Genomic DNA, 288,358 nt, shown 5'->3' with positions numbered 1-288,358 from the left:
CTTTAAGCAGAGGACTGTCATTTTGCCCTGGCACATTTGTTCTCATTCCTTTGACTACATCATAGCTGTCGCAAAAGGTTACCAAAATCTGCCTCAAAGACTAAAGACTTAGACTGAGTACAATCCAGAATGTTATAGAATCATTCAATATCAATGTGTGACAGAGGTGATGTTGCATATGACAAGGGCTGGAAGATTTTTCCCTTTGCAATGACTTTCAGATGAGTCATCATAATGAAAGGCTTGTCTTTTCCCACAGGCTCCTAATGTTGCCTCAGACCCCTCATGACCTCTAACTACTCTCAGTTCATTTGAGATAACACATGGGCTATGAAACTGATTAATCAGGTTCATTTGTCATCAAACGGACATTAAAGGGCATTGCAAGATTAGAGTTAAATTAATTTGTGGTGACATCAGCTGTATGGCCTATGACTGCATCCATGCTGGATCGACTCAATCACCAGTCAAGCAGTGTCATTGCTTTAATATGTCAAAGAAATTCAGTCATGTGTTTAGAGTCTGAGCTAGAATGTTTTATAAATTTTGTCTTTAGATAGAGTGCGGCATGAGATCATAAAATATATTCCCTCCTACAAATATAATTTGCCTTGAAACACATGAATTTAAGATTAAATTGTTGTATTCTCCTATGAAATAATCATGTGATAGCACAAAGACATGGATGTTAAGCTCAACTTCAAATGGGTCACCAGAGGGACAGCTTAATTAGCTTAACGCACTAAATCCGGAGACGAAACCTCAGTAAAAATGACACCTGAGGAAGCGATAATAAGGCAGGATTATAGGAAAATTTTCACAGCTGGGTGCTGAGAGCCTGATATGGAAATGAGGAAAAGACCATGAAGTATAATACAGAGGGAAAAACAATGAACCCAAGTGTGAGCAGGAGGGCTGTTGGGGGAGCATTGCCATTGAATGACTCTGTCATGCATAACAGCTGTGAGGGGCAAAGCAAATCATTTGCAAGCATTCTAACCCCTCTCTGCTAGAAGCCATGGTGAGAGAGGAACACAAAGAATGACAGTGCAACTGGAGGGAAGGCAAAAAGTTTTTACTTCATCACCATTTATTTCCATAAATTCATCTTCATCATTGCCAGAGTTCACCTAAGGATCTTAAACACATCTTTTTTCAGCCTTATTTACATACTAATAATATGTTTTCTTACCCAGGTTTCACTGGGCACAACATTTCAGCTCCACTTTGTATTACATTCAGTACTGTTTCACAAAACAATCTGTTTTTATGCAACATGGTGGACTAATAAAGATAAGTCCAGATAATTGAAGTTTTGGTTTCATTACAAACATCCTTTTAGAATACCCAGTTTTCACCTTTTTTTCCCCAGATTTGTCTCAGAGAGGTGGAACCTTATGGATATTTGATAGAAAAGAAGAGAATTTCAGAAGCTGGATGGAATCCTAATAACTTTGGTGATACTCTGACCTTTCCTCAAGTCTCTCTTGTGAATGAAATGTCCTCAGGATTAATTGTAATATCATATCCTGATGTTTTTCTCCAACCATCAGAAGGTCAAAATATAAATCTGGCCAGTTCTTGGTGTTATAACCAAATACCTGCTTCACAAAACAGTATTTGCGAGTATGTTAGCAGTACAGCTGTCTCAATAACTGCTAGCATAGCTGTAGACTCTTAGTCCTATTTATAGTTTTGTTGTGAAGTCTCTTTCACTACAATGTAAAAAGAAAGTCAAGTGCTATGTTTTAGGTTGCAAATCATCATGAGAGTAGTTTTAAATTAGTCCCTTTATCCCACATGATTAGAAATTACTCTCCTGACTTGTGTGGGTTTGATGTTACTGTAGGAGAAGCTGCCATGAGCTGTGTGGAAGATCATAGAAACATGAGATTTATCAATCAGCACTGAGGAGTTTGCACTAATTTAGAAAAAATACACCATTGTGACATCTACAAATTCTAAATGAATGTTTAATGGTGTTATATAGTACCTTTTAATGTTAGGTTCTATATTTCCAACATGTTTTTCAGACACACACTCACAAACCATTGGCGACAGAGCTTCAAGTTGCTCATTGGGAGCAACTTCGGGTTTCGCATGTTGCCCAAGATCACTTTGGCTTTCCACAGATTTCCTATTGTTTCTTTGTGTTTTCTGTATGTATCTATACAGTGGTCCTGCGCCATTTCGCAGTTCACTTTTCGCAGTCTCACTGTATTGTGAATTTTGAAATTGTATTTGGTATTGTGGAATTTTTTTGCTATATCACGGGATTTTGTGATATATAGGTATTTTTAGATATTATTTACATTTTCTTGTTGCAGGAAAATAAGCATGTTCTAGCCTAAAAAATAAAACAATATAAATAAATACTAAAAATAATAATTAAAACATATTAAAACAATAGTAAATCAAAATAAAATGCATAGCGTACAGCGCTGGCGCTGATTGGGCCCATTGTTGGTGCTTTCAGCAGTGCACAATGGTCAGCATGGGAACCCTGACTGGTCTGCAGCTATGCAGCCTCATACGCAACAAACTGTAATGCACTGTGTATTCTGACACCTTTCTATCAGAACCAGCGTTAACTTCTTCAGCAATCTGAGAAACAGTAGCTCGTCTGTTGGATCAGACCACACAGGCCAGCATTCTCTCCCCACGTACATCAGTGAGCCTTGGACCCATGACCCTGTCACTGGTTCACCACTGTTCCTTCCTTGAACCATTTTTGATAGATACTGAACACTGCACACCAGAAACACCCCATTAGAGCTGCAGTTCTGGAGATGCTCTGACCCAGTCGTCTAGCCATCACAATGTGACCCTTGTCAGACTCATTCAAATCCTTACGCTTGCCCATTTTTCCTGCTTCTAACAATCAACTTTGACAATAAAATGTTCACTTCCTGCCTAATATATCCAACCCACCAACAGGTGCCATGATGAAGAGATAATCAGTGTTATTCACTTCAACTGTCAGTGATCAGAATGTTAGGCCTGATCGGTGTACGTGTGCAGTTTACAATAAATCTTGGAGGGATTTGATGTATCAAATTAATATGTGCAACCACCCCACCACAACACAAGCAAAACAAAATGCTGCTGTAATCTGTAAAGAAGATATAGAAGTTTATTCACATAACTGACCTTAAGGTCAGCTGTTCGACAATTAGACGGCTCTGACTTCATTAAGATTCTAACTATACAGTGTCAGAAAGCAGAGCTATAAATCTGGGGGCCTTGGGAGATAATGAGCTAAAAGTTAGACAATCTTCTCTGTTGACTGCCCCAATTACATTTTCCTTTCTCACAGAGTATGCTGTAGACTTCCAGCAGCACATCATTATTCACAGGTGTCTGATATTCACTGTTTTGTTTCCATTATTTCCTCTACTTCCCCAAGAAGTATGAAACCATTAAATGTGGATTTTGGACATGGACTTGCACATAATGAAACATGTTCAGCAAGACACTTACTTCAGTTATGCATAAGTATCTGTGTGACTGTCACGGCGTAGAGGGGTCTGAACCCCAAGTGAAGCACAGACTAACAAAACTAAACAAAACAGAGCAGGGGGCGAATAATCAAACCAAGACTTGACTGACTAAAGCGGGAGGGCGGGGGGGCAGGTAGGCTCCTGAGGTCATGTCTTGCGCTCGCGCAGCAAGACATGCAACGGCAGCCACTGGGGAGAGTCGGGAAAGGAGCTGGTCCATGTCCTCTGGAGGACAGCGGGCAGAGAAAACAGGAATTAGCAGACAGCTTAACCAGAGAATTGCTAGCAACATGCAAGTGGCCAGCCCGACTTTACATCGTACATCGCATTTACATTGTAGGGACAGATTCTGGGTGGACAGCCATCTGTACTGCGCTTCACAGTATTTACAACCGGGCTGATGCTAGGAGATGCTGAAAGTGTTAGCTCTCTGTACTCTGCCCTTAAATTAATTTATTTCAAGCATTTTGAGTATTGGGTGTTGCACACCTTTCACAGCATTTAGGCATTTCAGGCTGGTGCTGGGATTTTTTTTAGTACATTTTGTTAAAGGAGAAATTTGGATACTCTGCTACATGATGGGTCGCATAGTGACTCGGTGGTTAGCACTGTCGCCTTTCAGCTAGAAGATCCCCAGTTTGCTTCCCAGCCTGGCCCTGGGATCATGGAGTTTGCATGTTCTCCCTTTGCATACGTGAGTTTTCTTCAAGTACTCTGGCTTCTCTGACTCCAAAAAAATGCTGACGTTAATTGGTGATTCTAAATTGGTGTGAATGTGAGTGTGATTGTTTGTCTCTATGTGTAGTCCTGTGATAGACTGGTGATCTGTCCAGGGTGTCCCCTGCCTTAACTGTAAGTCAGCTGGGACAGACTCCAGGCCCTCGGGATGCTAATGAGGATTAAGCGGTGTATAGATAATGGATGGATGTTACATGATACTATGTAATGTACTGGAGCATATACAGTCAGAGAAACAAGCATTTGATCCCCTGCATTTCTCAGAATTTTGGTCACTTACCAGAAAAACACATTATCTTATAGTTACAAAAATAATTTCCAGTTGATCAAGGAAAATAAGTATTGAATCCCTCTGCCAAACATGCCTTAGTGCTTGGTGAAGTAACCCTTGTTGGCAAGCACAGACATCAGGTGTTTCTTGTGGTTGGTCTCCAGGTTTGCATACATGTCAGTAGGTATTTTAGACCACTCCTCTTTGCTGATTCTCCCCAGATCCTTAAGGTTCTCAGGCTGTTACTCAGAAGCACAAGGTTTCAGTTCCCTCCATAGATTTTCTACAGGATTATGGTCTGGAGACTGGCTCAGCCTTAATGTACTTTTTCATGCACAACTCCTTTGTTGTCTTGGCCGTACACTTTGGGTCTTTATCTTGCTTGAAGACCCATTCATGAGCCATTTTAAGTACTCTGGCTGAGGGAAGGAGGTTCTCACTCAAGATTTGTTGGAATATGGCCCCATTAATTATTCCCTCAATGCAGTGCAGTCGTCCTGCACCCTTGGCAGAGAAACAGGCTGAAAATATAACATTCCCACCTTGATGCTTGACTGTGGGGATGGTGTTCTTGGGGTTATAGTCAGCATTCTTATCTGCTACCAGTGTTTTCTTGGTGACTGTAATCCCAGCTGCCTTGAGATCATTAACAAGTTCTTCTCATGTAATTCTGGGATTGTCATGACCTTTCTGATGTTTATAGATACTACACAAAGTAAGATCTTGCGTGGAGCTACAGACCAAGGGCAATTGTTCTTTGTCTTTCTTCCATTTGTGAATAGTTGCATCAACAGCTAGCACCAACAAGTTGCTTGCTGATGGTTTTGTAACATTTTCCAGCCTTGTGAAGCTCTATAATCTTGTCTCTGATGGCTTAGGATAGCTCTTTGGTCTTGTGATTCTTTGGACAGGTTTCTTTCACACATGTACACGTGACCAGTTCAAATTATTGGTTTCTGAAGTAGAATGCACTAATATTTGTGTCTCAGCCACATAACCAATCTGTGGGAGCTAGAATTCTTGCTGGGAGGAAGAGGGTTTGGTTTGATCACTGCTGCTTATTTTCCGTAATCAACTGATAATTAATTTTCAACTTCCAACCCTATTAAAATTATAGATGACTAATTTTTTAGTATATGGTCAAAGTCATGACTTATGTAGGGTATCAAATACTATTTCCCCGGCTGCAACAGCTCAAGAGCCACATACAATTCTAAATGAAAGCTGTGTTGTGTGTGCTGGATATTTAAACAGGTTTGACATATCAAATTAAAACAGAAAAAACAGCACTGCCATCCATAGAAACAATCTGTTAACGTGAGCTCGTATATCTCCTTTCTGGTGGGTAGAATGATGACCATTGGAAGTAGATACAGTGGTGGAAAAAAGTTTTCGGACACCCTTAAAATTTTACACAGTCTCAAATATTATCATGAAATATTTGTGAAAAAATCTTTGTTGCGTTTCTAAAGGTGTGGCTGCGTTAGACACAAACAAATACTAATTATATTTTTTTGTTTATTGTTTACAAGAAAAACTAACAAAACTATGTTCTTGACAGTTTCGATATGTCAGTTCGCAACACTGTTAATATCAATCAACAATTAACAGAGAATGTGTTCATAACTGAACAATAATAAATATACCATTACACCATCAAATTAATATATAGTAGTCCTGCCATTAGCAGCAGTAGAGTTCTAATCCTGGCTGGATGTTCTCCATGAGCCTTTCACACTGTTGAGGGGTAATCTTGTAACATTCTTCTTGAAGTACTGCTTTAAATTCCTCTAAATTCTTTGGTTTACACTTTGAAACAGACCTATTGATAATCCACCGCAGATTTTCTATGGGGCTCATGTCCGGGGATTGAGCTGTCTACTCAAAAACCTGGATACTGTGTTCCTGCAGCCAAGTTCTACTGGCCCTGGATGTGTTCAAAGAGCATTATCTGGTAGAACATCCAGTTTTGACCTTGATGGAACAGAACACGTGCAGAGGGGAGAATGTGGGATTGGAGAATAGCAGGATACTTGGCAGAGTTCAGTGTGCCATCACAGATAGTGAGATGACCAACACCAGCAGCACTCATGCATCCCCAAACCATGATACTGCCTCCACCATGCTTGACAGTAGGTACTGTACATGCTGGAGATGATGCTTCGCCTGGCCTTCTGTGCACCCTTACATTAGCAGGAGGAGGATAAAGCTGGAAACTGGACTCATCTGACCACAGAATCTTCTTATAGTTCCTGGCTGTCCAGTTCTTGTGTACTTGGGCCCAACAACGCCGGGCTAGCCTCTGTCTCTCATTGATCAGGGGCTTTTTGACAGCTTTGTAGACCTTAAACCATGATCTAATAGTCGGCCATGTACAGTGTGGGTAGAATACTGGACACCAGTTTGGTTTGATCACTGCTGCTGAAGCTCCTGTGATGTCATTCGGTGGTTTTCCTGCACGTGTGGATCAAGATACAGGCATTTCTTGCGAAAGAAACCCTTGGACACCCTGATCTTGTTTTGTCTTTCAAGCTGTTGGTTCATCTGTATTTCTGCAGAGTGTATCCAACTGCTGAAAGACTGCATCTGCACTTTCTGGCTGTCTGGCAGCAGCTGTACCCTTCCTGACTGATAATCTGTACCTTCAGTTGTGTTTCCTGCATTTCAAATGTGCTGGTTTTATATAGACACGAAGCACAGCAACAAAATTGTGTCTTTTAATAAAAAGCACGACCTTCATTAGTAGATCACTGGTGCCAATATGACCCAATACTCAAATTGTCTTCTGAATTTTTATGTCACCAATCAATTTTAAGTTTTTAATGGCTTTTTTAGGATTTGTTTAGCATTTCGGCCATGACTGTACTAAAACAAATTGTACTTGAAGACCTGAGAGTGATTCTTAATGCAGTATTTCACAAATGCATGGGTTGTCTGAAAACTTTTTCCACCACTGTACAGTACAAAGACATGTATGAGCAATTGCAGACTGCAGTTGCAGCATTGGATTTCAATTCAATTCAATTTTATTTATATAGCGCCAATTACAGTCAAATTGTCTGAAGACGCTTTACAGAACCCATATGCCTGACCCCCAGAGCAAGCCAAAAGGTGACAGTGGCAAGGAAAACACCCTTTTAACAGGGAAAAAAACCTCGAGCAGAATCCGGCTCTAATGTGGGGGGACCCATCTGCCTGCTGGCCGGGCAGGTTGAGAGGGACAGAAGAGGTAGAGAGGTAGAGATAGAGGGTTGCAGGTAGAGGGTTAGAGGTGGAGGTAGAGGGATAGAGGTAGAGAGGCGGGGGTGGGGTGGGGCAAGGACTATAAAACACACCGTATAATACATGCATGATAAGACAGATGATACATGCAAAGTACAACTAACATGGAAACTGATTATAGTTTACTGCTATGGTGTATGGCTCTGGCATTAAATATACTACATTTTTGGATGTTTCAAACAATTTTTTTCCTGGTATTTTAATCATGTGCTACACATGACAGCCTACGAGGCCGAATGTGCACCAGTGGTGTAGCAACCAGAAGTAAAGCCCAATTCAACAGTACACAAACACAACAGGCTACAATGAAACTAGTTTAGCGATTAAGCACCATGTATGAAGACTTTGGCTACAATAATAAATACAAATGCAACCCTGAAATCAACACAAAGCTACTTAGCTGGCAGTGGTTTGGAGAGAGAGGTCACGGAAATGCAGATAGAGGAATGCATGTCTTTGGAGGTACAGTGTGCACGGAGAGTGGGTGCGGTGAACCAGGATCCAGACAGGCGAGGAAGGCAGGAAAATCAATGAGGAGCGGAACGGAGAACTAAACAAGAGAACAAAGATTACCTAGAGCAAGGCAACAGAACAAGTTGAACTGATCTGGCCTGAGTTGACGGACTGGTCGTAGTACAACAGTCTAGTTTGCTTTCTTGCAAGCCATTATTTCACCTCCAGTAAATGTTAAATAATTTGCTTTTGTTTGCTTTTGTTTGCAGGACAGCCTCAGCGTCTGCTCCTGCTTACTGATCCCCATGGAACAAATTCATCCTCAGACACTGAGTTGTTTTCTCTGCCCCACAGCACATCTCAGCAGCTTGTGATACCTGAAAAAACCTGCATCACATTAACAACAAAACAAATTAGTATTGTAGACTGAAATCAAGTTTAATCTAACCTCGTTGCTCGCTGTGAAATGAAATATGTCTGCTAAAAACTCAATTCAATGGCCAAGTGAACATGAGTGACTTTTACATCTTTATAGTGGGAGAGCTACGCAGGCAGCCGGGCAGTGCAGGCAGCATGTGATGTTTCTGCATGAGCGCTAGGTACATGTGTGAGTATTACTTAGCTGAAGGCTCTAAAGCCATTATTAAAATGGTTCAGAGCACATTCACCATCCTGTTTGTCAGACAGCAGTGAAGAAACACTCCAGCTTGTCCAACATCAGTTCCACTTCAATAAAAGCACAAATCCTCAGGAACTGTTAATGCATTTCTAAAATGTAGTGAATGCAAACGAACAGAGTTGTTGCTTGCAGCTGTCTTCATAAAAAGGAATACTTTTTTTTTTCTTGACAGGACACATATTTGACAAATGGGAAGATTCATATCACAGCTTCTGCTGCTGTATGCTGCCCAAGGTGCAGTATTTAGAGGAACATTTCTTTAAAACCTCTAATTACATCTGGTTGCATCCTTGTTAATATTCATGTGCCCACATGGTGTTTTAATATGCACAAAGTCACACCATGAGCATGTTTGCTTTGACATTTGAAAAAGTATAGAATCTATTTACTTATCAGGATCCTCATCAAGATGTACAGCTGAATTATCCAGTATTACAACTTACCATTATGTAGCATAGAGTAGTTTTAAAGTGTTTAAGCCAAGTCATAGGTCAGCCTGTGTGCTCCAGCTGGAGTGAGCTGTAAGGAGGTCGGTAGAAAAAAACATGACTCTCAGTCTGCAGAAACCTGGAAGAGAAGAAGAAGAAGAGGTATATTCAGCATGATTAGACACTTTCAAAATCACACGAGTTTTTGAAGAAGAAAAAAGTGAAGAGTATGGTACTAAGATAGCTTTTTGATCAAGAATTAAATGAAGCAAGGACACCAGGTATAAAGTCTTTCCTTGTTTAGTTGTTTGTTTTTTTTTTTTTAAATTTTGTTTTCTGCCTTCATCAGATTCTCCTAACTGCTGCTCTTTTCAAACATCTGACTTCCCTTAGGAGAAGGTGAATTTTTTCTTTTAGGCCCTTAAAGGTTTACTGCCATACCAGTTTTATATTTGCACATCATGTTTGCCAACCATGCCTTTTTTGATTTTAACTGCCTTGGAATTCCTAAATTAAGTTTTGCCTTGGTGTTATGAGAAGAAAATTATTTTCTAAACTTTTGGTTAAAACAAGTTGACTGATCAGAAGAATCTTCTTTGTTTTACCAATGCATTGTGGCATTTAGGGCCTTCAGCAGGATGATGTACAGAATGTATAAAAACAACAGACTACATAAATCTACAGGAAAATTGAATCCTTAGCATCCATCTGTTGAGAACTTGACACAGATCTAAAGCCTGGGTGCTGACTTTTAAAGGATGTTGCTCTGACCTTAAAAAAAAAAAAAGAGCTCCCAATCTGGAGGTCAATACTTGCAAAAATTAAACAAAGCAATTCATTAGGCATACTCATACAAGGATAAGTATCAGACTGGACACAGACATGAGACAATCCATATGCATCCAGTTAGCAATGGTACTTTCTACTGCTAAATTGCTGCTTTTGGTGCTCTGGATTTTGTTTTCTGCTGTAGTAAGGTAAAAAGCACACAGAGTGCTATTGATTGCTTTGTTTTCCTCCCATATCCACCAATAGCCGTTCTACTTGGATAGCTTTTAAAGCAAAGGAATAGCTGTTTCCAAAACAGCCAGGTTTTCAACCCTCAGTGGAATCAGCCCACAGTAACCTTTAAACTTTGGACAGTTAGACAACAGAATATTTTAGCATAGATATAAACACAGCATTGCTTGAATTGAATTCTCTTTAAAATAAATCTCAATCTATGTCTTTGTGAGATGATAAGATTTTTAAAGCCTATGTTATCCTTATTATGGTCAGCTGCCTTCATCACATATTTATGAAGTCCCAAGGCAGCAGTAAATAATTGGGAAGGAGTTTCAAACACCCCTTAGTGAGAAATTGTCTGGATCTCCATATGTTTCAGAGAGAAAACACAGCAATTAGTTGTTTGAGGCAAAATGAGACATGTGTTTACTGATGCAATATCAATGTCTGCAAAGTTCTTGTATAATTTCCTCATTATATTTGTGGGAGGTTTCAGCCAGTCTCTGTTTCTCTAATTGCAATAGTTTGTGAGATATTCATTGCCAACAGTAACAAAATCTGCTGTGAAATTCCAGAAGAGTGTCAATAATTGAAATGAATTAATTCATTCACACTGCTGAGAGGTTTTCTTATCGGCTAATTATGTAAAGGCACAGATTTTTTTTTCAATATACTTTATTTTATCCTTTTTTGTTACTATTTTTCAATACATTTGCATTACCTTTTCTATTTCATTGCACAAGTGAGCACATTTGAAGCGAGTCCTCACTCAGTAACTTGTTTTTTCTCAATTGTCTTCCTTTTAGCATATGCTTGGTCTAACTCATTAAGCAGATCATGTGATTATAGAAAACATTTGAAATATTGGTCATAGCAATGCAATAATGCCCCTGAAAGCCTCAATCACTGCAAGACATACCACTTACCCATCTGGTAGTGCTTTGGGTTGTGCCCAAAAAAAAGACACACACCAAAGAGAAGTGGCATGCAGCTAAACAAATAAAACAATAGAAATATTGGGTGTTTTTCATATATTAGCCCATTATTTCACTGCTTCACTCTCAGTCTGTCACGGCCTTGGCTGTGGGCCCCAGTAGTGGCAGTACTCTGTCCTTCACTTCTAAGTGATCAGTAGGTGCAGGTGCAGCTGGAACAGGAGGCGGCAGGTGTGCGGTATCTGTAATCAGTTGACCTGGAGGGAGCAGGTGGGATTGGCTGATCATCACCACCCTGTGCCATAAGAGGAGACCTCAGTCACTATTCGACGCTGGACTGTGAACAAGCAGCAGTCAGTCTTGTTTCTTGTTTAGTTCAGCTCACCTAGGTTTTTTGCTTCTGCTAACTATTCGCTTTGTGTTCCTTCAGCCTGGACCTCACCTGCCCCCAGCCCCCCCTAGGGCTTAGCCCTACACTCGCCACTCCATTCAGCTAAGTTTCCCAGTCCTGAGCTAGGCTGTTAGCAAACTAATGTTCTGTCGTTGCTTAGTGTACTTCGTATTTAGTATTAGTTTATGATTCGTGCCGCTATCCAGCTTTGTCTTTCTGTAACTATTTTGAGTGTTTAGCTTGTACTCCCATTGTTTGGTTAGCGCAGTGCTTAACCACCATTCACGCCACCTATCGGCTTTTGTCATTCTGCATACTCTCCCAGCATTCAGTTTGTACTCTTGTTGTTTGATTAGCTTAGCACTAAGGCGCTCCTGTTCAGCGGAACCTCCGTAGCTCAATACAGAATGGTAGAGTCTGTATTGTTAATTCTCGTTGTTACTTCATTTCAGTTACTCTCTCCTGCCTAGGTGGTACCTATCGTGGGTTAGTCTTACTGTGTTCCCTGTATATTATTTGTAGTCATCGGTTTATACTCTTCCTGCTTTTAGGATCTCTGTTCTGTAGTATCTCTCGTACTCATACTCTTGTGTTACGTTTGTCACTTCCGTTTGTAGTTTCCAGTCCATAATTGTAGCTCTGTTCATTGTATTTCTTCATTTTTGTAAATAAATTCCTTAAACTACTTTCTGTGTTGCTGTTCCTCATTCTCCGCACCTGAACCCCCTTGAGAACCATAAAGCAGACCTTGAACCACATCCTAAGTTTGGCAGGAAAATGGAGAAGAAGCTTCAAAGATGTTGTCTAAGGTCCATGATATCTTCCTGAATCTATCCACATAGTTTTAGTGCCTAAACTTAACAGAATGCGAGTGAAAGCAAAACCTAAGTCTAACCCTAATGGTCCACACACAACTTGTACTCCAGTCCCCTGTTTTAGGGTCATGTTACTGACTTTCAAGGAAGCCTTTCTTAGTATGTTAGTCTTACATTCTGGTGAGAAAACACATCTGTTCCAAAACAAAATTAGGTTTCTTCCAAAACATTAATGAGAATTCAGTTTAGTAATACATAAATATCATTTTTGGGAGATAGAGTTGTATCAGAGAGTTGCAGATTTGGGAAGACAATGATTTAACCTTCACATCATATTTAACATAGTAAACGGTTTGTATTTATATTGCACTTTACGCTTACGCTTTAGCGCTTTACTGTACCAGAAACGATACCCGAAGTGTTTTCCTTATACATCCATGACAACTGTGGTTGGTTTAAAGAAACACTCAATACAAACAAACCAGAATGTTTTTCCTGACACAGCAACATAAGTGGTGCAGCCAGACCATTATATATTAGGGAATGGTCTGACAAAGCAAGACTAGTCAGTGTGTGTCTCAGTGCATTCCACAGTGTCAGAAGGAACAAAAATGACTTGAAAGTAAGAAAGAGAAAAAAAGGGTGGCAAACACATGTTTTCTGATAGGACTGCACAAGCTTTGCTATAGGGTGATTAAATAGTGGACTACTGATAGCTTCACCTGCCTTCAGTGAATCTCACATTGCATGGTCTAAAAGTTGCTAAGTTGCTAAATTTATCTCTTGAAAATGTAGAAACCTTTGCAGATTGTTAGATTTCTATGCTAATATAGTTCAAACCCAGATAGGTATATGTGACAACAGCCAGCTCTTAGGCCTGTTTGCTGAGCCTGTGTACTGAAAACAATGTGCTGACGCTCTCTGGAGATACACTGGTTTTGACCTTCTGCACTCTTCTCAGACTGAGTCATCCTGAGCCACAATTCTAATCTCCACCCAAAGGCCTAAGCATTAAACTCTGACAGTCTAACTTCACAACTGTACTTCTAGAGTGTATGAGTTTGTGATTACCAGGAATGGTATGAAATGGAAGAATGGAATTGTGAGAGCACACATTGCATAGAAACAATGTCTTGCCATGATAAAAAAAAGTGATTTTCAACTTCTGTTTCATTTGCAGTATGAAGAGCAGTTCATTTAGTCACCCGCAGTTTGTGACATTACAGTGTTTATACATTGTAACTAGCTTGCAAAAGTCTGGAAAGTCCTGAACATAGGTACACAGCTCTACAAATGTGCAATAAATAACCTCTGCAGTGAGCAACCACATGCTCTCACTCATGGACTTCCCAGTGGATTTCTTTACTGCAACACCCTTGCTTGGGTTTGTGAACATTCGGTGGGAGGCAGGGCAACCAAGTTATACAACATCTATTGTGTTATGAACTATAGACAATTTTCTCGAGAAAGTCTGCTGATATGGAGACTCACAGAAAGGACACATGATAATCAAAATATCAGCATTAGACCTGAGTGCAACAACTTGACAGTAGGACATCCCAAGCCCTCACACAATTAGTAGGAATGTGCTTTAAAGTCTATGAGTATGGAGACTGAAATTAAGCCTTAGACCTGCTCTTACCACATACAATATTAGAACATGTTCAATGAAGTCTGATCTAATCTGAATATAGCTTTAGAGATATCCTGCTCTATAACATTATAACATAATGTAGGAGTAGTGTAATAAGGAGCAGAACAACATTATATGTTGTTCTATTGGTACTTTTGCTTGTGTATTTGTTCTCCGACTGCAGAGGACAAAGAAAGATCTGCTGGGGAACCTGAGGTAGAGTGGTACCAAATTCCTGCAGATTTTTAGTGCTCACTGTTTCAGTAAATACATTCACCTTGTAAGGATTGTATGTGAAGTGTGAAGTTTAAAGACAAAGAAGTTACTTTACTCAGTTTCTCTTTAACAATTGTCTTCTGAGAATAGGACACGAACATATTTTTTGGATTTGTGGGAGCATAAAATCTACATTAAATCAATTTAAATTGTCTTCTCCTTTCCAAACATCTGTATTTTTTCATTGAAAATCCATATGGAGTTAATAATTTAAATATTTCACTTCAAGATTAAAAAAAGAGACAGTTAATATGCTAATACTTGGAATATATTTTTGTTCTGTTAGTAAGAGTTCAGTGTCCCTTTTAATGTTTGCTCTAGCTCTGATATTCACAAACATGCAGGTGAGCTTTAAATGTATTAGACTGTAATATTTATTATAGATGGCTCTCTATAGATGACCGTAAATTGGGAAATAGTGTCAGAGAGCTGATTAGATGGCTCTTGGATTGAGTTGTTAGACCCAGTAAGCTAAAAGCAGTTGTAAATATAATACAACCAAAACCAGTCTCTCCACTGAACCTACAGAGATTATGCTTATAATTATATACCATTTAACTACATAGTTTTGCAAAGCACAGTCCTGCAGTACATTGTGATAATTATTTACCATATGTTGATACAGCTGACCACCCAAGGGTGGTCCATATGAATGTCAAGGAAGCTGAAATGCAATTGCTCTCACCTACATTCTGTGCTGTACATGGCAGCTAAATTGTCTTAAGTACCCTATCTGTGAAGCATTTTCACCAAAAGGCTGCGACCACCTCTTGAAACTCATCAGATGAATGTGCCATAAATGGTCAAAATAAACAATAAAACTCAAAATTGCACTTTCATGACTAAAGTAACAGTGGTTTAAAACACTAAATTCAATGCAAAATAGTTTGTAAATGTCAACGGATGTTGGCTTTCCAAACATTGCAATGCATGTTGTTGCAGTTCACTATCCCCCTCATCTCTCATGCTTTATTTTATTGTGCTTCACTCGACTTATTATTCTAATATGTACCCAAATATTAAGTCTCTCTTAACTTATCTCTGTAGCTGAGTGGCAAGCTTTTTGGGTCTGTCCAGTTCAGACAGCATTGCTGGACTGCAAAGTAGTGTCTCATTTATAATGATTAGTAGTAGTTTCTGGCCCAGCTTGCATAAGGTTTGACCAGTACATGTAAAATTTGATTCATTATTATTCATTGGCAAAATTAAGCCAATATTTTGCAAGACAATTACCAATGTATTCTAGTTTGTCATTTTAATAATTATTAACTTTTAATAAATTTTATTTCAGCGATACAGCATCTGAAACACCTGACCATGCAAATTCAAATAATATACTGACTTACATCCCACAGTTTCAGAAACCCGGAGTCAACCTCATGCAGGTATGTAGTGAAAGCATGAAGGACAGCAGCACGTTGAACATCGATGTCAACTTGTTCCTAAAGTGTAGGGAAGAATTTTTAACTTTGGATTTTAAATGCAGAAGGCATATAGCTATTGATCAAAAGAAATCGTCTGACAATGTCTAAAGTAAGGCAGGAGGCTGGGTGACGCTTACCAGTTTTTACAGGTAAAGAGTGAAACACTTGAAATGGAAACGTTTTTTCCCCCCTCAGCAATCTTTTATGATAAAAGAATATCTGCCATTGAAAGCATCATCGTCATTCAACCCTGCTATAGTCTAAAGTCATGGGAGTTCCAACACAGATTCACCAAAACTCACAGCTCTATTATCATCATGCACTAAGAATCATAATAAACTCACCTGGAGGTCATACAAGCCAAAGAGCTGTTCTTGGACTCTGGACACCTTCCCTGAGTGTGCAGCTTTGTATGTCGGTCCAGTTCAGCATAGAGACGAGTCTTCAGGTCGACGTTTGTGACTGTGAAACTCTGAACAAATGTATCAAACTAAAGTACAAATGTAGCTGTAAAGAAAAGGAAAATGACAATATAATAGCAACAAAATGTGACGCACTATGACATGGAAATAGAAAACTTGAATTTGTTATTGGCTTGTCAGATTCAGTGAGAGATGGACATCCTTACATTTCCAAATAATACACCAAGTAAGATATAAATGTCAGCAAACTTCCCCTTCATCTGCCCTTACATTGTCATGCAAGGGAAGGTGTTGCCAGGGAAGAAAAACTCCATTGATGGAAAGACCTGGTCATTCAGTATATTCAGGTTGTCAGCTGATCTCATTCTTTGGGAACATAACGTTGCTGAACCTGACCAACCCCAGATCATAACCCTAACCCCCACAGGCTGGTAGGCACTAGCCATGATGAGTTCATCACTTCGTCCACCTCTCTTCTCACCCTGATGCGCCCAACAGGGTAAATCTGGACTCATCAGACCACATTTGTTCCTCGAAGATAATGGTTCTCCACTATCCTTTCCGGCTTTAATGATGTGTTGGACAGTTCTTAATCAGATTTTATTAGTTTCAGAAATCTCCTTAGTTGTTTTCTTTGCTTGATGCAGGCCAATAATTTGACCCTTCTGAGACAGATTAACATCCCTTCCATGACCACAGGATATATCTTCCAACATGGTTGTTTAAGAAATGAGAAGCTCCTCACTGCACCAGCTAGGATTAAATAAATCGTTGCAGCTGAAACATATTCATCATTGCAGTGATTATTCAACAGAAGGCTCTTATCTCTTTGTTTAGCTAAATCCAGGAAGGAACTTTTTTTTTTTCTGGCCAGGCAGTGTAAATAGAATGGAACTGCTTTTGTATTGTATTGTTTGTGCACACTTGTGTACAACATCAGCTGTCAGTGACCACCAGGATCCACAGAGAAGAAGATAAGGATTAAAAAGGATTTTTTGGCTAATTCATAATCAATTTCTACATTTCCACTTAGAGGAAATTTGGTCTTTACAGTCCACATTTAAATTGATACAATCAATGTTGACCATGAAATATTAGCATACAACCAGTCCAGAGACAGCTTGTGTGTTTTCTTTTTTCACAGTAATCTATAATCTCCATTAGTGCTGATTATATCTTACCACAGGGAACTGAAGACTTAATCTCCCTGATGTATCTTTTAATGTTCCTTATCAGGTGAAGAGAGGCTGTCTCAGTTGAGTCTGTAATAATCATGGGGTGTATTTTTAGCAACAGAAGAAAGGTTCCCTATCCACAGGGAAAATCCATCACTTCGTTTTTTTCTCTAGTAAAATGTTTTCTTCTCAGTGGCAAGGTAATTAGCTAAAATTATCAAACAAAATGATTCATTTTAATTTAAGGTTTAATGCAATGAAGGTAGACCATAAAAATGTGCTAAAAATATCTATGTTTTCAAGCATAGATTTTTGGTTACTGTGGATGTGGAGGTTTGGCAGTGTAAATGTTTGAATTATTAGGAATATCTAGCTGCACACATGCTAACCCTGGCAATTTGTAGTTTCTCATGCTTAACGAGTACAATAGGTCACCTTTATTTTAATTGAGCATGACCTAGACCATGAATAAATTACAGAGTGTAGAGAGCTCTTTACTAGAAAATGTCCTTACCCTGCTAGTTAATCAATATAATGCAAATGGCTTTATATGGGTGGGAAAAGTATTATTTTATCTGTATACAATCTAGCATGTACTACTGCTATATAATATCAGTTTTACCCTAATCAGCCCCTATTAGCAGAATATTATCATTGGCCTGTGCCTTCCAAGACCATTTCAAATCACTGTTCCAAAATGATACATGGTAGATTTTTATTTGTGTGTTGTGTGGTTGTGCTTACTTTAACTGACTATGGATTGTGAGGCATCAGTGCATTACCTGATGCCTCACAATCCATTGCTCATTTATCAGTTGCATTGGCATCTGATCAATAACATTCGATGCAATTCATAGAGGTACCTACGAGGTTATGGACATTTTCTCTCGTGGAAGGGGTGGAGAGATGACACCAAGGTTACAGTCTTACATGGTGAGATGCAGTGAACTTTCAGTACAATCTGGATGCTTACTGTGGTGCTATTACATCATCATTCCACCACCCTTAAGAGAGAGAGTGCTCACTGAGCTCCATACTGGACACTGTGGAGCGGTGCGAATGAAAGAAATTGCACGTAGCTACTTCTGGTGGCCGGGGTTGGATGCAGCTATAGAGGATAAAGCCAAGTCCTGCTCTGAGTGCCAGAAACTGAGAAACCAACCACAACTTGCTCCCTTACATCCGTGGGACTGGCCAGAAGAACCATTGAAAAGAATCCACATAGACTTTGCTGGACCACTGGAGGACCACATGTACTTTGTAGCAGTTGATGCCCATAGCAAATTGCCTGAAGTCGCTGTGATGAAAAAAACTTCTTCTTAGAGAACTATTGAAGAGCTCAGATCACTGCTCAGCCGTTATGGTCTGCTCAAGCAACTTGTCAGTGATAATGACCCACAACTTGTATCTGAGGAGTTTGAAATATTCATGGAAGAGAACGGTATTCAGCATATCAAGTCTGCACCTTGTCATCCAGCTACCAATAGACTTGCAGAAAGATTTGTGCAAACCATGAAACATGCCCTCAAATCATCTCCAAGCTCACAGTCTCTCAACCGCCGACTCAATGCTTTTCTGTTGTCATATCGCAATACGCCTCATGCAACAACCAAAGTGTCACCGGCTTCAGCTATGTTCAAAAGACAACGCCGCACCCGACTCGACCTTCTGAGACCCCAACACACAAAAGATACTCTGCGCCTTCAACAGAAAGCTCAAATGGAAAGATGCGCCAGAGCTAAGTTCTGGAGTTTCAAAACTGGAAACAAAGTTCTCGCTCGGAACTACACACAAGGCGTGAAGTGGAAACCCGCAACAGTTACTGCAAAAATGGGTCCAGTATTGTACACCCTGGAAACTAGAGCTCATCTCATTTGGAAAAGACACGTTGACCAGCTTCTTCACTCTTCTGGATCATCTGAGGATGTACGCCCTGCAACATACCCTGTTCCGGATCAGGAATTTTGTCAGGAACAGCATTCATCTCCTAATGAACAGCAAAAACAACCAGAGGACATGGACAGTGTTCCCGGGACACCTAAGCCCACACAGGTGTCTACTACAGACATTGTTCCCAGCCCAGGACTTGCACTGTCTCCATCAAAAGACAGTATAATAGAGTTACCTACAGGTCGTGTTCTCCCACAAAGAAACAGATGACCTCCTGACAGGTTAACATTGTAGTTCAGTAACTGACCCGTTCTTTTGGAAGAATGAATCCCTGGGTAGAGTTCGGACTGAGGTAGTCTGCCCTTTTTCCATAGTTCAGGCGAGAGTTCTAAAAGCCATATAAATAATTAAAAATGTAAGAAGCTAAAAATATTCCGTCATAAAAATGTTAAATTTAAATAAAATAGAGTATAAGAAAATTAAAATGTGCTACTTTTTGGTAAGGGAACCTCAAAAGTAAAGGGGGAGGGATATGTTATATATTGCCTTTGACATTTTGAAAATTGTCCCTCCTGTGTTTGCGTATCTCACGTACAGTGCGTACAGCCGACGCTTGTTGCACTGCCAATGTTGTTAAGCTGCAATGCATCATGGTTGAAGTTGACCTGGTCTAACTCTTGCTTGTTCACAGTCCTGCGTCGAGTGATGAGTGAGGTTGAGTTAATTTTAATGTAACAGTTGTTGCGAAAATGTGTAAATTGTGCAGCTGAAATGTAGTCTCACATGGGCGCAGCATATAATAAGGTGTAGCCTAACAGCCTCCCTCGGCTGTGCCAAATGGAAGAATAGGTAAAATGCAGTGGTGGGCCACCAGGGCCTGCAAGGCCTTCTCTGCTGGCCTAAAAATATCTGAATCATTGACTGATGTTAATTATATTTTGTCAATGAATACTTATTAAATAATTCCAAATGGTCTGTCTGCTTTCTTTCATAGCTTTTGCCCTGGTTGTGCTGCTTCCAGAGATGCATTTTCATATTAAAGCATTTAACCAATCACCTTCACAATCAGTTCTGTGGGCCCTCTCGCAAAAAATAAGTGTCGATGAAACTGTTGCTTCAACCAATCAGATTTTGAGTTGGCGACACCAAGGCCCTCTAGCAGGCATATAGTAACATCAGCGTATTCACACCCTTTGATTGGATAGTCAGAGAGTGTACTAGCCAGAGCTAGCAAACTGCATCTGTAGCAAGCTGCATGAACAAAAATATAGTTGTGTTGATTTAATCAGAGGTGGGTAGAGTAGTCAAAAGTTGTTCTCAAGTAAGAGTAACATTATTTCAAAATAATATCACTCAAGTTGAAGTAAAAAGTAGTCATCCAAAAGATCACTCAAGTAAGAGTAAAAAAGTATTTGGTGAAAAGACTAAAGTACTGAGTAACTGTTTCATTGTAATGTCCAATTTATTTATTTTTTTTTAGAAATGTGATCAGACAAACAAAAATGTAAAATAATGTGCAAATTCTGGTATTTCCAAATAAAATAAAAAAATAGCAAAAATAAATAACATCTTTACAAAATGACAAGTTAAGGCACAAGAAACACAAATTTCCAAATCTCAGTGTTTCAAAACATAAAGCTTTTGAAACAAATACCTGTAGTAAGGTAACATTTTTATGTTTGAACAGTGCAAACTACTTCCAGTGACAAGATATGCTGTATTTCACTTCCCTCCAAATGGCACAGGCTCAGTAGATAGAAAATAACATTACAACCTGGGCTGTACTGGCTTTCAGGTAAATGTTTGCCTGTTACAATACAGTGTCATAGAACAACAGTGTAATCAGGTACATAATTACAGGTTCAGGAAGCAATTAATCTCCTGGATGGTGTTGAAACAGGCCGTCTTGATGACAGACAACTAACACGGAGCTAGCACAGCAACTTGTTACTGCTCATCAAGAAGCAATGGATGATCAATCTCTGAATCAGAGTTAGAGAGCTCAGAAATGTGAACTGTGTGACATGTTTTTAATTGTTGATAATGAGGAATTTATGGCAAATTTTAAATCTGCTCCAAATGTGGCAAAATCAGAGAACTGCAGGAGAAGCTGATAGAGCAACACACGAAACTCTGCCAAGTCAGAGAATTAAACACCACACTCAAAGAGACGGTGAAAGTCCATAAAACTTTTAACTCCATGGTTTTAATCGGCGCTGCTGGCATGGGAGCACAGTCAGCCCCACTTTCATTTTGCCCCACTGACAACTGAAACAGCTCCTGCAGCAGTTGAATGCTACGACGGGCTCCTGCTCCACACCAGGCCCGAAGGAAGACCAGTGGAAGCAGGTGAATAACAGAAGGCGACTGAGGGGACAGAAAGAAATTCTCCAGCCCCTACCATCTCATTCGGAGCTGAGTCTGGAGAACTACTTTGCAGTATTGAGTCTGGACTCATCCCATGACCAACAGCCCTCTGCTGCACCCACCCCCATACCATTACCTGCCTCCACTACGATGATCGGGGACTCCTTCATCCAGGGACTCTCAGTCCTCTCCCACGGCGCCCCACCATCGACCCGGAGCCCTGTGCTGGACCTCAACACAGCTTCCAGCCATACTTGAAAAGCAAACAAACTACAGTGGCTCACATTGGCAGCAACGACATGAACCATGCATCTGACATTATGAAACAACATTTTAAAACCTTTCTCAACTCCCTTAAAGCAGCTGGAAAAAAAACACTGCAATCTCTTGACCCCTATTCACCTACAAAAGAGGGATAAAAAATTCAGTCATCTTTTCTTCATCAATTCATGGCTGAAAACAACTTGTTAATTTTCAGTTTACTTTTATTGGAAATTTTGATGTATTTTGGGCCTTCCCTGCTTTCTTTAAACAGGATAGACTGCATCCCAACCAGAGGGGCACACAGACCCAAAACATATTGCACTATTATTCACCATTACTAACGGACACTCCCCTGCTGCTTTCACTAAAATCATCATCTCAGCCCGATGTCTTACATTTCGTTTCATTATTTATTTGGACAGGACAATGCGTATTAATGAACATACAATCTCATAGGTTTACACTAGGGTGCATGTCTTACTGTAAAAAGAGCTACAAAAGGACCAAACACAAACAACCTGATTACAGTTAACGTAAACAGAAAGTTTCCTTCATATACACAATGGACAGAAATAAAAATGCCTCTGTTCAAACAAAGGTCACTAGAAAAAAAATAGCATAAATGAACTTATTACTAACAATAATCTTGACTGTATTTTTCTTACCGAGACTTGAGTGGGCACTGATACTCCTGTCACACTGCTAGAAGCCCGTCCACCCAGCTACACTTTCTCCTTCTCATGCAAAGAAGGAAAGAAAGGTGGAAGAATGGTCTCAATATACAGAGAGACACTGAAGGGTAGGAATGTGGATTGGGCATTTTTAACACATTTGAGTAGAATGCAATTCTCTTAAACTGTCAGCCTCGTTTCCTTGCATTAACTGTATACAGACTTCCTAAGCTATCTGTCCCTTCCTTTTAAGCAGAATTTTCGATACTATCTGTCATTCACACGAAGTATGACTCCTGTATGTTAACTGGTGATTTTAACATACATATTGATAATCTGGCAGACACCAGAGTCAAAGAGTTCTTGGAATTATTGGAATGTATGGATTTTAAACAGCATATTAACTTACCTACTCACACATTAGATTTAGTTATGTGGTATATACTGTGTGGTCTGAACAACACATCATCTGTTACTGATCTAGCTCTCTGACCACCACTGTGTATTTTTTAATAGTCTTAACCACTCTATACAAAATGCTACAGAACACTCATATTAGTTCTGTCGTAAAAGGACGCCATTTTCAGCTGTGGAACATTGCAAAACTAAAATCAATCCTCTGAAAGACCTGATGATTTCAAAGACTGTACTAATTTCCTCAAGGAAATATTTTTAGGGAGACTGAGTCTTTACAATAGCAGCTCCAAAGCTTTGGAACAGCCTTTCTCTTTTAATAAGAGATAATTAAATTGAAGTAAAATAAATAAATCAATAATCAACTTCAAGACACAGGTCATTTTAATGACTTTTGAATGCTCCTAAAGGTCTTAGTAGTTCGTGTGTTTATTGCAGAAATTAATCTTACAAATTCCAAAAATAATAATTTTGCCTGTTTTAGTATTTTGTACTATTTTATTTTCATCCATCCAGAACTCTGGATTGTAAAAATATTATCAATGTTATTTACTGACGCTGCGTTTAGTGAGATTGGGGAAGGGCTTAGACATTGAATTCAAGTCAAGTACAAATTTCATGAAGTTTAATCTGATGTCCAGGGATGAGGAAGGGGCTTGGTTTCACACAGGACTGTGACTTATTATTATTCTCGTTATTCTCGTTGGATTTTCTTACCTGTTATTCATCATATCTTCTTAACAGAGCTATTGTAATCTACATCACAGTTGGGAAATTGGATGTAATAATTGTGCTACACGTAAATAGGGGAGCATTGTACAAATTATCTCATTTACCATTTAGGAAATGATCATGCAAGATAACTTAGCCATTGAATTCATTTCCAGTTTAGTGTAGTGAATGCCCTAAATCTCAGATTATGGGGTAATGTGAGGGGTCTACAGATGCAGTCTAAAAGCTCCCAAACTGCTTGCAGACTCCTTAGGGCTGTCATGATATTGTCAAACATGTTTGATATACTGTATATATATAGCTTAAAATTGTGATGGGTGTAATCATGTGTATCATGCTACCATCTGGGATGTAAACACTACCAGTCAAAAGTTTGGGGTCACTTAGAAATGTCCTTATTTTTTAAAGAAAAGCATTTTTTTTCAATGAAGATATCATTAAATTAATTAGAAATACAGTCTAGACATTGTTAATGTGTTAAATGACTATTCCAGTTGGAAACGGCTGATATTTAATGGAATATCTACATAGGGATACAGAGGCCCATTTCCAGCAATCATCACTCCTGTGTTTTAATGCTACATTGTGTTAGCTAATGGTGTTGAAAGGCTAATTAATGATTAGAAAACCCTTGTGCAATTATGTTAGCACATGAATTAAAGTGAGTTTTCATGGAAAATATATTATGTGGGTGTATATATATATGTGTGTATATATATATATATATATATATATATATATATATATATATATATATATATATATATACACACAATATATATATATATATATATATATATATATATATAAAGTCGGAATATATATAATGAAAGTCGGAATATATGGAATGAAAGTCGGAATATATGGAATGAAAGTCGGAATATATGGAATGAAAGTCGGAATATATGGAATGAAAGTCGGAATATATGGAATGAAAGTCGGAATATATATAATGTTCATACTTTCATTCCATATATTCCGAGTTTCATTCCATATATTCAGATTTTCATTCCATATATTCAGATTTTCATTCCATATATTCAGAGTTTCATTCAATATATTCAGAGTTTCATTCCATATATTCAGAGTTTCATTCAATATATTCGGATTTTCATTCCATATATTCCGAGTTTCATTCAATATATTCAGAGTTTCATTCAATATATTCGGATTTTCATTCCATATATTCAGACTTTCATTCCATATATTCCGAGTTTCATTCAATATATTCAGAGTTTCATTCAATATATTCAGAGTTTCATTCAATATATTCCGAGTTTTTTTCCTACCGAGCCCCGGAAGGGACATGTCGGTATGGCGAAACGACAATAGAGGACACCCACCCGTACGAGAGTTTTATTGAGTTTTATTTTGTAATCAGCCTAAAATACAAAGACATTCAAGCAGTGCGATGCATGAGGAGTCTGCCATGCAGACCAGCGATCCTGATCCTGGTAAGTTTTATTTCTCCAACACCCTGCTGTTAGCCCGCTATGAATACGCAGCTACAGTAGTCCCACATTAATATTATGAAGGCTACACCAGCTAACGTGGTAGGACACAGCATCAGTGATCAGAGGTTGGTGTTGAACTGTTGTTTGCTAACTAGTTAGCCGCCGCTAAGATAACAAACTATGAAACAATTCCTTATAAAACCTGAGAAAAGGAGCAGCAGTATTTCCTAACAAGACCTGTATTCAAAACCTCCCACGTTGTTACACAACGACCCATTAATTATATTACTGAACTATATGGTAATCATTGAAATTTCTCTTGAAGAATCAATGAACTGTTTGCTAACATTATCATTAATGTAAGTCTAAAACTAATTCAATTGATCAATTTAACACAATGAAGTAAAGAGTGTTGTTGAATATATGGAATGAGAATCTGAATATATGGAATGAAAGTCTGAACACTTCCATTCAATATATTCCGACTTTCATTCAATATATTCCGACTTTCATTCCATATATTCCAACTTTCATTCAATATATTCAAACTTTCATTCTATATATTCCGACTTTCATTCAATATATTCAAACTTTCATTCCATATATTCAGAATTCTAGATTTTATATATATATATAATTTCCTAAACGGCATGCCATATTATATATATATATATATATATATATATATATATATATATATATATATATATATATATATATATATGTGTGTGTGTGTGTGTGTGTGTGTGTGTGTGTGTATGTGTGTGTGTGTGTGTATGTATGTAAACACACAGACACATTGGCCAGGTCACCAGTCTATCACAGGGCAACACAGACAGGCAGACAAACATTCACGCTCACATTCATACCTACAGACAATTTAGAATCACCAATTAAACTCGGCATGTTTTTTGGCTGTGGAGGAAGTTGGAGGTGAGAACTCATGCAGGCACAGGGAGAACATGTATACTGGACACAGAAAGATCTCAGGCCAATATTTGAACCCAGGACCTTCTAGCTGTCTGGCAACAGTGTGATTAAATCCCATTTTTTCAAATAGAAAAAGTCTGATCAAAATTAAATAAAGAAATGCATGCAGTTATGTTTGTTTCGATGTAAATGGTTGACTTGTCTTTGTGAAGTGGTCAGTTTAACTGTCAGTAGACAGTTCTTGTCAAATGTTGAGAAAATATCCATTTTAGTCTCAGAAATATTAGGCGGCCTCTCCATTCTTTGTGCCACTCATGGCAACCTTTTAAAAAGGGCAACAAGTCATACACTTTATATGGTTACAATACAAGGACCTTCAGGGTGGAAAGAGTTAAAAGGTATCAAACTATATCAATAAATCAACACTGGCTGTGCTTGTAGTGTGAAGAAAATTATACACAATGTTTACTGTATGTTGCAGAAGAATGCTGTGGCTCCAAGTTGACAAAAAGCTATTGTTTATGGGCATTTGTCATCAGGGTTTTGTCATCCCATTTTTTCATCTGTGTGTTGATGAATGGAGAAGATCAGTGAGTCCAAGGCAAATGATACAGTGTCTGATTTTCTAGTATGGATGTGACACTGGAATAATGTGAGAGCCATCAGAGTAATGAGGTGACACTGAGGTCTGACCCATTCTCATCTGTCTCTATTTGTCTGTTTTGTCCTCTGCAGCCACTGGCCACTGCCTTACATTTCATTTCCTGAAAATTTCATGAGCAGCAAACAAAAGCAAGGTCACTTAATAACTGGATCATAAATATGACTGATTTTTCCAGACTAGTTCTGTTCATGAATTATGTCTTGACACTGTGTTTATCATCACTGATAATTACACTTTTCCCATTAAACTTTCAGATAACAGTAAATTCCGCTACATACCATCCATCCATTATCTATACAACGGGAGGATTGGAGTCTATCCCAGCTGGCTCAGGATGAAGGCAGAGGACACCCTGGACAGATCACTAGTCTACCACAGGGCTACACATAGAGACAAACAATCACACTCACATACAAACTCCACAGAGAAATACCCCGGGAAGGTGGGGATGTGTACCAGGGATCTTCTCGCTGTGAGGTGACGGTGCTAGCAACCTAGCTACCGTGCAGCCCACCACTGCATTCAAATTAATTCTAGAGCACTGACTTGTATTTGCACAGTTTTTGTAAAAGTCTTTGTAAAAAATCTTGCTGAATTGAAGACACTAATGTAAATCCTGGTAAGCTTACTAAGCCAATAGTTTTTTAATAGTACGGTATTTTTAATGGCACAATGAATAGCTGAATACAGCTTTAAAAAATCTCTAACATTGCTCTAGTATTCTGAGCTTTCTTGAATCACCAAGAAAATAGTTGCTCTGTGAAAAGTATTATCCTGCTCTTTCATATCATGAGGGAAAGAGGGTGATTACAGATAGAATTTCCATGTTTAAAAACCCCCTCTGGTGAAAATCTAGTTTTTAAGCTAGGTAACATTCATATGATGGTTTTTTTCTCTTTTTTATGTATGCTAGAAAAACACATCATTAGCAAATAAGCAATCAACATATGACTGATCATTTCCACCTTGAAAGTGCAAAGTACTCATGACAGTCTCAAACACAGGTTCAGACATCCAGGATGTCATTTGTAACAAACCCAAACAACCAACCCTGTCTACTTGCCGGGTGAGGCTTCCTGTATCATTGTACTCTCCTGGAACCATTTTCTGGCTCAAATACTCCAATATTACTCCAATATTACAACTTTGCATTGTGTAGCATAGAGTAACATAACAAATTGCAGTTACAGCTTTGGGATGTATGTACAGCTATTTGGCCCAAATGTGGCCCAGTTCTGCAGTGCTCTTGTGGACCACATTTGACCGCAACAACAATGGGTCAGGGGTAGACAATGGCTTCCACTTTGTATGTATGAGATGTCAGGTGTTTTGTACTTGATGTGCATTCCATATGTTTGGCATGTTGTGGGCCAGGCCTGTTCCAAATTTGGGCCAGAGGATTTAATCACATGTTAACCTTAAATCAGCCAAATACCAGGCATCTTATGGTCAGATGTATGCCTGATCATGGTAGTGCTTTGTGGCATGTTAACTATTATCACTGTGTGTACGGAAAAAAATTCAACTCTGGGTTTCAAAACCTAACTATCATTGTCAGGACTGGGCTGCAGTCAAGAAGTCATGGATCACCCTTTAAATACAGCAGCAATTTATGTAGAATGTCAGACAATGTAACATAATAGTTGCCCTTCTCTTTCTAATGTGTGAGGATCTATAATCTACATTTTGAAGGGTATAAGAGTTGAGACACGTGTTCAACCTTGGAGGCTATGGAATCTCCTCACACCTGTTCACGACCTTAGGAAACTGTTATTGTTATAGTGCAAGGACATGTACGTCTAGAGAAAAATAGCAGGATCTGCTTAATTTGAAGTTCTCCCCCCATAAAAGGGTCCATTAGACTGATTATGAGGTCATTTACTGTATGAAAGTTAAGTGTTAAGTGTAAAAACTGAGCAAGAACATTTCAGGCAAAGAAACATCTCCTGTGGTAATCACTAGTGTAACCAAGCGACACCAGTCCTGTGGGGATGATGTTGGTGCTCTAGTGGATCTCACCAGCTCTTATACTGCTTTCTGCAAAGGCATGATTACACCCTGTAAGCATGTTAAAGTGTACCCCAACAACAAGCCATGGGTCACCAACAGCGTCAAATCCTGTCTGGATAAAAAGAAACTGGCTTTCAAAGAAGGGACTGTCTCTGACCTTCAGTCAGCCACCAAAGACTTGAAAATTGATATTCTGAAAGCAAAAAAAAATGATACAAAACCCTTCTTGAAAGCAAAATGACTGCAAACAATCTTGGTTCTGCCTAGATATGTATGAAAACCATCGCAGGCCTTCAAAATCCCCAGAGCAGCAGCCAGATTATTTCAGACGGTTTTAATTCTTATGGTTTTAGCAAGGACATTTCGGAACTGAAACAGGAACTGGAGGACACTCAGCACTTTAACATTGAATGCAGCAATGTTAGAAAGGCCTTTCGTTCTGAGAAGGTGAACAAAAGTCAGGGTCCTGACAATATTAGTGGTGGCCTAATTAAATCCTGTGCTAAAGAACTCAGTCCTGTATTTCATGTTTTTTTAACAGGCAAATCCTTGCAAACACAGCATGTGCCCTCTCTTTGGAAAGATGCTGTTGTGGTCCCTGTCCCTAAATCCAGTCATCCAAATGCTTTGAATGACTTCTGGCCTGTTACCCTCACTTCAGTCATGATAAAAGTCTTTGAAAAATTTGTTAGGAATGTGATCCTGAAGGAGACTGAACATGAGCTGGGTCCAATGCACTTTGCATACAAACCCAGCAGAGGAGTGGGAGATGCTACACTGACTCTACTAAACATGATCTTTAAACATGTAGAGGGTAAAGGGACATTTGCAAGACTTTATCAACTTCTCCTCTGCTTTGAACACAATCCAGCCCCACATTTTAACCAAAAGTCTTTCAAAAGAGTTTGAAATCTGCAAAAATGTAGGGGGCTGGATTTTAGACTTTTTAACTGACAGGTCACAAAGAGTGAGAATAAATGGGGTTCTGTCTGACCCTGTGTTCTCCTCTACAGATTCGCCACAAAGGTGTGTGCTGTCATCTTTATTATTCATTCTCTACACAAATGTGTCAGAGCAGATATGAAAACAGGGCCACCATTAAGTATGTAGATGACTCTGTGATTATCAGCTTATTCAAAGAGGGTGACACCAGTCATGGCCCAGTTACTGATGACTTTGTACAGTGGAGTTAGGAGTCTTACCTCCAACTGAACATATTTAAAATAAAAGATATGGTTATTGATTTTAGAAAACAACAAGACAGGCACCCCCCTGAGTGTTTCGTCAGGGGGATCCTCCACATTAGGGGCTGTATCCGGTCTGCTGCTGGGGGTGCTGTCTGTGGGTCCCTTCAGCCTGGCTGGTTGGGGGGGCTCCCCGCCTCGGTGTGGGGGTCCCCCTGTTTGTCGGAGTCCAGAGGGTCCAGGTGCGCCCCTGGTGGGCATGGCCTGCTACTGCTCCCAGTGTGGATGGCCCCAATAGTAGCATTTTCCACAGTCGTCAATACCATGCCATGTCTCCCTACAGTCAGTGGTGAGAGAGTGTGTGTGTGTGTGTGTGTGTGTGTGTGTGTGTGCATGCGTGCATGTGTAGTCATGTGTATATATGTATATATGAAGGGAAGGAGGGGTGGGTTTTCTTGCTTTTAATGTTTTTAAATCTTGTAAAGCACTTTGTGTTGTATTTTAATTGTATGAAAAGTGCTATATAAATAAAGTTTGATTGATTGATTTAATTAAAGGTTACAAAATACAGCAAGTGCAATCTTGGGACCATAATTGACGAAAAATTGAACTTCAATGAAAACTTCTTCACTGCCTCAGAAAACATGCATACTTCCACATTGCCTGAACAATCTTGACTCTGTTTTATGGTTCTTTCATTGAGTCTGTTTTATCTTTTTGCTTGGTGACACGGTTCAGTCAGACCTCTGTTACAGAGAAAAACTCAGTGAACCAAATAGTGAGATGGTTCATTCAGCTGATTGGTGAGTCACAGTCTTGTCCAGCCTCCCAGCACACTAAACAGGTACAGAGGATGGCTTTATTTATTCTTAATAATGATTCACATCCTCTGCAAGGTGAATTTCAGCTTCTTCCCTCTGGATGGAGGTTTTTAGTTCAAAGGTGCAGAACAAAGCGTTATAACAACAGCTTTGTTCCTTCCTCCATCACTGAGCTCAATAAGAAGTGGTGACACTTGCACTTTATTTTATTTTATTTATTTATCCTATTTCTTATCTCTGTTTATAATAGTGACTTTTAAATTTTATGTTCTTATCCTGTTTTTTATCCCAGAGATTGATTTTATTTCCCTAAGGTTTTTATTGTGTTTTGTTTTTATCTGTGTTGATCTTATTTATTTTATCTTATCTTTTTCATTATCCTTGCTGCTATATTGGTGAATGGTAGAACAGTGAGCACTTTTTTGTCTTGTCGATCAATTACCTGCCTGTCAGGTTCAGTGTGTGCTTTGTAATGGAATGCCAAATGCAAACATCTTTCTGCTAAACAAATCCACCCATGGGTATAAATAAAGTCACCTTGAACCTTGAACCATATGTTTTCTGCCACTGCTGGCATCATCTTGCAGGAAAATCTGCAAGTGCAATACATATTTGTCAAGGAATTCATAAAATACACATTAAGGCAGCCATTATAGACTATTTCTAATTTGTAAACCTCCTCTGGTCCTATATTCCCATTTAACACAATTTTCCAATTGAGAATATGTTTGTAGCAGCATGATTTAGTTCTAAATCCCATAACATATGAGAATTGGATGCTGATAAGTGGACAGAGGGAAATCTGTGAGCTGAACAGCCAGGATAATGTTTGACACTCTCATTGTTGGTTCAGATAATTGTTGCCCTATTTTAAGAACTACAGCTCCAAGGGGCCTGATAACTTAAATTTAGCATCTTGTAAGACATCATGGAAAATATTCTTTCAAGGGGCAGGTATATTATCACATCTTTGCTAAGTTATGTTTGTAGTTTACTTTCTTCGGGGATCAGAACCTAACCAGCTACAAAACACAGAGAGGAAACAGTAAGTGGGGCAAACAGGAAAGACTTGCGAGGTCAAAGATGATTAGAAAAAATGGTGCAAGCTAACTCTACACAGTCATCAGTTCTGTGATTGTCACTGTGGGCAATAGAACAGTGAGGTACATCTCAGCTAACGTTGCATGTGTATGCTAAGCATTCAACTCAGGAATGATATGCATATCAAACATTTTCTAACCCACGATTTAGTGACCGTATGAAATGAATAATTTTCTAATGGCATAGCCTCTGCTTCATCCTGTGATTCTGAATCACAGAACTTAAATCTGGATAAGATGATTGTCCTATGCATCATTGCTATGTGTGAATATTGCCTTGCCACAGTACGATCTAACAGTTAACTCTTTAAGTGCACTTTTTAAAAAATCATGGAAAGTCATATAAGACACAGAGTACAATTCATTAGAATGAAAATCACTAAGCTTTTTTTGGTTGTAACCCTCTCCTGTTGATCGGATTGGTTAAAGTTAATAGACTGTGATAGACATGTCTGTCGCTTTCAAAAACATTATCTAGGACCTTGTTGTGCACCAAGACAAATATGCAGCAGAATCCTTTATCAATCCAATCATTATCATGCCTTAGAACCCTGTATATACATAAATACAAACACCTACCATATATTCTCTGATCAGTTTCTTGGGATCTTCGTTCAAGTAGACACAAAGACCTATGAGGATGCATTCTTGTTTCACATCAGTGCTGTCAGTCTATGGATACAGATCAAGAAGAATATACAAAAAGAAAAAAGAGAAATACAAAGGAAAAGTCAAAAACACTTTGATTCTATTAGATTCTGTGGAACTCTAAGTGCCTCAAACATTCTCACTGAGGGTCTTTGTAGCAGATATCTGGACAGCCCCGATAAATACAAAAATGATTTGTCTTGTGTTTTAGGGTAAACTGCTACTTTATTATTACAGTTTTAAGATACAGTTGCTAACTTCCTGTTTATACACTATTTATCAAAGTTTAAGGAGAATAACCACGTCTTGTTCTTTCCAAGCTTTCCCATCAGTACCCACAAAACACTCTCTCCGTCCTCTGTTGCAGTGTGTGCACCCTGTTCTCTCTTGCCAGTTTTTCCTCTCTATTGGGGTAACACATACCTACAACTAAAGACAACAAGCAGAAGACCCAGTATGTTAAAATCCAGTACTTCTTGATAACCAGAGGATTTAGTGAAGTTAAAAATAAAAGTTATGTGGGTTGAGTGAATTTCATGTCACTTTTAGACTGTTATCATACCTGGATTATGGGCCCGCTCTAAAATGGTCTATCACAGTATGCTGTAGTGTGCACATTACAGTCATATTATAATAATAATGGGCCCAGTAACAAGCAGAAAATGCATTCTGTTACTCACATCTATCAGAAACAAAGACAATGGCAGCTGTCTGCTTTTCAAGACAAACAGTAATGCTAACTATAACTATCGGTAAAACAATTGTGAATATATAACACTGAAATGTTGCACAAACTGCTTATGACATTTATGTACAACAGTTTGTTTTGGGGAAGATTACAACAGATTCTGCTTACCTTTTTCACCCGTACACCAGAACTGGTCGTCTCCCGCCTCCTCCTCTTCACGTCACATCTCACAATAACTCTGGCAGGTTCTTCTGGATGTACGTGAAAACTTGTGAGAGAGGCTGTCGTTAAGATTTTTCAAGAGTGTGGTCAGTCTTTCAGTGATGCCTTTCTTCATGAGTTAGTGGAGGCTATCATGAAAAGTAATGTTTTTTTAGTGCGACTTCAGAAGGTGCAGAACTGTCCACTGCCACTGCAGTGCCACTGCACTATCCTTCGGTAATGCCAGTGCAATACACAGCAGTGCATGTTGCAATTAAGTAAAATAGAAATACCAGTCTTCTTGATAAAATTCATGAGGCTAAACCGTCCCTCAGCTCTGGTCCTTTTTGAGTGTTTGTATGATTGATGTTTGAGGCAGCTTTACTTCATTGAATTAATTCATAAAAAAGATGTGGGTTTGATCAGTGTTGCTTTATGAGAAGATACTTTGGCTGTAAGCAATATAAGACAGTAGAAGCATATGCAGAACACATTCTGCACTGAATGGGTTGCATCAACATGATTTCAATATATGGTATCATGCACTGTACATAGGAGGAGAGCTATGTAATAGTGTCCAAGAAAGGATGCACAGGATTTCAGCGTTAATTAGCAGCTCAGTCCCTCTGAGAACCTCTAAATGCTTTCAGCATGCTGGCGTTGCAGCTGCTGACATGCAAAGAATACTAGTCACCCATACAAATTCATGAAAACTGTAAATATGGGCAAATTAGACCAATTTAAGCCCCACAGATCTGGTGTACCTCTGTGGATGTTTAAAAAAATCTAAATTAAGTCTGCATTTAAAGACCAATAAACATAACCCAGTAGGCTCACATTAAGAAATTAAACCAACTCCCTTAGTTCTGCCCCTAGTTATGCTGCTATAGGTCTGGGCTGCTGAGGGACTTCTCTTGATGCACTGAGCCCTTCTCTATCTGCCTTTGTATTTAATATATATACCGTTACTGCATTGCATTCACTCTGTTTCTCCCTGTGTCCTTTCTCCGAGTGTCCCTGGTCCCAGAGCTGGATGCTTCAGATCTGTGGTTACTGTCCCACCAACTGGCCTAGTCTCCATCATGTCCAGTGAGGGATGCTGCTGCTGACTTTCCTCCAGTCCACTGCTTCCAGCTGCCCATTTCCACCAATATACTCTGCATCGCCCTTACTATACTTGATACGCTCATCTACACACTGTTTGCGGCAGATGGGTCCCCCCATATGAGCCGGGTTCTGCTCAAGGTTTCTTCCTGTAAAAAGAGAGTTCTTTCTTGCCATTGTTGCCTTAGGGCTTGCTCTGATGGTTCAGTCATATGAGTTCTGTAAAGTGTCTTGAGAAATTCTGAATTGCAATTGGCGCTATATAAATAAAATGTAATGCTGGCTGCCGGGTTGAGAGGGACAGAACATGAGAGTTCGATAAGAAACAGGTTGGAACAGGTTACCGTGACTAGTTCAATGGTCCGACGTCGAATGATGAGTAATGTCTGCTTATATGGAGGCGGAGGTAGGTGACTGATTGCTCCAACCTTCTCGTTCGCCAATTTTGGCTGATTGGATCAGCAACACCTGCTCGCCAGTTCCAAGTGCACATGCCCACCTGAAAGAGGGATAGAGGGAGGAGGGAACTGACTGTATGGCAGATGTTTTGCCTTCCATGCATTACATTTTGACAGCAGAACCCATTTTATGAGGCATTCATTGTGCGTAATTGTTCTCATAATAGGCTGGCCCCTCTGCCGTGGAAATTAAAAGCGGTCAGAGCTGAAAGTGCATCTGCTTACTGCTCCAGGTTTGAAGGAAAACATCCTACAGATGTGAGTAGCTCCTAATCAAATGTGACCTTCTCTCTCTCCACTCACTCATGTTAATCATGACTTTTACTTCTCTGCCCAAGGTGCTCTCACACTCTTATCTTCTCCTCCATGAGACCCCCATGCTCACAGATTAACACCTCAAATGATAAAATTTATTTATTTATTTTCTTTTCCTTTTTTTTGTCTGCATTTATTCTCATTGTTTAACTCCACAAAAGAGGTGTCAACATTATATGAGATTGATGCATATTTTAGTCTTGCAGCCAAATATTTTCATATTTAGTGCATGTGTGTGACCATCACCAGCCCTCCCTGAAAGCTAAGCAGATATTCTTTATTAGAATTCCCTATTATGAGCCAGGGAGGCCAGTGCTACACCTCAGTGATGTATGGGGGAAACAAAGACTGGACAGGATGAACAGGACAAACAGGATGAACAGGGATAGAAAATAACAGGCGTTGCTATTGCAATTAAAGATTGTAAGGTGGTGTGTTATGCCCAACTACTAATTGCCCATCAATAAAACAGAAAAAAACAAAAATGAAAAAACAACACAAAAGAAAAAGAGATTCAATAAATAAATAATTAAACAAACGGTACTGAGCACCATAATTGTGGGTGTCTTGACAGTTTCGAATAGAATAGGCCGGAAGAGGATACTAGTGAAAGAGAGAATGAGTTTAGTATAGAGACTGGAGAGATTCTCAGCACATTCTGGTGGGTCCCATCATTCGCTGACAATGGGACTCGGCAGGAGCTGGCAAGACCTGATCAAACATGCAAGTGTGAAGGACCCCAAAGCCCAGAACAGAGCTGCCTGATTTAATGTAAATCATTGAGTCCATTTTTATATTTGCTGTGGAATAAGAGCTGGATTACAAAAGCAGATTTGTTGACTTCACTGATACAGTAAAATGTATAAGGGCTTATCATTTCATCAGATCATACAAAAAATAGTTTATGGCATTTAAAAAATGCTCATGGCCAGATGTTGCGTCTATGACAAATGCTCTGGAGTAAACTAAATGGTTTTAAACAGATTCAGTTATGTCTGAGTCTCCCTCCATCCATCTTTGGCAAAGTGTGAGCTGCTGAAATCTGTCAGAGCAGTAGCTCTTTTAGCTTGAGTTCGGCTCCATGCAGTTGTTATATGGATATTTTCCCCCCAAATCAGTGTGCACTTTGCAGCCAGAAGAGGGCTGATTCTAATGCAGCAGCTTGTGGAACCAGCATGGCCAATGGCTATAAATCTTAGTTTAAAGTTCAGGAGGGCTAAGGCTGAATTGTTCCTCCTTCACTGGGTGTCTCCCTGACCAGAGCCTCCCTGCTGCAAGCAAATTAAAAAAATAAAAATCTCTCTCTCTCTCTCTCTCTCTCTCTCTCTCTGTGTGTGTGTGTGTGTGTGTGTGTGTGTGTGTTGTACATTAACAGAGCATTAGACTGTTTTGGTCACATCACCTATAGTGCAACTGTGTATACTTGCAGAGTGCCTCTAAAGGTTTCACATATCAAATGATTCAGTTAATATGTGTGTTTTTTTAGTTAGGTTAGGTTCTTGAATTATCAGTGGAATGGGTCGAATTTGTAGTCAGCCTGAGAGGGAACACTTTGTGAGAAAGGCAGTTCAGGCAAACTATTTTACACAAGTGTTCTGAGAGGGGAAATCATGTCAGATATAAACCATACTTGTTTTAAAGTTACAAGACTGAAAGGTACAGAAGTCCAATTGTAAGTATATGTCAAGTTAAACAACTCTTTATCAATACCAAACAGCCTTGTTGTGTTAAAGGACAGATACAGTGAGGTTAGATCCAGTATGCTTCCACAGCCACAACTCCCACCATTAGATCTGTCATTTCGACTTGAAATTCCTGTTCAACCAATTTTTCAATGACTCTGTAAACTGTACACTGTACAAATGCGCACCTGGTTTAGGTGGAATACACCTGTTTGCTGCATGTCTTTATCCACTTTGACATTTTTCTGCACAACACAAAGCCGGCAATTAAGCAGTGTTCTCCTGTCCCACCTATTTGTATATTTTTTATTTCCAGAGTTAAATTCCTAATAGATTTTTGTGAATTCAAACCAACAATTGCACCAAACAAGTTAGAGGTGCAACTGGGTTCATAAATCAGTCCCCATAATTGAGGGGCATCACCTTCAATTGAAAGAAAATAGACCAAATTAAAGGATCAATCTCATTAAACATTCAACATTATCAACTGGAACACTATCAGTTTGGTATAAAATCAAAACCTACCATCAAAACCATCATATTAGTAGCTGAGTTGAAGGATTTTGGAGTGATGAACAGAAGAGGTTGGTAGCGTTCTCGTGCAATATTAAATAGACCTGCCTGGTTATTTTAAAGCATTTTATTGGAAGAAAACACACACACACACACAGTACATACAATATAATTTAACTAAATGTACTGAACTAAAGAACTAAAGAGGGTGTTTGCATATGTCTGTGTGAATCTGTGTACCCTAGAAGGAATGTGTGCTTCTTTGTTCTGCCTTCCTTTGATCCAAATTAAGGACAGTTGAGAAAGCTGAGTTCAGCATATAAACAGAGAGATTATGTAAAGTCTGAGTTTAGCATTTCATGTGTGTGCGTGTGTGTGTGTGAGGGAATGTTTAGGGCCAATTCAAAGCATGTGCATGTGATCTGTGTAGGACTATAGTGTCAGGACAAAAAAAGAGGATATTAGTTTGTATGTAAGCTCATATGTCTGTGCGCATACCTAACCATGAAAAGAGATCACAGCAATCAAGCTCTGTAAATCAAATGTGCAGTGATCTAATGAGGCAGTTTGGAGTAAAACAGTTCCCGTTCCCTTTGCAGAGTTAGCAGCTCGGCACTAACTTGCTTTGTTGCTCCTTTGCTTGTAGAGTGAGTACAGATTCTGTGTTGTAGCTGTAATTCATCCTGATTTACACTGAGTTCTGATTTCAGGCACGCTCTCATGTTGCTGCTGCAGGAAAATAGTTTGGTGCAGAGGATGGGACTAGGACCTCGGTCCAGAGTTCAGAGTAAGCAGAGTAAGAGGGAGATGGTAGTGTAAGAGTAAAGGCCAAGTTGTCATGGTTTATGCAGGACCAATGAGGACTTTGAGAGTGGACTGCACACACACACACACACACACACACACACACACACACACACGCACTTAACTATACTTTCTACAATAGTTACATGTAGCACAGGTTCAAAAATCAAAGTGCAATTTCTGTTTAAATCAAACCAATGAATTAGTGTGTGGCGCTCCCAATGGTACCTACAAATTTCTTCAGTACCTCAACAATGGACAACTTACCAAGACTTGTCTTGCAACATCTGACAGCATCTCCAACCTCATACACTCTCCACTGCGAACCAAAAAATCATGAACAAAGACAATTTCAGGTTTAAGAAAATACCCAACTAGGTAGGTGCTGCTTGTACTGGCCATTGGGTTGTCAGACCAACAGGAAAGCAGCCTGGGGGCTACCTGAACTCCAGTGAGTTTGATGTTTCAAGGTCTGGCATTGAGCAGATAGAGAACCTACACCTGTCACTTTTCAAACTGGTCTGAAATTTCTTGACTCTTAATCTTGACCTCTCCATGTCTCTGTGTGGTCTTTTTTCAACAGCTTTCTCAGAGTCAAGTTACAAACTTCAATGTAGCTGACATAATTCAGCTCCACTATTTGAGTTTCTCTTTGCTCTTCCTATATTTTGCTGATTTGGATTTCGACATTGACCCAATAATAAGACAAATTTGTAAAATTACATTGTGCAGTCCTCAGAACTACACTGCTCAGCCAAAAAGAAGTCGCACACTCTAATATTTTGTTGGACTACCTGTAGCTTTGAGTATGGCACTCATTCACTGTGGCATCGTTTCAATAAGCTTCTGCAATGTCACAGCATTTATTTCTGTCCAGAGTCGCATTAATTTTTCACCAAGACCTTATATTGATGATGGGAGAGTTGGACCGCTGTGAAAGTCTTCTCCAGCGCATCCCAAAGATTATCAATGGGGCTGAGGTCTGGACTCTGTACTCTATACAGAAAAAAGGTTGAGCCATCAGTTCAAGTCCAACAGCAGATACACAATGACATGAAAAAGCACAACTGTGTTCTCGTGATGGACAGTTCAATGCCTTCTCATCAGAGGAGCTTGCAGTACAAGATGGAATAAGCCATGTTTTAACAAATGGCCTTGGCAATGGCAGTCTATTGTACACCTGGGGATCTCCTCCTCCCTTGCCATTTGCATGACAGCTCACATTCCTCTTGTGCCAAACTCCAGGCCAAAGAGGAGATAGAGAGACTCCCAGGGGGAACTCAAGCGGTTGTTGCACCAGAAATGACAGACGATATTGTCGTAGAAAACCATCTATCTTGTGCCTGATCAATACATGTAATAAGAGTGATAACACCTCCTTACTTTCCCCTCACAGGTTTCCCCATGCTACAAGCTGCCTCTGATCAATGGCTCTTCACCATTCTACAGAATGTAATAGTCCCTATCTTTCTGAACAGGGTTGTCATTGCACTGAGAAGCGTAGTTATCACAGAACTGGATTTCATATTACCAAACTGAGAAGGAGATTACCTCACATTCCTGGTTCAATGTCACTAAATCTAAGCACGTTTTCACGTCAGTTTTGAATTTGATTTGATTGATTTTCGGAAAAATAAAATTGCAGAACACTATCTCAGCCAGCATGATTGAGCGACAGTTCATATTGATCCGATAATGACTGCAAACCCCAAGACTTGACGTATATCAACACTTGCAGCTGACATACCAAAACTTCAAACCACTCAGGAGGTTTTTGTTCAAAGAAGGTAGATGGAAGCTGTGGACTGCGTGGGGGGATAGACATTTCAAATGTATTCAGCTTACTATGAATACATACAAAAACCGTACCTAGCCCTACAGTATTGTAAGGTGGGACGATGCTATAACCTACGTCTTTTCTAGATTCTTTCTCAGTGAATACACCTCCACATGCCGTCTGTTTTCCATATTCCACACATGAAGAATATTTAAGTACAAAAAAACAAATCTACAATCAATATGAGTGGGTACTCTGGGCTATCCTTCTCATGGATTAGCTGCCTGGTAGCATGTGTTACAAATTACTTGTCAGGGCTTTTATTGAGGAAGAAATCATCAACTTGCTTCAAGTGATGGCCAACTAAAGCAGACATTTATTTCTAGAAAAGGGATTATTTTCTTTAAGTTGTAATCTTGGATATGTCAGTGGAATACTAAAGTGGAAAACAAGTTTCAGTAAACACCTAGCAGTAAAGGTGCTGATAGACATATCTTTAAATTTGTATCGGCATTTGTAAGATTAAAACAAGAAATTAACAATTCAGATTTGTGGATATTCATACTGTATATCTGGTATTTAATTACCTCTGGGTTTGATTCCTGGCCTGGGGTCTTTCTGAGTGGAGTTTGCATGTTGTCACCAGGTTCTCCAGCTTCCTCCCACAGTCCAAAAACATGCAGAGGTTAATTGGTGATTCTAAATTGTCTGTAGGTGTGAATGTGAGTGTGACTGGTTGTTTCTATGTGTAGCACTGTGATAGACTGGTGATCTGTCCAGGGTGTCTCCTGCCTTCACTCTAAGGCAGCTGGGATAGTAAATACAACGTGGTGCAATTACTGTGAAGTGGAAAAGAAAAACACGATTAAACACTGCTCGGGAAACATGCTTTCATAAATATTCTACATTTAACATGCATATGTTGTAAAGACTGACTTGAGATTTTCATGTGGCTGCAATCCTCATATACTTCATATACTGAATATTGTCCTCAGACTGAGGAGCCTTTGTACTGAGCAACTACGAGGCCACAGACTAATGTTCGTTTCACTTTAATCCTATAGGCTTATGAGGCCTGTAAGCTTATTCTCTTTCAAAATCCAATCCAGCCTTTGCTCTTCATCTTCACTACAACTGTCTCTCTGGCTGTCACTATAATACTTCTTTCTTTCATCTTCTTCTCCACCTACTTTGGACCAGAGCTACCTGCTTTCATTTATTTCCATCATATAAAACAGGTGAAGGAATCACCCGGCAGTGAGCTTTTCACTAAATACTGGTTAATGCAAGCTTGAAGTGGTGGAAGTCTTCTTCCAGCAGTCAGACCTTGGTCAGGACCACAGATTGTCTGCAAAGACAAGACTGATAGTGAAAACCTGTTATTTTCTTTTCTCAGGCCTGAAGCACATTATATGTTTGTGAATTGACTTTAAGGCTGCCATTATTAAATACATCAGCCATGGAAAATGTGTTTTTTATGTGCCCTTGTTTGGATGAAGAACCCCAGTGTGAGATATCTCATCAGCTCATATTGTGGCAAGGAAGCTCTAAATCTTGGGTCAAGTGTTGATGACAAATACTTGTGGCAGTAGGTAGTGTTTCTGTGTAATGTGAGAAGTAAGATATTATGTGCTGAATATAACTTGCCAGTCAGATAAACACCTTCCAAACATCAAGACTCACAAGACATTTGACTCCTTATCCACATGTTTATTGACAGTAAAGAAAGGGTGAAACAAACACACAATAAGCATGATAAATGCCATGCTTGCTTTTAACATGCACAAATATACATTGTAAACATCTCAACTCATTATCTGAAATAAATGAAATCCATTCATAGATGTTACCGTTTAACATTACAAGTTGTATGTATTAATTAACACACATGCACGTACGCACACAGTTTTCTGACAATATCAAATTCTGTTTGAGCCATTGCCATGTCTGGTATCTGTCAAATGAACCTGAAGATGATGAATCAACTGAATCAATGTCAGCGCCAATATTATTTTCCTTTGACTGAATCTGAGTTGAATTCTTTGTCCTCCATATGTCTGCACTCTTCCCAAGCTAAGATTAATGACAGCTTTCAGTCAAGGGCAGTGTTTGTATGTCTGTGTGTGACTGCATCAGCGTTAGGCTCATCATTTTTAATGCATTCTTCAGAGGTAAGAAGTAGAGGGAAAACAATAAGCAAAAATCTGTTGCTTTTCAAACTGGTTCAGAAAACAGAACACATTATCACTAAAATATCAAATGATCAAAAACTATATTGCCTCTCAATAACTGCAAAACTACAGAATTCCAATTTATGAACAATTAACAACAAATACAACTTTACCGATTATATTGAAAATACAAACCACAAAGTAGAGACGCACTGCAACAAAAGTGTCATGTTTGTAAAAATAATGAGCGTTTTCAAAAGAAATTCTAAACAGTAATTGTACAGTATATGACAACAAACCCTGTCACTCTTGTGTTTGAGGAGAAAAAGTAGCAAGTTGTGATATTTTTGGCAGAGATCATCGTCACTTACATCAAAATCTGTCTTTCCATGCAAGACATTTGTTGTACGCAAGAAAAGGCAGGGGTCAAGGGAGCAGAAAGCTGTAAATGTAGCCTGACACTATCATTAGGAGTGTTAATGAGGTGGAGAGGGTGTGCTCCCTGTTAGGCTCCAACACTCCACAGCAAGAAAGTAGGGAGTGGATAATTAAGTGTGAATCCACACTTGTGGAATTTCTGTTACGTGGATTCTGTTCAGATTGTCTATCAGGACTTTAGTCAGAACAAAAACCTGAGTGAAAGGGTGCATCACTTTGTTTTAAGGCTCTCAAATCCAGACACTGGAGACAGTGGCGACTCAAGGCTCATGCTGGCCATACTGCCAGAGAAGAACTATAATACTGTACAAATGTGCAAAAAATCTGCCTTATGTTTCATGACAATATTTTATTTTATTTTATTTTTTAATTCAAAATTTAAAAAATTAAATAAACTACAGTTAAACTTGCAATGACTGATTATTTCTGGGTACTAGGCTGAAGTTGACACAGTGAGTTTGTTGACAGGGCTGCACGATATATTGTTTCAGCATCAACACTGCATTATGAGCACCAAAGTGATTTAAGAGAAAAAATGTCTACCTGCATGCTGGCTCTTTCCTTTTTTGCTCTTTGGGAGGGGTGGTAATTTGGGTAACATCATGATTCAAGGATTTAAAATATCTTGAAGAACAACTGGCTGAGCACCTACAAGATTATCCTCCTTTAGAAGGGTTGATATGACCCCTCAAATGGATGCTGCCCAAAACCTTGTGCAGGGTTATGATGAATCTCTAGCTTCACTGAACTCAAGTCATTTTAAGGGCATTTTTGAGACAATGTAAGATGGTAATTCTAGATCTAAGCCCCTATCAGACATGTACTCCTTTCTTATAATATGATGGGCAGCTGAAAATGTTGACTTCTCCTCTGAATGAACACTGCTCGCCTTTTTGTTGCAATGGCAGCTTAGCCAGGTCAGACATAGTAGTATTTCCATATCACTTTCAAGATGGCACAAGTCTGAACTGCATGCTGTCACATTAATTGCCAAAAAAAATCTTACTGAGATTAAAAAAAAAAAACACTGGTAAAAAAAAAAAAAAAAATGACACACCAAAAATGTATGCTGTCTAGGTTTTGACAGAACATTACTATAAATGACTCCTGACATGGAGACACACTGTGTACCTTTCTGCACTTCAGACAGGTGAAATGTCATGACATGGAGTCAGAGTTTATCATTTGTTACATAAAGTGTGTTTTTGCATCTCTTCAGGAGTCTTACGCTCCATCACAGCTGTCAGATTTTTATTTTTTTTACTGTTGGTAAAGTAGTAGTTAGATTATCATCACATATAGACAGAATTTTCAGTGTTTAGAAAATCACAAATGAACTGTCCAACTATAAAATAAACTTTTAGTAAGTTTGTCAGTTTGATAAGCAGTTGCTAGTTTAGTTTTAGTCTTCTTTGTTATTGCATTATTATGTATTATGCATCACTTGATGTACTGTCCAATCTCGCATGTATGACAAGTATGTTTGTATTGGGTCTCTCCATCGCTGCAGTGGGTGTCTTCATGAAGCTGTGGGGAATATTAATGTAAAAGTGACCTATGTCTGAATGACAGGATGCCACCACTTTTACAGATTGATGAAGCAGCAGTGTTACGTATCCAAAGTCTGACAAGGGCCATTAGCATTCACAGCCCTGCTTTAAAGGCACCTCAACCTTTATTCAAAATTAACTTGTACAAGACATGTTCAGTGTTTACCTGGAGGAGTTAGCCAAGTAGGTTTCTGAGGATACTGTTTAAGTGGAAGAGACAACAGACATGTCCTGCAAATCACAGGTGGTAATTGTCTTATGTAACATGACTGGAATGACAGTGAAAGAGAGACATTGGAGATTCAGTAAGGTGAGGGACAAACTCATCTGGTCTTGCTAACGCTATGAAAGTTCTCCTGAGCCAAAAACAAATTATTTGTGCAAACCTACATTAGTGTAGCAGTAATGAGTGGGAAAACAGGATACGCACACTACCTACACAGCATTACCATGTGGTAAAAAAAAGCCCAGCATCTTCCTCAGGCACTCCATGTAAATAAATTGTTGATAAATTTCTACGATTTTGCAGTTTTTCTCTGCAAATGATGCCAGAAGTCGACATTCTATAAAAAATACTCTTAAGAGTCGTGGGTGTTTGTGAGCATAAAAGAATCACTCAGGACAGTTTCTGAATCTTTTTATAGCTTTTAGTGAGCTCTTCATACAACACATCCCAGTCCACTGTAGCCCCCATCTCCCGCTCTCCTCCCTTCTCTTCTTCTCTCCAACATACACTAACCCTACTATCTCAACAGCGGCCCCTAGGCTCACTACCATTTCTGAAGACCCATAAAGAGCATGTGCAGCCAACAGCACAAACATAACAAAGAATAAACACGTCTCCAACAGTACAATATTTATATCAAATGCATTCTGACCAGCAGGCAGATGGGTCCCCCCACATAAAGAGCCGGGTTCTGCTCGAGGTTTTTTCCCTGTTAAAAGGGTGTTTTCCTTGCCACTGTCGCCTTTTGGCTTGCTCTGGGGGTTCAGGCATATGGGTTCTGTAAAGCGTCTTGAGACAATTTGATCACTACACTCTCCACAAGCCATCCCAACACACATGCTGTACAAAATCCATTACCAACCACATGACTAGCAGAGCACATAACACCCATACTTTGCGTTTGGTTTACAAATATAACTAAAAGCGAAGCTTCGCAGGGAAGCTCAACTAGAACAAGACTTAACTGTCATAAACTAAGACGATGCCAAAAAGCACTACTTAGAAACTCGAACAAGAATTAACTAACGAAACAAGGAACAGCAAACTAGAAACTTGATAACATTCAGAAGACTAGATGCTCAGACAGGGTGCTTAGCTGAGGGCGGCTGAAGGTGCTAGGGCTAGTGGTAGGGAGTCCAGGACGGAGAATGGAGAGTTGCAACAGCAGATGGGTAATGGAGGGACGCCAGGTGGAGAACGGCTCAGGTGAGTGATTCCAGGCTCAGATTGGAATGAGAGACGTGAGACGGTGAAGGAACCAGGAGGCACGAAGCAGGAGCGGATGGATCCGGAACTGGAACAGAGGAGGACAACCAAAATTACTAGAGGTACGAGAATACAGATACAGAGGCTGGAGTAGCATGCAGTAAGCAGAGAAGGAGAAAGGGGCGGAGAGAGAGGAAGAGAGCACTATCTGGGCCCAGCAGCAGCTGGCCTGACAGGATCTTCTTATAGAGAGCAGAATTCATGGCTCCATCATTTATGACAAGTCATCCAGGTCCTCAAACCATCACACTACCACCACCATGTTTCACTGTTGGTATCATGTTCTTCTTGTGGAATGCAATATTAGCTTTACACCAGATATAAAGGACCCATGTCTTCCATAAAGTTCCACCTTTGACTCATCAGTACACAGGATGTTTTCCCAAAAGTCTTAGGGCTCATCTGGATATTTTTTTGCTGAATGAACTTTTCTGTTCTTTTTGGTCAGGAGTGGTTTGTGCCTTGCAACTCTCCTATAGAGGCCATTTTAGCCCAGAGACTTCCTTATTGTGGAATCATGTAGACGGACCTTAACTGAGGCCAGTGAGGTTTGCAGTTCTTCTAATGTCCAGCTTTGTTCTTTTGTGACCTCCTTGATGAGCTGTTGAAGCACTTTTGGAGAAATGTTGGTTATTGGTCCACTGCTGGGAAGGTTCACCACTGTTCCATGTTTTCTGTATTTGTGGATGATGTCTCTCTCTGTGGTTGCAAATCGGCAAGATGGACTGCACAGCATTTTACCTTGAAAAAATAAAATCATCATTTAAAAACTGCATTTTGCATTTTCTTAGATTATTTTTGGCTTATATTAAAATTTATTTAAAAATGTGAAACATTAAAGTGTGACAAATGTGCAAAAATAGAAGATTTCTGTAGAGGGCAAATACATTTGCACTGCATTGTATGTCACTTCATAGCACTTCAGGAATTTTAAACAAAGAACAGAGAATCCATCAATTCAAAGTTACCACCCTGCTGATCTGAATTTTCAGGGAGCATACCAAAGAAGTTACAGAGGCAGGCAAAGGTCAGCTGTCACAATGCAGCAAAATTGTGCGATACATCATGCTTACATCATGCATACTTCCATGTTAATTTGTCACACCCTCCACCTCAGCTGCCAGGTAGTGGCAGATTCTCCTCCTTTCCCCCTTCATTCTTTCTCTCTTCCCAGGTGGACATGGGCGTGGTGTATCGCTGCTGACAGGTGCTGCCAATGACAATAAGCAGAGGAAATGCACAAGCCGGTGGGAGTGATCTCCACTTCACCATTCTGTCCCATAAAAGCCAGATGCTGATTCTACTCAATGCTGGATTGTAGCACTACCTCAGTTAGTACTGACTCTTGTTCTGTCTAGCTCACCTTGGTTAATCCTCATACTGATCATGTGTTCTTGCTTTCTAGTTCTGGACTCCCTGCCTGTTTGTCTTCTCCCGCCTGGATTCAGCACCATTCATCCACTACAACCTGTACAGATCCGAACACCCTCCAGCCACGTTTTACCATCTGCAGCATCTGTCAGACATGTACTAACCTCTCAAAACACTTCATTACTGTGAAGGTGAGGGCAATGGGTCTGTAATCCTTTGGGCTGGTGATGGGTAATTTTTTGGGTATGGGAATAATGGTGGCATATTTAAAGTGTACATGACGGCAGAATACCTCAGCCAGCTGGTCTGCACAGTCTCTTAGGACTCTCCCTGGTATGCCATCTGTTTCCAGCAGCCTTCCTGGGGTTCACACCATGGAACACTCTCCTGACGTCCTCTGTGCTCACAGTGAGCGGCTGGTCATCAGTGGATGGTAGTGGGAGTGTTGGTCCGGCCTCTGCCTCAGCGGTCTCAAAGCGGGTGAAGAAGAGATTGAGTTCCTCAGCCTGCGAGGCGCTGCTGATGCTGGGAGAAGGATCCCCCCTGCCCTTGTAGATGGTGAGATGTTGGATGCCCTGCCAGACATGGCGGGGGTCTCTCTCATCGAAGTGCCCCTCGATCTTCCTCCCATAGGCTGCTTTAGCTGCTTTAATGCCTTTCTTGAGGTTGAATCTGGCAGCGCTGTAGAGATTCTTGTTGCCAGATCTGAAAGCTGTGTTGCGGTCTCTCAGCAGCAGCTCAAACAGTACGATAGATATAACATTGGCATTCATTGTCAGCCTCCAAGAACAAAAAAACCCTTGCTTTTTCTTTGGCACAAAAATGCAAGATAAAATCTTGCCACAGAACATAAAAGTAAACCTGATTAATGCTGGGAGCACATTCTTTAAGCAGATGAGACCAAGGTACATTTGTTAAGCTCATATAGGGTCCAGTATGTTTGCCGTTAACCTGCTCAGGACTACCACAGTGAATGTATTCAGTAGTTTTAAGAATGTGTTGACAGAGAGTGCTGCAGGTTGTTAAACCCTCACAGTCTGTGTGAATTTAACAACCTGCAGCCTGGCAGGAGGTGGAGTAACAAAAAGCCTTGATGGATCTCTAATTGAACGGAAGTGCTCAATTAGAATCCAGACACAGTGTTGGTTATGTAAATCTTATGCAAGTCTTATCAGTGTTTTTCAGTTTTCATTACCTCTCCGGCTGTACTCATACACCTGTGTGTGGATCTTGAAGTAGGGCAGCTTGATGAGGTCAGGCTCCATGCTACACAACAGAGAAAAACAAGTGCACACAATTGTAAGTGTAGAGCAGTGTAACAATCAGTCAAGAGATTAATTGACATATAATAATAATTTTAATTTGATTGGCTCGTGGTTGGAGAGTGCGTGTTTGATAGTAGCTGTGATATTAGAGAGCAGACAAAAACTGAAAAATATTAGATGTTGAAGTTGCAAAAGACAGCAGCCATTGAGGTAGGCTTTATTGATTTTTCCACTAGACATATTGTGCCAGTATCTGGCACTGGGTGAGTGATCATGCAGCAACACAATGTGTTCTCCTCTAGACAGACATTATCACCTCTCTGTGTCCAGCACCACAGTCAGCAAACTAATGTATTGATCACATTATGGATCACTGTAATGAATAGTCTCTCGGGGATACTGCACCTACAGCAGGCAAATAGCAATGGTGAAAGTAATGACCGACAACATTTTTACACCATTTAAATGACTGTGAATTGCTTTTTTTAAAAAAATCTTCCTCCTAGATTTCACAAACCTTTTTTCAGCCTGTAACCTGATGGTGAATGCTGTTCTGGGATACAGACTTAACAGGACAAAGCATCTCTGTCTTGAAAAGAAAGAAACTGTCAAAGTTTGTTTCATAAATACTCCATACATGACTGGATTGAACTGTCAACTTATGCACTGTACAATTTCAAGGGACACCAAAAAACAAAGAGCAAGCGTACAACATCTTAAACTTCATTTTAAGAGCCTATACTGCACCTCCTCAAAACTGGATCCTACAAAGTGTGATTGGTTAGCTTGAGCTAACTGTATTCTCTTCTTGTTTATATGCTGAGGATGATTAACCATTGCAACAAGTTAAAACATGGCCTTTTTGTCCTCTAACACACATAAAGCAAAGACATCCACTGCATACTGCTTGAAGACTGCAAATATTCCTTAATGCTTGCTGCCTTGTATGTCATCCATCTAATCATCTTTTGAGAATTTGCTTTTCTGATGGATTTGATCTTTTTGTGAATGGGTCTCTGTACTATGTCACAACAACCTCCTCTTGAATTTGCAACAAAAACGCTGCCCAAACTTTCATTTATAACCACCAATGGCAGGTTGTAAATGAAGAATGTACAAAACAAAACAAACTTGCAAAAACAAATGTTAAAAATGTAAAAATCCACATCAAATCCCAGAAATTCATTTTCTCACGGGACTTAAATTATCACGGGACATCTATGTTTGGCAAAGTAATTTGCAGAGCAATTTCTACTTTACAAATTGCTGGAGTTTTAAGTTCTTTTGTTCAGACATACTCCTGCATTAGTAAGAAGACATGAAAGTTTTTGAGCTTCTACAAATTGCTGACTTTTTTTGCGCAGGATTAAGCTCATAGACAAATTCTGCGGCACGCAATAGATCCTCAGGTATGAATTTGTTCATTTACCACTGAGCTTTAAAGTCATTCTTGATCTTGGGACCTAAGATAAACTTGTGAAGATCGAACAGGTGGCTGATGCTGATCGCTCTGTTCAGAGATCTTGCTCATGCTCGATGAACTGACCTCTTTTCAGTGGGTGATGAGAACTTTTTTGTGTGTGTGATTTCCCATCCAGGTGATGCTATCTGTTTTTGCTGTCAGAAACTGACATTCTGTCACCCCCATGGGGAACTTGCTGTTTTACTCATGGTATTTTACATGTCAAGATGTTGTTGTACACCACTGTAGGGTGCACCAAAGGTCTGTAGGGTGCTGAAAGGTTTGTGGTCAGTGCTGACTCTGTGACTTCAGGACTGTGGTCACACGTTCTGATAGCTCAGCTATAGAAAGATGCTTGTGACGATTTCTGTTAAGGAAAGGCATTTATATGCTTTCAACAAACCCATTGTTAACATCTGAAACACGCTTTTCAGAATCAAAGATGGAATCCAAAACAGGAGATCAAACAACACAGCGCCTATGTGCAGCACAGGCTGAGGTTTTAAAAAAGTACACTATTTTTTCTGTTTTCTAAATGTAAAATGAAACAAAAGTCTGCACATGTTCAGACCAAGTTTGATGCAACAGAACTTCTGAATTCCAGTAGTGTGTGTATAGCTCACATCCAAGGTATAGATATAAGTAGAGAAATAAAACAATGTGATTAATAAATTACACATATATTGTACATATTAAAGAAAATAAAGAAATAATTCAAATTATTGTTTGGTATTGTTATTTATTCCCATTGGTTTGCCTCAAAATTATTTTCAACAATTTTTTTAACAGAATAAATCAACTTGTAACAGGTTTTCTAGATCATTTATATTATTTTCTAAATTAATTGTAATCACACACTGCAGTTGTGTCACTGTCCAAACAAAACATCATAAATTAGAACATCTAGAGTAAAACAGAAATATGTAGTCAAAAGCCTCATTAGCACAGAGGAGGCTAGCTGGAGCAGAAAGCATGCTGCTGTCTCTCTAAGGATGAGGTGTGTGATGTAAGTCAGCATACAAACAAGGCTTGATCCAACCTAAAGCTCTGCACACAGCACACAAGGATTGTAGGGTTTCTAGGGTGCTGATGCTGAGACATGAAGCTCTCTGCCTTCCAACACTTCTCCCCCATGCATTACAGAGATAAATTAGGATTTTAAAGAAGCCTGATTGGAGACTCTTGAGATAGCTGTCAGCATTTTCCAGTAATCCTCTTGAAGAACCAACAAGAGACGTCAATCTGTGTTTAGTAGGAAAGAAAAGCAACAGGAAAACAAAAGTGATCTGCGTTTTTCATCTTAATCTACAGTCAGTCACTGCGGTCAGTGATATTTACAAAAGCAAGTGTATTGCTATTTGGCTTGGATTGAGTTCATGTCATCCACCTTCATCACTGCAGCATGCTCAGTTAGCTTTCATTTGGATGCATGATTGTGTATCAGTCTGTTAATAAATGAAAATGAGACTAGAATTACATGTGACACCTCCTACTCCCTTCATGTTTAATTTACAAGCAGAGAGGTTGTATACACAAGAGCCAACAAAAACTAATCCAGCCATAACCATCAGCTGACATTAGCATTGTAAAAGCGCTGAATGACTGTGACAAGCTGTTGTCAACTAGTCAACTGCCTCTTCACCTCTCTCCTTCTCACCACTCCTGTATGTTCTGTGCGTGGAAACACACGTTTGTCATAGTTTTTATTTTAGTCCTGGATCAGCACTGTCCTCCCGATAGAGGACCTGCCCCCCCCCCCCTGTATTTTAGTAAATATGAACTGTTAATGTATAGTTATATATTATATATATTAAAGCAAATACCCTACTTTTTAAATGAGGTGCAGTTACAGTGCTGAATCAGTTGACATTTTGGTAATAATGCATGGGAGTGTAACTTGTTTAGTGTAGTTTAACATGCAGACTTGCATTTTAAAGACATCAGTGTTATTCACACCATGTCCTGTAAATGTACCATGGTTCCTACTGAGTGTGTTTTTATTGTAGTTTCAGATTACAGCAGTATCTATGTTATATACTGTAATAGTAGTATTAAAAATGTATTGAAACATGATGGATGTTGTTGTTGTTCGTATTTCAGTTTATTTCATATTCAGTTACTGGAAAAGAATGGTAAGTTTGCTATATTGCATAAGAAGACATTGCTAAAATAATCCAAACAAAAATATCAATAATTTATTTAAATTGTTCAAAATGTCTTTTTCTGGTAAAGTATAGTGTTTTAAATCATCAAGCAGAAAAAGTCACTTCATCATTTTAACTTTCTTTTTAATGTGACAAAAGTTCACAAAAAAAGAAATAAATGCACTAATTTTTATTGGATTATTGTGTGCTTTAAAACAATACACGAATTTATCAGTGAAGTCATTTTAATTATTGATGCACTAATTTAAGTATACTCCCACACTGCTATTCTAACAATGTCTTGAAAAGAAATGAGCCATTAAATTGATTGGGTTATATGAAACATCCACTAAAATTGAATTTGTATTTAAAGCATTCAAAACATGTCATACATTGACTAAATATGACTTTAAGGTTGAATGCTAAATAGAGCACCTATTGTAAATGTGCTGAACTGTACTTTATATTGTTTATTTGTCTTTTTATTGCACTTATACAATAATGCATAAATATGCAACAGTAATGTACTAGAAATGTACTCACTAAAATGAAAGTACATTTTTAGTTTAACACTACAGATTTCCATGCCAATGTATTTTTTCTTCTGTATGAACCCCTTGGGGTGCTGTACTAGGCACTATACACATCATGCAGTTTCAATTTGAAATCATAATTTCAGTTTATTAGCTTTGATTACAGCTTTTGATTGGGAGCTCTCATCAAGAGCAATGCAGACCCTGGCAAACAATTATCATAGTTATGACCTACTTAACGACACTAAAAATAATGATCAATTCCTCAGAGATAACACACGCTTACTGAAACCATTTTCGGTTTAATAGTTGACAGGGTTAGGTGGTTTTCACCGGTGAGGCCTTTAAAAAGGAGTAGTAAGGAAGTAGTGGCTTGTGTTTGATGGCAGGTCTGTGTTCTTTGTTTGCAGTCTTTCTGAAACGGGCTGCCTGCTCTCTGCTGCCTGCTCCAATAAGCTCTCATTAATCTTCCTTCCAGCCTTCATTGAAGCTGCCACTGCTACATTCCCTCCCTCTCTCACATCTCCTACAATATTTAAACTTAACACATTCTTATATTGGCTTTTATGTACCCCACATCCATTCTCTCATTGTTCTGCGTCTGTGGTCTTATGTACATCCATATTTAGAGTGTCGATTTTTTAACAGGTTTAAGATACTTACAAATGTCTATAAATGCACTGGTGTTTACAGATAAATCACTGAACAGAGTTTAGTTGAAGTTGAATTGAAGCGGACTCTCACATTATCTGCCATCTTTGATGTGAAGAAGGCCTTCTTCAACCTATCTAAAACTGAAAAGGCATTGTGATAGCTAAAGACCAAATTGCCATCTGGTATGATGTGTATCAGCATGTTTCCATTCGACATTTTTGCTGATTGCCTCACCTCTTCTCCTCACCCAATGCTGGGCTCAACCTCCATGAAAATGCTAAAATGTGGTCTCCCTGTGCTCTTCGGTCTTTTTGGTGGCTCCTGATGTTTCCATAGTGGCCAGAAAGCTCAAATTCCATATCCAGATTTGAATTTACAAAGAAAATTCAAAATCTGGATATGGCTAATATGGCTAGAAAATCAGAATCTATTTTATGCAAAAAAATAAATAAATGTAAGAAAAATTAAGATGTTTTAAACACAGATTTTTACGATAAGGTCCATGTACAACTTACATTTAAAGATGGATATACGTTCTTAACATTGGAACATATCAAGTATGTGATTTTTTTAATATAACATTACATGTAAACACTCATACTTGAAATGATCTAAGATTAAGGGTAGACGTTTGCAATTTGAACCCAATTTCAATGGTATTTTGTACATAGAATTGTATAATAAATCCCAAGGAAGATTTTTACTTTTCTGCACTTTTGAGCATGGTGATCCATCCATCCATCCATCCATCCATCCATCCATCCATCCATCCATCCATCCATCTATCCAAGGCTGTACTATGAAGAAAAAGTTGAGGGTTAGCGAGGTATGTTGAATTTAAAGCTAGAGTTTTCAATGTAATAAATGTAGCTGTCTTTACCCTGGCTACTTCACCAGGGCAACTTTTGCTATAGAGCATTTCCTTACAATACTATATCTCAGCTGAGGGAATGTCTTACATCTGCAAACCTGTTGAGCTGTGTGCTACTAAAACCACTGAATGAAGTTGTGCACACTGTATTTATGGCATTGCCACAGGAACTTACATGCATTCAGCTGGTGATGTAGAAATCATAGAAATATGTTCTTAAGTCTGGTCGTGATTTGCTGTCATGTTCGTTTACACTGCTGGTACTGCAGCTGATAGAACACAAAATAGAAAATGTGTTACTATACAGGTATTTGTTACAGAACCTGAGGCACAGAATTTGGCTTGAGCAAATTATCAAAACAAAATTCCAAATGTGGAGTTGAGCTAGCTGAGGTGATTCTATTATTTTAGCAGGCAGAATAATCTGGCAGAGAATGAAAGGATCGAACGGGTTTATATGATGCAGGTGGCTGATGAAATATTGAGGCAGATGTGTGTATGATGAATGACAGCTGAGGAAAATAGGTCGCCACGCCCAGACTCCCAAGCCACACATATACACATAAGACAAATGGGGCAAGAGGAAAGACAGAAAACACAATACAAGAGCAAGAAACAAGGGAAAGAAAAGGAAAAGGAGCAGGGTACTGTCTGGACCTTGATATCCTTAATCCATATGGATAGTTTGGAAGCACAAATTAGTTAAAGGAAAGGTGTTGTGATACTTTGCAATTTCTAATCTCATATGCAGAACTAAACCAACAATGTAACCTTCATAAGTGCCATGTGTGTATCAAAGCCACATATACTACCGGTCAAAAGTTTTAGAACACCCAATTTTTCCATTTTTTATTTCAAATTATGTATGTTAATGTCTCATTGTACTCTGAAATGAAAGCATAGAACAAATAAACAAACGATGTCATAAAAATGCATTCTAAACTTTTCACTCATCACCTTTGGCAGATATAACAGCTGAACACACTCGTGGCATTCTTTCCATAATGGAAATCAAATATTCTTCAGAAAGTTATTGGCAACTCTGTTGCAAAAGTTCCCATAAATGTGTGGCACTTGTAGGTTGCTTTGCTTTCACTCTTCTGTCCAGTTCATCCCAAACCAGCTCCATGGGGTTTAAGTCTGGAGACTGTGCTGGACACTCCATGTTTTCCAGCTCACCATCTAGTTCTTTTTGCCTAAGGTAGTTCTGGCATAGCTTAATAATCTTAGTACGACCACTATTAAGTTGTGCTTGAAGCTGTTGTCCTGTGAGCCACCTATCACCAAGATGTTGACTCTCACAAACTTGTCTTCTGATTCTGTTGTGGCTTTGTGTCTTCCAGATTTCTTCCTCTCAGTGTTTCCTCCAGTTTCTGAGCCTTTTGATGGTGAAGAAAACTGGATTCACTGACACCTTGACTTTCCTCACAATTTCTCTGTAGGAAAGACCTACATTTATAAGTGTTATGATGGTCTGTCTCTCTTCTGTTGTTAATTACCTTTTCCTCACCATTTTTATAGCAACACACTACTTTCTGTAGTAGAATACTGTTCTAATAATGCTCTGGATGGTATGGAGCCACATTGTGTTCCAACACTACTATTATGCAGACAGAGGGGGTTGTAATCAAGAAAAGTTGGGACCCCTGTATGATTTGGTAGCACCAACTTTCAAGGCTTGATCAACCTCCATTGCTGCAGAACAGCTTTAAGTTGTTAGCCCATTTCTTGTTCCATGAAAAAGCCTTTTTTTTTATAATTCTGAAATGTAGTTTTGGGTAACCTTACCTTTTTTTTAACCTCTGGCAGTTCATCACTTACCTTTGTCCCATTTCAAGCTAGTCATTGGACTTGAACTGCTTGAATTTCAATTTTTTTTTAAAAAATGGAAAAATTGGGGTGTTCTAAAACTTTTGACAGGTAATGTACATCTTGAGCCACAAAGCACCACAATTATCAAAAATATTAAAACTAGGGCTGTCAACATGTTAGCACTTGTGATTAATCTGGAAACCTTAACGTGTTATTGTCTTTTAATGCAAATTAATCATATTACCAAACTTGACCCCCACTTCCTCCCTTATTTTCAGTGTGGATGTATAGTTGTTGTGTTGTTACTTCATGTTTGTTCATAAACTTTGTAATGTTCAGATATTTCTGTAACAATGCATAAATTAGTTAAGGATAAAAGTAGATTATAAATATATGTTAAAAACTGATTGTTTTGCATTAGATAAAAAGCATTTATATTTACAAGTTTTTACATGGAAAAGGACAGAACGTAATGTTGTTGTATTTATGTTTATTTCAGTTTTTACTCCATGTCCATGTGCAAATGAAGAGCCTTCAGTAAATGGTCAAGCTTACTACACGACTCTGTCATTTTTGGAGTGGAGTTTAGCTCCCTGTTAAGTTGAAGTACACGCACACTTTAGTGAGAACAGCACAGTTGTAATTTGGCCAAATTGGGCCACTGCGAGCGAAATAATTCAAACTGCTGAGCAGCCTATAGGTGAAAATGTTTCATATCCAGCCAATTAGCATGAGTATGGTTTAATTTAATAATAATAATAATAATAATAATAATAAATTTTATTTATAAAGCGCTTTTCCAAAAACTCAAAGACGCTGTACATAAAATACAATAAGATAAAACAAAACTGTTAATTAAAATCAATAGATAGTAAAACAAGTTCAAGATAAAATACAGAATCACTTAAGGAAAGCAGATCTAAAAAGGTGAGTCTTTAAAAGGGATTTAAATGTGGTGAGGTTGGTGCAGTCACGGAGGGCATGGGGGAGTGAGTTCCAGAGTGTGGGGGCGGCAATGGCGAAGGCTCTGTCCCCCCAATGTCGCCGGCTGGTCCTGTGCGGGATGGAAAGGAGGTTTGTGTGGGAGGAGCGGAGATTCCTGGGGGGGGTGTAGGGGAGGAGCAAATCGGTAAGGTAAGAGGGGGCAAGATTATGGATGGACTTGAAGGTGAGGAGAAGCAGTTTGTACTGGATGCGGTGTGAAATGGGGAGCCAATGGAGGTTCTGCAGGACGGGGGTGATATGGTCGTGAGAACAGGTTCGGGTGAGGAGTCGGGCAGCAGAGTTTTGAATGAGTTGAAGTTTATTGAGAACTTTGGAGGTGGAGCCGAAGAGAATGCTATTGCAGTAGTCAAGGCGGGAAGTGACGAAGGCATGAATGAGGGTTTCAGCGGCTGAGAAGGAGAGGAAGGGGCGGAGACGGGCGATGTTGCGGAGATGGAAATAGGCAGTTTTGGTGATCTGATTAATGTGGGGTTCAAAAGTGAGGTTGCTGTCAAATATCACACCGAGGTTGCGGATGTGAGCAGAAGGAGATAGGGTGGTGTTATCAATGGTAATGGGGGGGTGGGGAAATGGTGTGAGTGATTTAGGTCCAATAAAGATGAGATCAGTCTTGTCGCAGTTTAGCAGGAGAAAATTTTTCCTCATCCAGGATTTAATGTCGGCCAAGCAGCTGGAGAGAGAGGGGAGGGTGGTGGTGGCGGTGGTGTTGGTGGAGATGTAGAGTTGGATATCGTCGGCGTAGCAATGGAAGTGTAGGTTGTGGCGGCGGATGATGTTGCCGAGGGGGAGGAGGTACAGGATAAAGAGGAGGGGGCCAAGGACTGATCCTTGAGGGACACCATGGGACAGGGGGGCGGTGGCGGATGTGCAGTTGTTGACCTTGATGAATTGTTGTCGATTTGTGAGATATGATGTGAACCAGGTGAGGGCGGTGCCGGTGATGTTAATGGAGGATTGAAGGCGGGACAGGAGGATGGAGTGATTGATTGTGTCAAATGCTGCAGAGAGGTCGAGAAGAATGAGGATGGTGACTTGTCCAGAGTCTGAGGAGAGGAGGAGATCGTTGGTGACCTTGAGGAGAGCAGTTTCAGTGCTGTGATGAGAGCGGAATCCGGATTGAAAGGTTTCATACAGGTTGTTGGAGGTGAGATGAGTTTTCAACTGGGCAGCGACGACACGTTCTAATGTTTTGGATAAGAAGGGGAGGTTGGAGATGGGCCGGAAGTTGTGAGGGGAGGTTGGATCCGAACCAGGTTTTTTGAGGATGGGGGAGACAGAGGCGAGCTTGAGGGGTGAGGGGACACAGCCAGTACTGAGGGAAGTGTTGATGATGTTAGAGATGAGGGGGGAGATAACAGGGAGGCAGTTTTTGAGGAGGTCAGTGGGGATGGGGTCCAGGCAGGATGTGGAGTTTTTAGTTCCAGTGATGAATTTGGGCAGGTCCAGGGGGGAAACGGGCGAGAAGTGGGCCAGGGGGGGAAAGTTCAGAGGGTTTGGTGGAGGAGAGGGGGGATCAAGTGAGGTGGGAGAGGTGACAAGGCTGCTGTGGATGGAGATGATTTTGTTATGGAAAAAAGAGAGGAATAGGTTGCACTTGTCAGTGGTGAACGAGTTTGAGACGGTGTCCGGGGGGTCAAGGAGTTTATTGACAGTTGAGAAGAGGGACTTGGGGTTATTGGAGCTGGTATTGATCAGGTCAGAGTAGAAAGTGGACCGTGCAGATTTCAGGGCGTCTTTGTATTGTTGGAGGAAGTCGGAGTAGGCTTGACGGTGAACTGTCAGGTTTGTTTTCTTGACAAGACGTTCCAGCTGTCGTTTATGGGCTTTCATGCGGTGGAGTTCGGGGGTGTACCATGGAGCAGAGTGGGAGAAAGTGACTAATTTGGATTTGAGGGGAGCAAGCTGATCAAGACAGGAAGAGAGAGTATGATTATAGTGGTTGATGAGGTCAGTGGGGTTATTGATTGATGGGGGAGGGGAGATGGACAATGCAGTGGTCAGTGAGGCGGAGAATACAGAGGGGGAGAGTGATCTAGTGTTTCTAAAAAAGATTGTCCGTTTTTCCTTGGGCAGGGGGGTGGGGAGGCTGATGTCCATAGTTATTGCTAGGTGGTCAGAGATGGAGAGATGACAGCTGGAGATATTTAGGACTGTAAGACCAGAGGAGCAAACCAGATCGAGGATGTGTCCATGGTTGTGGGTGGGGAAATTGACATGCTGGGTGAGGTTGAGTGATTGTAGGAGGTCTAGGAAGTCAGAGGCAGATTTACTGTGAAGGTTGTCCATGTGAAAGTTGAAGTCACCAAGGATGAGGACTGATGGAGATGTAGCTAATAGCTGGGTGGCAAAGTGGGAAAAGTCAGGGAGAAATGAGGGGTTTGGTTTAGGTGGGCGGTAAATGATAGCAGTGACCATTGGGGTGGGACCGGGTAATTTAAAAACAAGGTGTTCAAAGGAGGGGGAGGCAGGGATGGAAAGTGGGATGGTTGTGAAGACCTGTTTGTGGATGACTGCGATGCCGCCTCCTCGACCTTCTGGGCGGGGTGAGTTGAGGTACGTGTATCCGGAGGGAGTGGCTTGGTTGAGTGGGTAGAAGTCCAGTGGTTTGTGCCATGTTTCGGTTAGACAGAGGAAGTCCAGTTTATTGTCCAGGATGAATAATTGTAGAATGGGGCCTTTGCTGGTGACGGAGCGGGTGTTGAAGAGGGCAAAGTTCAGGTGAAGTGTGGATGTGTGATTAGGGGAGGGCTTCTGGGGACAAGGCTGTGAGGTCCGTGGAAGTGGGCGAAGGTTAGCAAAATGGCAGTTTCTGAGGGAGGGCTGCCGAGGTTGTCTGAAGCTGATGATGGTGGGGATTTGGCAGCTAGTTGAATTCTGGTAGAGCCGGGGTGACGGGCAGGGGGAGCCAGAGGGGGGAGGCAGTGGGTGTGCTGGAGGGGAAGATGGGGGGAGTTCCAGGTGGGGACAGAGGGGGGCGCTGTAGCTGGGAGGCGGTTCAGTGGAGCGTGAAGAAGAGATGGATGTAAACACTGGCACTAGTCAGTCTGAAGTGTGGACGGTGTATTGGATATTTGAGACTAAAAGTGATCTGCCGGACCTGTTTGGATGAATGCCATCACTGTTAAAATATTCTGGCCTGTTCCAGAAACAGTTAAAATTGTCAATAAAGTTAATTCTGCTGGCACAGCAGAACGAGCTAATCCAGGTGTTCAGGCTGAGCAGTCTGCTGAAGCGCTCAGAATTGTTGTTCACCATTGGTAGGGGCCCGCTAATAAAAATAGACTTTCCGCAGTCTTTCAGTAAGTCCGTCAGATATTGAAAATCACGTTTTGTCTGCTCAGACTGGGGGCGCGCTGTGTCGTTGCAGCCGACGTGAAGGATAATGCGGTGTACAGAGGAGGGGAGTGAGCGGAGAACGGAAGGAATTTTAACAGCGATATCTGCAGCTGTAGCACCGGGGAATGACAGTGTGATAGCGTTAAAGAACCTGATGCCTCTCATGATACTGTCGCCAATGATGAGCGTAGTGGGGGCGAAGAGTGGGGCAAGTGGTGGACGGGAGGTTGTGAACTTACGGGAGAGGTGGAGTGGAGGGCTTCCAGCTGAGGTTGCGTCGGGGCTGGTGTGCAGAGGAGCCGCCGCGGGTGCCAGCTGTCCCTGTGGCTCGGTGTCGGTAAGGGGGGAGGTGATGGTGGAGCGATGGAAACGCAGCGATGAGGAGTCTACAAACTCGCGTTGTAGACAGCTGCTATGATGGTCCAAATCTTTGCCGACGGACCCGGCGGAGTGGCGGCGAACCGCGTCCCGCAGCAGACGTCGTCGGGAGGTTGCGGAGGATATCCGGGTTTGGGACCGCTGGGTTTGTTGCTCTCCGGAGGAGGACCGAGTGCTGCCGGTCGCCCGCGGAGGGGAGACCCTGCAGGTGGAGCCAGGCTGAGCCCGGGGGCCACCGCACGTTTGCGCGGAGGTGGTCTTTGCGCCGGCGTCCAGCGGCGACCGGGAGGTAGCCGCCCCCGATAAGGAGGCCGGCTGATCCGCAGCGTTGGACGTCGGGGGGTCCAGAGCCTTTGGCGGTCCGTCGGCTGTTCGGATGGGAGCCGTAGAGGCTCCGGCAGCTGGCAGGTTGGAGGAAGAGGAGGCGTCGCCGCCGATCAGCGTCGCCGCCGGGTTGGCGGGCCGGGGCTTGGCCGGTAGGGACAGAGCCGCAAAGCTGATGAGATTTGGTCGGGCCGGGGAGACGGTGTGGTCGTTGCAGCTGCTTCTGCCACGAATGACAACCTCGGACCAGGATGGATGTCGGTTTGGAGTTGAGCAGGACGAGGGCCGAGGGCTGACGGGGACCCACGGGAGGGTGTCGTGGAGGGAGGACTGGACTGAAGCGAGGTAGCGGGACTGCTTGCAGGCGACGTTCATGTAGGAGGTGAGTATATCTGATTTGATTTTTAGCTCCTCGGTTAGACGACGGATGTCTGCCTTCAGGCGGATGATGGTTGTGTTGGCTGCATCTAGATCAGAGGTGTGGGGGGCGGACAAGGAAGTGGTGTCCGGTGGAGAGTCCCTGGCTGTGTCCGCCATGTCCCTGGCTTCCGAAAGAACTAAACAGTGAACTAGGTTTGTTTCTGTGGTGCTATAGAGCCCTAATCTGCTGCTGTTAGCATCCAAACACTGTAACACACCGACGTGATTGAGCCACCGCAGCTAGCTAGCCGCTGCTGATAGCCACTGTCCGTTAGCAGTTAGCTGCGGTTAGCCTCTGACCGGCGGCTCCGTCCAAGTCTGAATGTTCTTTACAAGGTGGTTTACGCTCAAAGTCTTTTCATCAGAAGGTGTAGCTTTGTACAAAAATAAAAATCTGTCAAAAGTCTGTCACGGCAGGACAAGGAGTTTGTCTCGCTGCGACTAATAGTAATGTGGGAGCGGGAGCCCGACAAAACACGTCCTTCCGTCAGCCGACATCGATTTTTAGGATGAATAGTGAAATTTACAGGTAATCTCTTTAGTTCTACATATTATTTATCCTGATTTAGCAGGCATTCAGATTAAAAACAGATTTTCATTTATAAGAATGAATGTGGTGGGGTATGTTGCTTCAGGCACACAATGAAATATGATCCAGAGAGAGGCTCAATAGTACATGAATTAATTTCAGGTTTATCAGACGAGATACTGCTGGGGTTTATAATGTTTTAAAGCAAGATTTCACAGCTGTGTAGTTATCCATAGAACAGCTTTGTTTTAATCCTGAATGTCTACTTGTGTATGTACATTATATATTAGCCACTGCATCACCTTACCAGGTTATGCTACGCTGTTTTGTGTAAGAAGTGGGTCTTGGTTATATTTTGTAAAGCAACCCTATGTTTTCTTACTGTGCCAAAACTGCTCTCATTAAAAAGTGACGCGGCGTATCATAATGCATATTGAAGTTGACATGTTTAGGCACCCTAAATGTTTTTTCTGGCAACTGAATAGTATGGGCAATGGAATACATCCTAACTCTGCTTAATTCTGTAGGCAAGTTAGCCTGTGTCTGACCAGGATTGGTGCCTGCGCTTGTTTCCTGGTCTTCCTGTCACATTAATGGTCTGTGATTGGACAGGTGCCTAAATCTGTGCTTCCAATCAGGCACAGTCTATTATCTCTACACCTGCTTCAGACGTGTCACCAAATTGTCATTCAGGGCAACTGAATGGACTTGACGTAAGCAGCTTAACTGTGTGTCTCATCTTTTGTGCATGTTTGTAATGGAGAACTTGTCATTTAAAAATCTGTGCATTGTTTGCATCCCAGGTCTTTTCCAGAAATCAGGTTGTACAAACTGCATCAAAACCTGGACCCTGAGTTAATGAACTCTGAGATGGGAAACTTGTGGAATTTTAGGTTGTAGAACAACTGACCACTTAGTTGAATTAATTCCGAGTATGTTCTCTCCGAGTTAAGCCTGTGTGTGAGTAATGAAAACAAGCCACCATAAGTGAAAATATGATGCTATTCACCATGACAACAGGTAAAGAGCAGAACCTTTCAATCTAGTGGAGTTAGAAATATGAATGCCTGCCAGTGTGCACCCTGACATTTATCTTCACAGTATGAGAGAAAATCAATAAGTTAACACTGGTACATTTTATTCAGCATAGTTCACTCAGTCATTGTCAACTCCACTTGAATTTTCCTCAGTGGATGGTAAAATCAGAAACCTGCTGGAATTATAAACCTGCTGTTTATGTAACAGCAGGTTTATAATTCCAGCAGGTTACCACAGAACCCAAAACGCCACCTAGGGACTTCCACCCTAAGACTGTTAACGATACTGCCTCTCAACAGAGAGTTTCCCCTGCTAAACACACAGGTATACACACAAATCAATACAGAGGAGAATGTATAGAAAAATATAAATACAATTTTTTTTATTATATCAAAATATGTTCAGCACACAACACAGTTTTAATATAAACGCAATTATTAAAACTGGAGGTCACACAGGCCCTGCGCAGCTATGGAGTGAAGAAACCTGACTAACTGAGCCAGAGAACACAGCCACGGCAACCTAAAGATAACCAAAACACACAGGGAGAAAATGAAACTAAACTCGAACCAAGCAAAATGACATAAAACTAGGTAAAACGACTAGAAACTAAAGGAAAGAAAAGCAAAAAGACTAGGCAACAGAGGCAAAAGTGTAATGAAACAACAAAGAAAAGTTTAACCACAATAAAGCAACAGAACGATAACAATAATCAAACAAACATTTCGGTTACCTCGGCTGTCAGACCCTACAATCTCATGACGCCGCCGCTAAGCCGGGACACCGTCGGCGGACTCCACACCGCAGCCACGGAACACTGGTCTGAAAAGAAGAAATACTATTAATACAAAATCCAAGCTTACCAGTGTTTCGCATGCTGCGCAGCACATGCCTGTCCAGGAGTGTATTGGAGCTACGTCCGACGATCAATTTGAACCCCAGCTGCAACGGCCAAGCCAATCATTAGTTCCCTCCCGCAGCTGTACGGCATGACGGCTAATCAGCCGGTCACATTTATATATATATAAATTAGGGTTGTCAAAATTAGCGCGTTAACGTAGATTAATCCAGCACCATAATTAATCAGATTAAAATTTTTAACGCAATTAATGCATCTGCAGCATAGAATGACTCAAAATCCCTGAAACATCTCTGGCAACGCACTTCGGGTAATTTAAATGTGATGGGTTGCTTCTGTTTTACCGGCGCACCTTTTCCAGTGTTTACAGCATTAGTTTTATCAGCTCAGGAAACACACAGACCAATTAGGTACAAGTTCAGCCATCCCATGTGACGCTACTTAGCCAATGAATTGGTCTCTGCATTCCAGCCACTAAACACCACAGCTGAGTTCAGAAAACAGGTGAGGGATAGACGAAAGGAGGACGGTTAAAAAGATAAACAAGAAAAGCACTCAGAAAGTGCAGTGCTCCGCCAAGACTGTTTATTCCTCAATTTGTGTATTCAGAAATCACGGCAACATAGAATCTGGCCATTTAATATAGATCGACCCACAAACTAACTAAACAAAAACAAAATTGCCTTGCGTGAGCACAGGTATTTGTTGTGCCTGCGTACATTATGTAGTACAGATACCGAATTGCATGTCCGAAATATGTAACGGGTCGAGTGAATTGTTGCAGGTGTTACCGACCCAATTCTGCCGCCGAACCATGATTGGGCAGCCTCGGGTAGCGCTAACCCGCTTAGCTTAGCGCGGCTCGTTAATGGTAACAGCCAATGTAAGTCCGGACAAACTTTGCAGGGGGAGAACGAGGCACTTTATTGAACCGGCAGCAACTGTCCACACTTACAGTTCACTTGCCCTCTATGACTGGCTATATCACCAAGATGCATCTCACTATGCCTCCGCTTCCACACTCGTCTCTGCAACAACACACACCGCTGCAGCGCTCCTCCTTACATCACCCTCACTCATACACATACACACACACTGCACCCTGCCTAGGTTAAAGGAGAGCAGGCTTGACCTGCAACACAGGTAACTGACACAGCGTTCACTTGTTGTCATGGTTACGGCGATGCCGTCCCGGCCACTATATCTCGCAATGGAAAATCCTTAACATATCAGTGGATGCAGACCATAAGTTGCGTCACTGCCAAAATCTAATGAGGTAGTCTTTTTGTCATTTCTGGCCTTCCCTGAAAATTTCATCCAATTCCGTTAGTCTGTTTTAGAGTAATGTTGCAGAAAGACAGACAGATTCACAGACAAATGTACGCAGATTATCACATAACTCTGCCGCATTCCTTTGCGGAGTAAAAAACAAATTGACACTGAGAGGAAAGTCGCCTTGCACATGTTGACTATGTTTGGCTCAACATACCACGATTCAAAATACTGGCAGCTCAGTTCTCCCATTAAGCAGCAGGGGTTTAAGGGAAGTGATATAAGAAAAAAAAAACATAAAAGTGTTCAACTGTTTAAATTTTTTGAGATTTAGGTATTGTTAAAGATGTATATAAGTTGGTTCAGGTTGTTCAGTCATTATTTTTCACTTTATTTTCAGATGTACAGTTATATTAAAAGTTATTTATTAATAAATGTTGTCATAATGTTTTTGAACCGTACTGAATTTATTTGATGTGAAGCTCAGTTATTGATTACAGGGAGACACTAACAAAACTACTAGGTTACATCAACATATATCACACTCATTCAAGTTAGACATTAAGATTTTCTGGACCTTTGCTTTAATATGTTTTCTCTAACTGGACCTTTTTGAATTTTAGTTGAATACCCCTGCACTAAACAGCACGTTGGCCCTCTTTTTGAATCCAAATAAACCCAAAGACGGAACAGTCAACCAACTTACAGTAATAGGCACACTGCAGGAAAGAGTTTTTTCACCGAAGCACAGGTGTTTAATAAACATTTTAAGTGCATATATATTCCCTTCTTTCTTGAATCTGTTTCCTAATGCAAAAAAAAATAAATAAATAAATAAATTAAAAAAAAATATATATATATATTTATTTTTATATATATATATATATATATATATATATATATATATATATATATATATATATATATATATATATATATATATATACATATATATATATACATATATATATATATTCTGCTAAAACCTGGCAGGGACAAAGTGCAGGTGACAACAACTGAAGATAAAAATATGGATCAAACAGTTATGTTGTGTACTAATGGACCTCTGACTGTACAGTCACAGTCTGACTCTGCAATAACAATTTTGGTGATTTGCAGTTGAAAAGATGTTAGTAGGTTCAAACTGACTGCACATTCTTAAACATCAGTTTCACATTTACGTACATTGCATTGCTATCATCCTTACTTAACACATCATGTTGGAGAGTATGTAAATATTTATAAATATGATATGAATGTGGGCTGTACAGCAGGTCGGTGGTTAGCACTGTCACCTCATAGCTAGAAGGTCCCTGGTTCGCATCCTGGGTCTGGGATCTTCTGCATGGAGTTTGCATGTTCTCCCTGTGTGAGTTTTCTCTGGGTTCTCTGGCTTCCTCCCACAGTCCAAAGACATGCTGAGGTTAACTGGTGCATCTAAACTGTCTGTAGGTGTGAATGTTTGTCTCTATATGTAGTCCTGTGATAAACTGGTGACCTGTCCAGGGTGTCTCTTGCCTTCACCCTAAGTCAGCTGGAATAGACTCCAGCACCCCATGAACCTAACGAGGATTAAGTGGTGAATAGACCCAGAGTTTGGGTAAAAGTTTTCTCTATCTTATAAAGAATAGAAAAAAACATGGTTTCCCTTCATCTCAAAGTTAACAGTCTGAGTTTGTTACTAAACTTGCTTTTAACAATAGACCCCTATGTTCTGCATGTTACTTAGTGTTTACTAGTTGTTGTGTAACCTACTCTGCGGTTTCTGTGTTTTCATTTATTCTCAGAGACTAGGCCAGCCCCCATAAAACCCCTCTTTAATCACACACAAAAAGTCCATTCTGTTATAATTTTGTTTGGTCAGGAAGTGTATGTAAGTAGCACAGTTTCATTTTGTCCTTTTGACCTAAACCAAAGCATAGCTCGGTGTGGTGTGGGCAACGACTCAGACATGGCACCCATATTTAGTTTGAAGCATTTTGCAGCCAGCTGCTTGCTTGAACAAACTGACCGCTGTCCTTAAAGTCATCTGGTGCAAACTGCCAAAAAGCTCAGAGATTCAATTCCCAAACTGATTGTTAAGAGTGAACTTAAAATCTCTGGTGTTCTGTACGTTGGTGGAACAGAAGGTGACTTGAGTACAGCGACGGTGCTTGGCTCAAAGTACGTCTTGTGCGTCTTTAAATAGATGTTTATAAAAAAAGCACAAGCTACTCAGGCACAATTAGAGTCTGAGATCAAGAGACTGGAGACTGAAACTGATGCAGCTCCAACTGATGTAAGGTTACATCAGTTGGAGTTGGAGTCTCAGGCTTGAATGCCATTCACTCTGATGCGGGAATGTCTGCCTCACCCTCCTCCTCCCTACCATCTAGCTTTGATGCTATCAGGTTGCATTGGCTCTCTCTTTCTGGGAAACTAAACAGACTTGGCTGCATTTGGATGTATTGCCACAGCTTTGCAGTGACCATGAAATATTTTCCCCTTTATGCTTCAGTGCAAAATCTGTGGCAAAGCCTAAGAGGTAGTAGCTGTGCCCTTCACTGAGAATAGATTAAAGTTCTAAGTGGTAAGAGCCGCTGTTCTACAAGTTTATGAATTTGTTCCTGAGGTGTACTGGTAAATATCCCAAAGAAAAAAAAAGTATTGCTAACCAGATTTGGATTGTCATGGACAAGGGAATTATTTTCGACAATTGGAGATCAGTTTTAAAAGCTCTGGTCAAACTGTTAACAGGGATGTGTTTGAGGTGTCTTTTCACACATTCCACTGGACCAATCAGAATTCAGTGCTACAAACAGTATCTATCCATCTTGTTCAGTCTGAGTGGCAGAGCAATTTAAGCATGGTTTTGTCCTGTGAGTGGTGGTCCTGTGTGATGGGCGCTGCCTTGGACAGGCCTCTCAGACCTGAATGAGTAACACTTGCTTTGCTGTATGAAGAGGGAACACTGTGTTCAGTGGGAATGACATGGGGAGTGAAAACAGAGGTTTCTCGGAGTGGCTTCTATTAGAGAGGGTCATCCTTTCAAGTCAAACACTACAGCTCTTTCAGTCCCACCATCAGAAATCAGCATCTCTGAGCCCATTTCAGCTCATTCATTTGCTTTCACTCAAACATGTACTCATACTGTCAGAATAATAGAATTTTAATGTATGTTCTATTTCCAGCCTTTGATATAGAATTGTAATGCCCAAACCATAACTGAGAAACATTATCAAAAAAACTGCAAACTCTCAAATACAAGGTGGCGTATAAATAATAACCATTATTTGGCCAACATCATGTCAATTAAGGCTGGAAGGCTCAAAGGCTAGAATAGTATATAAAATAAAAGCACACACACAAACATTTGGTGTGTGCTTGGTGTCAAAAATAATACGTTTTGGTGTTCCAATTTTCTACAGTTTTTTCAAGTTACTAGAGATCTGACCTATGCTGTATATTATTTTTTCATTATTATTTTTCACTGGAAGCAAGTGATAGCAGATAAAGCTACTTTTCCCTCAGTTTGTCATCATGATGACATTTCAAACAGCACACTTTGTCAGATTTAGGCATTTACTGCAATATTACCGATTTAGGTTTGACAATGACTCTGCTGGAGTAATGCTCTGGAACAATCTAAGCATGAATGACACATAGTCCTTGGAATCATGAGCCCTCACCTCCAGCAACTGAACACAAAGACACCATTTTTTTCTCTTTTTTTCTTTTTTGAAGGAGGAAGCTGGGGAGGAGAGGGAAATGATTTGCAGCATTGTAAATGCTGGTGTAAGAGCAATGCGGTGAGCACATCGCTCCCACACCAGTAGCAGGCTGAATGAATGAATGCTGCCACAGTTACACAGCATGCCAATTGGTTGAGGTGGAATGAAGTCATGAACAATTGGATAGAAAATGGGCTGATTAGCACAGCCTGCTTGAACCACTATATTAGCTCCATGACTGTGTCACGGTTGCAAAGAATAAATGCTAACACAGTGGTACAGAAGAATTTCTTATGAACATATTATCACAGTTAGTTGATGGTGGTACAGCTGGTAAAGTTTAGTTCAAAAGAGCAGTTTCTTTAATATTGGAAGTTTTTTGATGACCGCTCTGCAGATGAAGGTGTACCTGAGACCACTAATAATGAGGAGGTATTAGTTTAATTTCTAAGCAGAACTGGATCATGAAAATAACAAAGCCAGCTAAGACAACAGGTGCTCTGAATGGCACAATGGTCGTGATACAACCCCCATACCTATATGTACAAGTGTTTTTCCAAGATTATTGTGGCATTTTATCTTGTGAAGCCAGAAGAGCTCACAAACATGCACTCACCTAGAAAACACTGGTCTTCAGCCACAACTTCCTGAAGCTGATGAAGGCTCTAAAAATCTTTTAAAGGTGTTTGTCCAGAATCACAACTATAGACTGATGCACTTTTGTGCTGTAGCAAGGCTGCAGTAACCACAAGCACATAACTGTGATTAGTGAGCTGTTAGGATGCAAATCCCTAATCAATAATCAGCAGTCCTTATCAATCAGTAGTTGATTAACTAATAACACTAAATTAACTTAGTGGATCTCATTCTATGTCCTGATCAGCCTATGGAGCTGAAAAAAACTGTGTTGAACACAATCACTGGATACAGGCCAATCCAATGGCTTATGTCATTTAACATACACAGCTCTGATGGGACAGAGAATCAGCCACTAGGCCAAAGAAATGTTGTTATAGCTCACTTTCGCTTGAATACCTGATGGAAACTCTGCCAGTCAGCATTAGGCACCACAAGAGACTTTCTTATGGTGGTACTTCACTAGATGAACTCCCACAATTCCATTTACTTGCCAACGTAGAACTTCCAGTCATCCAAGTGGCCACCTCATTGCCTCCTAAGCTACAATATGAAGTACCAGGTGTTGCAGCTAAGTAACAATACATTTTCTTCTGCCTCATCAGTTGATATATTTTTAAAAGCAATTATTCAATAACAACTAATCATCAGCATCCCTAGTGTGCTGATTGATTTGGGTTTTGTCAGTGTGTAACGTCACACAGGTGAAGAGTACTGTAGTACCTTCTACTGGCTGCTTTAAAGACTGCTGTTGGTTAATGTTTGTTTCCTATTGGTCACTTGTGATTACTTTGGTAATGTAATAGTTGGGTCTAGCCATCTTATTTTCAATATTAGCATGGTAATGTGCTTCTTTGTTTAATCCATCACCTCCTCTGGTGCTGAACCTTGGAGAATCTTTCTTTGAAAGTGTATATTGTATGTTTTTGTCTTTATAGATATGGACTGAGAAACAATTAGTTCTGTTATATAATATTTTTGAAGATTTATAGAAAATTGTTTAAACCCTATTTTGTCAGATGTAGTGCAGCCATCTGCTTAGTTTTGCTGTGTTAAGCAAATATTTACTATTTTCTATATGCTTTTTTTTATGTACATCAAAAACATTTTCTTCTGTATTTTTGTTAGTTTCACAGAGTTTCTAGCATTGAATGAGTGCAGCTTGACAAAGATTACAATGTAAAATCTCACCATTACCCTTTTTGGTGTCACTCTGTGCTGAGCCACACATTCAGAGGGCGGCAAAAAAGTGTCACTCCAGAAGTCACAGCAGACTGTGTGCAAGGACAGTAGAAACATGTAGTCCATTCATTTTCACTGGAAAAATGTAGGAAATTTGGATAACTGTATTTTTCTGACATCTGTTAATGATGAAAACATTTCATAAATGGCAAAATCTATATTTTCTGTATGTCTGATATCAGTGACACTACACTGTAAAAGTTCCAACCAATATTATTTCAATATTCTCTTGCTTGTTTATATTTTTATATATATGTGTGTGTGTGTGTGTGTGTGTGTGTGTGTGTGTGTGTGTGTGTGTGTGTGTGTGTGTGTATATATATATATATATGCTTATGAATCTGCTTTACACACATGATTTTAAAAAATGAATAAATTTCAATTGTTTGACAGACTCAGCACATCCTGTAAATCTGTCTATGATACAAACCTGCTGCCAAGATGGACTTGTCTTTGTCTTCAGTTATGAATTTCCAGCAGCATGACTGTCAGGATTTCTGATTTGAAGCCTTCAGGGTTTCTGTCGTGGAGTGGGACTTTATCAGATCTTTGTTCTGGTCTGAAACTGCAGCATCTTGCGTGAGTGGTGATAATGTGTTTACACAGCAGTGCCTTCATCAGCAGAGCCTGCTCACTGCACCGAGTGGCAGGAAAGTACCAGACCTCAGCAGCTGATGATACTACACAGCACAGTGAATGTGTGTATGATTAGAATCACCTAAGGAACTTGCAGCAATGCATTGAGGTGGAAGCTCTCCATCTGCTCTAATTACTCAGCATGAGCTTTCAGGAAAAAAATGAATGATGAGGGAGGGGTGGAGGAGCAATGAAAAAGACTCATCTATACTCTAAAAACCTCTGCAAATTCACAATCTGTACAGACTTCCGATTCTCTGGTGAACCCTTACTGCTGTCACAACTGAAATATTACTTGTGCACCTTTAGAAAAGAAGAAGTGATATAAGCACAAAGCAGTCTAGGTGTTGGGTTTAACCATTACTTTGGGTTTCTGGTTTACTTCTGACAGTCATGTTTTCACCTTACAGTGTGAAGTGCCCTGAGATGACTTTTGTTATGAACTGGTGCTATATAAATAAAACTGATTTGAATGTAATTGATTTATAGTACCTGCTTTGCTGCTTAAACAGATGTCAAAATCATATGTTAACATGAAAAAGCTGCATTATCATCTTCAGGTTCTGGTTCTGATCATTACAGAATGGCTGAGCAATAAAAGCAAAAAAATTACCATGATAAATTGTTTCGTTAGAGTTGAGAGTGATAATTACAATGACATTCAATTTTTATTAAAGCCCAGGAGGAAAATTGTTTGACTATAATTGCTTTAGTCTAATTATCAAGATGAACATATATGTATTGTTGATCTCCATCTGCTTTCTCGCTATCCTCACCCCAACCACTCCCTTATACCCCCTTGCTGAGCCTGGTTCACTTGGAGGTTATTTTTGCCCTGAAAAGGGAAGTTTTTGTTCCTTCCCACTGCCACCAAGTGCTTGTTCAAAAGGAATCCAAAGGGAACTTTGAATTAGTTGGTTTTCTCTGTTAAAATATAGAAAGGTCTTCACCTGACTGTGTGAAGTGCTATGAGATGACATACAGTATATTGTAAATTTGTGCTATAAATAAAATTTTATTGAAATGAACTGAAACAGGAAATAATTTAATTTCAACACAGCATTGAAAACATGCAAAAGCAGGACACAGATGTGATCGTACCTTGATATATATTACAGTTTTTCTCAATTGATAAGACACTTCTCCTGAAAAATAGCACACATTTCCCAACACACCACACACTATTTTTATTTGAACACAATTCACAAAGCACTGCACACTTGTGTCAAAAGCGCATTTTATTGTCAAAATCTGAACTCTGTTTTCAAAATTAAGACACATGAAGTAAAAGTAGGACACTGCACTGCTAAATACAAAACACTCTTCTCTCACTGTTTTCACATGAAGCGTAAAAAAAAGGATAAAATCCTCAAAACTGACAACTTAAACACAAATGCATCCTATAAATGAATCAGAGGGGGTCATTGCAGTGCCTGATTGTACATTACAAAATGAAAATAATACTAGACAATAAATACAGCACTGTATTGTACACAGTAAAGTATGCAAATATTTACACCATGTCTGCATCAATTCTTTCAGCCTGGTCAGACCTCAGGACCTCATCAACATCACAAGCTGTGTTTTCTCTGGAAAGAAAGACCTAGTGTGTCTGATCCAGCCCTGATATGCATCAACAGAAACATCACCACATGCCAAGACCAAGAGATTTTCCCAAAGAATGGCTGCCGCTCATATACCTTCCTCCTCCATATAGAGAAGAATTCTTCTATAGAGTGTCAGTAGGCCCTCACCAAGTCCATCTAGGAAAGTCAACAAATGCTGGGTGTTGTATGGGCCCAGAACTGCATGACGGTCAATTACTCCCAGATTGCTTACTGCAGCACAGACGGTTACGTTGCCCCACACTGACCTGGGACGTTGACTATAGCCTATTGTCCAGTGATGTTTCTCCCTCTTCTCCTCCTCTTGGCCAGGTTGAAACCAGCCTCATCCACATAGATGTATTCATGTGTATCATCAGAATCCAACTGAAAAACTCTCTGGAACAAATGCACACAAAACAGACAAAAAGTCAGTCATGTACACTTTCTGTAATTTTACTAGCACTTATGAACAAGAATTATGCATTAGATTTTTTACAGTATTCTCAGAACATTTCTGACTGCTTGTATTGTTCCAGTATAGACATGTCACTGAAGTGACAAACAACATTTACATACCATGTAAAGTGGTCCAGGATCAGGTCCAGGTTCTGGTTCTGGCCGTGGTCTAAGTCGTCCACGTCCTCTTCTTCCAACATGACCTCTTGCTCCTCTGACATCCATTCTGAACAGCTAATTCTGTTTCCCAGCAGGTTTTATAGTGTGCAGTTCATTGGCAAAAGTGTTTTCAGTTTTGACCTGTTGTGTCTTAATTGTGACAGAAGTGTTGGAACAGTGTCCCAATTCTGCTTCCTAGTGTTCACTTTTTGACAAATGTGTGCTATGAGTGAAAAAGTGTGTTCAAATGAGCAAAAACGTGTTCAGTCTTTTGCAAAAAGAGTGCAAGCGTTTTGGAAACTGTGCAAACCATGTGAATAGTGTCCAAAATTTTGACAGCAGAGTCCTGTTTTTGAGAAATGTGTGCAGTCAGCTGGTGGTTGTGTGCAGTGAATGGAATTTAGTGTCTTATCAATAAAGAAAAACTGTACATGAGGAAAGCAGTAAAGCCTGGAAGGACATGGAGGGTGACCAGGGTTAAGGTTCTGAGAGTCTGACGAGGATGGGTTTCACAGACAGGGACCCTGCATCAACATACCTGACGTTAAGTTTGTCATTCCTCAGAGCATGTTGCTTAGGTGGGGGTGGTGCACATGGTCATGGCTGTTCTTTCAGCATGAAGCTCATGTCACAAGCACAACTTTAGTCAACATCTACGGACTTTGTGGAAGCAACAATAGGCACATATGAGGCCGAGAGAGAACATGTTTAGGGTTTGTTCATCCCTTTATTGCTACTGATTCTATTTTGTGTAGCAATGTCTCAGTGTTCGTAGATCTTAGTAATTACCTGGGACAGCACATTGTTATAAGGGATGACTGGTGAAACAGTACTAAAACTTAATCTAGGATGGACTATAATCTCTTTTGATGAATATTTATAACATCTCCCTCTACTACTCGACCTGTCAGTATGTGTTGTGTAGGTCACTTCAAGTCATAATTAGACTTCTTTTTTAATTGTTAGATGATTATAGGCTTTCATGGGAATAAACCACAATGTACCAAAAGACTGAAACATTGGAATTTTGTCCCAGGCAACTTGAAATCCCTTAAGAAATATACACAAATTTTATCGAAAAAGAACTTTGAGGGTACCATCCATGCTTGTTCTTATTGCTGTTGGTGAGGCACTCAGAATGAACTACACACAAGAAGCACAAGAAATACATACTCAACTTGTTTCATTAGAGATGAATGGAGAATCACTGTGGCTGTCCCATAGTTGCAGAACCATCTGGCACTGGAGAGCAGGAGAAGCCAAGGTTTTCTGGAGGTCCGGATGAGGTGAGATGATGTGCAGGTGTGTTCAATCAGCAACTGCAGTGAGTCCAATCACACCCTCAGCTACACACTGAAAGGGAATGATTGAGAACAAAAGGAGAAAGGAGAGGAGCAAGGAAAAACAAAAATCAAAACAAACCAAAACATGAACAATGACAGTACCACTCAGAGTGCTGGTGGAGTCAGGTTTAAGCAGGGATATGTGAAAAGCAGGTGAACATCAAGACCAGGAGAGAGTTTGAGTTTCATTACAATGGGGATGATAACCATTCACTGCCATGAATGGAGATACACCTGTGGCAGAGCTGACCAGGGAGTTATTCAGTTAGTAAGCATATTCTATCCATGACTGGTGGGTGAACTAAGATGCAGGATAAAAAGTGGTGACAGCAAAAAGCAGCCTCTAGGTGTGGTTAGACTACTCTATCTGGCCGTTGGTCTGCATGTGTTGTCCAGGTGAAAGGCTAACTGAAGACGCCAATGCCTGATTAATGGCCTTCCATACTTGGGAGACAAACTAGGAGCCATGATAACAAACTATATCATGGGGTATACATGAAGCTCCACCAAAATACGTGTAGTACTAGGGGGTTATTAGCCTCTAGAGCTGAGGGAAGCTTGGACAGTGAAACAAAGTGAATGGCTTTAGAGAACCTGTCTACAATGGTGAGGATTGCAGTGTTACATTCAGAAGGAGGTAGACCGTTAATGAGGTTTTCTGCTATGTAGAACCAGGGACAGTGTGGCACAGGAAGAAGTTGGAGAAGGCTAGAGAGGGTTTGGTGCAATACCTTGCTGCAGGCACAGACAGAGCAGGCTGACACAAATTGAATGAACTTTGTTTGTCACTACAGGAGCATTGAGAAAGGACTGCTCCAGCTCCAGTGCCAGTGTCCAGCTCAACAATATGGGGTTCGGCTGTATCTAGGCGAGAGAGCACTATTGCTAACAAAGAGAGTTCTTTGAGCTGGTTGAATGCTTGGTTAGCTGTGGGGGACCAAACGAAGGGAACCTTAGGTGACAAGAGAAGAGTTACGGAAGCTGTTATTTCCTATAGCTTCTAATAAATCTTCTATAGAAGTTAACAATGCCGAGGAAGCACTCTTGCACAACGTGCACTGCATTTTAGCTTACCCTATTATTTATCACAAAGAATTTTTGGAATTTTATGTTGATTTTCTAAAGATTTGGCCTTTTTATAATGTCTTCTTGTTATTGCACAGTCTTGAGAACAGACATTTTGCATTTCTCTGGACATACTATGTTTTTTGGGATTCATGAATATTGAATTGTGAATCCCAAAAAACACACCTTCAGACAAGAGCAACTGAACAATGTGAAGTGGGACCACATTTTAACAAAAAGACTGACTCACATCCCCAGTCACTACCAGGACAAAGGACCACATGGTCCCTATCTGATTAGTTTTTGATTATACAGGAAGTGGGGGTCAGAAATCTTGATACCAACTTCAAAAGGATTCCACTCGCACTCACAAGGCCACAAGGAATACCAGACTCACAGTAAGACAAAGAAAGACAATTGCTGGACCATTCTGGACTTATCCATTCTGTATGTGCAACCATCTGAAAGGACCTATGAACTGTGATTTAAATTATGGTCATTTTCACCATGCCCTCTTTTAAATCTGTTCTTCATTTGCATATTCACATCTTAAACGAGTGGCTTAACAATGGTTTATTGTGATATGGGTGTATTTAGTCTTGTTCTGATCAGCTGTCTATCAGGTGTGCATGCATGTAAATGAAGTGTCTCCATATTATACTATTTTAAAATTATATACACCTGTTAGTTAATAAATGTACATGAAACTAAGTCCAGTTGCCCTGTTGTGTTATTGTTCACATTTTGGTCCCTAAGTTGTATAAATTCCAGCTCCCGAACTTTTATAAATAACCTTCATTTTGAACAATTTCAACAATCATTCTCAAAGCTCTTCTTGACTGCAAAACAAGAGGTGCTTCATGCACTGCATTGTTGTATTGAGCTAAATATTTTTGCTGGCTGAATATCAGATTGTGTAATAATTCTGCATAAAGGTTTCAAAACCCATTTGAGAAAACATTTTTCCTACAGGATGTTTGACTTAATTCTATATATAACCTTAACCCACTATATACTTACATAGCAAATGATTGCTGCAATATTAATAGTGTGTAATTATGTTCAACATTAAATTCAGTATAAAGATATAAAAAGTGTGTTCTGAATTCATCCCCTCACAGAAAACTGTATAATTTACCAGCCAGCCAAATTCTAATTATTAAAAAATTGCAAAGTATAAAAATAGGTTTCAAAATTGTAAAAAATAGGGCAGTATTTTCTGCTCTGAAATGTTGGGAGCAGTTCATGTCCGCCTGAATGAACAGACCTGAATTTGTTTTAACTGAACCGAATTAGTTAAATGTGAAATCACAAAAGAACATTGTAAATACTGAATATTTTTTGTCAGCTTGCACCTGTGGACCACCTACTACCTACTTACCTGCTATAAATGACTGAGCACACAAGTCAACTTTCACAATGGGTGGGCATGTACTGCCAAAGGTGGCGCTGGATATTAGAGGATGAAGGGAAATGGTCAGTGCGGTTTGATTGTTTTGCATTTCACATACTTTCATAGTCATCGTCATTTATTCCAGGTCAAATAGGCACACACAGCAGTCTGCAGTGTGTGAATATCATAAAAATAGTTTCAGTTCTGAAGTTAAGTTTTAAGTGTAAATTACTTGTCTAGTTGGTCACAGACTAATTGTACCATTAGTGTACAGTAATGCAAAGCGGCAGGGTCAGCAAAAGATGAAGAGTTCAGAGTGTCAGGACTGAATGAGGGCAGCTGCATGTGGTCATGGAGGCATGCCTGAGGTGTGCTGAAGTGACATCATTCTCCTTGCTTTTTAACTGAGGGGAGCAAATGGAGGTCAAAATGCTTCACTACAATCTGCACAATTACAGACAGCTGTGGGGAATCTTCTAATGAGGAGGCCTTTTCTCTAAGGCACATCGTCAGATGACCTAAGAGGAGAGGGAAATAGACTGAGGAGCTGCCCTTGTATAGCTACAGAGAAAAAATAGACACAGCTTTGTATGGCTGAGGATTTTTTTGACCTTTGTAGCCACTGACTCTCACTAATGAGAGCAATAATGACCCTCAAGATTAGTTCCCACTTTATGGGCCGTGTCTTTCCAACTGAAAAGTGAGCAGAGTCATTGTAAATGTGCTTGGAATATGTTAATTTCACATTTGTTCAGACATCTGCTTCACACTCTGCAGCAAACCCTCAGTGCATCCTGAAAGTCATGATCTGATGAAGTCAACAGAAGCATACCAGCCGCTAAAAGGCAGAGTTGCGATCCTGAGGTATCCAAACCGGACATTCTTTCCATCCTAGCTGCACCTTGAGATCCTGTCACAAATGACAAGAGGTAACCCAGACAGATTCCATAACCTGCAACTACTAATAAATTTATTTCATGTTGTTTAATGTGCCTCAAACAACAACATAGAGCTAGACAAAAAAAAAAGAGATGATAATAAGCCCATGCTTTCAGATAATTAATGCAGAGAAAGACTTCTAAAAATTTAAGGTCATTAAGGTCATGATCATTTTGTGTTCAAAACTGCCTTTGCTTTTTGAAATGACATCATCCGGCTAGCTATTCAATTTGATATCACTTTGGATTTGGAAAAACAGTTCAGTATCATGTGAACATAGTTTCTCCAAAGACTCTTGGTCATGCATACCGTCATCTGGCTGTACTTTGCTTCACCCTCTTCTGCCTTTTATTTATGCATCTCTAACCCACACCTTTGTTGGTCTGCCTCACGTGCTCGTTCACCTTCTTCCTCCATCCCTCCTTCATCATCTATTCCATCCACAGTGCTTGCTTTTCTGCTCTGGCCCTCAGGCATTGCTTCTCCTGCATGATTTATCGTTCTCCCTGCCTGCTCTCAGCACTCCAATCCTTGTTCCTCCATTCCTCTCCCAGCTCCTCTGACAAGAGGAATGAGTAAACTTCTACCACTGGGACATCGTTGCACAGTTTGCTGAGATGGTAAAGCAGCTCACTGTTTACCCCTCTGATACGAATGACAACTCATATGAGGTTTAATGTTTGCTTTGCAATTAACTTGTCATTTCAACTTAGAAGTTTTGTTTTCACTTCCCAGTAAAAGAACCCATTCTAATGAAACATAACTGCATATTTTCCATAAATTCTGAGAATCTCAGCTGGGATTTGGCATCTAAAGTTAGATTTTGAGACTGCATAAGAAGAAGAGAAAATAGCATAGTGTGCCCTGGGAAGGAAGACAAATTAATTAGAGGATCACCAACCAAGCTCAATACCTTGGCTTGCCAGCATGCCTTAATCACTAACAGTATAATTAGGATGGGGCACAGTGAGACAAGTGAGGGTTCTCCAGTAATAAACGATGAGAGCAGTTCCAAATTTCAATTATAGAAAACACTGTAAAGATATGTTCCTGAATTCAGTGTTTGATGCTACATAGATACTGTACATCCAACAGTTCCTGATGAACAGAGTTTCCTTCTCGGCATTCTTCTTCTAGATGATGGATAAATTATAGCCAGTTTTGTCAGCCCATTGTCTTATAAGGATGAGTGTTACACACCATAACTGTTGCTAATAGATTTTATCAGAGCAAGTCATCAGTTTGCCCAAGGCATTACAGATCTGACTATTGTTTAGTTCAGAAATAATTCTTCTTCATTGCAGCTTCAGCCTTTTGTTCCAGAATTGTAAAGTATTCACAATATTTATTGTTAATATCGGAGAACACTTTTCTAAAAGTCAGGCATGTTAGGGTTAGTGTTGGCGCAGCCATGCCTTGTGTAAGAGCTGGAGTAGCCGGTAAAACGGAGGAAAAACATCACACTAAGCCGACATTACTTTCGGCCTGCATGCTCCGATTTCGGGAATGAGCTGCAGCCATTTATTGAAAATTGCGCACCGGTGTGTAGCCCCGCCCACACCCAAAAGTAGGTCAATTGAGGACAAACAGATCAACATCACAACACCCCCACTTGTTCCTTAATTGACTAGGGTACATCACAGTGCATCAAATCCATATACAATACAAATTCCGTTTACAATACCACATCTTTATACACCAAATAGAAAAGGTACAAATTTATCCATTCTTATTTTAGTTACAGGTTTCGTAAAAATGTCTGCCACCATTCTATCTGTAGGACAGTATTGAAGAGTAATTTTGCCATCACCAACAACAGATCTGACAAAATGATATCGAATATCAATGTGCTTGCAACGTTGGCGACATACCGGGTTCTTTGAAAGGGCAATAGCACCTTGATTGTCTTCAAAAACAGTAACAGGAGTATAGTCCGTCTCATTGTCCATTCCTGCCAACAAACGTACAAGGTATAGACTCTCCTGTGCTGTAGCTGACAAAGCCATGTATTCAGCTTCACATGTGGATAAAGCTACTGTGGGCTGCTTCTTTGACTTCCAGGAAATAACAGGCCCACTCTCAGACAAAGTAAAGCAGTAACCGGTCACACTGCGCTGGTCATTCTGGTCAGCTGCCCAGTCTGTATCGGAATAAGCCAAAAGTGCAAGATTTTCTTGTTTCCTGTAACACAATTCCTGGTCCACAGTGCCTTTTAAATATCTTAACACATGCTTAGCTGCAACCCAATGTTGTTGTTTCGGTTCAGAAAGGTACTGTGACAATTTACTAACAACAAAACTCAAATCTGGTCGAGTTGATGTCATTAGATAAATTAAACTGCCAACCACTTCACGATACTTCTTCGGATCAGTAGATTCACCCTCGCTGTCAAATTTCATTTTCATTTCACATGGTGTCACTCTTGGTTTGCAATGAGTCATTTCAAATCTTTCCAAAATTTTGGTTATGTATCTCTTTTGATTCATTTTTAATTCCCCTTTTGTCTGGGCAAAATCAATGCCAAGGAAATGCCTTAGTTTCCCAAGATCTTTAATTTTGAATTTTGCACCCAACATTTCCTTCACACTTTTGAGTATTTGACCGTGACTCGCTGCAAGAATGAGGTCATCAACCCAAATGATCAATATGATGCTTTCACTTTCTGAATGCTTACTGTAAACACAATAGTCTGCTGTATTCTGGACAAAACCATTTTCAATTAGGAAATCATGGAGCATCTTATTCCAGTTTCGTCCTGACTGCTTCAGACCATATAGTGACTTGTTGAGCCTACACACCAATTTCTCTCCTGTTTTCGACTTCATCTCAAACCCTTCAGGCTGCACCATATAAATTTCACAATCTATAGGAGCATGTAAATATGCAGTTTTAACATCCATCTGATGTAGCTCTAAATCGTACTGAGCTGCAAGCTGCATTAGTATACGTACAGAAGTCATATCAGCCGTAGGTGAGAAAGTTTCATTATAATCAATACCAGCCACTTGACTATAACCTTTTGCCACATATCTTGCTTTGTAAATTGTCTCAACTGGATTTTCTTTGACTGCGTAGACCCATCTGCCCCCCACTGCATGCTTGCCTTCAGGTAAGGGTGTTAATATGAAGGTAACATTCTCTATCAGAGAGTCAATCTCGTCCTTCATAGCTTTAGCCCACTGCTCTGATTTTGAAGAGCTCAAAGCTTCCTGCAGTGTCAGGGAAACATCACAAGTCAAACGATAGCAGTAGTCAATATTAGTCAATGATTGGTCTTCCTCAAATTTCACTTCATAATCACAATCAGTATAATACTGTGGGGGTTTCCTCTCTCTTTTTGGGTAACGAGCACTACGGCTACTCTCATCTTTACTTTGTAAGTTGGTATTAGATTGACACACTTCTAGTTTAACTTCTTGAGGGATCACATTAGTCACATCCGGTTTAGATGGCTGAATCTCAGCTCTTTTCCTATGTTCAAAAATATCATACATGTCTTCATCTGTCTGAGTGTCACATTCATTTGTTCTCTTTGTCACGAACTTTACAAGCCTGTTTTTCATTACTTTACCAGTGTTTGGATAAAACACTAAAAATGCAGGACTGTTTTTGTCGTAACCAACAAAGATTCCTTTTTCACAACGTGTGTCCAACTTTTTCTTGTCATATTTGTATGCAAAACATTCTGAGCCAAATGCTCTCATTTTGGACATATCAGGTTTCTTCCCAGTTAACAAGTAATAGGGGGTTTGTCCAAGCCTTCTGTTGTAACACCTATTTCTGACTATAGCAGCAGTCTGTACTGCATATGGCCACAACTGTTTTGGTAATTTACTCTCTATCAACATACATCTTGCCATTTCAAACAAGGTCCTCCATGCTCTTTCAGCTGTCCCATTTTGATGGGGTGACCAAGGAGCTGAGGTTTCATGTCTGATGGCATTTTGACAGAGTAGTGACTGAAACGCTGATGATGTGAACTCTGTTCCATTATCCGACCTTATGCATTTGATTTTTCCATAAGGTGCAACATCAGCAATGAATCTCTCTGTGGCTTTAACAGTATCACTCTTAGCTTTTAAGAAATATGTGAAAATAGCTCCAGAATAATCATCTGTAAATGCAATATCAAATCTGAAACCATCTTTACCAGCTGGCTCTATCGGCCCAGCCAGGTCCGTATGAACAAGCTCTAGAACGTCTTTAGCTTTTTCATCTGGTTCTGTATTTCTGCTCTGTGCAAATTTACCTTTGATACACACTTCACATTTCAGATTGGACTTCTCATCTTTCCCTTTGATTTTCATACCTTCTGTGACACTTTCCAGCTTTAACACGTCATCATAATTACAGTGACCCAATATTTCATGCCACGTCTGAACATCATAACACACACTACATTGATCAGTGTCACTTTCCAGAGTACTTAAGTAAAACAGTCTGTCTTGTGTGTTAATATCAAAAGTTGTACCGTTTTTATGGATGAGTCGGTTCTGTCCCTCTTTGAAGATGACAGTCGCTCCTTGCGCTGTTGCCGCTTTGACGGAAAAGATGTCCTGATGAAATGATGGGACGTAGAGCGCCTCCTTCAGCATCAGAACCACGTCGCGGCCTTTACTGTCTCTCCTGCGCACTTTGGCGGTGCCCTTCTTCAGCGCAATCCCGCTTGCACGTTCTCCGTCAGCCAACTCCAGAATATGGCTTTGCGGCTGGAAGCTTGGGTCAAACTCCTCGAACCTCTCCATGTCCGTGATAATATGCTTCGTCGCTCCAGAGTCGACCATGAGGCCCTTCATCCTCACTGCGCTAGCCGGGGCGGCGGCATCCAACTGCACCTTGAATGCGAACTTGTGGTCCTCCTCGTCCACCGCTTGCTTCACCTTGTCCCGTTTTCTCCGCCGACAGTTTGCGTCCTTGTGAGGTGGCGCTTTTACAGAGGCTACACCACTGTCTCTGCTCCCTGCGCTCTCCAGCTGACGCGCACTCAGCGGCTTTGTGGGGCACAAAGCCGCTGAGTGCGCGTCAGCCCGCAGGTGAAACAGGTGAGTTTCGCGCTCCAGTTGTCTCTTCCTTTCACCTTCATCACGCTGTCTTCTCCTGAGCTAGAAACACCAAACTTCTCTGTACTTTCATAGCTCCTGAGTTTGGTTTTAAACTCGTCAAATGTCAGTGTGTCATCACTCTGCGTAACGTGAACAGAGTGGTTTGAATACATCAGGCAGGCCTTTTAAAATCATTGCGGTCAACAAACCGTCACTCAGTGTCTCTCCTGCATTACGCAGCGCTGTGATGACAGTCTCTGCACGGATTATATAGTCTGTGACGATCTCATTCACACCTTTTTGGAGAGAAGTCAGCTCCGTGTACAAACTGATTATGCGCGGCTTCCCCTTCCCTGCGTAATGATCGCGCAGGATCTGCAGCGCTTTCCTGCCATCATCGGCAGCGTCTCTCATTACAAGAGATAAACTTTTGTCATCCAACAGCTGAATTAGAACTGCGTACACCTCTTCATTTTTCCTGGCGTCTTCTTCAGCACCGTCTGCATCTGCAACGGGGGCTGCACCCAGGATGGTGGCTTTCAGGTTCAGCAGACGCAAATGTGCCAGAAACTTTGTTTCCCACAGTTCATAATTCTTTTCATCTCCGTCAAAACATAAACGATTCCATCGGCTCCCGAACTCTTTACTGGGCCCATAACCTGTTGGCGCAGCCATGCCTTGTGTAAGAGCTGGAGTAGCCGGTAAAACGGAGGAAAAACATCACACTAAGCCGACATTACTTTCGGCCTGCATGCTCCGATTTCGAGAATGAGCTGCAGCCATTTATTGAAAATTGCGCACCGGTGTGTAGCCCCGCCCACACCCAAAAGTAGGTCAATTGAGGACAAACAGATCAACATCACAACAGTCAGGGATAAACCAACAGTTTTGTCAATTTATTTGGAGCAAAAAACGAAGGTAATCAGAAAAACTGTGATCCAAACTGTCTGCCGTAATCATCTGTTCCAGTTTGCAAATCACTTCCTGCTTCAACTCTGAACATGTGCATACTGTTGTTTGCATACACTTCAGTTTGACCTCCAAATTAGATGGCTTAAAGTGTTTGATTCCAATCTGTCTGATCCCTAGATGGATATTGTTTCTTGACATTTTGCTCTTTACTAAAAAGATGTTTTGTGTTTCCAGGTCATATATTACTTTAGTAGAATATTATAATAACAAAGGACAAAGGAAAACACCTATAAACCATCGCTGATGTCCTTCGTAAACAAATGTGCTTCAGTCAGAATAAATGATTTCTCAAAACTTCTGAACTTTCCTGATAATAGTCATGCTTCAAGTTTTTCTCAGTATCAAAATATTGTCATGATGTTGGTCCATGCATTGGTACATATCAAGCAGTGACCCCTAATAGCTCTTTCTGCAGACTTTTAATGGGGCCAATGTGGCAATATATAAACAATGGGGCTCCAGAAGGGGGTAGCCAAACACATGATTCATCCTAAAGGTAAAGGCAGCAGGGAAAATAAAAAAGAGACAGCTAAAATCTAAAATTAGAAAACAGACAGCCCCTTGCAGGTCTTCCTTCTCTCCTCTTTGTTCTATGATCCTCCCACCACCAGGCAGACAGTAGACTTTTAGTTCAGGTAACTCATCTCACAGCCCCCATTAATTTGGTTCACCATCATGAGCACATTTCTTTTAATGTAATCTGCTCTCCAGTGTCTCCAGTTGTTTTATGTCTCCTTTGGTTTAAACTGCCCAAACCTCACATTCACTAATCCACCTCCTCTATAGTTGAATTGAGTGTCTTTTGTCATCCCCACTGTTGGCACTCCTCCAACATTCCCACTCCCATCATTTAGTCCCTCTCACTCTCCTGACACTCCTCTAACTGTAGTTCTCACCTGTATACCCTAGCACTGTTTTTTGTAAAGACCTGGCACTATCACTTTGACTTCACCGGCCATGCAACAGTGCTATAGATCTGCTCCATGGTGCTCCCCTCCCTATGAAACTCTACAGTCTGTCTAACTCCAAAGGGAAGCCACAGAAAAGTACATATCCAAATCCCTGGCCACTCGTCTCATCTGTCTTTCTTCCTCTCCAGTTGGAGCCAACTTCTTTGTGGATAAAAAGGACAAAACTCTTCACCCTTGCATAGACTGAAGAGGTCTGAATGGCATTATCATTAAGAACAAATGTCCACTCCCCCTAATAGATCCTGCATTTAGCTTGCTTTACCAGGCCTCCATCTTCACCAGGTTGGACCTCAGGGGTAGGGAGGGGGATGATCAAAAGATCACATTCAGCATGCCTCAGGGTTACTTTGAGTATAAAGTCATGCCATTCCGTCATACAAAAGTCCCCACAGTCTTTCAGGCCCTCATTAATGACTTAGTGATATGCAAACAGGTTTCTGTTTATCTACATAGATGATATTTTGAACTTCTCCAGGAACACTCAGCAAAATGTTTAGCATGTTAGCTTGTGTTAATTCAATTCAGTTCAATTTTATTTGTTACAATTCACAACATATGTCATCTCATAGAGCTTCACATAGTAAGGTGAATACCTTACACATTTTAAACAAAGAACAGAGAATCCAACAATCCAAAACTGTCTTTGGATTCCTTATGAGCAAGCAGTCAGCGACGGAGGGAAGGAAGAAAAAAATGTTTTAAACCCTTTAACGAGAAAGAAAACAAAAACCTCTGACAGAACCAGGCAGAGGGAAGGCAGACATCTACCCCAATCGCTTGGGGTGAGAGTGGGGATGAGGGGGGAGGGAATAACAGGAGGGGCTGGGGTGGGGATAGCAGGATAGCAGATGGAGAAAAGACACATACAAACAGAGCAATGAAAATTTTGGAGATCAGTGAGGCCAATGACTGCAGATCAGAGAAATGTAGCTCCAGATCCAGAGACAGATGCAGAGAAAACAAATACAGGACCTCAGGAGAAACACAGGGGTAGTGATATGCAATTCTGTATGGAAGAGAGAGAGGAGAACCTCACCAATCTCAAGAGACAGCTTCCGAGAAAACAAAACAGAAACTACAGGAGAGAGATGACACAAAGTTAGTGACGTAAATGTGGTGTATAACTGTTTAAAAGAGAAAGAAGGGGGATTACTGGAGAGGAGCCCAGTGCATCATGGGAATCCTCTGGCAGTCTTAAACTATAGCAGCATAGTTAAGGAAGGCTCAGGTGATCCTGAGCAGTCCTAATAGATTCTATAAGCTTTATCAAAGAGAAACGTTTTAAGCCTAACTTAAGTAGAGATGGTGTCTGCCTCCTGAACCCAAACAGGGAGTTGGTTCTACAACAGAGGAGCTGATAACTGAAGGATCTGTCTCCCATCCTGCTTCTGGAAACTCTGGGAACCACAAGTAAACCTGCAATCTGAGAGCGAAGATCTGTTAGGATGATATGGTACAATAAGGTCTTTAAGATACGATGGAGCTTGGTCATTAAGAGTTTCATATGTGAGAAGCAGGATTTTAGATTCTATCCTGGATTTTACAGGGAGCCAATGAATAGAAGCTAATACTGGAGAAATATGATCTCTGTTACTGGTTTCTGTCAGAACTCTGGCTGCAGCATTGAGCATCAGCTGGAGGTTTTTAAGATAATTATTGGTACATCCTGATAACAAGGAATTACAATAGTGAAGCCTAGAAGCTATAAATGCTTGGACTAGTTTCTCAGCATCACTGTGAGACATGATGTTCCTGAGTTTTTACAATATTACGTAGATGAAAGAAAGCTGTGCTACAGATTTGCTTTATATGTGTGTTGAAGGACATATCCTGATTTAAAAAAAAAAAAAAAAAACTCCAAGGTTCTTTACAGAAGAACTGGAGGACAACGCAATGCCACCTAGAGTAACTATCTGCTTAGACAGTGTGATACAGTTTTGGAGAACAGATTGTATGTTAAATTGGAGAAATGAGAATTCCATGTAGCCTCAGTCAGTTTAATGGGGTTTGTGATCCAGAAAGGTCAGGTTAAGACTGACCTTGCTAAGGTATAGGCACTTGCTACCACACAAAAGGCTCCAGCGCTTCCATGGCTTTGCTAGCTTCTATAAAAGACTTAGACATTACGGTAAAGTAGCAGCTCTCCTCAATCATATCTTCCAAGGTTCTCTTTGTTTGGTCCCCCACAGCTGACTGAGCATTCAACCAGCTCCAAGAACTGTCTTCCTCAGCACCTGTTCTCTTTCACTAAGACCCAGCTGAGCAGTTTACTGTTGAGGTGGGTGCCTCCGACACTGGAGTTGGAGTTGTCCTTTATCAATGCCCTTCTTCTCTCATCAATTGTCCTCAGCTGAGTACAGTTTTTGCTTTTTGTTTTATTTTTTTTTGCTTCTCTTCCTTTCTCCCTCTTATTGTTCTCATCATTTCCTTTCAGTGTGGCTGAGGGTGTGGCTTAACTCAGTGCAGCTGGCTTATTGAATGCAGCTTCAGATCATCTCACCTAGTCCGGGGCATGCAAATGAGAACTGGTCCTCAAGCATTTTTACCTGGTAAAATAAAGGTCAAATAAAAATTCAAACCCAGACCTCCATTAAACCCTGGTTTCTCCTGTTCTCCAGGGCCAGATTGTTTTGCGACCATGGAGGGCCAAACAAAAACAAAAACCTTATGCAAAGGTTGAACTACAATATGCTGAAAGGTAATTTTGGAATTTTGACAAATGCCGGCAAAGCATACTGCTTAAGGATAAATGAACACATACAGCACACCTTTCACACTTATGTAACCTTCACTTTTAGAATATGTTGTCATTGATATTGATGGCAGTGTTAGAGAAAGGGTTTACAAAATGGGCGGAACTCATTTATTAAGACTCATGATTAATAAACAGGAGTAGATATAATTTGTAATGATGTTTTGTTCTTCAAAAAGTGTGAATGGATCCACAGGCTGAAGAAACTGCTAACCTGCATCACCTCCTCGAGTACCAAGAGAACTACAGCTTTAAAGAAACACAGCAAACCCCAGCTGAACATATTTGGCATGAGAAATCTTCTTTTGGCATTGCACTGTATTCAACAAAGCAGTCTGGCAGAACACTGGATTAATAACAATTCAGAGAAGTGGGTGTTGGGTCACAAAGGATTTCAGTGCTCAGCACTTCCTATAAATGCTCTCCTTTTGTCTTAGAGAGACTAATCTCCTTCATGGCACTACTCATTCTTTATGTTGCCAGTGTTCAACCTCATCACTTGGATAACAGGACAGAGCTTTAGCCACAGACTTGAAAACTTGAAAAGTTCATCTCACTGGTGCATGTCGTTGCAATATCCACATTATGTTTAAACACATTTAGGAGTGGAATGTACAAATGTGAAATATACAAGAGCCTGCAAACAAGTCATTAGGTCTGGAAAATGACTTACCTCTTTCTTTCTATCTGTGTTCACTCTCATTCTCTGCACACTACTATAGAAAAACATTTGTAACAATAAGAGTGGAGAACAGACCTTTAAAATGGATCATCTCATGTACTTTTAATTATACACTTGTACCTCACAGACTGGAATTTTCACAGTGCTTAAATTATTCATATTATTTTCCCAGAAAATAATAAGGCCAAAATTAAATGTTTGTATTTCAGTAAAAAGAAGGGTAATAATTTCCAATTGCACTTTCACACATCTATATATGGAGGTTGCAAAATAATTGCTTTTTAACAGGACCGAGTCTGCCCAGCAGCAGTGGTGTAATTTTTGTTGATGAGCTCATTAATCTTGTACTGAAGCAGATGTCCTTTGTATCAGGGCTTTCTGCAAAAGCCTGGTATTTCTGCTGAAAAACAAAGCATGTGGTTGTATGTGATGTCCTTCCTTTTCTATCCAGTTCAACCATTCTGGTTAAGCTCAGGAGACCAATGGCTGACTTTGGAAGATGGTCAGTCCAGCTAGGTTTTATAGCTCTTGGACTATAAAACCTGTTTCTCTGCCCTCTTTCAGTTGGCATCTCCACTGCCATATCGAACACCTCCATTTCACATTCCCCTCCACCTTCATTCAATTGCTGACACTAGGTTTACTTCAGTTGATTATTGTATATTTTTGGCATCCTTTTTTTCACACTCCCTTAGCCACTGTGTGACAAGTAGGAGCTTGTTCAGTAGTCATCCATTTTGGTAAGAAGACGTCATTCTTTATGAGGTTTTTCTAGTCTGGGGAAGTAAGTTATATGATGCCAGACATAATTAGTCCAGTCATGCTGTCTTTCTGCAGCACACTGTATTTCTTAGAATTTGGTCACAGTAAAAGACTTCTGCTGGTTAAAACACAACTGACAAGCAAATCAGCTATGATCTGATACTCGATGTGGTGTTCCTGCTGCTGCAAGACTTGAGTGAAAAACACCTTGATCGATAGTTTGTACCTCGTGACAAATCAAGGCATATATGTTAGTGACCAGTTTGGTTATGTGGTCAGTGGGGTTTATTTTGGTTTGCAAATGCAACATTTTACAAAAAATACTTATTAAAATTTATGTTGTGTAGCGTTGGGTTTTACTGGTTTCCATGTATCTGGTTTATTTGGTTCTAATGCAAAAGCACCTAACCAACAATGATTTATGTGGTACACTCAAAGGGACTCTTCCATTGTTGTCAGAACGCAAGTGAATACAGAGTCTCTGGCAAAAAAAGAAAAAAAAAAGGAAAAAAAATGTTTGGTCTTCATTTAAAGGTAAGGCAAAAATTGCTTTTGATGCTGAGAAAACACCATGAAGGTACTGCTTCTATCCAGTCTTTACGGTTTGGATGTGTAGCAGAATGAGGAGCAGAACATTCCAGAGCAACACACAGAGAATCCAGAGATCCTTTCCCAAAGCTGTTAATTTGGTAACAAACCATTTCAGAAGACAGCTAGCCCAAAACTCACATCCAATTGGAACATCTGCAGATTAGATGTTTACTAATAAAGGACCATTAACAGCTCTCTTGGAGACAACAGGATGTCTTCTACCTCCACCACAATCTGATAAGGGTCATAAAGTGTCAACTGTGAGGAAAACTTTCTGAACACCCTACCTAATAGACATAACTTGCTATGCAGGAATTAATTGAACAGATTATAAATCACAACATTAAGGAAATGCAGCATCACCAGAGTGACGATCTGGACTCAGTCTCTGATACCAGGTTGATCAGGACCAGTATGGAAGAAGAACACATCGAATCTGAAGTGTTTGTGGAGAAGCACACATGATATAAAAACACCACCTTCTCTCTGTCATAGATCACTGCATAAAAACAGAGAGACTTTACTCTAAGCATATACCCTTCCTATGTCTTATTCCTATTATTGAATATGTAAGTATATGCTTGTGTTTGCTTCCTCTGATCTCTCCTGGACAGTGAAGCTCAACACCACCCCTTGGAAGGAACACATCCTGGTTCAATGCTGCTTTGAATTTGCCTCCAAAATTTTCTATATAGAGGAAAGTCGCTGGAAAGCAACTTGGCTGAGAACAAAAGAACAAAGAAGAGAGAGGATCAGAATATTCCATGTATGGTTCGCTCAACATGCAGCAGAACATTAGCTGGATTTGATAAAATACATCGGAACAAACTGAGACCATATTATCAAAACTAGTCACTCAGAAAACAATAAAAACAAGTTCAGTCCTCCGTCCTAACTGTCATTTCAGAGCACATTAACCGCTGACAATATTAAATAAAATGGAAGTAAAGAGATCCGATCTGGTCAAAACAAACAATATATTTGTGTGAGTTCTGTTTTCCCAAAAACCCTGACTGGTTTAGAAATGGCAAAAAGAGACTTTTAAAGACATCGCAGAGGAAGACTAGAATACTTCCAGTACTGTACAGTCTGAGTGATTAAACTATGCAGGTAGTTTGTGTTATAGGCTATTTTTGTGATCCTTTTTACATCCTTGTGAAGATGTTTATTGGACTGATCGGTGACACGATGAGTCAGACTGTGGTCTCTAATTTTATCTCTGGATTTCATCGTTTCCAATCCTCTCACGTTCATAAAAATACGTGTTTTTTTATTTCAGCCAGCACATTTCTTTTTACTGTCTGTAGGTGATATTTACATGGATACAGACTTTATTAAGTAGTGATGCTGACGTTTTCGGCAGGTTTTCTTTCTCTAGTATCTTTATTTCACACACAGCCAGGTCTGGTCAGGACGAATCTGCAATGAAACATCTGGAGACGGAAAGTATCACCAGTTAACCTAATCACCAGTTAAACTGGAACAGCAGCACCAGTAGATGACCAGTATCCCATCATAAACTTTCGTCCACATGTCAGACCTGTCTGTAAAACACACAAACACACAAAAGTAAAACATAACATTCTATAGTCAATAAAGTATGGAACTGAAAATAGCATCTGGTTAACAGAACAAAGTACAGCTCTCTCCAAATCAGCATCAGACACATGATTGCATCTTCTTAAACTGTTCTCCAGCAGAACCTCCTGACACATTATAGAGCAACGTGGAGCTCCATGATTTCTGCGTGGGTTTGCCACTCTCAAAGAGAATGAAATAGGAAAAGAGCTCAAGTACAGCCATTCTAGTTGTGTTCACAATCCAGACCAGCTCTAAACTGCTCTTCCTCAGCGGCTTCCAGTGTTGCAACAAAATAAAACAACAGCTGTATTTTGTATTTTGGGTTAAAAGAGCTAGAGCAAAAATCCAACACTGTGTTTTTTTCATTATATAAATTATACATTTCTACATTTAGGTTTTAAAAATTGAAAACAAAAAAACAACGTGGTTTATTTATTTTTTTATATTTTATTGTGAAATGGAAAAATGAATGAACCATACAGTAGGATCAGGGTCTGTGTATAATACATGTATGGTTCGCTCATTCGTTTTTCCGTTTCAAAATAAAATGAGAAAAAAACAAATAATCGCTTTGTTTATTCGTTTAAAAATTACATTTGAAAAACGAAAAGTAGAGAAAGGAAAAAAAATGCTGCGTTTTTTACAAATTTTAAGGTTTAAACAAAAGAAAAAGCCTTTTTCCCATTTGGAAGCTACCGGCAGAACTGGAAGTCAAAGTCATGACTCGTGGTGACTTGACTTCACCTCTCTGTCCCAAACTCTGCACCACGTCCTTTGAAAACAGCGAAGACATGTTTGTCTTATTTCGAAGTAGACGCATCACACTGAGAGCTGCTGAGCTCAGTGTGAACAAAATGGCTTTAATAGTCCAAGCAAGTATTTTTAAGTATTAAAATGTGAAGAACTCGGGCGATTCCAACCTGTTCCAGCTTAATCAGGTGAACTGTTGATAGTTTCTGTCTCAAGATGTTTTGTCGCAGATTCATCCTGACCACACCTGACTGTGTGTCAAATAAAGATACTAGATAAAGAAGACCTCACCGAAAAACGTCGGCATCACTACTTAATAAAGTCTATATTATAGACTTTATTGTAGTGATGTTATTTACATGTATATAGTATATCCATGTAAATAACATCTGCAGACAGTAAAAAGAAATGTGCTGGTTGCAAAAAAACAAAAAAAAAAACAAAAAAAACATGTATTTTTATGAATGGTGAGAGGAAACGATGGAATCCAGAAATAAAATTAGAGACCACAGTCTCACTCATCCCATCCCCGATCAGTACTATAAACATCCCACTTCATCCACATAGATCTTTGTCATCCTGTCAGGTGTTGAACACCTGGTGATTGTTCAGGAAACATGCCCAGGTTAACTGGGGATAATCACAACTTAACACAGGCTGCCTGGTTAACAACGAACCACAAAACTAATTAATGTCTCACCAAGAAAACCCACAGCATAGAAGCTCGTCCACTGCTGTGTGTTAGTCTGAGTTCAGTGGAACAGATCCAGAGCAGAACTTCAGGTTTAACTCGGGTTTGTTCTCAGAAACACTCAGAGCCTCAGCAGCCTCCCATCAGAACAACACACAGCAGAACATCAGCTGGATCTGATAAAATACATCAGAACAACACGCAGCAGAACATCAGCTGGATCTGATAAAATACATCAGAACAACACGCAGCAGAACATCAGCTGGATCTGATAAAATACATCAGAACAACACGCAGCAGAACATCAGCTGGATCTGATAAAATACATCAGAACAACACGCAGCAGAACATCAGCTGGATCTGATAAAATACATCAGAACAACACGCAGCAGAACATCAGCTGGATCTGATAAAATACATCAGAACATGCAGCAGAACATCAGCTGGATCTGATAAAATACATCAGAACAACACGCAGCAGAACATCAGCTGGATCTGATAAAATACATCAGAACAACACGCAGCAGAACATCAGCTGGATCTGATAAAATACATCGGAACAACACGCAGCAGAACATCAGCTGGATCTGATAAAATACATCAGAACATGCAGCAGAACATCAGCTGGATCTGATAAAATACATCAGAACAAACTGAGACCACGTTGTTAAAACTAGTCACTCAGAAAACAATAAAACACGTTCAGTCCTCCGTCTTAACTGTCATTTCAGAGCACGTTAACCACTGACAATATCAAATAAAAATGGAAGGGATCCAATCTGGTCAAAACAAACAATATATTTGTGAGTTGTGTCTTTCCAAAAACTCTGGCTGGTTTAGAAATGGCAAAAAGATACTTTTAGAGACGTCACAGAGAAAGACTAGAATACTTCCAGTCCTGTACAGTCTGAGTAATTATACTATGCAGGTAGTTTGTGTTATATGTTTGTAATCCTTTTTACATCCGTGTGAAGATGTTTATCAGACTGATTGGTGGCATGATGAGTCAGACTGTGGTCTCTAATTTTACCTCTGGATTCTATCGTTTCCTCTCACCATTCATAAAAAAATACAAGTTTTTTTTTTTTAAATTTCGCCAGCACATTTCTTTTTATTGTCTGCAGTTGATATTTACATGGATACAGACTTTATTAAGTAGTGATACCAACGTTTTTCGGCGAGGTCTTCTTCATCTAGTATCTTTATTTCACACGCAGCCAGGTCTGGTCAGGACGAATCTGAGGACGAAACATCTGGAGATGGAAACTATCACCAGTTAACCTGATCACCAGTTAAACTGGAACAGCAGCACCAGTAGATGACCAGTATCCCATCATAAACTGTCATCCACATGTCGGATCTGACTGTAAAACACACAGACGTGAAACATAACATTCTACAGTTAATAAAGTATGGCACTGAAAATAACATCTGTGGTTAACAGAACAAATTCCAGCTCTCTCCAAATCGGCATCAGACACATGATTGATCTTCTTAAACTGTTCTCCATGCAGAACCTCCTGACTCTCATTATAGAGCAACGTGGAGCTCCATGATTTCTGCGTAGGTTTTCCACTCAAAGAGAATTGAATAGGAAAAGGGCTCGATGACAGCCATTCTTGATGTGTTCACGGCCCAGACCAGCTCTAAACTGTTCTTCAGTGACTTTAGATGTTGCTACAAAATAAAACAACAGCTGTATTTTGTATTTCGTGTTTAAAAAGCCAGACCAAAAACCAACACTGTGTTTTTTTCATTATATAAATAATACATTTCTACATTTAGGTTTTAAAAACGGAAAAACAAAAAACAGCGTGGTTTATTGTTTTTTTTAGATTTTATTTTTATTTTTTGATTTTACGGAAAAACGAATGAGGGAACCATACACGGATTGCGAACCATACACGGATTGTGTATTTATCTGACAATTGGATTTTCTGTTCTGAAACAGGTATTAAAAACAAAAAACGAGTGGTTCTTTGATTCTTTGGTTCTTTAAAATAAAAAAAATTAAAATTGAAATACAAGGCGTTTTGCCTTTTCATGATCAAAAAGGGGTATACGAAATTTTTTTAAATGCTTTGATTTTCATTTTATGTTTAGAATCACAAGAAAGTAAAATCAGTAAGAGACAGAAACGAAAAAAGTCAGTTTTTTTTCATTTTCTGAGACCGGAAGTGGTCATCAGCAAGTGTGGAGCCAAACAGAATACAGTGCATAGACTGTATATAAATTTTTTTCGTTAGTTTTCATGGTCAAAACGAGAGATCAGGTGGCCGATCTTAAAATAAATCAATACTGAATTTTATATAGAGTGTTAAAGTTTTGCAAAGCCAGGGGGCGGGGTTACTTGACTGACAGTCTGGTCTGGAATGATTGACTGGTCCAATGGAGGAGGCAGCAGAGACTCTGCTCTCCTTGTTTGGATTAATTCTGATATAATAACTGTTGGTTTATTTATCAGTGCAGCAGCAGAACCTTTTCCACAGACAGTTTTCCTGCCCGTTGGCTTGATTTAACCAGTTTCCTATCTTCGGCTGATTCTACCTACAGACACTGAAAGGACTCTGACAGTTCGGTAAGTAAATTGGTGCCGCTTTTAATGCACTTTATATGCAAATTTAGTGTCAGATATAATGTGTGCCATGCACTCCAGATGTTGGTGGAGTTTATTTCAGTGTGTGTTGACCAGAGAAGAGAGTTAGCATCCAGTAAATATTAGCTTTAATGTGAATTAGCGGTGGGGGCTGCACAGTGGAGTAGTGGTTAGCACTTTCGCCTTGCAGCGAGAAGATCCCTGGTTCGCGTCCCGGCTTTCCCGGGATCTTTCTGCATGGAGTTTGCATGTTCTCCCTGTGCATGCGTGGGTTCTCTCCGGGTACTCCGGCTTCCTCCCACAGTCCAAAAATATGCTGAGGTCAATTGATTACTCTAAATTGCCCGTAGGTGTGAATGTGAGAGTGAGAACTATATATGACAGAGGAAATATTTTCTGGGTCACTTTAACTTTACCTTTTGCGTTTTTTAGACACCAATTCTGTCAGTAATTTTCTAACTGCACACAAACTAATGAATCGGGATGAACTAACGAGCCAACCTGAAGAAAGACCAAATAAATGTTTTTTTAAAAATGTTTTATGACTTGTGATGACACAGCGAGTCTGTTACTCTAATTTTATCCAGAAAGTAAAAATGTATTTTTTACAACATCACAGCCTCAGAGCAGACAAAGCTTCGCGTCCCCCCTCAAATCTCTGGTGCCCCCCCTGGGGGGGCGCAGACCCCAGGTTGGGAACCACTGGCTTAAATGAATGTATACCTTAACTTTACACTAGGGTTTTGTTTTTCTATATTTTACTTAAAGTTGGATGTCTTAAGTTAACTTCAATACTACAACAGTGCAATATTTTCTGTACAACTATGAGCTTTGGCTCTAAGTGTTTTTACTTTGGCACACTTTTCCAACACAAACCTGCCAAAGTTCCTCCTTGTCTGTGCGTTCCTGAACCAACTCATCCAGCAGATCATCACAGCTCCACATCCTGCAGCAGCCTCCCTCTCACTACTGCAAAGCAAGTATCATTTTCCTTCTGCTAAACAGGTGAATTTACAAATTACAACTGGTTTTCCAATTCCAGAGTGATTCTAAATTGATCATCTTCCTACCAACTGTTTCCAGTGACGATCACAGTTCATTAGTTTATCTGTGTTTATTAATTCATTTATTCACTGTCTGTTGTTTTTTATTGTTTGTTCATAGTATTAGTTAATAAAAGTTTGCATATAATTATCATCTACCATGTATTTTTTTGTTTGGGAGTGGAAGTCAATGAAATTAGAACTTAAGACTTTCAGAAAACAGACTGATAAACTTCATTGTAATTAAGATCTCTTTGAGACTTCATCTAAAATGATAATTTTCTCAGTAAACTGAGAATGGTGTCCCTAAATTAACCAGTGTAATTTTAATCATGAAATGTAGTTTCTTCCATTAGTAAAAACAGCAATAGCTAAACTTGTTGACATGTCCCTGGTCCCAGAGCTGGATGCTGGATGCTTCAGATGTGTGGCTGTGTTTTATGGTCCTTGTGTCCCACCCCCCCACCTCTCTATCTCTACCCCTCTATCTGTATCCCTCTATCTCTACCTCTACCCCTCTATCTCTACCTCTCTACCTCTTCTGTCCCTCTCAACCCGCCCGGCCTGCAGGCAGATGGGTCCCCCCACATTAGAGCCGGGTTCTGCTCGAGGTTTTTTTCCCTGTTAAAAGGGTGTTTTCCTTGCCACTGTCGCCTTTTGGCTTGCTCTGGGGGTCAGGCATATGGGTTCTGTAAAGCGTCTCGAGACAATTTGACTGTAATTGGCGCTATATAAATAAAAATTAAGAAAAATTAAAATTAAAATTAAGTTGTGTTGCAGTTGACACATTTATCTACAGATGTAAAAGTGCTGTGTGGAGGATGTATGTTATGTATGTGATAGATGATAGGTTTCCACCTGTATTTAATGCACATTTGTTGATATATACATTTGAACAACAGGATAAATACAGAGACAAAGCCCATTTATTTATTGGCAGTATCACTGAAAGATCTGTTCCAGGGTTATTTTCATTTATGTGCTCTTAAAGTATGTATGAAATGTCATGGATATAAATATTTACACCTGATATATATTTTCTCAACATCAATAAGTTATATCTGATTTACAATGGTAGTGTGTTTCTTAATGAATGTAGAAAAATACTGGCATAAATAGAAAAAGCAATATTCCCAAAAGGCGGGAGAGCCATTAGCTTGAGGATATAAGTGTATATGTTTAAGTGATTCTGATGAATTATCATCAAAGGTTTTGTAGTAATTTGACTGAATAAAGCATGTTATACATATAGCATTTAAATAAGAGTGGCAACAGCTGAGGATTTACCCATTTCAACTCCTTTGACATCAGTGGTGGCATTTCTCTCTCCATTGCTCAGTATCAGCATGTAATGCTGTCTTCTATCTATAAAGAGACCGTGGAAAGACGAAAGTAGTGTGCTCTTTGACTTCCATGCTAAATTTGAAAAGTTTCTAGGAAAAACATGAATTAACTCTAAAGTTTGGTCTAAGCAATGAGTTCCATAACAATCTTTACATGTCCACTTCAGTGGCAGTGGATCATTAGTCGTCTTGTTAGTATCTCTCTCTAGTGCTAATGGGAAGGTGATATAGTTTTTAAAAATGGAGAAAGATCCCTAGTGGAGCTTGAATGTGCTCAATAAATTCCATGGACTTCTGTCAGTTAGATTTCAAGAAAAGCACAAGAAAAACTTTGGCCAGAATTGTTAATGTCCTGCTCATGTCATTGAATAAATGCCTCAAAATGCATCTCTGTGTATCCAAGTTACATGTTCAGAAGTTTTTTTCAACTAATATAATCCCTTCATGACTTAAAAATGTTTAGATGTAAGTCTACCTCATTACTTTGTTTATATAAACCACTGAGGCTCCTGCATTTATCTCCACCCACCTCTTTACTGCTCGCTGCAGCTTGAGCACATCAGCTCACTTACGACTTTGCTCAAACACTTCAAAACTACTCTACACTACATAAATAGTGATACTGGAGTAATTTAGCCATATAAGTTGGAACTGTAAAATTCCATCTAAATGCAGCATTTGTTTATCAGTTATTGATGATCAGAAATCACGGCAACATAGAATGTATCCATTTAATATAGATGTACCCATAAACAAAATGACCTTGCGCTGAGCACAGGCATGTGTTATTCATTTGTACATTATGTACAGATACCGAATTGCGTGACCTAAGTATGTAGCGGGCGGCAGGAATTGCTGAGACTCGGAAACACCCCCACAATTTAATCAATTGTTCCTTGTATCATTTCCAATGGATAAGTCCTGATAAGTCCGCAGCGGTGGATTTGTAGTAGGATCACAATCACATGATCGTCAGCAGGCAGATGATGTAGTGTTCACTTGTTGTCATGGTTACAGTGACATCTTGCAATGATACAGAAATCTTTAACAAATCCGTGGATCCAAACTATAAGCCACATCACTGCCAAATCTCATCACTTGGTCCTTGTGTCATTTCTGACCTTTGCTGAAAATTTCATCCAAATCTATTAGTCTGTTTTGGAAGGAAAAACATATACCGATCATCACATAAGTCTGCCGCATTTCTTGGCAGAGTAAAAATGATATAGACAGTCCCACCGTTCAAATTATAATGAGTGGTTCTTTAGATTAGAAGTGTTAAACCCTAGAAGTCTGGATCCCTGTTGTTCTGGACTGTCATTGGTTCAAGGCAGAAATGTATAGTAATGGCACTGACCGATTTTTTTAGATCATGATGTGTCTTCTAGCTTATAAAAACACCATGCGGACGTGTTAACAAAGGTGAAAACATTGATTTTATTTGATGGTACTTGTTGAAGAAAATCCAGCAGGACATGACAATTTCAATTTGTCTTCTGGGCACCACAGTAATTCAAAACATTGTTGAAAATGGGTCCAATATTTTTTCAGATACCTTGCCATGGACCTTATTATTGGTCAAAAGTTAATTTTATCTGAAACAGGAGCTGTTGGTTGCTTAATGTAAGGTCAGACGGCCATTAAACTCATCAGAAACTAATGAATAGTGGACTGAAATCACCACGCTGTATTGTATTTTCCTGTATAATATACATATATACATAAAGTTTGCAAGTGTGTCTGACTGTTTTCTTTTTATAGTCTCAGCAAAGAGCAACTGTAAATTGGATTTCCCTTTTGGAGAGAGTCTCAAACTCACTTTGATGTCCCCTCATTGAGTCACCCTGCATGAGTGCAGTCTAGCAATTTAGGAGAAGAAGGAATGAAGGTACAGTATACCAAAGGTACACCAAAGATGGCAAGACATCAAAAGCCTCTTTTTAACTATAGTAGAGAAATTGTCCCAAGTGATCATCTGTGAGCTCATATTGAAGATTGGGACACTTTTGTTCTATCATATATTTTTCAGTCACTGGGTCTGAAAGCTAAAGTAATGTTACTGGGTGGAGACTGGTATACACTGTGATTTCACAGCAAGGAGATTGTGGCCTGTGCCTGTGAAAAAATTTACCATGTCCTTACTATGTGCATTAAAAACAGATTTAACCATATTTTGTAATCAACAAGACAGCTGGAGTGAGAATCTACCCAACAGTTTATTCACTTGTTAGTTTTTAGTTGCTTATGGTATCTGTTTCTCCTTCACCATGGATTTCTGACATCATACAACATATTTCTCTGAATAAAGACTGAATGACTTGATCATTATTATCATGATTATCAAGCTAAAACTTTGCACCCTTTAAACTCCACAGGTTTTACTCTGGTATGTGGTACCACGTGTCCCACCTCAAACAAGAGTAAGAGTCTGCTGGAAGCTCTGCAAGTCTGTGCTTACAGCAGGCAGCTAACATTAACATCTAACATGCTCACAACAACAAAATGCTTATACTTAACATGTTGGTAATCTTAAGCATCTCAGTATGTAATGTTAATTTTTATTTAGAAATAAAAAATATTATTTCATAATAGCACAATTTCCACACAACTACGTGTTATTTGACTGAAAAAAAAGGGAAATAATCAACTTCAACTTCAGCTTTATTGTAATTCAGCAATGTACATAGTACACAGTTAAACAAAATGACGTTTCTCACATCCATTTCACAGTGCAGAAATGAGGGTAATACTATAAAAAGTTAAGAATAAATATAAGGTAAAAATAAATATAAGATAATTTAAAAAGACTAAACTAGATAAGAAAACAAAAACAAAACAAAAGCACAAGCATACATCAGACACAATCATACTCGCTACTGGGGTGATAGTGAGATTAATGTGGCTGCAGTTTTATGTATGGAGGTGATGGGTGCAGGTCTACATGTGTTGTAGCCGCAGGGAGTTCAACAGTCTGACTGCCTGTGGGAAGAAGCTACTAAAGAACCTTGATGTGTGGGTTCTGATGCTACGCAGTTTCTTTCCTGATGGAAGGGCAACAAAGAGTCCATGTGAGGGGTGGGAGAGGTCCTTCATGATGGAGGTGGCCCTGCGTATGCAGCGTTCTTGGTAGATGTCTTGGAGAGCTGGGAGGGAGGCACTGATGATCCTCTCCACCGTCCTGACCACACATTGCAGAGATCTGCGATCCAGTTCTGTGCAGTTTCCAAACCACACGGTGAAGCAGCCAGTCAGGACGCTTTCCACAGTGGCCCTGTAGGAGGTGGTCAGGATGGGAGCTGGAAGGCTGGCTCTCCTCAGTCTCCTCAGGAAGAGAAGGCGTTGTTGTGCTTTCTTCACTTGGAGTAGGTGTGGAGAGACCAATCCAGTTTGTATTTTCATTTTCACTTACTATTGTGGGAGTTCTGTGACTATTTTAAAATGCAGATGAAAGTTTATTTTCAAAGACTTAACCTAAAGTAGAATAGGAGGCAGATCCTTCAGTTGTCAGCTCCTCTGTGGTGGAATCAGTTCCCAGTTTGGGTTTGGGAGGCAGACACCCTCTCTATTAAGATTAGGCTTACAGCTTTCCTTTTTGATAAATCTTATAGTTAGGACTGCTCAGGATCACCTGAGCCCTCCTTAGCTATGCTGATATAGGTTTAGACTGCCAGGGAATTCCCATGATGCACTGGGCTCCTCTCCTCTTTCTCTTTTATCCAGCCACTATTACATGTCACTAACTTTGTGTCTTCTCTCTCTGTAGTCTGTTTTGTTCTCTCTGAGGGTGTCTCTTGATACAGGTGAGGCCAGTGACTGCAGATCAGAAATGTTACTTGATTCAAAGTGTTTATTGTTTTCACATGTATTCTTTGCCTGTTTTCCAACTACTGCCATGCTATCCCCACCCCAACCACTTGCCCACCCCCTCATCCTCACTCTCACCTTAACAGGTACTATATAAATAAAATCGAAGGTGAAAATGAGTTGAATTCATAAGTGAAAGCTTTGACATGTCAATCATGCATCAAAACAAGCCAAGGAATTTCCAAAGACATCTGGTTCAGTCTCTGGGGACCACTAAATATCTATACAATATGTATTCAAATAATTGAGATGTTTCAGTCTTGACCAAAATGGGCTGACCAACTGATGGACCGGCACTGTCAACTTTTATCTGAAAATGTTTAAGATATTTTTTGCACAGATAATGAGCTCTGAAAGGAGATGGAAAAACACAATATTTCCCCACCATGAGGCCTCAATTTACCACAAATGTATGGGGACTTATTATCTGTTATTACTGTAATCTAGGTGATTATTGAGATTGTCTGGCTTTAAGAGGTTCATGTTCACCCTGTGCAAAGTGGCAAAACTTTTCATGTAGCACATTTGTCAAAATATGGAGAAAAAAAACAAACATTCAAACATATACCAATCAGCCACAACATTCTGACCACTGACAGGTGAAGTGAATAACATCCATCATCTGGCTATAATGTAATGCTCTGCTGAGGAATCTTGAGTCCTGACATTCATGTGCATGTTTGACATGTATCACCCACCTAAACACTGCAGGTCAAGCAACTCCCCAACCCACCACTCCCCATAGCAACATCAGTCCTTGATGCCAGTTTCCACCCTCAGCAGAACAATTCACTCCGACACACCACAAAAACTGCTCAGGAGTGACCCAGGGAACACAACAGAGCTAAGCTGTTCACCTGGGTTCCACACTCCCCAGATCTAAATCTTATTGAGCATCTGTGGGATGTACCAGGATAAGCCTGATCTAGGTAGATCCCACCCTGTAACCCACAGGACCCACAGAATTCACTGCCACCATCCTGGTGCCACAGGACATCCCCAGAGGTCCTGAGTCCATGACCAAGTGGGTCAGAGGAGTTTTAACAGCATAGAGGAGACCAACACAATATTAGGCAGGTGGTCACAATGTTATGTCTGATCAGTGTATGGTTTAAGTGAACTGCCCTGTTTGCACAGCTAATTCAGTTGTAATGAAATATTACACAATTTCTGCAGGAATTCTTCTGAGGGATTTCAAAGTGAGAAATGTGGAATAGGATCACAGCAGAGGCTTCAGAAGGTTGTAGAGTTGAAAAAAGTTACACAGTGAGACTGCAGTTAAAAGCAGTTTGATTCTTGTCGCAGAAAGAAACTGGTTATAGATTTGCCAAGAAAGAAATCTAACTTAAAGCTTAATGGAGATGATGTGTATCCTTCCCCCCCCCCCCCCCCCCCCCCCCCCCCCCCCAAAAAAAAAAAGACAAGCATTTGAAAATATCAGCTTTTGCAGAAACAAATTGGCAATTTGGACAAGCTAGCAGAGATTTTCAATAGAAACTTACTGAAGAGGAGAAATATTATGTTTGTTCGCTCACTTGCTGTGAAGGATAATGTTGATCTTTTAGGTACCACACGAGTGGTGAGGATTCTGGAAAAGAACTGAACAGATGACTATTCAAGAGACTATGCAGTAAAGAACTTGCAGTATAAATAAACATGTAATGACCACAGATTAAATTTTCCAAGTTCACATTTTGCTGACAAATGAGCACCCTATGCACAGACAATGACTATTGATGATCTGGTCAATTTTTACAATTAATTTGTACTCAGTCATATATTTAAAGCTGATGTGGACATCCAAATGTAGCTGATGACTGTAGACTGCACACATTTCCTCTTCATTCCAGAGGGACTATTTCCTTTATGATTCATTCATTTCCTCTTATTTTAAATAGTCAGATGGCCTATGGATACTGTGCTGTTTTTTTGTCTTGTGTGGAGAGACACTATTAAGAAGAAACCATAACTTCTTAGATAAACTTGATCACAAAGTTTTAGTGCCTGTTGTGAAAGACACATAGACTAAACAAGTTGTACATATTAACTTTTGGGTTGGCAGTCATCGATGTCATCAATAGACTGTCATCAATATACTGCAGTTTCAAGGTGGAAATGCTCATCCATGGCTGCTTCTTTCTCTTGTGATGCGTCCTTCAGCATATAAAACACATCATATACACGTATTTAGAATGTAAAAAAAAAAAACCTAACAACTTGATTTTCACAAACAAATATGACTAACATGTCAATTACTACAGATTTACATACTGAGCCCTAGAGTTTCCAAAACTGTCCCTTTAAGAGGCACTTTAGAGGTTATAAAAAGTGTAGCTATTTGTCTGTCACATTATTTGTTGGCAGGTGCTCTGCCTCTCGCAGGTTAAAAGAAGGAAATTTTCTGCCTGCGCTCTGTGTTTTTATTTGCCTTTGCTCTCTGTGGTCCAGCCCGCAAATATTAACCACTCAGCTCATCACACCCCACCTCAGTAGGCAAGTTTCAAATAATAAAACAATTCAGGGAAAGCTGTGTTATGGAGGTGACTGTCACTGTTGTGTACATAAAAGTATGGCGACCTTCAGTGTTGCTGTAACTGCTCTGCTGGTACAAGGAGCCCTGCAGCATGATTACGAATTCCCTGCTGACTGCTGCATTAGTTTGTATGCTGAGTACATGAACATCCTCTCTTGATGCTGTGACCCTCAGCTGTGGTCAGGTATGAGAGACGCCTTCATCCAGACGGGGAATAAGTGCTAATACTTAAGGATGATAACAAACAGGAAGCTCAAAAGTAATGAGACCACAGAGAATCCAGAAGTGCTTCCTCATTGTCTAGACACCTCTTAGACCTCTGAGCCCACCCCTCCAATACACACAATCACTCTAACACACACACACACACACTTTTTCTACCACACTATCACTTCGTCAGCGAGTTAATTTCCATTCTGAGCGCTCAGTGCTGGTGTGTCAAAGCCCTGATTGTGTGGAGAGCTGATGGAGGCAGAGACTCTGGCTTCCCAGTGCTTTTATAATGGAGGAGGCTTCCCCTGGGCTCCTTCTTCTTACATCACAGCCTCCTGGCTGCAGCAGTAGGAAATAAATGTATTCATAGCAGCCACAGCAGGCCATGGATTGTTTGAAATGAGCTTGGAAAGGGATGATGCAGGTAAAGAACTGCTGGGGCTATGAGACTGTGGAAAGGTTGCATTAGATGCATCTTACAATGCTGGGCACCTTTGTTTTCCACCAGTCACTTCCATTTACCCAGTGTCCTATGATTTCCATCCAGGATGGATAGTATCAGGAATGAGTACATCAAAGAGACAGCACATGTTAGATGTTTTGGAGATAAAGCCAGAGAGGCCAGACTGAGATGGTTTGGACATGTACAGAGGAGAGATAGTGAATATATTGGTAGAAGGATGCTGAGTTTTATTTTATTTATTTATTTAGCCTTTAGCTTTAGCTATTTTACCAGGTAAGTTAGTTGAGAACTGATTCTCATTTACATTTTGAACTGCAAGGCAGGAGGCCTACAACAGAAAAAAAAACATCCTCTGTGTATAGTGTTCTCTGCGTTTTAGCACTACTGTGTGTGTGTTTCTAATTTATTCTTGTACTGCCTTTACACTTTTTTTTCTCCTTGGAGCTGCTGTAACGGTGAACTTTCCCACTGTGGATCAATAAAGTTTATCTTATCTTATCTTATCTTATCTTATCTTATCTTATCTTATCTTATCTTATCTTCTTATCGGAGGACTAAAGATGAGGTTTATGGATGTAGTGAAAGAGGACATGAAGTTAGTTGGTGTGAGAGAAGAGGATGGAAAGGACAGGGTTAGATGGAAGCAGATGATTCGCTGTGGCAACCCCCAAAGAGAAAAGCTTAAAGGAAAAGAAGAAGGAGAAGATTCCTTGTTTTGTGTTGTTTATCATTGTCTTTCATTTTAAGTCAGTAACTCATTGACAGTTTTACTACAGACCACTTAGAGGAATGTCAATGTCAAGGACTCCAAGGGGAAAAAAAAAACCAAATCAATCAAAGTTTATTTCTATAGCCCTTTACAACAGCCCAAAGGGTGACCAAAATGTTTCACAGTGAAAAACAAGAGGATAACTTAAAAACAATACAGTAACTTAAAACAGGACAAACAATGACACTCGCACTCACACCTACAGGCAAATTTAAAATAATCAATTAACCTCAGCACATTACTGGACTCTGGGAGGAAACCTACGCATGCACAGGGAGAACATGCAAACTCCATGCAGAAAGATCCCAGGAAGACTGGGATGCAAACCGGGATCTTGTAGCTGCAAGGCAAAAGTACTAGCCAAGATGCCAGTGTGCAGCCCGTAAAATATACAATAAAACACCAAAATAAACAACAATAAAACAGCACTAAAATATAACATCTAAAAAAAATAAAAGTAATAAAATCTCACCATGCCGCTAGGTATTAAAAGCCATTTTAAAGAGGAAGGTTTTGAAATTGGATTTAAAAAGACCCAGGTCAGTGATGGTGCACATGTTTGGGGGGATGGCTTGTTCCAGAGCCTAGGTGCAGCTACAGACAACGCCCGGTCACCTCAGTGTTTGTATTAAGACCTGGGCAGCCGCTGATAGGAAGACGTCAGAGCTCTTTTTTGGTCCTTTAAAGTTAAAAGCTCAGATAAATTGTCAGGGCCCGGGTGTGGGGGGTTGAACCCAGAGTGCAAGCACACAGGAGGCAGACAGGTGTTCTCAACCAAGGATTTATTCAAAAGAAACACAAGACACTGGCAGAGTGAACTAAAACAAACCAAACTCCATACAAAAATCAACAAATTCAACAAACCCCAAACAGAACTCAAAACTAACTAAGAATAGATGACTGGGAGATGCCAATATAAAGTGCACTGCAGTAGTCCAGTCTTTAACTGATAAAAGCATGAATAGCTTTTTCAAGGTTAGTGCAGTTTTAAAGAGGCTTGACTTTGGCTGAAAGGCGCAATTGAAAGAAACTTGCTCTGACTACTGTGTCAGTTTGTCAAATTTCAAGTCTCTGTCCAATATCACCCCAAGATTGTTGACCGCAGGTCTCAGTCATTGAGCCAAAACTTGTACCCCTAAACACAATGCATTCAGTCTTGTCCTCATTTAAAAGTAAAAAGTTGGAATGCAGCCGCTCCTGAATGTCCCTAATACAGCTACTTACGCTACTTAGTGCCTCACTTTCTGTTGGTTGCACTGGTAGATAAATCTGAATGTCTGCGTAGCAGTGGAGAGACAGATTATGTTTTGCCATAAATGACCCAAGTGGCAGCATATAAATGGAGAACAGGGTAGGGCCAAGAATTGAACCTTGAGGCACCCCACAAGAGAGAGACACACACAAGAGGAGAACAGGTCGCCAATCATTACTGAAAAACTCTGATCAGTAAGATAAGAAGTGAACCACCGAAGAGCGGAGCCACTGATGCCAACAAACTGGCTCAGACGAGACAGGAGGACTGTATGGTCCAATGTGTCGAAAGCCACTGTGAGGTCCACAGTGGCGGGCCGTGCATTTCACACCTAGGCCTTCAACAGTGCTGCGTCTGAATCAATCCACCCCACAATAACTATTTTATGGCTATAAAAAACATCTTATTATGTAGAAATGCAGTACACATTGAATCGCAGACAGATAACTCATGTTGCCACAATAAATGCCTTTATTGAAGAAACAAACCTAGGGTGCACAAGTGTCCTTCTACTTCAACACACATACAAAACATCAATAATAATCTCATAAAATTGCAATATTATTTAGGAAACGAGCAACATATTACTCACCAAAAAATTCTGATTATTTGTAATAATATTACATCTCTTAAAATGCTGTACGGCCTCACTTGATGCTATGCATCTGGTAACCAATCATTGAAGAGGAACTGAGTATTTAAGCTGCGGTCCCTCCCCTGCTTCTCTCTCTGCTCACAACTGCGTCACTTCTGCGTGACAGGTATGTCTGCTCCTGTGTTTCTCTGGTAGGGCTTCTCTGTTGGTATGCTTAGGGCATTTGCTTTGTGCCATAGAGCGACTGGTGTCCCCGGTTGGTGCACTCTTCGAGTTTGTGGGTGTGCGCGTCACTCGCTCCTGGCTGCATGTGGTAGGTGTCCTCTCTCATACCGAGTTATTGTGTATGCTATCACCTGGCTAACCCTTCTGTGGTCGCAGGAAACGTGCTGCATGGGCTCTCATCCTCCCTCCTCGTGAATGCGTGTGTGCTTGCTGCTACTGACAGGCTTGGGTGCTCGTGCCTGCTGCTGATGTCAGCTGACTGGGACCACTGCTGTTTTGTCTCCTGGTGTTTTGTCTCCTGCCGCTTTGTCTCCACTGTGTCTCCAACTGCTGCTTTGCTTTCTCCAGCGTGGACCTCTGCTCCTGTGTGCAGAGTTTTAATCATTGTTTGGACATTGTGTGTATGTACCACGTGCAATAATGAATGCTATTTTAATTGTATGACTGCAGAAATTATATTGTTTTGACTTGTATTATGTTTATTGGTTAACTATTGTTTCTGTTTATTGTTTTTGTTCAGGGCATTTAGTGTGTTGAATGATTTATATAGTTTCATCTGAACCCGCCCCTTTTGTATATTCTGTTTTTGTAATACATTTTGCTGTATTCATTGCTTGTTTTCTCACAGTAATTTGTTGCTTCCTTTTCAGTTGCTGACAGCCGGTGTTGGTGCTGGTGTCCGGGTGGTGACATCCCCCTCCTTTTGGTGTGCTGTGCTCCCGGGGAATTGGTTCACGTCCAGAGTGTATGTCATGTGTGCTTAGGGTGTTTTTATATTATTTTGGGGTACTCCCTTCACTTTCACTGGCCCCATCCATCTGTTGACCAGCAACTGATTAGATTTCTTCTTCTGTTTCTTTTCCTTTGGCCCCTAGTGTGAATGGTGTTTGTCTGTTTTAATCTGTTTTTTTAGAAAACTATAATAAATTGTTTTAATTTGGACACGTCTCAAGCCTCATGAAGTAAAACAAACTTGTGCACCTCCAATATTGGAGAACAATAATTCTCTGGGCGAAATTCCCAGGGTGGCGTTGTTGGACATCTGATTTCATTTTAAACTTGTACAATGTATATTGTGCTCATGTAGAGTCGCACCGCGACATGTACACAAAATCCATCCTCCTTTCTTTCCTCAAAAAGAGTTCAATTACTCTGTCGTACAGATTATACATGTGCTTCAGTTCCATCAAGAAGTCCTTTTCTATCGCCAACGAAGTTAATGCTGAAAGTCGAGCCTGTCCTGTCGTATTTCTGGCATAACTTTTAATTTGCTTCAGGGCTGACAATGTCTGCTGGACAGAAGCAGTGGACATGGGAATGGTCAGCGCCAAACACACAAATATGTACAGCTGCCACATGCTCTCACTCAGATTTTTCTGCTGATGGAAGTCAAGGAGATCAGTGGGAGATTTTCCTGCAAAATCATCCATGGCATACATTGCAGTCAGTTCTGTTTTTAGCCGAGACAGATCGAAAAGTGTTCCATGGCTCTGCGTTAAGCTGGAGAAGGCTGCATGCGGGAAATTTTTCTTGTATTCCCGAAACATCTGGGGGTCGAGAAGGGTGACAAACATAAGTTTTTCGTCGTCTTGAAATCTGGTACGTGTCTGGCAAATAATATTGTCCAGAATCCTGCCCTGGAGTTGGTGGTAGAGCATGCAAAGATCTTGCACTAGACCTCTTCGTGTGTTCGGAGCACCTGCGGTGCATTCAGTGGCCTCGTAGAGTTCCTCGTATCGGCTTCTCTCTCGCTCAGTGGTGTCACAAAACTCCTTTACCCTAGCCAGACAAAACTGTACATCCAGTTTTTTGTCCTGTTGTATTGAAAAGAGCACGCCTGAATACTCAAAAATTCCATTAAATATGTGAAGCCTTTTCCTGGTTGTGACAGGCTTGCTAGCTTCGGAATTGCCTGACCTTTCTTAATGATGCCCAGCTTTTCTTGAAAAGTCCATCTTGAAAATGGCTTTGACAATAAATCTGCGACGAAATCCATTTGTTCTCCTTCAGCCATTATGGGTTGACAAAGCAGCTATTAAATCAACACAACTATATTTCTGTTCGTGCAGCTCGCTACAGATGCAGTTTGCTAGCTCTGGCTAGTACACTCTCTGACTATCCAATCAAAGGGTGTGAATATGCTGATGCTACCGTACACCTGCTAGAGGGCCTTGGTGTTGCTAACTGAAAATCTGATTGGTTGAAGCAACAGTTTAATCGAAACTTATTTTTTTGCTGGAGGTCCCGCAGAACTGATTGTGAAGGCCTCCAGGCAGATTTCTTTGACTTTGACCCTGCCTGGCAACAAATTCATGGCTGAAATGTGATTGGTTAAATGCTTTAATATGAAAATACATGTCTGGAAGCAGCACAACCAGGAGAAAAGCTATGAAAGGAAGCGGCTAGACCATTTGGAATTACTTAACAAGTATTCATGGACAAAATATAATTAACATCCCTCTGTGATTGAGATATTTTTTTTAGCCAGCAGAGAAGCCATTAGCAGGCCCTTGACGGCCCACCACTGGAGGTCCAGCAGCACTAGAATCATAGGATGCTTGGCATCAATGGACAATGCAGTTTTGTTGTGGACCTTTAACAGAGCAGACACAGTACTGTGACAAGATCTGAACCCAGATTGAAATTTTTCAAAAATGCCGTTGTTCTCAAGGAAAGACTGTAACTGTATAAAAGATTTTTTCTAAAACCTTAGACAAAAAAAGGTAAATGTGAAACAGGTCTAAAATTAGATAAAACTGAAGGATCAACCTGAGGTTTTTTGAGGAGAGGTCAAACCACAGCATGTTTTAAGGCAGCTGGTACAAGTCCACAACTGAGACAACAGTTAATAAAAACCAGCAGACGAGGACCAACAATGTTAAAAACCTCGACCAACAGTTTGCTGGGAATAATGTCCAAGAGGCAGCTTGTAGGTTTCATATGTTGCACAACTTTAGTGAGAGTTGGCAGTGAAACCCGTTCGAGCTGATCAAACACAGCAGAAAGTACCAGAGCAATGGGCAAGTCAACATCTGAATATCCTGAAGTGAGCTGCCTGATAGTTGCAATTTTATCAGTGAAAAAGTGAAGGAAATTATCACAGGTCTTGACTGAAGGATCGGCTAGAACAGAGGTGGATGGCTTAACAACAGAGTTGATTTTGTTGAACAGAATTCTGGGGCGGTGACTATTGCTGGAGATGTATTGGATAAATATTGACATTTTGCCTCTTTCATAGCCCTTTGATAGTCAGCCAGGCTGTCTTTTAGTATTTCCCAGGATATGTCAAGTTTGTCCTTCTTCTATTTTTGTACGGCCTGACGGAAGCATTGCCTAAATGTACAGGTAGAGTCATTTACCCAGGGATCAGCTCTCAGTCTACACAGTGTGCAGTAAAAAGGGGCAATAGAGTCCAGAATCCGAGAGCAAGTGCTGTAAAATGAGGACCGAAAGTTGTCTGGGCATAAAGAATGTACATGACCACTAGGATTTAAAAATTGTGTGTTCATAAAAGCAGCGGCAAATGCTCCAGCTGTTGAGGAGGTGAAGGTACAGCATTGGCGAGACAAGGCCAGAGGCTTACAGGACACTGGAGGGGCTGCAGATTCAAAAATAATGGTAAGGTGATCTGAAATGACAGTTTGAGATATTTCCCTGATAGATAAATATAGTCCGCAGGAGATAATAAGGTCCAGAGTATGACCAAGGTGGTGTGTAGGTCCGTCAGCTGATTGGTTTAAGTCAGTGGTTCATAAATTTGTTCTGTCAGGCCCCCCTTTGGAGGACCAAACTTCCGCTTCCCCCCAATAACTTTGTCTCTCTCTCTCTCTCTCTCTCTCTCTCTCTCTCTCTATATATATATATATATATATATATATATATATATATATATATATATATATATATATATATATATATATATATATATATATATATATATATATATATATATATATATAATATGCAGGGCTGTGTTATTTTATCTGATTCCATTTACTCATTTTAGTCCAGGGACCACATAAAGCCCAATCTGATCTCCAGTGGGCCTCACCAGTAAAATCACAGCATAATAACCTATAAATAACCACAACTCCAACTTTTCCCCTTTGTTTTCATTCAAAAAAAGTACATTCTTAAAATGTTCACATTTAATTAACTATCTTTTTACAAAACATTATGAACCTGAAATTTCTTATGGAAAACAAGTTCAATTTCAGCAGTAGCCTATTATGCCTCAGTTCATCATTTACACAAGCACTGTAACAGCCAGATCACAGTTTATCTACAAAAACACAAAACATTCAGTCACAGCTATCTGGAACTGAACAATCTAGGTCTAGAAATTATTTTAAATTTACAGTTTTACAAATTTACAGTTTACAGTTAATGTCGTTATAATTTTTATCCTCTGTAAAGTCGTCCCGTGGGCCGAAATGGACCGTCTGGCGGGCTGGTTTTGGCCCACAGGCCGTATGTTTGACATCGCTGGTAAAAATAATCGGAGTAGATGAGCCGAGTACGTGATGTGATCAAGTACGCTGTGTTCCGACTGCACATTAACAATGCGTTCTCCCATTCTCGGGAGTCTGTACTTCCAAGTCCGAACGGTACTACTGTATGCCGCGAAAAATAGGCCAACATTAAAACAATAGTTCAGCTAATTGGTTCGGTCACCTGGTTTACTCCACGTTTCTGTCAACAACAAAAAAATTCAGGAAATGGGAAGTGAAGAAATCTTTCAGGATAAAAGTTTTAATTGTGACCGATCTGATATTAATTAGTGGTCAGACCGCCAAGAGAAACGACTGACTGGATGAAGATGATCCTGTACACAGCCCCGACTGAAGATCCTCATGGTTCAGCGACATGGAAGAGGGTACCCGGCTTAAGGGATGACTGGCTTAAGCCATTGGTAGCAATACTCGGAGGAGAGCCGCACGTCGAAGTTGCCAGACTCTAAGGGGTTCTGGACAGATCAACAGCGAGGATCAGAGGTGTAGGATGAAGCCAGGTAAGCCCTGAGTCTAGCTCACCTGCGGCGGCGGCTGCAGCCAGGCAAAACGCCAGGTGAACATCGCAGGAATGGAGGAATAAAGTCCAGGAAGGGTGGTGGTGTCCTGGATTGACCCACAGAAGTGCGGATCTTTAAAAGAATCAGGTGATCATACACTAGGAGCGGTGAAACATTCGGAGTATTTAAAAATAAAAGACTAGCCCAAAGTATCTGGCAATGAGACTTTGGATGGTACCAATTTGATGCCAAATAACCACTGATTTGACATGGTGTGAAAAACATGATTGACTGATATCTGAAGAAGACGCATTTTTACTTCCTATGTCATCAGGATCTCAAGCGTCTTTCAAACATGAAAGCAGCAGGAGCTGTCTAGACAACCAGATAAAAATAGGCTTCCCTAGGAGGGCAAACATGGCTATCCATACAGATAAACTCATAACTATGTTGAATAGTGAGATCATCATCTATATTAAATTGTGGCAAATATGAAAAGGTCCAAAGCTACTCCACTGATGAATGACTGATGATGGCATGAAAAAGCAGTCAGGAATGTTCTCAGTTGTTTTACAGCAGCTGTAACATACTGTACATACATACCATATTAAAAACCTTGTAAACAGGTATATATTTATGCCTCTGTGTAGAAAGGTTAGTAACTATTTCAGGGAATATATGAGATTCATGAATGGACTAGTATATCGCCACATGTGACCATCCCACTTCCTTGCATTACCCAACAACCTGTTATCCCCCTGTTCCTCTTACAGCTCCAGCACCACCTATTTATCAAGTCAGTACTGTCCAAACAGAATGTATTTCAGCTGTCAATGGTCACTGTATCAGATTAGATAATTTAGTAGGCAGTGTACACGTCATCAGAGGATTGAAGGGATTTTAAAGGCTGTCTCTTTCCTTTCAAGTCCCTAGACACTGTTTGATGTAGAAACACAGTGACAATGAAGAGAAAAACTAGCAGAAAGCGCCCCCAGAACAACTGTTGTGTTTGTGTCAACACCATTGTTCCAAAAGATTTTCCCTCATTTGGTGTCTAGACGATGGGGTGGAGAGTGTTGTCTAACATGGCCAAATGGGTCGTAGACCAGAGTAATAAGTATCATAGTGGAACCTGCAGTGATTCTTCCCTCTGTGCTGATGAATGGCTCGTCTGACCATATCTGACCATCACTGTCCAATTTGTATTCCTCTTTATAAGGATTGACCCAGATGGTAATGCAGGTTATCCACTGAGTGCTAAGTTGGTGGTTCAGTCCCTATCACTTCCACAATAAACACAAAGTTGCTCCGGATGGTAGTGGAGCACCTTGCATAGCAGCTCCATCACATGTGTATAAGTGATCAGTGTGAATAGGTGAATCAGCAAAACATCTTAAAGGCACAAGGGTAAAAAAAGTCAATTCACAATATCCTTCTCTATTTAATTGTTAATGGATTTTCTGATCACATCCTGCATTGGCCAGAGCAAGAGTTACCCTCTTGTTTTTTCTTATATATTGTACCAACACTGTCAACTACAATTTCCAACCCTATTACACTGTTGTCTTTCCCATAGTTCTAAATGCGGTGTTACATAAGTCTCTGTTCCTATCACATACAGTTGAGCAGTCTATGTGGCTAAACCTCCTGCAGCCTGTGCCCCAAAAATAACCCTTCTTTCAAAATTACTTAACTATTTTCTTCCTGCCACCTTCATACAAAGTTATAACAAACGTAAACAATCTCCTGGATGCTGCAGACCTTGGCTGGATGTTAATGGCAAAATTTCCTCTGCAGTGCACCTATGTGGAGCTTTCTTTTAAATTGTCACTCATCTGTTTGGAGCAAAGAATGATGTTCCACACAAAGGTGGTATTTACACTCCCAGGGCACATTATTAGTAGGACCTGATTATTCAGTGCATGTCATGTCCTACTCTAATAAGGCTCATATAGTGTAGTTTGAAATGACGTTAATTAACATAGTTGTCTATATATAACTGCCAGCCAAATGCATACTAATAATCCATATTTTTTCAAATTTTAACTCATGGTAAAAGTGACATATCTAACTATGGTTTTGTAAAATTTGGCAGATATCTGGAGACTGAATATAAAACCTGGATTTTTACTATTTGTGGCAGTCGGGTTGCATTTCATTACCCTCAACACTGCCAAAGTTGATTCCTATCTTTATTTTATTTTCCAAGATCAAAGTGAATGTAAAGCATTTTCTATGAAAACTCACACTTTTAATTCATGTGCTAACAAAATTGCACAAGGGTTTTCTAATCATCAGATAGCCTTTCAACACCATTAGCTAACACAATGTAGCATTAGAACACAGGAGTGATGGTTGCTGGAAATGTTCCTCTGTACCCCGTGTAGATATTCCATTAAAAATCAGCCGTTTCCAGCTAGAATAGTTATTGACCACATTAACTATGTCTAGACTGTGAGGAAGAAAATAGCACACCTTTTGGCACTAGTGTCACGTGTCACCCCCTTCATTCCATTTCCCACGGTTATCCACAATACTTTTGTCTTTGTTATTTGTTACGTCTATCAGACCCCCCCACCTTACCTTTTGTTGTCACACCTTTTCCATTTGCAACTGTTTGCCAGATGCTTTGATTGAATTGGTCTTTGTTCTTTTTGTCTTACCCTCTGTTACTAATAACCAACTATATGCAAGTTAACCACTATTCACCCTTGTGTTTACATACGGCCCCCTCCCTACCCTCTGATCCACCCTCTGACATCCCTATAAAAGGGGTACTCTCAAAATGCTCTGGGTCGGCTTACCTTCACAGACTCACGTTCTGTGTTGGTAAGCCCACTGTATACCAGAATGCCAATAAACACCCCACTACAGCAAACTTTGCAGAACTCGGCGTGAAATTTCTTCAGCAACTGGAATTATCATTCATTTAATATCATCTTCATTGAAAAACACTGCCTTTCTTTCAAAAGTAAGGACATTTCTGAGTGACTCTAAACTTTTGAATGGTAGTGTATGTAATTGCATACAATGTACAGTAAGTGGCCATGTTACTAATGAGCACCATCATCCCACTTGCCTAATCAGTGTCATTACAAACATATTAATCAATGTGGAAGGAGTGTAACATTAGTACAATAATACATTTCTTGTGAAGAGCACCAGAAATCCCCTAAGAGACTCTTGTGTCTCCTATTGAACAAACCCAACCTTTCAGTCTTTGAACTGATCCTGAAGCTGCTGCTGCATGAACTGCAGATAAGAGCTCTCATTTTGGATGTGGACGCCTGGGATGCAGGATCATCAGGGCTCAGGGATTCCTATGCTCTGCCTGATCACATCCGCTGCGGTCCATGTGAAGGTTGCAGACGTGACCTGACTCAGATGCTTGGGTTTGTGCTGAGACATAATTTGTGTGTTATATGGCATCACTATGCATGGACATTTCTGCCAGGGGAAAATATCAGCGAGGGGGTCAGGGATGGAGAATTGTTTTGCTTGCTTTTCATGGGTTCATGTGAATGTCACTGAATGTTAGTGCTGTGGGACGAATGACAATCCATCTTCTCTGTTTTCTTCACTCGGGCTCTACAGTGTTGACAAATGGAGATGATCAGAGAGTATAAGGTGAATGATGCAAGGCGCCTGATATTCTGGCGCAGATGTGACACTGGAATAATGTGAAAGCTATCAGAGTAATGAGGTGATGCTGAGGCTCGACCCCTCTTCATCTGTCTCTATTTGTCTGTTTCTAGCCGCCACTAGCCAGTACCTCTCATTTCATGATGTGGTATTGTATTTCCACACCGCGGGTCTAACCAGCTGGAAGAAGTCCTAAGATGCTTCTTATGCTACATATTTGAAGTTTTTGGAAGCAGAGTGGTCTAACCCACTTTGTGTAGTTTTTGAGAAAAATGGGTTTAAAGTTTAGTGTTTTCCAGAATGGTCTAACATTGGAAGCACCACTGTAACGTTATATTCGGGTTGTGGGTTAGACCACTTTGCCACTAAAATCTAGACCATAGAATATTACAGAAATTAGATGAAGTTTTGAATTTTTGTGGGTTAGAGCACTCCGCTCCTAACCCCCTCATACATGAACAGCTGTCTTTCAAAATTGTTGACTAAAAACAACACAGCATAATCAGCAAAAAGTATGAAAACTATAAGTAATCATTATGCTGAACCCTGTTGTTATGTTATATTACATTATTAAATTACTGATACGATTATGTGTGAGAAGCAAATGTTAACTGCTTTAAATACAATAACCGGCAGTGACACTTAGTGAATTGGTGGATTGATACTTTTGATCAAATTAAGCCTATTTGTTATGAGCCAGCAGGATGACAAATACTTCCAAAATTGTGTGTGTGTTGCACTGGATTCATTTTTTTTGTTGTTGTCTATTGTTGTTTTTTAACCAGACCTGCTGGCTTTGAAGCATCTGAAGCTTTTTTTTTTTTTTTTTTTTTTTTTTTACAGAACTTGCTTGTTTTGTCAGTGCTTCCTCTCTCAGGGTGTAAGCACTGAATAACCTCCTTTTTTGGAAAATCAAAGTCATGTTTTGTTTTGGAATGAATTAAATTCAACAAAGCCATGAGTTTTATCTGTTTGGCTGCCGAAGAAGTTTAGCTTAGACATTAAGCAAGCTTGACGTCTTGCTATTTTAAGTTGTATTTTGGATTTTTGTGCTGGTTCCAGTCAGAACCCTGGCTACAGAATTTTGGACCAGCTCTGTTTTTTTTTTTTTTTTTTTAAAGAGTTACTGGGACAGCTTGATAAAAAGTATACAAGAGTTCAACCTTGAAGTGACAAATGCATGGATGAGTTATTCAGCGTTACTCTCAGATGAGGTGTTTCTAATTTTTTATTTATTTATTTCATAGAGACAGTGCACATTAATGAACATCTGTTTAGACAGCAATAGATATAAATATGCAGAATTATAGCAACAATGCTAATTTACATCCGCAGTCCTTAGGCAAGTAACAAAAAACATAACAGTGAAACACAGTGAAACATAGGACAATAAGTCACAATAAAAGCACATTACGAAAAGTACGCAAAGAAATTAAAATATTTTGAAGGTCTTGTTTTATTTGTTAGTTAAATGGCATGTTTTAGCAAAGGCAGTAATTCCAGTTATGACCAAGGCAATGCCATCCATAGTCTCTAGATAGTGTGTTTCTAAGGTGTTTAGGGTCAAATATTATAACTTTGGTTTTGTCCTAATTTAGAAGTAGAAAATCACATTTATTTATAGGCCCATAATTGATTTAAAAAAGAATATTTGGGTACCATTCTATCCGTCGATTATTTATTCACCATCTTATCCTCATTAGAGTCATGGAGGGCTGGAGTCTATCCCAGCTGACTTAGGGTGAAGACAGAGAACACCCTGGACAGGTCACCAGTCTATCACAGAGCTACACATAGAGACAAACAATCACACTCACATTCACACCTACGGACAGTTTAGAGTTACCAATTAACCTCAGCATGTTTTTGGACTGTGGGGAGAAGCTGGAGGACCTGGAGGAAAGCCACACATGCAAACTTCACGCAGAAAGATCCCCAGGCCAAGGCTGGGACATGAACCAGAGATCTTCAGGCTGCAAGGTGACAGTGCTAACCACCAAGCTACTGTGTAGCCCTGTACCAGTACATTTCCTGCAAAATATTTGCTACTATGAATTAGAAGTATATGAAAGTAGTTATTTAGAGAACAGAGTTGCATTGCGACACCACCTCCACATAACCAGTCTGTGAAGCCTCTGAAGCTTTAGCATTACAGTGATGTAAATTAAATGTGTTAGGGAGCTGTACAGTATTTTCCATTATGCACCTTTTTTGATTATCTTCAATGAAGCCAAATGGATTTGTGTCTCCTAACTAGCAGTCAACAGACAGTGGAGATGATAGCAGTTTTCTGCTCTATATTTATAGCTCACCAAGGCAAGGTGACATTGGAAGATTATTATTGCAGCGGCAGTGAGTCTGTTTCATTGGAGTGGATAAGATTTCACCATACCCCTACAGCGTTACCATTTAAATCAATTCACTATCCCCAAATGTAATGTCCTAAAATAAAGTATGTTCCTCAGCGCCAACAGTATATAATGTGTCAGGCATCAAGTGTAATATAAACAAACATCCATTTACGGTACTATTATTTTTTCCCCTGTGTGAGTGTGAGGTCATCAGATGTGAAGTTTTAAAAGCCGTCTCCTTCTTACTGCATGACTAACAAATACAGCACAGGCTCACCTACAACAGCATGGCATGTAAAAAAAAATAAAAAATCACAACTGTCACAGCAATGTTACATGAGTCCCACAGTCAGCTGCCAGTTACTTCACTGCATTGTTGCTCTCAGGCATGAACATGAAACTCCTGGAGATAAATTCAACATGCAGAATAGTGTATGACATTTGAAAAAAAAAAAGAAAAAAGAACATAAAAAGAAAAATCCTTTTTCCTGTCATTTTCTGTGATTCAAAAATAGCTTCATGGGAGGAGCTGTGGCCAAATGAGTCTCAGTTTGTATTCCAAATTAGGAGATAAGCTAGTAATAGTGATAGAATCGCTAGAAAGGGCTTTATGAGTTTCCTGTCTGAAGCAGGATGCCATTATTCAGGCACATCAGTGCAGATCTCAGCTCAAACACAGCTGCCTCTACTGAGCAGAGGGCCAAATAAAGAAAATCCAGTTTATAAAGTCTGCTAAAGACCCCTTTAAAGGGCCCAGCACTACATTTATCTATCGTGGGAATTTTCCTTTTTGCTACGCACAGGAAATTCAAATTGTCAAAATTGCTATAAAGAGTAAAAGTCTGATGAAAGTGATGGTAATAGTGTATTTTTACCAAATCTGTCAGTGGCTGACTGAAAATGTAAGGTTGTAACTTATATTACCCTTCTAAAATATTCTTGGTTGCTTTTATCGAACCAAACATTCAATTTCATCATGACACTCCCACAAATGGCCATTTTTACTATGCCAAGGAACGCGGCGGAGTTATGTGACGATTGTTGGTTTGTCTGACTGTTAGTAACATTACTCAAAAACAGACTAACAGATTTCAATGACATTTTCAGGGAAGATCAGAAATGATACAAGGACCAAGTGATTAGATTCTGGCAGTGATGCTGCTTATAGTCTGGAGCCACAGATTTGTTAAAGATTTCGGTATCACTGTGAGTTAGCAGCACTATGACAACTAGTGAACGCTACATCAGCTGCTTGCTGGCGATCACATGATTGTGATCCTACTACAAATCCACCGCTGTGGACTTATCAGGACTTATCCGTCAGAAGTCATACAAGGAACAACTGATTAAATTGTGGGGATGTTTCTGAGTCCCATCAATTCCCGCCACCCACTACATATTTAGGTCACGTGATTCGGTATCCGTACATAAGATATATTTTATAGATCCTTAAAAGGAAATTATTTGTAAAAGCAGCATGTTAACCTAGACAACCAAGACAACACAGAAGGAGGAGTGAGGTGAGGTGGGACTGAGCTAACGAGGTCACCAGAGCTGGTGGGGGAGGGAAGAGGGGCAAGCTTGAGAGGATGAAGGCAGAAGTTTGGGTTTGAGAGTTAGTTTGGGTTGGAGGAGGAGGGTGGGAGGAGATGGTCGACCTGATCTCTCCAGTCTCAGCGTGTGCTAGGGAGGCATGTAAACAACAACGGCAATGATCACAGTGAACTCCCATGGCAGATAGTATGATCTCAGACTAACTGCTATCAGTTCAATGTCCTGCTACAGATCTGTTCTTTGATGGTAATGTGTGCAGGGTTACACCATCTGTCATTCATAAGCAGAGCAAATCCTCCACCTCTCCTCTTACCGTACACTGTGGCATTCTGGTCCGTTCGTATAGGAAGCCTCTGACTCTGGTGTTGTTCTTGGTAATACAGTCTTTCAGCCATGTTTCTGTGTAAAACATAAGGCTGCTTTCCAGGTGGAGTCTTTGCCTCCTGACAAGTGTCTCAAGCTCCTCCATCTTGTTTATCATGGAGCTAATTTTTCCCATGAAAACAGATGGAAGAGCCAGTCTATAAACCTCTCAATTAGTGTGCAGCCCCCATACGCACTAATTCTGCATATGGGGGTTGCACATAGCATATGGGGGCTATGTGCAAACCCCATACGCATCTAATAAAAGCATTTCTTTATTGTTGTTTTATTGCATATTTTATGGGCTGCACAGTGGCGTGGTGGTTCACGTCCTGGCCTTCCCAGGGTCTTTCTGCAGGGAGGTTGCATGTCCTCCTTGTGCATGTGTGGGTTTCCTCCCACAGTCCAAAAATATGCTGAGGTTAATTGATTATTCTAAATTTGCCTGTAGGTGTGAGTGCGAGTGTGATTGTTTGCCCTGTTTTAAGTTACTGTATTGTTTTTCAGTTATTTTCTTGTTTTACTGTGAAGCTCTTTGGTCACCCTTTGGGCAGTTGTAAAGGGCTATAGAGAAAAACTTTGATTGATTGATTTCTGAATTGTTCCAGGCAATGTTTCCAGATTCAGAAATAGTAAAATGCTTCACCTGTGGAAAGTACAAAACTAGCTACGTGTTAAAGTTTGCCTCACGCTTTAAAACTGAACTGATTTCTGTAGTGAACAAAGCAGGACCATGTGTTCTGATGTTTGATGAAAGTTTCAACAGGTCATGAAAAAATAAACAACTAGATGTCCATGGTGGATTTTGGGGGGCTGGTGGTGTCCAGTCATGTTATTTTGGATCACAGTTCATGGGACATTCAAAGACTGAAGATCTTCTGTACCATTTCAAAGTAAGTTTAGCTGTGCTTTTTGTTCATGAATGTTATTTGGATGAATTAAAGACACAAGATGTGTTCACTGTTTCTAAGTGAATCTTATTGCTTTTAGAAGCTTTTTAATTATTAGATCAAATTTGCAATCAAATAGGTTGTCACCTTTTAAATTTTTCTTTTCATGGCAGGTAATTTAAATAAAAATATTTCTGTTCTTAGGATTGTGTGTGCCTGCTGGACATGAAGAATCTCCTTTCCATCAGTATGGATGGGCCAAATGTGAACTTGAACTTCTTCAATAATTTGAAGCAAGACCATGCTGAACTACATGGAGGTCAGCAGTTAATTAATGTTGGGAGCTGTGGATTGCACACGCTACATAATTCACTTAAGACTGGCTTCTCCACGTGGAATGTTGAGAAACTATTGAGAGCAATGCACTTTGTTTTTCACAATGTCCCTGCAAGAAGAGAAGATTATACAAAACTTACTGGCTCATCTCTTTTTCCACTCCCTTTCTGTGGACACAGATGGGTGGAAAATCTGCCTGTTGCCATTAGAGGGCCACTGAGGTATGGCCACAGCTAAAAGTGTATGTGGAGGCGGTCCATAGAAAAGAGCTACCAAACCCTGGAACCTCCTCTTTTGATACCATTCAAGCAGCAACTGCAAATCCCCTGATCTCAGCCAAACTTCAATTTTTCATGGCAATCTCCAGAACTTTTTGTCCAAATACCAGACTGATGAGCCAGTCCTGCCATTTCTGTGCAGAGACTTGACAGCGTTGATGATGGTAATAATCTGTTTCATTTAAAAGTGATGTTTGTGGCCATCCTAGATTTTTTTTCTCCCCCATTATTGTTCATTTTCTAGAGTCTGGTGAGACGTTTCATCAAAAAAGAGCTGCTCCAAGACATCACTTCCTTTCAGCTGACCAAACGTGACCCTGATGACCAGAAGAACTGGGTCAGTTCAAGCCTGCTGACACTGGCTTGGTGCAGAGTCTGTCCTTAAGGTAATGAATTGTTATTGTTTTTCTAATGTTTACTTAAACACAAAATATGCTGCATTCATTGCCAATGTGTTACTTACTCGATGTGTGCTGTCCCCCTTGGTCGGCTCTTCAAAGCAAATCAAGTAACAGAGTAGGTGACCTCACTGCCTTCGAATTTAGAAAGGACTACATAAGGTGCCTCTCCAGAATTGTTAAGAAAGTGCAAGAAAAGAGTCCTTTGAAATACTCCACTGTGAGGTAGATTGCATGCTTGGACCCCTCCATGCAGAGACCCAGAATGGTGTGAGGAAAAGACGAAGTCTAGTGTAAAGATTTCTGCAGGAGAATCAGTTGAGCGGAGGGATTTCTGCTGGTAGGAATATTACAGGGATAGCTTCAAAATAAAGGTTGTGCACAGCTTTTCATGCATGAACTGCAAATAATTAAAATATTTTGTGTTGTCTATATATTAGTCTTCCTGATGCTGAAACTTAAATTATACAAAAGTTTTATCAGTGTCCCGTACCAATGTGTGTGTTTGCCTGTTGCAGGTGATGCTGTCGTCCAACAGTTTGACAGCTTTCTCTCTCTGCATGGCAAAAGTCAGGAGTTCCTCTCTTTCAAACCTATGGAGCAACAACTTGATTTTTTCTTCATGACACTCTCAACCAGTCTTATCCTGAGCTCCGGAGATTCCTCCAACACCTCCTTCTCCTATCTCATGAGCAAGCTACAGTAGAGAGAGACTTCTCTGTGAACAGGGAAATAGAGACCTGCAACTTGCAACAAGAAACTATTGAGACCCAGAGACTAGTCTGTGACCACGTACGAGCTTGTGGGGGTGTTATTAATGTGCCTCTTACAAAGGAACTACTGACTTCTGCAGCTTCATCCAGGACAAGATACAGGATCTACCTTGAAGAAGAGAGACAGAAGAGAGAGGGTGCCATGTGTTGACTTAAGAGAAAAGCTTTGAGAGATGAGCTGGAAGACCTGAAGAAGAAAAAGGAGGTGTTGACAGCGGTGTGCAGCAGCCTTCAGAAGGATGCTGATCAACTGGCTAAGCAGGCTGAAAACAAATCCACGCTCATGGCTCAAATGTTCACAAAGTCAAATACTTTAATCCAAAGATACAAGGACAAATGCAATGAACTGAAAAACACTAAGTCAGAAATGGAAGCAAAAACTAATGAACTAAAGCATATGCCTTAAAGGGGAACTAGTGGTCAGTGTTATATAAGTGCTCTCACAGCTCTACAAGTTCTGATGTTTAAGGTGAGATATTTGTAGTGACAGTTTTCAAATAAAAATCATCTTTTACAAAAAAAAAAAAAAACAAACCTCTGTAATTTTTCTTGAGTTCACAGTCATGGCATTAAAATGTTTACAGTATATCATTAAAATGGCATTAAAAAGCACTACATTTGACTGGCGGATTTCTTCAGAAACCCTGAGATCAAGTGGCCTACAACATCCAGACTGCAAGTAGAATGTGATGGCTGAATGTGTTACATATAGGACCTTTAGGACTGAACAGGATCATCCTTGTTTTTGAGTACAGGAAAGTTCATCCAAATGTTGAACACATGGCAGGTATGTGGGTAGCATAAACAAAAACTATTTTAAACTTATGTGAGTGGCTAACAAAGTCTGGTAGGCAACTAACTAGAACAAAAGACAGCTGATGAATTCAATAAAAAAGACTAAGGCAAAAGTGCAAACAAGAAATGTAAATTTCAAAAGGTAACTGGATACAGAAAAGCAAAGACTCAGAGGACAACAGAGATATGCGAAGGGGAAGACACAAAAATGCAGACAGGTAAGCAGACAAACTGACACCTAGCAAGAAAAAGCACTGGACTGTTAATATACAGAGAGATAACAGAAAACAAGGCACAGATGAAAGTAGTGAGGGGCAGATGATGAAAAAGGTGTAAAAACATGCAAAGAGAGGAGGAAAAAACACAAGCAAATCACCGAGTAAGTGACTTCCAGAGACACAGAATGCACACATCACGAAATAGAGGGAGACACTGACGGGAAGCACAGAGGACAGGGAAAAGGAAGACACTTACAAACACATGGGAAGAATACAAAACTAACAAGAAAACAATGACCTTGATGCTCTCTCGTTGCATAAACATGTATTACCTGATAATTATTAAAACCTATAAACATTCGGTTTTATATGGTTTAGAGTTTGGTTAGATCTGGTGGAGACAAGCAGTAATTTTAAGGTTAAAAAAATGAGTAAGAATTGCGTATACTGTGTATGTCATTCCACTTTCCAAGATAGTGCCACCTGTAAGGTGCTCACTAAGCTTGCACAAAAAGCAAAAGACAACTTGTTTGGGAAAGAAGATTTTTTAAAAAATTTTTATAAATGTTTTTTTTCTCAATTGTGAACTGGACAATCTTTTTGTCAAAGTCTTTGCATCATGCTATTAAACCTACAAACATTAGCAACACATTAGTTTTTGTTGTGGCCATGCATTTCAATTTATTCTCCTAACCACAGTTGTTTTCATGTAATTTGACTCAGCTGCTAGGCTTTTGCTACAGATCGGCTTCAGCAGATGGATTAGTTTTGGGGCACTCCCTCTGGGAATTTGTAATCCTTCAATGTTGCAAAAATGAATGCAAATTTAACCAAACCCTGCATTATGTACAAGACCTTGGAATTTTTGCCAATTCTTACAGCATTTTCACAGATATGGTAAGATGGCTACAATGCTGGAAGATTTACCAACTACAGCTATACATCAGCCTCGACAAACCTTTTCATAAAGGGGGGAGCCTAAAGGGCTTTAAATCTGTGGAATCAGCTTCTTAGACAGCGCTTCTTCCCCGGTGCTACAACTGCTGCCTAACACAGTAAAATCCTCTGAGTATGGAACCCACAAGGGACTTCTGTGTAGAGTACATGTCCCTCTTCTTTTCCTATGAACAATCAAAAACTAATTTCTTAGAAACACCATACTGAACATACAGGAGTCAAGGTGGCAATTCAGTGCAACAAAAGTGAATACACCTGTAATCACTGACACAAGTTAGAAAACAGGTGATCACTAAAACTAAAATGCGAACACCTGTTATTTAAGTTACCTGCATGCACATGGTTATAAAATGATGTGTGAAAAGAAGCAGAATTTGCTCAGCTTTAGACCTATGGGCTAGGTGTTTCTGCATGTCTGTCATGGTTCCACATGGAGAAGAATTGCCAGATGAAGATGAAAAAGGATGCAGGAAAATTGCTGACCAACAAAAAATCAGTTGAAAGGATTGAGCCTGTGGTCAGAAATGGGCATGTGAAGTGCTGAAAAACATAAAATTTGAATCTAAGCAATGAAAGGTCTACTGAGTTTCTTCTGTGAGCACTGTATTTGCAATATAGTAAATCTAAACTCTTAGTTTGTAATTTTAAATCACAGTTATACCTTACTGATTCACTTAGATGTAATGCAGTGACCTTAAAGTGATACAACGTTGAATGACGGAAGTGATGCTGCATGGGGGTGTAATCACATAACATGAATTTTGCATTCATTTTCCCCCGAAGACTCTGGTGATCTGATCAGCTACTCTGTTGACATCGATCCTCTCGCTTGTCTTCTATCACCATCATCAGGCAAAAATTCCAATTCAGTCAATTTAAGTGTAACTAATGGCATTCCCATCATGTTCAGCTTTGCTTTATGTTTAGCAAATGTAAGCATAAAACTAAGCTACACTAAGATGGTTCAGACAGGCCTCATAAAGTAGACCTTAGTCTTGTTAATAGTGTGCCTATTTATTTATTCTTTAAGGATAACAAATGTATTTTGTATTGCTTCAGCCACTGGGTTAGTTGTGGGTCTTGTTTGTTGTGATTTTCCATGCAAGTCTGTAGTCTCAGGAGGGAACAAATGAGCCTGAAGTCACAGCACAGTTTCACACCATGACAGTGATGAGCTGTACTTGCGGCTGTCTCGTGTGGCACAGAAAGTCTTTCTGAACTCCCTCTTAATTTAGCTGCATAATTTCTATCTGAAATGCTAATGTTAACTGAGAGCTTGTGTGAAATGCATTTGAATTCTTTAAAAGGTCAGCAAAATTACAACAGCCAGTGTGATGCCCCAAAATAAATATGAATTGAACATTAGCTTGCCTCCCATGAGGTCTCATTAAGATTAAACTGATTTATTTAAAGAATAGTTTGCATACAAGAGCAAGACCATGCCAATTTTAATTATCATTTTTCCAGACAGAACCTTGCCTTGCTGCACATCATTTTTCAGTATCAAGCCAGTCAATCTTTGATGAATCCATAAGCTGATATCAGAGGACAGAGCAATGTTAAAATAACAGTCACTGCATTCACAATTAGCCTCTGTTGTCCCAGGGAGGAAGGGTTGTCTCCCTGAATCCCTAGTAGTGTGCAACAAAGCATGCTTGGTGGGAGGGAAACCGTTGCCTGTTTACATCAGCAAACCCTCCCTTATCATTGCTTTTTGCTTTATGGAGAGTTTTCATTTTGGCTGTTTGATTAATATCGTATGAGAAACACAAGCGTGTGCATGTGTATGTGAGTGAGAATATGTTGTACAGTTGGTTGTAATTACTTCCCAAGAGAGCTTTCCATCTCTGGAGATATGTGCCTCAAAAGAGAACAGAGACAACCATGAATTTCATCTAAATCATGTTGAATGTCAATAACCTCAACCATATTAAATGTACTACTGGCTCTGATATGAGTGTGTTTTAATAAAACAAGAATCACGCTCACAAATTCACAAGCATAGCTCTGACACTCAAAAGTCTCTCTGCATGGTGCAGAGCTGTAGTTTATAACTTTCCAGTCAAACAATGATAATGAAGCATCTAGTGTTGTCATGACAACAGCTTCACCTTAGTTAGTTTTGTGCAGTGGCTTCCAAACTGGGGGGCGGGGAGTTATTGGGGGGGGGGGGGGGGGGTGTTGACTTGCCTGCTTTAACCTCTCTCATTCACTTTCCATTCATGCTGTGTCCATAGCTAATTCCTTTTCCTCTGATTGGCCTTTGTCAGTGTCAGCATCTGTAATACTGTGCAATCTCAACATTATCATCTATTACAGCACCTTATTTGTTTCTGTATGCCTTTTTGTCTATGTCGTGGGAGCTTGGGAGCTCAGGCAACCAATGGCAGACTGAGGTTACTGTTGCAGAGAACAGGCAAGCACAGTCATTCCCATAACTTACTTAGGGTCCGTTTGGGTCTGATGTGTCTTAGCATCCATACAAGATCTCTACCGAAAATATAAACTATCACTGGCAGCACTGCATCGTATACAGATTTATACCAACATGAAACGTATACATGTATGTGACACTCTTCATGTTTTGTGAAAGTCTGTGCTGGAAAAGAGCACACTAATTCTGAATCAGGTCTTTCATGTCATGCCAGTAATGCCAGTGGCAATGGTCTTTTATCATGGAGGGGTGTGTGTCTGGGGGGGGGGGGGGGTTGGTCAGCCCTGTCTGCTGCTGTCACTGACACTTTTAGGGTTGGTTGCTCTGCTGCTGTTCAGACGTTTCCTGCAGACTTCTGCTTCAGTGACACTTTTCTGTCACGAACCGCCACTCTGAGTTAAAGCACCATGACTGATGCAACGGCTTCTTCTCCCCTCACAACTCTCTGTGGCACGACGATCTGTTAGCCCACTTAACAAACCCACAACTCCTAAGTAGTCTTGTCTTGCAGAATAAATTCAGAGTCAGTGCATGCAGAGTGCTGTGGAGGGACAGGATACTCTGGAGAGACTGATCATCAGCACATCCGTCCCTGTTGACATGAGTGGATCGGAGAGCGTCTGTAGAGAGAGCACTCAGAGCAGAACTCACTCACTATAGCACTGAAAGCATGTGGTGCGATATCACTATCAGTGTTTAAGGATGTGCAAGTGCTCAAGCTTGCAGGCCTCTGGAGGAGGGACAAGTATTGTTAAGTGTCCCATCACCCACACCATGACCAAATGTCTTTTCATACTCAGGACTAAGGGCTTTTATTTGAGACAGGCTTTTATTTTGATTATTTTTCAACTTTAGAAATCTGCTGTTTTAATGTTCTACTTCCATACATTTAGTTTGTTACTCCTAATAACACTTTCCCTAATCCGAGTCAGAGTCTTTTGTTGTTCATCTGTGGACAGAGAGGGCAAAGTACATACTACAGAAGAAATAAGACACACCATTTACAACATGCAGTAGCATGCTCGACGCACATAGAGAAAATGACAACGATTAACACAATGGGATATGTTCATATGAACAGGATAAGTAAGATAAAGCACATGGCTTGATTATAAAATGAAGCAGACCAAGGAAAGCAAAACAGGAAAAGAGAAACCTGTGTGAAATCAGGCAATCAATTAATACAAACCAACAGGATGATAAAAAAAACTAAGACTGGACACAACTAAGACAGCATCTAACTAAAAGCAAAAAATAGTGGGACAGGGTTTAATATAAAAATGGGATACCATTCCAGAGCCTGGGTGCAGTATCTGAATAATCCTTGTCACCCTTGATTGTACAGAGAGGAGCAACTATACTGACTTTAGTGACTTCAGGCAGCAGACAGTGTTAGCATATTGATAATGTATTGTGGAGAGACATCATTCGAGGCTTAAAAAATGAAATAAATAGTAAAAATTTGAACTCAGTTCTGTATTTCACTGGTAGACAGTACAAATGAAGTAGAAACAGGGTGATGTGTTGAGCCTGTTAAGAGCCTGTGCCTGTGCTGCTATGGCTAGTTTTTATCATATCCACACACCATCACATACAGGAATCCATTTTAAATAATTGCTCACAGAGAAAGGCCTCATCTCTCACACTTATTTAGCTATGCCATGTCATCAAATGTTTCATGCTGTCAATAACAGACACAGAGAAAGTCGTCTTCTTAAAGGAGGTGTGGCCACCACCAGCTCAGCTGCAGTTACACTTACAGACAGAAACAACCTGTTCAGAACAGGGCTAAAACCAGGAGCTATACATGGAGAAATGAAATATGGTCGCTGTGTTCTGAGCTGCAATTGAAAGACACATTCTGGGAACATGTCAGACTTTATTTGCTAAAAAAGATCATAATATGTGAACTTTAATCCTAACTCCAGAAACCCTCAGAAATTAAACAAACTGGTAATACTGTGATACCAAAAATATTTGAACAGTTAAACTGTTTCTTAAAATATTGAAGAAAGCTATCATCACTGACTATGTACTTATTGGAAATCAGGTGATTCTAAAACTGCACAAATTTGAAAAGTTGAGAGGTAAGTGTTTCTTATCCCATGAAGGAAACCTGCTGGTTAGCTCAGAGTGTTTGTTAGCTACAGTGATCCAGCCAGAAACCCTGGGTTTAATGAAAATTGTAGATGGTAGTAAAGGAACCTGTTTTAAGGTCAATCAATGCACACTGTTCCAGTATGTACACGCTTGATGGTTTTGGAAAAATATATCACACTGTTATGCTCATAGTTTTCTAGTGAAAATAAATCCCTCTTTATGATGCCATGTGACTCATCAATAATACTAATTCAATCCTCTGTTGACAGTTTGCCAGAAATAAAGCACTGCCTATTTACACTGCAGTCATCTCTAAAATATGTTTTGGCATTAAGGTAGCGCATTTGGCATATATCCAGTGTCTGGTTAATTTTAATGCAATCCTCATTACTACAAGCTGTTCTTTCTCACAGGAGTATCTGTCATGTTAACAAGCTAGAGCTGATAGATGTCTATCAAATGTAGTGGATGTTCAAAAATATTGTATGCAATGAAATGATGCGTGTTCGTACGAATTCCATTATCCACATCCATAAGTAAGCTGATCCAGCCCTACCGTGCATGCATGCATCCAAGATTGTTTGTAAATAGAAAATCTGTCTTTGCATCTTGCCAAGGGTTCCATCAAGACTAAAACTGGCACTGACTAGAAATTAAAACTGACTTTGCTCTGTATCTGCTGTATGTAAAAAATCTGCCATTAATTGGAGGAACTTCACCAGTTCATTACAAGCTGTTGTTGTGTTTACAACTCGTTGCTCTGCCTCCATGTGGTGAGTCATGTAGGTCCACTCTACAGTACCAGCAAAGATGAAATTACTTTAGGTTCTAACATTCACAGAGCTACCCTATGACTGGATCAGCCAACAAAAGAACAATTTTGTTGAAAACATTAGTTTCTAGCAACTCATGGTGCCGCTTTTTTGTACATGGTAAACTTAATTGCAGGCAATCTCATGTCATCAATGATAGATACTTTCTTTTGCAGCTTTCAGGTAAATGGGGAGGATGACTATATATGATGTACTGGCCTAATTTATCATGGCTGAACAGCCTCATGGATTTCATGAAGTTGGAACAGAGTGGGAGTGTACTGTTGACTTCTTGCAGCAATTTTGCAAGGGAGCTTCAACCACACAGTCAAAAAGTGGGGCACTCCAAAAGGATACCGCTACGGAGTTTATTTTGCAGCCCATGGGGTAATCAGTCCAGGCACAAAGAGTTTGTACAGCCCACTTTTTTTTTTTTAAGAAATATTGCGTAATTTCAGTTAGTGTGGAATTCCCACAAGATCAATTAAAGTTGCTGACATCTAGCTTTTTTTGTTTGTTTTGCTTTGTTTTTAACAGCTTTCAGGGTAAACAGAAAGATTACCTGCTCAGCCAAAACTGACATTTGATGTTTCTTTCAAAGCTAAAGCACATTCATATGTCAATGTACCCTTGGCAATGTTTTTGTTTTTATACTGCACGTTAGAATAAAGTTGTAACTCTTTGTGCTTCAAAGGATATGCTCAAACTTAAAATACTGAAAAATGCCACTCTTGACGGTAGTATCACAATCACAGATTCAGTGACGACATGACACATCACAGAGCTGTAATTTCAAAGGAGGTGCACATTAGTTTTCAGTAGTTGTAGTTTATTTATGCACATCATTATTTCAAGATTCAGGACTCTAGAATTTGTTCATCACACACTCAGTCACACACATTAGTGTGCTTGCCATCTGTGTACAATATGCATAGTGTGTTAACACAATTTAAAGAGTAAATCTGAAAAATATAAAGCACACATTTAAAAAAAAGTAGAAATGAAAGCAAAGTGTAGTCAGTACAATGTCACTGGTTCTGCAGGTATTTCTGCAGGTTCTGTAGGTATTTGTCATAATGCAGAGTCCTGAAAAAATGTAAGTATCCAGATTATGACACTGGATTCATAGGCAGAGGATCACCAAAGGCAAATAAAGTAAATGGGATTCATCCTCTGAGAATGTGATGGCTATAGAAAATTGTATGTCTCTCTCTGGAATACTTGTTGGAAATGAATTCATATTGGAAATGTAGGTTATTATAATCTAATTATAATGGCATATGTTTATCCTACTACAATGGTCTCAAAGAAACTGATATGGTATCAAATTTACCTGTACACGGATTGGAATGGATGCCCTCATCAGTCTGCAGTCTAGATAATTCATGAGTTACCTTGCAGAGTGCCAGGCAGTAGCAGTTTGTGCACATGCTGATTTAACCAAACTCACCTTGTGTTATTAAGTATCGTTGGAGGGTTTTACACTATCAGCACTAAATAATGGTCCACAGCAAAGGGCTCAAGGGCAGATAAAGGCCCAGCTTCACTTTTGTCCCCCTGCAATGGCCAACAAAATCATGTGAAAAACTTTCTAGGAAATTGATGCTGAAGCTGCAGGCTGTGTTGTTGAATCAGTGATGTTGAGCTAATCACAACAGTGTTTAGTGTCAACCTTATTGTCTGACAAAAGTCTCTTCTTACAATAATCCATTTGTGGGTTGGCTGAAATTGCTATTACAGAAGGCATGAACAACTTTGCTCAGGCTCTCTAAAGGCAGCATTAAAGAAACATTAATGTTTGTCAGATAACGTGTTGGCAGAAACGGCTCCATTGCCGCCTTCTGTTGCAACTCCCAACCAGACCACCAACAGTGGAGTCCATGAACCTTACTTGCCACAACCAGAGAATTACTCAGGTGAACCTGCTTCCTGCTGACTCTGAACCACAGCCTAAACTGTAAGCTTGCTTTAAGGCCAGCGAGGAGCAGCAGACAAAACTGCTGAGTTTCAGTCTCAGATCAGGTCAAGAATGGACTTGTCTGACATGCCATCTGACCTATACTCACTCTCTTTGTATTTTGACTAATATTCATTTTCTCAAGTGACACTCTGCCCTCTACCTGGCAACCCAGACCACAACATTCTTCAGTCAGCTAGGTTCTCCCTAACCGTCCCATCCTCTATTGAGGGGTCTGTAGAGTCCATGAAATTTGTTTGATGAAAGTGACCCCAACTGAACATCAGAGGCTCAGTTGCCCTGCAAAAGACCAGACTCACCAGCAAAAGAAAAAGACATACAGAGTCAAGTTGATCTGCTTGACATCTCAAATTCCACATGCAATTGCCTTGTTTTTCACAAAAACAGTGTTTCAGCGTTCATTGATTTTGGGGCTGATGATCATCTCTCTTAAATGATCACTCAGATTACTCCTAATGTCAGCTTTCTGACGTCATGAAGAGATCTTCCTCCACTTATGCACTTGAATTACATCCATGTGGTGGTTGGTTTCCTGGTGCCTGAAGAAACACAAGATATACATAAGATGTGCCACAATACTCATTGTTATCTAAAACCCATTGTGACCGTCCCATTGTTTGAAATCAGAAATGTTTCACCTATCTGCAAAAGATGAGGTATTTGATCGGTTCAAAATTCTTCCTGAATACCTCAACCTAAACAGACTCCTCAGTACCTTCAGAGCCACCGCACTAGCTTCTACTGTTCATACAAATAACCCCATGCCCAGAGCCTACACCCACTGGATGTCCGTTTCCTCACTGACCCTGACTCTGGGGCAATGGAGTACATTACAGGGTGTTTTGCCACTCTTGTTGAAATCTGTCCTTTCTAGTAAGTGCTAGGTCTTTTTTTGCTGAGAAGAGGAATATATTGTTACAATCAGTGAGTGATGGAAGAACCAGTAAAGCCTTCTTTACATATCTTCACTCCAGCCCTTCCATGCACACCTCCATGAGTTACTTTAAACACAGTAAATTGGGAATTTTTCATGGTGATATCTTTAGCTTAAAAGTTTTTACTGTAAATAGCAGTTTTCAATAACGATGAATAGAATATTTCTTTCTTACACTATGAGCCAGAAATCTCAGTAGCACTTAAATACACCAGACTTTTCTGTTTCACTCCTGTCTATATTGTGAAGGTTTTTACAGAGTCTTGTTCACAAATCATTCAAAGCCTGATTTTTGAAACATTTTATTGATAAACATAGTGAAAACTGATTTTTTGGGCAGTTGACAATATTTTCTCATTTATGCAGTGATTAAAAGAGATACTCAAATTCCCCTCTATAAAACATTTGACACTAATATGTTAATATAGGTTAATAGAAGTAAAAACTGCAAAAATAAATGAATGAATGAAGCAAATTTTTAAAAACTTGAAATACAAAAAGTCATTGTCCTACTTGAAGTAATAAATTGAGAAAGCTTCATGGTGATGTCTTTGTCTTTGCCATTGTAAACTGATGCTGCATAGTATTTTCTACAGTATCTCACTGAAAATAATAGATATTAGAAAAAATCCAACTGGATGTTTTAAGACTTGTTTAGAAATACTAAAAAACTCCAGAAAAAAAAGTACAGTCAGCTTTTCAATAACCCATGCATGAAAGTCCTAGACGTATGAGAGCCCCTCAAAAAGCTCACAGCCTCACCTTTAAACAAGGGGTGTAATGCAATTCTGGGGCTTATCTGTATCCAATAAAGCCTAAAATCGCTGAGAATAAAAAACCCAAAACAACTCAACTGTTTGTTGTTGTTTCTTTACAAGGAGAGGAAAGCTTCAAGCTGGCATGTTGTTGCTCTAGGACAATGCACCTGTCCACACAGCACAGGTGGCAGAAGTCATACGGTGCAGGTTGGGTAAGGTGTATTAGGCAACAGCTCAAAGCCACATTTGGCTGCTTCTGCCACCTCTGCTGAGTGCACAGGCGCATCGCTTCTCTCGTTTTTTCTGCGATTGCTTCAAACATTTGAGTTGTCATGGACAGTGATATTAGGTGTCAGGCCTGTTGCTGCAGGCTCTGGATAGAGCTCCTCCTTCCCCCCGCCTTTCTGTTTTTTCCTGATTAGGTGTGCTTGGCACAGAGGCTGTGGCGGCAGGTGATGACTATCTGCAATCAGCATTAGCAGAAGCACGAGCAGGTGGCTCGGAGCCAATCAAGACTCTTCCCTACTACAATATAAGCAGACGCCACTCATCACTCTACACCGGACTGTGAATGATACCAATCAGTTTTCGAATCATTCTGTCCAGCCGCCGTCTTTTGAAGAATCCTAGTAACCTGTATTTCTGTCTCTCCCTAGTCTGGACTGCCACCTGCTCGTGCACATTCCGCTCCTGTTCCTGAACTCACCTGGTCTCCACACTCTCCAGTCCGTCCCCATTGCCTCACCATCCTGTAACCTTCTGGATGCTCACCTGGATCATCAACCTCTCTCCACCACCTTTCCTGACAACATTCCCCCTTCCTCACGCCTGCCATTGCAGCCTCCGACCACCAGCCTCACAACAAGCCTTCTCTAGCCACTAACCCCCAACGTGCTCCCCCAGCTCTCCTGTCTCCACCAAGTCTGTTCAGTCAGCTAAATCTCAGTCCATGCCCTCCAGACTAGCTTGAGTTCTCGTTCTTTTGTATTCTGTAGGTTAGTACAGTTTGAGTATCTTCTGTGAGTGTAATCACTCTTCTGTCTTTTGTCTGGTACGCCAGCCTTGTTCGTAATCTTAATTTCTAGTTCAGGTAGTATAATTGTCTTCAGTATTTTGCAGATTGTATTTCAGAATATTTCCTGTGGGTATAATCACCCTATTGTCTTTTGTCTGGTACGCCAGCTTAGTTTGTAATCTTAGTTTCTTGTTCAGGTAGTATATTTGTCTTAGTATTCTGCAGATTGTTTTCCTGTGAGTGTAATCACTCATTCGCTGTCCCAGGCACAGATTACGTCTGTAGTTCCAATTATCGTTATCTGTACTCGTACTCTGTATTTCCTGGAATGTTTAAACTTCACTTTCCTACCTAGGTGTTACCTGCAGTGGGTTAGTCGTCTATAATTTTTGTATTTCAGAATTCCTAGTGTTTATAGAATCTACTCTCTTGCCATGGTGTTACCTGCAGTGGGTTAGTTATCTTGCCTTGTAGAAACCTCTTTGTTTAGGCCGCCAGCCTCTAGAGGCACCATCGAGTTTATTTGTATTTGTCACACCAGTAACCAGGTTCTCTTCCGGTTTTATTTTGTAGTTCTTGTACCTATTTCCAATTGTAAATAAAACTATTGATTTTGGAATTGTTGCGTCTCCATCTCTTTCCTGCGCCTGAGCCTTACAGAAGCCGTAACATAAGGGTTTACAAAATAGAAATACCCTTTGTTTCCACTCTTTGAAGCACTCTTGTATACCACTGTTACAGGTAGAAAATGTATGAATAACCTCATACAGTAACAGATCATCATATGAGCCACCACTTTCTTGAAATATCTTTTATTTGTATGAAATCTCAAATATTATTTCTTTTTCTGGTAATTTTGCATGTCAGGTGGTCAATTATTTTAATGGCTCTCAAGGTTTCAGGGTTGCTGTAGGATTAGCACAGACTAAATTTGACTTGTATAGATGCAATGAGAAGTGGTAAAGTCCTAGTATGTGTAAACAGGAGGCGTTTTTCAGCCATCCATCTCGTACGTCTCACAGAACAGATACACTCCTATGTTAATCAGTCCAGCTGTCTGTACAGGTGGTGGTAATGGGCCTGATTTTCCTAAGAACACCAGGACCTGCTACGCTAACAGTGTGCTCACACCACGCCTTCTATGTGCACACCGCTTTATGCACAATAAGTGAAAACACCTGTTTCCACACAGATGTGCAGGGGCTTTAAGGTTCTTCATACAAAATATATCATCCCCTTAATCAATAACTATAATGCATAATATCTTAGGAATCTGGTGTTCTTGGAGCAACTACATCATTAATACTGCTGAGAGTTTTATGCATTAGTCATAGTATAAAATATAATATTTGCATGATCCTGAATACTAAACACTTTGATATTAATGCATTTTTTTGTTAAGATACCACTGGTAATTTGAATATTTAAACAGAAGTATTGATACTTTTGCCCAACAAAGCACATAAATGTGTTTCATATCAATGCTACACCTGCAACAAGGCTCTAACTATATGGAATATATAACTGGAGACCAATGATATTCTCACTGACGTTTATTTTTATTTTTTAAAATTTCACTGCTAAGAATTTTGCTCACCTTGAAGGTGGGTGGATGCTAACAATTTCCTTGAAGCGCCAGTGTACTCCATATATCAGTGTGAATGGAAGGTGATGTTTGTCCTGCATTAACAAGTGTAACAAATGTCAGCTAGCACAGCACATAAGAAGAGGCCAAACCAGTGAACATTTTGAGAATCACCTGTGTGGATTACAACACAGTCAGCCAGGCATGATATGTAACACTGTCACTGTTCATACCTGCTGGATTTTTTTGTGTGGAGTTTGCATGTTCTCCCAGTGCCTGTGTTGATTTTCCCTGGGTTCCTCTCACTGTCTGAAGACATGCATGCATTGTAATTCTAAATTTTGAGTGAACTGAAGTCTTCTGAAGTGTGGCTCTGTGTTTGACCTATGACGGACAGTAACCGGTCCAGAGAGTACCCCACGGTTCAACCAGTGTCAGCTGGTTAAACTCTGCTCTCGAACGCTAAAGAGGATGGTCCACAGCACAAAACATACTAGTTACACTGACTGTAAAACTGTGAGATGTCCACATTTTTTTGTGCCTGCATCAATGTGATATGATTCACACATTTTATGTCATGTAACTCCCAAGTTTCTTTTGCTCTGTACAGTAAAAAGAAACAAAGTCTGCATTAGGAGGTTGGAGAGGTAGGGTGGCATTAACCAAAACACTTTCATCTACGAGACCGTTAAAGTCCTGTGTATCACCATTCTTATTACTCTGCCAAGCAACGTGGCGGCTGTTAGCAACATTACTCAAAAACGGACTAACGGACTTGGATGAAATTGTCAGGAAAGGACCAATGATTAGATTTTAGCAGTGATGCAGCTTAAAGTCTGGATCCATGAATTTGTTAAATATTTCTGTATCATTGCGAGATAGCAGCACAGCGTTACTGTAACCATGACAAGTGAACACTACGTCAGCTGCCTGCTGAGGATCACATGATTGTGATCCTACCACAAATCCACCGCTGTGGCCCACAAATTGTTTAAAGATTTCAACTGTCGGAAATCATGCAACGACTGAGCAGCCTTGGCAGAGTACTGCACTCTTTGAGTGCTTTTCTTGTTTGGTTAAGTTGTTCTTAACTTGTAGGTTTAAGAAAAGATCATGGTTTGGGTTGAGTTACACCCATGCCAATACGAGAGTACTGTAGTAATACACAGAGCTCCAGTTGTTTTCTCATAAGCATCTCACAATTTCACAGTCTTTTCTGTGAATTATTTGTTTTTTATTGTTGAAACTTACATCTAAAAAAATTTTGGAAAATTGCCAGTAACAGCTGCAATGCTGTTGGGCGACTGAACTACCGTAGGCTCTGAGGATATAATAGAATAAAATATCCTGTCCTTATCGACAGTCCTGCAAAACTTACATTTTTACTTCTGCATGATCAAAACTATCATTTACACTAAACAACAAGCTAATAACAGTGAGTAAGTGACAGTCTTGTTTAATCTATTTTGCACCTCCAAATTTTAATGCAACAAAAAAGATGCACAACAAAGGCTGCTTCAATTTTAGTCATGGTTATGCCACCTGACCTCTCCACTGAATGTGTCATTTAGAAAATTCTGAAAAATGGTGGTGGAAGTTTTTTCACACATATGGCCTTGTCCTCCAGGTGGGGAGATCAAAAAAGACAGGAAAACAAGGGTGTACCTGGAGCAACGGACTGTAACAATACATGTCTGAAGCAGCTGCTTAGTTCTAATTTTTTTTAAACAGATTTTTATATTACCTCACCAATAGTTTCCTTACAGCTTTCTTTAAAACACCCACAGACTGTATGGAGGAATCCTCCATAGCGGTTCCCTATGTTTCTAAAGTAGCAGTTTTGAAGCTCAGTATAGTGGCTCAGCCTGTTGCCATCTTGGCAGTGCTTGACTGTACCTAGAGTCTGTGTGATGTGAATGTGTGGTGTGAATTCATTTTAAAATGATTCCACAACAAAGTCCTGTCAGAGAAATAGCAGTTACTGGATGGAATTCTAGTCGTATGACTGTGTAAATATCCCTCTGATGGGCTACACAGCTGGTTGCGTGGGGTGATAAGTTCAGTCTGTGATGGCCACCCCTTGACTCTGCCCTGGAAGGACTGTAAACATCTGTGCTTAATAGTTTCGAATGTTTCAGCTAATAATCTAGAGTAAGTAAATGTGAATTTAACTGCAGACACTGTGGCCAAAAATTGCCCTCCGCTCACGTTTTGCCCAGGGCTAAGCAGTGTGCTGTGCAGCCGTGCTTCAGAGGTGTGTGGTCCGTTCCGCTCCGCTCTGATCCACTCCTTCTTCTGCCGCGGCCCCTCTCTGAATGCTGGGCTGTGATTGGATACTGACTGCTTGTCAGGAAGAAAGAGCTGCTGTGTTGAGGCCGAAAACTCAGACACAACCAGGACCTAGACGCAACTGGAATATTTCAAGGGAATGGATTTAAAGTCTACCGGACACTCGGAAGGTATTTTTCAGTAGCTGAGCTTCAGAGGAGTACCGTTTCAGTCTTCGTACTGCCGCTGTCTTGTGCCGTCGCGGCGGTTTCTCCCTCCGACTGTGTGTCTCTGCCTGCTGGTCACAGTAATCCAGAGCTGCCGCTGTTTTAATGAGACCGAGGCTGCTGTGTGGCGACGCAACCACAAACCTGTCAGAGATTTAAGTCTTCATCCTGCCGGGAGGAAACCTGAAGGCTCAGCTGTTGTTGCTGCTCTCCGGGGTTAACAGCTGAGGCTGCTGGACATCCCGATAAAGCTCCAACTACATGGAACAAATGAACGGCGGGGCACCGTGTCGTTTTGCGCCAGAAGTGTTATGAGCGACCTCCAGACAGCCGTCTCCCTCTGAGCCAGCACCGGGCTTCCCTGCTCCGGTTCATGGACTGACTGGTCCTGGAAGCAGCAGTTTGAAGCCTCTCTGCATCAGGTGAGTACAATCCGCAGATATCCTATGACTAGCACGGCGACCTTACCTCACCAATCTGGCAATGTGTCTTGCTTTAAACTGCCTCTCCTGTGGTATTTTTGGCACCATTTGTGTGTACTTTTTCACTTGTTATCATAACCTTAAGAAGTCCTTGTGCTTAAGTATCCACCAAGGCCTTTGTATAGCCTGTGTGTGTTAATCCAGAGTGCGGGTAGCAACGCAGCAGATTTACTCTGCCGTTCAAACCTACAGAAATCAGGGCAAAATGCTCCTTTAATGCCTCCCCAAAACAACCTCAAATACAGCCAGAGGTGATTTACAGCCATGGGGTCGGTCAAGGTCTCCACTGAGTTCTTCACTGTGACTGAAACCGGGATTAACGGGGCCACCAGTCTCCGTCTTATTGTCTTCTTAAAATGCTGATTACAGTTGGTGCGCGTGCTGTGAATGAGCACGCGGATGCATCCACAGCTATACGTAACACTGGCACGCGCTGAGCGGCAACAGTTGCACGGTGGTACACCGGGACACACCGGGATACACCGGGACCGAGCAGCGGGAGGAAACCGGTCATTCAGCGACTAATTCTGTAATGATTGTAGGTCATGTAGCATATTAACCTTCCAGTTACATAAACTCACATTTAATAACATACAGTATTTGAAAACAGAACTACAAAAATGTATAATGTTAAGGTCAGCTAGGTGTGGTTGAATTAGGTATATTTGTTTGATCTAAATTCTGCTTTTCATTGCAGGCTTGTTAATTACGTGTTTTCAAAGTTTTTTGAGCTATGAAATACAGCCCTGTATTAGTCAGAACTTAATGAAACATTTAAAAAACACACTCAGACACATAGACACACATATACACATATCTATCTATCTATCTATCTATCTATCTATATATGTGTATATATATATATATATATATATATATATATATATATATATATATATATATACACACACACACATAACACACATAACACACATAACACACACACACACACACACACACACACACACACACACATAACACACACACACTGGTCATTTTAGTAGGTGCACCTTGTCAGTAAAAGGTTGGACTTCTTTTTGCCTTCAGAACTGCCTTAATTCTTGCTGTCATACTTTCAACAAGGTGTTAGAAACATTCCTGAGATAATTTGGTCCATATTGACACGATACCATCATGCAGTTGCTGCAGATTTATCGGCTGAACATCCATGATGCCAATCTCCTGTTCCACCACATCCCAAAGGTTCTATTGGATTGAGATCTGGTGACTGTGGAGGCCATTGGAGTACAGTGAAATCACTGTCATGTTCAAGAAACCAGTTTGGGATGATTTGAGCTTCGTGACATGGAGCATTATTCTGCTGGAAGTAGCCATCAGAAGATGGTCACTGTGATCATAAAGGGATGGACATGGCTAGGCACAATACTCAGGTAGCATGTGGTGTTTAAATGATGCTCAGTTGGTACTAAGTGGCCCAAAGTATGTCAAGAAAATATCCCCCACACCTTTACACCACCACCACCAGCATCCTGAACCGTTGATACAAGGCAGGATGGATCCATGATTTCATGTTGTTTAATCCAAATTCTGACCATCTGAGTTTCGCAGCTGAAATCAAGACTCATCGGACCAGGCAACATTTTTCCAATCTTCTATTTTCCAATTTTGGTGAGCCTGTGAGAATTGCTGCCTCAGTTTCCTGTTCTTAGCTGACAGGAGTGGCACCTGGTGTGGTCTGCTGCTGCTGTAGTCCATCTTCTTCAAGGCTGGTCGTGTTGTGTGTTCAGAGATGGTATTCTGCATTCCTTGGTTGTAACTAGTGGTTATTTGAGTTACTGTTGCCGTTCTATCATCTCCAACCAGTCTGTCCATTCTCCTCTGACCTCTCACATCAAGGCATTTTCATCCATGCAACTACCACTCACTGTAAGTAAGTAAGTAAATAAACTTTATTTCTGTAGCACTTTTCACGGAAACAATTCACAAAGTACTTCACAATAGACTGCAAAATGACAATAATATAAAACAACACATAAATACACGACAACATGACACTAAAATGCAATCATCGACCATTCAGTCAACCAAAAGCTTGTCTAAATAGCAGTGTTTTCAGCTGACTTTTAAAAGAGTCGGCTGAATCAGCCAGACACAAGGACCGCAGTAAGGCATTCCACAACCGAGGAGCAACAGACTGAAACGCCAAATCACCTCTAGTTTTGTAGAGAGCTTTAGGTACCGTCAAGAAATTTTGTTCAGAAGATCTAAGTGACCGACAAGAAGTGTATGGAATTAAAAGGTCACAAATGTATTGTGGAGCTTGTCCCTGTAATGCATTAAAATTAATGACTAACATTTTAAAATCAATCCGGAATTTAATTGGTAGCCAGTGTAAGGCAGATAAAATTGGAGTCAGATGATCCCACTTACGGGCTCCTGTTAAAAGCCTCGCTGCAGCATTTTGAACGATTTGTAGACAGTTCAAAGAGCTCTTATTAAGACACATAAAAAGAGAGTTGCAATAATCTAATCACGAAGAAATAAAAGCGTGGATAATCATCTCAAGGTCTGAGCTTGATAAAATATTCTTAATTTTGGCAATATTTCGCCACTAAAAGAAACAATTTTTAACCAGCTGGACATTTTCTCTTTTTTTAGACCATTCTCTACAGATGGTTGTGTGTGAAAATCCAGTAGATCAGCAGTTTGGGAAATACTCAGACCAGCCCATCCGGCACCAACCACCAGGCCACGTTCATAGTCACTTAAATCCCCTTTCTTCCCCATTCTGATGGTCGGTTTGAACTCCAACAAGTTGTCATGACCATGTCTAAAAGCATTGAGTTGTGGCCATGTGATTGGCTGATTAGCTATTTGTGTTAACGAGCTATTGAAAAGGTGTACCTAATAAAGCGGCCGATGAGTGTGAGTGTATGTGTGTGTATACATGTATATATGCTTGTTTTGTCCGATAATTTACAATCATCTAAAAGATAATCCGCAAATTCACACATTTAAACAAAAGCCAAAAGTGGAATCAGAGAATATTTGCTGCTTCAGTGACTCTTTTTCTTTCACTCAACTAATTGATTGAGTAATCGCTGTCAAGGCGTGCTTTGCCCAGTATTTGAAAAAGTTACAGGGAGTCAATTTGAAATGATGTGAAACATAAGAAAAGCTGTGAATTGTCATGTGTGTAAATGTGCAACTAATTAAAATTCGGTATTTTTTATGTAAGATTTCCCTATTTATTGGGTCACATTTAAAAATTTCATCTTCATATTGTTACTAGGGCTGCAACTAATGAATCGATGAATTGTCTGAGTACGATACATCATCAAAAGTGGAAGTGAGCGCGCAACACGGACGGACATCCGCACTGTATCGTGAATATATAACATATGTACGATTCATCGATTCATCGTTAGTTGCAGCCCCAATTATTACTGACCTCCTACCGTGCGTGTATGAGGTGAATAAAACCACCTATAGCCATGGTGACAACATACTGTGATTCAGATTCTTTCATGAGTGTTAGATTAAAAGGATGTATTCCATACCTTAAAATTCAACTTCACTGGAAATTTCTGGTTTTCACCAGACAGTCACAACAAATTTCAAGCAAGGTATCAGTGAAGTGTTCTTCTGCCCGTACTATGCCTCTTTGTACAAATTTTGGTCAGTAAATTCACATCAGAGGACTAAGTGTTTAGATTTAGACACTTATACCTAATGAGTCAATAACCTTTAGACAATCAATATCCCTGTCTGTCACCGGATACGTAGTGTATCAGTGTTATGGCTGTTTGTTTTCATTAATGAGCTTGGAGGCCGACTCTCAGGGGATGTATGGTAGAAAAGCAAACAAGCCTGTTCAGTCCAATGCTTCATTGATTTCCTCGTTCAGGCCCGGCGGCATCAAACAGCCACATTTCAGGTGATGCACTCATCACCATGTAATCACTGGAGATATTCCAGAAGTTAATGCCCCTTCACTGGAGAGAAGGTCTGACTGAAACTACTGCTGTATGAGTGATGAAGCCAATAGGACAACATTTTGACTTGTACAGGTGGGCAGCCTGGTCAGCAATGTTGGACAATTAACACATATTTTATATTCATAGCACAGCAGGCAGCATGTAGAAATGTGATTTAATGTCTTTGGATTTTGGTCTCTCCAGTAAATTGAGGGGGAAAAAAACATAAAAACGAGTTCATCAATAAAGTCCCTCCCACACTGCATCTGTTGTTCTTCATACTGTATGCTGATCCAGAGCTACCAAACTGAAGAAAAGATGATAAACAAGTCATTTACTGGAGTTAATTGGAACTGTGTGATAGCATGTCCCTCACCAGATTTATTGCACCTAACAGATTCCTATCAGAACACTCAAATCATTTCATTTAAAACAAGAGGGACCAGCAAGACAGAACACAACCACATCAGCCTACTGCATTCTGATTATCTATGCATACCTCTTTAACTGAGTGGATGGGGACACTACTATTTGAAATGATTTTTCTCTGATTGGAAAACATTTAATGAATAAATGTAACAAAAGAAAACTTACACAGTTTTTATTTTCCATGATTATCTACAAGAGAAGTCTGTTTAATGGATCCTTATTTACTCCTATTTAAGTGTTCTTGGATACATTTTTTTCCCCTTGTTTACAAGGTTCCACATGTGCACATCCAGATTAGTGAGAAACAGGAGAGGAACAATGAAAAGGAAGATTTGGTTCCATAAAATGCAATGTCAGCTGTAGGGCAGTGTAATAATGGAATATTAATCACAATCACCACTTTGGCTTCCCACAATTAAACAGTTGCGACTGACTGCAGTACTGACGTTTAAATGCTCCGCACATGAAAACCTCTGCTCGCAGAAAGCAGCACATGTATGTAACTATAATTACTTGTCTTATGTCACTCTTTAAAAACATATTTTTATTTTTAAATAAATACACAGACTCTTCAAAGAAATTTGTTAATGTAAAAGTTGTCCTATCTGATGCATAGGTGTCTGCTGTGATTTGCCTAAATTTTGGTTGAAGGTGTCAGTTATTAAGACAACGTGAATATAACAACATGTAGGCTCAGTTGTTAGCGCTGTCGCCTCACAACTAGAAGATCCCCAGTTCGCATCCCGGCCTGGGCCTGGGATCTTGGTGTGGCATTTACATGTTCTCCCTCTGCAGTGTGGGTTTTCTCTGGGTTCTCCAGCTTCCTCCCACAGTCCAAAAACATGCTGAGGTTAATTGGTTATTCTAAATTGTCTGTAGGTATGAATGTGAGTGTGATTTTTTTTTTTTTTTTTTTTTTGTCTCTGTGTAGTCCTGTGATAGACTGGTGATCTGTCCAGGGTGTCCCCTGTCTTCACCCTAAGTCAGCTGGGATAGACTCCAGCCCCCCACGACCCTAATGAGGATTAAGGAGTGTATAGATAATGGATGGATGGTAGGGCTGGGCGATAAATTGATTTTATCGATTAATTCGACTTTGTACGTAATGTTGATTTGTTTTAATGAAAATCGATTTTCTCATCAACATCCACCACCAACGCCTGCCTGCTGGGCTCCCGTAGTTCAGAGTGCGCCCCTCCCCCCCGCACTTGATACACAGACAACATGGCGGCGAGCGGTGCAGATCTAAAGGCTCGTGTCCACTAGATGCTATTTTCCCGCACGGCAACGCACCACATCTGAAAATCACACGGACGGCGGGCGGTCACTAGCGGACCACAACATGGTCACATGACAGCGCTGAGCAACAGCAGGACGCTACGTGGTCACGTGACCGAGCTTTCAGCTGGACAGTCCGGCAGACAAGTCGGATAAACACAGCGGCTCGGCTGCAAATTTTCGGTTTTATTTCAAAAACACGTCAGCGAAAAGTATTTCTGCAAGCATTTGAGGCGAGAAATAATCTGTGCAGCAGCTGAATCTGTCCTCGTTTTAGGTCACTGACGCCTAGTTTAGAAGTTTGAGGACAGTTTCACGATGCGTGGAATCTCGCCATATTCAATTTGCATAAAGTAGAAGTCAGTCTACTCTATGCAAATGAGCTGCAGCCCTCCAGGTAAACACACCGGGAAACGCACCGCAACCAGAACAGCATGCCACATGCGGCACATTTCCAGCTGCGATCCGGTGTGTTTACCTGGAGAGGGCTGCAGCTCATTGCATAAAGTAGACTGGACTCCGCCGTGCAGAGATTAGGTAGAGGGTTAAAAAAAATCGGATAAATCGTGAATCGGGATTTTTTGTGAAAAAATCGGAGATTTTTTTTTTAGGCAATATCGCTCAGCCCTAATGGATGGACAGCATTCCACCAGAGCTGCTGTTCAGTAGAAAGCCAATACAGTGTAACACTGCGGCTGCCATGCTGTGTTTCCCCGATGCACTGGGGTGACTCTTCACTGCCCTGAAGAGACACTGCTGAAATAACCTCTGACATTTAGACTGAATGAAGAGGCCATTTTCTTTCCATTGTCATTCTGCACTGGGTGGTCATGTAGGAGTAATTCAGAGGCTGGTTTCATGAGTGCTTTCCACCAGCATGTTTCTGTCTCATGCAACAGCAGGTTATCTGTCAGTCAGCCTGGGGCTAAGGAAGTGGACAGACTGAGCTTAGGTCAAATGATTGAAGGCTTTGTGCATTTATGGAGATACACAGGCGAGAGTGTATTTTCATATGGAAACATATACAGCATTTCAAATGAGAGGCACTGATTTATTGTTTTCTAAAGCATACCTACATTTAATGGTCTAATTGGATCCCAATTATCTAATGTTATTGTTTTCCTTTAGCTTCAGTTATATCACTTAATTATCAGTGTTCTAAGTAGGCCTTCTCCCCTCGAGCGGTTGCAAACTGACGAAGGGGCCAGTAGAAAATCAGCATTAGTAAATTTAAAATGCCTCATTGTTACTATTGACAGCATAACATGTTGCCACAGTTTCTGAATTTACACACAGTTGCTCCAGAGTTCAGAAGTGAATTGATTTAAGCTACAAATTGTGTTTTTAGTTTTTATAGCATCATAAAAAACCATCAGCTGTGAGTCATTTTAACAGTCTTTGAGGATAATGAATGGGACTCTTCCACAGCCAGAGTGCCCAACAATATCACAAACAATATTTGATTAAAAACAAGACCTATTATAGTAGAATAGAATAGATCTTTATTGTCGCTGTTACAGAAAACAATGAAAATCAGTTTAGTACTCTCCGAATGGCAGCATTAAAAATAGTCTATATAACACACCTTAAAAAAAAATATATATATATGTGTATATATATATATATATATATATATACACACACAAACACACAACATAAGAGCAAAACACACCCTAAGACAATATATTCAACATAAGAGCAAAATTGCACATGGTATGAATTGCACTGACATAAATATTGCACTTGTAGGCATGTGATATTGTCATTCATGAGGGAGGCAGCAGACATTTGACAGCTTGGGGATAAAAGCTGTTTTTGAGTCTGTTGGTTTTGACTCTGAGTGTCCTGTAGCATCTACCTGAGGGGAGAGGGGAGAACAGAGACTGTCCTGGGTGTGAGGGGTCTCTGGTGAGTCCCCTGGCTTTCCTCTGAAGTCTGCTGGTGTAAATGTCTCTGAGGGGAGGTAGTGTGGTCCCAGTCACCCGCTCTGCTGCTCTCGCCCCTGTAGACTGATTCATCGTTGTCTCTAATCAGTCCTATGATGGTGGTGTCATCAGCAAACTTGACGATGGTGTTGCTGGAGTGAACAGGAGAGCAGTTGTGTGTAAATAGAGAGTAGAGGAGGGGGCTGAGGACACACCCCCGATAAGCACCGGTGTTCAGGATGAGAGTGGAGGAGATGTGGTCTCTGATCCTGACGTTCTGGGGTCTGTTGCTGAGGAAGTCCAATATCCAGGCGCACAGTGAGCTGCCGAGCCCAAGGTTGCTCAACTTCATAACCAGGTTATGAGGGAGAACCGTATTGAAGGCGGAGCTGAAATCCACAAACAGCATCCTCACATAGGTGTTATTCCCTTCCAGGTGTGTGAGGGCTGTGTGGAGAGATGTGATGATGGCGTCTTCCGTTGACCACTTTGCCCTGTATGCAAACTGGTGTGGATCGAGGTCAGCAGGAATAGCAGCCTTAATTTGGAGTGATATGAGTCTTTCAAAGCACTTGGTTATGGGGGTGATGGGGGTTAGAGGGCGATAGTCGTTCAGGCAGCTCACTGTGCTCTTCTTGGGCACAGGGACAATGGTGGCTGTCTTAAGGCAGGTGGGGAATGTAGACTGTAATAGCGAGAGGTTAAAGATGGTGGTGAAAACCTCTGCAAGCTGTTTAGCACATGACTTGAGCACTCTTCCTGTGACACCGTCTGGACCAGGTGCTTTTCTCGTGTTGACTCTGCTCAGAGTGGCTCTGACCTGATGCTACTGCAGCTGGATGAGGGTGTCGTCCCTCTCTGGGAGAGCAGTGAAGGTGTGGGCCTGTCCATTGCGTTGGTCAAAACGAGCAAAGAACTGGTTCAGAGTGTCTGGTAGGGTGCTGTCTATGGAGTCTGACATTGTCTGACCATCCTTATAGCCGGTGAGTCTCTTGACCCCTGCCACATGTTCCGGGTGTTGTTTTTGTCAAAGCGTTCCTCAATGCGCTGTTTGTATTTGGGCTTGGACGTTTTGATGCCTTTTGGCAGGGATCGCCGTGCCTCTTTATAAGCCCGTTGATCTCCTGACTTGAAGGCAGCCTCCCGCACTCTCAGCAGGGCACGCACCTTGCTGCTAAACCACGGCTTTGGGTTTGGGAACACTTTAACGGTCCTTGTTGATGTTACACTCTCAGTGCAGAAGTTGATGTAGCAGAGTACAGCAGATGTGTGACTCTCCAGGTCTGCCCCTTCTGCAAATATCCCCCCATCTGTGGTCTCAAAACAATCCTGCAGGGCTGAGGTGGCTTCTTCAGTCCATACACGAATTGTTTTTGATGATGGTGTTTGAATGCAGATCTTAGGTTTATAAGCAGGAATCAGGGACAGAGAGAGATGATCTGAGAGTCCAAGCTGTGGCAGGGGCGTGGCTTTGTAGACATCTGGAATGTTTGTGTAGACCTGGCCCAGGATGTTACTTTCCTTCGTTGGGAAACTCACATTTTTAAAGAATCTTGGCAGTACTGACTTCAGGTTGGCATGATTAAAGTCTCCTGCCGCAATCATAATACAGTCCGGGTGCGCCAATAGCTGCTGGTTTATGGAACGTTGTAGCGTATCCGTAGCAACCTTAGCATTAGCTTGCGGCGGCACATAAACTGCGGCTATGATGACCGATGTAAGCTCTCTTGGTAAATAAAAAGGTCTACACTGTACCATCAGATACTCTATGTCTGGACAGCAATGAATGTCTTTCACCGTGGTGTTAGTGCACCAGTTGTTGTTCACATAAACGCATAGTCCTCCACCACGACTCTTACCGGACTCCATTGTTCTGTCCTCTCTGAAATTAGCGTGGCCTGCTAGCTCAATCGTGGCATCCGGGGTGAGAGAGTGTGCTAATACATATTAGTACTGTGTTTACAAATTTGTAACAATGGTTACTTAAAAATGTTTCTTTGACTATTCTATTATTCTTGGCCTCTGTCTAGTCATAGCACAGTTGTTCCAATCCACAGTCCATATTGGTGAGTTTTACCACTCTACAGCAGTTCTGTAATAGCCGGGTTGTTGAAGTGTCCTTTGGCAAGGCACTGAGCTCTTACTTGCTCATGATGCAAACGAGCATCTTACATGGTCTGTCTCCATTGGTGGGGGAGTGTGTGTGTGTGTGTGTGTGAGAATGGCAAACACATTGTAAAGTCCTTTGTAAACCTAGCTTAGGTTAACAAGTGCAATGTAAGCTTGAATCATTTACTGTTTTCTACTGACAACATCATGCCTGTGGCAGTGCAACGACACAATTAGCGTGATGTTTTCTAGTTCAGCTTTGACAAAGAGGACGTATAACTTGCTGGGGTGTCTTACTTCCTCCATTTTGGCAATACAGAATTTTCCCATCGATTTCTATTCTATTTTTTAAAGTCGTGAGTCCCTCCATTTCTCACGTCTCTTTCCACTTTAAACTCTTGAAATTATATACATGTTAACTTTTTGGTCTTTTATGTAATACTCACATTTTAGGGCCAATAATCACATTAGAATTTAGCAATGAAATGGAAGTATGCTGATGACACCTCTGTGTGTTGCTGGACTGTTGATGATGGTAACAGCAGCGGAGAAGACCACGCTGCATCCGGTTCACATTATGTTGACTTCATTGGCATTTAGAGCAAGGAAGAAATCAGGCTAAAGAAATGAGGAACATGCTCTGCTGCTGTTCCTCTGCATTAGTCTGCCATCCCTTATTATCATCTTTCTGGGTTTCCATTGCAGCTTGATCTACAGTCAGGAGATCATAGGACAGGACGACATGTGTCAGTCTTGGCAGCTTGCTATGCTCTTTTCCTGTGCCAGTCTGCCCAATGTCACAATTTAAAAATGAGACCGATAATTCAACTGACCACAGGCTTGTATGTGAAGGGCCTGTCCTCTAAATCTAAAAATATCAATCCTTAATGACCATGTTCAATATCATCTCTCCTCATCTCACTGCTATCCTCCAGTTGCCAAATGTTGTGTGTGTTTTGAGCCTCTTTCCTGCCATCTCGATATCATCATCTTTGCCATATCTGAAATGGCAGAATATTTTTTTTGACTGACATAACTGATCTGAGTTCAGTTTTTTCTTTTACTACTGGTTTAGAGTTGGTAGTTAGCACTGGAGTTTGGTGCTGTGCTTGGCTAATGTTGGTCTCTGTGGGATGCTATTCAACTCTCTTACAAAACTAATTAAGTTATGTCCAGAATCCACCCACATGCTTGCCTTTTTCTAATGTTGAACGACATAACTCATGCAGACCACATGTTCTGCCTTAAACATTATGTTTTTAATAATGCAGAACAACATATATTTCTCATGTCAGTAGATTCAGAATAAGAGGGGACATGACCTGCAATTCTTCTGTGAGCTAACATTTTTTCTCACCCCCTAGTAAAAATATCTAATTGCTCATTGCCTTGATGATTGTGTTGATCACTATCTCAAAGAAAGTGTCAAAGAACAAACAATATTTGCTAATATCACAAAGTCTGCCATGTAAGATTTCAATTTGATTAGATTCAGTGGCCTGTGATTGTATGGCCCATATATACCCATTACCACAAGCAACTGCATTTTTAGTATCAACACACAATTTTTTTTGTTCAAGAGCCTTTCTTTGATGACCTTTCATCATAAAACAAACCAGAAAACTTTCCCATTAAAGCGGGATACATTATATTAATGGTTTATATGTTTGGTATTTAAAGTTTTTATATTATTTATAGTTTAACAAAATCATTTCTATCAGTAACTAGTAAGGTCAGTACTTAGAAAAAAACACTTCTAAATGTAAATGTAATACGAGAATTATAGTCTAATTTCTCTGTGTCTCTGACTGAGCAGTTTAAGAAGAAACAATGTATTGTCCCACATGCTTTTCAAATCCACATCAAAATACATTTCACAACAAAGCAAATGTGTAAATTCACATGTTCTTAAGGGATAATATGCACATAATAAAATGTATTTTGCGTCATGATGCCATGTCATTGGCTTGCCTTGTCTAATGGCTTACTATTGGCATTTTCTAATCCACTTATATATATGAAATTTCAGCAAATGTCAACAAAATCAAGAAAATGTTCCTCTTATGTCTTCCTAATCCATACTGTGCAAGTTAAAGACTGACCATTAGCTTGTATTACATCTACTATGGCATCTACATTTCAGCATATCCTTAAGTGTTCTTCTTCCTTGAAAGTATTTCATTAAAAAATTGTTTAAAAAAATCAACTAATGGACACATTCATTAGACAAAGCAGTGTTGTGAACAGTGTCATCTGCAGTACTGAATACACACCCACGCTTGTTTTGTGCGTTATCCCATCTTTTTTTTTTATTATTTTTTGAATATTTGTTTAACATTACTATTTATTTGCTATTATCTACCTGCCTAGCTTAGCACCGCTAGCTAGCTTATGCTAGGGGATTTGTGGGAAGCGGTTGCTGGCAGTGGAGCTGCAGAAATGTCAAAGCAGCAGTGCCATGGGTGTGCAGTGTATTTTCAGTCAATGTCATTGGACAGTAAATCAATATATTGACCCAGGTACACTCCCTTCCAAAGGAATTGAAACAGTGAGGCCATTTTCTTTATTTTTGATATCTGGAAATAAAAGCTGAAATGTTGATCTCATGTCTCATATTCATCGTTGGACGTCAAACCCAAATGTTTTCAGTCTACCGCAAAAAACAAAGGATTTGGCCTCAGTGTTCCAATAATTTGGAGTGGAGTGCATATGTATTTTTATACCACAAATGTCAGTACAGTAAGACTGTTCACGATCAGGTTGAAAGAATCTCATTAAATATTGCATTTTCACAAGAAAAATGGAAACATTTGAACAGCCTGCTGGCTGTAGTTTACTCCCAGGTGGTTCTGTGTTGTCTGCTAGATTTAACAGATAAAGACACTCATTTTGATAGCAACGGGTGGTGATGAACATGATGACAAAACAATGTAGACCAAATTCAAATTTATGAGGTGAGACATCCAGATGCACCTGGACCAGATTATTTATGACTGGCTGGGTGTTTAGGCTTGTTGTCATCAGATACCTCCCTTTCATGGAGTTGATGATGAATAAAAATAGAATTATCTGAAGTACGTACAGCTTTTGTGTGGTATTGTATACTAATAATGAACACCATGGGCATCAGATTTTTGCTTCAAGCTTTCAAAAGCCCTCCAGCAGCATTACTCAAACAGGATAGTACACACGTTTATTAACAGCAGCAGAGGCAGTGGAGGGTGACAGAACAAGAGATGTGAATGAGTGGTAGAGAAGGTGTGAACTTGCCCAAAACACTGTAACAGTGATCTGCATAGTGGGGGGAGGAGGTGGAGGAGGAAGCAATGCAAAGTATAATACAATGGCTGTACCTGTAATTTACTGGTACTGCCAAGTCAAAAAATACGTGTTTAACAATAAGAATTTGCACTGTTAGTGAATAGGGCTGAACCCGAATATCCGAATGTTCGATCGCTATGGTGGTATCTGAATATTTATTTTGAGAGCCGAATATTTGGATCCTCTTCCTAATGTTGATTATCTGAATATTGACACAATAATGACAAATTAACAAACTAAAAGATTATTTTGACATGATAGGTTTACATTTTTTGGTTTTTGCTATATTCTACAGAGTGTGCTGTAACAAAGGGGAGTTTTTTTTTTTTCCCCATTCCATTCTCCTGTAACAGTGGTTGCTCAATTGGAATCCAATGGTCCACATCTTGCTGTGTGAGGTGCTATGAGATAACATATGTTCAAAATTGGTGCTATGTAAGTAACACTGAAATGAATTAAATTTCCACTTTAAGTTATTTTTCCTGAAAATTTAAGTTACCTGTGCAGTAGTTAGCTGAGAGTTCCCAGTGACGAAATTTAAATAATTTTAACATTCATTTTTGAGTATGCTATATTGTGTCTGTGACATTTTTCAATTTCACCGTGTAGTTGTATTCAGCTGATATGAGATAAAGGCCGTTACATCACTGTTGCACCAAACAGGAACTGCGGAAATTGTGTCGATGTGCCTCCTGTTCCTCAGACACACAATCAGCTGCTTGTATCAGAGTAGACATGTTGGCCATTACCTTTACATACCTGACAGAGCTTTCATACGCACGTACTATTCAGTAAATAGTGTATTTTCAATATATCAGAGACTGGTGGAGCAACATGGGATATTTTTGACATTTCCTTTCACTCAAGTGTCTCCCACAGGTCCATGGTTACTTTGGCATGATGCTTGTCATTATGAAGGGCATGTGCTACTGATTTCTGCACAGGAGGCTAGAACCAAGCTGGAGTCCTCAGAGCTCCTGCCTGTTTCTGATGGCCCTGTTTTACTATTCGAGTTTGCTATTCTGCTTCCTCTGACACAGTGGTTTGTTTAGTCCTTTCTGTTTAGCTCATAGTATTTGTGAGTATAGGTATTTTGTCCCATTAGAGCACTATAACGCTTTTAGACTTGGCCGGTCATGCAGCTTTCTGAATGCTGACTCTGTGAAGAGACAGGCAGTATGACTAATGTGCTGTTGCAGTAAGCAAACAATAAGAAAAGACATTTGCAAAACTGTTGTTAAAGCTGCCATTTGACCCATGACATCCATCTATTAAATACAGTATTAACATTAAGGGCTCATTAAGCTTCAAATGAACTCAGTTGTGCAGCGTGTCATCTGATTACATCTGAAAGATAAGTGCTTATATATATATTTAGACTCCTTGTGGCTGCATCCTACTGCCTCTCTGATTTCTTACCAAGAAGAAATATTTTGGGAGCTTTTGCAGGTACATGGCATTCAGTCATAAAAAAGGGGATAAGGACAGGGTGAACGATTAAAATCCTGCTCTGACCACCAGCAAACAATCCCAGTATGACTGTGTTACGGGGGGAGAGGGAGGTCACTAGGGTTTAGCAGCCAAAGTCTTAGGTGGAATGGTTTATAGTAGGGATGTCATAATAGCAAAAGTTTAGTAGTCAGTAATACCACTGAATTCCCATGATTCTGATACCAAACTGAAATGACGACATTATAAAATAGATTGTAATTATAATTATTGACTTAAAGGTACATGCCATGTTGTATGGAACGAGAGGATGTCATTGAAAAAATAATTGTCTTTGAAAATAAAATTTGTCACTGAAAAAAATTGTTTGTCATTGAAAATTAAATGTCAATTTAAAAAAAAAAATAAATTCTGAGGATTTTCAATTTCAGCTTGTCCATGCTCTGAAAGACTTAAATACTTCTTTTTTTTTTATGCTCAGAGTTTTATTTTAATAAATTTTTTTCATGATATTTCAAAGTTTTCGATGACAACTTTCTGTCTCTCTTTTGGCGTGGAGGGGAGGAGTCTGGGAGAGGGAACACCTCATTTACATTTTATTTGCATATCTTCATCCAGAATCCACCAGTGGTGACTGGCATGACCACAACACAGCCTTCCTCTTCAGGTTTTATGATGAAAATAATTCATATGTATGTATTTAGTGGTTTCTAAGATCAATGTTAATATTAGTTTGATATTTTAGAGGCTTTGATTAATTGGCAGCGGTAGTTTGTGATGTAGTTTAACTGTTCTGTCTTATTCTCAGTTATATCAGTGGATCCACAAAAACTTTGCAGTAACTAATTACTGAAAACATATTAAACCTGACCGATGAGAACATGTAATGCAGGTCTGTTTTATAGGACCACGTGTTTTTTCTGAATACACCTCATGAACAGGGATGGATGGGTTTACAGTTTTATTATTAACATTAAAGTAAATTAGTCTACTGTATTACTTTATTAGTCTATTTTACATACATAGCTGCTGTTTCTCCTCAAACATCCAGAGGTTTTTAGTCTGTCCAAACATCACTATACATTAATGTAATTACTTGGACCTCACCACACAGTGCCACGCACTGAACATCATCACTAATTAGATGGATAGATAGATTAAACCTTTATTGATCCTGCAGCGAGGAAATTTTCAGATTAATGATGTAAATGTATGATGTAAATAATTAATGATGTAAATAGAATATTTTATGTCAACTGCTTTACTCAGAACCTAAACACAGTGAGCTCTTACTCTGCCTGTCAAGTAATAAAGCTGAAACCTTTTCAAACATAAGCATTGTCTGATCAAACAGGTCACATTAGAGGAAAACTTAATTCTGGCTTCAGCAATTCATGTCAGATAATTAATATTTGTTCAAACAATATCCATCCATCCATTATCTACACACCACTTCATGCTCATAGGGTCATGGGGGGCTGGAGTCTATCCCAGCTGACTTAGGGTGAAGGCAGAGGACACCCTGGACAGGTCACCAGTCTATCACAGGGCTACATGTAGAGACAAACAATCACACCTATGGACAATTTAGAATCACCAATTAACCTCAGCATGTTTTTGGACTGTGAGAGGAATCCCGAGAACCCAGAGAAAAGCCACACGTACACAGGGCGAACATGTAAACTCCATGCAGAAGATCCCAGGAAGGCCAGGACGTGAACCGGGGATCTTCTAGCTGCAAGGCAAGACTGCTAACCACTGAGCCACTGTGCAGCCCTCCAATCATAACAGTTCTAAAAACTTGCTCAAACCGTACTTTACTGCTGAATATCTGTCTGTCTCTTATTAGTCTGACTATGTTACATAGAATTTCCTACTTTTTTAAGCATATAGAACAGGTATATGTCACATGGTTGTATGATTTTATGCTGTTGCATTTCTTTGACGTCTGGTGACTGCCTCTTTTCTTTCACCATACCATATGTATTTGCATGATCCATGTTTAGTCCTATATAAGACCCAGTTTGTTTTTCGAGGGTTATGGGTGTCATTTCTTTGATGCCATTTTCACACACTTTGTTGTCATTTCAGTAAAACTGAGACACAAATAATAAAATTACAAGCCAGGTTATTGCAAATGCTTCCAGCTCACAACATGTTGTAGTTTACTGTCAAATGTTGTCAAAGTTGGGGTGGTGGTCTAAGTGCCTTACTGGATTCTTCAAGCTTGCTCCTTTGTTGACTGGATCTTTAAAGATGTGGCAGGCCGTTTAATTCATTTTTTTAATGGTGGGCATCATTGGGCAAAAAATCCATGCTAACCTTTCAGCATGTTGTAATGTAAGTGGTCCAAGAAGAAACTAGACTTCTGCATTTCCTGAGTTGGTTTTCAGGCTTGAGAAAGTCTAGTCTGATGGGAGCCAATCCCTCAGCTTTTCAGAGAGCAGGTTAGAGTATAAAGAGAAGTCCACAGTGAGTGTAGGCTGTGGAGTGGCAGTGGGTTAGACAGGGGACTGTCACTCCAGAGTGGGATCTAAATCCTGGATGATGACACAAATTATTGTTGGCTTTCAGCTTCTCTATCGTTGTGCATGTGAAGTGTGTGTTTGTCTAGTGCAGGGGTTTGTGACCCATGGCTCCAGAGCAGCATGTGGCTCTTTCATCTCTCTGTTGCGGCTCCCTGTGGCTTTGGAAAATAAATAATGAGTGTGTAATTCAAATTTATTTTATTTTAGTTTGTTACTTTTTAAAGGTAATTCTAAATTTGAAGATTATGGTTATCTTGTAATATCAAAATAAAATGTGTTTAAATTTTTTTTATCGGTCAAAATATGCATCACATCCATCAATGTGTGACACCCATCGGCACGCGAGTATTTGGAGTCCTGTTGATCTTCGGATCCACATACGTATGTGAGCAGGTTTTCTCCACCATGAACTACATTAAAGATAAACATTGCTCACACCTCACAAACGACACCTTACAGAAAGTACAGAGGTTCAGGAGCCAAAAGTCACATTAACCAAGTAAGATAAATATTAGTGGTGAGAGGCGATTACAAGAGTTAGTCTAATTTACTAGAGGCTTTGTAATTAATTCCGATTAATCGCATTTTTGTCAAATAGCAATATTGAACACAATAAGCAAAGTTTTTCAATTCAAATAAATTTTGGCTGACAACTGAATGGATGAATAGACATACATTTGAACTTAACAATGTTTGTTTCATTTCTATTTATCTGCATTTTTCATCTGTCTACTACATTCACGGTTTAGTGCAAACTCAAACTGCAATTATAGTGATTATGTTCAACTTTTTAAGACTTTGTAAACTCAAGCACCTTCAAAGCATGGAAAGGTGGTCTATTATGGTCTGGCTACACCGTTAGCCGGTACCAGGACTGTTGTTGCTAACGCTAGCTCTGGTGCTAACAGCAACATGTTTTGCATTGAGGTGATGCCATCGGCTTGAAGTACTGCGGTGATCAGAAAACTCCTTGTTGCACAATTTGCACACAACCACGCTTTTTATCTAAGCTGCCATCAGGAAGATTTTTTTTAAAGAAAACCTTTCACCCAACAAGCCAAGCAATGCAGTCTCATCTTCCTTCACCAAACTTTCTTGTGCGCTGACTGCGCTCCTGTGCATCTTCTTCATGGCTGCAAACAGACTTTTGGTTCATTACCGCCACCTACTGGGCTGGAGTGTTCATCAGAGTTACCGTTGTGTCAGAAATTAGGGAACTGAGAAAGGTGCAATTAAATGCATTATTTTTTTAACATGTTATTTTTTTTCTTGAATTAATTAATCTAAATTAACATGTTAAAGTCCCAGCCCTAATAAATATTTTAATTGCCTATTATTTTGCATATATTCATAGGGTTAGGGTTAAGTATTTCATTTTCTCTGTTGCATGTTGTACTTGATTTCATAAATGCAACACACTAGTTTTTCTAATACATAGCATAAAGGTAAAAAAGTATATATGCAGTGTTGTCTTCATTCTAAATGTCAAAATGGTTTAATGGCTCCTGGTGTTTTCTTTTCTGTGGGAAATTGGTCCACATGGCTGTTTGAGTGTCTAAGGTTGCTGACCCCTGGTCTAGGAGGGGCTTAGAACAGGGATGACAGCAAAGGGAAGAGCTGCAGAAGGAGGACTGCATATTTTCAAACTCTGGTGGGATTTTCAGCCTTTTCCACATTTCTGCTTACTGCAGCTGTAACTACAAATATGTTCTCTTCCTCTCTTTTACAGTGCCAGTTTTATGTCCATGTGTCATATAATTTCTTTTCACCATTTGTACCAAACCATGAGGCTGCAGCACATTTCCAGAGAGAACAGAGAAAACGAGATTTATTTGCCTGGATAAAATAGTTTAACAGAGGAGACATTGGAAAAGTTGCACAAACAGACAGGAAAGACACATCTGTGTTTGCTTTTGTTGCTTTTTTAACACATAGCTTGACATGATCAAATTAGATCAGAAATGCTATCAGCACTTATTTTTCTCATTTACTTATGAATCCATAAACATTTGTGTTTAAAAAGTCTTATTTGTTATGCTTATATCTAAATGTTTTTAAATATGAAGAGCATTGTCAACCCACTGATACATAAAGGATACATAAAAGATGCAGTCACAGCCAATGCTGCTGCACAAACAAAAGCAGCTGATGCTGTAGTCTTGGGAGGATAGCCTCTCTTGACTTTATTCTTGGCTTTGTATTTCTGGCCATCATTCTTGTAAGTCTTGTTAACATTTCAACTGTCGATTTCATTGCTGAATCAAGGTCAGCAAGCGGTACAGGTTTTTTGCTTGGTCCTGGGTTGATTGCTTTTTAATACAGGGTAGCACTGCAGCAGTTATTTCCATTGTTGATTCATTATTTTCTCGATGAATAATTTGTTGTTTGGTGCATGCATTTTCAGCAAATGATACAAAGAATCTCCTTTAATCTTTCCCAAAGCCCAAAATGATGTCCTCAAAAGTCTTGTTTTGTTCACAACCAAAAGATATTCAGGTAACTAAGAATTAGTTGCTATTTATTTTCATAAAAAATCACTCACTCAATAAATAAATGACCAAAACCGTTGCTGATTCATTTAATAGTTGAAAATCAACTAATCTTTGCAGTTTTAATATTAAGTATATGCTAATATGGAGTGTAATGTGATACTTATTTTTTCTTGCCTAGAGTTCATGCAAACGATACCAAAACCAAATTTCAAGAAACATGCTGGCAAGGTGAAGCATGGGAAAGTGATTAACATTTACATTTGCTGTTGCTTCATACCACAAAATTTGGAGATACGGCACTGACCATTTGCAAGTATAGTAGTGCAGGTACACTAGTAGGCTAAGGACAAAATTCAGTAGATTATAGTAGAGGAACAATGTGTATTTAATAACTTTATGTTAACTGGAAGGGATGCATTGCTGCAGGTCCTGCTTAGCCTCGATACCAATACTGAACCCACTGTTGGGCTTGAAATGCATCCAGGTAAATCATGTATACAGGATCCTATTAAAAATGAATAATTCAGTGCTCGTAATGACCATCAAACTGCCAAGTGACTCAGCTGTGATCGACAGTCAAATGACAAATACTGAGTGAGTTTTCAGCTGAGCTGTGGGTTGTGCTTCCATCGAGTAAATAGTGGACAAGTGTGATAACAAATAAAGAAGACTGAAAAGAATAAAACAAAGACTGTTATATTTCACACAGAGTTTTATGTAGTTTTTTTAGTATATTGTTGAGAATAAAACAGAAAAGGATCTGTCTCGTGTAGACCTTTATGTCATTGCTTGTTAGAAGCTTAATCCTGTGGTTAACTGTCACCCTCTACTCTACAGTCCTTGGCTCCCATTGGGAAGACACTCATGACACCATTTCTGTTTTTAGTTCTGTGCCCTACTTTACTCCCTATGGTATGTGTTGTGAGGTGGAGTGACCACCACATGACTCAGAGATGATTCTAATTTTTGTGAAAGCCTATTTCTATAATTGTCTGTCTAATGAACAAGCAAACATGTTGTATCCTAATCCTTAATGATTCATTGCTGCTACATTCATTATGCATACCAGAGAAAAAAGAAGAGGTTTTTGACATTTCTCTCACACACGCACACGCACACGCACACGCGCACACACACACACGCACGCACGCACGCACGCACGCACGCACGCACGCACGCACGCACGCACGCACACACACACACACACACACACACTACTGATCAAAAATCTGGGGTCATCCAGACAATTTCATGTTTTCCATGAAAACTCACACTTCTATTCATGTGCTAACATAACTGCACAAGGGTTTTCTAATCATTAATTAGCCTTTCAACACCATTAGCTAACACAATGTAGCATTAGAACACAGGAGTGATGGTTGCTGAAAATGTTCCTTTGTACCCGTATGTAGATATTCCATTAAAAATCAGCCATTTCCAGCTAGAATAGTAATTTACCACATTAACAATGTCTAGACTGGATTTATCATTCATTTAATGTTATCTTCAAAGTGTCCACAATATGCATGTATGTATGCATGTATGTAGATACATACATACATATGTCTATATACCCACACAGTACCAGTCAAAACTTTGGGCACATCTTCTAATTTTCTAATTCACTGGTTTTTATTTATCTGAATTATTTTCTACATTGTAGCTTAATACTGAAGACATCGAAACTATGAAAGACCACATGTGGAATTATGTTGTAAAGAGAAAAGTGTCAGACAAATCAGAGTATGTTTTATTTGTTACATTCTTTGAAGTAGTCCCTTCATGCTTTACTTTTACTTTCAAGTATTCTTTAGGAAGCAGGCACACAACAGTAAGTTATCACTTTGCTTGAACTCACAGGGCTACTTTCATTTTCACAGCAAGAAAGAGCTTGTAGCCAGAGAGAGAGTCGAGGAAGGAAAAAATCCCCATGAAGATGAATGTTTCAGTAGGATCTGTTCTTTTTTTTCTTCTGTTTTGCCTCCAGTGTCCAGAGTTGGCCATGATTAATGGCTTCATCTGGGCCACTAAAGGTCTGTGTCCTTCCCAACTAAAGAGCACTTCATCTTAGAGCTGCTGAATAAATGTATAGTGCTGCTTTATATGAAAAGACACTCAAATGCCAAATGTTTCTGGGAGATGTTGTCTGCCACTGAGTGATATTTAACCACGCAACTCAGATAATGGTTTTATTTCAACTCAGAGTGAAGTTTATGTTGATAAAGTGATTAAAGGGAAACATTTTGTAAGATTAAAGACTGATGTCGAGATGCAGTGAGTCGATTAGATGCAGTGAGTACAAACAAGTGTTTTAGAGTGCACCCTAGAGAATAATTTGTAGGTCTCCATGTTGACAGAGGCTCTGCATTTCCTAAATTAAATCCAGAAAGGTGCTGGTAGAGAAGCAATTCAATCTTCTGGTTCTTGAACTTCTCCTAAACCTCTTCAGACATTAATTAAAATGCTAAAATAGATCTTTGTCTATCAAATTTTATATTTTGAAATTTTCTTTTCTGAGAAAAATGTAGTCCCTGCCTAAAAATGGCTTTTATAATGTGCCGGTCTATGAAGCACCTGCCTCTCTTTGCACCCACCCCTCTTCAACTTGCTGTACACACCAGCTCTGCTCAAACACTGTACAACTATTCTACACTACACAATGGTAAATTTTGGCTCTTATTTTTCTTTAGAAGTGAGTGAAAAAGATTAATTGCTGGCCAAAGTATTTGCATATTTATTTTCCACTGATCAGCTAAGTAATTACATAACTAATCTTTTCAGATTAATTGATGCAACCATAAGTGTTAGTCCATCGAAAACCTGAATGCTCTCCAACAGTGAGTCTCACAACATAGAAAATGAAGGGATAATTTAGCGCTGGAACTAGGGGCACTTAAAATAGTTACTCCCTCTTTACAATGCTATTGCGACTGTAATGACATTCTACTAAATGACCAGTGGCGATGTCGCACGTCCAGGGGAGGACTTTGGCTGGTGGATGAGGATGTTATACCCCGACTTGAATACAGGACAAGTTCATGACCCATTGCAGGTCTGCAGCAACCCCTCAGTTCAGTTTCAGTTAACTACTCTTAACCATACTACAGTGCTATTATAGAAAGAATGAATTTCTAAAATGTTACCATCAAAGTTGATCATTGAACATCATTTCGGGTTTTGCAGTCATTTGGTAACATCAGAATTCTTTCTGGCAGTTGGGTTGAACTGATGATACGTTGAACTTGGTACTTGCCATCCTAATTTTACTGACACCAATGATTGCCAGCTATGTAAAAAAGACCCAAATTGTGACAAACCCGAATGTGGCTGGAGTTGCTGTTAACCACCACACCAAGGCATGGTTCTTCTGTAATGATACCACTAATCATTATGAGTCAAGGTGTCTTTTTTGTATTGGGTTTGAGGTAATGTGAAATCTTATTACAGCATCAAGAACAGCTCCCAGGTAGACGTCCTGAGCACACTAAGCTGATTTGCATGAAAAGCAGCCTGTGCCCATCTCGCTCTACACCTTGCTGCTGAGGATTTGTGTGAATTCACCTTTAAATGCCTTTATGTGCTTCTGAAGCTCCAATGACATACATACTGTATCGCTTTCTTTGCACGGCAGTGCACACATTCCTCCCTACTATAACAGAATGCTAATGGATGCATAGCTAAGGTAACATAATAAAATGGAACCAAACTCCCACAGCTCAATCAATATTTTTTTCCACTCCCTGGTGGTAAGACAGGAGTCGATTAGTCTCTTTGACCTGTGGATACTTGATTATGTTGAAAGAGTAAAACACCACTCTCTGAGACTCCATGGGACAGTGGTTGTTCTTCATCTTCATACTTCTGCCCGGCTCAATAACTAAAATATGCACTTTTAATGATACTCGGTATGTTCGTATCACTTCCTGTTCTGTTCAGCTTTTAAACTTGACAGAAAGTTAGAGTCCTTTTTTAAACCTCTCAGCCAATCACAGAGAGATAGAATGGATGGTGTAGGGTACAACCTGGTGTCACCATTTTACTGGAGAGTTGCTCCGGTGGCTCAGTGCTAAAGGCAATCTGGGATCAAACCAGAAGTGACAGGTTCAATAAACCATTCTCTGGCACAATGTCACAGTTCTCTGCAGCAGAAAAGATTTTTCATGCCAGGGGATTTCTCTTCCTAGTCTGTAGTATGAGTTCATTATATGCCTTTTCAAATTCAAATGGACCAAATTGGGTTCAGTTATATATAGACTGTGTCAGAAATGATCACAACTCCAAGGCTTGCTTCTTTAGTGAATGGAACAAGCTTAGGAGTAAATACACAGGCTAAATATGAAACTTCAGTCATATGATAATTGGTTGACTTTGGTAATTTCTATTTAACAATTTGCAAATATGACATCTGGTTGAAAGTTCCCTAAAGACTAGTAAGTGGAAATATCTTTTTTACGTGCTGATCAACAATAAATTGCTATTTTCAAGAAAAGCATTGCAAATTTTTATTTTCTAAAGAAATTATCAGAGACTGCTATCTGTATTTGGTTAAAAATATCAGTTAACATATATCATTGATGGAAACCAGAGTGTTGGGTTGTAATAGCTGGTTCCATTTTGGATTTTAACATTTCTTTAATTAATTGACTACTATCAGTAATAGTAATGATTGCTGGTGAAGCAGTCTAGTTATGGATTTTTAAATTTTTTTAAGTAAAGAACATAAAATTAAAAAAAAATCCTTACTGGTGAAGCATTCTAGTTATGGATGATGGGTGCTATCACATACTGGTAATATTTAATGTATGCATGTATATATTCAGTAACAGTAAGCCTTGTTATAGAAGAAGCCTAGTTGGCCAACATATTGTTATGATTTTTAATATTTTTATGATTTTCTTAAATATCACTTGCCTAGAATTTGTCAGGCTATTGTTTTAGACTATGATAAAGTGAAACGTTGATAAATGTAGATTGATCATTCCCTCCATGTTTCTTTATAGGCTACGTGATAAGTTAATAAAACAATAGCCATTTATTAATCTATCTAAGATCATAGTTAGTTGGAAGGTCCACCTTGGATGGAAAGACTGCCCTTAACTATGCATATTGGTCAGACAGCCTACAACAGATGTGAGTACATCCCAGTGTAACAGCAGTTTAATGTCAAATGATTACTGACATACAGGTTTAAAAAAAACTATGACCATTGCATCAAAACTGAGCACACTGTTGATTTTCAGTTATCTTAATGGTGTGAACATGTAAAATGTTATGAAATGATCTGTGAACACCAGAACTTACCAGAGGATTTGAAAATATGTCTGGAGATTGTCAGTCATTCAGGTCATGGTAATCCTAGGAGCTTCCAGTTAAAAGTAACTGGATTAGACTCATCCAGGAGGCTTCTTCTGTTTTGAAGAAGACTGTGGGGAAACATGCAGAGAGTAGGATTGAATTGTTCTTTGTGGAGGAGAGCACTCCACTGGTCTCCTCCACAGTGGATAACCTTACAGTGTCTTTACATATTATTTACCATAGTTAGCTGATTTGTTAAAATTTGTTTAGGTTAAAGGTTGTTGAAGGTTAGTCCCAGCTATATCATTCCCATAAATAAACCAGAATTTGTTCAAGCTGAGCAGCTGCTCACTGATCTAATGCTCTGTCTACATGTGTTTTCAAAACCATTAAAATATTATTACATAAATGACTGAAAATTGATGACACCAATTATTGTGGTAAGCAACAGAGACAGACCTCTGCAATTTTGACCCAATCCATTTTTATTCTGCAATTCAGGGGCAGTGGCAGGGTTGCAATGATAGCCAACACTGACACAGAACGGAATGAAGGCTGAATGTTTAGACTGCTAAAACGTATCTATTTGTGTCAAAAGAAATCTGAGGGAACAACTGGGGCCATGGTTCAAAGAACTCATCCCATAGGAACATTGTCACAACACACTGAAGATTATTTATATGAAGTATTCCTGTACTGGAATGTTGACCCAATGGAAACTTAAGTCACTTTGCCTTCAGTCTATCTTTCTTATACTTTCTTATCATACATGCTTATTTATTCAAGTCACAACTGACTTAAATAAGTCAGTCATGAAAAAAGTCTGCAGATCAGTGAAATGCATGTCAGAACTCATAGTCCTAAATTTTAATTGCTCTGGAGTTGGATTGAATTGAATAGTTTTCATGTTGGATACCTGCATTTGTCCTCAGTTTGAGAGGATTTCATTTTAACCTGCTAACTATTTTTGACAACAATTCTTTCAGAACCATTTATTTTTCTTTTTCTGGCCTCTATAAATCTTCCATCTTTGAGCATTGCTTGGCTTCACTGTAGTGCCCTCCTTCATGCCAGAACAATTCAATCGGACTCTCGACATGTTTCCCCATGGCCTTTTTCAACCAATAAAGCACTGCCCTCATAATCATCGCTCATCACTTTTACTGTCAACAATCAGCAATTTACTATTGAGCTGTGGATATAAAATTCCATTCTCTATGAACTTACTGTTGAGCCATAAGGGAAGGCTTGGCATTGATATCTCTAGCAGTGACTATAACTTTGAGGCTAAGCTATGGATATCACATTCCTTCTTTTCTTTCCTTTTTTTTAACCAAGCAAGATAATGAAAGACTGGATGTGATTTGTTGCTCACTAGCCTCTCTGATTATAAATATTTTTGAGTTTTAGGAAAAATTGAGTTTTTTGTGGTCCAAGTTAAGTAGGGATTGACTGGTATGTCTATATATGATATGTATATGTTTTTAGGGCCAATGTCGGTATCAATTTATAGTGATTGAGAAAGATTAATATTTGGAACTGATATTCATTTAATGTTTTTTTATTAAAGGCATGTGATGTGTCATTCAATTAAACTACTTCATTAATATGGATCACAATTACTGAAATTATATGCACACAAATACAAAATTATACTTTTGCTCACCTATAAATTTGGTGTTCCGTTACAATTAATACTAACTTCTATGTTGTGAGTCACATCCAGATGTAAATACTTGGAAATAAAGGTTGAAATGTTTATCTCTCGTCTCGTATTCGGTGTTTGACATCAAAACCAAATGTTTTCAGTCTACAGCAAAAATAAAGGAATTGGCCTCAATGTTCCAATACTTTTGGAGGGGAGTGTAGACACATTCAGAATGACATGTTAACAGCATGTGACAGCAGGAAACCCATCATTCAGGACTGGGCTTCTTCATAAATAGTGACAGTACAATAGATATGGAAATGATGCTCAAATGACGTTTGAGCGTCATGGGATGCATCGACATCCTCTTTACTGAGACTGATTGATTGAGAACAATAACAGTTTGTCTTCTGAAGTTCTGTCGGCTGTTTTTGCCTGTTTTGTTAATCTTTCTTTGTTCTGTCACTTTTTTGCCCATTAAGGCCTAGATCCTACAACATTGTTTATTATTGTTTTCCAGACATTGCTTCAAGATAATATGTGGCTGCTTTCTAGCTTAGCTCTTAGCCACTGTGAAAGCAGTTAATGCCCTGATTTGTGGAGATGACTGTACTTCTTGTTCAGTTTTTACAGGTTTTGTCTCTGTTAAAGAGACATGTCTCAGTCAGACTAGGTCGTTGAAGTTAATCGTCCTTTAAGAAGATGTTCCAGTACTCCGGATAGTGATAGTCTCAGACTATATATGTGTGTGTGTGTGTGTGTGTGTGTGTGTGTGTGTGTGTGTGTGTGTGTGTGTGTGTGTGTGTGTATATATATTTTACAGTGTTTCCTCTAGAATTTTTTTCAGCAGCAAACAATTATTTTTTCTGGGGTTTTTATAGAAGAGCTCTGAGGCTCTGTTGTCCTATAGGGACAGAGTAAAGTGGCATTATTGATCATTGCTCTTACAGTGAAAATACACTGAATTTATTTATTATTTTATTTAACAGAAATATTGACATATATACTATGCAAAAAAATAAGAAATGAAAAAAAGGTTCGACACTCACCATTATCACACCATTATCAGTGTGGTAGAGACATGAGTGGAACCAGCTATTTTTTTCAACCCATTTAGTGTCCCAGCCTGATAACATGGGCTTCCCTCTAGGTTTTTGTCCTCTACTCTTATCACTTTGCTCTCCTGCTCCTTCACTGGCCTCTCCTCCTGCTGTACTCTGCTCTCCTTCACTTTGTTCCACTGCTCCTCCCTGTCTAATGTTACTTGTCTTATATGATTACATATAACATTAACATTAGATAAATTACACTCACATTACATCTGATTACAAGTGTGAACACAATTTTTTTACCTAACCATCATCATCTATGGGTCATTAAAAGGCTAATGATACCTGACTAGCATCATCTTCATCAGGTGTGTTTCTCTTCTTAGAGAAATATTTGAACAATCTCATCTGAAAATGCAGTCAGCAGTTACATCATGACGTGTAGATATCAGCTTAATGCTATCAATTAGTTTACTCACGTTAGCGACACTGAGTTGGCACCGGGCCCAATTAACTTAAGCTACAGATGTGTTACGTAACATTAGCTGGCCATCAGTATTTTGCTATTTAACTTGTAAAATCTGTATGACTTATCTTAAGCTAATAACTTTTCTCCAGTAAGTCGCTGCCCTATTTTCCAAGATGACAGTCCTCTGACTCTGACCTGCTGCCTGCCTGGGAGCTTGACTGGCGTCACTTTCAAGACCGGCGCTCGAGAAGGGTATGTCTGCAGAGCCGGAGGCTGCACCGAGAGGGCTGCACAAAGAGGGCTGCACACTTCCGGTCGCGCATTTAGAGCATTTTTTTATGTTACCACAGTAGATGCTCACTAAAGTGCACAAGTTACGGTTTAAATGCAGAACTTGCAGCTTTACAGGATGATTTCACTCAAAATATACTTAGAATTTAAAATATTTTTTCAAGGAGTTTTCCACTTTCATTTTGGCTCCAGTAAGTTTGTCTACTGAGTCGGAGGCTGTACTTTCAGGACCACATCGAGTATTCCACACAAAGTACTACTTCATATCCTACCTAAGATTTTAAAGGTTTAATTCACCCAAATAGCACTAAGACTTGTGTTAAGTAACATGAAATTTGTTCACCTTTACTCATTGTGTTTCGAGCCATGCTTTTATTCTGAAGGAGGTGTGCACCGATACATGGAAGTGAAGTATTCTGTGAGTGCCGGGAAATTGTTGGTTATCATTTGATGGTCCATGTTGATGAAGTTCCGAATACCTGTTCCATGAAGATGCCTGGAATTAATTCTTTAACACTTTGCATTTGGACAAATTGTGTAATTATCAGGTAAAATAATGAAATCATCTGTAATGGCCTTCTTGGTGTCGAGATCTCAATAGCCCAATCTGAAAGGTTGGAAAGAGCCAATACATACGGACAACTATGGAGGCAGATATATATTTATATTTATTTTATACAATAACATTAAATAAAAATAAAAGTTAAATACACAAACACCCAAAGGTAAATTAGCTCTATGACTCCCTGACATGCATAAATACAAATGTTTAGAACGTTAAACGAATAAAATGTTATAAAACAAACAGCCCTGTCCGTGCAGCCTCCGGCTCTGCAGACACATACTATTTGGGCCGCGCTCTTGCGAGTCATTAATGTTGTATTAACCCAACGTATCAAAGAGTAGATACTAAGCAAGACAGTTCTGTAGTTTACCTTAGTACTTGTGAGTTTTCCACCCAATACAGGACTCTGTTGAGAAGGTGGAAACATGCGGCGGTGGTGTATTTGCGACAATTTTTTTTAAAGGGAAAAAAAAGGGAATTTGAAGGAGCGGCGGCAAGGATTTAGGAATGGCAGCCCGCCGTGGAAACACTGTATTATATTAAGTTTTTCATGCAAATCAAACATTACACACATGCATAGAACAATGCCATGTCCACCTGTCAGAGCTACATATGAGAGATACTGCTCCCATCTCCACTGGAGAGCTAATATCACACAGAGGTCAGAGGCTAAGGAGCAACTGAAATGATTCATAGCCTGTCTATCAAAGCTCTGTCGTCATACTTGAGACATCTCTGTTATCTTCTCTGGCCTCATTCAACACTGTCTCACTCTGCACTCTACAAATTGCTCAGGCCACAATACAAAAACCCCAAAACTGAGAGATTCATTAAGTACTAGAAAGAGTGCTGGGAATGTTTTACATTTTGAAATCTGTTCCTTCCACTGTATTTTACTGGGTTACGGTATGAGAATTGGCATCTGTCTTGTGTATGTGCCAGCCTCAACTGTGCCAGGCAGAGGTATTATGTTTCATCCCTGGGCGGTGTCTGGTGAAGATTAAAATCGACCGGGGTCACCTGGGTAATTGGACAAACGTGGTTGTAACAGAAAGAGGATTTTGACTAACATCGTGTAACGAGATTTTATACTCTCTGCCCTGCTTCGAACTAGAAATTGACACATTAGTTTAGGTCATCAAATCAGATTAGTATGTGACTGCCTGATTTATGCAATATTTAATAACATGACTCAAACTTGGTTGTTAGGTTAATGAAGGCTGAACTGTATGTTCATGAAGTCTGCAACTGCATGTGTGTTTCTGAATGTGTACTTTCAATTCTGTGAGTTATTCGGTGATAGATAAGTTGCAGTCTTTGTTCTCTGATGTTTCATGTTTGACCCCAGATTGACTTCCCCACATCCTTAAAATGTATATAAGTGAAATTTTTCCTCCTTCAAACTGTACAGCTTCACCTTTATCATGCAGACAACAGAGACTTCTCAGCCAAGGAGTCTGTTATTCGACCTTGGTACTAGGGCTGGGCGATAAATCGATTTTAGCGATTAATTCCACTTTGTACTTAATGTCGATTTGTTTTAATGAAAATCGATTTTCTCATCAACATCCACCACCAACGCCTGCCTGCTGGGCTCCTGTAGTTCAGAGTGCGCCCCCCTCCCCCCCGCGCTTGATACACAAACAACATGGCGGCGAGCAGTGCAGCTCTAAAGGCGCGTGTCCACTAGATGTGATTTCCCTGCACGGCAACGCACCGCATCTCAAAATCGCACGGCCGGCGGGCGGTCAGTACTGGACCACAACATGGTCACATGACAGCGCTGAGCAACAGCAGGCCGCTACGTGGTCACGTGACCGAGCTTTCAGCTGGACAGTCCGGCAGATGATAAACACAGCGGCTAAGCCGCAAATTTTCCCTTTTATTTCAAAAAACACGTCAGCGAAAAGTATTTGTGAAAGCATTTGAGGTGAGAAATAATCTGTGCAGCAGCTGAAATTGTCTCGTTTTAGGTCACCGATGCCTAGTTTAGAAGTTTGAGGACAGTTTTACGATGCGTGGAATCTCTACAAGCCGCATCCAATTTGCATAAAGTAGAAGTCAGTCTACTTTGTGCAAATGAGCTGCAGCCCTCTCCAGGTAAACACACCGGATCGCAGCGGGAAACATATTGACCAGCATGCCACATGCGGTGCATTTCCAGGGCTGCAGCTCATTTGCATAAAGTAGACTGGACTCCGGCCTGCTGAGATTAGGTAGGGGGTAAAAAAAAAAAAATCGGATAAATCGTGAATCTGGATTTTTTGTGAAACAATCGGAGATTTTTTTTTAGGCCATATCACCCAGCCGTACTTGGTACTTAACGCTGGTCACAACATAATCACATATAATAACAAAATAGCAGAAAACATAATCAAGGTCAGATCTATTATCACGTCCTGTGATTAACTGGCATGACAATTTTTGTTCATGGTTGTCACAACAAATGCAATTTATCCAAGTCAAAATTAAATTTTTTACAGTAATTACTGTACTGAGAGCATGTGGATAGGATCTAATGTGTGAGATGACAGATCCGGTGGGACACATTAGGAGGACGGAATCTAGAGTAAGGAATGGATTGAGTGATCGGTGTCAATAAAAGTTTGACTTTAACAGTTACCACTGCCTCCCGACTCACTGGTCCTATTGTGTGAGGTCACACATAACAGTACATGGTGTCAGAAGCCAAGAAGCCCGTCTCAGGCGGAGACCGGACGACGACGTCGGCGGGAAGCGGCAGTTTTACCGCTAGCTCATGAGTGAAGCTAACTTCGCGGTGATCGACCACGGGCGCGGATAAAGAGGTCCAGAGGACGGCGCGAAGATGACGGATCCCCTGTTTTCAATTAGTCCACCTGAAAATTTCGATTTCAGCGACTATTCGTCATGGCCCAACTGGATTCGCCGTTTTGAAAGGTTTCGTGTGGCAGCAGGACTGGACGGCAAAGACGAAAGCTACCAAGTAAACTCTTTAGTGTACACAATGGGCGATAAAGCCGATGATATTTTGAGCACGCTAGGGTTGAGCGAAGAGGAGCTTAGAAAATACAAGAGTGTAAAAGTAGCCCTCGATAAGCACTTCATTGGCAAACACAATGTCATATATGAGAGAGCACGTTTTAACAAACGATGCCAAGAACCAGGGGAATCAGCTGAATCCTTCATTGCTGCAGTCTATAAGTTAGCAGAAAACTGCCAGTATGGACCACTGCAGGACGAGATGATAAGAGATAGGTTGGTGGTGGGCACACAGTACCAAGGCCTATCAGAAAAACTGCAGATGGATAGCGGATTAACACTGGAAAAGGCAGTGCTACAGATAAGACAGCATGAAGAGATAAAGAAACAGCAGCCAGTTGTGAGAGAGACAAACGTGAAGGACAGGAAAGAGGCAAACGTGGATTTGTTAAAGTTTAAGAAAAAGACTTTCAAAGACAACCAAGCACGAAAATCGTTTGAAACAAAGAGTCACAGTGAAAATCAAAATGGACAAAAGTACTGTGGGCGCTGTGGCAAGTCACCTGCACACTCCAAAAACAACTGTGTTGCACGAGACGCAGAGTGCAGAAAATGTCGAAAAAAGGGACATTTTGCAGCGGTGTGCAGATCAGGCAGAGTTGGAGCAGTCCTGGAGGATGGGGACAATACACTGTTTTTAGGAACAGTGTCAGCAGGAGCACGGCCCAACAACTGGAAAAAGACACTGGAGGTAAATGGCAAAAATGTGACATTCAAACTGGATACAGGAGCTGATGTAACTGTAATACCAGCTGCCATCTACTCAAAAGACCTGCATGGACCACTCACCAGACCGGAGAAGCCCCTGTGTGGTCCCAGTGGAGAAGCCCTGAAAGTGAAAGGTCAGTTCAATGCTGTCATGAAATACAAAGACAAAATGACAACACAGCCAGTGTACATCATACAGAGACTATCCATCCCTCTGCTAGGCTTTCCAGCTATCACAGCATTAGGCCTGCTTCACCCTGTAGACAGTGTTAAGGAACTGGAGGCTGACATGAAAAAACTGTACCCCAAAGTCTTTACAGGGCTGGGCCTCCTTAAAGGGGAGTACAAAATAAAACTGAAGGATGATGCCAAGCCTTATGCATTGTCACTGCCACGACGAGTCCCACTGCCATTATATGACAAGGTGAAGACAGAGCTGGAGAGAATGGAGAAGATGGGGGTAATTGAGGCTATTGAGGAACCAACAGAGTGGTGTGCTGGAATGGTGGTGGCCCCCAAGCCCAATGAAAAGGTCAGAATCTGCTCAGACATGACTCACCTAAACGAGTATGTTTGTAGAGAACGCCACATACTGCCAGCTGTAGATGAAACTTTGGCCAAATTCGCAGGTGCAACGGTCTTCACTAAATTGGATGCTACAGCGGGATTTTGGCAGGTGCCTCTCCACCCAGAGTCAGTCCCATTGACCACATTCATCACCCCGTTTGGAAGATACTGCTACAAAAGGTTGCCATTCGGAATCTCGTCAGCACCTGAACATTTTCAAAAGAGACTGTCCCAAATGCTGACAGGACTGGAGGGAACTGTGTGTCATGCAGATGACATACTTGTTTTCGGTTCCACTCGAGAACAGCATGACCAAAGACTGCACCGAGTGTTAGAGCGGCTTCAGGAGGAGGGGCTGACCCTCAACAATGACAAGTGCCAGTTTGCAGTAGAAAAGGTTATGTTTCTGGGTCACATTGTCACAGCACAGGGCATTGAAGCAGACCCTGGCAAAATCAAGGCAATCAAGGAGATGCCTACACCCAAAGATGCTGCTGATGTGAAAAGGTTTGTGGGCATGGTGAACTACGTCGGAAAGTTTTCCCCACGTGTAGCTGAACTCACACAGCCACTAAGAGAGCTTCTCAAAGCAGACACAATTTGGGATTGGGGGACAGCACAGCAGTGTGCTTTTGATGAACTACGGCAGGAACTGAGTTCTCCCACGGTCCTGGCTCAGTATTGTCTGAACAGAGAGACAAAAGTTGCAGCTGACGCTTCCTCCTTTGGATTAGGTGGGGTCCTGTCGCAAAAGCAACCAACAGGAGAATGGCGTCCAGTGGCCTTTATTTCACGAAGCATGACAAACGCAGAGCGCAGATATGCCCAAATTGAAAAAGAGGCACTGGCGTTGACCTGGGCATGTGAACGCTTCCAGTCTTACCTGGTAGGAATGGACTTTTTGATTCAGACTGATCATAAGCCTCTCATTTCCCTACTAGGCAGCAGAGCTCTTGATGATTTGCCACCTCGTATTTTAAGGTTCAGATTACGACTGCTTCGCTTCACATACAAAATCGAACACGTCCCAGGAAAGAACTTAATCACGGCAGATGCGCTGTCCAGAGCACCCATCCAAGCCCCGCCTACAATGCAGGACAAGCAACTGGAAGAGGATGTGTGCGTGTCTATTAACCAGATTCTGCAACAGTTGCCAGCATCAGAAAGTAAACTCGCACAAATCAGACAGGCACAGGAAACGGACAATACATGCAGGAGACTGAAAGAGTTGGTACAAACAGGGTGGCCTACCAGCAGGAAAGCTCTCCCACATGAACTTCAAGCGTATTGGCAATACCACCAAGACTTGTCCATTGCAGATGGACTATTGATGAAAAGTGAAAGACTCGTCATTCCTATTAAAATGCAGGAGGAAATGCTGAACAGGGTACATGACGGTCACCAGGGCATGACAAAATGCATTGCCAGAGCACAACAGTCCATATGGTGGCCCGGTCTGACCAAACAAATCAAACTCAAAGTTGACAACTGCATAGTTTGCGCACAGGAGGTTCACAATGCACCAGAGCCTCTCATGACGACACAAACCCCTAATAGGCCATGGCAGCGCGTTGCAGCAGATCTCTTCCAGTGGAATCGTGCCATGTACCTGTTAGTGATAGACTATTTTTCCCGTTACATTGAAGTTGCAAACCTTGCCTCTACAACTGCAGTCCCAGTGATCAACAAAATGAAGGCCATTTTTGCACGTCATGGGGTCCCTGAAACTCTTGTCACAGATAATGGCCCTCAGTTTTCAGCTGCCGAGTTTGCAGCCTTTGCAAGAGACTATGATTTCATCCATGTGACCACAAGCCCCCACTATCCTCAAAGTAATGGAGAAGCAGAAAGGGCTGTAAGGACGGTCAAATCTCTCCTTAAGAAGGGGGAGGATCCACACAAGGCTCTCATGGCATACAGAGCCACACCTTTGGCACAGGGCTCATCACCTGCACAGTTGCTGATGGGTCGTAATATCAGGACACCCTTACCTGTCAGTGAGGAAAAACTTCAACCAAGATGGCCAAACCTTCAGCTGTTCCAAGGTAAAGACCAGGACCTGAAACAAAAACAGGCTTCCTGGTTCAACAAGAGACACAAAGCTCGGATAAAACAAGAGCTCACACCAGGACAAAGGGTCTGGGTGAAGAACACCAACAACTCGGGGACTGTCAGCAGCCCAGCCAACACCCCACGTTCCTTCAACATTGATATGCCATCAGGATGTCTCAGGAGAAACAGATCTCACATCAGAATGATTCCTGAGGGCACCACAGTCACAAGGTCGGGGCGGGTTGTTCGCACTCCGCAGAGACTGGACTTATAACCACCACTCATAGAGTAGGAAGCTGTGGTCCACGGGGCAGAATAATCCCCGCACAGCTCTGGGGACCCAGGTTGTCGACCCTGACCCCTAGACAGGTTCCATGTCATATTTTGTTAAATGGTTGGATACAGAAGTGTTGTAACATTGTTAAGAAAAAAAAAAAAAGGGAGAAAGAAGGAAAAAGTAGTTGAATACTATTTGTCACATCTGAACTTCAATATGTTTAGTATTTGTTAATGCAGAAGCAAGAACGGTTTGATTGTAAAAGACTCCGCAAGGAAAAAGGAGAAATGTGGACACTAAGCAAAAGGGGGGAGATGTACTGAGAGCATGTGGATAGGAACTAATGTGTGAGATGACAGATCCGGTGGGACACATTAGGAGGACGGAATCTAGAGTAAGGAATGGATTGAGTGATCGGTGTCAATAAAAGTTTGACTTTAACAGTTACCACTGCCTCCCGACTCACTGGTCCTATTGTGTGAGGTCACACATAACAGTACAATTACCAGATATAAGAACCATGCAAATCAGAAATTAGTCCAAATATATACATGTGATTTTAGCCCTTTGCAAATTCAAAAGTTGCATAACTGAAAGTACTTGTTTACCTTAAGTACTGCAGCGCTTCATCTACAATGGTGGCTAGTGTTGCATGTGAAACCTACTGAGAGACCATATCGTGTAAAAGTGCTTCTTTCCATATTACTCTAATTATTGCAGCCCTAATCCCTGATGTACTTCAGACCTAAAAATGTCAGATTAGGTCCAAATCCAGGGGTAGTTATAAAGCCTCTGTTTTTTTAAGTTGAATATTTAATGAAAATATATTCATATCAGGTCATAAAATATTTTACAGGCACATAATATGCTGTAAACATTCTAGATCTGCATATTTTCTGTAACTGTTTGTGTTCAAATCTGACAACAGGTAACACTATTACATACAATATTCTGATCTCACCAACTTTAGAACGTAGATCTTATATCTCTTCCAGTATGCTGATACCAAATTTGTTGAAAATCTAATTAAAGTTAATTTCGTTAAAAAGGTTGTTTTGGTCTTTAGTGTCCTTTCAGCAAACGGGCTGTCTGTGAGCACTAGATGCAGTACAGGACAGTGTCAAAGAAACAATCTCGTGTTAAAGCATGTTAAATGGGAGTTAGAAATTCTCTGTGCCTCTTTCACACTGGGGTCAGGCGTCTTCTTTTTAAGTTGCATCAAATGCTTGGATGCCAGTATACCAGCTTACATGTGTAGTGTGTAACTGACTAAAATTGTTAATTACCAATCTTGCAGAATATTGAGTAAATTATGAAAAGTGTGTTTCGGCTCAGGAAGTTCAGACGTATTTTTCCCAATGTGTAGTAGCTGCAGATGTCATACCGTCAGCTGTAATCGTGTCTATATTCAATTCAGTTCAACTGTATTTATATAGCGCCAATTACAGGTCAAATTGTCTCAAGATGCTTTCCAGAACCCATATGCCTGAACCCCCAGAGCAGCCCTAAGGCGACAGTGGCAAGAAAAAACTTCCTTGAGCAGAACCCGGCTTTTTGTGGGGGGGGACCCATCTGCTGCTGGCCGGCGGGTTGAGAGGGAGAGAAGAGGTAGAAGGGGGAGGTGGGGGTGGGGGGGGTGTAGATGGATATATAGAATGTGAAATATCTGCTCCCTCTCTAACCTAGGTTTTTCTTCTGTCTCCTTTCTTCTAGTGCCATGAATCAGCCTGGACAACAGCTGCTACCCACATAGAGGTCACTTTACCTCATTTTCCATTAGCTTTGTACCAGAGGATGCTGGGAATGTGTCGTGGGCGCAGGAAGTTCCTGGCGGCCTCCCTAGCCCTGCTCTTCATTCCAGCACTCACCTGGCTTTACCTGTCAGTCGGTAGCTTTCAAGGTAAGCACATGGATCTTTAATGATGGCAACTCACAACCGATGCTGTTTGTGTGTGACCGAACAGCACTCATTCATGTTTAGGTTGTGTTCTGTATCCTCTGTGTACAGAGCTCTAATACAGATGGAAATACATGATCACATCAGGTGATATGACATCTGTAATTTCCTTGACTAAACTGCTGCCTTTTTAAAACTGAGTCGGGAGTTGACTTGCCACTCACATAACTTAAGGTTATCTTTTATTAAGGCTGTTCTGTATCCATGCTGTACATAAAGAGCCCCACAGGCATGAATTTATTCTATAAAATTCTATGAAAACTAAAAACAACCTTGCAAAAACTACAACTCATGCTGTGCACTTAGTACTTGAGCTCTAACTGACTTCATTGGTAACAATAGTTAAAACTGAACCTCTTTCCCCACTTCCTAACCTACAGTGTAAAAATTTTCCACATTCATTTTCCATTTGTTCAGATGAATTGAATGGATGAACATATTGGCTTCTGAGTTATACTCTGACATCCTGGTAACATGAACTAACTTTCATATATCTCTTGGAAAAATAAAATTAGTTTGACTCTAATGGTTTGAATATTTCTCCATTACCACTCATTTAATCCAATTAAGAAATTAGATCTTGATTAAATGCTACAATTAGGAACATTGAGGTTACAGAAATGACAAAATTTGCCGTGAATTAACAGTGGCTTAGTTGTCTTTTCTTAGGCTACACCATGCCTTGGTATTAAACATTCCTAGTTGTCCCAGAATGTCTGAAGAAACAAATTTCCTATAGTCAAAGTCACCCCTCTCTCCTGTGTTGCTTCTGGAAGTGGGATATTAATGAATTACTGAGGCCTGTCCAAAGTTGATTACTTCCTCCAGACAATATAGTCCACAAGTTCTTGGAGCCATTTTAATTACTTTGACTTACAGGATTGAAACGCTGCAGTAGTGCCATTATTAATTATGATTAAATTGACAATTTTGACTTTGGGTCACAGTCACTGGAGACTGTATATGTGAATACACTCCCATAATGCAATAGTCACCAGGGTCTACAAAGTAATTATTAGATTTGGCAGTAAATTCTTTGCGGTGGGGAGTAAATGCTGGGAGTATGATAAGTTGTGAAAGAACCTGGCTGCTGGGAGCATCGGCTGTAGGTGAGGCCTGAATGTGTGAGACAGGAACAATGTGCTCCTACTGGCTCCCACTCTCCCATTCACACTTTCTCTTTCTCCCTTCCTCTGTCTCACTCTGCCTCTCAATTCGGTTTTATTTCAATTAAATTCAGTTTAATTTTCAATAAAAATTAATTTATATAGTAGCAATTTGCAATATCTGTCAACTTATGCCATTCCACTCTCTTGGCGACAACAAACCGCCCCTCTACTGGGAAGGACAAAAATAGCTCTGACAGAACCAGGCTCAGGGTGGGTGGCCATTCACCCTGAGCAGTTAGGGTGAGGGTGGGGATAGCAGGATAGCAGATGGACAACTGAAAAACAGTATAGAATTGTGTTCAAAATAGTAGCGTTGTGTTTAAAAAAGTGAGAAAAGCCCAAACTTCTTATAATAGCTTTTATTTCCATGCACAAAAATGCATTGGGAACACTGTGTATTCCACTACAAATCAAAACATGAAGAAAAAATATATCAAATTTGTTATTACTTTCAGAAAGTGAAGAAAAAGAAATATTAGGCTGTTTTATAAAAAAAAGCAGTGTCTACATTTTTTTTTTTTTTTAGCAAACTCTAACATTTAATGTATAAACTGAAAAATGCTTGAAAATTTAGCCTTCCCATGAATCACTGAACTAATATGTGGTTGTATAACCACCGCCTCTGAGAACTGCTTCACGTGTGTGTTGCATAGAGTCCACCAACTTCTGGCACCTGTGAGCAGGTATTCCTGGGTTGTCCAGGATGATTGGACTACATTCCCCCATTCATCTGCATTTCTTGGTTTTGCTTCAGAAATAGCCCACAAGTTTTTTATTGGGTTAAGGTCCAGGGTTGGGCTTGCCACTCCATAACATTAATGTTGTTGGTGTGGAGCCAAGATGTAGCTTGCTTACTGGTGTGTTTGGGGTCGTTGTCTTGTTCAAACACTCATTTCAAGGGCATTTCCTCTTCGGCATAAGGCGACGTGTCCTCTTCAGATATTTTGATGTATTCAAACTGATCCACGATCCCTGGTATGTGATAAATAAGCCAGACAACGTACCATGAGAAACATCCCCATATCATGATGTTTGCCCTACCCTGCTTCACTGTCTTCACAGTGTGTTGTGGCTTGAATTTAGTGTTTTTAGGTCGTCTGACAAAATGTCTGCAGTTCCTAGATGCAAGATAAACAATCTTGCTTTCCTTTTTTCATGCTTTTCAGTCCTCAAAATGCTGTGCCATTTCTCTTTAGGCCAGTCAGTGTGTTCTTTGGCAAATTGTAACCTCTTCAGCAGACATTGTTTTTCCAACAATGTGTCTTTGCGGGGCCTTCTTGCCCATAGCTTGGCTTCACATCCTGTTGTAGTCTCTGTAATAAAATACTATGATCGACTGCGTCAAATGTAGCACTGAGATTCACCAGGGCAAGTATAGAGATGAGTCCACTGTCTGACTTTGTTGGTGTGGCCGTTATTTAGATACAGGATTGCTGAACAGCTTACATTTCTGACCTCTGTTCGTTGCCCTGTCTCCATCATGTCAGATGTTTTGTTTCCTTCTCCTCTCTCTGTGCTGTGTTTATCTGACAGAGTTAGAGATGTGTCAAGTCTTCAGTGCTTTGTCTGCATGAACTGCCACATTGAGCCACCGGCAGAGAGGATCAGGTCGTACTGATGGAAAAATGTTGGTACCTGACCAAATGTAGCCATAAGGCTGGGTTTTGGTAGTATTGTAGTAATCAAATTTAATTTTTTTTCTAATCCCTTATCAAATAGATTAGTAATTACAGGAGATACTACAGTGTTTCATAGCGGTCTGACTAATGTTTACAGCCTTTAGCTACATACTGAAAATGAAATGTGCAGCAGAAGCAATGAAATGTTCATTAAATGTATGAAGCACACACAGCCTACTGAAACTCCTCATAGTAGAGTAAGAGCTACCAAACCTCAATGAGCCAGCACAGTAATCAAAGTCAGTAGCTTGTTATTTTTGCTACATCTTTATTACATAAAGGGGCACCTCCACACTGTTTTGCTGTTGAGCATGGGTGGACAAAAAGAGCGTCTTCAATTTCTTTGTGTGAGTTTTTCAATGAAATTGGCTCCGATTCTGAACAGACTAACACTTTTAAAGCCTCCAACAGCTGTCAGAAGTTCTAGAACCTATTTCATTTTCTCCAGCTCTAGCCACAGTAGCTGAAGACTAATGTTTTTTACAAGAGTTTGTGAGATCCTCTTGCTTCAAAAGTTGGGAATTTGAATCAACAATAGCATAGCAACAGTTGAGATATTGAAGCACTAAATGAGGTCCACTCTAACTTCTCATGGAATGTTACATATTTAATGTTACACTTAATGGTACATATTTTACCAATTACTGGATGAAGCTGCATGTCATTTTAATACTCTGTTCTTGCTTTTAAATGATCTGATTCAGGAATAGGACAAACGCTAACCATTAGCAGCAGCCTCAGGTACACCTTCATTAACATCAACATGCAGAGCAGTTGTCATGAGAACCCTGGTTTTAGGCATTTTTACCATTAAGTCCAAACAGCCCTCTAGATGTGTCATCGAACATGCTGTTATACAAAAGACCTAGAAACCCAGGATCACTAGTGACTCTGTATATCAGCTCGTGTACAGTTTAGTGCTTCAGTAATAAAAATAAGTCATATAGTCTTGGGATACTAATGACCAGAAATGTCCTTTGAGGATTAAAGCACGACAGTAATTCCTATGATGTGGGAATCCCATCTACATATTATTGTAATACCCCGGTGCCCCCCCACTTAGCATGTTGGATTCTGTCAGATATACACACTGCTAATAAGTAATGATGTTATAACATGATGATGAATTGAAGTGTTCACTCCCATGTTTGCGTCAGTAATCACTGAAATCAAACAAATGATGTAAATAACAGAAGATTCAGTGCTGATGAAGACATCACTGGGTGTAAGCGAGATAAAATGAACCCATAAGGATGACCTTGGACACAGCAGTTGCCATGTTCACTGGTAAAAGTTTCTGAATATACCCTATATCTATGAATGTTTGTTTGGAAAACATAAAAATACACTTATATACTTAAAATATTCAGCAGCAAAACTTCATTTTTTTGGCTTCAGTGGGTACAGTGTCAAATGAAGCAGTATAATATAAAAGTGAGAAAACTGAATACATGAAGCTGCAATTTGCAGTAAAGTGGAAGTGGTCTAAAGGCCATGTTGTTATAGTACTTCAAAATTCATTAGAATTGTGTTTGCACTTTGCAGTACACTGTTTATAAACGATCAAGGCTGTAATTTGTTTAGAAATCTGTTTTGATACCTATAGAATCAGACCATTGGAAGCAGTTCTAATTTGGAATCATTTTTCCATTTTAAAATGTGACACAGCCACACCTTTGCAGAATACAAACTAGTTTAGGTTATCCAATTCATTCCCTTTCCTCAGGCTGCCAGACCTTCAAAAACATAAGGACTCTAGTGACATATTCCAAAATGTAGTTTTTCCATGTTTTGCCTCAAATTTCCTTAACATATATGTAATGCAGCTGATTTTCTACAACTCACAGGGTTGAGCTGAAACCAAAGCCTTCCCCGACATTTTCTGAGAAGAGGGTTTTCCATGCCTCTAGCTTTTCATTTCTGGATTATTGTTTGACTTGTCATGGTAACACTTTTCTCCCACAGCACCAACAAATACTGGTTTTGCCAAATTTTAAATGGCTTCCCCTGTGTTACAGCAAATACATGCTGGGGATTTTGGCTTTCTACTCAGACTTTAATGTGTGGTCTGTCGACACTGACATGCCTCTTAATGACCACTACAGGGCAGACAGTTTAACAAGGACTGCATTAGTGGGTGAAAAAATGAACCAATAAATGAGTATTAGCCTGAATTTCTCTTGTGCATCTTGGAAAACAAATTATACTTGGCCCTAGAAAACCAGTGTAGCACACATGTAGCCATATTTCATTTAAATTGAGAGTACTGGGGTCTGAAGAATGCAGGATTTATTTAAAATTTCTTGAGGAAATTAGTCAAATTTTCCCAAAGGCCTGTGTGCAAATATTGTATCTCTTCCATTAATCACAGGCTTGTTCATTTTGTCATTAGTCTGACCCTAGTACCAAATTTATTAAAGTTCTATTAGAGGTCCACTTGAACCTTGTTGGTCCTGCTTTTGTAAATAAACAACCGTCTTTCGTATTTATTAGTTCTTCTGGTCAGGAGTGCATGTCTGGACGATAGAGAACTGTGTATTGAAACAATTCAGCAATGGTTCATGTAGTTGCTGGAGACACATGCTCGACCCGATGGGGAAAAACACATCCACAAGCTCTGATACCCCAGAGATAACCTTCATAACTTGTGTCACAAGCACAGCATCCACATACAGGCCATACTTTGATGTATGCTTCTGAATGTTGGGTGATTTTATTTGAATGGTTGAAGAATTTTTTTTTGTTTTCACATATGTATGGTACTGATCATAACTGCTGGCTAAGATTCCAGCATAAGCCTGGAATTTGTTTCCTGAACATGATCGAAAATGTAGAGTCAGAGGCCACTAAGCTGAACAAAAGGAAGTGATTGTTTGGTTGATTTATATTTTAATTAGTATCATGTAAAGAGTATTTCCTCTAGCATGAGTAACACACAGTACACTAACAATGATACAGCTGTGACACGACTTTAAAGTTTTTTGTTTCTGTTCCAATCACTTTCCGATTCCATTAGACTTTGTACTTGTCCCAGTTCTCCTATAATTTAATCACCATCTTTGAAAGTGTAGCACACTCCACAACACTGTAATGTGACTCATACAGAACGTGACAGTTTCAGGTCTCTGTAACTTGATTTTTCTCTGTCTCAACAGGCAAGACATACTGCCCTCAACCTTATCAGGAGGCTTCAACCTCCAGTAGAAGCATTAGTTGTGGAATTTTCTCTTCAGAAGCAGAATTGGGATAAAGGTGCTAATTAAAGCCTTCAGGGCTGGCTATCAAGATTTGATCTGCTTTAGTACTGCCAAATTTTGAATAATGGCACATTTAATGCCTCCTATCAACAATTAAGTAGATATTTTAGTAGCATCAATAAGGATGCCCCCTGAAATACCACATAGCATGTGATGGCTAATCAAAATCATGATTTAAGGCACTGCAATTAGGGAACTGCAAAGGACCTGAGTTATACGTGAACCAGGGTTTAAACTGTCATGTCTATGATTTTACAGATCCATACTGCCCTCCCTGGGTACCAGTCATGACTGCCAGTCAGAAAGCCCATCAACAACATGTCAAACCTAAGGAAAACATAACATTCATGATGCTGCAGAATGACTTCCACTAAGGAAGGAATAAGGAACATTGGACAATTTAGTGCTGAAGAAAACCATTACTTAGTTGGTATGGGAGTATTTCAGGTTTGGGATGATGTGAAAAATGTGAAACAATAAAAGGCATTGTGCATAGTCTGTCATAGAACAGTCACTACATCATGAGAGAACACCACAAACTATCAACACGTACAAAACCATCACAGGCAGCTGTTTTGTGAATGTATGAATGTATGGCTACACATATGAATGGAAGTAGTGATGCTCTAGCCAAGTCTAGTAAAACTATTTCAGTGTTGTTTGCAACCATTAGTCCATATGAAAACAGCTCATGGAGGTACCATGAGGTAACAAACACCGTAATGCACTCCCTAACTAAAGGCATGGTGTCCAGTGGCTAATACATTGTGTGAGCTGGCTGATGAATGCACTGCAGACGCAGATCTGGCTCTGTTCGCATTACAATAGAGTTGCCACTGTTCTACATGGCCGGTTGCATTTCCCCTCATATTGACCACAGAAAAACACATGAGGAAACAGCAGCTGCTTGCAGATTACATTGTTGTTTTGGCTCCATTGATGGAAAGCATGCACAAACAAAGCTCCTCCAAAGTACTGGTCGAGAATTCCTTTGTACAGTCTCTCCTCATGCCAAACATTTGCCTTACTGGTTTTCCTGGCACATCTGTAGTCAGGATGTTTTGTAATGCGTTGGGCTATACATGGGTGGTCCAAGCAGACTCGGGTGGATCGCAAAATCTACATAACACCGTTCTCAAAAATTGTCAAAAAAGAGATTCCAAGAAGCTTTGGTGTTTTCTGCTGCAGCTACTTGGAATAATTTGCAGTAGGAAATTAAAGAACTCCGTATTCTAGGCTGAAACCAAACCTACTGTAAACTACTTGATAAACAATTCTTTTATTTATTGTCTTTATTTTTAGTTTGTTTTAGCTTCCTAGTTTTGATAGTTATTTCATAGTTTGTCATAAACAGTATGGCAGAATCTGTGCTGTCTGAAACGTGTAATGCTGCTGTCTTAGCTGGTCTGCCTTGAAAGAGGTGTCCAACCTCATTGGGATTTACTCAGTTAATTTAGCATTAGTACACACATGCAGAAACCGTTTACCACATGGGTTAAACACTGTAGCAGAAAAGCTGACCAGTGGTTGAATAAATGAAGCAATCTGTTAAAATCATTGAGGTGGACATTGCACTTTAAAATAAAAATAATTGATTGTTAATGTCTTACAAAAGGAGAAATTGGCATAACAAACAATTTTTGTACACCTTATAGCTTATTCATCATTAAAACAGGCTTCAAACAAATTAGTCAAGTAATTATGTAACCAAAAGCAGTAGAAACATGCTAAATTCTGTGTTGCTTTAGTAAATCTTTGTGCCAAAGTAGCAGTAAGTCCTGCTCCATCATTAGAGGTTATTACTACATGAGACACATTTAGTAGCGTCTGAAGGTAATGCAGATTTGCCTGCTTGTGAAGCATTTAAACTAGTCACATACAAAAGTCAATTATTTCACATGCATACAAAGCCAGCAAATAAAGTACATCTGATGAATTTTAGACATGATACACTGGGTTTGGATGTGATCTAGACTGAATGAATAATGTTGTGATGTGGGATTCAAATCTATTAGCAGTGGTCATACAGCATTTAAGGTCAGTGGCCCATCAGTTTTTGTCACAGTGCTGTTGTGAATTCCTTCATGATTCTATCTGAAATATATCATCGCTGCCAAAGACTAGATTAGGCAGCTGTTCTGAAACACATCCACCTACTGTGCACCAATAAGGCTGCTAAGACTCATCAAAACTCACATAGATTTGCTAGGCTTGTATAGTAACCCCTTGACTAACAAGTCTTCTTTTTGTTAAAGGGTTGTTTGGGTATTAATTTCAGTTTGACAGGTCCAGAGGTCCAGAAACACAAGGAGTCACATGATCGAATTGGGAAACAAACATGCAGTTTATTTCAACATCTGTAAACAAAGCTGAATGTTAAATTTATGTTATGTTAATATTATCTATGTAATTTAATCAGAGAAAAGTACAAAATGCTAACACCACAAATAGGACAAGATTAATTTACCTGTTTGAGGAAGTTGGATGTACTAATGCTTTCTTGGCAATGACAGATTATAAAGGTTTTTTATTTTTTTTAAACCTGTCAAATCAGTCAGTTTATATAATTTGAATGGGATTTTAGTGGTAAGATGTCAAGGTCTTAGTGACCTTACAAAACATGTTTTGGCCATGACTGTCAAAAAAATGTCAAAAAGGCTTTGACAGAATCTTCATTCTATCGGAGTTATGTGGCGATCAGCGTTGGTTTTTCTGTCTGTCTGTTAGCAACATTACTCAAAAACGGACTACGGATTTGGATGAAATTTTCAGCACAGGTCAGACATGTCACAAGGACCACCTCATTAGATTTTGGCAGTGATGTGGCTTATAGTCTGGATCCAAAGATTTGTTAAAGATTTCTGTATCACTGTGAGATAGCTGCACGGCATCACTGTAACTATGACAACAAGTGAATACTATGTCAGCTGCCTGCTGACGATCACAAATCCACCACTGGGGACTTATCAAGACTTATCCATCAGAAATGATACAAGGAGCAATTGATTAAATTGTGGGGGTGCTTCTGAGTCCCATCAATTCCCGCCCACTACATGTTTAGGTCGCATGATTCGGTATCCATACATAATGTACACATGCATAACACATGCATGTGCTCAGCACAAGGTCATTTTGTTTGTGGGTACATCCATGTTAATATCTGGGGCAGTGGTGGCACAACGGTTAAGTTTCTGGACTACTGATCTGAAGGTCAGAGGTTCAAACCCTGATGCGGCCACTGTCGGGCCCTTGAGCAAGGCCCTTAACCCTTCCTGCTCCAGGGGCCCCATACCGTGGCTGACCCTGCACTCTGCGCTCCCCATCTGGGGGGATATGCAAAAGCTGCAAATTTCCCCTCGTGGGATTTATAAGGGATAATAAAATAAAAAATAAAAATAAAATTTATTGGACACATTCTATGTTGCCGTGATTTCTGCCATGAATTTTTTTTCAAGATTTCAGCCATCAGAAGTGATACAACGACTGAGCAGCGTTGGTGGAGTGCTGCGCTCTCTGAGTGATTTTCTTGTTTTAAGTATGGCAGAAATGTTGAATGAATTTAAAAATGAACTGATTACTGTTTGGTGAACAAAAATCTCCTTGACCTCACATCTGCCCAATTCTCATAAATGCAATGTATCAGGATTGCTTGAGGATTTCTTTCCATCTGGCACAAATGTTCATTGGATTGAAGGATGAACTGATCCAAATTTGGTGGTTAAAGGGGACTGTGACTTAACAAAATTAATGATTGGTCATAAGTCAAGAGTTTATATGACACAATTTAGGATTAAATGATGAACTGATGACTGTTTATATCAAAAAAGTCAAGTATGGACACATGGATAATCCCTACAACTTTTGGTTGAGGCATACAACAGCAAGATGGAACTAGTTGTACATTGTTTTCAAATTTTCAGGGAAACTTGGCATTGTCAGTTTAACATAATGCACAGAGGACAGTCTGGCTGTCATTTGTTTCTTTTGTTTGTTTCCTCTTGATTATACTTCTCATATAGATAAAGAATAAAGGCAACTGTATGATTTAAATAATGTGCTGGTCACATCACTAAACAGCATCTGAAAGTGAGCTCATACATCTTGATGAGAGTCAGGTCCAAGCACAATTGCTTGAGTTGTGTGAAGCAGCAGTACAGAACAATCGATTTTCTCAAGGAGAGATTGTCTGTGTGTGTGTTATTATTTGAATTTGTATTATACATCATGTAGCAAAGACACACAAAGGATTAAGAACTTTTGGAAAGAAGTTAGAAAGACAGTATGATGCAGCCAGGAAGAGGCTGTGAAGACAGGCTTTTAGCATGAAGATATTTGCATCTGTAGTAAAGGTACTAAACCCCAAGGACATCCACATATTGTCCTTTAGGTCCTTCAAGTCCCCTGTTTTTGGTTAATGTTATTCCATTACTTTCTCAGTAGTTGCAGTCTGTTTTTTTATGTAGCGTTTATTTATAATAGAAATTACTTTTTTTGTGGGAGTTATTTCTTATGCAGCTCCTCGACAGAATAGTGACTGCTGGTGTACTTGTGAGGAGGTGTTTCCATCTGTCTGCCAGGTGAACAGATGCCACAGCATGAAGGATGTGTTGCTACCATCCAGCAGATATCTGCATAAGAGCAGGAGGTAGAGGATGGAGCTTTACAGTGATGAAAATTAAATCCGATGTGCATGAACACGATGAGCAATGAATCACTCAATGAGTGCTACAAGTCTGTACAAGGCTGAAGGTCAACTGATTATCTGTAAGAGCATACGCTATGAGCTGTATGAATTATCAAATGATGGCCAAGCACTCATTCGGTTTGTATCTCCTCTAGTTTTTGTTATTCATTTGTCATGCATTTATACCTCTTTTTAAACCATTATTATTTTGAGTTAATTTATTGTTTTATTTCCATACGATACTTACGGCTTCATGTCATGTACGAATACTTTATATAACTTATGTAATGTTAAGTCCAGTCAGTTAAAGATGTTGACAGAGATGTGGATTGTGCCTAAACACAAAACTTTAAACTTCCAAGGATCACATGTGAGCAGAGAGAAAGTCACTAGTCAATACAAGAAAATCGATTTTTTGGGTTACTAAGATGAATTCCCTCATCTAAAATATCACTGACTGAAATGAAGCAAAAATAATGCAATAAAGTCAGTGGCCAAGATATAATGATGAGAAACATATTAGTGATACATCACAAACACACGTAATCTGGGAGAAAAAAACATTTCCCTCTCAATCTTCTGCAGTTGTGTAGGAGTGTCGTTTTTAGGTGACAGGACTGCTTTTACACATCCTGGAATTTGCTTTTCTCCCCCAGCCTTTCCAGTGTAGCCTGCATCAGAGACAAAAGTCTCCCAGATGGGTGAAGGTAACTGTTTCTTTTTGTGTGTGTGTGAGATGACAGATGGTATCATACTTGAAAGCCATCTATTTCCCAACACCGATCAATGCAAGTAATTCAAGCTTCTCCGTCTAGTTCCCTGACATGCTGTAGTGTGTGTGGAGTTCTCTAAGGCTTCTCTTTTCCCTGGTGAGATTCTGAATGGAGAATCTATTGTATTCTTTAATGATCCTCATCCAAGGCCTCCCCCTCCCCTTTGGGAGCTAAAGTTTCTAAGATGTAGTGGGAGAGAGACTGCTTCATCTTCTCTCAAAAGACTTGTCTCTCTAGGACTCAGGGCTGCTTGTTCACATTTGAAGTAGTCGGAGATGAGCAGAGGAAATTGCTGCTGACTTGGATTAGATACACAGAGCACCGGCTGCCTTGCTGTTTGTACTGACAGTAGTGATTGAAGGATATCCGTGTGCTCCACGTACTGAGATGTGTCAACGTTTTGATCTAACTTCGAAATGTGAACCCCCACTTCCTGCAGGAGATTCTCTTTGGGTTTTTCGTTTAGTGAGAAATCCACCATAAATTATCGTCTTTTCTCAGCAAAGTTTGAATCATTTCAAATGTTTAATAATTTTTATGTACTTCCTCCGTGGTATACCTAAAACATGAACTTACTTTAATAGGGAATGTTTTTTTTTTTTTTAATTTTTTGGTTTTAGCGAATAATCAACACTGACTATAAAACAGAGAGGCCATGGCTCATTTCAGTTTGTTCAGTATTGCTACTTTTAGCTGATACGTTTTCTTTCATTTAGATTAATTTTTAACCAATAAAAATAATTCCTTAGAGGGGAAAAGACTCTTTTTAGGAGTTTTTTTTTTCTGAGTCCCAATCCTAATTCCTTAACATGGGAATCTAGAAATACAGATTGATTTAGATACACCACTGTGCATCTGTTTAGCTTTTTCTGCATCTCACATTACTTCAGCCATAAGTACAAGAATTCGTGCAACACACAGTATGGTCCCACCAAGCCTGCATGTCAGCCTCATGGAGTCAGTCTGGATTATATGAAGAGACAGAAAACACTAAATCCACAGAGCAACTGTTAAGTCCTTTAACATGCTGAACACCTACCTGCCCAGTGCCTTAGAAGCAGCTGTTTGCAAATGTCTGAAGGAGAACTGAACTTGTTTTAAGGAGAAAGGATTCTCTCACCATATATTGATGATTTTTTTCTTTTTACTGCATTTTGTATGAAGTTAGCAGAATAATAAATATTTAAAAGTGTTTTAAAGTAAATACGTGACACTGAAATGGCTGCTGTAGCCTTCTAACTTTGGCTAACCTTATTTTTTCATGAGCTACTTAATCGAAATAGCAAAAAAAAGGTGATAAGTCTAAAGTATTTATATAATATAGTTGAACTGTGTGCCTCTTAAAAATGATGTGCCATGATCAGCTAAAGAGATGACTCACTCTGTGGGAGTTATTGGAACTATAAAAAAATCCTCCGTTACAGAGTGAAGGTGCTACCTCTATACAAAATCTGTGGTCAAGTGCAGACACACAAACCAACAAGCTTCACTTTGTCCTGGAATCAAGTTATACTATGCATTGATGTTAATTAGTGACAGCTAATATGCTGCCACTGGCACATTTTCTGTTTTCACCATAGATGTTTTAGATTTGTTGGCATGGAAATGGAGTGAAAGAATGTATTTCACCAGCTTATATTGGTGATCTGCCGTAGGTGTGGGTATTTCTAGCCAGTATTGAACATTTGAAAGATGCCTGGATCAGCTCTGATAATAATTCTAAGAACTGGTTTTGGGACACAGGGGGCTGCACAGTGGCTCGGTGGTTAGCACTGTCACCTTGCAGCGAGAAGATCCCCGATTTGCGTCCTGGCCTTTCTGGGATCTTTCTGCATGGAGTTTGCATGTTCTCCCTGTGCAGCGTGGGTTTTCTCTGGATTCTCCAAAAACATGCTGAGGTTAATTGGTGATCCTAAGTTGTCCGTAGGTGTGCATGTGAGTGTGATTGTCTCTATGTGTAGCCCTGTGATAGACTGGTGACCTGTCCAGGGTGTCCCCTGCCTTCATCCTAAGTCAGCTGGGATAGACTCCAGCCCCCACATGACCCTAATGAGGATTAAGCAATGTATAGATGGTGGATGGATGGTTGTATAGATAATGGATGGATGGTTTTGGACATCTAAATGTTGCACTAGATTCTTTATATTGCCATGCTACTGTTATTGTGCCTGTCAGTCATTGTCAGCCAGGAACATTGTTCCTCTTTCCACATTTCATACATAAGTGTACAGACAGTGTGTCAGGTGCAGAGTACAGAGTAGAGCCCTGCATTAGGACTCTTTGTAATTACACTCCCACAGTTTGTGTCCAGTTCTGAACTGTCGTTCAATTGACTTGTTGTCTTCTGCCACCCTGCAAGGGAAGCCATCATTTTTCTGTGTAGTGTTAGAAACGAAACACTCACCCCTTAGCAGTAAGCAGAAATTTCAGTTACATTCATAAGAATTAGGTCTGGGACAGTAAATGTATGTTTCATACATTTCTTCTTAATATCTTGTTGAATATGTGCACAAAGGACTTGCTTTGTCCAGGGAGAATGGACCATTTGTCACCTCAAACCAGAAGTGGCAGATCTGTTGTAGGTTAACGTTTTACACATTTGTCATCCTGAAACCCAGTTCTTTTCTATATTTGTCAATAACAACCAGGCCCAGCAGTTTATATTTTGACTGCCCACTCCTTCCCAAAGTTTAGTCCAGACTCCTCTGAAACACACATTTAAAGAGAAACTTGACAGCCTGCATCATGTGAGGGTTTTCACAGAAGAATTTTGAAAAATGTTGATAAATTTTAACTGGCATACTGAGAAATATATACAAATAATAATAGTATTTGTAGGAGCAGATTTGAAAATGCTCTTTAATTATTTTGGTGTCAGTAGGTTTCACTCCTCATTGGTTAATTGTCGGTTTTACCTATATAAGGTAAGAACCTTTGTGTCTAGGTAGGGTTTCCAGCTGGAAGGGACAAACCAGTTTTTGACTTGAATTAAAGGGGCTAAGCCACTGCTTTAAGCCACTGAGAGCATCCAACCGGGAATCATAAAAAACTTAATTGACACGCTTACTAACCATACCACTGAATGAAAGTCCAACTCGTTTTAACTTGCCTTGCACACAGTGTCTTTATTGGTTTCCCAGAAATCTCCAAAGTGCACAAATTCACATCCACAAGTTGCCTTTTGGCGTTCAGTGTACAGTATTTTTTCAAATAACAATCAATTAGGCATCTAAACAAGTGAATTCAAAATGTAGTTTTCATTTTCAAAGTGATAGAAAGTGTTTTTATAAGAAAAACCTACATAATGCAATTAAGTATATCATAGTTAACAGATTGTGTTTATGCCGTCTGCTCACTTCTTCACTGTTAAATTTCAGCTATGCTTGACATCAAATTTTTGATGTCCTCATGTTGAATCTGTTTCTCTCTGTCCTAACCCACAGTGAAGCCCCTTCCCTTGTCTCCTTTGGAAGCCCAGTCATCCACGCTGGTGGGTGGAGCCGGTGAGCGGCAGGCCTTAGAGCTGAGAGTCCGTGCGGTGGAGGAAGAGAACAGGGCACTACGCCGGGAGCTCAGTCGGCCACCTAGGAGCCCGTCTGCACGCCTTCCAAATAGCAGTCACCGTGGCAACCAAAGCCGAACCCATTCAGAGGAAGGCACTGGCGACAATGAGGGCCAGAAAGCTGCAGCAGTGGGAAACAGCTCAGACTGTGTGCAGCAGCCAGTGGTGGATAAGTGTGAGGTGAGACATGGAATGTACATTTATCATATCTGTTTTCATACCGCTTGTTTTGTTATAGCTACTAATTGTTCCCTTGATTATACGTAATTCAAAGCCTTTTTTTCTTCACTAATGCATTATGACCTCTGACGTTGTTTCCAAGAACCACAGTCCATTAGCATATTGTGAAACCATGTTGCCTTTTGGCTTGTATGAGCCAAATCCTCCAGCAGTGATAGGTTGCTGTTGGGACATGGTCTTCTGTCAGAGAGCTTTCACACAGCCATGCTGTGATCTCCACAAAGATACCTCACAGCACCACAGCACATCACCTTTTAGCTCCCTGGGAGTGTTTCTAGATGACTAGAACAGCTTATATATATATATAGCTGCTCTGCTGTCCTGGTGCAGAAGCAAGACATTTTCTTAGTACTGCAAAATGGGCTTGTGAATGTTGACAGCGTTTGTCCATCTGTTTTTCTTTAAAGTATGCAATTTTTTTATTTTTGTGGCAAATCTACATTTTTGTTAAGCAATCTGGGCTTTGGTTTTGAAGAAGAATGTGCCTCCACAATAGTAAGCAAGGTCGCCTGACTTCTACTGCATGTTTGAGGCCAATATATGTATTAGCTGGTTAGTTATTTAAAGTTTTAAATATCAAACATATTATGATATGTTAATTTTTACAATATAAAACATATGGTGCCCCTGGAGCTCGACAGATTCCCAGACGCAGCGGTCATGAGTTTGAGTCCGACCCACGGCCGTTTACTGCATGTCCTTCCCCTACCCTCTCTCCACTGTGCACTATAATAAAGGCAAAAAGGCCCAAAAAAAAAAGAAGAATAAAAAACGAATTTAAAATATTTAACCTAAACGGACCTTTTGGATCAGTGTCTGTACAATTGGATATTTACAAATTGTGACAAAGATGTGCAGTGAATGTCATTGCTGAAAATGAAACTTGCATGTACTGTCGACACATTGTACTGCAAAGACAGTGCTTACATTTTCCAGTTTATGAGGCTTTTGTCGTTTTTGAGAAACCGCTCGAGTCCACTTTATTGGCCAAGTATATTTAAACATACAGGGAATGTGTTGTGGGATCATAGTGATCCTTCTGCACTTCCATGTTCTGCTTCTTCATATGCATTTTTATAAATATTCATATCCCAGTTGCTGAATAGTGCATGGTATTTGCACAGATACCTACAGTGTTTCCAAACACAAAGCAGCAGTTTTTAACAGGTTAATCTAATATTCCTGTAATGTTAACCTTAAATGAGTGTTTAAATGAATAGAGCACTATAGATCAATCTAAGCAACTTTGTTGTGTCCAATTTTACAGCCAGGACTTCAGGAAAAACATGCAGTCATGTAAAAAGAAAAAGAAGCTAGTGTTCACCTTTAGCATCAGTCATTTCCTGTAGGTGTTTTACATCACTGGCCATCAGTGCCTGAAACTGGCTTGCTGAAATTTGGTTCGCTCCTCAATAGGGCACTCCTTCAGTAACAAGGTGCTAGACTAAAGGATTTGGATGAAATTTTCAGGGAAGGACAGAAATGGCACAAGGACCAAGTGATTAGATTTTGGCAGTGAAGCGTCTTATAGTCAGGATCCACGGATTTGCTAAAGATTTGTGTATCATTGTGAGATAGCAGCACAGTGCCACTGTAACTATGACAACAAGTGAACACTACGTCAGTTGCCTGCTGACAGTCACATGATTGTGATCCTACTACAAACCCACCCACCACTGCAAATCACGATCTGTTTAAAGATTGCATCCATTGTAAATCATACGACTGAGCAGCCTTGGCAGAGTACTGCTCTCTCTGAGTGCTTTTCTTGTTATTTTTTGTCCCTTTAAAGTGCTTAATTTTTTTCATATTACTGAAAATACATTGATATGGTAATTTTCTACAGCTGAATTTCATATATTTTAATAAAAAAATGTAAATTCACCTTATGCATTAATATTCTTAAGATTCATTGTATTTTGATGGGTTTTCACATCCTTGTACAGTTTAGACCAAGAGTGCAAGAGAAACTGGAGCTTCTGAGCTGATTTCCTCCCAACACACAGACGCTTCATACTTTCTCCCTGGCAGGTGTGTGATTTGTGTATAGCACTCTGAGAAAGGATATGGCCTCAGATGGTTTCTTATCACCACCTTTTACTTTGCTCCCTCATCAGCTGCCACTCACACGGCAGTCTTAGCTAGAGCCTGGCACTGTTGAAAAGTGAGCTGACTGCAGGGAGAGCAGAGCTCCTTTAGGGTTGGAAGGGGAGAAATCTAGAGGGGGCAGTCTGACTGTAGCACCCTTCCAGCAAAGCTTGAACATGACCTCTGCTCATTTGGAGGGTTAACTCAGCTAACCCAAGCCCTGCAGGGAGACTACCGTAGACGCTCTGAGAGGGGGAAGGAAAATGCACATGGAGTTTTGACATGTCAAGTTGGCATCAGGGAGAGCCATTTGGAGCTGTAATTGGATCCATAACCCAGAACTGTGAGGGTCAAAATCCAGCATAATGTTCTCAGTGTTGAAAAATCAGCTGAAAGAAAGGAAGTCTTCCTGCAATGAGATGTGTTTTGGTTTGAGAAATGAGCAGAAATTATATTGTGCAGCATAAAACAATGCTACCAGCTGAAGCAGTAGTAAGTAAAGTACACCACTAGTCGGTTGGATAGGTGTGCTTACAAAAGGGAGGCGAGGGTTGCAGTGCTGTCTGAGGGAACAATATAGTGATAGAGCTTGTTAAATAATGTGATATTTCAATGCTTGATCAAAAATATTTCATTTCCCACACATAGTGGACTATTAAAAATCGCTGTATATGAATATACATTTGAATAATACATACCAATGTTCCCTAAATGCCTCACATGCAGGTTAAGGTAAATTTGTTGGAAAAAAAAATGGGTTGGAAAACAGTGAAATACGGTTTTCTAATGTCAGATTTTGTCAAGATGGAACCGAGTGATTTTATCTACATGGCCTTAGTCGATGTTAATTTAATTGTAGGTAGCCAAAAGTGTGATTGCAGTTAAAACTCATGTGTGTGTATGTGTGTGTGTGTGAGTGGAAAAGACCTCTGAGCTTGCATTGTGATATAGGGGATCTTTTTAAACTTGAAAAAATGTAGGGAAAAAGAGAAAACATACACTTTTCAGACCTAGCCATGCCTTAGCCATTGTAATTAAATGTAGTACATTCTCTTCTGGATCGGTTTCATCACTGAAACACAGTAACAACAAAATGGATTGTTTCAACACCAGGCAGGGAAAGACTGACTGAGCCAATGAGGAAGAAAAAGTATTATTTTTAACCACAATGACAGCACAGTAGCTGCCTGAGCTGGCTGGGGGGCTCCGAATCACCCTAATAATATTTCTTTTACTCACACACTCAAAAAAGCTTAACTATGCAACCCTTTTGATCGCAATCTGGAGTCCTGCTCCCACTATCGGTCAAGTGTTATGTTATATATGCAACATATGAACATTTCTGGATGCAAAGTGACTCAACACAGCTTTACGCTGGACTGTACTATCACAGATGACTTTCTAGGAGCAATCAACAAGTTCTGATACTATAAACATCTAAACTGTACCCAAGTTAAATATCTCCTAAACTGTGTTTACGTTTACATAACTGGCAAAATTTGTGAAATATTGTCCTTTTTTTTTTTTTTTTAGAAAATATGTTTGATCATGGAAAAACTTTTCTTTCTTTTAGGGTTAGTGGTCAGACAAAGTTATTTATCATCACACAATTGTATTTGCTCTGATCATTCATGTTTTCATTAAAGAATGGTACATATTTGACCAATTCTGCCAGGGTTTGTAAACTTGTGAGCACAACTGTATGTAAAACAATGAACACATCCTCAGGGAATTGTTTGTTTCTTGTTTGTGCTAATCAGCAATAAGACAGGCAGCATTTGGACTGTTGAGTAAAATATTTTGACATCATATTGGTTCCGCTTTAGAGGGCTTCATGCCTGAGGTAAACAACACTGAGAATGTGGAGCTGCAAGGAAATACACCATAAGCAGATGACTTGATATTACTGTGGTTGATCCAGATTCTTCTTTTGATCCTTTCATGTGAGTTAAGGGTTAGGATTAGGGTTGTTGAATGTGTTTTAACTTTGTTTTCTTTGTACCATGTCCTTGGGTGTTTTGGAAAATGCCTATAAATGAAATGTTTTATTATTATTATTATTATTATTATTATTATTATTATTATTATTATTATTATTATTATTATTATTATTATTCCTTGCTGGAAAACTGCAATATTTTGTGCTTTGTAGCTTAATTGTATTTTTTCCCCTATTTCCATTCCAAGTATTAAGAATACTTCTCTCTTTAATAGCCAGTCCTTTCACGTATTTTCCTTCACTTTTGTCATTTCGTCCACAGACCATCCACGTGGCCATCGTATGTGCAGGTTACAATGCAAGTCGAGATGTGGTGACACTGGTCAAGTCTGTCCTCTTTCACAGGTACAGCAACTTTCTTCTATACTGTTTATCCTGAATAAAGAATAAACCTAATTTCTTTACAACAGTTTTTTCTAGGGAAAAATAAAAACTGTCTGGAGTACATAATAGTGTAGTATTATGAGGAAGTGTTAACACCCATCAAGAGGCAAAAATGTTGAGACTGAATGTATCAGTAAAAATGTGCACGGCTTTTTTTTTTTTTTTTTTTATTAAGAATTTTTTTTATTTCAACTTATTTGTTAGTATGTTTAGGTGCTGGAGATTTTATAGGTGTTTGGGTTCAGACAATTTGGAGGACCAAATGTAGGACACACGAGGTGGGTTTCTAAAAACCAAAGACAAACTAAGGAAACGGGCTGAGGCAGACTTCAGAGGTAGGGAAGCAGGGATGTTGAGCCTAAACTCACAGTTTTCAATGTCATGAAGAAGACTTTTGAACCTGGCTAGATCACTGTGATAACTTATTCTGTGGAGCTAACCTGGTCTGAAGCAGGCTATGTTTGGAATTTTGGCTGGAAGAAGTGTCTCCGTTTAAATCATTTCTTTATGAACGATGCACATACTCAGCAGAGAGAATTTGCAGACCTGCTGAGCTGTCATTACTAAAACCACTGAAAGAAATCTTATAGTTACAATATCGCACACTGTATGTGTTACCGTAGGAACCTGACGTTTCACTGCTGGTACTGCAGCTCATAAAACACAGATTAGAAAACTGATTATTCTACTAGTTTTATTACAGAGAATATTCAATCAGTAATATTAACTTCACTTTGATTTGGTCAAAAGTTCAAGTAATATCCTGCATTATGGGACATACATCCACTTCAACACATCTATACATACATATTTAAATTAGTGGTGGGATGTGATTAAAAAAAATTTATCTAATTAATTACAGGCTTTGTAATTGTTTAATCACAATTAATCGCACTATGTCAAATAGCAATATTTGACACAATAAGTGAAGTTTTTTAATTCAAATAAAATTGTGGTTGACAGTTGAATCAATGAATAGAAATATACATGTTTATAATTTAAAATTTATAAACATTTTAAAATGGGACATATGGAAAAAAGTGATTTTGATGATTCAAAGCCTGGATTTACTTGTTTTTTCCATTGTATGGCACATAACATCAGCATAAGTAGTTCAAGGACCTTCAGAAAATTGAAAATCCGTAGATTCATACTGTTTTCATCGTTTCTGGGTCTGATAAATGGTGTAATTTTGATGTTTCTTTTTTTTAGGAATATAAATTTTTGTGTAATTTTTTATAAATAAAAAGTTTATAATTAAGTTATTAAAAGACAGATATTTTTGTTGTTTAATTTAGTCTTCCTCCAAGGAGGTGGAGCCCCGACAGTGTAATAACTTAAACCACAAAAATGTTTGTTTCATTTCTATTTATCTGCATTTTTCATCTGTCTACTACATGAACAAATTACTGCAAAATCAAAGTGCAGTGATAGTGATTATATTCAACATTTTAAAACTTTTTGTAAACTCAAGCACTGTCTTGAAAAGTGGTCTATTCTGGGATGGCTACACGATTAGCCGTTAGCATGACTCGTAGCTAACGTTAGCTCTGGTGCTAACAGCAACATGTTTTACTTTGAGGTGATACTGTTGGCTTGAAGTACTGCAGTGATCAGAAAACTGTTTGTTGCACAATTGACACACAACCAGGCTTTTATCCAAGCTGACATCAGGAAGATTGTTACAAGAAAACTTTCTGCCCAGGAAGCTCAATCTTGTCTTCTTTCACTGTTCACCAGTGCCTGACTTCACTCAGTGCTTCCTGTGCTTCTTTTTCTTCATGGCTACAAACAGACTTTAGATTCATTACCGCCACCTACTGGGCTGGAGTGTTCATCAGAGTTACTGGTGTGCCAGAAATGAGGGAACTGAGAAAGGTGCGATTAAATGCGTTGTTATTTAAGATAAGATAAGATAAGATAAAGTTCTTTATTTCTCCCCACTCCAGGGGAAATTTACATTGTTACAGCAGCTTTATTTACAATATATACAAGGGTGAGAGATGAGGGTAAAGTGGCTTAACAGAAAAAATAAAAATAAAAATAAAGTTTAAAAGTGCAAAGATGTGCAGTGCAAGAGTGTCAGTGCAAATTTTATGGTTTGGGGTGGTAATGATATAGTCCAGTTTATGTTAACATCAGCCAGTGATGCTGATGTTGTAAAGTCTTATAGCAGATAACACGTTATTTTCAGTGTAATTAATTAATCGAAATTAACGCGTTAAAGTCCCAGCCCTAATTTAAATATATGAAGTATAAAGTTTAACAGCTCTAATGTGCAGCTGTCAGTTAGAAATAATCAGCTGCATTGATCAGTAAAATAAAATATATTAACACGCGTTTCTACCAGCATTCCTGTCTTAGATCATTTACAGTGGCAGCACATTTTACTGTCATAAATTGTAATATTTCTCATTGTATTCCATTAAAACAGCCTGTTGACTGAAGTAGGCGGGACCATCAGTGCATTTTGTGCAGAACAGTCAAATGACGCCTTAAATGTCCCCTTTTAAATGAACGCACACAGTCTTAAGTAGGGAGCCTGAGTTGACAAAGAAAGTAGATAAAAAGCTTCAGGATACCTGTTAACTCTGACTGGGCCTTTAGTTTTTGTTGAGCCCTTCCACGGAGAAAGCCTGGCTATGTAGAACTTGCTTGGTAGTTCAGCCCTCAGGACTTTGTAGATGAAGATAGTTCTTTATGACTCTGACTTGATGTTTAGGCTTATTGGTCTGCAGCAAAGTGAGTTTTACTTCAAGCAGATGCTTGCCTGATGGCACTTCTTAATGCATCAGAATCTCAACATCTACAGTACAAAATAATCCATTTTTATTCCAGAAATCATACAATATTTCAGTGTAGATTGAGTATTTGCATGTTTTACCATTCATCCAAATGACAAAATGACTTCATCTTCTGTTTTTCTTTTTTTTCTAGCAATCTCATTAAAAGCAACAAAACTTTTTTAACAAAGATATTTTCATAGAGGGGAATCTCATTATTCACAACAGCCAGAGTGTGTTGATTGTGATACAGCAGATCTGCTGTTAGTTTAGGTCACCAGCATTTTACTGGTAATTGTACAAAGATCACTTGATGTTTGGTGTATGCCATCAGTCTTAAATAGACATAAGTAATGAATGGTGTGCATTTTGCATTGGTAGTGGAGAAACCCCTTTTAATCAGTCAGTGTGAATTCAGCAACACAGCTGTAAACACCACTTCTTCTTAATTAGCTCCTGACCTGAAATTGTATACATTTTTTTTTTTTTTTTTACTATTTATAAGTAAAGGTAATTTTCTCTTTAACTCCCTCTGCCACACACAACTTCAGAATGTCCCACTGATGTCATTTTTTGGCCAGATAACAGAGCCCCTGTGTAGTTTTGGATTGGAACTGATTTAAAACAAGATTTTTGTCAGGTAAACTAGCCTACCGTCTCTGGTAGGATGGGAAAATCACAGTATAAACATGCTAAACATGCTAGAATTATAAACATGCTACTTTTAATTATCTCTAAGTGTCAGAGTGGTTTTAAATAAGAAACAAATCCAACTGGGCCCTGCTCACAAAATAACATACTGTGAAATCTAACTCTCTAAACAGCTGAAGCCATCTGCATGGAAAATGGCAGTCCTCTGTCTCACAACACACATATATACTTACTACTGTAGTCAGCTGAGATCATTCTTCTGGGTGACCTCATTTATTATCAGAGTTCAGTTTAGGATGCCTAGAAATCTTATAATATGGCACTCTGTAAGATTTCAGATCTGATATTCATATATATATATATATATATATATATATATATATATATATATATATATATATATATGAATATATATATATATATATATATATATATATATATATATATATATATATATATATATATATATATATATATATATATATGAATATATATATATATATATATATATATATATATATATATATATATATATATATATATATATATATATATATGTTTCTTTGCTATGAAAGATAAATCAAAGAAAAAGATTACAAATGTGTGATTGTAGACAGGCAAGTAAAGGAGCATGACTTTCCACCTCTACAGACAGGAGTCACAAAAATATCAATTCATATACAGTTACTTCACCAAACTGATCCAGATTTGGTGGAACTTTTATTTTTCATGAGAAAAACATGTACAACAGTGCTTAGTGAAAATAACCTCATATGACATGCTTAGGTAGTGGAAATAAAGCTCAGACTGCCTGGGCTTCAAGTTGAAGTGTAAGTGGATGATAAACCTCTGTATAATTTACAAGACAGTCAGATGAAAGACTAGACCTCATTTTTAATGTTCTGCTCAGATTAGCATCATAAAACAGTGAGCAGAATCTCAGACAGGCTGAAGTATGGAGTGCGATAGATCTTGTTGGGCATGTCACCAGCAGCATCGCTAATATGCTGATTCCTGCAGGCGCTGTTTAATCAGAGGGATGTTTAAATGTTGACTCACTGTTGCTGCTGAGTGACAAATAAGTGAGCAGGCAGCTGCCTGAGAGGTCAGCCTGTTGGACTGTCATCTGATAGTGTAGGCCATCTCGCTGAATGAGAAAACAGGCAGAACCGGACATGGGACACTGGTCATCAAACACAGCCCTGCAAGAGGCTGACCAGGAGCTTTTATAAATGGCTTCTCTTGCTGTATCTCTTCCCTATTGTTGATTTCTAATGAAATATTGAATATGCTGTAAATTCTTTGTGAAACAAGATTTAAAAGATTTCATTCTTTATGGTTACGTTTCTGTCATTTAATTTCTAGCAGCAGTATGTTGTTTAGCCTTTGCTGTAAATCAGATACTTGCCACCATTTCATCTCTTGGCCCAGTGATGGAGCGCCCCATGGAATGGCTCTCACTGTGTGACTGATGCTGTCCCATCTGAGAGATGGCCTCTTTCTGCTGCACTCAGTCAGACTGCAGGGTTTCTCATCATTCTCATCTGTCCAGTAGCAGCTGTCTGTGTCTTGTCAGGACAATCTGAGGCTGTCCTCAGCAGAAAAATGACAATGTCAGTCATCATTGAAAACTTTAAATGACCTCTATGAATGTGTTACTGACAGTTGATCTGCTGTGGTTGTCTGAATAAGTTGTTTTTACAGTACATAATGTTGTTCCAGTGCTCCCAAAACCTTTCAAGGAGGATGACATAGAGTTGCCGAAATTCACATCCCATCTGTGATTTCTGTTATTATGACCACCATCTTCACCTCCCTTGGCTAAATGTTGACTTGCTAATGTGGCACCAGGGTCGAAGCCGTCACAAGACACCGAGGATGATGACAGTCTACTTTGTTGTTAAGGCCTGAGGTCTTAGTTAAAACGAGCTAACAAAATATTACATGGAGTTGTTAAATTTACCTTGCATTGGAGGTAATTAAATTATTTAGAACAACTATAATTAGGCTAAAGGTAGAATGAAAACAGAGACACAAACTGACTGCAAAGCTATGAAAGAGCATCTAGAGAAAAGTTTTAAAGTAGTTCTGGGTCTGAGAATGTTTTCCTCATCCTCACTAAAATGTTCTACAAAAAAAACCCCAAACACTTGTTAGTGATTTCCGTGATTTTAAATGTTACCAATCATACCATGATGTTGAGTTTCATCACTGTATTATATTGGAAATTTAAAAGAAGAATATTAGTCTGTATTGTATGAGTTCCTGTTTCTGCCATAAGCTACATTTATTCGGTCATAGTGGGCTGACACTTCAAGCTTTAGTGCTACAGTTATTTGTGGTGGTAGATTTATACATTTTTGGCACTGTCAGAGAATCACCTTGAAAACATGCCTGGATGAAGTAGATTTTGTTAGATATTCCTTAACAAAGGACAATAAAGGACAGTGGCTTAAAGAACGGGCTGACAGGGACGACGACTGCCGTTTATCAACTCTGGAGCTGGTTTGTTTACGTTACCAAGGACAGGTGTAAGAGCATAGCTAGATTACTGAATGGGCCTCCTCATATTGGCTTCTGGGCCAGAAGCTCTGTTTGAGGGGATTGTAGCATTTCTTATCACAACAACTATACTGGAATATGTAACAACTGCAAAGAGACCCAAATGAGTACATAAAAATGAGAATATCAGTCTACAAAGTAGGGCTGGGCAATAAATCGATTTCCATCCATCCATTATCTATACACCGCTTAATCCTCACTAGGGTCATGGGGGGCTGGAGCCTATCCCAGCCGACTCAGGTGAAGGCAGGGGACACCCTAGACAGGTCACCAGTCTGTCGCAGGGCCACATACAAAGACAAACAATCACTCTCACATTCACACCTACGGGCAATTTAGAATAATCAATTAACCTCAGCATATTTTTGGACTGTGGGAGGAAGCCGGAGTACCCGGAGAGAACCCACGCATGCACAGGGAGAACATGCAAACTCCATGCAGAAAGATCCCGGGAAAGCCGGGACGCGAACCAGGGACCTTCTTGCTGCAAGGCGAAAGTGCTAACCACTACGCCACTGTGCAGCCCAATAAATCGATTTTATCAATTAATTCTACTTTGTAATTGATGTGGATTTGTTTTAATAAAAATCGATTTTCTCATCAACATCCGCCACCAGCGCCTGCCTGCTGGGCTCCCGTAGTTCAGAGTCCGCCCCCCTCCCCCTCGCGCTTGATACACAAACAACATGGCGGCGAGCAGTGCAGATCTAAAAGTGCGTGTCCACTAGATGCTATTTTCCCACACGGCAACGCACTGTATCTGAAAATCACACGGACGGCGGGCAGTCACTAGCGGACCACAACATGGCCACATGACAGCGCTGAGCAACAGCAGGACGCTACGTGGTGACGTCACCGAGCTTTCAGCTGGACAGTCCGGCAGACAAGTCGGATAAACGCAGCGGCTCGTCCGCAAATTTTCCCTTTTATTTCAAAAAACGTCAGCGAAAAGTATTTCTGAAAGCATTTGAGGTGAGAAATAATCCGTGCAGCAGCTGAATCTGTCCTCGTTTTAGGTCACCGACGCCTAGTTGTTTGAGGACAGTTTCACGATGCGTGGAATCTCCGCACGCTGCATCCAATTTGCATAAAGTAGAAGTCAGTCTATTTTATGCAAATGAGCTGCAGCCCTCTCCAGGTAAACACACCGGATCGCAGCGGGAAACATATGGACCAGCATGCCACATGCGGTGCATTTCTATGGAGGACTAAAAGTGCCAAAATTAAATAAATAAATACATCATTAAATAATTAATTAAATATGTCATTAATTAATTAAAATTGGAATTAAATATTTCATTAATTAATTAAAATTGGAATTAAATATGTCATTAATTAATTAAAATTGGAATTAAATACTTAAATGTGTTATTAAATAAATATATCATTAAATAATTAAATATGTCATTAATTAGTTAAAATTGGAATTAAATATGTCATTAATTAATTAAAATTGGAATTAAATACATAAATGTGTTATTAAATATGTCATTAATTTATTAAAATAACAATTATTTTAAGTAAAAAACATATTTCATTATTTCACGATTTAATTAATTATTTCATGGTCCTTGTGTTGCAGTGGATCATGAATTAATTTTATCTGTCAACCTCGCCCGTCAAAGTCGGTGGGCGGATCCTAACACCTGATTGGTTACCCTGCACATCAAGTCAAGGCAAATCGATTCCAGATAATGGATTGACGCAGAGCTTGTGAACACATTCCGATACACTGGGTGGCGCTATTCACCTCTACGTTGGTTTGGATACTCAATAAAACAAAACTTTATTAGCAACCGCTAAAGACTCGGTCCTCTTTCCCAAATGTTGATACATGCGGTGCAAGACAAATTTTCCTTTAGCATTTCCTTTAGCATCTACTCGGCGCGCCACGGCTCGTCTCGGTTTAGTTGTTTTTCCATTACATTGAGAACCACCTCATCGTGGGTGGAGTCGTCATAGCACGGCGGTCCGAAAGTTCCTTACCGTCATTTCTGTGCGACACAAACGCAATGCAACAATGGACATGGAGGCGATAGTACACCTGCTGCTCGGTCTGTGGCTTTCTGTCAGATTCAGAGTAATAGAAGAGTCGGAGAAAGCTGAGAGCGACGAGTCGAAACACTGAGGAGACACACAGGAGAGTTTGGGAGGCGATAAAGCAGTATCAAGCCGAAGACAAGAGGATATGAACGAGACGACATATGAGGGTAAGCTAATGCTAGTTCGCTAGCTATCGTGTATCAGTCCTGTGAACGACCCTGTAATGGCTGCAGTTTGTCGCTATTAGGTATTAAAATATGTATGCTGTGTATGTGTTTCAGATGCTCTCTGATGAGACTTCATGGGATTTACCTGAAGCAGCAGCACATGAGCCTGCAGTAGCACAAGGTGTAGAGGAGGAGGACAGAGATGTACAGGATGCACTGATGCACTACGTGTCATGCAAAGTTATTCTTCTTGTTATACTTCTGTTTTTCGGTCCCCGGACCGCTATTGTTTTCTTTAATGCAATTCTGACAATAAACTTTTGTAGATGTGTCTATACTATTGTTTGTTTGTGAAGGTTAGCAAGATTAAATAAAAAATTAAACGCCAAAACATTAAAACAGCTGTTTTAAGAAAATTCCAGTTTGATAAATCAGTATTGCTTTGGTGTAATTCAGTCACCAGAATTATGAACCATAAAGGAGTTTGTGTTAAAACATGTTAAATCCCATTAAACACAAATACATTATTAGGGAATATAGAATTGTTTGGTTCAGACTGTTGACTCTTTTTCTACCAGTGTCTTAACAGACAAAATGAGAAGTTATGATGCAATCACATAAGTCACAAAATAGTTTATTAGTCAGCAGCAAAATCAAAACTATTTACAATGTGCAAAGTACAAACTGTGGTGGGCCTCTCCTACAGTGGAGGACTAAAAGTAAAACTATATACAACTACAGGTGCTGGTCATATAATTAGAATATCATGAAAAAAGTTGTTCATTATTTCAGTAATTCCATTCAAAAAGTGAAACTTGTATATTATACTCATTCATTACACAGACTGATATATTTCAAATGTTTATTTCTCTTAACTTTGATGATTATACCTGAATACTAACAAAAATCTCAAATTTGGTATCTCTGAAAATTAGAATATTGTAGAAAGGTTCAATATTGAAGACACCTCTAATCAGCTAATTAACTCAAAACACCTGCAAAGGCCTTTATATGGTCTCTCAGCCTAGTTCTGTAGGCTACACAATCATGGGGAAGACTGCTGACCTGACAGTTGTCCAAAAGACAAGCTTTTTCATGATATTCTAATTATATGACCAGCACTTGTAAATCTCAAGTCTATGGGAGGTGGACTCGCTCACACTCGCCGGCTGCCCACTGCCTACCCAGCTACCCCAGCACACCCAGGAATGACTGGTTGAAGGCAGTATTCTGGGCCATCTCCTCCCGCTGCAAGGCCGCTTCATTCTCTCTTGCCTCGCTGAGGAGCAACCAGATGTTCTCATCATGCTGGGCATGACTCCACTCCTCCTCAGCCTGCATCTCCACAAGTACGCTAGGAAGGTCCAGTTTTCTGTGGCCCCCTTTCCTCTTGCCTAGACCAAAGACAGAAAAGTGATCAGAGTCAGCTTTAATGGCCAAGTAAGTACACAATATACACGGAATTTGGTTTCGGCTGTTGGTGTCATCCTAGGAATATGGAAGAGAATAATAAAAAGTAAACTATAGAAAGAGGAACAGGGAGGAAAAAGAAATAGTAGTAAAATAGAACACAATATAAACAGAAATGTACAGCTAGACTGGAATGTATGAACACATTAGCAAAATGGTAATTGCTATAAACACAGTAGTGGTGATTTTTGTGTACAGGGCTCTGTAGTCCAAATGTCCAGGGTGAGTGGGGTCTCTGATGATGTTTTCTGCAGTCCGTACTATGGGCTGTAGTCTGTTTCTGTCCTGCTGTGTGGTTGATCCAGAGGTGCACAGGACAGATCGGATGACTGCAGTGTAGAACTGGATCAACAGCTCATGTGGCAGGCCATGTCTCCTCAGCTGTTGTAGGAAATACATCCTCTGCTGAGCCTTTTTCAGGAGGTCCTGAGAGATTGTAGTCCCCAGGAGCTGGAAGGACTCCACAGCTATGATGTGATGTGTTTAGCCACCCGTCCATCCATTTTCAATCATGATCATGTCTTTGATACTTTAATAAACTTCTGGCACTCTTCGCTTTAACCAAAGCACAAGCAGTAACTCCTCCACCACAAACAAAAACGACGTGGTGTGAACTTCATTTCATCCTGTGCACATTTTGGAGTTGCTAAGAAGAGCTGTGTTTTCTCATTTTTATGTATATTTTCATTCAGTTTCACAGCTACCTAGTGACTATAAGAAGAATGGTTGCAATACTACACTGCACCAGAACGTAAATTAATTAGAGTGACTTACTTGTTAAGTCAATGGAAAATAAATGCAGCTGCATGTGTTCTGTTTATGTGTCACTGCAGCTACATGTAGCTTTCATCAGGCGTTCCTGAGCTGGCTGCTGCACAGTTTGCATTTACACCTGCCTCAATTCTTGGTCGTTGGTCTCACTGTTCTGATCATGCTTGCAGGCATTTACACCTGTAGTAATAATAATAATGCGAAAATCAACCATGCTCTCTGTTTACCGTGTCTTACCGGTGATAAGACGGTGCTGTTGACAGGGTCGGTGTCGAAGCTGGTGCTGGAGAGGAGCTGCTGCTGGTGGTGGAGAGGAGACAGGGCAGCCGGGGGCTCCGCGACGGAGGTGGAGTAGGCTTCGCATGTGGAAAGGGATTCTTGAACAGAAATAAACACTCACTCTAAGTACAAGAAAAACACGGCATGCTGACTGAAGTATTAGCTTCTGAGAGCTAAACGTTAGAAACAGCAGCACGAAATACAAGCAGAGCACGGAGTTAGCGCCGATGGCTAACTAGCTATCTTATTGTCTGCTCCAGGAGACAACGACGGTACTTTCTAAAAATACTTGTTTGCTTAAAAGAAGCTTGCCACCAATGGAATAAATGATGTATAAGTTTCTTGAAGTCACAAAACACTCACCGTTCTCGAACGTCTCCAACAATGCAGCGGCTGAGTCTCCCTCCTGTTGCTCGCCGGTGCGGTGCCAGTAAATAGCTTCCATGAAACCTCTTCCAACACCTCCTGGTTGACCCACGCCGGCCGTTGTGGTCCTGGGTGGACCGATAGTCACTTTTGAGCTTTTTCAGCTTCTCCCTACACTGCTTCTGTCCTCTTTATATACAGTCTACTGTATATGTGAGCGGCCATCCGCTCAGAGACCTCCTGATAAACTTTCTCCGTCCAGCTCTCTCTGTATTCTTTGGTCCACCACCAAAGACAAAGTCTCGACCTCTTCATTCACCCACGGTACAGGTCTGGCTGTCACATTAAAATTATGAAGAACAGAGAGTTTCGTGAAGAGCAATGCACACCGTCGCTGTTTACAGTCATTTTTTAATGCAGGATTTTGTTTTCGTGCTGAAGTTGCTCTGTGTCGTCACTCCCTGTCCAATCAGTGGCCTGCACTATGTAAACGCCACATTATCGGCTCATCTCAGCTCGCTGGGAACCTCAGCCGAGAAGGTGCTGAAAATTAGTCCGTATGGAAACGCTCGCTAACAAAGATGAGACGAGCCGTACCGTGCCGAGTAGATGCTTGTGGAATCGCGGCTAAACAAAGACGAGCGGAGCCGTGCCGCGCCGAGTAGGTCCTAAAGGAAAAGCGCTCGACACTCCGAGCATCGCTGCAATTTGACAGGCTGGTAATCCACAAAGAACGTGATGTTCCAGAACTTCCCTCGGTATGCCAAACGCCCTGGTCCCTGTGTGTGCTCCTGTTGTACCCTGGTACCAGAAAACCGGCGGAGTACTTCCTCTAAATTTGCAGTCACTCTACGGTCAACATCTTGGTCGGAAAGTGCGGAAATAACTTCAACAACTTCAATAAATTCCTCTGCTTTACACGCTACATGCTCGCGGTCAGCAGGTCCTGCTTCCACATACTCTGCAAGGTCTAAAAGATCTCTCACCAACTCTCTAGAAAGTTCACAGCGACTCTCCCTCTACACAGCCACCATGTTTAGAAAGACTTCTACTTCCGGTTTCAAGGCAGACAAAAGCAGTGGATTAGACTAGATTCACGTTAGTCCCGCCCACGGACTTTGACGGGCGAGGTTGACAGATAAAATTAATTCATGATCCACTGCAACACAAGGACCATGAAATAATTAATTAAATCGTGAAATAATGAAATATGTTTTTTACTTAAAATAATTGTTATTTTAATAAATTAATGACATATTTAATAACACATTTATGTATTTAATTCCAATTTTAATTAATTAATGACATATTTAATTCCAATTTTAACTAATTAATGACATATTTAATTATTTAATGATATATTTATTTAATAACACATTTAAGTATTTAATTCCAATTTTAATTAATTAATGACATATTTAATTCCAATTTTAATTAATTAATGAAATATTTAATTCCAATTTTAATTAATTAATGACATATTTAATTAATTATTTAATGATGTATTTATTTATTTAATTTTGGCACTTTTAGTCCTCCATACATTTCCAGGGCTGCAGCTCATTTGCATAAAGTAGACTGGACTCCGGCCTGCGGAGATTAGATAGGGGGTTAAAAAAAAATCGGATAAATCGTGAATCGGGATTTTTTGTGAAAAAATCCGATTTTTTTTTTTTTAGGCCATATCGCACAGCCCTACTACAAAGACACGCACGCACGCAGACTTCTAGTGAAACGAGAACAACACTGCATGATGACGATGAGATCATTAGATTAACATGGGCACAGTTAAGATAGTCAGGATGTACTTGACATATTTGCCTCCTTATCGGCATGATCCCAAGCATCCCTCAAAGACTTGTTGCTGTTTGTCCAAGGGATGCGAAGACAAATTCTGTTTGCACTGCTGTGGTTGACAGCATGTCTGATTTTCTGAGTTCCGATACATTTTGACAGCTCCCAACCTCCAGTACTTATTCAGCAAATGCAGCTGACACTTTCATTACTAAAGTCATTCAGCACAAGACACCCTGGGATGCTCACATCCTCAACTCAGTGTCCTTTTCTCTTGACCTGATTCAAAGTCCTGAATACCTATTTTATACTCCCCCACCCTCCCTGTATGGGTTGACGTAAGATTCAGACTGTATGGTCTAATCCGGATGAAGCTTTGGTCGTGCTATCATATGAATCACCTCCTTCGATGTGCTGAGACTTCCTCATTCAGCCTCAAGGTACAACTCACGGCTACCCCCAAATATATATTGTGAAATTCAACTACACAATGTCTAACCATGGTCCAATTACTTCTTTGATAACCTTACTATGAGGAATGCTTTTTAACAAAAGCAGCTACAGCTTTTATTTGTTGAGTATTGTCTAAATGCAAGCAGTTCAATATTTTACCTAAATAAAGCACAGTCTGAAATTGTCAAAATCATTTCTTGAATCAGCTCAGTAAACACATGCACAAATCCAACCAGGTATTTATTTCCAGCTTTGAGAAAATTATAGTTTTTGATATAAAAACACTGAGTGATAATACCTAACATGAGTTGACATTAATTTACAAATTATTAGGTATTATCTTCAGCTTGTTAATGCAGGCATTGTATACAGAGATTGTTCAAAGAGGAGGCTAGTGAGGAACAGAGTATCTGTGGCCTCATCAACTGGGAGTGAGGAGAATATGTTATGAGGAGGCATGGAGGCCAAGACCTCATCAGAAGCTGGGTCGGTGTGAGGGACCAAAGACTGCAGTGGAAGCAGACCATTTGTAGAAGAACATGAAAGTCTAAGACGACAGTGAATTGAACAGAATAGTGATCTGACAGATGGAGTGACGGTAAGATTTGTTGTGGAGCAGTGTCTACAGAAAATCACATCAAGTGTGTTTCCTGCTTTATGTATGGAGACCTGCTTGAGTGAATGTTCATGTCTCCCATGACAACAAGTGATGTTTCATAGTCCTGAATGACTGAGAGTAACATGTCCAGTTTAACTACAAAGTTTCCTAGTTGACACCTTGGAGGGCGGTATATGACAACAACTAATAGCTTAACCGGTGCAGTGACACTGATGACATGGTATTCAAATGCACAGTTATTATTTGGCAGGGAGAGTTTAGTGAACTTGCATTTTTTGGAAGTGAGGACTCCTGTAACACCTCCCTGTCCAACAGCATGGGCTGTGTAGGAGGAGATGGAGTCAGTAGAGAGAGCAGCTGGTGTTGCAGTGTTTTCTGGATGGATCCAGGTTTCAGTCAGGGCTAGTACCTGAATATCTGAAGAATTAACCAGTGTCTGGATTAATTCTGTTTTGTTTACAGCTGACTGGCAATTCCATAGGCCAAGGTTGAAGGAGATCCCAGTAGTCGAGGCTTTTGTGAGCGAGTTTAAGTTTGCAGGGTTGCGTTTTTTGTAGCAGATGTAGTTATTTCCAAAGCCTTGAAAAACACATATTTTATTTTAAGTGCAAGTCCTAATCAAACTCAAAAACCAAAGTTCCAAAAACACTTACTGACTGTCTGCTATCTTCTGTGTTCTAGATCTCAGCTTGCTCTGTTTGGAGCTTGCTTCAGTCTCTTTCTAAATGCTTTTAGTGAAAATCCCACCCCTTTCAGATTTTCAGCCAGGTAACAATAGAGGGAATGACCCACCGATTGAAACTAAGAGAATGAAACCAGGAAGTGCCCTGCAGAAAGTCTGACTACAACCTGACAAGTCCTAATCAAACTCAAAAGCCAAAGTTCCAAAAACACTTATCAACTACCTGCTATCTCCTATGTTCTAGATCTCAGTTTGCTCTCTGTTAAGTTCCCGTACTACACTGTGGTGATACCAGTTAACGTGCTATCAATAAGTGCTGTTAGAAGCTGAAATGGAATGATGGTGGCCACTAAAACTTCCTCAGCCTTCTCAAGACGTACAGCTGCTGCTGTGCTTTCTTAATCAGCTGGGTAATGTGGTAGATCCAGATGAAGTCCTCACTGATGTGAACCCCATGGACCTTTACAGTGCAAAGACCTGAATCAACATGTCAGTCTGTCCCTCAATACTTTATTCTCCTATCTTAAGTTCCAAGCCCTCATGAAGATGTACATCTATAAAAACACCTCACAAATAGTAATTTCTTAAAACCAAGAGAGAGGCTAGTCCTTTGAAAGGACATTGTTTGATAATTTTGTGTTCCGTTCATTTAATGGTGCTAAATGAAAAGAAGTTGGATCATTATAGCCTACTTCCTTTTTTTAGTTACTTTTTTTATTCCTTTATCTAACAGTGACACTATTTTGTTAATTTAACAGTGATAATACATGTCAGTAACAACTACATGGTAAAAAAATATAAGACTTATGAAGAATCTAGATTTTTTTTCTGCAGTCTGGCGTAGATTGACGTTGTTTGTCAGAATGTCTTTCCTTTCCAGTCAGTCCAAACATTGCTCAGCTCTTCTTCACTCTATTTTCCAACTTTAATCAAAAGGGACGGTCCATTTTAGTACAGTTGGGCTATAGAACTGCCAGTGCACATATATTGAGGATTTAGTGAAATAAAGCAGGATGCTGTGAAAGAACTTATTCAAGCTTGGGAATGTGTGTGTTTTTGTGTGTCTGCAGGCGGAACCCGCTTCATTTCCATTTTATCACAGACTCCATTGCTCAGCAGATCCTGTCCTCTCTGTTCCACACCTGGATGGTTCCTGCCGTCAAGGTGGATTTCTACGATGCAGATGAACTAAAAGTAAGAAACAGACTCGTCTTCACCTCACTGACTGCAACTTTGATCAGAAACTCTCACCCTGCAACTTCACTGACTGCCCTGTAGTGCTTAATGACCTGACAGCTACCTGCTCTATGTTTCTGACCAGTAGTGAGCTCTGTAAACTATCTAAGAAAGCTATTGTGTAAACTACAGAATTTTAGCGTTCAGTCAATTTGATAGGCAATAATCACAAGTGTTCTCTACTGTGGTGTTTCAGTCCGAAGTGTCATGGATCCCCAACAAACATTACTCTGGGATTTACGGGCTGATGAAGCTGGTGCTCACCAAGACACTACCATCAGATCTACAAAGAGTCATTGTACTGGACACAGACATCACCTTTGCCACGGACATCGCTGAACTCTGGGCCGTGTTCCATAAGTTCAAAGGTAATGCATCCTTATACCCTTTTCATACTTTTATAGCTCTTTGGCTGTTTGTCAAGGATTTGAACATTATTTTATAACTTTTAACCTTTTAATGGAAGGAATTTGCATGAGAATGGGCAGTATGTACAGTGAAGGCCATTATTGTTGGCCAGTTTTGTTTTGCGCCAGTCCTAACCATATAGATTTGAAATGTAATAACTGTAAGGTAAAATCACTGACTTTGAACCAGTGTTTATATCCACACTAGATCTTGGTTTTAATATGAATATAGTCAAAGTAGTTTGGTGTATTTTCTAGACAATAAAAAGTACAAACACGTATATGGGCAAGATTCACATATTCACATATTGCTGTATGCTGTTTCATGAAAAAGTTTACCACATTTACACCACAAAATATGTACAGTCAGACTTTGCTGATGTCTATTAGCATCCATTCTTTTTCCTACCTATGCACACGGTGAACAGTTGGCAAGCATTCTTCTGAAAAAAATAGAGTTTTATTTATTCATTTATTTATTTTATTCATTCATTGTGAAAAAAGAATTCAATTTCTTAAACTGTCACTAGCACTTGTTTCCAAAACCACTGTTGTGATGAGGTGACAGTAACAGTTTCCTTCTGATCACTCTGCCATGCAGTATAAACCTTCATCAGCTACACCTGCCTGTAACTCTTCTGTCATATGGAGGTTTTGGTTTCCTTTCTAACCGACAGATAAGCAGTTTTATCTGTTTTCCTTAAGAATGTGTCTTGATATCTAGAGTTCCTCTTGACTGCAGTTCCTAATTGTATTTCATTTTGATATATTTTTTAGCATTCCTCTGCTTCAGAGGCATTAGTTTGTTCCCCTTTCAGGTTCTCAGTCACTTCTTGTATGACCTTATGGTTGTTGAGTGCTACCAAGTCTTGAAATTTGGGACAGTTTGGAAAATGTATATTTTAGCTACAGCAACTTTTGTTTTCATAGTAAAACATTGCAACTCACCATTGTGACAGTTAAACTGAAGTCAATAAAGGGTCAGAAGTTTAATAATTTTTTGTAGGGGGCATTTTGCTACAAACCCACCAAATGACCATAAAGAGATTTTTTTTTCTGAACATCTGATACTTATTATTATGATGTCAGACCCTAATTAAGGCCTAATGAAGTTCTGATGCTTTACAATTAGAAGGGTGCCCATGCATTTGTGCATGACACAAATACAGTCGATTTTTTTTAAAAGAGAGCATTAACATGAAGAAAGGCTCCTTTTAAATGCCTGTTTGTTGTAAAGATTCTGTTTGCTTCTTTTCCTTAAAATAGAGATAGGTAGAGGCTTTTATTTGTCATTGTGTAAATTCAGTGGAATTTGTGTTTAACTTCTAGCAATCAGCAGCATTTTGAATTTGGCTATATGGTGTGATGGAAGCAGCAGCTCTGGGGAAGAAGCTGTTCCACAGTCTGCTGGTTCATGCTTTTAAAGTCCTGACTCTTTTCCCTGATGGAAGGGGGGCAAACAGTCTGTGTCCTGGTTGGGGTCTCTGGTGATGCTGCTGGCCTTTTTCTTTGACTGGCTTGTATAGACCGACTCCAGGCTGGAAAGCTGTGCTCCCACAGTCCGCTGTGCAGTCTTTATGATGTGGGGTAAGTCCATTCTGTTTTCAGTGGTGCTGCTGGAGAACCAGACCATGCTGCAGTAGCACAGAATGCTCTCAATCGTACTCCTGTAGAAATTCACGAGAAGCTAAGCCTTTCTCAGCCTCCACAGAAAGAAGGCTGAGATCCCTCTGCTGTGCCTCTCAAAGCGCGTCATTATTATTGGTGTTGTTCAGGAATTTCATTGCCTGTTTCTTTGGCACGGGCACTATGGGGGTAGACTTGAGGCATTCATAGACTACAGTCTGTAAGGACAGGTTGAAAATGTGTGTAACCACGCCTGCCAGCTGATTTGCACACGATTTCAGGGTCCAATTCAACACCCTATCGGGTCCTGCCACCTTCGTCATGTTGATCTTCTCATTGTCAATCTCACCTGATGTTGGTGCAGGACTAGAGTGGACACCCCTCTGATGCAGGTGTCAAATCATGCAAAGAATGCAGTTAGGGTGTCTGGAAGCATGGTATCGCTGCTCGTCCGTGTCGTGCTGCCCTTGTAGTTGGTTATGGCCTTAATACTTCTCCACATGCTGCGTGAGTCGTTGGTCTTGAAGTGGCTCTCAGTGCACTGCTTAGCATTTCTGATGCCCCTCTTCACTTCTCTGTAGGTTAGCCTGTCTCCCGACCTAAAAGCAGCGTCCTGTGCCCTGAGCAGAGACTACACATCACTGTCCAGCCATGGCTTCTGGTTGCTTTAACATGATTAAAAAATGTGATTTGCCAAAGAGGGCAAAAGCTTTGCATGCAATTGTAATCCACCATGAGACATGAACTGTGTGGTGTAATTACAAATATCTGAACTGAGATTAGAAACTGTTGCTGTGTGGCAACTATTTTGTCTTCATTGGCAACCAGAAACTCTTGCCTGCTTGTCAGTATAACTGATTATTTATTTCTACTTTCTGGTTCACTAAAGTGAAGAATTGCTTATTTTCTCTGTTCTACATATAGAATTGTGAGCAAAAGACCCTGTATATCATGTAGACAGTTATGTTAATCAAATTTTCTTAACTTCTTGTGAGTTATTACAGCTGACTATAGCAGCTGACTTCTCTGAGCCAGTTTAAAAAAGGGCCCCCTTGGTATACTCATCAGACTAAGCCACAAACACTACCATGGAATAGTTGTTCATACTTGCTGCTGATCACACTGACAAAGAAAAGGTCTCCTGGAGGAAAGGAATGTAGTCATAAAAACTGATGACTAGATATGTTTGAAAAAGAGAAGGGGAGGCCTATCACCCAAAATACCATACCTATCCATTACACATGGTGGTGGCAATATTATGGTCAGCGTGCTTTGCTTTGCTGCCAGTGGAACTGGTGCTTTACACAAAGTAAATGGAATGATGAAGAAGGAGGATTACCTCCACATTTTTCAGGAAAACCTGAAATCACCAGTAAGAAGTTGGAGCTTTGAATGCATCTGAGTGTTTCAACAAGACAATGACTCCAAACACAGATCAAAAGTGGTCAAGAAATGGCTTAATCGGGCTAGAATTCAGGTTATGTACCGGTCTCCCCAAAGCCTTCACTGGAACCCCATTAAGTTTAACCAAGTATTAGCACTGCTGTAAAGGTATTTTTGACCTAACAGACTTAGTCAGATTTCCATGAAAGAAGCAGTGGTGCTGTTCTATAGAACAGCCAATGATTCTGTCAATTGAAAACATAAAAGTGACCAAATAAAGGCATAATTGTTAGTAGAAACCTTGTAGTTTTAAAGGAGCTTCTCAATCACTGCCCAGGGACAGCAGCACAGTCCAACTAAGGGTCTGTCAGAGCAGCTGTTTGTCCAGAGGTGTGTCCATCCATCTTTCGGAGTCTTTTGTCTTTCCACTGCAATTCATCATATTTAGCTGATTTACCACACAGAGAAAATGATCACCGTGACTCACTGTGTAGGATTGTGCTTGTTGAATCAATATGTTTGGCATCACCTCAATGGAGGCTGTGTTACACCAGTGCTGCTCCTGTGGTTCCTGGATGAGTAGCTCTTCATCTATCCATGCTTATGTACTGTAAATGACATTTTAAAAATACTCCTGCAGCTTTTCATTTTTGTTTGAAAATAAAATTTGAAAATCAGTTATTTAGATTAAGATTAGCTTTGACCAAATTTATTTTAAAATGCTCATAAATGTACTAATTTTGAACATTTTGAACATTTTAGGAAATGCACTTATTTGCCTTCTTCCAAAGATAAGATGAGAAGATCAATATCAGTCTCATGTCTGTGTGTTCAGTTTAGAACTATGTATCTGGTTTCTTTAACCTGGCCTGAAATGTAACATGATGTTTTAGTGGAATTATGTGCTACAACTATTACATGAGATACAACAGTGGTCCATGCGACTAGCAGTTCTGGTCAGCATCTCTGACTGTAGTCCAGGTGTGATTTTATCAGCTTCGATCCAGATCCAAAATGGAAGTAATGTTAAGACCCCATGTCGTGTATAGCACGATGGGACCACACCTGCAGCCTCAGTCTAGTGACAAGACTGCAGTGAAATAGAATTAATCTCCAGCAAAAACCCAAATTAAAAATAAGCTCATATCATAGATGTACAATTTCACAGATGCTCTATAACCCTTTAAAAACAAAAAAATTGTTCTTGAACTGTGAGCACATTGGGCTTTATAGTTTGTGGTCTAATTACCTGAGATGACTGTATTTGACAGAGGCTTCTGTTAAAGTCACTGTACTGGCACATGCACTTCTCAGTCAAATCACAGCAGTCAGCATTCATCATGAACAAATGTGAGTGTGCAGTATTTATGATCCAGGTGACAAATGAGGTGCCAAGGAGTGATGGAGTGTGACATTAGAGAGCACAGTGAGAGTGAAACCTCTTAAGACTTCGAGGTTAGGTTGTGTGGCTTGTCAAGGAAATATTTTTATACCTGTTCTGTAAAGCCACACTGAAAGACTGAGTTAAAAATTGGCCATCAGTGCTTCCTCCCTCCTCCTCCTCCTCCTCCTGCTGCCACCCTGATTTCTTTTTTGGACAGAAGAATTCTTTTCCTAATCTCACACTAAATGAGTATAATAGGGATGTCACAATGCCAGAAATGTGGTTGTTGGCAACAATACCACTGAACAATAATTATTATCAAAGTCATACATTTACTTAACAGAACTAACAGCACTATTGGTATCTTCCATACTGTTGGTACTGTCAGAATTTTGGCATTGCCTCGGTGCTTAAGTATTGGTTCTTGTGACAACCCTAGAGCAAAATGAAAGCACATTTGCACGTTCCCACTTCACAGGCATTCAAGGTGAAAAGTGTACAGAATGAAAAAACAGAGCTTGAGAGTGAAGATGAAACTTAACCTTCTTTCACACCTCTGCACACCTGACTAAGCCCTGCGGAACGTAGGCATGATTGCCATAATTCTGCCATTGGAAAGGGTATTTCAGTATTAGACAGTTAGACATGCGTTTCTTATAGTCGGAGCTTAATAGTATGAAAGAGGACAGACAGTAAGTGTTGAGCCAACAGGATATAAAGTCCTGTGAACACATCCTGGGAAGAGGGCAAGAGAGGAGAGAGAGTAAAGACTGAGGAGGGCACATATGCAGAACAAGGATAGGAGGTGGTGGTGAGTCTCTTCAAAGATTGATGGGTTGTGCTGTCCGATAGTGCGGCATGGCCAACAGGGGCTTGGATCAATATTAATTAACAGATGACTCCAATGCAGCACCTCTGTCACCCAGTCCTTTTGCAGGGTTAGGGTAACCAAAACCAAATTACTGGACCTTTTCCACAACACTAGTTGCTTCTGCATGTGGCAAATTGTCATGTTTAATCATAGAATTTGTATAAAGCTGCATTTACAGCTCCACACCCATTACATTGTTTGAATTACTGAAGAACTTGCTATTGTACTGATATGTTGATATGCAAATATGTATGTATGTTTGTATAGAAATTGTTGCTTGTTAATATAAACCCCCAAGAACAAGAGGACCGCACCCTTAGAATTATGTTTCTTATATATTTGTACATACAGAGGTAATAGAATAATTGAGAAAGATTATACTTCTTCAAATAATATCTTTTCTAATTGGTCACCCATTGTCACACTCCTATTCCTGCAACTGAATAATTTGGTTATTTCCTATAGTTTCATAGTGTTACCTGGTTTTCCACCTTGATAGCAGGCCACAGTACATGAACACATCAGAGATTAAAATAATAACATGAATTTCCATTAGAAACTGAGCACATATTTTTCTCATTTTTTCCAAATTTCTGTCTTATCCAGTAGTATTCCAGTAAAGGTAGTTAAATTACGATGAAAACAACCTAGAGCTCATAGAGTGAAGATGATCTTTCTCTTGGAGCTGTTTCTGTCTGCCTGTAAAGCTGATGTTCTCTTTTGGTAGTTACTTGTTGGCAGTTAATATATTCTAATAGTTGTAAGACGAAGAGAGAGACGGAGAAATAATTCCTACAAGTAGGTCATAGTTTAGAGCCCATGATTGAAGGGATACAGCAGCTCTTAGGAGTAACTGCAGGTATCAGTCTTTGAGCTGGTGGGGGGGCATTAAGGTGTCTCAGATATTTCTGTCTGTTTTGTCTGTCTGTTAAGTGATGGACAGCCAATTATTTGGAATCTACCAACTGAAATAAGTTGCTGAATTACTCCTGAGTAAAACTGTTTTATAACAATATTTCCAGTAAAAACTACTGAAATGTGTGAAATGCAGGTGTGTTGTATGTAGTGTGGAAACAGTATGTGACAGAAATGCCAGTCAAGTGTGTGTAAACCGACCAGAGAAGTTGTGAATTTGTTGAACATGTTCTTCACACTGTGTGGGGCCAGATAGTTATGGTTGCCATAGTGATGATACCTGCAGTTTTCTTCTTCAGTCAGACTGAGAATTCAATGAGATTTGACTCGGTGCACCTCTGAAAGTCTGTTAAGCCAAAACCCTTTTACCAAGGTTTTACCACCATGAGCACTCGGAGGCTTGTGTAGCTTAATTTGAGATATTTTTCCTGACTAAACCAAATGATTCGTTAAAGACTGTTGTAAAGTTGAAAACCATAGAATTCTTCCTTTTTTTTGCAGTTTGTGTGTGTGTGTGTGTGTGTGTGTGTGTGTGTGTGTATATAGATAGATAGATAGATAGATAGATAGATAGATAGATAGATACTAGTGGTGATGCGATTAAAAAATTGATCTAATTAATTACAGGCTTTGTAATTAATTAATCACAATAATTGCAGTTTTGTCAAATAGCGATATTTGACACAATAAGTGAAGTTTTTCAATTCAAATAAAATTGTGGTTGACAGTCGAATCAATGAATAGACATATACGTGTTTATAATTTAACATTTATTTTAAAAAAGGAAAATGGGACATATAGAAAAAAGTGATTTTGATGACTTAAAGCCTGAATTTAGTTGTTTTTTCCACTGTATGGCACATAAAATCAGCATAAGTAGTTCAAGGAGCTTCAGAAAGTTGAAAATCCAGAGATTCATTCTGTTTTCATCTTTTCTGGGTCTGATAAATGGTCTAATTTTGATGGTTCTTTTTATAGGAATATCAATTTTTATTTATGTAATTTTTTATAAACAAAAACGTTTATAATGAAGTTATTAAAAGAGGTATTTTTGTTTTTTAGGTTATTCCTCCTCCAAGGAGGCAGAGCCTCGACAGAGTAAAAACTTAAACCACAAAAATGTTTCATTTCTATTTATCTGCATTTTTCATCTGTCTGCTACATTCACAGAGTACTGCAAATCTAAGTGCAATTATAGCGATTTTATTCAACATTTTAAGACTTTCTGTAAACTCAAGCACTGTCTAGAAAAGTGGTCTATTATGGGATGGCTACACCATTAGCCGTTAGCATGACTCGTAGCTAACATTAGCTCTGGTGCTAACAGCAACATGTTTAGCATTGAGGTGATACCGTCGGCTTGAAGTGACGCAGTGATCACAAAACTCTTTGTTGTACAATTTGCACACAACCAGGCTTTTATCCAGGCTGCCATCGGGAAGATTTTTAAAAGAAAACTTTCTGCCCAACAAGCTCAATCTCATCTTCCTTCACTGTTCACCAGTGCCTGACTTCAGTCAGTGCTTCCTGTGCTTCTTCTTCATGGCTACCAACAGACTTTAGGTTCATTACCGCCACCTACTGGGCTGGAGTGTTCATCAGAGTTACTGGTGGCCAGAAATGAGGGAACTGAAGAGGGTGCAATTAAATGCGTTATTTTTAACGCGTTATGTTCGCTGTAATTAATCAATCGAAATTTAGGCGTTAAAGTCCCAGCCCTAATATATATATATATATATATATATATATATATATATATATATATATATATATATACATACATACATACATACATATATATATATATATATATATATATATATATATATATATATATATATATATATATATACATACATACATACATACATACATATATATATATATATATATATATATATACACACAGATATAGATAGATATAGATATATATGTATATGTATATACACTACTGGTCAAAAGTTTGAGAACAACCCAATTTTTTTGAATTTTTGATTATATTTTATATCTTTTTATATTTATATTATTGTGCATGTTAATGTATCATGGTACTCTGAAATGAAAGAATAGACCAAATAAACAAATGAAGTAAAAAAAAAATCAATATAGAAACCATAATGTATTCTAAACTTTTGACTCATCAAAGTTGCCACCTTTGGCAGATGTAACAGCTGAACACACTTGTGGCATTCTTTCCACATTTGGAAATCATATATCCTTCAGAAAGTTCTTCCCAACTCTGTTGCAAAAGTTCCCATAAATGTGTGGCACTTGTAGGTTGCATTGATTTCACTCTTCTGTCCACTTCATCCCAAACCAGCTCCATGGGGTTTAAGTCTGGAGACTGTGCTGCCACTCCATGTTTTCCAGCTCACCATCTTGTTGTTTTTTCCTAAGGTAGTTCTGGCATAGCTTGGACTTATGTTTTGGGTCATTATCTTGCTGTAGGATGAACCCCTGACCAACTAGGAACATACCAGAGGGTTCTGCATGGTGCTGCAGAATTCTGTAGTAGCCGTTTAGGTTCAGGGTTCCTCTCGCTCTGTACAAGTCACCAACCCTGGATCCAGCAAAACAGCCTGACTGTTGGTCTGTGCTCGCACTGCTATCCCCTCACTGTAAGTTAGGATGGATTTATGGAATTGTAATGCTAACAGACATTAAGAAAGGGAGTTGATGTTGCTATATAAAGCACTGCATTGATGTAGTGACATTCTGCTTTTTAGTGGGACTCTGTAAGTCAAATATTGGAGTCTTCTCCAGTCTTCCGACAGCAGCCTGTCTTGATCTTTCCAGCTCAGGTAATATTGCTGCCATTGCAGCCTCCTGCTGGGACTGTTTCTCGCTACTCCTCAGTCACTTTGCCTTTCATGTACCAACACTACTGCCTCAATTTTTCATCATCCTTTGTTTCCATCATCTTGGTTGTATTCAGACTCCATTGCTTTAGCTTTCAGACATTTTTTTCTGATCTTGGGTATGCAGTTGTGCTCAATATTTTGTGAACCCTTTAGAATGTTCTGTATTTCTACATAGGTATGACTCAAATATATGCCCATTGTCACACAAGCCCTAAAAATAGATAGAGAACCAAATTAAAGCAATAACACAAAAATAATATACTTGCCCCTGTCACCCTCTTGGAGAGAGGGCAAAACCCTGGCTGTGACACTTTTAGAGAAGAGTAACTTACAGTAGCCGAAGGGTTAGTACAATTCTGTTGTTGCAAGTACATTTAGCTAGCAATTGGTTTGCATTACCAGAAAATTTAATGGTTTCCATTTTGTTTTCCCAGTAAAGGCTTTGTCTTATATCAGTTGAGGTTAACAAAACCCACTGTTTGAGAAGCTACTCAGATAACATAGTATTATTTAAACATTAATCTGTATACGCAATTAAAGGCTGTGAATTAATCAGTGTGCTCCAGCTCCCTTTTTGTACTCTGAAAATTTGCTCCTCTTGACCTGAGAAGCATGCGTTGGTTGTCCTCGCAATGTTAGATGTAGTACTACAGAGCTCTGCATTCTGACCATGTTTGTACATTATAGTGTAATCGGTGGCAGAATGGAACCTATATTTCTTACCTGGTTTGGTCACATTGTCGCTTAATTGCTATGTCTATTTTATGGATTATTTTTTCTGTTTGCCTGCAGGCATTCCTTCATTCTCTCCCCTGTGTACTCTGTTTGACTGGTAGCCCTCAGGAAGGTGAATCATGAAATGTGCGTCTTGCTCTTGGGCTTCAGGACCACTCTGAAATGGTGACAAACACTGTTTTCCGTCCATTGTCAGAAATTACTCTATGCCTGAAATTTATTCAAATCAACCCCCAATTGTAATCAACAGGTATTCTGGCGTTAGATGCGGAGCCCTGGGGAAATTAGAGCTCCACTCAAGACCTCATATTTCATTTTAGACTCATTCCCATATACCATACTCTCCAGGGAGTACAATCCATGACCCTTGCCATTTTGACAAATTTAAGGCATGCAAGAGTCTGTACCAAGGGGAGAGGGCAGGCAGGCTGAGGTCAGGTTTTTAATGTAGATGTTGTAAGGAAACTGAAGAGCATGTTGTCATGCAATTAGGCTGGGTCATTCTTTAACATCTCTAAAGAGCCTACATCCATTAATCTTCCTCAGACATTTGTCCAGAAAACCATGTCTGGACTTAAAGTTGTTCTATGTGTCTTTGAGATGCATCTTTGCATTTAGTAATTTTTCAGTATCCACTATTGCATTGTAAATTGTACCTTACAATGTGTGTATGTACAACATATATAAGTATAAACATTGTTATTGGATACTTTGTAAAGAACATATTAGGGGCACAGTGGCAGGTTTGTTCTGTCAGTCTGGCCGCTGATCAATATGTCAATAGTTACAGCTGCAGCAGTGGCAGTTAAATACAGCTCAAAAAGGAAATGAAGGTAGTTAAAAGCCCTTATTCCTGATTCCCACTGTTTTCATCACAATGGAAAACAACAACTTGTTGTCCTAAGTCATACAAATCTAAACACAGCAAATGATGCACATATCTTCAGATTCAGTGACAGTTTTTGAAGATGTTATTGTCATTGTAAGTAAAACTTGCCTGCGAATCAGCATAATTACACATCCACGGATAAACTGCAAATAGATAATGCTAACAACACACTTGGCATACTTTTAATAGTGTCAGTTTGTGCTTTTTTTCATTTTCCATCATTATAGTAGTTTTTGACATTGCTAACCCTCAGAATGCCTCATCAACAGCCTCCTCTGCCCATTCATACACCATTATCACTTTTCCTAGCAGTACCCCAGTTGTTATTTTAATCCAAGCCATTAGTTCTGATCAAGGAGCTGTGTTTGTAATTCTAACTGCTCATCACTGCACCCCTCTGCATATCTGATCTCTCCACAACAATTTAGTTTTCGCTATGTGTTTGAAGTGTCACTGTTGTGAGATATACTGTTGGAGTCACTCTTCATTCTTTGGGCAGTGTCTACTAGCCATTCATTGTGTTCCAATAGTTCATTTATTTGAAACATACTGAGACTTACGGGTATTGCGTCAGGGCACTGTAGTTAAGAATAGGTCAAGAATTGCTCCATATTTTTCCCCAAAGTCCCAACCTAAGGTCATCTGGGACATCTCAGGTATCTCTGTGACAACTGGGCAAACTCCATCCACTGGGGAACATTGTGAGAAGTAGTTGAAAGCTCCCTGCGTCCTAGAACAGGAAATAACAGACTGCACATGGAAAAATTGGTCTTGCACAATCAGCTGTATGTCACTTTGCCTGTTCACAGGAACAGAAAATAAATTGAAAATATCTCCTTATGTGGGGGAAGATTTATTTGCTTGCACTGCCTAAATAAATTCCATGCATACTAAACACTGGCCTTGATGCAGTGTTTTTGAGAGGTCCATGTACATGGAGGGTTTTTATTTCAGGAGGAAGAAATTATTTGAACCCAACAAGACTCTGATGGGATTTACCATGCATACACAGGGTTTGCATCTGCTTCTGTTTTATTGTCACTCTGTCTACATTTTTATGTTTTTGTACAACCGCATATTTGATCCCTGGCTGCCTGTACTGACACTTTAGTTCAGTTGTACACTGTTTTAAAGCCTATTTTAAATCATTTCATTTTATCTTTATTCAGAAATATATCTTTTTTTTTATCAGTTTTGTGATAGGTTAACTGGCGTTTCAAAGTTAGCTGTAGGTATGAGTGTGAGCATGCATGGTTGTCAATCTTTCTGTGTTTATCCTGTCTTCTCTGCGTGTAGAGTAGCTTGCTGTGTCAAAGCACATTCACCCAGCCTTAAAAAACACAACTTTGTCCTTTACCAGAGCATGGGTGCATGTGTGTTTATTTGTGTGTTGTCATAGGAGCAATCGTGTTTACTCTGTGGGTTAACTACATGTGCCACGAGCCAGTTGGCTACTTGGAGAAAATAGTGAATTTTATTGAAATGAAATACAAACTGTTTGCATGTTTCCCAACTAGCAGGTAACAAGTCACTTAGCAATAAGCCAAACATCTCATCAGGCACTTTGCAAGATGTGTCCAAACTTCATTATTTTGCTGATTAAAGAATATATTGTTAGACTATATATATACATTTACAATTAGGCCTATTTCAACTGAAATAGAAGATTCAAGCAAGATAATGTCAACTTATTTATAAAGTGTAATTTATACTGGATTTTCAAACTCAAATTGCTACAAAGCAATCAAATGTAGTCATTTGTACAGTAGAAAAACTTTACTTGTATAGCACTATTGTAAACCAGAGTTACAAAGTTCTTTACAGTACAGTCATACAATATAAGACAACAAAGAAGTAGACATCATTCATAGAAGATACAATTAACATATAATGTGTGTATATATATATATATATATATATATATATATATATATATATATATATATATATATATATATATATATATATATATATATATATGACAATGTATATACAGTATCTCACAAAAGTGAGTCCACCCCTTGCATTTCTCCAAATATTTAATGATATCTATTCATGGGACAACACTGACGAAATGAAACTTTCATACAATGTAAAGTAGTCACCGTGCAGCTTGGATAACAGTGTACATTTTATCTTTCCATCAAAATAACTAAAACACAGCCATTAATGTCTAAACTGCTGGCAACAAAAGTGAGTACACCCTGAACTGAAAATGTCCAAATTGGGCCCAAGTGTCAATATTTTGTGTGGCCACCATTATTTTCCAGCAATGCCTTCACCCTCCTGGGCATGGAGTTCACCAGAGCTTCACAGGTTGCCACTGGAATCATCTCCCACTCCTCCATGATGACATCACGGAGCTGGTGGATGTTAGAGACCTTACGCTCCTCCACCTTCCGTTTAAGGATGCCCCACAGATGCTCAATTGGGTTTAGGTCTGGAGACATGCTTGGCCAGTCCATCACCTTTACTCTCAGCTTCTCTAGCAAGGCAGTGGTCATCTTGGAGGTGTGTTTGGGGTCATTATCATGTTGGAATAATGCCCTGCGGCCCAGCTTCTTAAGGAAGGGGATCATGCTCTGCTTCAGTATGTCACAGTACATTTTGGCATTCATGCTTCCCTCAATAAACTGTAATTTTCCAGTGCCGGCAGCACTCATACAGCCCCAGACCATGACACTCCCACCACCATGCTTGAGTGTAGGCAAGACACACTTGTCTTTGTACTCCTCACCTGGCTGCCGCCACACACGCTTGACACCATCTGAACCAAATAAGTTTATCTTGGTCTCATCAGACCACAGGACATGGTTCCAGTAATCCATATCCTTAGTCTGCTTGTCTTCAGCAAACTGTTGCGGGCTTCCTTGTGCATCATCTTTAGAAGAGGCTTTCTTCTGGGACGACAGCCATAGAGGCCAATTTGATGCAGTGTGTGGCGTATGGTCTGAGCACTGACAGGCTGACCCCCCACCCCTCCAACCTCTGCAGCAATGCTGGCAGCACTCCTACGCCTATTTCCCAAAGACAACCTGTGGATTCGACGCTGAGCACGTGCACTCAACTTCTTTGGTCGACCATGGCGAGGCCTGTTCTGAGTGGAACTGGTCCTCTTAAACCGCTGGATGCTCTTGGCCACCGTGCTGCAGCTCAATTTCAGGGTGATGGCAATCTTCTTATAGCCTAGGCCATCGTTATGTAGAGCAACAATCCTTTTTCTCAGATTCTCAGAGAGTTCTTTGCCATGAGGTGCCATGTTGAACTTCCAGTGACCAATGTGAGATGTGTGAGAGTGATATTACCAGATTAAACACATCTGCTCACCTTTCACACCTGAGACCTTTTAACGCTAACAAGTCACATGAAACTGGGGATGGAAAATGTGCACTTGGGCCCAATTTGGACATTTTCAGTTCAGGGTGTACTCACTTTTGTTGCCAGCAGTTTAGACATTAATGGCAGTGTTTTAGTTATTTTGATGGGAAGATAAAATGTACACTGTTATCCAAGCTGTACGGTGACTACTTTACATTGTATGAAAGTTTCATTTCGTCAGTGTTGTCCCATGAATAGATATCATTAAATATTTGGAGAAATGCAAGGGGTGGACTCACTTTTGTGAGATACTGTATATAAGACAATGTATACATATGCGCATAGATATATACACACACGTACATCCATACCCACACATACACACAAATATGCATACATCCACACAGAATTATGTTCACATACATACATACACTGCTTCACCAAAAAAGAAGTCGCCACCTGGACTTAACTAAGCAAATAGGTAAGAGCCTTCCATTGGATAATTACTGCAGTGTAGGGCTGCCACAAACGACGCGTCGACAAATCGCCTGAGCCGATACGTCATCAAAAGCGGAAGTGAGCGCGCAATGCAACAGAAATCACCGTCCGAGTGGAGCGCAGAACACGCATGGACATCCGCGCTGTATCGTGCATATATAGTATATGCACGATGCGGCGCGGATGTCCGCGCTGTATCGTAAACGCGGATGTCCACGCTGTATTGTGCATATATAATATATGCATATACTATATATGCACGATACAGCGCGGATGTCCATGCGTGTTCCGCGCTCCACTCGGACGGTGATTTCTGTTGCACTGCGCGCTCACTTCCGCTTTTGATGACGTATCGTGCTCAGGCGATTCGTCGACGCGTCGTTTGTGGCAGCCCTACTGCAGTGATGAATACGTTTCAGCTGCAACAACTTATTGAACCCTAGCTGATACAGGGAGGAGGTTCTCATTTCTTAAACAACCGTGTCAGAAAACATATTCTGTGGTCATGGAAAGGATGTTGATCTGTCTCAGAAGGGTCAAATTATTGGCCTTCATCAAGCAGAGAAAACAACTAAGGAGATTTCTGGAACTACTAAAATCAGGTTAAGAACCATCCAATGCATTATTAAAACCTGAAGGATAGTGGAGAACCGTCATCTTCCAGGAAGGACTGTGGTCTGATGAGTCCAGATTTACCCTGTTCCAAACTTATGGGGGCATCAGGGAAAGAAGAAAGGCGGCTGAAGTGATGAACTCATCATGGCTAGTGCCTACCAGCCTGTGGGGGTTAGGGTGATGACCTGGGGTTGGTCAGGTTCAGCAACGTTATGTTCCCAAAGAATGAAGTAAGCCGACAACCTGAATATACTGAATGACCAGGTCTTTCCATCAGTGTAGTTTTTCTTCCCTGATGACATGGACATGTTCCAAGATGACAATGTCAGGATTCATGGGGCTCACATTGCGGATGAGTGGTTCAGGGAGCATGAGACATCATTTTCACACATGGATTGGCCTTCACAGTGTCCAGACCTCAGCCCCATTGAGAATCTTTGGGATGTGCTGAAGAAGACTTTGACAGCGGTCCAATTCTCCCATCTTCAATATAAGATCTTGGTGAAAAATGAATGCATCTCTGGACAGAAATAAATGCTGTGACTTTGCAGAAGCTTATTGAAACGATGCCACAGTGAATGAGTGCCATACTCAAAGCTAAAGGCAGTCCAACAAAATATTAAAGTGTGCAATTTTTTTTTGACCGGGCAGTGTACATGCACAGACATACACACATACAAATTATACAGTGTTATCTGAATGCCAGGCTGCACGCATAATCACTCTTTGTTTTAAGCCCAGACTGCCGAACTTTTAACCACATTTGATTCTCTGATCAAGCCATCCAGTCCCTTTAGACCCTGTGGCCACTGGAATGAACATGACATGTTTTTGGGTCTAGACCAATTAAAAGTGTGTGATTTTGTCATTTGAATAATGCTTTGTTACTGATTGGTCTCTAGTTATCTAATCACAATGAAGTTATGACCGGTAACTTGATCTGAGAGAGCTGCAGACATCAGACATGACAAGCAAGGCTCTGACGCTTGACAGCATCTTTTTTTCCTCATAAATATTAATTTATGTTGATTGTAGCCTAATCAATTAGCACTCAGCATGGTTCTAATAATTCAACATGATGATATTTTCAGTAATTCTGAATATATTTCTTAACAGTAAAGTACAGGAATTTTTGTAAGTTCAGTGTCCATTCTAAGGGACATTAGGTGTTAGGTGATATTACCCAACACTTCATTATTCAGTGTCACAATGCAAAGTTATATTTTATTTTTTAAAGTTTTATTTATCTATGTATTTTGAAGTGCAGTTTGACATGGTTGACCACATGCCAAACTCTGATGATAACAGAGAGGCCACCAAATGTAAGCGGCCCAGCTGCACAGAAAAAACATATCTTTTGTGACAAATGCAGCAATCCACCTGTGCATTGTGCCACACAGAAACTGCTTCAAGGCAGCTCATTGAAAATGAGTGAATAGATAAAAGTATCCACAAGCTGATGTCTGTTCCAATTGTTTGTGTGATTAGTTGCTACATTTAGCCTTCTGTGTTAAAAACGTATGGTGATGCATTCACAATATTTTACTGACAGACATCAAAACTGATGTCTTGGATTTTATCTTACCCAAAATCACACACATGTAAAGTTGTTCATGTTAAGACCTGCACACACACATACACACACGCAGACATCAACTTCCAAATGTTAAAAACATCCTATTTTCCTTAAGTTTAATGACATTTCACGCCCATTCAATTGCATGTCCATTGTAATGGACCTGAAAGTGCTAATAAAAATTGACAAAATTTTCTTTTTTCCCCTCTATTTTTGTATTGGAGAGGAGTAACAAGCAATTGGATTTTTTTTTTTTTTTTTGCTCACCAGAAAAGAAAATCCGGTCTAATGGGTCTGTAACGACAGCAAGGTAGCAAAGAATTCAGACTGTTCTGATTTTCAGAGCTAAATGAGACATACAAATGAGAGTCATCAGCGTAACAGTGGGAGGACGAAGATGAGAAATTGCAGATAATATGGCCAAGAGGTAAAAGATCCAAGCTGAATAATATTGGGCCAAGGACTGAGCCCTGTGGGATACCACATGACATCAGAATGGGTGAGTAACTAAAGTTGTTGATAGTCACTTTGAATTCTCTGTTTGATAAGTAGAATGCAAACCAGTTAAGAGGAGTTCCACTGAGACCAACCCAGTTTTGAGATCAGCTGTGTCGATGGCAGCACTCAAGTCCAGCAGAATGAGAATAGTTTGATTTCCTGAGCCCACACTCATTAAAATGTCATTAGTCTCAGTGGGATTGTTTCTGTGCTGTTTTTTTTCTAAAGCTGGACTGGAATTTGTGAAATATGTTGTTTTCTTCCATTGTTTCTAAAAGTTACTGAGCAACCACCTTTTCAACTATGTTTGAAATCAGAGGTAATTTGAATGTAGGATGGTAGTTACTGAGGAGTGTTGAATTTTATCCAGGTTTCTTCAGCAGAGGTTGGACACAGGTCTGTATAAAATGAATGTAAGTAGGCATGGGGCAATGACTCCAAAAAACTCAAGAAACTTAGATGGCAGAATATCCAATTTACAGGTACTGAGTTTAGTATTAGACACAATCTCATTCAGATCCCTGAAGGTAATGGTCGTAAACCCATCCAACACGGTGATGGAGAGGGGAAGCTGAGGTGAAGGTGGAGGTGAACTCACAGTAGTAACTGGTGATCTGATGTTTCCTATCTTTTCAACTACTTGAAACACTTCTCACAATCATCTGCAGACAAGGCAAACAGTAGCTGGGGCAGGGTTCAGTAGACTGTTGACAGTGTTAAACAGAAATCTTGCGTTATGATTTTTTCAAGGCAATTAGACTGGAGAAGTTATAGATTCTCTCAGACTTTACCAGTGAGTTAAATGATGACATTAAACCCCTCATATGGATTTGATGAACTTGAAGTTTAGACTTATTCCATTGTCGTTCAGCTATTCTGCATTCTCTTTTTAGTTGCCTAAATGTTCATTTATCCAGGCCTTGTGTTGGAGGGATGATATGACAGAGCCTTCTGAGGGACTATTGGCCCAGAGTTCTCAAGCAAATGCTGTTAAACTGTTCAACCATATCGTTGGTATTGTTGCACTGAGTAATACATTGATCAGCACTGAAGATGGTTCCAAAGTCAGCAGCCGAATTATTTAAAATGTGTTTCTATATAATTTGCTTAGAAAGCAGAGTAACAGAGATGTAGTTTAGATCAAATAATACCACTTTGCGATCTGAGATAAGTTGCCAGGGCCACTGTGGGAGGGAAGTTCAGGTGAGGAGCATCAGCCTGGTGGACCAGAGGTTCATTGGACAGGAGGGCTTAGGAGTTGGAGAGGCTCAATCCAGGAAGTGAATCAGCCCTGTTTGAGGACCTCTTAGACCACCACCTCAAACCAAGACAGAATTATAGACAGGCAAAAGGAAACAAAACCTTATGCGGAAACAGGGACTTGGTTTGATCTCATTTTGATTGACATTGGCAATAACTGGCCATTACTGGTGTGATGAAGTCTCCCCATGAAGCTGGTGAGCTGGAACGAGCCCTGTACCCAGAAGGCCAGGGTTCATGTACAACCATTAATCAGTCCTAAGATTTGTTTCCACTCCTTGTTTACTTTTGCTTTTCCAGCACTGTTTTGGTGTTTACACGCCAAAACTACGATGATAAGTTAAGGTGATAAGTTTAGGAAAATATCACCATTTTTGGCTAAAAATAGAGCAACACCACAATAAAAGAAATGACAAAGGTATGTTAATAAGAATGTGTATGTGATACATAACAAATACAACAAAAATATGTTCCCCTTATAACATAATTGAGGATGAAGTTCATTTGCACAGAATGCAGTTTTGGGTGATAGGGTTGCATTGTATAATACTAATAATCCTCAGAAATGTGGACATGCTTCTAAGAGGTTCAGCCTTAGGATTAGAACTGACTTTAGGCTAAAGCTTTTGTCAGAAGTAATTGTGCAGTGCTTTTGTCTTGTGTGGTGTATTCAGTAACATAGCTTTGCAGTATCATTTTTGAAACCGTTGGTACCGATATGAAAATGAAAGCCCATATATCTTTGGCCATTCTAGTCCTAATGACTGCTCTTAGGCTCAGTCTCTAGGTGCTTTCACAAAGACTATTATCAACGCGTCACATGTGGTCGCTCCACTCTGTTCAGAAGCCAAACTAACTATTGGCCAGTCACTGGTCTGTTCAACAAAAATGAAGGCCAGAGCCACTCAGCACTGTTGATGCTAGAAGGACTAAAGTACCATTAAGCAGCAACTGTGTATGTGGAACCGAAATGCCTCAGTATTCCCACCTTCTCCAAGCCCTACTTTCTATACAAACGTGGTTTGACACAACAATATCGGCAAGGCCTTTAGAGTTTCCTCAGCTGCTGCCCCAAAAAACAAACTCCTTCCATTTTGTAGATATTAATGAGTACTTGTGCACCAGTTAGATGTTATCCAAATTGCCAGATTTGCTGGGGGAATTCCAAGCATGAAAGCTGAGAGGGACTTATAACATTTTTAAAGATATATATATGTGTGTGTGTGTGTGTATGTGTGTGTGTGTGTGTGTGTGTGTGTGTGTGTGTGTGTGTGTGTGTGTGTGTGTGTGTGTGTGTGTATATATATATATATATATATATATATATATATATATATATATATATATATATATATATATATATATATATATATATACTGTCCTGCTTGTGCAGTTACTATGCAAAACAGTATCCACCCTAATGACATAAGGAGGTCACCATGACAACGGTCTGCACTACATCATGACATCATGCCTTCCCTCAATCCCCTGCCATCTGTAATCAGCAGAACAAATGGCAGATGAGCTTTGGCAGTGTAAACTTCCAACTACCTGTCCTTGAATTAGGAACACTTAAGTGCATTGCTGCTTTCTAAGTGTACGAGACATCATTTCTCTCTTATTCAGCAGTCCAAACCTCATGTGACAGAGATGCTTTTTAGCTGATCACTTGGTGCTCAAGGACACAATGACAGAGACAGTGACTTTCCTCATTGCTTTGTTTTATCTGGTGATTTTATTAAGTTTCTTGTGTTTGCTGTGTCTATGAAAGTCAGAGCAAACAGAAAAAAGTTGCAATTTTCTCTTTTCATCTTCCACAGAGCTTTGTTGGAGTAAGTCTTAAGGAAACACTTAAAACTTGATGATTAAAGGGAGAATTTTAGATATAATTTGGCTCCATAATGATCCAGCTTGTTAATGAATTCAGAATTCCATTGATTCTGTTAATTCTTTCATATTTCAGTTGCATCACTTTAAAATATGATGGCCTCAGACCTTGAGCAACAGCCCACATTAACTTTCAAGTTAACATCATTTTGCAGGTTGTGTAGCTAGTGAGTTATCCAGATGTAGCAACTTAAAACTATATTTCATATTAAATACTGAGATCCTTATTCTCAAGTATCACTGCTAACCAAATCATCTATCACACCCCTTCTTCTCGGGTGAATGGCTCTCAAAGTACTTATGGCAGCAAAGTGTAGCACATATCAACTGAAACCACACGACATGACCTTTCCAGCAGTTCCAGCAAGACCAGTTGTCTGCATAGACTACATCCCACTCTGGGTGAAAAATAGTCACATATTTATGGATTTGTTTTTTATTACAATGATGTTCTGGTTGAATGAAAAGCCTCACCTCCAGTAATTAACATACAGGGGAACATACTGTAGTTCAGGAAGATAAGATAATCCCTTATTGCTCCCCACGCAGGGCAAATTCACATTGTTCCAGCAGCAATCATATTTACATCAGCAGTAAACATATGTGTAATAATTATATTTACAAAGATGAACAATGAAAATGAATAAATGCAGTACTGACACACTATAGACAACAGCAATATAAAATGGCTATAAAATAAGTCTAAATAAAATAAATAATAAAGAGCAGAGCATCCTTTGTGACTGCTAATTATTTTTTGTGGTGGAATCACATTGTTTTTCGAAAAGAGTTCAGTCCTGCAGCAGCCGTATCAGTTACGATCATTTCTCTTTTTTAATCTGTGAAGTGAGACATGTGACATAACATAAACATTACAATCAGCTGTTGTTGCCCACAGCTGAAATAGTTTTTTATTAGGACATGTAGTAATGGGTTACTCAACCTCAGACTTGATATGCATATTGGATATATAAATGTGCTTCACACGAGTCTCATCTAGGACAAGCCAGAAAAACACTAGACAGCGTGCCTCAGTGGGAGACTAAAACCATTTGTGGTCACATTGACTTGCTGTAAGGCTGCACAGCTAGAGCTGGGGTCCAGGGGAGCTGTAGATGTCACTGGCCTTCACTTTAGTCTGTCAGAAATATTTGCATGAATATTTCTGTTTAATATTCATCTGCAGTTCAACATTTCCTTGTGATGTTAAAGAAAATATTTCATTCTCATTATTTTCTCCCCTTCCAGTTGTTATGCATGATTTTGGGTACTTGGGCATTTAAGAAAATCCTAACTGTCATATGTATTCACTTATAATGTAGACACAAGTGCAAAGCACAGCACATGCGTTGACTGGATTCAACAATCCTATAACTAATCGTGTGTAACCTGTGATTCTATTGGAAAAATCAACCAAATCTAAAAGAATAAATAAATAAAAAGACACTATTGTAAGGAGGGAAAATGACAAAATAAACTGCTTGCATACGATCCTGCAAAAAAGAAACAAAAAATATGGAAACAAATGAGAGAGATGGAAGGCAAAGTAGAACATACTTGAAAAATGAAATTAAGACAGTAAGCTTATGAAGAGGAGCAAAGTGTCAGCAGGCTGTGGGAAGATACATTCAGCATGATGAAATATCCTGATCTTTTTGTGCAGAGATGTAAATTATCTTTAGTAAGTGGAACTGCCGTATTTTTCCATTATTGGTAAACCCTTTGGGCACTTGGAAAGTGTTGTGACACAACCTCCACTGAGCTTGTATGTTTGGGATCATGATCCTTTCTTTCTTCAAACTTTAACCTTTCCATCACTTTGGTAAAGGTTCATCTTTGTCTCATCAAGCCATAAAACTTTGTCTCCGAATTTCTGAGACTCTGTACTTTCTACCATATTGCAGCCTGGCCTTCCTATTCTTCTTACTAATGAGTGGTTAACATCTTCTAGTGTAGCCTCTGTACTTTTGTTCATGAAGTCATCTGTGAACAGTAGATTGTGATACCTTCACTCCTGCTCTCTGGAGGTTGTTGCTGATGTCACTAACTGTTGTTTTAGGGTCTTTACAGCTCTCACAATGTGTCTCTCATTAACTGACACTATTGTTCTTGTTCTACCCACTCAGTGTCTGTTACTTAGTACACCAGTGGTTTCTTCTTCTTCAGGACATTCCAAATGGTTGTACTGTCTATGGCCAATGCTTGTACCATGGCTCTGATTGGTTTTCCATCTTCTCTCAGCTTCACAATTGCTTGTTTTTCACCCATAGACATCTCTCTGGTTTTCATGTTGGTTACACCTCTAACTAGAAATGCAGTCTGCACAGTCAAAACCCAAATCTGAAAGTGAACGTAGACATTAAGCATTATTTATTGTTCGAATAATCAATGTAATAGGACACACCAGAGCAACAAAACAGACCTGCCAGTCACATGTTCCAATGCTTTTGCTCACATGAAAAATGGTTGTGTTCAAACAAAAGGTGCTATCTTCTAAGTTGTGTATCAGATCCAGAAGTAAATACCTGGAAATAAAAGCCGAAATGTTGATCTTGTGTCTAATATTAATTGTTTGATGTCAAACCCAAATGTTTTCAGTCTACAGCAAAAATAAAGGAACTGGCCTCACTGTTCCAATACTTTTGGAGGGAATGTATGTTCTCATGTAGTGAACATTTAACCCAGGTGACACTTCATATATTTCCATTTTATTCATTGTCTTTGCCTCCAGACTACACAGCCAATACAGCTGTTCATGAAAGAATCATTGCAACTTTCCTGATTTAAAACTATGCCTTGCAGGCCCTATCTCAATTTTTCTCTGTTGATGTGTCAAAGTTTTGTTTGTATCCTCTCCTATATTTTTTTAGCAATTGGCAAACAGCTGGTTTTCTTCCTGTCTTTATCTACTCTGTTTTAAGTCATGTGGGCCATTGTCTGTACTACCACCCTCAGATTGCATTGCACAGCTTAGTTGAAACCAGCCTAATTTGCAATTTTGTTTTTACATTTTTTTGACACGTTTCAAAAGTTTGCTTCAGATTCTCTTGACAGTTAATTTGAAGCACAGCTAATAGCACAGTATCATCATATCTTCACAATACAACTCCTACTATAGACCAGGTCAATGACTTGAAAGCATGAACAGTTGCTATATAATCACTTTGAGAGACTTCAAGTTGCTTTGGTGCAGTGTACATCCTGGTAATGCTGTTCAGTACTCCCATGTGATGTGGGATAGGAGGATGACATGGTGGAGTGAATCATGGATGTTAGTCATGCTGACCCTGGCATTCATCTTTACTTGTATCAGCACCACTGACTCAGCAGTAAAAACTCCCACTGATCTCCTGGTACCTCTCCACAGCTAATTTAGGAACTGCTCACTCCTCCCTCAGTTGCCTGCATGCTGACAAATAGATTGTGGCCAGCCTGCTGTTTGAGGACATGCATACATTCTAATATTTTCAGATCCACTCTAGTCAAACTAAATAGCATATATATAAATAGCATGTATATATATATATATGTATGTATGTATGTATGTATGTATGTATGTATGTGTATATATATATATATATATATATATATATATATATATATATATATATATATATATATATATATATATATATATATATATATATATATAATGTAATGCGCAATAATCTGTTTTCAAGATCTGAAAAATTTGATGCAGCATCTGACATGTTTGCATGACTTTAGATAGCAGGAATGAAGAGAGACTTTGTATTGATGGGAAATTTTCAGGAAGATATTCTAAAGCAGAGCCTTTCTTTTCTGATGAAACTAAGTGGAGCTGTATTGATTTATTTCCCTTTTTTCATGCCTCTCATGGCTCACTGACTTGGAAACCCAATATCTGACTGTTTTTGAGAAAGCAGGTAGTTAAGAGTTTACGGTCAGTTGCACATCAGTTTTTCTCATTGTCGATGTTTGGATTTAGTCCCAGAGTTTTGTTAGAAAAGGCTTGTTGAAGTGTCTATCTTATTTGCTGGTCTGAAACATAAACTATACCACAGAGAATGGTGATTTTTTTGGCCTTCATTGCATAGGTGCAGTGGAGACAGACAGGGAAGGAGGGAGAAGAGACATGCAGCAAAGGGCCGTGGGCGGGAATCGAACCCAGGCCGCTGCGTTGAGGACCAGCCGCTGTACATGAGTTGCTCGCTTAACCCGTTGAGCTATCCGGGCACCTGAGAACGGTGATTTAAAGAAAGGCTTGAAGCTGCACTAAGCAATTAAAGCTTGAAAAATAATCTAATATAAATCCCAGATATACACCCGACAGAGAAGAAAATTAAAAGATTGTCTGTTTGGAAGAGGCATGTGAACGCCTGCCCACATTCACAGTAGTTTGTCTTGTTGGCACTTTGAGAAACCCTTACCTTTCTTCTGACATATTTCCAGAATCCTCAAACACTGTTCTAACTACCCAGAGGAGAAAACATCTTCCACTGAATCATTAAACAAGATTTTTACATTTCCATTGTAATGTAGAATTTGTATTTACTTTGTTTTCTTACTATCCAACAGGCTGCCACATTTGTTTTATTTCAGCAGTGTTGCCACAAGTAGTTGAGTTATTGAGGATTTCAGCAATACCTTTAGAGAAACAGTACTTTAAAATAGCCCTTGGGCTTTTTCAAACATTTCTAGTTAATATACTCTTAGAAAAATAATAGTGCTGATACATGAGGGCAGCTTTGACCTGCTGTATTTACCGCTCTTGTGTGCTCTGTGTGCTCACAGTTTTCCTGTGCACTTAGGAAGTACTAGTGACATTTTAAGTGCACTCATTTTTATTTGTCTGACTGCTAGTGTTTCTTGACCATTTTCACTTTATGGTGGTAGTGTCACTGCATTTAGCAAGGTCAATACAGTATTCTAACTAATAGGACCATTCTAACCAGTGGTGTGAGCTGTGGGGACAAGGTCACATGTTAGCTTTGGAGAATAGCTCTTCATCAAATTCAGTTTTGCTTTTGTTTCTTGATTGTTTATCACATGCTGAAGTGTAATTCTTGTGATTGCAGTTATCAGACATTATACAGTATGTGGACTATGTGTTTGCAAGTATATCTTTATGTATGTTGTCGTCCCCTATGCAAAGTATGAACACCTTTAGAATTGCACATTATGTAATGAACCAAAAGGAGATATGTCATCGGCTTATGCCCCCTTACTATTGTAAGCTAAAGGAAGAAGACGATCACAAAAACAATGAAGTTAAAGAGAATTTTGTTAACTTCAGAACTTGCATATGATTGAACAGCTTTTGGTGGGTGTACAACAGTGTGCTTTTTCATGGAATTGATTTAAATGTCATTAGCTGCAGTTAATCACGCACAGTTTCTCACTTTTTTGCTTGTAAAGTTGAGTCACCTTTATAAACTATACTATATGATCAACTCAGATCAAATATTGATGTGACATCCCAGTGAAATTCAACAGCGTTTTGTGTTTGTGCTCTAACTGTCCCGTTCAGTCGTCACCTTGATGGCACATCTGTGTTCTTTGTTTTGCAGCCTTTCTAAAACGGGCTGCCTGCTCTCTGCTGCCTGCTCCAATAAGCTCTCATTAATCTTCCTTACAGCCTTCATTAAAGCTGCCACCACTACACCCTTGCCCTTCTCTCCAGGCTCCTATCTCTTCCTTATTGCCCATCTCCTCAACCTTTATCTTTGCCCAGCTTGCCTTCCATAATCTCTCACCCTGAACCAGACGTACCTCCCTTCCCCGAACATCCCTTCATCTTCACAGTTTCTCTTTTTTGTTTTTTTTCCACCTCCTTTCCTGTCTTCTTTATACATTTTTTGTACAGGCTCTAAAATTTTAAATTCACACGAGTTGAGTACTGAATTCAATTTTCACCTCATCTCATGGCAGTGGTGTGCCATCTGTGAGGTGGCAGTTAAACTTTTGTGGCATTTTGTTGTTGACTGACATAAAAGCCCACTTTATGAAGGTATTATGTTTCTGTTGGTGCTGTGGTGAACTAGATGACCCTGCAGTGTCTGCCACTGACTTCCTCCAACCTCTGTGTCTGTCTGCACACAGTCCAAGCTGTAGGGAAGCCAAGAACCAGCAATTATCCAAAAATCATGGCTCTGTTATCTCCTTATTTTAAGATATAAACAATGATGTCTTTATTGAGGCCATAATTTGTTTGTAAGATGCTATCCTAAAATGTGATCACTGAATTATCACGTGTATCAACCTGAACTATAAACACATCTTTATTATTGCTGATTTGATCTGTTTTTTATGTTGGGTCATGTTCAGTTGACATTGAAGCCACTGTTTTCTGCTCTACATCAGTTTTACTATGGTGTTTGCTGTTTAAAGGCCTCCTCAGTGTTCACATAACATCTTAACAAATTTAGCATGATGTCTACAGCACTAATTCCATTCATATCCACTGCTCTTTATTATACAGTCTATGGCTTCAACACACTTTATCAGTTTAATAAAATGCTTTTTTGAATTCAATGATTATTTCTATTTGCTTTTATTTTGTTGTTGTATTAATAGTGTAAAGCTACTACATACAGTAAAGCACAACACTTTCTAGACTAATATTTCACAATTAAAGTCTTTTAGTGGTTTTAAAGGTATAGTTCCCTTCTTTCCTGGAAGGCACTGAATCATCTGCATGAAATGCTGCGTTATAAGTAGACTAGTGTAGTAGTAGGCAAACAGGCAGAAGCAGGCGTGACTGAAAGAAACTGGTGAATGAAAGGGGTATTTTAAACCACATTGACATTTGTCTTTATAAATATATTGGCTAATATTTTTATGCATTTATTATTTTGAAACATGTATCATAAGAAAACAAGAAAAGCACTCAGAGAGCGCAGTACTCCGCCAAGGCTGCTCAGTCATATGCTTTCAGACGGTTGAAATCTTTAAACATTGTCGTCAGCGGTGGATTTGTAGTAGGATCACAATCATGTGATCATCAGCAGGCAGCTGACGTAGTGTTCACTTGTTGTCATAGTTACAGTGATGCTGTGGTGCTCTCTCGCAATGATACAGAAATATTTAGCAAATCTGTGGATCCAGACTATAAGCCGCATCACTGCCAAAATCTAATCACTTGATCCTTCTGTCATTCCTGACCTTCCCTGAAAATTCCATCCAAATCCGTTAGTCCGGTTTTGAGTAATGTTGTGCACGGAAGGAAGGAAGGAAGGAGGGAAGGAAGGGAGGAAGGAAGGAAGGAAGGAAGGAAGGAAGGAAGGAAGGAAGGAAGGAAGGAAGGAAGGAAGGAAGGAAGGAAGGAAGGAAATGTTTCTGAGTAATGTTGCTAACAGACAAACCAACATCGATCGTTACTTAACTCTGCCGCGTTCCTTGGCTTAGTAATAATGCAAAATACTCTCTGCAGTTAAACCAGTGAAGTGGAAACATAATTTCTCAATCACCCCAACATGTCTTTGGGTTATATCTTAGAGGTATGTTGGGGTGATTCCCTCCTGAGAAGTGGTTTGGAGATGTCACTCATCCTCTGAGAAATGATTAGACACTGTCTAATCATTTCTCAGTCTAATAGACAATCATCTTTTGACAGGACTTGTACTGATTAGCCCTGGTGAGAGTCTTCTGCCCTTCACTTATTAGTTTGTATCTGTAATGAAGCTGCTTTTCTATCTCTCAGTGAACAAAACTTGATGTATTGATCTGATGGTGTGCTCTCTTTTGGTCTGCCTGATCCTACTTTGCATGCAATTGATCCAGTTTCCACAAAGAGCTTTAGAGAGCCTTGCAGTGCTCTCTTATAAACCCTGTTTATCCTGGAGCTGATGCTGAGAAATTCCCTCTTTGCATGAACTCACTATTTGACTTTTGACACTTGAACTTACCTCTGGTTCCATGTATCCAGTATCACAATGCGACTTAATGAGCAATGAAAACTTGAGTCACAGCGATGTTTCTACCAGCTGAACAGTGACTACCAGTTGATTTGTTGAGGTCAACCCCTGTGTCATCTAGACCTCACTTCAATGGAAGGATGCCACTCAAGGAAATCTGACCTTTTGTTCAAATCCTTAGACCTCAACAGACACACAATGCACACAAATATGCGTCCCCTTTTCTTCATTTAATCTTCAAGCTTGTGGTGAATTGGAGCACATATCGAATGAAACTTTACACAATAACAGCACAGCCAGCTGCTGGTCTGTGTTCCAAACTGTTTGTGAAAAATATGATTTTGAATTCCAATTAAATTTAATCATACATCTCTGTGTCTATTTCCACATCCACTACTCTCATTTGATTTACTCAAAAAAGGTTGCATAGATATGGAGCTCATATCATAGGAAAGACCTTAATCAGCGCTTTAATGATGCTTGTCATATATTTGTATGTACCAAATGTATCACATTATGAAGATAAATCAATCATCTGCACAGTAATATCTTTACTCATTTCTTTACCTATTTTCGCACTCTTGCTTCTCAGGAAAAAAGTCTCTTTTCCCTTTGCTGTTACATGTGTCCTATAAGGTTTCCCAGGTACAGATCATGTTAATACCAAATGTAAAAGGGATTATAATCCAGTGTAGCGCAAGTTATTCCTAGCCCCTCAGTGTTTTTAATTGGCCTTACCTGGACATCCTAGTCCATGGCTACTATTTCACGCATTATGAATCACTATTTTAATACAAACTTTTATATAATTCTATTTGTGATAATTGTTTCTGCTAACAGTAATATAGTATGTAGGTTTGCTTGCAGTATCCAGATTCATCTCTATGCTCATCTATTTTTTTAAATACTCCCTTTCACTCGGGTATAATAAGAATGACTCAGAGATGAAACCAACTTGGATAGACCATAATAATTTTCTCAAAATGCTGACATTTAATTTCCACAGCCTTTCATGGTTTTGAATTTGTCTGAACTGAATTAGAAAAAAAAATCTCCAAATTACCATTTGATGTAAGATTAGACAAGTGAGACTGAAAGAAGCAAATTTGAAAAATGTCATCATAAAATAACTCCTTGAACTTTGCATTTTAAAATTATGCAATACTGACGGAAAATTGCTCATCACTGTTGGAGACAAACTGGGGGAAAGACATTCATGGTGTTGTTTTTGTTGTGTTCAGGTCAGCAGGTTCTGGGTCTGGTGGAGAACCAGAGTGACTGGTACCTGGGGAACCTGTGGAAGAATCATCGACCCTGGCCGGCTCTGGGCAGAGGCTTCAACACTGGTCAGTACATGATGGTGTGCTGTTAGCATGTTAGCACAGTGGGCTACTCTGGGAAAATGCTAAATCTTTGTCACAGTCATATACTACACAGTAATCTTTGATAAGTCTGTGTGGGACCATAGTAAGAACAGAGACAGATTTATTGTATAAATTAAACCAATTAAAGAAAACCAGTGTGCAGGCTGTAATGACTTGATTTTCGTGTGTGCTATTTATGGACAGTCACAGCTGCAGTACTCAAAAAAGTTTGCAGATGATGGTGGAACAGGAAGATCTAAGAAGACTGAAGCGTCTTTAATGCTGCTTGCATTATTGTGCTCCAGAGTGATTTTCCTGTCACTGTAGATGTTGTGTTGATGTCCAAACCTGGAAGAACTGGGAACAAAGATACACTATCTTTATTCACCAGGTGTATTTTTGCTATAGCAGCCCACATCCATAAAGTGTGAATCTCATTCATAACACAAATACAGTATATAACAGAAGTAAGTACTTCTCTGTGCAATCGAAATTAAATGTCAAATGATTTGAAATTATATCAACTTACAGTAATTGCATACTTTCTTGGTAGAACAGTAGAGTATTTGCTCTTATGTAAATTAAAAACCTAACTATGGGGTCAGTCAGTACAAGTTCAAATAGCAGTGTTGGTCCACCGTCTCAGATTTTGTCTTTTTCAGTTTACTTATTTGTCATTTGGGGACCAGAACAAAGATCTGTGGAGAATTTCCTGTTTCCTGACTTGGATTTTTTTCACCTTCTAAAGACCTCTTACCTAGAAAGCAATTTATTTCATATCCAGAAATTTAGCTCCCACAGCCATGAAATTTGTGGAGAACAGAGAAAATAACAAAATAAGCTGACTCTGAACCAAGTCCGAGATGATATAGCAACAAATTTACAGAATTCTTTTTGAAGAAAGAATTGGGATGATCTGTCATTCTACAGATGTAATGTTTTTAGCTGCTCTTTGCTAGAGGGGTGCATTGTACTATTTTTTATTTATGAAAAAAACTTATAGCTTTTCTTTGTAATTTAAGTCAGGTTAAATATTTGGTAAGGTCATAGTTTCAGTGTTTTCCTCCTTATAGTTTCCATTGATTTTGGCCAGTGTGCTTTGGATCATTATGATGCCAGATTCTGGAGACTGGGAGTCATCTTGTCAGCCAGCTCCCTGGCAACTTTTACACTCATGCAATTTGATACAATGTTGAATCATTTGACATTTAATTATTTTGGACATTTGAAACATGACACAACCACATTCAGTAGCAGAGCTGCACACTTGAGATTTGGACTCAAGTTGCAAAAATGACACTTTCCAAGTTGAATTTTCTACTTTGAGACTAGGGATGTAAAAGTACACAAAATTCACCTAATGCACTTTAGTTTTGGGGTCTCGGTTCATTGCATTTCTGGTACAGCAGAAACAAAACAGAAGAAATACATAAAGTAACAATTTTTGTCATTTATTTTGAAAAATATAAACATTTGCTGCATTTAGACATGTAGTGTGAGTTAATATGTCATACAAGATATACAGAAATTACAATGTCTGCAGCTTTAGAGGCTAGCTTTATTAGCATGCTGTAACTGGTATATAACAACTGGTGCACTGCCACAATATTGTAGGTGTAACCTATGCTCTAAAAGTTCTAAAATATACTGCTCTGACAGCCATCGCTTGGATCTCCAAACACTGTACTGAACCCAGTGTCCAGTCCCAAATAGCTGAGGATGAATACATACCATACCACATTCTATGGTGCCGTGATTTCTGATCATCAATAACTAATAAACAAATGCTGCATTTTGGGGAAAAAAAGGCTGTATTTCTGACAACACCATGTGGGGGAATGAACAGCCTTGGCAGAGTACTGCGCTCTCGGAGTGCTTTTCTTGTTATTTCTGCTTCTATTTGTACGATGTCATTGAAATATTATTTTTAAGCCGCTCTCCCTGTTTTGAATATGACATCATAGGAAGTAGCTGCCCACTCTCTAGAAAAAAATATACAAGAATGTATGTAAATACTCGTATACGTTAATAATGATTGGGCCTAAATGCTGGAAGGGCTCTTTGAACTATCAGAACTGAAATTGAACCTTGTAAAGTTGAATAAAGCACAATATGTCATATACACACTAAACTTATTATGGTTTGTCTTTTGGCCTTTGCGGATTCTTTTAAGTTTTTTGACCATCATGGTACAACCTTGTGTGCCCCTCGTACAATCTAAACTAGAGTCAGCTGTTACTTTCATCTTTTTCCATCTGTGCTGTAGTAAAAACACGGGCTCACTGATGAGCATTCAGCACAGCTACTATGACAGAGATTGCTCTCACTCAGCTTTTTCACACATCCAGATGCTTTGATTCATTTGCAGGTATTTGGCCTTTGAGCTCCAGCAGTTTTGATGCTAAGTATTGATGGACCACCTCCACTTGATTTTTGGCTTGAGTTGGCCTTAAAAACAGCTTTGTTAACCAGACATGTGCTGTGTTAAATCTCCTGGAAAATGTATAGTTTCCCATTTATAGTGTTCCAGCAGCAGAGGTATTTCATTCACCGTTGGTCAGCTTACACATTGTAATTATCCTACCAGCACAAAATATTAAATTACAGTGTTTAAGTTGACAATATTATTGTTTTTATTTAGTGCTGTCTTCAATAAATACGAATGTATTAAGAAACACTCAAAAACATCATTAGGGCTCAACATAAACGTTAGTGCAACAGTTAATATCAGTCTTTTTGAGTTTTGACAACTACTAATGTAACTTGTTGATTAATTAAATTTTTAATCAACTAAGCTAGAAATGTATTACAGCTAATATTAATGCCATGCACTTACCAATGGTATTAGATCAACCCAACCCAAGAAAGTAATATTTGCAGCTGAAAGGTTGATCTAAATCAGTAACTCTGGCATTTTTTTTGCATGTATACATTTAAATAAGTGGTGGAAATAAGTCTCTTAAATTACTTTGCAAAGTACAGTTCTAGCGATATTGCCCACTCTTTATGTGTCCATATGTACAGAGTAGATACATTATATATCCTCGTAGTAATGAATTGTAATAAACGCTTTTCTTTCTGTGGTTGTAATTTGGCGTCTGAAGTAGTGTTCATGTACCATCTGTAATAGGGAAATATTTCATTGTTCCCTTTTTTATTCTGACACCTTCAGTGTGTGGAGCAGTGAGGCAGTTTTCATCTTTTCAAAAATAAAGTGTGTGTGCACAGGCATTGATGAAATATGCAGGCATACACGGGCTTGTTGAAGTTGTATGGAAAAACATTTTCAAAGAGGCGTGGGATATCATTTCACAAAGCCTCAGTGCAGCTGATAATGGAATTGATTGGATTCCATTACACCTTGTTATTATTTTTCCCTGGTTGTATATTTTTACCTCCATCAGATCCAGCAGTCTTTTCCTTCAGGAGGCGTATAGCTCTCTGTGTGGTGTTTGAAGCAGGAGGATAATCTTTCTATTGACTATAACCCAAAGTAAACAGTGCCGCGGCAGCAGTTCTGTGAATTTCACAGGAGACACATTTTTGTGGGAACAGTGTAAGACTCCTGTGACCATTTCTGCATTGTAAAACCTCAGTGCTCTGGCCTTAAACATCCTGTCAGTGTGACTGAATGGCAGATTTCGGAAACAGAAAGCCACATGTTGCATTTACTCAGAACAGCAATTTGACAGAAAGCCTCCAGTTTAGCTGCGGTTGGTCGGCTTTGTGGCCGTGGCCGTGGCAACAGATGGAGCACAGCGGGGTGTGAAAGATGGTTTGTTTGCTCCGATCTCAAACATAATTCACCATGTCTCTCCCTCTGAAAATTGTCTGCTTGATTTTGTTTGTAGCAGCCAGGGGGGAATTCTAAGTATGATTTGTGTTTCCAGAAGGATTTTTAAATGTTTTCTTCACCCAGCGTCGGTTAGTCTTTAAGCTGAAAGTCTCCAGCTTTATCTCTAAAAACACAAGGCTGCAATTCAGTGCCTCATGTTAGGACTTTATCACCTTTACCAGGCAGCTAGATACAAATCTCTCTGTTTCTTAAGCTACCATATCTCTGACTGCACACCCATGTCTGTGTTGTGCATGTGTGCATGTGTGCGTGTGTGTGTTTGTTTTCTAGGGGTTATTTTGCTTCTCCTGGATCGACTACGGAAGCTCAGATGGGAGCAGATGTGGAGGCTGACGGCAGAAAGGGAACTAATGAGCATGTTGTCCACCTCTCTGGCAGACCAGGTAACACACACATCCTCACTCTTCTGGGCTACAGATATTTTACCTCTTGGCAAATTTGTCATTGCACATAAGCAAATCAGAAAAAACACCTGTTTTAAAAGCAGCAACCTGCCTAAAGGTATATTTTAGACCTGGCTAAACGCTCAAGGTTTCAGAAATTTTGCTGAGCAGCTACGTTACAGTGAAGACTTGTGTTGTGCTTCAAATGGACATTTTCATAGCATGTGCCATTTGAATATGACCTAAGTCAGAATAGAATATAGAATATATAGAATATGCTTTATTGTCATTATACAATGTATAACGAGATTGGAGAGCTTCTCCTTTTCAGTGTTTCTGCTTGCGCTCATTGCCTCTTTTTTCCACATATACAGTAGTACTCCCCAACACCTGGAAACACACTTTGATGAGTAAAATGATCTCAATAATAAGATAACTATATGATGCATCTAGAGTGTGTTGCTCTAAAACCATGAAGCCATTCTCAAGTACAGTTGAGAGAAAACTGAAGGGGGAGCTGAGGTGGCACATGGCATCACAGGAACAATTATGACTTGAAACCCTCATTTAGGCCAAAAAGCAGAATATCATATTGCACTTACTGTCCAACTGCAGTACTGTCCAACATGTGTTGTGGTTGTGCATCTGTTCTGATCTTCAAAGGCACAAACTAAAAAACCTGAAATTTTATCTTTTGCCACTTAGAATGCACCAGAACACTTCATTTCCATGTTGAAGTTGAAGTTTTGGTCTCAGCTCTTACATCATTTTTAGCATGCTCAGGCATACATATGTGTTAAAGGTCATAAGTAGGAGTTTTCTTACCCTGTGTGCTGTTTCATATGGAACACTCTAAGGGCAGACACTGAGGTCTTGGCAAAGGGTCTCTACTTTATCTCTGAGCTATTCAGAGCTCATCCAGATGCAATGAGTAGTACGTTTATGAGATTTTAATTAAACCTTCATTAAGTAAAGTCCCGCAAGGTATGCAGTTTGGAAAATGAACAGGCTTTGGAAATTGTTTCAGCATTCCATCTGCCTTCCGCTGTATGAGCTCCTCCAATGGACTGTCAACCCTCTTTATTGCAGCATTCATTACATGGCTATAGAGTTTTTATGTCTCCCATTAGAAAGCTGGAATCTGTCACTGAGGCTCTTGTCTTGTGAACCTGCAAAGATCTCAAACTTAAAAAAGTCCCCCAGATGTAACAAAAGTACATTTCCTCAAAGCAGTTGGAGGGATTCAGCTTTATGAGTATGATTACAGCTAAAAGATAGGCAGCTATGAAAGACTGAGATGTACAAATCACTAACAAGATGGAGAAGACTGTTGATCTGGTATTATAAAGCTGTGATCAAGACCTCGTAAAGCTGACTATGATCTCATAGTCTGCAGTCAAACTGTGTTCTTGTCGCAGATATATGCCAAGACACATAGATTATTTGCATGCATATTTTTCCTTAAAGTAGCCATTATATGGCTTCATTGAAGACCGATATAAGTAGGCTATATAAAAATAATACAGCCTTGCCAAACACTTTATCAGGAACACCTGCAATTGTCTAATCAGCTAATCATGGGGCTGCAGTGCAGCATAAAGTCATGTAGACAAGATCAGGATTTTCAGTTAATGTTCACATCACATAACAGGATGGAGAAAATTTTCATCTCAGTGATCTTGGACTTCATGAAAATTGGTGTCAGACAGGCTGGATTTTCACCACAACTCTCTCTAGAGTGTTGGGAAAGCAAACATCCAGTAAGCGGCAGTTTTGTAGATGGAAATTCCTTTTTGATGAGAGAGGTCAGAGGGTCAGACTGCTCGGAGCTGACAGAAAGGCTACAGCTACTCTTTACAAGTGAACTGCAAAAAAGCAGCTCAGACTCACAACATGTCCAACCTTGAGGTGGATGAGCTATCACAGCAAAAGAACATGTCAGGTTCCACTGCTGTCAGCGAAGAACAGGAATTTGAGGCTGCAATGGGCACAAGCTCAAGAACACGGAGAAGTTGAAGATGAAAAACATCTGCTGAGGCTGCAGATGGTAGGTCAGAATCAACAGCATGAATCCATGAACCCACCCTGTCTGCCATAGCCAGTATACATATTGTTGTTAATTCATGTGCATTGCATTTTGCCAACAGTTTACCATCCTCTTATGCACCCTTTACCAAAGCAAAAGTCAAACTGGAAATTGTTTCAGCATTCCATCTGCCTTCCACTGTATGTTTTTTTTTTTTTTTTTATGAATAAGGCATTGAGTTCAGTCAACATCAGTGGCCTCCCCAGTCACCACACCTCCATCTAGTAGAACACTTTTGGGATGTGGCAGAGCATGTGGTAGCAGTAGAGTCATCTTAACATGCAGCAGAATCTCAAAGGAATGTTTCAAACATCATGCAGAATCCATGCAGCCAAAAACTGATGGTGTTTGAGAACAAGGCAAAGCCTGACCCACTTACTAGTTTGCTCTTCCTAATCAAGGTTTCAATGAATGTAGATTAGAGCCCTGTGCCAGACTGTTTTCCCAAAATCCTGCTCTTGCTGGATTTCTGACCATTACCACCCACTCCGGCAATTTGTATGTACACTCCCAGTATAATATAGTATCTTATTTAATATGTGCAGGAATAAGTGCTTTATCTTATAAGGTGAGCTCACTTTGACCCTGGCAAACAGAACAGTGTCGCCTCAACCCAGAGGCGGAACATTGCTGCCTATTGTATGGGGGTACTTCAAAAAGCTCTCAGCCTCACCAGAAAATGTCACAGCTGACATTTTCTGGTGAGGCAGCTGCTTTATTTTTCAACATAGTCTTCACCATTGTTCAAGCTTCACTGTCCCTTTGCAGAAGAAGGTCATATCTTGAGCCTCCAGATACTCAATTGCAGCATGGATGACTTCACCAACACTGGCAGCAATGCAAGTTAGATTTCAGTTCAGCAAACAGAAGTCAGGCAGTGCAAAGTCACATTTGGCTGCTACCTGTGCTCAAACATGAGTTTTTGTGGACAGTGATATATAGTTATGCTCCAAAATAGGAAATATGCCCCTTGCTTCCAAATGATGCCAAAAACTCTTTAAAGTTCTTCACATTTATCAGCACTTTCTCTCCATCTCTGTTAGTGCCATCTGTACATTTTATCCACGTCATGTGTCGCACTGTGTTTTAAAATTGTATTTTAAAAACCTCTTTTAATCTAATTTCTTTTTTTCCATGACCAACTACCTTGGTTTGCCTGCAGCAAAGTTACAAACCACCATCTCCTACAAGATTTACATTGGGTCCTGTGAAACTCACAGGATCCCAATCCCAGTGCAGTCCAGTAGTGTAGATGATAGTGCCAGACAGTATAGAATGAGAGGATCTTAACAGTTCTAAAGCTACCTAAAGATACACTACTGGTCAAATGTTTTAGAACGCCACAGTTTTTCAAGTCCAATGACTAGCTTGAAATGGTACAAAGGTAAGCGGTGAACTGCCAGAGGTTTAAAAAAAGGTAAGGTTACCCAAAACTGAAAAATAATGTACATTTCAGAATTATACAAAAAGGCCTTTTTCGTGGAACAAGAAATGGGTTAACAACTTAAAGCTGTTCTGCAGCAATGGAGGTTGATCAAGACTTGAAAGTTGGTGCTAACGTTTCTTGATTACTTACAACCCCCTCTGTCTGCATAAGAGTAGTGTTGGAACACACCGTGGCACCATACCCCCCAGAGCATTATTTGAACAGTATTGTACTGCAGAAAGTAGTGTGTTGCTATCAAAATGGTGAGGAAAAGGTAATTAACAATAGAAGAGAGACAGACCATCATAACACTTAAAAATGTAGGTCTTTCCTACAGAGAAATTGTGAAGAAAGTCAAGCTGTCAGTGAGTACAGTTTCCTTCACCATCAAAAGGCATTCAGAAACTGGAGAAAACACTGACAGGAAGAAATCTGGAAGACAAAAAGCCACAACAGAATCAGAAGACAAGTTTGTGAGAGTCAATATCTTGGTGATAGGTGGCTCACAGGACAACAGCTTCAAACACAGCTTAATAGTGGTCGTAATAAGAAGTCTCAGTTTCAACTGTGAAAAAAAAGACTTGGAGTTGCAGCAAGAAGGCCATTGCTAAGATGTCACAATAAGAAAAAGAGGCTTGCCTGGGCCATGAAACACCACCAATGGACTTCTGAAGACTGGAAGAAGGTATTATGGACTGATGAATCAACATTTAAAATCTTTGGTTCATCAGGCAGGATTTCTGTACACAGTTTAGAAGGAGAAAGGATGGTTCCTCAGTGTGTGACATCAACTGTCAAACATGGAGGAGGAAGTGTGATGGTCTGGGGCTGTTTTACTGGATCCAGGGTCGGTGACTTGTACAGAGTGAGAGGAACCCTGAACATAAACAGCTACCACAGCATTCTGCAGCACCATGCAGTATCCTCTGGTATGTTCCTAGTTGGTCAGGGGTTCATCCTACAGCAAGATAATGACCCAAAACATGCTAGAAGCTATGCTACCCAAGCCAAGCTATGCTAGAACTACCTTGGGAAAAAAGAACCAGATGATAAGCTTGAAAACATGGAGTGACAGCACAGTCTCCAGACTTAAACCCCATGGAGCTGGTTTGGGATGAACTGGACAGAAGAGTGAAAGCAAAGCAACCAACAAGTGCCACACATTTATGGGAACTTCTGCAACAGAGTTGGGAAGAACTTTCTGAAGAATATTTGATTTCCATTGTAGAAAGAATGCCACAAGTGTGTTCAGCTGTTATATCTGCCAATGATGGCTACTTTGATGAGACAAAAGTTTAGACATTTTGGTTTCTAAATTGATTTTTTTAAACTTCATTTGTTTATTTGTTCTGTGCTTTCATTTCAGAGTACAATGAGCAGCAATTAACAATTAACATGCATAATTTCTCATGAAAAAAAAAAAACTGAACTGGAAAAGTTGGGGTGTTTAAAACTTTTGACTGGTAGTGTAAGTCAACTTGATACAGTCCAAAACAACAAATCAAACTGACTCTGACAGTTGTCTTGGTCAGGTACTACTCAAAATCTCAACTCAAAATCTTATTACCAGACTAGTGTTTTACTTTTGTCTACATACTGTATGTTACTTGAGTTTTAATATGCTGACACACTGAATTTATGTGCCTGTGAGAAAGAGAGAATAAAAGAAGAAACAGAAGGATATATAAGAGTTCCAGGACCTTCTCACCATCTGAAAAAACAATCAAGACCAGTAGTACAGTCAATAAGGCTGAAACTAAGACATTTAAATTAACAATTGAAGCTAAAATACAAAATAAAATCTAAAAAAGAACTTAGACGTTATATTCAAAAAAGCATCACACCATAACTAAAGAAATGAGAACGGTTATTGTGTATGTCATTCAAAATTTTCACAACTGTCGCCACAAAAGGGCCTCTGAACTGTTCTGTATACCTTCTTAGCATCTTAATGTGATCTCAAACACTTCTTAGATGACTAAAAGCTGCCGAACAGAGAATGACCGTCTAACTAAAGTATAATCTCAATTCTCCTTCAGGTCCTTTTCTGTTAAAACATGAATCAGGAGTCAACCCAGCTGTAGAAGTAGCTTTTTAAATAATCCTATTAATGCTGCTACCATCATTGGATGTGATGCTGTTACCCTAACATAAAGTAACGAAAATCACAGCACTGCCCACTGCATTTTGAGAGAAAATAATATTTAAAAACCTTAGTTTAATCAATACAATCTCTAGAGTAAGACTGCATACAATTTGCATGGCCATCAGACAGGCAGCAGGTTCAGATTAGGACTTTGTGGTGCTGGACTGTTGATGATGAAACATAAGGCAAAGCATAAGGCTTATAGTGTGTGTGTGTGTGTGTGTGTGTGTGTGTGTGTGTGTGTGTGTGTGTGTGTGTGTGTGTGTGTGCGCGCGTGTGTGTGTGTGTGTGTGTCTGCAGGATATCTTCAACGCTGTGATCAAACAGAACCCATTCCTGGTTCACCAGCTGCCCTGCTTCTGGAATGTCCAGCTGTCTGACCACACCCGCTCGGAGAAATGCTACAAAGATGTGTCAGACCTCAAGGTGAGACCCTGCCGTTGGCACTGTGCACACACTCAGTCACTTCACACATACAAGGACTTGACCTGCATTCATCAAGAATCTCAAGCCAATGACACACAGATGCTTCAACTTTTAGGCAGAGTATAATCATTTTGTATTTTCCAAACTTGAGAAGACCCACAGAGCTCCTATAACATGCTGGTATTTCCCAGTAGGCTGACAATGATGTCATGTATGCATACAACATATGTGTGGACAAAGGGAATGTAAAATTTCACAGTTGTTGGAATAATTGTTGTGTCTATTGATTAGACAACTCATTCTTCTGTTTTCAGCTGTTTTTCAATAAGGAGATGCTGCTAATGTCAGAACGAACAGGCTCCCTTACAGTTGGTCATCTGTACATATTTCTTTTGGTCTTTTTACACCTCGAAATGCCAATAATACATAGTAATACCAAGATCTGCATTTCACTGTTTTATAATTGAGTATCACGGCTCAGTGAATATCATTGCTGCAAGCACTAAAAATTATTCAGGATCAAAATATTACCAGATTAGTAGCAATGGATGTTTTTTAAATTGGTGAGGCACAAAGTAAAGACATTGTGAGCAGAAAGACAAAGACACAATCACATGTGATACAGAGAAACACCTTATCATAAAATTATCCTAGGGGGTAAAAATGAGTTTTACTTGATTACCTCAACAGCTGAAAACTTTATCCAAAAGCAGAGATGAACCTGTTCGTAAGTGGCTCCCAAGCGATGCACTGTTCCTGTCTTTTGTGTTGTTTTTCACATTTAACTCTCATCAGTACACGTGGCAAAACCTACTTCATCCGTACACTTGGGTTCCAGCTGGACCCCAGTAGTACTTCATGTGTTTCATATTTCTGTACCTGTCCATATCCTCTCAATGTATGTTTTCCTAAAACGTGTGACGTCTATAGATACAAATATGAAAGAACAATGATATTATTATTGATGATTACTGATATGTAATACTTACAGTATTAGTGTGAGAACTCCTGAATTGAAATGAAACACAGTGCAACTAAGCAGTCATCACAAGAGCACTATAACACAAACATACATAAGTAAAAGATGCACAGTCCGGCTGGGGTCTGGCAAATGATTTTTCTATATATACACCACAAACCTGGTTGGAATCAGATAAGCTTTGGTGTATGTGATGGCAACTATGTGGGTGACAAGTACCTAAAGGAACTGAAAAATTCAACTTGTAAATAAAAAAACATGACAACTTACATACCCCTGGAGTCCGCATGGCCCAGGTGTACTGATGAGGGTTAAATATTCAGCCACACACTGTAAGTCTGGGGACCAGGTGGTGATTACTATAGAACGGATTTCAAAACAGGACATAGACATAGTGACATAGCAGTCCACCAGTTCATAAAGAGATAAGATTTTTTTTGAAGTTTGAACACGCTTTTTAATGTACAGTGTGTGGCAGTATCTGAAATACAGACATGAAACAACATAATGTAGATGCTCTGTAAGAGATACCAAGGAGGCTTGATGAAAAAGGTCCTGGCCAGAGGGAGTTTGCATGATATGAAATGCTTTTCTACAAAGGGACAGCTGAAGCAAAGGGAAAATAGCTTGAACTGGAATGACAGCAGCTCAGATCTCATGAGCAGGACTTCATGGTTTGGTGGAGTGCAGCTGGTTTACTGCTCTGCGTCTTCCGATATCATCATCTGAATGTGGCAGTATCGGACGTTTCCTGATTAGCTCTTCACTGCTTTTCCCTCTGTGGTTCTCCTGAACAGGTGATCCACTGGAACTCTCCCAAGAAGCTGCGAGTAAAAAACAAGCATGTGGAGTTTTTCCGCAACCTTTATCTTACCTTTCTGGAGTACGATGGTAACCTGCTGCGTAGGGAGCTGTTTGGCTGTCCCAGCGAGGCCGACCACAACAGTGAGAACGTAGGTGGAACTGCTTCTGTATTCCTACCTGTGGTGTTGTATTGCTAAGCATATTTAGGGTAGCACTAAAGCAGTGTTTGAATGCCTGTAGCATTAACAAAAACTAAAAAAAAACTAACTACAACAATTACTGAAGGTAGTGTAGACTGAAAAATGAAGCCAACACTAAGTGCCAAAAACTGTAGTTCTTCAAATGGATACTTGAGACAGGCTCCCAAAGTGAGTCAGTTCCCATTCCTCTGGGTTTAAATGCTCAGCTTTACAGCAGATAAAATCATGTTTACAGCTTGGTGCAAAAAACTGTTTGGCCTCTATAATTTTCCTGTTCATGAAAATTGTAAAGGGAATGAATTTTTATACTACTCACCTGTTTAAATTGTGTTAAGGCTTAAAGTGATGTAGAATTAAGAGTGTAGCTGCTGACAGGTGGCTACTGTCATGGAACAGTCCATGGCCCAGACATGTTTGCATGGTCTGCCTCCACTTATGCACCGTCACTTTGCTCATTTCAGCTGATGGTCAGGAAGAGTCAGTCTCTGTCAATATGTGGGGTCAGCTTACTTTGCACTTTGTGAAAAACAAACCAAATAGCATTGTCCTGCAGTCTTCCAAAAAATCTACATGTTTACACAAGAAATTTAAAACATTTGTTTTCAGTCTGACAAAAGCAAACACAAAAATACAGTCATTTTGCTAACTTTGTGAGGGATATCCATGAGTATATCTGCCAGATGACCACAGCCTCCCTCACATTAAAGAAGAATAACACAATGTGTGTGGACGGAGGTCTGACAGCTGACCTACTGCAGGGTGATTAGTTCAACCATATATAAAACAAACGTTTTAAATAGTTTGCGTTTGTTTGTTTTCAGTAAGCTGTAGAGAGCTCGCTCTTATTGTCCTAATGTGTGCTGTTTGCACAACTACTTGGTTCCCTGAATCTCTGCAGCAGAGGTGGCGAGTGAGAAATTAGAATGACCCACAGACGGGAATGTGAAATAGGCTGGATTGAAATAAACCAAAATTATCCCTTAGGTGTTGAATCACTTACTCTATTAGTATAAATAAGAGGATAAGGACAAGATTAAAGAGTGAACCAACACACACCGTCGGTGCCTTCCCATCATAAACTCAATGTTACTTAGACATTCAACATGATAACTCAACTGAACCAAACAGCAGTTTGCTGTCCACACTGAAATTCCAAAACAACAGAACTGTCCAGCTCACCTTGTCCTCCTGTTTCCTTTAATAAAAGCTGACAAACAACTAAATTGTTCTTTAAAGCCATTATCTGGTGAGAAATGTGGTTGGTTACAGAGGCCCTTTTTTACAAACTGTTCCCCTGCTTGGTCTCAGAAGGTACAGCTGTGTTGTGTCACCTTTGACTCTACCTGTTATTGCCCAGTTTGTGTTGGACTACATAGCACAGGTGCTGCCAGTGACACTTTTTGTTTCACGACTGCACTGATTACAGAAAGAGGAAACTGTTCTCCTGACATTGCAGACTGTAGACTATGCAAGGATTCACACACATACATCAGTGTATGTGTAAACACTGGAATTGTCATGCATATTTACAAACAGAAGAGTGTTTCTGGAGTGTTTTATAGATCCATTACTTTCTTATTTAATACAGTGACTTCATCTTGTAACAGTTGTGCAAAAGAGACATTCATGTTTGCATTTTTTGAACACTTTATAGTCTGTTGTGATACTTGAACTAAATCCATAGGATTTTTTCACAGTTTTTCTGTGAAATTTTATTACAAGCATGTTGAGTTACTGTAAATAAAGATATCAGAACACTGAATTCTCTTTAGGGGTAAATCTGCACTGTAGCTTATTTACTCATTTCAAAAATATAACTTCAGGTTGTGGTGATGGGATGGCAACCAGTAACTGGTCAACATACACTACTGTTCAAAAGTTTGGGGTCACTTAGAAATGTCCTTATCTTTTGAAAGAAAAACATTTTTTTAAAGAAGCTAACATTAAATGACTGATAAATCCAGTTTAGACATTGTTAGTGTGGTAAATGACTATTCTAGCTGGAAACAGCTGATTTTTAATGGAATATCTCCATAGGGGTACAGAGGAACATTTCCAGCAACCATCACTCCTGTGTTCTGATGCTACATTGTGTTAGCTAATGGTGTTGAAAGGCTCATTGATGATTAGAAAACCCTTGTGCAGTTATGTTAGCACATGAATAAAAGTGTGAGTTTTCATGGAAAGCATGAAATTGCCTAGTGAACCCAAACTTTTGAACGGCAGTGTAGGTGTCATGTTTTTTTTTTTCCGTCTAGTTTCTGATGATGGTTGACATTGACAACTTTTGAAATCCAGCGCTGATGTACAAATCAAAACCTCAAACACATAGCAGCTGTTCAACAGTTCTATCAGACATCAATCCATCTGCAGTTTTCTAACTGGAACTGAAAACAAGGAACAGTGGGAGCTAACTGGAATGTCATTACCTCTGCATGTATTTTGTTATATACCAAACTATCAAAGTGTAATTTCAATGGCCCTGTATGAAAGTTAGGGCATAAATTCTGTGGGCCAAAAATGACTCTCCAAGTTTCATTGCAACCCCTTCAATAAATAATACTAGATGTCAGGGTCACAACATTTCAGCTGTATTGTGTCAGCCAACCAACGGACCAACACTGCCATCCCAGGAGTTGCAACAGTACTTGGTAGTGGTGAAGACAGTTTATCTGGCCTTTGTTCTTTCTGTGCCACTGAAAGAACAGCTGCTTCTGAGACAGTGGGAGCCCCTACAGTGTCAGTGTGGACTGAACAGATGGATGCTTCAGTATCTCATAAATATCGCTCACATCTAATGGTGTAAATTTGGGTTTGGTTCAAGTGTATCCACATTAGGGTGAATGTTGACTCAGTCTTTTGTACTAGTGAGTGCACCACCATGAATGTTTTCTCTGAGAACATGTTTTTTCCATTTATAATTGATTATGTCGAGACTACTAAGACAAGATACAGAATTTCTGCACTAAGATTATGGAGTCTGTGGGATGCAGCTAGTGGAAAGCTACAGCCGCAGGCTTTTCACCCTGCCTTCTGGTGTGCCCAATCACAACCAATAGAAATACCTAAATTTAAATGTGATTGAACCACATGTTGTATGATCTTGTTTATTTAAAGTTTACTGAGGCTTGGGCATACTACTGTCAGTATCCAGTATACTGTACAGACTCCCTGTTCGTGTTTTATCATTCAGGCAATTGGTCCTTCACATCTCAGCTTCTAACCTACTGGAGGTCACCATAGAGAGATGAGTTTTCACAGGACCGGCCTCTACGGCTGTAGAATTATTTTAAGTGTCAGCTCTGCAGTCAGTTAATCACATTCTAATTTTCCATCATGGTGTGCCAGGTCCTTTTTTTGCCAACAGTCAGTTCTAATGTGTCCTTAACTTAGGAAATAGTTTGCTCACTCAATTTTTCAGAGTTTGAGCAGCGATTTAAATCCCATTAAAGTGATGATTAGCCTAATGAAGTCACCGAGGGATTGGCTGTAACAGCACGTTGCAGACCATGCTCCCTCAGGGCCACAGTGCCATTGCAGCCCAGTTGCTCACTGCAGCTCCACTAATCACACTGTTCAAAGTAGAACAATGCCAAGTCTTCAGTTGACAACTCTTCAACTCTTCTTTCTGTTGTTCCCCAATGTCTGCACTTTGTTCAGCTTCCCCAGTAATGTTGTGATGGGCCCCTAGTCACTTTCAATGAATTCAAGTTAGACAGAGCTGAAGACTGAATGCTGTCCTCCATTCATCCTTTGGTTGATGTTTTGTATTGTTAACACTTTTATAGTATGCACACACTGTAGACAACATTTGAGTCTTGTTCCTAAAAAATGCAGTATCACAGTTTGTGTGACATCTCGACAGAAAGTTAACAAGAGCTAATCAGGCAGAGTTAACTGAAAAACTGCATTTTGTTTGCATTCAATTAGGACAACTTGCTGCTTAATTGACTTTTTAAAGGAGAACTTATATTGGAGATCTGGGTCAGTGGTATGCAAAAGTTAACCCATGTTGATTCACCATGATCAGAAACAACTCTTCACTACATATATACACATAGACATTAGAGGTTTTCCAATGAAAAACACAACAGTCAGTTGTTCATTCCAATGCTTAAATGTGTTAACATGCACCAAATGAAGATCTTTCAGCAAAACAAGAACTCTGAAGAGTATAAAGTATAACCCCAAATCAATACAAACTGTTACCTTCTTAATATAGCATATTCATAGCGTCTTGATTCTTTTTTTCAGATGTCAATATATTTACTAACTAACCAGTTCCTTGAACTTAATTTGTCAGAAAAAAATATTAGAAATAAATGTAGGTATGTTTCAGTAACTTTTTTGTTCCTCACACCCAATCCCAGTCATGTAGTATTTAGTATCTGCTGAACCCAACACAGTTTTTCTAGTTATTTCACATATTACGCATTGTACATTAGTTGTAGTGCCTGCGTACGGCACCAGATAGAGCCTCTTACTGTTTAATACTGTAGCGACCCGAGGCAGGCCCTTGCATGCTGGCAAGCAGAGAGCATTGTAGGGGTGTATGAAACATCCACTTTCAAAGGTTGTGTCATCTATCTATGTCTTTTCCAGCAATATCACGACCAATAAAGAGTATGCTAAATCTATATTGTTAATTTATCAATTACTTATGGATATTGCAGCACATGAAATAAATTAAAAAACTATTAAAAACTATAGGTTACTTGCATAACCTCGGTTCTCAGAGTATCATAAATGAGATGTCTTACTATGGAATACGATCCCTGCATATGCTTCAGAAGCATTTGTCTCATTACGCCATTCCAGATTGACTGGTAATTGTGACACCTGCAGCAGGTGGAGCCACCTACCCTTAAGTAATCTAATGTACTACGCAGTATCATTCAAAATAAGCACCTGTTCTCGCTTTGCCCCAGCAAGAAGGGCTGCCTGCTGAGACATCTCACTCATACTACTCTGAGAGCCAGGGTTGCACAAGTAACCTATAGTTCTCATTCTTAGCATTGGTTTCGATGTCTCACTATGGGATATGGAAACTCCTGTATTTCCAGACATGCGTATCTCAAACAACCACCAGCACGCAAGGAATGACTCTCTGCTCCAAGGAGGCCCAGCACTCAGTACTGCATGAGCCAGGCTCAGAGCAGAGACATCCGGCTCATTAAAGCAGACAAAAGTGAGAGGTGAAGGTCAGTTTGCTGCTGCACAAATCTTTTGCATTGAAACCGCTTTACACAGGGCCCAGGATGCAGCCAAGCCATGTGTGGAATAAGCCTATCGGCCCTGAGACGTGTCGGCCAGGTCAGCTGCTCCCAAAATGCAGTGGGAGAGCCATTGCTTTGTGATGGGCCTGCACGTGTGAGAGCTCATCCAGGACACAAAAAGTTGGTCACTTGTCTGAAATCCTTTTGTTCTGTTCATATAAATCTGCAAGGCATGGACTGGACATAGCATGTGCAACCACTGTTCTTCAGAAGATGAGAATGGCAGTGGAGAAAATGCTGTAACAACAATGGGAGAGCATGAGCCAACCACCTTGGGTACGAAAGCAAGGTACAAGCAACATCCTGGCAAAGCCAGGAGCAAACTTAGTGCAAGAGGAGAGCACTGAGAGTACATGAATGTCATTGACAATATTGGCAGAGGCCAAAACCAGCAGCTCCCCTGTCTTCAGATGCAAGCGCTTCAAGCTGACCTCCTCCAGTGGTTCAAATGGAGGTCTGGACAGCCCATTGAAAACACCTGCCAAGTGGACAGAGTCAGGAGTATCAGAGCCAATGGGGGCAAAAATATACATAAGGATCAGTGGCCAGATGTGTGCGAGCGCTGAGGGAAAACAGTGGACACTGTGTGTTTTCTCTTGACACAAGCAGATTCACCACAACTCTGCCAAAGCAGGCACACCTGCTCTATGATGGCTGGATATGATGTCCACTCCCCATAGAGTGGCGTACCCCTGGACAGCAGGTCCACCCCCAACTTTGTAGCTCCCAGAACATGAGTGGCCTTCAGGGACAAAAGATGCTTGCTGCTCCACAGAGTCAGTTTGACTGCTTGCATGTGTAACTGCCGGAAGCACCAGGACATGATGTCCACTGAGAAATGGGAGAAATCATCTCAGTATGAGAAACACCACCAAGAGCTCCAGATAATTATTGTAAAACTGCTAGAGATCTCTGCTACAGATGTCCCCTCAAACATCGGCCCTTGCATTTACCTCCCCAGCCTGACATGTTCGTGTCTGTAGTGACCACTCTCTGAGACAGAACGGGGTGAAGCACCATTGTGCGCTCACCGTCACCTTCCATGTGCAATGTAGCACAGGATCCACCCTGAGGGAGGACACCCACCACTGGAAATCCCTCATGTACAGGCGACCGAGCCTGACTACAAGGATGGCTGAGGCTATCAGCTCCTTTAGTTGGAGGAATAATTTGACAGCGACTGAACTGTGCAGGTAGAAGCGTGAGAGGCAAGCTCTGAAAGCTTTCATCCTCACTGCTGACAGACGAGCGCTAGTGATAACCCCAGGAAGATTATTTTCTGCACTGGAGATAACACACTCTTTTTAGAGTTCATCATGAAACCCAAGTTGACAACTTTTTGTATGAGGGTGTTTGTATGCACTATGGCTCTCTGGAGCATGCCAGGATCAGCAAATTGTCCAAATACATGGCCAGCCAAATGCTCCACTGCTGTAATGGGGCAATGGCTGCCTCGGTAGACAATACTAACACTTTCGGGCTCAGGGTTAGCCCTAAAAGGAGCATTCTGTACTTGTGACAAACACCTTGAAAAGTGAACCTCAGATATTTCCTGCGTGGAGGATAAATTGGGCCATGGAAATATCCATTCTTCAGGTCGACTGATGTAAACCAGTTGATCTGACATGACATATACAGCAGGGATGCGTGCGTGAGCATCCTGGGTTTGTATGTTTTGAAGTATCTGAGCCCAGAGATCCAGAACAGGGTGAATTCTATTCTCTCCTCATTTGAGGACCAGAAATTAAAAGCCGCTCTGACATTGTTCAGGAGGCATTACACATATTACCCTCTTTGTCAACAGCAAGTGATGTCCTCCTAAAGAATACGAGCTGACTCTCCGCATGTCTGAGCATTGCGACCTTAGCTGTTACGCTAAGCCGTATAAAAAGCCTCAGTGTGGCGTGGTTAAGCTCAAGGTATGGTGAAGGCTGGAGGGGGCGCAAGTGTGGCAGCTAGCATGTGGCAACGGAGCAGTAACCAAGATAGCCCTAATCTATGAACAATTAAGCTAACTAGCCTGTGCAACAAGTAGAGATATGCTGCTTGAAATGAGAAGAGGTGTTTGAATAATACTGCATGGTAGTGCAGGCTATTTAAGGGTAGATGGCTCCAACTGATGCAGGCATCATGATCACCAGCCAATCAGGATTGACATAATGAGATGAAAGCTTCAGAGCCATACTTGCAGGGCGTATGCCATGTGAGACATCAAAACGAATGCTATGAATGAGAACAGTGTTGGGCAAGTTGATTGAACACCATAATTGGTTACTTTTTCAGCCTTAGTTATAGTCCCTGTGGACATTCAGGCTGTGTACTTGTTAGAATTATCTTGCTTTTGTAGTCCAGTGTAGGTCATATTCAATTCAATTCATCCATCCATCCATTCATTATCTATACACCGCTTAATCCTCACTAGGGTCATGGGGGGGGCTGGAGTCTATCCCAGCTGACTCAGGTGAAGGCAGGGGACACCCTGGACAGGTCACTAGTCTGTCGCAGGGCCACACACAAAGACAAACAAGCACTCTCACATTCACACCTACGGGCAATTTAGAATGATCAATTAACCTCAGCATATTTTTGGACTGTGGGAGGAAGCCGGAGTACCCGGAGAAAACCCACGCATGCACAGGGAGAACATGCAAACTCCATGCAGAAAGATCCCGGGAAAGCCGGGACGCGAACCAGGGATCTTCTCGCTGCAAGGCGAAAGTGCTAACCACTATACCACTGTGCAGCCCCAATTCAATTCAATTCAATTTTATTCATATAGCGCCAATTACAGTCAAATTGTCTCAAGACACTTTACAGAACCCATATGCCTGACCCCCAGAGCAAGCCCCAAGGCGACAGTGGCAAGGAAAACACCCTTTTAACAGGGAAAAAAAAAAATTGAGCAGAACCTGGCTCATATCTATGCTACCCCTAACCCTGATGTCCTACAAACATCATGCTAAGATTCAGTGGCACATTTTGACAGATCTACAGCAGTGTCTGCTGTGGTGCACATTACATAAATTTCATCTCTCTTAGTCTCAAGAGTGCAATTAGATCCCGTTGTGGTAATCTGTGTACAGCTCAGAATCTGCATCCACGTGGACAGTCCGAGCTGCAACTATGCTACTATTGGAAATAGTGTGTATGCTTGGCAGTAGTGTGCATGTGCAGAATAGGTGAATGTGACCCACTGCATTCCTAAGATTCCAGCAGACTGTAAGAGTAGTATATTAGCAACTACCTGTCTGTGATATCCACATTTTTCGTATTTACCATGAGAAACTGAAAACAGGACACTGCAGTATAACAAGCAGGCAGCTCTATAGTCTGGAGAATTTACTGACCAACCAGTAGCAGCTAGCTTTGCCTCCGTGACTGCACACAGATCTATAGACATCCTGTGCTCAGCTTCACATTTGAACACCTTAGATAGATAGCTTAGATAGATAGCTGTATTTGTCATTGCACACTTTCATATACAACGAAATTTCATATTTCAATTCTAAGTAAGATCAGGCGCCTTTTGAATGTATGCATATCTGTGGTTAACATTAGCAAGCCAGTTAAGAACACACAACATTTAAATAACACAGCTTGGGAATTACTGGGAAGCACATTTTGCATCTTTTAGTAGAGGTTACTACCCATGCAGCATCGCAACCATATCCCACCAATCCGAATTGTAAGTAAGACTCTTGTAATTACTAACTGTTATGTCATTACTGAATGTGTGTTTCCTGAAACTACCTGTTACTGTTGCATGTTACAAAGTAATGCATTACTCATATGTATGACCTAACACTGCAGATGAATAACTTTGGTAACAATTTTTTCTAACAGTTTTGAAAGGTGCAGCCTTTCTGCTGACAGACCTTCAGTCTGTCAGTTTGATCTTCCCAACTCATATAAAACAAAAAACTTTCAAAATAGTAGTCAGTTGAGCATCCATCCGTACAGCAAGAGAATCTTATACTGTCTTTTTTATAATTCAAGATTTTTATTCAAATTTAATTCATTTGAATGTTCTAAACCCAGCCTAAGCTGACCTTGACAACGTCCATTTGGTTGTTGGAGTTTGAAGACTCCATCCAAAACAACAGCAGAGATGCAACTGTTACAGACCCGGAAGTACAGTACTACCCATGATGAGGAAACTCATTGTGCATTTGCCACATTTTCTCTCCTTTTTCAAACAAGTGTTGACACCTCCAGCTGTTCAAAATGTTCTGATGTTTAAGAAACCAAAATTATCAATTTGAAAGTCTGCAGGCATGCAGTCAGCCATACAGGCCAGTCGTGTTCTGTAGCAGCTTGCAACATGCACAGTCTGAAGACCTTTTTGTTAGCTAGTGTGGGTTTGACTATTCCAGAACCACAGAAAACTCTCATAATAACCCTGGCATAGTTTACTGTGTGAATAATGAATTACCTTTTCCTACTGATGGTCTACCCATTCCCTCTGCCTACAGCTTCAGAAGACTCTGTCAGAGCTGGATGAAGATGATCCTTGCTACGAGTTTCGTAGAGAGCGATTCACTGTCCATAGAACACACCTCTACTTCCTCCACTATGAGTATGAACCCAGCTCTGACAACACTGATGTCACTCTTGTCGCCCAGCTCTCTATGGACAGGTACTGATCTACACCCACTCTCGCAGCTCAGACTGCTCATGAAATTTTGTCTATAACTGAATTAAGTTTCAAGGAGGAATTATGGACACACACACCTTTATTTGCAATTCTGTTATTCTATGAAGAGGTGCAAATAAATTGGAACCAACTTCCACTTCATGGTGACGCATTTGAATGTTTTCTTTGCATCAACTGATGCGTATTTCCATGTACATGTACACACACAGAGCCCCCTGAGAAACCTGGCTTTGAGTGTACATGGACAACTAATCAGATTGACATTTTTTGTGACAGGGGTCATTTACAAGCAGTGAAGCAGAATGGTTGCCAGTGTTCTACAAACACCATGGTGAGACACAATGGAGTATATTGACAGATTTGCAGTATCCGATGAGCCTAACAATTTTCAGCTTTTAGTGGATTTGAAACACCCCACTGTCAGATTTTAATAAAGAAAAATATATTAGTCCTGGACATACTGAGAAAATCCAGGAACCAAACTATCAGACATTATCAATCTGCCATGTACATGCTAATTTTGCTATTTGTTTCATCATTAACAGTGAGCAGTAGATTATTAGCTTTTTTGTGATGAGCAGTGTGTAAGCTTATGCAACTTCTTCAAAAGTTAACCCATATAACCCACATGTTCAGTAGTTAAATGTGTACCTCTTTCTCTTCTCATAGTGGAACTGAGACTAGCTAGACTGACTTAATGTCTAAATTAAGGTCCTCTAAAGCAGGGAGGACATTAGAATACCATTGTCCTCTCCTGGGGAGCATCAGGAAGTGACACAACAAAATAAATGTGTATATCTTCATGAATCAGAAAGCTTGATAATGTAGTGGCAACCTCGGTAGTTAACTAAACACTAAGTCCACATAGTTAGGTGAGAAGGACATATTTGCAGCGACAACTGATGGTAATGGTGGTGCAGAGCAGGGTTATATACAGCTGTATAGTGACACAAGCTGTAGTGTACAAAGTAGAGATGCAACAACCTTAAAATACTTAGATATAAAAATAAGTAAAATCACAGCATTCAATATATACTTTCTTCCTACTAAAATTACAGCATTTACAGTAAAAAGTACAAGTTACAGTAAAAGTACTCATTCTGCAGAAAAATGTCCACTGTGACTGAACTAGCTGTCTAACATTTGAAGATTGTGAATACTAATGCATCAGTATCTGAACAGAATTTTACTGCTGTGGCTGCTTCAGGTAGTTAGCTGTAAAAGCTATTAAAAACAATGGCCTTTTTTCATTTCAGCACCAATATCAGGTCAAAAACATTGCAGAGAGAAGATACACTTTCTCATTCACTTTGCACTACAACGTCACATCTGTTACAAATTGAAATGTATGTGAAAATACAACTTTACTGCAATGAACACAGAGCAGATAAGGTTAATACGACACTCCAAAGAAGAATGTGATCCAGGTTTTAACAAAATATTGAATGGAGCTGAAGATTGGTTTGTTGCTTCCAGCTGTTTGCAGGAGTCTTTCCTTTGAGTTTAATAAATACCGGCAGCATCAGAAATCAGCAGGATCTCTATGAGCTGGTTACAGATGAAGTAGTAGCACCATGTCAGTGTGATTATTCCTGACATACGCTGAGCACAGTGGGTGGACACGGCATCATGCTGACCTTTGCAGATATGTGGATGCAGACAGTACAAATTCGCCTTAACTGGTAGACTGTGCTCGCAGGATTTTATAGCTTTTCAAAACAGCAATTTAATAAACTTCTCGCTTTTTTCACATTTTGTTTATATGGCCAAGTCCATCACCAATGGCCGCCTTTAAGGAGAGACTGCCAGAATGTGTCTGCTGTTATCTTCATTTGAACGATTGAGTATATCTCACTTCACACCATGACAGCAGGCTCTTTGGCTCCCTTCCCAGTAGCTGAAGCTTATTTGTTTCAATCATTTATCCTGGGAGTACGTATATACTAACGGTAGAACAACAATAGCTCATCTGCAACACATTTTGCAATTTAACTAAAAGGAAGTGGAAAGCTGGAGGGAGGAAAGGATGGTGACAATATCATATTGTTTAAGCTTTTGCAGTTTTTAAGTATCTTTGTCCATGTCACATTTGTTACACACTGTGCTATTTTTTCACTGCAATAACCCTAACCCTAAGGCAATGTGTTCCTCCGTAAACTGTTTTTTGACTTTTCTGCATTTATTTTATTATTGTTATTTTTGTCATTTTTTTTAAATGAGATATAAAATGAAGGGATTTAGATTTTTTTTAAAAATCTGATTTTTAGCTTAGATTTGGTTACTTTAGTTGACAAAACCCCATTTCACAAATGATTCATTCAAGGACCTTTGTAAAGTTGAACATTTGATGATTTTTTCTTTTGTTTGTTCTCCCAGTTTGTGGCTCAGATGAACACCTTAATTTGGGCTTTTCTTTTTAGGAAAACCTTCCTTTTGAACCTGCCAGTGGGTTTTGATGCTTCCAGCACACGTTTTCACACAATCTTTCCAAGGAGGCATTCACAACAAGAGTGCTACAAACAGCTTATCTTCCCAGTTTAGTTAATTAAGTCAAGGATGTTGCATTATCTTCTTTGTCTTGAGTTATTGCCAGCTCACGTATGGTGAAGCTGGCAGAATAAAGCCTGGAGGTGTGAAGAATTTCCACAAACAAGACAGTGAGCCCCACATCGTGTTGAACAAGCCTTGAAGCTCAGCAGTGCTTTAAGACAGGAGAGATACCAATTAACCAACACTCCAGCTGATACCATCACAATAAAGTAAAAGATAGAGACAATAAGATTGATTTTTCTCTTGTATAGGTTATCATATTGTGGCAATTTAGATGTAATACTGTAAATCTGGACTTCTCTGGGTGAAAAAGAAACTTTGACTTAAAAACAATTACATTTGACCAGAGACAAAAATGGGTAAATGTAATGAAACAAACTTAGCTAATAAACCATGTGGTACATCACTCAAAGGTTCTGTTAAATTCACCCTTTCTATTCTATATGGCTATCTGCATCATGCTAACTTGGTACTGTCCACCTCTGTCATAGAGATTCAGGTAAACAAGGTGTCACATAAAACAATGTATGTCAATTCAACTAGTGCGAGCTTCCTGCTGCTTTCTAGAAACATAGATTTTTACATGAATCACTAAAATTTTGCTTTTGAGACTGACAGAAAGTAAGCAGAGCAATTTGCCATCTATGTCTGTTTTGCCTTTCTCTGGAAAATTTGGTGGATATTTGAGTTTGATTGTGTCCACCCATTCCACATTTATTGAAAGTAATAGATTATGAAAAGTAACAGTCACTGCAGTCACTCATCTGCAGGAAATGTTTGATAAAAAATTGTTGATCTCCTAACTTTTATGTCATCACTAAAAGGGGTTCGATATATGTAAAATTCCAATCAGCCACAACATTAAATCTCCCTGTCGAGGTCTGGCCTCCTCAGACTTCTGAAGGAGTGATGTGGTATGAGTCACCAAGAAATTAGTATATAGGCCTGTTGTGTGGAACTTTTGTCTCCCCCATCTGGCCGAGAGAGTACTTAAAAAATTGGTAGTTCTGTGGAATGGAATACTGATATTCTAGATCTAAAACAGCATCTGTCAATGAGAATTCAAGTGTATGGGGAGGCTGCAAGAGAAATAGACAAGATGCCGGACTCTGTAGAGTGAACAACAGTGACATCTATGAACTTCCATCCCATCATCCTATCTGATCCCCAGCATCACAGAAGATGCCCATTGCATAATGCAAATGAGTGACACTGAGTAGAGGCCAACCTGACCAAAAACTAAAAGTTCATCTCTTCAAAGAAAGGCCAGGTCTCTCACTAAGGCTGACTTAATGTAATGAATGCAAAACAAATCTCAGTACCTCATTTGCATATTAAGTCCAAGGCTGAGTAACTCATTATTCAAGCAGTTACAGCTGTGGAACACAACGGCTAATTGTAATGATTGTGTTGTGTCGTATAGCTTACTTTTGAAAATTCCAAAGAAACATAAACAGTTGGAAACTGCTGCAGGACTTCTCTCACTTTTATCAAAATCTTTTATCTTTTGTCATGTAAAGACATCCAACTGAACACGTCATTGGCAAATTGTGGCCACTGAGTCAAATGTTGCCCTCCAACAAACTTTTCTGGGTCCTTTTTGCTCCTGAGTCTCAATTCTTTAATTTTATTAGTTCAGTTAGTTTAATTTTATTGTTTTGTCTTGGATGTTGTATTTGCATGTGTGTTTGCTTTGTCAGTATTACTGTTCTTCATTTAATTAATTGTAATATGTTGCATTACATTATATTACATGCATTTCTGTGAACTTAAATTCACAACAGAACTTTGGCTCCTTAACATAAGCTGAAGGTTTTATATTTGCTGCAGTTTGTAACTCAAACTGTAATGACTTTTCTTATGAAAATCCCAACAAACTCAGCCCTGCTGTGGGGGAGCACTTTTAGAGATATGGCACGCTGGTATAAAAAACAAGCAAAGCATTTTTATTGTGTGGATACTATATAGATTCAAATTTAAGTGTTTTAGTTGAACACAAATCATACAGTTTTGGAACCTTTACATATTTTGAAAAAGAAATCAAGCTAAGAAGAAGAAAAAATGAATGACAGACAGCACTACATCTCCACCATGCCTGTACATCTGGCACCGATCGATGCTGATAAACCAGCCCATAGATGGCCCCTTGTCTGCTGTGTTTTGTGTTGCTTTTTCGTCATTTACAAAGCCTAATGTTATATGGGGGTGTGATGGATGTATATATAAACCTTTTTTGATGTTATAATGTTGATGTAAGGTTGTTTTGTAGAAATAAACCTTAGTAATTAAATTCAGTAACTAATGCTCAGTAAATAATGTAGACAAAAATATGTCTTCAGAAATTTTGTAACTAAAATTGTCAAGCTAGTATCTTGTTCAAACAATTTACCAACAGGTAATTATTTCTGTGTTATCTTTTGCACATGATTTATTATCCAGCCCACTAAAAACACATATTTAATCGCTACGGTCCTTGTTTTGATCTACAGTCTAGCATAGTAACAGTATATTTTCCTGACATGACTGACCCTGTGTACTGCCCCTTGTAGGCTGCAGATGTTGGAGGCCATCTGTAAGCACTGGGAAGGTCCCATCAGCCTAGCCCTGTACCTGTCAGATGCAGAAGCCCAGCAGTTCCTGCGCTACGCTCAGGGTTCCGAAGTGCTGATGAGTCGTGGAAATGTAGGTTACCACATTGTCTACAAAGAGGGACAGTTCTACCCAGTCAACCTGCTGCGAAACGTGGCCATGCGGCAGGTCAACACACCCTACATGTTCTTATCAGATATTGACTTCCTTCCCATGTACGGCCTCTACGAATACCTCAGGTAAGTGAGAACCACATATGCTGGGAGAGGAACTTTGACTAGAGCAACTCTGCTCTTGTATTTTGTTAATCTTGTTCTATAAGCAGTGTCACTGTGTATGTAACAGATTACTATGTGTGCTTTTAGGAAGTCAGTAGTGCAACTGGACATGGCCAACAACAAAAAAGCTCTGGTGGTTCCTGCCTTTGAGACACTGCGATATCGCCTATCATACCCAAAGTCTAAAGCTGAGCTGCTGTCTCAGCTGGACATGGGCACCCTCTTCACCTTCAGGTCAACTATTTTTTCATTTAGATTCAGCAACTCTTTCATTTCTTTGTCATTTGTAGAAGTTACACGATAAATTTATCTTTTATTTCATGCTCAAATCTTTACTTAGTCCTTGGATAAAATGGGAAAACCCAAAACAAACTCATCATTCTGAGCAAAGAGAAATTTTCTCAGTTTCCAGTTGTGTCTGGACTGAAGGTTTCTAAGAGGGCACTGCATGGAGCTCCAAACACTTTGTGGAAATGCAGCTATATCTGAAAAACAATCAGGCAACTCAAAGTGAGCACAATATCAGAAGATAAATACATCCAGACTAGTATCATAGACACAAAATCTACTTAATAAGGAATGAATGACATTCTAGTTCATGGCAGTAAAAGAAGAGTGTATATAAGAGACCAACAGGATAGAGAATGATACCATGGAGGATCGAACCCACAGTGAGAAATCCATCCATCGATTATCTATACACCACTTTGTGCTCTGTAGGGTCATGGGGGGCTGGAGTCTATCCCAGCTGACTTAGGGTGAAGGCAGGGACACCTGGACAGGTCACCAGTCTATCACAGGACTACATATAGAGACAAGCAATCACACTCACATTCACACCTACAGACAATTTAGAATCACTAATTAACCTCAGCATGTTTTTGGACTGGGAAAGCTGGAGAACCTGGTGAGAACCCACACAGATGCAGGGAGAACATGTAAGCTCCATGCAGAAAGATCCCAGGCTGAAATTCATACCGTCAAGCTGTGAGGTGACATTGCTAACCACTGCAACACCGTGCTACCACAGTGAAAAATGCTTCTGGGAATGTTCTGAAGGTTTACTATTCTAAAGTTGGACACTTGCAGAGGTTCAACGCCACTCTAACCAAGGACAAATAACCCTCTGGTTTGCATCTTTGTGGAGAAGAATTCTGCAGCAGAATAATAATCCCAAACACACCTCAGAGCTTTGACTGGAAGAGCAAAGAAGACCAAGGATCTGTCACTTAACCTCAACCTCACAGAACGTTTATGGAGCACATAAGGACTGAGAAAGACAAATATTACTGACATGATAAAAAGCTCTTTGGAATGCTGTCACATCATGCTTGGAGAACATGGTTTATTAGGTTTCATCATACTCAGAGTCTTTGCAGCTCAAGTGCCTGCTGGCATTAATGGAAAAGGAGGTACAGACCAAAGTTATTCTGAAACATGTATACATTTTCCCACATTCAAATATTCCCTCAGATTGCTAAAATGTTATTTTCATTTGTAATGAAACCTTTCACACTAAATTTGAAAAGAAATACAATGTGGCAGAGCTCTAGAGCAACTTTTCCCATTGTGCCAGTGTGTGTGGGACTCCTCTATACATCATTAAAAAATACATCTGCGTTTTAATTAGTCCTTTTGATTGATAAATCATGAATTCATGACTGTGTGTAGCATGTTTTAAAACTTATTTTATACTGTGTGCCTGTTGTAACATTCTAATTTCCCGTACTAAAAGTAATTTTGTTTGATAGTTTTCGCTATACTTTTTCAAGTTTTGTGTTATATCCAGTGCACCTGTACATCCTTCTTTACACTTACAATATAGTTGTGCTTGTTCTTACCTGTCTTATACCTCACACTGTGAATATGATTCAGCAACATCTGTAAGGTTTTTCTATACGGCTGGAGAAATTGTGTGTTCATTTTTCTCCTGTGTGCAGCCCTAACAGGGGGTCAAGCCTCCTTCTGTCACGCTCACTTTGCTTCATCCGTCTTGAATTTTCAGTCAGTAAATACCTCTTTTATCTTGGTGGTTGGACCAGAAAGAAGTGTGATGATGGCTCAGACTGAAACAGAGACAGCACAACTGTTTGCCATCAAAAATGATATGGTCTGCAGATTGAGAGAAACATTCTATAAACAATGACTTGATTTCCAGACCCTCTATGATAGGATGTGAGAGAAATGGTTTGAAAACAAAATGCTGCCTGATATTTCACAAACTATTTAACTTCTTCCAGGGAAGACTAGATGTAGGAGTGTAGTTCATACTCCCTCCAACAACATCCTGATCAAATCTTTTCTGTTTTTCCTCCTTACAGGTACCATGTGTGGACTAAAGGCCACGCACCAACAAACTTTGCCAAATGGCGGACAGCTACCACACCTTACAGGGTGCAATGGGAGGCCGACTTTGAGCCCTACGTCATGGTGAGGAGGGACAGTCCTGAGTACGACCGGCGCTTTGTGGGCTTTGGCTGGAACAAGGTGGCTCACATCATGGAGCTGGATGCACAGGTAATTGACATACCTTCACCTTATCCCTAAACTCGAGTACCTGCCTAAACTTTTCAGTGTAAAGCGTCCTAATTTCTGAACACCACAAGTACTTGTACTTGTCTGGTTTCTGACACTGAGTGTACCCATGTACATAATTTGTGTAATAGCATTTATTTTGAAGGAAGAAGTCAACTTCATTCCACTATATTACTCAAATCTTACTTTTGTACTGTACTGTATTTTTGTACATCATTTTTATCAGCAAATTATGCGCTTACCAAACTAATTGTTCTAATTGTGAAACGTGGTGATAGCCATTTGGAAGGACCAAAATCTCAATCAGACAGTTGATTGGATAAGTTGTATGGCTTTACATTTCCTGACAATTCTTCTCTCCAGTCTGGCCTGTATTACCCCTGTTGGAAATAATTAGGATTCAGCTCTATTAAGGGCTTTATTAAGCAGTTTTAGATCAGGTTTGGCTGAAGTTTCTGTAATGCCCTATTCATTGAAATGTCATCTTATAAAATAAAGCCCTTTGGTAGGAACAGCCTTTCAAGCACTGTCAGTGTGACTGCTGAAAGTATTGGCTCCTGGTTTCTCAATAATATCAAGTTATGAAAAAAAGGATTCACAAAAGTAACCCTGCTTGAACCTATATTTTTTATTGTCAATATACGAAGTGACAGTATTTGTGTTTTGTGAAAGTTGTTATTGTGACAAATCCACAGAATTATGACCATGGTAATTCTGCCCTTTGCCTCCACTGTACCATGTTTTTAGCTTCCTTAAGATCTCTGTTTTGATTTTAGAACCCACAAAGTCTGTTCTTTTCAGTGGAAAAGCTCTGATAAAGCCACTGTACACATCCTGTTCAGCAGCAAATAGCAGACGCTGTTAGAGACTAGCTGCTGAACAGTTTGTCTTAACTAGTTAAAATGACAGCAAGCTAGTGAAAACCGGTTGTATCATGTTCTAAATGCTAAACTATATTTAACAGTAGCCCAAGTAGAGAACAGACACCAGGTCAGCAAAGTAGCTCAGTATTTAAAATGTGTTAACATTACCTAACATTAGCCATTGCCTATGATTTAGTTTTATGTGTGGTCATGTAAAAGACTGTAAAGCAGTATTATGAGCCGTTAAAACTCAAAGTTCTTCCTTTTCTAATCTCTCTACAGGAGTACGAATTTGTGGTTCTACCCAATGCTTACATGATCCACATGCCTCACGCGCCCAGCTTTGATATCACTAAATTCCGCTCCAACAAGCAATATAGAGTCTGCCTGAAGACCCTGAAAGAGGAGTTCCAACAAAACATGTCACGGCGCTACGGCTTTGCCGCCCTTAAGTACATGACAGCTGAGAACAACAGCTAGCCACCACTGCAGACCTTCACACCCCGGGCCATGAATTACTGACATGGGGGTGGGGAAGGACCAGGCACAAGAAACAGACGGCCCATGTGGGGTCAGTGGAATACTTTGAGATTTGAGTCCCTCAGACTTTGTCAGAACATTTGACCCTCAGTGTGGGACTGCAAGGGTCTTTATGTCCATACTTTGTCCTGCTGTGGATAGAAGAGATAATCCAGGAGGAGGTGTACTTCTGCCGGGATGTTAAAGCTATGAAAAGCGACATGAGTGACTGCTGGGCCTGGGCCCCAGCTGTGTGAGCACTGAGTCCCAGCTGTGGAATCTAACAGACAGCAGGCAAAGGGAAGCAGACATCCGATGCCATATTTGTAAGACCAGTGACAGAGTTGTGGGCTTTGTGTAACATTATGTATGTATGTATGTATGTGAGTGTATGTGCAGGGAAATGAAAAGTGTGACTGTGTGTGTTCCTCCAGAACGGCGCTTAGCAAAAACCTTTTGGAGAACTGAAGATGGGAAGCAGTGGCTGCACGCTGCAAAGAGGAAAGCCTTCCAAGTGCCATGAAGTAACAAAAAGCTGCCAGTTTGACTGACAGCACACCCCGACTCAAATGCAAATTGTTAGCAGGCGGTGAGATAAGACAAAGCGGTATACGTGTCCACAAAGATTTTGAAAATCTCATTCTGACGAGTGACACATACCCAAGATATCGAGGCGAGCAGCCAGCCAGCCGACCATCTGCTGCTGCTTAATTTGTTTCATAGCTGATACAGATCAGAATAAATCCTCCTCCTCATATGACAAGGGAAGTTAAGTGCATGGATGGCTGGAGGTCATCCACTCGGTTGATATTCAGGGTATCTCCACATCAGTCTGAGCGTGCTGCTAGAGAGTGTTCCACTGTTTTGTTAGGATTAAGAATCTGACAGCAATGGTGTGGTGTGTTTTTCTGTGTATTTCAAATGTGACTCCAGTGCAGCCTGTACAAACACCTGCTGTAAGTTCCGTTAGTGAAGCTGCCATACCACCACATCGAGCAGCATCAAGGCCAAGCACCAGTCACTGAGCTCTCCCTTTACTTTTCTTTCCAACAATCAGCATTATTTCTTAGTGTGTTTACAGTCCTGATATGTGCAGCGGTCTCCTCAGTGCACCATCAAGAGGATGTAGGAGGATAGGAAGGACAACCTCTTCCAGTTGCTGTCAAACTCTCAAATTCTGTGAAAATCCAACAGTTACAGCTTCTTGCTCTCATGCTCTTTTTTCTCATGGTGGCCTCTAGTTCATGACATTATAGCTACCAAATCAGCCAGTAACACACTGGCAGTGTGTGTTCTTGTGTTGCTGCCACTTAGACGAGTCATGGTGATGCTGATATGGGTGTGTTATGTATATTCTGTCTCCTCTATTCAGCTGCTGCTGCAAACAAATCTTGTGTTATCTAGAGAGACTGTGGACACCATGAGCAGACTGACAGTCACTTTAATATTTTGATATTAGGTTTTATTAAAACCGCTGTTGAGTATCTACATCATATTTGATTATAATATAAATGAAAACAAAAGCAGGCATGAAGGCAGTAGTGTGAGATCTCCCCAGTTAGTGAAGGAATAGTCTTTGAAGAATTATATTGATGCTGGAAGTTACAATATCTTAAAGAATGTGAAAAGCCCACTGTGATTTCAGATAAGGATATTATTTAAATATTATAATGGGCTTTAAGTGATAAAAACAAATCCAGATACGATCCCGATGTTTTGTGGTTTTCATCAGAGGCATCGCTACGCTTGTCTGGAGGATATCGGCAGCACACCTGGAACTGTATGGTAACTGACCAAAATGGCAGAATAACATGTCCTTATTAGCTAGGCTCCTGGAAGAATTAAGGAAAACTCGATGTTGGACTTCAAGATGGCATCCACTCACCTCAATGAAAATCGCCTGCCAGGTGCATGAACAAAAAAAAAGTTTCTTGTACAGCCCTCTGCACATGCTCATTCCACTTTCCTCCACTGGTCCTGCCTATGGGTTTCCACACAAATATGAAAGGTCTGTGAATTAAAAATTCATATTAGAAAGACAAAAAAACATCCTTGTTTGCAGTAAGAGGTGTCCTGTCAACTTTTTGGGCATCTGAATTTTTTAATTGCAATACTATGAGTGACCACTTGGACAAACTGATTGAGTAGTACTGCCAAATCACTTATAATAATGCATTAAAGCCCAGGCCCCCCACGCCCCACACTTGGCTGTGCAGCACTTTTAACGTAATGGCTGAGCTGCATTACTGCTTCTTCTGCATTCATTGCTTGAGGCACACTGGCATTTTTTCCACACACATCCCTCAAAATGGCTTATCAAATTTTGATGCAGTCAGTCCAACAATATTTCCAGTGTGTAGAAGCGACGTATGACAGGAATTCAGTTGACTCAGATGACAGGTGCATGCTCTAGACAGATTCAACTGAGCGGTAATCGATGAGCATGCTCCGTGACCTCGGAATTCCAGAAGCATGTGGTACATCTGGGTACCTCCTGGAGTAAGCTTAAAGAATGTAAACATATACACCAGTGAGAAACTTTCATTTGAATAAGGGAGGGTCCATCTTGGAGTCCATTCATCCATCCATCCCTCACTTTTCTTCCACTTTCAGTATCGGCTCTTGGTGCAGCAGGCTAAGTAGGGCATTCCAGACATCCCTCTCTCCAGCAAGGTTTTCCAGTTGTGTCTGGGGAGGAGTCCTCCTGGGGAATTCTCTGGCCGGATGAGAGGTATAATCCCTCCTGTGAGTTCTGGTTCTACCCTGGTGTCTCCTGCTAATTGGACTGGAAAACTTCCAAAGCAAGGTATCAAAGAGGCATCCAAATCAGAAGTATGAGCCACCTTAGCTGGCTCTTTTGACATGAGGGAGCTGCGACTATTTTGAGCCCCTTCGGAATATCATCTTATTTTGGAGGCTGAGCCCTGCCATCCTACGGTAATCTTTTTGTTGATTTCTAGGTCAACACAATGTGAGTTGTAGAATAATTTGCGGGGACTACTTTTTGATTGCGTGACTACTCCAGCTGAGCCCTTCTGGCTTCCCCATAAATACCTGCTGCTTCAAGACACTCCTAGGCCAAATAGGCGTAAAAGCCCTCCTGCTTGATAGCCTCTTTCACTGCTGGTATCCACTAACACAGTGGTTCCCAACCTGGGGTCCGTGCCCCCTCAGGGGGGGCGCCAGAGATCTGAGGAGGAACACAAGGCTTTGTCTGCTCTGAGGCTGTGATGTTATAAAAAATAGATTTTTACATTCTGGATAAAATCAGAATAACAGACTCACTGTGTCATCATAAGTCTACCTATAAAACATTTTTAAAACACATTTATTTGGTCTTTCTTCAAAAATCATTTGCTACTTCGATGGCCACACCTCCTTGACCTTTCAACTTCTCTCCACGCTTTCTTCACGTTGGCTCACTAGATCATCCCGATTCATTAGTTTGTGTGCAGTTAGAAAATTACTGACGGGAACGGTGTCTGAAAAACGCAAAACGGGTGAAGATTCATCAGTACCTAAAAACTCTGGCTATACCTCTAGAGTTACCTTAAATTTGGTTTTAGTAAAGTACAAGACAGAATTATGTTATTTGTAGTGAAATGCTCGTAAATGACAGCATGAAGCCAACGAATTACGGCGACGTCAGAAAACAAAAAGTTCAGTAAAGTCAGAAAGATGTTCACAGATTCGGACTTCCAGCATCAATAACTCATTAAATATACGTTGTCTAAACATAAACGATGCCTCTTTTCCATCGTTGTAATGTAGACAATGTGCTACAGTTTAATCAAAAGTAGCTGTCTTTCAAGCTGCAGAAATAACATTGGTGTCTATGAGCAGCCGGCTGTGCGACGAGTGAACAGGAACCGTCTGCAAAATGCAAAACCACTGCAAACAGCGAAGAGCCACAAATATTCAACAAATTTACTTCAGCCAGCAACTGACTCCTGCTGGTTGTACTACAACTCTTGGTTTGATATGAATTTTTTTTTCATAATTGTAAGGACTTTTTTAGTAAAAAAAAATAAATAAAAAAATCAATAACTTAACTCTTATGCATTGTAGTGTCACCAAATTTACGGCAGCCATAAACTCTCTCCCTTTCGTCATAGTACAACTCTTGGTTTGATATAAAATACATTTTTTTTTTTTATAATTTTAGGGAGGGGGGGGGTTAAGAGTTGAAGATCGGAGAGGGACAGGAGCCTCCACCAGAGATTCCCAGTTCTCTCCCACTACATATTTGAGTTTATTAGGTCTGTTCAGCCATCCCATCCTCATAGTAGATTTCAAATCCAGCTTTGTCCACACTTAGCCATATTGCCTGCCATTCTCAATGCAGAATGTGTGATGTGACTACAAAATAAGAGGATCTTGACCTTGCCTTTGGACTGTATTTTTCAGTTGTTGTTTTAACACCAAGAACCTCCAAATTTTTATGCGCAATGTTAAGCCAAAACAAATTAGAAATCCTAAATTTATCTCCTCCGTAACAACTGACCCAGGCCTACCCAACTGTCTCCAGGAGATCGGGTGGTCCTTGGTAAACAGAGCTCAGATAAAGATGTCAGTCTGAATCAAACTAGCTTTCAGTCCATATATCGTTGTGAAACTAGAGGCCTCTCTCTCTCTCTCTCTCTATCTCTCTCTCTCTCTCTCTGTATATTTATTTATATATCAGGTATAACATTATGACCACCTGCCTACTATTGTATTGCTAGCATTGTATTTTCCCCACTTTAATGTTTAAGGTCATCAAACATCAAAGCTACCTGGCCCTGGGTGAGAAAATAATTGCCCCCTAAACCTAACTGCTTGGGCCACCCTCAGCAGCAATAACTAAAATCAAGTGTTTTCTAGAACTGCCAATGAGTCTTTCACATCTCTATGGAGATATTTTGCACTCTTCTTTGCAGAATTGTTTTAATTCAGCAACATTGGAGGGTTTTCCAGCATGAGCTGCGTTTTTAAGGTCATGCCAGCATTTTGATGGGATTCAAGTCCAGACTTTGACTAGGCCACTCCAAAACCTTCATTTTGTTTTTTCAAACCATTCAGAAGTCAACTTGCTGGTGTGTTTTCAATCGTTGTTCTGCTGCAGAACCCAAGTGTGCTTCAGGTTGAGGTCACAAACTTATGGCTGAACTTTCTCCTTCAGGATTTTCTGGTAGAGAGCAGAATTCATGGTTCCATCGATCACAGCAAGTCGTCCAGGTCCTGAAGCAGCAAAGCAGCCCCAGACCATCAGACCACACCACCATGTTTGACTGCTGGCATTATGTTCTTTTTCTGAAATGCTGTGTTCCTTTTACGCCAGATGTAATGAGACACACGCCTTCCAAAAAGTTAAACTTTGGTCTTGTCAGTCCATAGAATATTCACCCAAAAGTCTTGGGGATCATTCAGATGTTTGTTTGCAAAAGTACGGTGAGCCTTTATGTTCTTTTTGGTCAGCAGTGGTTTTTGCCTTGGAGCTTTACCATGGATGCCATTTTTGTCCAGTCTCTTCCTTTTTGTTGAGTCATGAACACTGACCTTAACTGAGGCAAGGGAGGCCTGCAGTTCTTCAGATGCTGTCCTGGGTTCCTTTGTGACCTCCTAGATGTGTCGTCGCTGTGTTCTTGGGTAATTTTGGTTGGCCGGCCACTCCTGGGAAGGTTCACTACTGTTCCATGTTTTCTCCATTTGTGGATAATGTCTCTCACCATGGTTCGCTGGAGTCCTAAAGCTTTAGAAATGGCTTCATTACCCTTTCCAGATTGATAAATGTCAATGACTTTATTTCTCATCTGTTCTTGAATTTCTTTGGATGGCGGCATTTTGTTGCAGCTTTCTGAGATATTTTGGCCGACTTCATTTAGTCAGATAGGTTCTATTTAAGTGATTTCATGACTGAACAGGTCTGGAGGTAATCAGGTTTGGATGTGATCAGTGAAATTGAACTCACATCCCAAAAAATGTGACTCGCCGAGGGGCAATTACTTTTTTCACATGGGGCCAGGTAGATTTGGATAGCTTTTTTCTCTTTAAACATTAATCATCATTTAAAAACTGCATTTTGCATTTACTTTGGTTATCTTTGTCTAATATATATATATATATATATATATATATATATATAGACAGACAGACAGACAGATATTGTACTGGGCTGGGCGATGTAGCTGAATAATGTACCATGAGAAAGTGTTTCATATCATAGCCTATTTTTAGAGCAGGGGAAATAAACATATTGTAATTTAACCACCTCACTTACCTTTTGAACTACTTTGAATGTAAGCTTTTTATTTATCAAGGCACACAACACATAATTTTAATGTTAACAATGAAAAATGCACATAAATAAATACATTTACACATAAACAATAAATGAGAGGGATAGAGATTAGGATTAAGGAATCATCTATCCTTGATACAAAATAAGAAATACAGCAAGTAATTCCATCTCAAACTTTATCATCTAAGCTACTATCTGTGTAAATTGACCAGACATCATTAAGATGCAATCATTAAACTAAAGTTCGGGCCCACAGAGAGCAACCAGGACAAAGCTGCCCTGGAACAGCTGTCAGTGGACAGAAACCTTGTTTTGATCCTAATGCACACTCTAAGGTCAAGTCCATCCATCTGAAGGCACCAAGAATGGATTGCTGTGGCTGCAGCATAGTTGCTTGTCTTGGAAGGGCTTAATGGAAGCCATGGGGTTAGCAGCACAGGACATAGAGGCTCCGTTATCAAAGGATATGATAGGCTGTTTATGAGCCAGCAAGGGAGCAGCTTGTGGTTTGTTCATGCAATTAAATCTTGTTATTGATGAAATGTCTTTTGCTGGTACATATTTCTGTCATCGCCCAGACCTAATACACACTCTCTCTCTCTCTCTCTCACACACACACACACACACACACACACACACACACACACACACACACATTATCTCTCTCTCTCTGTCATGACAGCAGTCTCTCAACATGTACAGGGAAGCAGCAGAAGGGCTTGGTGCATGAGTGGGTTGAGAGGTGTGACTGAATAAGCTGTGTCTGATTGTTGTGTGATGTTCTGTGTGTGGACGTGTGAGAATTTGAAGTTTGAATCTTTTCTGAATTCATGTGTGTGGCTCTGCAGGGCTGAGAAGGACTGCAGTGTGTAAGTAGGACAGTGACTGATGCTGCTACCTGAATAAAAGCAACGAGTCAAACACTGGTGTTCCTTTGTATCTTCATTTCTGTCTCCATGAATATAGTGTCAGTTCAGCCTCATGGTGCAAGAGTGGAAAGGCATGCATGGAAACACATGCACTTTGCACACACAACACAACATTACAGCTGTATGCATTTGTATTTGCAGGAATTCCCAAAAGTAACCACCTCCCCAAGTTAAGGGTTTTCTTCTGATTGTATATGACAATGTCAACTGTCAAAAGGAGTTCTCCTCAGTCTATGTTAACTGTTGCTTAATGTACAAGTACAATATTGAATGACTTGAGCCCAACTTTAAGACACAGTGTCATATTCTGTCAAAGTTAGGTAAGTTTTATGGTTACCAGACTACACAGTCGCTCTGCTTGTAACTAGTCAGTAATATACTAATTGTAGCAATAAACAGGTCATCCAGAGAGTAGTGGCATGTAGCTTTGTAAACGTTTTCCACAATGCACCATTTAATGTTCACTGCACAGATCCTTGTTTATTCCCACCTAGATAAATATTTTTAACATTTTCTCAGTTTTGACAAGAGCACACTGTTACATTCAAGACACTGCATTCTTAAAGTAGCAGACAGTAGAAAGCTTCTGCTAACATGATTAATATGATTAATGACGTCAGCCGGTACAGGGCCCTGCTCATCCTAAGGTTTACACTACACACAGACAATCCCACAAACACATCTCAATGAATTACTTGGATTTTATCAGCGTTATTAAAAAACAAGTTAGCTAGTTTCTATTCTTGATAAAACTCCGTGAATAAACACGTCCAGAGTCAGTGGTGAAGGAATAGGTACTCTTAGTGAGCACTTTGTTAGGAGCAGCATCCTAGTACTGGGTCAGGCCTCCCTTTGACCTGAAACAGATTCTGTTTTTTGTGTCATGATTTCTGCAAGATGACGGAAGCATTCCTCTAAGTTTCTGTTCCATGTTGAAATGATTCATCACATCATTTCTGCAGACTTATCAGCTGCACATTCCCTGTTTTACCACATCCCATAGTTGTGCTACTGTACTCGGATCTGCTGACTGCAGAGGCCACTACAGTCCACTGAACTCTTTGTCATCTTCATGGAACCAGTTTGAGCTGATACTTGCATTACCCTGCAGGAAGCAGTCAGTAGGATGGTAAAGTGTGTCGATAAAGGGATGGTTATGGTCAACAACAACACTCAGGCCGTGACATCAAAGCATGATAGAATGGTTTGTGTGGCTTCTTAGTCTTCCAGGTTGAGGTAGTTCCATGAGCTTCAGTCAAAAAGCAACTGGACTTCTCCTTCTGGTTCTTTGTAGAGGTTTCCACTCATATCAAGGAGGTTTCTTCATTTCTGATGGATTCGTCATGATCCATGATGGATTAGTGATAATCATGCTTTACAGATGTAAAGAGTGGTTGTCTGAGTCCGTTTACCTTTCTGGCAGCTACAATCAGTCTGACCTCTGTCAAGAACAAGGTGTATCTATCCACAGAACTGCTGCTGACTGGATGGTAGACTCAACAGGACATCACCTAGACATCAACAGTTTCAGAAATTCTCAAAGCAGCCCATCTGACACCAACAATCATGCCATGGTCAGAGTTACTGAGATCACAGATCATTCAGATATTTGATGCAAATGGATTAAATCTGTCAAGCAAAGTGCTTGGGAGGAACTTTGGATTTAACCTGAGCCCCAGCTGCCCAATGTGAAAATTAAAGATCCTTCCTTGTATCTGCAAGAGGTTATGCTGCACTGTTGTCACATGATTGGCTGACTGCAGACGTTGTTCAGAAATGGTTTGGGAACACGACAAAAAGAGGCATCTGTGGGATGTGCAGGAACAGACATCCTGTCCATCCCATAACCTCCACTATTTGTAGGATTTGCTGGCAACATCTTGGTCCTTGATACCACAGGATTTCTTCATATGTCTGTGGAGTCCAGGCCTCAATGGGTCACAGCTGTTTTAATGTCATGTAGAACCAACACAGTGTTAGTCAGGCGGTTTTAGTGTTGTGGCTGAACAATATATACAGGTGTGAATACAAAATAATAAGAAGAAGCATTATGAAAGATAAGAAATATACTCTCCTACAACTTGTGACTTTCTTTATTATTTGTATTATCTATTTGATATTTCTAACATCAGATACGAATGCCATGCTTACTTTTTTTTTTTTTTTTTTTTTTTAACAAAATTGTTGTTGAGGCTTTTTTTCATACAGAAATATTCCTGAAAAGGAGCTTGTCATTTGTTCTAATTATCTGGTAAATGTCCAGTAGGTAACCACAATTGCACTCTCACCAAAAAGGAACTGCTACTGCTATCTCCAGTGAGTCTTCTTTTTTGGACCACAAAGGCATCAGCTGCTTGAGGCAGACAGCTGTGCACCCAGAGTCTGGTTGTGAAGGAGATTTTTCATCTTGTTAACTGGGAATTTCTCCTCCTCAGTGTCATTAAGTGATGCTCAGAAGGGGGAACTGTTGGGTTTTTGTTCTAATTTCGTAAGGTCTTGACATTATGATGGAAAATGACCTTAGATGTTGTGATTTGGTGCTATACCAAAACATCCAGTTGAATAATTGCATAGTCACTCTTTAAAGTGAAGATCACTTAACATTCAAATATTATTTTCCAGGTGCACAGTGGAATGTAGGCTCATCCACAAAGAAAATGTTTGTCTGAGGAGGGAAATATTTTTGTATTCATACACTACCGTTCAAAAGTTTGGGGTCACTTAGAAATGTCCTTATTTTTGAAAGAAGGGCAGTTTTTTTTTTTTAAATGAAGATCCAGTCTAGACATAGTTAATGTGCTAAATGACTGTTCTAGCTGGAATCGGCTGATTTTTAATGGAATATCTCCATAGGGGTACAGAGGAACATTTCCAGCAACCATCACTCCTGTGTTCTAATGCTACATTGTGTTAGCTAATGGTGCTGAAAGGCTAATTGATGATTAGAAAACCCTTGTGCAATTATGTTAGCACATGAATAAAACCCAAACTTTTGACCGGTAGTGTATATACAGAGAGTAGTGTCCAATACTAAATGCTAGTATGCAGTTGGGTCTTAATGAGTCTGTATCTCTGTTTTTACAGTCATTAAGACTTTTTCTACACCTGATCAGTGTATCCAGTCATGGACAAAAGTATTGGCACCCCTGGAATTTTTCCAGAAAATTCACTATTTCTCCCACAAATTGTTGCAATTACAAATGTTTTTGTTTTGCACGTGTTTATTTCCTTGATGTGCATTGGAAAAGTACAAAAAAGCAGAAGAAAAAAGCCAAAATTGACAAAACTTTACACAAAACTCAAAAAATGGGCTGGACAAAATCGTTGGCAACCTGAACTCAGTATTTGGTTGCACACCCTTTAGAAGAAATAACTGAAACCAATCATTTCCTATTACCATCAACAAGCTTCTTACACCTCTCAAATGGAATTTTGGACCACTCTTCTTTTGCAAACTGCTCCAGGTCTCTCAGATTTGAAGGGTGCCTTCTTGCAACAGCAATTTTGAGATCACTCCATAGGTGTTCAATGGGTTTTAGATCCAGACTCATTGCTGGCCACTTCAGAACTCTCCAGCACTTTGTCTCCAACCATTTCTTGGTGTTATTTGAGGTATGTTTCTGGTCATTGTCCTGCTGGAACACCAATGATCTCTGACGTAGACCCAGCTTTCTGGCGCTCAGCCCTCCATTGCAGTCCAAAATATTTTGATAGTCTCCAGATTTCATGATTCCTTGCACACCGTCAAGTCACCCAGTGCCAGAGGCAGCAAAACAACCCCAAAACATCTTTGAACCTCCACCATGTTTGACTGTAAGTACTGTGTTCTTTGTAGGCCTCATTCTGTTTTCTGTAAACAGTAGAATGATGTGCTTTTCCTAAAAGCTCTACCTTAGTCTCATCTGTCCACAAAACATTCTCCCAGAAGGATTGAGGCTTACTCACGTACATTTTTGCAGACTCCAGTCTGGCTTTTTTTATGTCTCTTTGTCAGCAGTGGGGTTTTCCTCAGTCTCCTGCCATAGCGCTTCTTCTCATTCAGATGATGACATATGGACCGAGCTGATACTTTTGCACCCTGAGCCTGCAGGACAACCTGAATTTGTGTGGAAATTGACTGAAGATGTTTATCCACCATTCCAGCTATCCTGCGTTGCATTCTTTTGTCAGTTTTTCTCTTCTGTCCCCATCCAGGGAGATTAGCCACAGTTCCATGGGTTATAAACTTCTTGATTATATTATGCACAGTGGACAAAGGAACTTCAAGATCTCTGGAGATGCTCTTGTAACCTTGAGATTATTCATATTTTTCCACAGTTTTGCGTCTTACGTCCTCAGGCACTTTTCAGCTCTTTTTTGTCTTCTCCATGCTTGGTGTGACACACAGACACACAACACAAAGGTTGAGTCAACTTTATACATACTAACTGGCATCAGGTGTGATTTCTATATTGCCAGCACCTGTTACTTGCCACAGGTGAGTTTAAATGAGCATCACATGCTTGAAATAAAAAGATTTACCCACAGTTTTAAAAGGATGCCAACAATTTTGTCCGGCCCATTTTTGAGTTTTGTGTAAAATTCTGTCAATTTTGACTTTTTTCTTGTTTTTTTTTTTTGTGTTTTTCCAATGCACATCAAGGAAATAAACATGTATAGCGAAAACATTTGTAATTGTATATGTAAAATACAGTCTTAAGGTATGTGATAAATGAATGTCCTCTGATGTTTTATATGTACCTTTTAAACCATTCATCAAAGCCACCTGCCAAATGAATAAAGGCAAATGTGTCAGTTAAAAGGAACAGAAACTTAATTTTCACTCTTCATTACCATTTGTGCTACTGTTAGTTTTTATTTGCCATTTTTTTCTTTTCTCTGACCATGTTCCCAAACTATTATCCTCAGTCTGCACAATCATCCTGTTGTGATATTTGAGGAACAGCAGGGCTGACCTGACTCTAAATGAAATGAGAGCAGAGAGAGCAACCAGTTTATCAGCTCCCTGGTGCCTGACTGTCCCCACTGGAGCCATTTCTGAACTTCCCTTTAATGAAGGTCCCATGACACCATTTCTCTTATCGCATACACTATTAAAAGTTTTAGAGGTGCCACTCATTAATTCAATTTTTTTTTCATTAATTCAATTTAAAATTGAATGCATGAATTTCAGCTGACTTTCAGATAATAAATTCACAGGATTGGATTCTCCCCAGCCTCACAGTTATGGACTATGGCCTGTGATATTAAAAGGGGAGATTTAGCTGCACTTAGAGCTACGGTATACAGCAGAAGTTAGCAAGCCACTGTGCAATATCACTGAAATGGCAAATGATGTAACTTTGTATCACCTTACAGTAATTGCTTTACTTCCAAGTAGAACAGAGGGTATGTGATGTAAAATTAAAAACTAACAGTGAAGTGGCAACAAAACTCAAAACTCCTTCCAATGTCCTATTCCAATATTCTACTTTTTTGCCACCTGGAGAGTGCAGGTGCAGTGTGTAATACTCACAGCCTTGTTTCCAAAATAAATGAAGAGAGTTCAGTTCACTGTTGATTCAGATTTCTTGCAAAAAGAAGCACCACAGTAGACCCACTATGCACTATGCCCATCAACTTATAGGACTGAGTACTTCTCACATATGGAGGATGTACAGCACACACAAGAACAAATGCAAACACAAAACATTAGTTAATTATGCAACATAAAAGTACAGTAGTGGCTCCTACAAATCCATCCATTATCTATACACCGCTTCATCCTCATAGGGTCGTGGGGGCTGGAGTCTATCCCAGCTGACTTAGGGTGAAGACAGGGGACACCCTGGACAGGTAACAGTCTATCACAGGGCTACATATAGAGACAAACAATCACACTCACATTCACACCTACCGACAATTTAGAATCACTAATTAACCTCAGCATGTTTTGGACTGTGGGAGGACGCTGGAGAAAAGACACACATGCACAGAGAGAACATGCAAACTTCATGCAAATTCCCAGACCGGAACACAAACCAGGGATCTTCTAGCTGTGAGGCAACAGCTACCAAACAGTTCAGATTTACTACATTAAGAATATAGGCCCCCACAGTAACAAGGGTCAGTAGAGTTTTTATTACAGAGGTTGAAATCTTCTATTTTTTTAATACTTCATATGTACACGTGTATTTTTGATGACAGACTCAATCCTCCTCAACATTTTTTCCTGCTGCTCTTTGGAGGGAATGTGTTGCTCTACCTTTCTCTTCCAAATTCCCCAAAGGTGTTCTGCTGGATTTAATCAGTCAGATTGACAAAATCCGATCAGAATGTTTTAGCATTAAAGCCACCTGCTAATATCCTGCTGGTGTTTAGTTTGCCACCAGAACAGCCACAGCCTGCTGAGGCACAGAGCTGCTTTGTGGTATCTGACACCAAGACAAGCTGCAGATCCTT

General features: G+C 39.9%; 1 protein-coding gene and 1 long non-coding RNA gene across 2 annotated transcripts; both read left to right on the top strand.

The window, feature by feature from the left end:
• Positions 1-139,449: 139,449 nt before the first annotated feature.
• large1 (LARGE xylosyl- and glucuronyltransferase 1) lies at positions 139,450-281,911 on the top strand. The gene is made up of 15 exons (XM_023277717.3): positions 139,450-140,017; positions 177,202-177,388; positions 192,451-192,749; positions 197,159-197,241; positions 212,991-213,114; positions 213,353-213,524; positions 243,016-243,120; positions 247,265-247,377; positions 253,336-253,461; positions 255,238-255,393; positions 265,193-265,356; positions 270,474-270,752; positions 270,879-271,025; positions 273,113-273,308; positions 274,472-281,911. Exons 2-15 carry the CDS (start codon positions 177,283-177,285, stop codon positions 274,667-274,669), a joined length of 2,268 nt encoding a protein of 755 aa, XP_023133485.2. The 5' UTR covers positions 139,450-140,017; positions 177,202-177,282; the 3' UTR covers positions 274,670-281,911.
• Positions 204,508-205,823, top strand: LOC129347874 (uncharacterized). The gene is made up of 2 exons (XR_008600192.1): positions 204,508-205,486; positions 205,601-205,823. It is a non-coding gene; the product is annotated as an uncharacterized LOC129347874 (long non-coding RNA).
• Positions 281,912-288,358: the final 6,447 nt, after the last annotated feature.

The sequence above is a fragment of the Amphiprion ocellaris genome, chromosome 21 (assembly GCF_022539595.1).
Source record: "Amphiprion ocellaris isolate individual 3 ecotype Okinawa chromosome 21, ASM2253959v1, whole genome shotgun sequence".
Classification (NCBI taxonomy): Eukaryota; Metazoa; Chordata; class Actinopteri; family Pomacentridae; genus Amphiprion; species Amphiprion ocellaris.
Note: the sequence above shows the minus strand (reverse complement) of the source record. Positions and strands in the feature narration are given on the sequence as shown.

What these genes read in the sequence shown, in the direction of transcription:
- large1 (XM_023277717.3), top strand. Translation starts at nt 177,283, where the DNA reads ATGCTGGGAATGTGTCGTGGGCGCAGGAAGTTCCTGGCGGCCTCCCTA. An exon ending in GTCAGTCGGTAGCTTTCAAG is followed by an intron (nt 177,389 to 192,450) that starts GTAAGCACATGG and finishes CCTAACCCACAG; the next exon opens with TGAAGCCCCTTCCCTTGTCT. An exon ending in GGCCTCTACGAATACCTCAG is followed by an intron (nt 270,753 to 270,878) that starts GTAAGTGAGAAC and finishes GTGTGCTTTTAG; the next exon opens with GAAGTCAGTAGTGCAACTGG.